The sequence below is a fragment of the Euprymna scolopes genome, chromosome 10 (genome assembly GCF_053919585.1).
Source record: "Euprymna scolopes isolate OS-2025 chromosome 10, ASM5391958v1, whole genome shotgun sequence".
In the NCBI taxonomy this organism is placed as follows: domain Eukaryota; kingdom Metazoa; phylum Mollusca; class Cephalopoda; order Sepiida; family Sepiolidae; genus Euprymna; species Euprymna scolopes.
Window position 1 is genome coordinate 58,638,162 of NC_136491.1, and position 288,358 is coordinate 58,926,519.

The 288,358-nt window shown below is 34.2% G+C and overlaps 2 protein-coding genes across 5 annotated transcripts in view; one reads left to right on the forward strand and one right to left on the reverse strand.

The window, feature by feature from the left end:
- Positions 1-51,314: 51,314 nt before the first annotated feature.
- Positions 51,315-223,088, forward strand: LOC145285995 (origin recognition complex subunit 3-like). Of its 2 annotated transcripts, none has more exons than XM_080134586.1 (20): positions 51,315-51,411; positions 78,534-78,576; positions 108,596-108,687; positions 112,951-113,101; positions 115,598-115,761; positions 117,290-117,421; positions 132,813-132,964; positions 136,516-136,675; positions 137,343-137,456; positions 148,371-148,504; positions 158,775-158,838; positions 182,014-182,130; positions 182,343-182,422; positions 184,901-185,037; positions 195,560-195,657; positions 215,185-215,276; positions 215,722-215,863; positions 216,553-216,669; positions 218,429-218,496; positions 222,801-223,088. In XM_080134586.1, exons 1-20 carry the CDS (start codon positions 51,388-51,390, stop codon positions 222,904-222,906), a joined length of 2,187 nt encoding a protein of 728 aa, XP_079990712.1. In that variant the 5' UTR covers positions 51,315-51,387; the 3' UTR covers positions 222,907-223,088. The 2 variants fall into 2 exon arrangements, with proteins under 2 accessions (XP_079990712.1, XP_079990713.1); XM_080134587.1 differs by having other exon boundaries at positions 132,816-132,964.
- A 15,961-nt stretch (positions 223,089-239,049) lies between these two features.
- LOC145285996 (testis-expressed protein 2-like) overlaps positions 239,050-288,358 on the reverse strand; it is a 281,702-nt gene continuing 232,393 nt past the window's right edge. The window contains exons 6-9 of one of the 3 annotated variants that reach the window (XR_013869089.1): positions 280,995-281,225; positions 270,358-270,478; positions 268,963-269,126; positions 239,050-239,557 (exon numbers count right to left, since the gene is read on the reverse strand). Coding sequence is in view for 2 of the 3 variants with exons in the window: in XM_080134588.1 (XP_079990714.1) it covers positions 269,013-269,126; positions 270,358-270,478; positions 280,995-281,225 (466 nt within the window). In the remaining variant the exon portion in view is untranslated. The remainder of the gene's footprint in view (positions 239,558-268,962; positions 269,127-270,357; positions 270,479-280,994; positions 281,226-288,358) is intronic. The other 2 variants (XM_080134588.1, XM_080134589.1) reach the window with 2 other exon arrangements.

The window sequence follows — 288,358 nt, forward strand, 5'->3', positions numbered from 1 at the left end:
CGTAGATTTTCTATCTTGTCCCACGTTCCAATGGTTAGGTCATTCGGACCACAAACTAGTGTTGGCCCGTTTGAAGTTAGGTAATAGGCCTAGGTTGGCTGGCTACTGGAAGATGAACGCCTCCTTGTTGGAGTCGGTCGACTTCCGGGAGCAGCTGACGACACTAATTCAGAGGGAGTTAGTGGGGGCGGTTACCGGGAGTAGATGGTGGGTTAATCTTAAGGTCACCATTAGGCATTTTTGTGTCCAATATAGCCAAAGCCTCGCTTTAACTAGGGCTCGGACCAAAAAGCACCTAGAGGATAGATTGACCCGGGCGGTGGCAGGGGGGGATTCCCTAGATCTAGTACTAATTAAGGGGGACCTCAGTCGCTTGGCTAGCGAGCGATATGAAGGTCAAGTAGTTAGGGCTAGGTTAAATAGAGTCTCCAACGAAGCCGTGAATGTTGACGCTGTTGAGCGTGGGGCCGCTTTAAGACGCAGCTCGGATGGGTACATTCGGGAGGTGAAAAACCTGGAAGGACGTTCTCTCGTGTCGACGCGGGAGATCTGCAATGGGTTTCGGCAACATTTGGAGGAGCGCTTCACCAAACTACCCAGACTCCGCGGCCAGGAGTTTGGCAGCTATTTAGCTGGCTCGCCCCGCCTTACTGCGGCCCGAGCGGCTAGTTGCGAGGGGGTGGTTACGGAGCGTGAGGTCATTACTGCGTTGAAGCAGGTTGGCCACAACAAATCTCCGGGGCTCGATGGTTTGCCCTACGAATTGTACTTGAGGCTGTCGCCCATGTTTGTGCCCCTTTTGACGGGCGTGTTTAACCACTGGTTTGCCCAGGACTCGATCCCGAGGCAGGTAACCAAAGGAGTGGTCACGCTTCTGAAGAAGGGAAACCAACATGGAGGGGGGAACTTAGAAGACTATAGGCCCATAACTCTGCTTAATGCAGATTTTAAGATTTTGGCCCGTATTCTTGCAAACCGACTGCAGGTTGTTATCGACGAGTTGGTCGAACCGGATCAGAATTACGCTGTGAAGGGTCAAACAATTCAAAACAATCTGCACTTGGTGCGCACGATAATAGAGGGGTTAGAAGACGACACAGAGGCCGCGCTGATCAATTTAGATCAGTCCAAGGCGTTCGATAGGGTGGACCATGGGTTCCTGAGGGCTGTTGTGGAGGCCGCCGGCTTTGGTCCGGACTTCCGCAAGTGGATCTCCGCCCTGTATCGTGACCCCGCGGTGGTGGTGCAAGTCAATGGTAGGTTGTCGGAGTCCTTTGGGGTCTCCCGGTCGGTGCGGCAGGGTTGTCCGCTGTCGCCTCTGCTCTATGTTGGAGCCCTTCCTTCGCAAATTAAGGGACGAGGCGGCGAGACCAGTCCTACGCGGCATTGCTCTACCTGGCGGCCGATTTGCCAGGGTGTCCGCGTACGCCGATGACGTCACCGTTTTCGCAGCCAGTCGTATCGACATCGAAGCGGTGATAGAGGCGATCGCTGAGTACGAAGTTGTCACAGGGGCCGTGATCAATCGCAGCAAGTCCGTCGGCCTGCGGTTGAGCGCCTGGACCGGGGTAAACTCGCTTCCAGGTGCGTTCGGCTGGACTGATGGCCTGGTTAAGATCCTCGGTGTGTGGTTCGGGCCGGATCTCCAGCTGGACAAGAATTGGTCGGAGGTACAGACTAAGGTCGAATCGTCTGTCGTGACTTGGATTCGGAGGAGATTGTCCTTGAAGGGTCGTGCGGAGGCATGCGCCACTTACGTGTTTCCGTTGATCCTTTACCGTTTATCTGTTCTTCCCCTGCCTGCGGACCGCTGTAAGGCTTTAGAGTGACTCCTTTTCAAACTGCTCTGGAAGGGAGGAAAGCCGTATGTCCGTAGACAGGTCTGTACGCAGAAGCTTAGCGAGGGAGGCTTGGGGATGCCTGATCTGCGCAGCCATTAACACGCAGAAAGACTGGCGTTCCTGAGTCGGACACTGATAGAGGAGGCACGCTTTCCCACGGCTATTAACCAACCCCGCCGCCGAAGGTCGCCGTCGACCAGCGGGGGAAGGGCGCTTCCTGACCGAATGCCGAGCCGCCCTTAGGGCATTGCCGGGGTCCAATGACCTTGCACGGCCTAGGTGGAGGCTATATGAGGAGTTAGTGGAGGGTACCGCGAACGATCCGCTGGTGGAGCGGCTACATCTGTCGAGGGGGGAGGTTCTCTCGCTTTGGAGTTGGGCGCCCGCCAGTAGCTACATTAATAATGCAGAATTTTCGGTAACGTGGAGGCTAGTCCGGGATGCGTTGCCTCTCTTCGACCGACTTGCCAGGGATTTCCGGGATCCCGATTATTATTTTCCCCCGTGCCCACGCTGCAACGATGAGAACGAGGACGAAACGCGTGAACACGCGTTCTTTCTTTGCAGCGGGGTGCGGAGTCTCTGGAGGTATGTCGAAGGGGTAACGGCTCGCATCGACCCCGAGCGGTCGGTGCCACTTGATTTGGCGTACGTGGTTGACAATGTGGACCCGCCGTTTATCAGGGAGAAACGGGCGGTGTTTCTGGCGATACTGGCTGTAGCTAGGTTAGTGACGTGGGTTACACGTCTGAGCATTGTCTATGAGGGGCAGTCTGCTTCCGATCAGGATCTGGTCCTTTATTTTAAGCATCAACTTAAAATGAAAATCAGATGTGATTGGAAAGGATTGCCCTGCATCGACTTTGATAGGAGATGGGTGCACAACACTAGTTTGTGCATCCGACGAGGAGCCAGGTTCGAGTTCATGTTTCCACCCTAGTGGTATTGTTCCTAAGGTGCTGAGGTTTGGTTTTCTCAGAACCCAGCCCCTTATGTAAAGTAATATAAGGTTAACCTTATACGATGGGTAGGAGTAGGCTAGGTAGGTGTTTAACCACCAAGAGTGGATAGCTTATGCTTTATTAGGGCCTAGACTAGGTTAGTATGCATGTTATCCTGTTCCCGTAGTCTTTTATTTTTTCGTTAGATTGGCACTAAGAGAGCTTCCAAAGATGCCCAGTCCACTTGTTTATTTTGTCCCCGGCCTATTTTTTGCCCATTACGCACTTTTATCTTGGAAGACGCCATCCACCCCGGTTTACCCCAACCCCAAGTTATTTTTCACACATACCCTTAGGTCCTCCACTCCCCTCTAGGGAACGACCTGCTTGCTTTCACCTCTTCCCCCCGGGGGAGAGGAGCGGAAGACAGTGGGCGTTTCACACGACAGACCAGCTATTAGGTAGGGAGGGTCCCTTACTAACCTGCCCCCATAGGCATTTTGTTTATTTGCTTTCTTTTTCTTTCTTTTTGGGTGTTTTCTAGTTTGCCCCCCTCCCCATCATTTCACCCCCATTTTTAATAATAAAAAAAAAAAAAAAAAAACTTTATTTTGTATATAAATAAGTTTTGTTTTGTTCCTGTACATATTTGTTTTAAAATTTTTTCAGCGTGAATGTCGCCCGCCATCCGTGTAAGCTGGGGAGCTGTTATTTTAAGTAGGTCCTGGTAAAAATGTAAGGCGGTTATGCAAATAGTGCGTGATAGAAACTCTAGTATAGGTTTTTACTTAATAAAGTACTTGCTATCAAACGCAAGTCTAGCCTAGGACTAGCAAAGACCCCTATTTTCCCCACTTCCCCCTACTGGCCCTGGTGCCTAAGTTGTTACGGACCCCAAATAAGGCCTTGGCAGTAGATGATGCCAAGGTCGGGGCCGTAACGACTAAATAACGGCTTGGTTTTCGGCAAGCTCTTTTTTGGCCAATAACCGACCCCTTTGGGCGTATGGTACTTTTGGCATACTAATTGTTCACGTTTTCTATTCTTTTTGCAGATTGTTCAGTGTCTGGAACCGACTTAAGCAGCCGGCAGGACTAGAGGTTACCGACGTGCCCTTTTGCGGCGAAGGCCCTCTAGCTTCCAAATCGGCGGGTCGGGTAAGGGCACTGGGCCAACAAATCAAGAGGCAGGCCTCTGCCTCTAACACCATGGGGGACGCCCCTGGTGTTGTGCCGAGAAGGGGGGGTGTCACATCCGGTGACACCCCAGTGCCGAGAACGGGGGATGTCACATCCGGTGACACCCCAGTGCCGAGAAGGGGGAGCGTCACATTCGGTGACGTTCCAGTGCCGAGAAGAGGGAGCGTCACAGTTTGAGAAAGCTACCGCACGGCAACCTATGACTCACAAGGAGAAGAAGCAGAATCCGGGAAAAAGCCCAGAAGCAAGGCCAGAGAAGACGAGCCACGAGGGACCACAGCAGCGGAGCCCAGGAAAAAGTCCGGAAGCAGGAAGCAGCTGGGGACCAAAGCAAAGAAGTCCAGAGAAGACCTGGGGCCCGAGGGAGCAAAGAAGCCCGGAAGCATACCGAAGACTCTTCCAGGAAAAGTACCGGTACCTGACGGACGGAAATGAGATCAAGCCAGTCCCCGGGAAGCTCGAAAGCCTCAGAAGAAGAATTGTGTCCCTAGTAACTTTCGACGAAAAACAGAAGGGGCTCACCGGATTGAGCAAAGAGAAGATGATAAGCCTGTTGGTTGAAACAAACATCCCAGCAACTTATATAGTGCGTAGAAGTTACGCAATGTGGGATGTTCTGCTACCCACAGAAGAAGACGCCATCAAAACTTCGAAAAGCGACACAGTATGGAAGGGGATCCGGTGTAAGCCAGAATACCTGGAGAAATGACGAACAACGGTGACCATTCTGGGAGTCCCATGGTGTTTTGAAGAGGAACAGGTCGGAGCCATCCTGTCACAATATGGGGACGTGGAGGCAGTGACTGCAGCGCGTGGCCCCAAAAATATAATGACTGGAGACTACAAGCTCAAGATGAGGGTTAACAGAGCTGGCTTCGACGCAATCCCCGCCCAACTGACATGGGAGAAATGGACAATGTCCATAATCGTCGAGGGCAGAAGGCCACACTGTTGGAGCTGCAGGATGCCGGGCCACATGGCGAAATTCTGCCCGAAGAGGGATCCAGTGCCCCCGCCGTCAGCGGTGCCCCCGGTGAAAGTGACAGAGAAAGCAGTCACACCAACAGCGGAGACATCAAACAGCTGGAGTACTGTAGCCAAGAAGGGAAAGCATAAGACAGTGGCCCCGGAAAAGCCAAAAGACCAGAAGCAAAAGGAAGAAAAGTCGGGAGTTAAACGAAAGTTGGCCCCCGAATCAGAAGAGGAAGAAGAAGAAAAGAAGACAGAAAATAGAAGCCTGGCAGCCACAAACAAGAAGGTTAAGGAAGACCAGGAAGACGACGAAGAAGACCAAGAAAACCCTGCCCAACCGTCAGACCCCATGGATGAGCAGAATACCCCTCCCCCTACTACTAGTGCTACTACTCCTACTACCAACGAGGAGACCTCTGAAGCCCAAACTTCCGAGGACATAGAAGCCGGGTCCTCAGAGGACATGGAAGCAGAAGAGAACAGAGAAAGAGAAGAGACAATCAATACCACCACCACCCCGGTAGCCCCGATCCGGACTGAACGGACACGGAAGCGGCCTTTCTTACCCGGGGAGAGGATATGCGAGGTGGATGTGAGCCAGGGACCGGTGAACCTCAGCGCAGGCCAGAAGAAACATGTTAGAAAGCTGGAAAAGCTCACCGAGGTGGATGGGAAGGAAGTGGAGAGGCCAACCAACTTCAGTGAAGCACCGATGCTCATCACGTTCCTGAGAAAGGAAAAGGGGGCCAGAGTAAAAGCACTATGGAGGATGGTTGCCGAAGCAAAACTGGCTTTTCCGGGGCTGAAGATTGTGGACGAAGAACACCCGTCCTTAATGCAAATAGCAGTCAAATGCGAAGGGAGGGTCCCCATTTATGTTCACCCATCCCTTTATAGAGCCCTGAAAATAACCTTTCCCTTAGACGTGGGGGGACTGGTCCGAGGAGGTCAGTTCACAACAGAGTTGCTAACTGGCAGCATCGGTCAGTCTTTCGGCGTTCTAACACCCGAGGACTTTAGACCCGTTTTTGAGGGATACTTCTAGTTAGGGGAATTATGGCAAACTTGAACCTAGCTAGTTTAAATACGAGGGGCATGAGATCTCGAAGCAAGGCTGCTCGCGTGCTGAGGGATCTCATAGCCCTGGAGGTAGATATAGCTACAATTCAGGAGACCCACTTTGTTGGGCCCGGGGATTGCAGTGTGCTGGTGAACGACTTTGACATTTATTCAGTATACGGCAATTCCGTTAGCCGTGGGGTTTCTGTGTTAGTGAGTCGCACCCTAGGTGCGGCGGTTACTGTAGTTCACGCGTGCGCTCATGGAAGGCTGGTCGTGGTCGATGTTGCCGTTAAAAGCAGTAAGTTCCGGATTTTGGCAGTTTACGCGCCCAATATCGCTGGGGAGAGGGTTTCCTTTTTTCAGCAGGTGGAGGTGTTCCTTTCGGCGGGTCCGGAGCGAGTAGTTTTAATGGGGGACTGGAATGCCATCCTGGACCCCAAGATAGATAAGGTCGGGGGGAATAGAGGGTCGGATCGGTGTGAAAGCAGCCTGTCTGACCTGATGGTCTCGTGCGATCTTGTCGACAGGTTCCGTCTGGATCACCCAGGGAGGGAGATGTGGACGTGGCAAAGTAGCGTGGCCGCCTGTCCAAGTACCTACTTGGACAGGATGTTAATTAGAAGAGGCGACATAGATTTCTTATCGTGTCCCACGTTCCACTGGTTAGGTCATTCGGACCATAAATTAGTAATGGCCCGTTTGAGATTAGGTAATAGGCCTAGGTTGGCTGGCTACTGGAAGTTGAACGCCTCCTTGTTGGAGACGAACGACTTTCGGGAACAGCTGACAACACTAATTCAGCGGGAGTTAGTGGGGGCGGTTACCGGGAGTAGCTGGTGGGTTAGACTTAAGGCTACCATTAGGCTCTTTTGTGTCCAATATAGCCAACGCCTCGCGTTAACTAGGGCACGGACCAAAAGGCAGCTAGAAGATAGATTGACCCGGGCGGTGGCTGGTGGGGATCCCCTAGAGATAAACATAGTTAAGGGGGACCTTCAGCGCTTGGCTAGCGAGCGTTACGAAGGGCTAGTAGTTATGGCTAGGTTAAAAAGAGTCTCTAACGAAGCCGTGAACGTTGACGCTGTTGAGCGTAAGGCTGCCTTAAGACGTGGTTCGGACGGGTACATTCGGAAGGTGAAAAACCTGGAAGGACATACCCTCGTATCGACTCGAGAGATTTGCAATGGGTTTCGTCAACATTTGAAGGAACGCTTTACCCAACTACCCAGACTCCGCGGCCAGGAGTTTGGCAGCTATTTAGCCGGCTCGCCCCGCCTTACTGCGGACCGAGCAGCTAGCTGTGATGGGGTGGTTACAGAGCATGAAGTCATTACTGCGTTGAAGCAGGTTGGCCAGAACAGATCTCCAGGGCTCGATGGTCTGCCCTACGAATTGTATTTGAGGCTGTCGCCCATGTTTGTTCCTCTTCTGACGGGTGTGTTTAACCACTGGTTTTCCCAGGGATCTATCCCTGGGCAGGTAACCAAAGGAGTGGTCACACTACTGAAGAAGAAAGAGCGGCATGGTGGGGAGGACTTAGATGATTACAGGCCCATCACTCTGCTAAACACAGAGTTGAAGATTTTGGCCCGCGTTCTTGCAAACCGGCTGCAGGTTGTCATCGGTGATTTGGTCGAACCGGATCAGACTTGTTCTGTGAAGGGGAGAACGATTAAAGACAACTTGCACTTGGTGCGCACGATCATAGAGGGGTTAGAAGACGACACAGGAGCCGCGCTGATCAATTTAGATCAGTCCAAAACTTTCGATAGGGTCGACCATGGTTTCTTGGAGTCTGTTTTGGAGACCGCCGGTTTTGGTCCGGACTTCCGCAAGTGGATTTCCGTTTTGTATCGTGACCTCACGGTAGCGGTACAAGTAAATGGTAGGTTGTCGGAGTCCTTTGGGGTCTCTCGGTCGGTGCGCCAGGGGTGTCCGCTGTCGCCTCTGCTTTATGTCCTGGCGTTGGAGCCCTTCCTTCGCAAGTTAAGGGACGAGACGACGAGACCAGTCCTGCGCGGGATAGCTCTACCTGGCGGCAAGTTTGCCAGGGTTTCCGCGTACGCCGATGACGTCACCGTTTATGTAGGGCGAAGGATCGATATTAAAGCAGTGATAGAGGCGGTCGATGAGTATGAAAGTGTTACAGGGGCCATAGTCAACCGCAGCAAGTCCGTTGGCCTGCGGTTGGGCACTTGGACCGGGGTAAACTCGCTTCCAGGTGAGTTCGGCTGGACAGATGGCCCGGTAAAGATTCTTGGAATCTGGTTCGGGCCTGGGCTCCAGCTGGACAAAAATTGGTCGGAGGTACAGACAAAGGTCGAATCGTCAGTGGGGACTTGGATTCGCAGGGGTTTGTCCCTGAAGGGTCGTGCGGAGGCGTGCCAAACTTACGTCTTTCCGTTGATCCTTTACCACTTGTCAGTACTTCCTCTGCCTGCGGACCGCTGTAAGGCTTTGGAGCGACTCCTTTTCAGACTCCTCTGGAAAGGGGGAAAGCCGTATGTCCGTAGACGGGTCTGTACACAGAAACTCAGCGATGGAGGCTTGGGAATGCCTGACTTGTTAAGTCATAAGCACGCCGAAAGATTGGCGTTCCTAAGTCGGACACTGCTTGAGGAATTGCACTGGGTACCAGTTGTGGAGCACGCTTTCCCACAGCTCATACCCTCCCCTGCCACCGAAGGTCGCAGAAGACCGGCGGGGGAACGGCGGTTCCTCTCCGAATGCCGAGCCGCCCTTAGGGCATTGCCGGGGTCCAGTGACCTTGCACGGCCTAGGAGGAGACTGTATCGGGATTTAGTAGTGGGGACCGCAAAAGATCCGCTGGTTGAGCGGCTGCACATGTCGAGGGAGGAGGTCCTCTCTCAGTGGAATTGGGCGCCAGCCAGTAGCTTTCTAAATAATTCAGAGTTTTCAATCACATGGAGGCTAGTCCGGAATGCGCTGCCACTTTTCGGCGTACTTGCCGGAGACTGCAGAGAGGATGAATACGTTCCTTTCTGCCCCCGCTGTGAGGAAGACGAAGATGAAACGAGGGAGCATGCCTTTTTTCTTTGCAGCGGAGTTCGGAGGCTCTGGGAGTACGTCGGAAGGGTAACGGCTCGCATCGACCCCGAGCGGTTGGTGCCACTTGATTTGGCGTACGTCGTCGACAACATGGATCCGCCGTTTACTGGGGAGAGACGATTGGTGTTTCTAGCGATCCCAGCAGTAGCTAGATTAGTAACGTGGATTTCACGTCTTGAGATTGTCTATGAGGAGCAATCTGTTTCGGATCGGGATCTGGTTGGTCGCTTTAAACATCAACTTAAAGTAAAGATCAGATGCGATTGGAAAAGATTGCACCGCATAGACTTTGATAGGAGATGGGTGCACAACACTAGTTTGTGCATCCGACGAGGCGCTAGGTTTAAGTTTGTTTTCCCACCCTAGTGGTATCTGTCAGGCGGTGCTAAGGTTCTACGGAACCCAGCCCCAAACAAAGTAACAGAGTAGGGATAGTTAGGTCCTAACCACCACGAGTGGAAAATTCTTTATTAGATACTAGACTAGGGCAAGCATGAAAGTTGATCCCGTCCCTGAATTTATTTTTATCGGCAATAGGAGAGCTTCCAAAAGATGCCCAGTCCACCCTTTGTTTTGTCCCCGGTCTGTTGCCCCTATACGTACATTTATCTTGGAAGACGCCGTCCAGTCCTTATGTTACCCATCCCTATCTAATTTATTTTCAAATATCGTCCCTAGGTCCCCCACTCCCCACTAGGGAACGACCTGCTTGCTTTCGACCTTCGGGACCGAAAGACAGTAGGCGCTCCATATTTAGAAATAGGTTGGGGGGATCCATTACTAACCCGACCCCATAGGCATTTTGTTAATTTGTTTTTTCTTTTCTTTTTGGGTGTATCTTAGTTTGCCCCCCTCCCCATCATCTCATCCCTCATTTTTAGAAAAAATTCTATTTCCAAAAAATCTTTTCTTTTTGTTTGTACATATGATTTTGTTTTGTTGAATAAAAACATTTATTTCTTTCAGTTAAAAACGCCAAAGCCATACGCTGGGGAGATTTTAAGTAGATAAACTCCATGGTAAGAATGATAATATAAAAAATAGTGTCTTAGCATAGGGATTTTAATAAAGTCTTCAAAGACCTAGCTTTAGTTTAGAATGACCCTCGACCCCCCTTTCCCCCTACTGGCTTCATGCCTAAGTGTCTCTGGACCCCAAATGAGGGCCTGGCAGTAGATAATGCCAGGTCCGGGGCAGAACACTAAATAAATGGCTTGGTTTTCGGCAAGCTCTTTTTGGCCAATAGACCCGACCCCTTTGGGCGTATGGTACTTTTGGCATACTAACTGTTCACGTTTTCTATTCTTTTACAGATTGTTCAGTGTCTGGAACCGACTTAAGCAGCCGGCAGGACTAGAGGTTACCGACGTGCCCTTTTGCGGCGAAGGCCCTCTAGCTTCCAAATCGGCGGGTCGGGGAAGGGCACTGGGCCAACAAAGTAGATGGAGCAGGCCTCTGCTCCTGCCACCTTGTGGGACGCCCCAGGTGTAGGTGCCGTGAAGGGTTTCGTGTCGAGAAGGGTCTCGGGGGTCGCCACCCCCAGTTCGGAAGGGTCGAGTGCCGGTGCGGTTCCAGGGGTCGCCACCCCCAACTCAGAAGGGTCGTGTTCGGTTGCGTCGCGGTCGGTAGCGTCTGGCAGGGTTGCAGGCGCCGTGCAGGCACCCCCAGTGCAGGTGCGCTCGGTTGGGTTTCGGGCGCTGGGAGGACCTCCCAGGAGGACATCCCTGCAGCGGTAACGGGAACAGCAACGTCCAGGGAGGAGAAGGTGGAGGCCTGGCGAAAGTTTGCTGTAGAAACTCCAGGCGGGCCGTGGAAGGTGAAAAATAGAAGGAGACGAGCCAGGCAATGGTCACGGTCAGAGAGAAGCAGCCCAAGGGATAGATCGGTGGAAGGGATGAGGAAGGCGAGATCCATGGAGGTGTTCAGGTTAGAAGGGTGCTCCCCGGGGACGGGGGGATACACTAGCGTGGAGCCGGTGGAAAAGGAGGAATGGCCAGCCCTTGTATTGTCGGATTCACATATCCCAGCAGGACAGAGAACACCGCAGACAAAGACGGTGGCAGAAGCAGTAGTAGCAGCGGCAGGAGTCCAGTCCACGGGTGAACAGCTGAGCTGGGGACCAAAGGAGAGGAAGGCAAAGTCCCCAGCTTACTACAAACAGCTGTTTGAAACGAAATACAAGGAGCTCGTGGACGGGAATAACATCAAAGTGGTCCCACAAACATTGGAAGGAATAAGGGAGCGCTCCGTCTCCCTACTAACATTGGATGCCAAAGGGAAGGGACTTAAAGGCGTCCCGAAAGAAAGAATGATGGAACTCCTGGGCGAACTCAAGATCCCGGCCCAATACGCCGTCAGAAGATTCAATGCCATGTGGGAGGTCCTCTTGCCGACAAAAGAAGAGGCACAGAAACTGGCAAGAGGGGATCTCACATGGCGGGACATCCGCGTCAGACCAGAATATTTGTCCAAAAGGAGAACAGCGGTGACAATTTCAGGAGTCCCCTGTTTCTTAGAAGAAGACCAGCTGGGGGCCATCATGTCCCAGTACGGGGAAGTCGAAGAAGTGGAAGCTGTGAAAGGCCCCTGTAATATTAGAACAGGGGAGTATAAATTCCTGATGCGGCTGTCAAGGAAGGAGTTCCATGAAATTCCCGCCCAATTGACATGCGAGGGTTGGTCCATGGTGGTCATCGTGGAGGGCAGAAGACCACAATGTTGGCAATGCCAAAAACCAGAGCACGTGGCCAGATTCTGCCCTCAAAGGAAAACAGCAGAGACCAGTAAACAAGGACCAGCTCAGAGCCAGACTAAGGAGCCCCCGAGGGAGGTAGATACCACTACAAAATAGAGTACGGTGGTATCAAAGAAGGGGAGAAAAGTGGAACCGGCTCCACGAGCAGAAGCAAGACCGATAGTAACGGCTACAAAGAGAAAGATCAGTAGCAGGTCATCCGAATCAGAGAGCGACGGAGGGGATGACAAACAGCAAGAAAAAAGAGAAAAGAAAGACCAGCCTACTGAATCTCCAAAAAACCAACTCCCCCAAGAGGATGTTCAGCCAACCCCTCCCCTATTCACCACACCAACAAGTGACACGGAGCATTCGGAGGCTCCAGCGGAAACGTCCGAACCAGTTGAAACACCAGAACCAATTGAAATGAGTGCAGAAGCCCCGGGAAAGAAAGTAGAAAAGCCGGCAGTAAGAGCGGAAAAAACCAGAAAGTTCCCTTTTTGGCCCGGGGAAAGAGTTTGTGAAGCCGACATCAGCAACACGGTCAGTGACCTTAACGGAAGGCAGAGGAGGTACCTGAAAGAACTAGAAAGCCTCTCAAAGGTCGATAAAAAGGAGGTCACTGACCCAAGAAACTTTCCGGACGCTCCGTCATTAATTACATTCGTCCGAGTGAATAGGGGAGGTAGAGCGAAAGCGCTCTGGAGAATAGTGGAGGAGGCAAAAACAGCGTTTAAAGGCCTCAAACTAGTAGACGGGGAGCACCCATCACTAAGTAAGATAAATACCCAATGCGAGGGGAGGGTCCCGCTTTATGTTCACCCCTCCCTCTATAGGGCACTGAAAATGACGTTCCCCTTGGACGTGGGGGGCCTGGTGCGAGACGGACGGCTTACGTCCGACCTGCTCATGGGCAGTCTTGGTCAGGCCTTCGACGTCCTCACTCCCGAGGACTTTAGACCCTTAGTTGAGGAATATTTCTAGTTAGGGAAACATGGCCTTGAACCTAGCTAGCTTAAATGCGAGGGGCATGAGGTCTCGAAGCAAGGCTGCTCGCGTGCTGAGGGACCTCATGGCCCTTGAGGTAGACATAGCTGCAATACAGGAGACCCACTTTGTTGGGGCTGGGGACTGCGATGTGCTGGTGAACGATTTTGATGTTTACTCAGCATATGGCAGTTTCCAGAGCCGGGGGGGTTTCTGTGTTAGTAAGTCGCACCCTATCTGCGACGGTTACACTTGTTCATGCGGACGCTCATGGGAGGCTGGTCGAGGCTGATGTTGCCGTTAGCAGCAGCGCATTCCGGATCATGGCAGTTTATGCGCCCAACATCCAAAGCGAGAGGGTTTCCTTTTTTCGGCGGGTGGAGGGGTTTCTCTCTTCGGGTCCGGAGCGAGTAGTTTTAATGGGGGACTGGAATGCCATCCTGGACCCCAAGTTAGATAAGGTCGGGGGGCCTAGAGGGACGGGTAGGTGTGAAAGCAGCCTGTCTGACCTGATGGCCTCGTGCGATCTGGTCGACAGGTTCCGTCTGGATCACCCCGGGAGGGAGATGTGGACGTGGCATACTAGTGCGGCCGCCAGTCCAAGTACATACTTGGACAGGATGTTAATTAGAAGGGGCGACGTAGATTTTCTATCTTGTCCCACGTTCCACTGGTTAAGTCATTCGGACCACAAACTTGTGTTGGCCCGTTTGAAGTTAGGTAATAGGCCTAGGTTGGCTGGCTACTGGAAGATGAACGCCTCCTTGTTGGAGTCGGTCGACTTCCGGGAGCAGCTGACGACACTAATTCAGAGGGAGTTAGTGGGGGCGGTTACCGGGAGTAGATGGTGGGTTAATCTTAAGGTCACCATTAGGCATTTTTGTGTCCAATATAGCCAAAGCCTCGCTTTAACTAGGGCTCGGACCAAAAAGCACCTAGAGGATAGATTGACCCGGGTGGTGGCAGGGGGGGATTCCCTAGATCTAGCACTAATTAAGAGGGACCTCAGTCGCTTGGCTAGCGAGCGATATGAAGGTCAAGTAGTTAGGGCTAGGTTAAATAGAGTCTCCAACGAAGCCGTGAACGTTGACGCTGTTGAGCGTGGGGCCGCTTTAAGACGCAGCTCGGATGGGTACATTCGGGAGGTGAAAAACCTGGAAGGACGTTCTCTCGTGTCCACGCGGGAGATCTGCAATGGGTTTCGGCAACATTTGGAGGAGCGCTTCACCAAACTACCCAGACGCCGCGGCCAGGAGTTTGGCAGCTATTTAGCTGGCTCGCCCCGCCTTACTGCGGCCCGAGCGGCTAGTTGCGAGGGGGTGGTTACGGAGCGTGAGGTCATTACTGCGTTGAAGCAGGTTGGCCACAACAAATCTCCGGGGCTCGATGGTTTGCCCTACGAATTGTACTTGAGGCTGTCGCCCATGTTTGTGCCCCTTTTGACGGGCGTGTTTAACCACTGGTTTGCCCAGGACTCGATCCCGAGGCAGGTAACCAAAGGAGTGGTCACGCTTCTGAAGAAGGGAAACCAACATGGAGGGGGGAACTTAGAAGACTATAGGCCCATAACTCTGCTTAATGCAGATTTTAAGATTTTGGCCCGTATTCTTGCAAACCGACTGCAGGTTGTTATCGACGAGTTGGTCGAACCGGATCAGAATTACGCTGTGAAGGGTCAAACAATTCAAAACAATCTGCACTTGGTGCGCACGATAATAGAGGGGTTAGAAGACGACACAGAGGCCGCGCTGATCAATTTAGATCAGTCCAAGGCGTTCGATAGGGTGGACCATGGGTTCCTGAGGGCTGTTGTGGAGGCCGCCGGCTTTGGTCCGGACTTCCGCAAGTGGATCTCCGCCCTGTATCGTGACCCCGCGGTGGTGGTGCAAGTCAATGGTAGGTTGTCGGAGTCCTTTGGGGTCTCCCGGTCGGTGCGGCAGGGTTGTCCGCTGTCGCCTCTGCTCTATGTTGGAGCCCTTCCTTCGCAAATTAAGGGACGAGGCGGCGAGACCAGTCCTACGCGGCATTGCTCTACCTGGCGGCCGATTTGCCAGGGTGTCCGCGTACGCCGATGACGTCACCGTTTTCGCAGCCAGTCGTATCGACATCGAAGCGGTGATAGAGGCGATCGCTGAGTACGAAGTTGTCACAGGGGCCGTGATCAATCGCAGCAAGTCCGTCGGCCTGCGGTTGAGCGCCTGGACCGGGGTAAACTCGCTTCCAGGTGCGTTCGGCTGGACTGATGGCCTGGTTAAGATCCTCGGTGTGTGGTTCGGGCCGGATCTCCAGCTGGACAAGAATTGGTCGGAGGTACAGACTAAGGTCGAATCGTCTGTCGTGACTTGGATTCGGAGGAGATTGTCCTTGAAGGGTCGTGCGGAGGCATGCGCCACTTACGTGTTTCCGTTGATCCTTTACCGTTTATCTGTTCTTCCCCTGCCTGCGGACCGCTGTAAGGCTTTAGAGTGACTCCTTTTCAAACTGCTCTGGAAGGGAGGAAAGCCGTATGTCCGTAGACAGGTCTGTACGCAGAAGCTTAGCGAGGGAGGCTTGGGGATGCCTGATCTGCGCAGCCATTAACACGCAGAAAGACTGGCGTTCCTGAGTCGGACACTGATAGAGGAGGCACCCTGGGTTCCGGCCGTGCAGCACGCTTTCCCACGGCTATTAACCAACCCCGCCGCCGAAGGTCGCCGTCGACCAGCGGGGGAAGGGCGCTTCCTGACCGAATGCCGAGCCGCCCTTAGGGCATTGCCGGGGTCCAATGACCTTGCACGGCCTAGGTGGAGGCTATATGAGGAGTTAGTGGAGGGTACCGCGAACGATCCGCTGGTGGAGCGGCTACATCTGTCGAGGGGGGAGGTTCTCTCGCTTTGGAGTTGGGCGCCCGCCAGTAGCTACATTAATAATGCAGAATTTTCGGTAACGTGGAGGCTAGTCCGGGATGCGTTGCCTCTCTTCGACCGACTTGCCAGGGATTTCCGGGATCCCGATTATTATTTTCCCCCGTGCCCACGCTGCAACGATGAGAACGAGGACGAAACGCGTGAACACGCGTTCTTTCTTTGCAGCGGGGTGCGGAGTCTCTGGAGGTATGTCGAAGGGGTAACGGCTCGCATCGACCCCGAGCGGTCGGTGCCACTTGATTTGGCGTACGTGGTTGACAATGTGGACCCGCCGTTTATCAGGGAGAAACGGGCGGTGTTTCTGGCGATACTGGCTGTAGCTAGGTTAGTGACGTGGGTTACACGTCTGAGCATTGTCTATGAGGGGCAATCTGCTTCCGATCAGGATCTGGTCCTTTATTTTAAGCATCAACTTAAAATAAAAATCAGATGTGATTGGAAAAGATTGCCCCGCATCGACTTTCATAGGAGATGGGTGCACAACACTAGTTTGTGCATCCGACGAGGAGCCAGGTTCGAGTTCGTGTTTCCACCCTAGTGGTATTGTTCCTAAGGTGCTGAGGTTTGGTTTTCTCGGAACCCAGCCCCTTATGTAAAGTAATATAAGGTCAACCTTATACGATGGGTAGGAGTAGGCTAGGTAGGTGTTTAACCACCAAGAGTGGATAGCTTATGCTTTATTAGGGCCTAGACTAGGGTAGTATGCACGTTATCCTGTTCCCGTAGTCTTTTATTTTTTCGTTAGATTGGCACTAAGAGAGCTTCCAAAGATGCCCAGTCCACTTGTTTATTTTGTCCCCGGCCTATTTTTGCCCATTACGCACTTTTATCTTGGAAGACGCCATCCACCCCGGTTTACCCCAACCCCAAGTTATTTTTCACACATACCCTTAGGTCCTCCACTCCCCTCTAGGGAACGACCTGCTTGCTTTCACCTCTTCCCCCCGGGGGAGAGGAGCGGAAGACAGTGGGCGTTTCACACGACAGACCAGCTATTAGGTAGGGAGGGTCCCTTACTAACCTGCCCCCATAGGCATTTTGTTTATTTGTTTTCTTTTTTCTTTCTTTTTGGGTGTTTTCTAGTTTGCCCCCCCTCCCCATCATTTCACCCCCATTTAATAAAAAAAAAAAAAAAAAAAAAAAAAAATACTTTATTTTGTATATAAATAAGTTTTGTTTTGTTCCTGTACATATTTGTTTTAAAATTTTTTCAGCGTGAATGTCGCCCGCCATCCGTGTAAGCTGGGGAGCTGTTATTTTAAGTAGGTCCTGGTAAGAATGTAAGGCGGTTATGCAAATAGTGCGTGATAGAAACTCTAGTATAGGTTTTTACTTAATAAAGTACTTGCTATCAAACGCAAGTCTAGCCTAGGACTAGCAAAGATCCCTATTTTCCCCACTTCCCCCTACTGGCCCTGGTGCCTAAGTTGTTACGGACCCCAAATAAGGCCTTGGCAGTAGATAATGCCAAGGTCGGGCCCGTAACGACTAAATAACGGCTTGGTTTTCGGCAAGCTCTTTTTTGGCCAATAACCGACCCCTTTGGGCGTATGGTACTTTTGGCATACTAATTGTTCACGTTTTCTATTCTTTTTGCAGATTGTTCAGTGTCTGGAACCGACTTAAGCAGCCGGCAGGACTAGAGGTTACCGACGTGCCCTTTTGCGGCGAAGGCCCTCTAGCTTCCAAATCGGCGGGTCGAGGAAGGGCACTGGGCCAACAAATCAAGAGGCAGGCCTCTGCCTCTAACACCATGGGGGACGCCCCTGGTGTTGTGCCGAGAAGGGGGGGTGTCACATCCGGTGACACCCCAGAGCCAAGAAGGGGGGGTGTCACACCCGGTGACACCCCAGTGCCGAGAAGGGGGGGGGGTGTCACACCCGGTGACACCCCAGTGCCGAGAACGGGGGGTGTCACATCCGGTGACACCCCAGTGCCGAGAAGGGGGAGCGTCACATTCGGTGACGTTCCAGTGCCGTTGACGGGTAACGTTACAGTGCCGCCGCCGTCGAGTGACGTTACAGTACCGCTGTCGGAGGATGCCACGCCCAGTGGAATCCCAGTGCCGTCGTTGTCGAGAGATACCACACCCGGTGGAGTCTCAGTGCCGTCGTCGTTGTCAGGGGATGCCACACCCAGTGAAATCCCACTATCACCTGCAGCGTTCATGGTCGAAATAGAGTCTCTAACCGCAGGGTATTCACCATCATCTCCAGTATACCTAGTAGAGGGAAAAGACAAGACGGGAACCTCTAGGCCCGGGGGCGCTGAACCAAGGGAGGACAGCGACACAGATTTTCTCAACCCATGGGTAGTTGTCGGGGGAAAACCACGGACACGGGAAGAGAAAAGAGCAAGCAAGACAGGCTGGGCCATACCACAAAGGCCCATCAGAAAATCACACCCTTCCGCAGAAGGAGCGAACAGAGCGGTCAGGTTGGCGAACAATAGCCCGAGAAAGAAGGAACCAGCATTAAGGAGATGGCACTCCCTAGAGTTTGAGAAAGCTCCTGCACGGCAACTTACCACTCACGACGAGAGGAAGCAGAATCCGGGAAAAGGCCCAGAAGCAAGGCCAGAGAAGACGAGTCACGAGAGACCACAGCAGCGGAGCCCAGGAAAAAGTCCGAAAGCAGGAAGCAGCTGGGGACCAAAGCAAAGAAGCCCAGAGAAAACCTGGGGCCCGAGGGAGCAAAGAAGCCCGGAAGCATACCGAAGACTCTTCCAGGAAAAGTACCGGTACCTGACGGACGGAAATGAGATCAAGCCAGTCCCCGGGAAGCTCGAAAGCCTCAGAAAAAGAATTGTGTCCCTAGTAACTTTTGACGAAAAACAGAAGGGGCTCACCGGATTGAGCAAAGAGAAAATGATAAGCCTGTTGGTTGAAACGAACATTCCAGCAACTTATATAGTGCGTAGAAGTTACGCAATGTGGGATGTTCTGCTACCCACAGAAGAAGACGCCATCAAAACATCGAAAAGCGACACAGTATGGAAGGGGATCCGGTGTAAGCCAGAATACCTAGAGAAAAGACGAACAACGGTGACCATTCTGGGAGTCCCATGGTGTTTTGAAGAAGAACAGGTCGGAACCATCCTGTCACAATACGGGGACGTGGAGGCAGTGACTGCAGCGCGTGGCCCCAAAAATATAATGACTGGAGACTACAAGCTCAAGATGAGGGTTAACAGAGCTGGCTTCGACGCAATCCCCGCCCAACTGACATGGGAGAAATGGACAATGTCCATAATCGTCGAGGGCAGAAGGCCACACTGTTGGAGCTGCAGGATGCCGGGCCACATGGCGAAATTCTGCCCGAAGAGGGATCCAGTGCCCCCGCCGACAGCGGTGCCCCCGGTGAAAGTGACAGAGAAAGCAGTCACACCAACAGCGGAGACATCAAACAGCTGGAGTACTGTAGCCAAAAAGGGAAAGCAAAAGACAGTGGCCCCGGAAAAGCTAAAAGACCAGAAGCAAAAGGAAGAAAAGTCGGGAGTTAAACGAAAGTTGGCCCCCGAATCAGAAGAGGAAGAAGAAGAAAAGAAGACTGAAAATAGAAGCCTGGCAGCCACAAACAAGAAGGTTAAGGAAGACCAGGAAGACGACGAAGAAGACCAAGAAAACCCTGCCCAACCGTCAGACCCCATGGATGAGCAGAATACCCCTCCCCCTACTACTAGTGCTACTACTCCTACTACCAACGAGGAGACCTCTGAAGCCAAGACTTCCGAGGACATGGAAGCCGGGTCCTCAGAGGACATGGAAGCAGAAGAGAACAGAGAAAGAGAAGAGACAATCAATACCACCACCACCCCGGTAGCCCCGATCCGGACTGAACGGACACGGAAGCGGCCTTTCTTACCCGGGGAGAGGATATGCGAGGTGGATGTGAGCCAGGGACCGGTGGACCTCAGCGCAGGCCAGAAGAAACATGTGAGAAAGCTGGAAAAGCTCACCGAAGTGGACGGGAAGGAAGTGGAGAGGCCAACCAACTTCAGTGAAGCACCGATGCTCATCACGTTCCTGAGAAAGGAAAAGGGGGCCAGAGTAAAAGCACTATGGAGGATGGTTGCCGAAGCAAAACTGGCTTTTCCGGGGCTGAAGATTGTGGACGAAGAACACCCATCGCTAATGCAAATAGCGGTCAAATGCGAAGGGAGGGTCCCCATTTATGTTCACCCATCCCTTTATAGAGCCCTAAAAATAACCTTTCCCTTAGACGTGGGGGGACTGGTCCGAGGAGGTCAGTTCACAACAGAGTTGCTAACTGGCAGCATCGGTCAGTCTTTCGGCGTTCTAACACCCGAGGACTTTAGACCCGCTTTTGATGAATACTTCTAGTTAGGGGCATTATGGCAAACTTGAACCTAGCTAGTTTAAATGCGAGGGGCATGAGATCTCGAAGCAAGGCTGCTCGCGTGCTGAGGGATCTCATAGCCCTGGAGGTAGATATAGCTACAATTCAGGAGACCCACTTTGTTGGGCCAGGGGATTGCAGTGTGCTGGTGAACGACTTCGACGTTTATTCACCATACGGCAATTCCGTTAGCCGTGGGGTTTCTGTGTTAGTGAGTCGCACCCTAGGTGCAGCGGTTACTGTAGTTCACGCGTGCGCTCATGGAAGGCTGGTCGTGGTCGATGTTGCCGTTAAAAGCAGCAAGTTCCGGATTTTGGCAGTTTACGCGCCCAATATCGCTGGGGAGAGGGTTTCCTTTTTTCGGCAGGTGGAGGTGTTCCTTTCGGCGGGTCCGGAGCGAGTAGTTTTAATGGGGGACTGGAATGCCATCCTGGACCCCAAGATAGATAAGGTCGGGGGGAATAGAGGGTCGGATCGGTGTGAAAGCAGCCTGTCTGACCTGATGGTCTCGTGCGATCTTGTCGACAGGTTCCGTCTGGATCACCCAGGGAGGGAGATGTGGACGTGGCAAAGTAGCGTGGCCGCCTGTCCAAGTACCTACTTGGACAGGATGTTAATTAGAAGAGGCGACATAGATTTCTTATCGTGTCCCACGTTCCACTGGTTAGGTCATTCGGACCATAAATTAGTAATGGCCCGTTTGAGATTAGGTAATAGGCCTAGGTTGGCTGGCTACTGGAAGTTGAACGCCTCCTTATTGGAGATGAACGACTTTCGGGAACAGCTGACAACACTAATTCAGCGGGAGTTAGTGGGGGCGGTTACTGGGAGTAGCTGGTGGGTTAGACTTAAGGCTACCATTAGGCTCTTTTGTGTCCAATATAGCCAACGCCTCGCGTTAACTAGGGCACGGACCAAAAGGCAGCTAGAAGATAGATTGACCCGGGCGGTGGCTGGTGGGGATCCCCTAGAGATAGACATAGTTAAGGGGGACCTTCAGCGCTTGGCTAGCGAGCGTTACGAAGGGCAAGTAGTTAGGGCTAGGTTAAAAAGAGTCTCTAACGAAGCCGTGAACGAATGAAGGCTGCCTTAAGACGTGGTTCGGACGGGTACATTCGGAAGGTGAAAAACCTGGAAGGACATACCCTCGTATCAACTCGAGAGATTTGCAATGGGTTTCGTCAACATTTGAAGGAACGCTTTACCCAACTACCCAGACTCCGCGGCCAGGAGTTTGGCAGCTATTTAGCCGGCTCGCCCCGCCTTACTGCGGACCGAGCAGCTAGCTGTGATGGGGTGGTTACAGAGCGTGAAGTCATTACTGCGTTGAAGCAGGTTGGCCAGAACAGATCTCCAGGGCTCGATGGTCTGCCCTACGAATTGTATTTGAGGCTGTCGCCCATGTTTGTTCCTCTTCTGACGGGTGTGTTTAACCACTGGTTTTCCCAGGGATCTATCCCTGGGCAGGTAACCAAAGGAGTGGTCACACTACTGAAGAAGAAAGAGCGGCATGGTGGGGAGGACTTAGATGATTACAGGCCCATCACTCTGCTAAACACAGAGTTGAAGATTTTGGCCCGCGTTCTTGCAAACCGACTGCAGGTTGTCATCGGTGATTTGGTCGAACCGGATCAGACTTGTTCTGTGAAGGGGAGAACGATTAAAGACAACTTGCACTTGGTGCGCACGATCATAGAGGGGTTAGAAGACGACACAGGAGCCGCGCTGATCAATTTAGATCAGTCCAAAGCTTTCGATAGGGTCGACCATGGTTTCTTGGAGTCTGTTTTGGAGACCGCCGGTTTTGGTCCGGACTTCCGCAAGTGGATTTCCGTTTTGTATCGTGACCCCACGGTAGCGGTACAAGTAAATGGTAGGTTGTCGGAGTCCTTTGGGGTCTCTCGGTCGGTGCGCCAGGGGTGTCCGCTGTCGCCTCTGCTTTATGTCCTGGCGTTGGAGCCCTTCCTTCGCAAGTTAAGGGACGAGACGACGAGACCAGTCCTGCGCGGGATAGCTCTACCTGGCGGCAAGTTTGCCAGGGTTTCCGTGTACGCCGATGACGTCACCGTTTATGTAGGGCAAAGGATCGATATTAAAGCAGTGATAGAGGCGGTCGATGAGTATGAAAGTGTTACAGGGGCCATAGTCAACCGCAGCAAGTCCGTTGGCCTGCGGTTGGGCACTTGGACCGGGGTAAACTCGCTTCCAGGTGAGTTCGGCTGGACAGATGGCCCGGTAAAGATTCTTGGAATCTGGTTCGGCCCTGGGCTCCAGCTGGACAAAAATCGGTCGGAGGTACAGACAAAGGTCGAATCGTCAGTGGGGACTTGGATTCGCAGGGGTTTGTCCCTGAAGGGTCGTGCGGAGGCGTGCCAAACTTACGTCTTTCCGTTGATCCTTTACCACTTGTCAGTACTTCCTCTGCCTGCGGACCGCTGTAAGGCTTTGGAGCGACTCCTTTTCAGACTCCTCTGGAAAGGGGGAAAGCCGTATGTCCGTAGACGGGTCTGTACACAGAAACTCAGCGATGGAGGCTTGGGAATGCCTGACTTGTTAAGTCATAAGCACGCCGAAAGATTGGCGTTCCTAAGTCGGACACTGCTTGAGGAATTGCACTGGGTACCAGTTGTGGAGCACGCTTTCCCACAGCTCATACCCTCCCCTGCCACCGAAGGTCGCAGAAGACCGGCGGGGGAACGGCGGTTCCTCTCCGAATGCCGAGCCGCCCTTAGGGCATTGCCGAGGTCCAGTGACCTTGCACGGCTAAGGAGGAGACTGTATCGGGATTTAGTAGTGGGGACCGCAAAAGATCCGCTGGTTGAGCGGCTGCACATGTCGAGGGAGGAGGTCCTCTCTCAGTGGAATTGGGCGCCAGCCAGTAGCTTTTTAAATAATTCAGAGTTTTCAATCACATGGAGGCTAGTCCGGAATGCGCTGCCACCTTTCTGCGTACTTGCCGGAGACTGCAGAGAGGATGAATACGTTCCTTTCTGCCCCCGCTGCGAGGAAGACGAAGATGAAACGAGGGAGCATGCCTTTTTTCTTTGCAGCGGAGTTCGGAGGCTCTGGGAGTACGTCGAAAGGGTAACGGCTCGCATCGACCCCGAGCGGTTGGTGCCACTTGATTTGGCGTACGTCGTCGACAACATGGATCCGCCGTTTACTGGGGAGAGACGATTGGTGTTTCTAGCGATCCTAGCAGTAGCTAGATTAGTAACGTGGATTTCACGTCTTGAGATTGTCTATGAGAAGCAATCTGTTTCGGATCGGGATCTGGTTGGTCGCTTTAAACATCAACTTAAAGTAAAGATCAGATGCGATTGGAAAAGATTGCACCGCATAGACTTTGATAGGAGATGGGTGCACAACACTAGTTTGTGCATCCGACGAGGCGCTAGGTTTAAGTTTGTTTTCCCACCCTAGTGGTATCTGTCAGGCGGTGCTAAGGTTCTACGGAACCCAGCCCCAAACAAAGTAACAGAGTAGGGATAGTTAGGTCCTAACCACCACGAGTGGAAAATTCTTTATTAGATACTAGACTAGGGCAAGTATGAAAGTTGATCCCGTCCCTGAATTTATTTTTATCGGCAATAGGAGAGCTTCCAAAAGATGCCCAGTCCACCCTTTGTTTTGTCCCCGGTCTGTTGCCCCTATACGTACATTTATCTTGGAAGACGCCGTCCAGTCCTTATGTTACCCATCCCTATCTAATTTATTTTCAAATATCGTCCCTAGGTCCCCCACTCCCCACTAGGGAACGACCTGCTTGCTTTCGACCTTCGGGACCGAAAGACAGTAGGCGCTCCATATTTAGAAATAGGTTGGGGGGATCCCTTACTAACCCGACCCCATAGGCATTTTGTTAATTTGTTTTTTCTTTCTTTTTGGGTGTATCTTAGTTTGCCCCCCTCCCCATCATCTCATCCCTCATTTTAGTAAAAATTTTATTTCCAAAAAAATCTTTTCTTTTTGTTTGTACATATGATTTTGTTTTGTTGAATAAAAACATTTATTTCTTTCAGTTAAACGCCAAAACCATACGCTGGGGAGATTTTAAGTAGATAAACTCCATGGTAAGAATGATAATAAAAAAAATAGTGTCTTAGCATAGGGATTTTAATAAAGTCTTCAAAGACCTAGCTTTAGTTTAGAATGACCCTCGACCCCCCTTTCCCCCTACTGGCTTCATGCCTAAGTGTCTCTGGACCCCAAATGAGGGCCTGGCAGTAGATAATGCCAGGTCCGGGGCAGAACACTAAATAAATGGCTTGGTTTTCGGCAAAGCTCTGCACTTGCTCACGGTTCCCTAACCGTTCGACGCTCGCGCATTTACTGTGACTCCAGTCTCTCCACTGTAGCAGTCCAGTCCACCACCACTACAGTGGCTCCGGTCTCCACGCCGTAGAAGTCCACCACCACTACAGTGGCTCCGGTCTCCACGCCGTAGAAGTCCACCACCACTACTGTGGCTCCGGTCTCCACGCCGTAGAAGTACATCACCACTACTGTGGCTCCGGTCTCCACGCCGTAGAAGTTCACCACCACTACTGTGGCTCCAGTCTCCACGCCGTAGACGTCCACAACCACTACAGTGGCTCCGGTCTCCACGCCGTAGAAGTCCATCACCACTACTGTGGCTCCGGTCTCCACGCCGTAGAAGTCCACCACCACTACTGTGGCTCCGGTCTCCACGCCGTAGAAGTGCACCTCATCACCACGACTCCGTCCTCCATGTCGTCCGTACCTCTCATACACTGACTCCTCCCTCAGTGTCAGCCCGATCCGAGCGCCCGTCCGTACATGATGAACACTGAACCCTCAGTGTTGCTAATTCGTTCGTCCGTACACTGACACCTTTCTCAGTGACTGTCCGATCCGAGCGCCCGTCCGTACATGATGAACACTGAACCCTCAGTGTTGCCAATTCGTTCGTCCGTACCTCTCATTCACTGACATCTTTCTCAGTGACTGTCCGATCCGATCGCCCGTCCGTACATGATGAACACTGAACCCTCAGTGTTGCCAATTCGTTCGTCCGTACACTGACACCTTTCTCAGTGACTGTCCGATCCGAGCGCCCGTCCGTACATGATGAACACTGAACCCTCAGTGTTGCTAATTCGTTCGTCCGTACACTGACACCTTTCCCAGTGACTGTCCGATCCGATCGCCCGTCCGTACATGATGAACACTGAACCCTCAGTGTTGCCAATTCGTTCGTCCGTACCTCTAATACACTGACATCTTTCTCAGTGACTGTCCGATCCGAGCGCCCGTCCGTACATGATGAACACTGAACCCTCAGTGTTGCCAATTCGTTCGTCCGTACCTCTCATACACTGACATCTTTCTCAGTGACTGTCCGATCCGATCGCCCGTCCGTACATGATGAACACTGAACCCTCAGTGTTGCCAATTCGTTCGTCCGTACACTGACACCTTTCTCAGTGACTGTCCGATCCGAGCGCCCGTCCGTACATGATGAACACTGAACCCTCAGTGTTGCCAATTCGTTCGTCCGTACCTCTCATACACTGACATCTTTCTCAGTGACTGTCCGATCCAATCGCCCGTCCGTACATGATGAACACTGAACCCTCAGTGTTGCCAATTCGTTCGTCCGTACACTGACACCTTTCTCAGTGACTGTCCGATCCGAGCGCCCGTCCATACATGATGAACACTGAACCCTCAGTGTTGCCAATTCGTTCGTCCGTACCTCTCATTCACTGACATCTTTCTCAGTGTCTGTCCGATCTGAGCGCCCGTCCGTACATGATGAACACTGAACCCTCAGTGTTGCCAATTCGTTCGTCCGTACCTCTCATACACTGACATCTTTCTCAGTGACTGTCCGATCCGATCGCCCGTCCGTACATGATGAACACTGAACCCTCAGTGTTGCCAATTCGTTCGTCCGTACCTCTCATACACTGACATCTTTCTCAGTGACTGTCCGATCCGAGCGCCCGTCCGTACATGATGAACACTGAACCCTCAGTGTTGCTAATTCGTTCGTCCGTACACTGACACCTTTCTCAGTGACTGTCCGATCCGAGCGCCCGTCCGTACATGATGAACACTGAACCCTCAGTGTTGCCAATTCGTTCGTCCGTACACTGACACCTTTCTCAGTGACTGTCCGATCCGAGCGCCCGTCCGTACATGATGAACACTGAACCCTCAGTGTTGCTAATTCGTTCGTCCGTACACTGACATCTTTCTCAGTGACTGTCCGATCCGAGCGCCCGTCCGTACATGATGAACACTGAACCCTCAGTGTTGCCAATTCGTTCGTCCGTACCTCTCATTCACTGACATCTTTCTCAGTGACTGTCCGATCCGAGCGCCCGTCCGTACATGATGAACACTGAACCCTCAGTGTTGCTAATTCGTTCGTCCGTACACTGACACCTTTCTCAGTGACTGTCCGATCCGAGCGCCCGTCCGTACATGATGAACACTGAACCCTCAGTGTTGCCAATTCGTTCGTCCGTACCTCTCATTCACTGACATCTTTCTCAGTGACTGTCCGATCCGATCGCCCGTCCGTACATGATGAACACTGAACCCTCAGTGTTGCCAATTCGTTCGTCCGTACACTGACACCTTTCTCAGTGACTGTCCGATCCGAGCGCCCGTCCGTACATGATGAACACTGAACCCTCAGTGTTGCTAATTCGTTCGTCCGTACACTGACACCTTTCTCAGTGACTGTCCGATCCGATCGCCCGTCCGTACATGATGAACACTGAACCCTCAGTGTTGCCAATTCGTTCGTCCGTACCTCTCATACACTGACATCTTTCTCAGTGACTGTCCGATCCGAGCGCCCGTCCGTACATGATGAACACTGAACCCTCAGTGTTGCCAATTCGTTCGTCCGTACCTCTCATACACTGACATCTTTCTCAGTGACTGTCCGATCCGATCGCCCGTCCGTACATGATGAACACTGAACCCTCAGTGTTGCCAATTCGTTCGTCCGTACCTCTCATACACTGACATCTTTCTCAGTGACTGTCCGATCCGAGCGCCCGTCCGTACATGATGAACACTGAACTCTCAGTGTTGCCAATTTGTTCGTCCGTACCTCTCATACACTGACATCTTTCTCAGTGACTGTCCGATCCGATCGCCCGTCCGTACATGATGAACACTGAACCCTCAGTGTTGCCAATTCGTTCGTCCGTACACTGACACCTTTCTCAGTGACTGTCCGATCCGAGCGCCCGTCCGTACATGATGAACACTGAACCCTCAGTGTTGCCAATTCGTTCGTCCGTACCTCTCATACACTGACATCTTTCTCAGTGACTGTCCGATCCGATCGCCCGTCCGTACATGATGAACACTGAACCCTCAGTGTTGCCAATTCGTTCGTCCGTACACTGACACCTTTCTCAGTGACTGTCCGATCCGAGCGCCCGTCCGTACATGATGAACACTGAACCCTCAGTGTTGCCAATTCGTTCGTCCGTACCTCTCATTCACTGACATCTTTCTCAGTGTCTGTCCGATCCGAGCGCCCGTCCGTACATGATGAACACTGAACCCTCAGTGTTGCCAATTCGTTCGTCCGTACCTCTCATACACTGACATCTTTCTCAGTGACTGTCCGATCCGATCGCCCGTCCGTACATGATGAACACTGAACCCTCAGTGTTGCCAATTCGTTCGTCCGTACCTCTCATACACTGACATCTTTCTCAGTGACTGTCCGATCCGAGCGCCCGTCCGTACATGATGAACACTGAACCCTCAGTGTTGCTAATTCGTTCGTCCGTACACTGACACCTTTCTCAGTGACTGTCCGATCCGAGCGCCCGTCCGTACATGATGAACACTGAACCCTCAGTGTTGCCAATTCGTTCGTCCGTACACTGACACCTTTCTCAGTGACTGTCCGATCCGAGCGCCCGTCCGTACATGATGAACACTGAACCCTCAGTGTTGCTAATTCGTTCGTCCGTACACTGACATCTTTCTCAGTGACTGTCCGATCCGAGCGCCCGTCCGTACATGATGAACACTGAACCCTCAGTGTTGCTAATTCGTTCGTCCGTACACTGACACCTTTCTCAGTGACTGTCCGATCCGAGCGCCCGTCCGTACATGATGAACACTGAACCCTCAGTGTTGCCAATTCGTTCGTCCGTACACTGACATCTTTCTCAGTGACTGTCCGATCCGAGCGCCCGTCCGTACATGATGAACACTGAACCCTCAGTGTTGCTAATTCGTTCGTCCGTACACTGACACCTTTCTCAGTGACTGTCCGATCCGAGCGCCCGTCCGTACATGATGAACACTGAACCCTCAGTGTTGCCAATTCGTTCGTCCGTACACTGACACCTTTCTCAGTGACTGTCCGATCCGAGCGCCCGTCCGTACATGATGAACACTGAACCCTCAGTGTTGCTAATTCGTTCGTCCGTACACTGACATCTTTCTCAGTGACTGTCCGATCCGAGCGCCCGTCCGTACATGATGAACACTGAACCCTCAGTGTTGCTAATTCGTTCGTCCGTACACTGACATCTTTCTCAGTGACTGTCCGATCCGAGCGCCCGTCCGTACATGATGAACACTGAACCCTCAGTGTTGCTAATTCGTTCGTCCGTACACTGACACCTTTCTCAGTGACTGTCCGATCCGAGCGCCCGTCCGTACATGATGAACACTGAACCCTCAGTGTTGCCAATTCGTTCGTCCGTACACTGACACCTTTCTCAGTGACTGTCCGATCCGATCGCCCGTCCGTACATGATGAACACTTAACCCTCAGTGTTGCTAATTCGTTCGTCCGTACACTGACACCTTTCTCAGTGACTGTCCGATCCGAGCGCCCGTCCGTACATGATGAACACTGAACCCTCAGTGTTGCCAATTCGTTCGTCCGTACACTGACACCTTTCTCAGTGACTGTCCGATCCGAGCGCCCGTCCGTACATGATGAACACTGAACCCTCAGTGTTGCTAATTCGTTCGTCCGTACACTGACATCTTTCTCAGTGACTGTCCGATCCGAGCGCCCGTCCGTACATGATGAACACTGAACCCTCAGTGTTGCTAATTCGTTCGTCCGTACACTGACACCTTTCTCAGTGACTGTCCGATCCGAGCGCCCGTCCGTACATGATGAACACTGAACCCTCAGTGTTGCCAATTCGTTCGTCCGTACACTGACACCTTTCTCAGTGACTGTCCGATCCGAGCGCCCGTCCGTACATGATGAACACTGAACCCTCAGTGTTGCCAATTCGTTCGTCCGTACACTGACATCTTTCTCAGTGACTGTCCGATCCGAGCGCCCGTCCGTACATGATGAACACTGAACCCTCAGTGTTGCTAATTCGTTCGTCCGTACACTGACATCTTTCTCAGTGACTGTCCGATCCGAGCGCCCGTCCGTACATGATGAACACTGAACCCTCAGTGTTGCTAATTCGTTCGTCCGTACACTGACACCTTTCTCAGTGACTGTCCGATCCGAGCGCCCGTCCGTACATGATGAACACTGAACCCTCAGTGTTGCTAATTCGTTCGTCCGTACACTGACACCTTTCTCAGTGACTGTCCGATCCGAGCGCCCGTCCGTACATGATGAACACTGAACCCTCAGTGTTGCTAATTCGTTCGTCCGTACACTGACACCTTTCTCAGTGACTGTCCGATCCGAGCGCCCGTCCGTACATGATGAACACTGAACCCTCAGTGTTGCCAATTCGTTCGTCCGTACACTGACACCTTTCTCAGTGACTGTCCGATCCGAGCGCCCGTCCGTACATGATGAACACTGAACCCTCAGTGTTGCCAATTCGTTCGTCCGTACCTCTCATACACTGACATCTTTCTCAGTGACTGTCCGATCCGATCGCCCGTCCGTACATGATGAACACTGAACTCTCAGTGTTGCCAATTTGTTCGTCCGTACCTCTCATACACTGACATCTTTCTCAGTGACTGTCCGATCCGATCGCCCGTCCGTACATGATGAACACTGAACCCTCAGTGTTGCCAATTCGTTCGTCCGTACCTCTCATACACTGACATCTTTCTCAGTGACTGTCCGATCCGATCGCCCGTCCGTACATGATGAACACTGAACCCTCAGTGTTGCCAATTCGTTCGTCCGTACACTGACACCTTTCTCAGTGACTGTCCGATCCGAGCGCCCGTCCGTACATGATGAACACTGAACCCTCAGTGTTGCTAATTCGTTCGTCCGTACACTGACACCTTTCTCAGTGACTGTCCGATCCGAGCGCCCGTCCGTACATGATGAACACTGAACCCTCAGTGTTGCCAATTCGTTCGTCCGTACCTCTCATACACTGACATCTTTCTCAGTGACTGTCCGATCCGAGCGCCCGTCCGTACCTAAATAATGCTGAAACCTCAGTGTTGCCAATTGTCCGTCCGTTCCTCTCATAACCTGAGGCTAACGTATCAGTACTATCCCAGTCGGACCCAAGTCAACCAATCACCCGCATCAGTTACCACGCCGATTCCCCCGACGTCATTCCAGCTTACGGCGAACCGACAAGCATCCCCCTGACAGAATACACCGGCGACGGATCCCGGACCAACGTCGCCCAGTGAGAAAATTCGCATTTGCCACCCTTTCGTTTGTTTAAATAAAAGGCGAATCTTCGTCTTTAAACTAAACTACCTGAGTTTGTCATTCTTCTTTGTCCTGTTGTTTTCTTCCTTGTCCTTGTGTCTGATATATATTTAGTTGCACGGTCAGTTGGCTAACCACCTTCTGGCTTCCCCGCAACAAGTGGTGACCCCGACGTGATCTACAGACACAGGCTTGGAAAAACAGTCAGGCAGAGAAGATGGCAGAAAGCACAGAGCCGGAGATTAACTTTTCTGCCCCGCTGGTCCAGTTACCGCCTTACAATCCAGTGAACCCCAGGAGTTGGTTCATCCAGCTCGAAGCAATTTTTGCAGCCCGGAGGGTCGTTCGCCAGGACTCGAAATACGCCTCAGTGGTGCAGGCACTACCTCCATCTATGGTAGAAGAAGTAGAGGACATCCTCCTCAACACACCAGAGCAACTCCCATATACCTGCCTAAAGGAAGCAATCCTCAAGCGAACCGGCCGTTCAGACGAGGATCTCATCAGAGACCTATTTTCAAATGTGACTCTCGGGGACAGAACCCCATCCCAACTCCTGCGACTGATGAAGAGCCGACTCGGCAACAACAGCATGGCAGAGCCCATTCTCCGCGGTCTTTGGATGGATCGGCTCCCACAAAACATTACCCAGGTCCTGGCACTGGTACCCGTAGAGACGCCCCTGGAAATAGTGGCAGACTCGGCCGACAAAGTATACTCACAAGCCCACCAACGGATACATCATGTCGAGAGTGACCCCGGGCACCGCTCACGACGATTGGAAGACGAACTTACTCGACTGCGAGCAGAGCTGAGAGAGCTCAAACTCTCCCTACGCCAGAGACAACGTAGCCCAATACCCCACACCCGGAACCGAAGCCGTACCCGCTCCCCAAGCCAAGGACGAAGGAACCTCCCAGGCACATGTTGGTACCACCAATCCTTCGGCGACCAGGCCCAAAAATGCCAACCTCCTTGCAATTACAATAAGGCCCAGGGAAACGAATAAACCGACAGACAGCGACGACTACTCCTGTCGGGGCACATCCACACAGTCGTCTTTTCTATGTGTGGGACCGTAATAACGGTCTCAAATTCTTAGTGGACACTGGCGCCGCTATCAGTGTTATACCACCCACCAACAGACCCACCCTGAAACCCACCTCCTTTCAACTTCGAGCAGCAAATGGATCAACCATACAAACCTTCGGCAACAAGGAACTCACCCTCAACCTCAGGCGGGACTTCAAATGGTCATTTACATTGGCCGATGTGAAACCACCATTACTCGGTGCCGATTTCCTGGCCCACTACAACCTGTCCGTCCACATGAGGACAAGGACCCTGTCTGACGGCGTGACCTCGATAAAAATCATAGGAACCCCTTCAAGCCTCAACACGACGGGAATCAGCGTGGCAACACAACACGATCCACGGTACGCAACCATCCTGCACCGGTACAAGGACCTAACTCAGCCCATTAAATCTACCGATGCAGGGGAACACCAGACGCAACACCACATTAAGACGACCGGACAACCAGCATTTTCCCGACCCAGAAGACTACCTCCACACAAACTAGCTTACGCCAAGAAAGCATTTGAAGAGATGTTGGTGGACAACACCATCCGCCCATCGGACAGCCCATATGCTTCACCACTGCACCTGGTACCCAAACCGAACGGCGAGTTCCGTATATGCGTGGACTATCGGAAACTAAATTCATCCACGGTCCCCGACCGGTACCCCGTTCCTCACATCCATGACTTCACCGCCGGCCTACAGGGAGCTAGAATTTTTTCGAAAATAGACCTGACTAAGGCCTACTATCAGGTCCCAGTGGCCCCAGAGGACATCCCAAAGACAGCAGTGACAACTCCCTTTGGACTCTTTGAGTTTACCAAAATGCCTTTCGGATTACGCAACGCAGCCCAAACATTTCAGAGACTCATAGACGAAGTCTTGCGTGGACTACCTTACGTCTATGCTTACATTGACGACATCCTGGTGGCTAGCAGAGATGCTGACCTACACGAGAAACATCTGGATGAAGTGTTCCGCCGCCTAGCACATTACGGCCTCCGGATCAACCCAGACAAATGTGAATTCGGAGCACACCACATTGACTTTTTAGGCCATCACACCGACGCTCGTGGAATCACCCCTCTGCCAGAGAAAGTGGAAGCTATCCAGAATTTTCCGGTAGATCGAGCAGTGAACTCCACGCCTGTCTTCACAGCTTCATACCATTTGTGAGGCACACGGGTTAGTTGGTCTGCACGATTACAGTGTGATGCCATGAGCGTTACACTCACCGACAGGTCATATTCTGATACCAGACTCTTCAGGGTGTTTAGTCTCCGCCGGATTAACATCTCACTGGCTGCCTTAGTACGGACTCTTGTTCGTCCCGAGCGAGTGTCAGACACCCAGTGGTAGACGCAGAGAGAATCCGTGTACAAGTGTAACTTCTTCGACTGCCATTGCAGTGCCAGATTTAAACCCTTCACAACAGCATCCAGTTCCGCCAGGTTGATGTGTTGAGCATCATTCACGGGTCGCAGCCAGCATGCGTCTTCAATTACATTTCCACGTTGCTCCAATAACACTCCCAATGCCAAAGAACTAGCATCAACCCACACATTCACAGTGTCCCCATCGACACACCATTCTCCACAGGCAGGATCCTCCTTGTTAACTCTCTCTAGGGTTTCTGTCGTCATCAGAATTAGAAGAGCATCATCAGATACATCATCCCAACCTGTAGTTACTAAACTTGCCCTGCGTTTGATGACGCCCACAGCTGCTCGGAGCCAGCCACACGCTGGTAAGTGACCAATAAGTTTCTCACACAAGGAAAAAATAGTCCGCCGCGTAATAACATCAGGGATGGTTGGAATCTCACTGCCACGCCTCCATCGTAAGGTACCATCTTTCCTGCAAACGTCCAATCCTAATACCCGTGCTCCATCCCTCAGACGTTCGGGATCCTTGCACTCCAACCCGAATTGAGCTAACTTTTCTCTGACGTGCGACGCAGATTGTACGTCTTCATTGACATACACATCATCAATATAGGCCGATGTTGCGTCCTCAGTGGTCTTTTCCTGGGACAACACTGCATTTACGATGGTCTTCATGATTTGCTGTGCCACATTCAGCCCAAAGTCAAACCGAGTAAGGCAGTATCTTTGACCCCGGAACCACACTGTCTGGAACGGCCACAATGTCTCATCCACTCGCACCTGCAAATAAGCCTTCCGCAAGTCTACTATAGACACATTGGAGCCCTTCTGGCGCCATTCTCTCAGCTTGCTGGCACACACGTCAGCATCGGCAGTGTACGTCTCAATGTATCTATTGAGTTCACGATAATCCAGCACCGGACGAACTTTTGATTTGTTATGCTGGACTACCGCCATTAAGGGAATCAGACCCTTGGATGGTCCCAGCTTGTTGGGGTAGGGGATTAGCCATCCATCCTGGATCCATGCCTCAAGTTCCTTCTCGTATTCATTACGGGCCTTGTCGGGTATCGAGTACTCTGCAATGCTATTCTTGAGTTCGGTTGGCGCCCTTCCTTCTGTCCACTTCCACGATGCAGTCCATGCTTAAAATCAGGCCGATCAATGTGAACTGCAGCACACACTGGGGTTTCCAAAAATCGCACAGTCCCATCTCTTCCGATAACCACTCTCCCCAGTGCCTTAATAGCATCATATCCCAACAGTACATCGAATCCCAGCAAATCCCCTCGCATCACCAGCACATTAATGTTTGCGGCCACACCAGAGTCTGTGTTGACTTTGACAGTTCCGGCTCCACAGCAAGCTTGCATATTACCACCTATTGTGGTTATTTTGATGTTCTGCTTTGTCCAGTTTCGACACAACTTGGCACTCATGATGATGTGTGAGCACCCGGACTCGAGAAGAGCTGAACAAGGCACTTGGTCCACGTACACATTTATTGTCGGTTGCGCCTCAATTAAATCTTGTCCGGGGAACAGGCAGCGCTGACGTCCTGCCCCCTGATGCATTTCCCACACAATTTTCAGATAAATGTCCATAGCTACCACATTGGAAACAGCATGGGCGCCCCCGCCCTTGGTTAGTACAATTTCTTGCAATATGGCCTCGCTGGCCACAGCAGAAACATCTCCCATTGGTCGTGGGTCTCAAACTGGGACTCTTTTCAGTATTAGTCTTGGCTGCCTGCGCCATCATTACAACCGGTTCCCTCAGGTCCTCCTCATCTCTGATAATGGCTCAAGCGCGTTCTAACAAATGTTCCATCGGCGTTACAGATATGCTGGTGGAAGCCCTCAACAGTTGCTTAACATGGGTGGGAAGGCCGGCCACAAACGCATACGCCAGTGTTTGCTCTGACACTCCATTGCCAAATAGAACTGCAAGAATTCGGGTATCAGTTTTAAATCAAACTTTGCCCCAGCCATAGTTGTCCAGGAAAAGAAACAAAATGAAATCGCTGAAATAGCTTATGACCTTCACCTTCACCGAGGTGAACGATTTATATGACCTTCACCGAGGTGCGCGACTTGACACACAAAAATAAACCGCCTCTTAATCACCTGCTAACGCACACGTCACTGTAACGTCCAATGACAACAACAACAACCTTCTTACTCGACCTGCCTTTATACCACTATCTCAATCCCTTCTCTTGCGCATGCGCCTGTAGATTCCTGACAACCTCGAGACTTCCGCTTATAAAAACCCAAATTTTGTTGTCGCGCATGCCTATACAACGCACAAACACGAGGGTGTTTGTTGTGTTGGTAAGTACTACAGTTTGCATCCCACCTATTCCAGGAATTTTCCAGGATTCTAGGGACCCAACGTATTCATACAACAAGCTATCACCCAGCTTCTAACAGTATGATAGAACGTTTCCATCGCCAATTACGTGCTTATTCTGATCAACAGTGATGGTGCGAATACGTACCTGTTATCCTCCTCGGCTGTCATACTGCTATCAAAGCGGACCTTGGGTACTCTCTAGTCGAACTTATCTATGGAGTACTCCCATTTTTTCCAGGTCAGCTGCAGACCCCGATAGATTCTACACAAACTGATTCAGCTCTGTATGTGAACAGACTGCGAGCTTATTTCAGTAAGCTCTTACCAATACACTCTAGGGAACAGACCATAAGATCATTAGTCCCAAAGAACATGTCATCTTAGACTCACATTTTTCTCAGAAAGGACGCCATGAAAGCCCCTCTAACTCCACCTTATACTGGCCCTTATCTTGTGCTTTCATGTACTGATAAACTTTTCACCTTAGATATTAGTGGTAAAAGAGAACCTGTCTCTATTGACAGGATAAAAAGAGCCTGGACACAAAAACACAAGAGCCACACATTCCCCCTTACACACAGCATACCTGAAGTGAGTACTCCATCCAAAGACAATTATGTCACCACCACACACTGGTTGGAGAGTACATTAGCCAAAGAAATTATGTTGAACTCTGTACACATAATATGCCTCTGTATAATTTCTGCTTGTATTTTTCAAAAAACAAAAACAGAAATATTTTCTTCCCGAAAAAATAACATTTTTTTTCTTCATCAGCAGGAAAACCAGTTTTTCACAAAAAGCAAGAAGAAAAAGTTTGTAAACAATTGTACTAATACTATTTCTGTTCTGTACAACTGCTACTTTTTTCCTGTCAGCTTTCTTTCATTTAAAATATTGCCTAAGCAGGGGGTGATGTAGTCACAAAGACCTATTTTTCTTGTGAATCAATGCTCCTCCTTCTGAGCTGTTCGATCACATACTAGCCAATCAGCTAGCAGAGTGCATTGAGTCATCGGTCCCCTAAAGAACTACTGTTTGGAACTACATTAGGCACGGCTAAAATGGAAGGAGGAATTAATTATTTTAAACAGAGTCTCTCTTTAAAAATCTACCAAAATATATCAGATTTTAAGGTTGAAAATCCGAATTTTGAAAGTGTTTGATTTTTCCTCTTTTGTGTTTTGAAGTGTGAAATTCAGTGAAAGTGTTAATAATAATTATTATCTTTCAGATTAGCAAAAAATGATATATTTTCACTATTTTTATGAAAAAACACTCCTTTTAAATCTTTGAAAAATAAATTAATAATTTTCTTTTAGTTATATTGCTAATATACCATTAAATAGGAAATGCTTCAAAGAATTGATACCAAAAAAGAAAAAAATTGATAAATAACTTGGCATACATGACATTGCCTCATTTATGGTAGACTATAAGGCCTACACATAGTTGTTCGTATTTACAAACAGTTGTTATCTTTTCCTTTTTGCTATGACTTGCGCTTAACTTAGTTTAAAGTGTGGGGGACTCGGATCTACCATACTCTCTTGTCCAGAAACACTTGGTCTTGATGACAAGACAGGGTCAAGACGACCAAGCATGATACTAGATGCAGGAGTTGTCTCCGATCCCAAAATGGTCACCCATCTGGTACAGGCCAGCCTTAACTTAGGGGTGTAGAGGAATATGGGCAAAGAACACTGGTTAAGATATACACTGGAGAGTTACTTCCCTTGGGGAACACACACACACAGTGAGTCCCAACCTTGACAAAGGAAGGTACGTTTTTATGCCTCATGGTAACTATGCCCACTATAAGATTGAGTAGAACTCTAACCATTTCTAAAGTGAGTACTAGTTTATTGTTCCATATTGTGATGTTACTCTATTTCAATTTGTAATAAATGTGTATTTATATACTTGTGAACTATTTGCATTTATTAAGTATTTGTGTTTGTAAGTATTTTCAGTTTCAGTAAATCAATCAATTATGAGACCCTTAATACTTACAACATTGGTGATTCTGGCTCACAACTTAGAACACATCTAGCAACAACATGCATATTTTTAATTAATAATATAAGAAAAATGTATCAATTTAAAATTAATTCCTTCTTTTAAAAATATTCCTGACACGAATTTTGTAGTCAAAGTAGTTGAGACTAATAGTAAAATTAAAGTAGAAACAGGTACAGTTATAATATATATATATATATATATATATATATATATATATATATATATATATATATATATATATATATATATATATTCATAGATATGAATTAATAAAAATAAATAAAAACTGATTACGATTTATTTTTAGAAATATGCTATTTATCGTTTACCATTATTCATTTTTCCCATCAGAATGTCTTTTCAATATGGCCGCCCACTTTCTTCTCCAACTAACATTTGGTACCTGCCTTGGCTGAAGTAAACAACTACGTTACACATTGCCTGCTTCTCTTCCCATGTATCAGTAATGACTACTATCATATAGTATGCAAATTCAGTCGACCATCGCTAGCTGTAGGTAAATAAAAAAATAAACAATAAAAAATAATCATAAACAAATGTGAAATGGCGTCACCTACATTCAGTCTAAATCTGACAGATTTACGAAAAGACTCTGCTTTGTTTTTCATGCAGTTAGATCTATATTTTAGACTGAACAGTTATTAGAGCATAAAACTCTGCAGGATAGAACGCCATCGCAGTTTTTAAAACACCTGCAGAAGTTGACTGAGGAGCAATGGATAAAAACATCATCAAGTACATCTTCCTTCAACCAATAAAATATCAGGTGGCAATTGCTGCACAGGATGTCCATGCCTATCAAATGATTGGTCGAGATAGCAGACCACATCAGCTGTCAACAGTGGCTAGTGTTCAAATGTCAGAGAAGGACGAGTTGCTATCAAAACTAATGGAAGGGCAGAAGAGATTGGAAGCTTGCATGGATCAAATGGTGCAGGACATTGCAAGGCTTACCTTAAAAGAGAAAGCAAATTCCTGTATCCCACCTGGTCGCTATAAGAATCCAGGAAGCGCCTAAACCGATAGAAGACTGCAGCATCAACTGTCAGTGCATCTCGCTCTGACCGCCTATTGTATGTGGTAGACAAAAATTTGGGAAAATCCTTTTTAGTGGACTGTGGTGCACAGGTGTCTCTCATTCCTGTAACTGTAGCTGACAAGAAATTTACTCCCTGTAAGTTCACACAATGAACTGTAAATGGCTCATTAATATGCACACATGGGGGGAAGTGTATGGACCTCAATTTGGACTTGCATAGAGTATTTACTCACATTTTTATAGTGGCTGATGAAGTCAGTGCTATATTAAGTACTGATTTCTTGCAAGCGTCCAGCTTGGTTTGTGTTTAAGAGATCCAGAAACATAGCTTACAGTGTGTGGTGTAGTCAGGGCTGGTAATCCATTGTGTCCAGTAGTGGCGCATGCAAACCAGGACAATAATTTTCTGAGTCTCTTGAAAGAATATCTTTCAATTTCTGTAGCCTCCTTTCATAAGGAAGTTTTGCCACACTCTATCACACATTATATCGAAACAAAAGGTACTCATTGCCGAAATAGACAGGAGCACATCAATCATGTGTGACAAGTATTCAAATGCCTAAAGCAATATGGGGTAGTCCTACCCCCATTAAAATGTGTTTTTAGTCAATCTGAAGTCACATAGCATGCAGTAGTGTTTAACAAGATCAACTCTATGTTGCAAGAGACCATCAAATTGTCTCACATTCAACCCAACCATGGACTATGCCTAGCAGGGGATGCATCTGCAATTGGTATTGGAGTGGTCCTACAACAAAAATGTGATATGGACTAGAAACTCATTTCCTTCTTCTCCAAGAAATTAACAGAAAAACACGTTTTCCAGAGAGTTGTTAGCTGCATTCTTTGCAATATGCCATTTCCATCAACTCCTGTCAGCAGTTCCATATCCTCATGGACCACAAACCTCTGTTAGGTGCCTTGCAGTCTTTCTTGGACATATATTCTCCCAGAGAGATTCGCCAGATGGACTATATCCTCCAATTTACATCGGATATCCAGCACAGACATCCCAGCTGACACCTTATTGCGAGGAATTAATTCCTTCCAGTTGGAACCTTTCATCGACATCACCAAACTATTTCCTACCTGTGAAGGTTAGTGCTATCTGCTGACATGTATCGACAGCTCCTTTCGATAGTCCGAAGCTCTACCTATATCAGACATAATGGCATACACAACTGTCAGGTTTGGGGGCAAGATTTGGTGTCCCAGAAAATGTAACAACAAACAGAGGTCAACAGTTTGAGTCAAACCTATTTCACAAACTATCAAAACTTTTGGGTACCAGTCACATCGATACTACGGCTTATCACCCACAGGCGAACAGCTTTTGGATGCTCCTATTTTGAAAATAAAAAAAAATAATTGTTATAATTCTTTTTCTATCCTTTGCAAATGATTCAAATTTTAGTATGTTATTATGGATGATAACGACTACCAGCTGTCAAAATTTCAGCTTTTCACAGTTGTCATTTCTAACAAATATTAGGTTTTAAAATGTTGTCCCTTAGTTTTGGACGCTACTGTATATTGTTTATGAAAAAAAGAATTAAACCTCGATAAAGTTGATTCTCTACTTAATCGTCAAGACAAACATTAAAAATACATGGAAATTTACAGGACTGAAAGAACTTATTTTGTCTTGTAAAGACTATTGTAGTTTCTTCCAAACTACCATAAAATTTTGAATTTTTTAATTTTGCCATGCAAAATCTATAAAATAGAGTGAGATAAAAGATGGAATTATTTGAAATTCAGAAAATGTTATAATATTTTTGCATATTATATAGAAAATCATCCTAAATCTTATTTAGACAAAAAAATAATTTATTGGTTCAAAAACCTTTTAAAAAATTATTCAAATGTGTTATTCATCCAGACAAAAATGGAGATGAATGGTGTTTTTTGGGAAAAATTAAAATTTAAAATGCTATTAAAAATAGTAGAAACAGTTTTATATTATTCTGCTTTTCATATGATAAAATTCAGGCTTTTATGTTTCTGGAAAATAAAGTTGCTCAAGAATAATGGATTTTAATAGATTTTAATTCGTTTTAAAAAAACAACTCGATTTTTCTTCCATTTTTTTTTTTTTTTTTTTTTTTTTTTTTGCTGTGCCTTAACTACAGTAAATCATCAGTCAAGACCAGATCTCCAGCCAAGCAACACCTCTCCTCTTTCATCCCTTGTCCACCGGACACATCTACCTAGCATCGACAGCCTCTACTGGGAGACAACTGCTATCAACTAAGGAATATACCGACTGACCGACACAGACTCCAAAAAGAACTTACCACAGTCCTACCTTCAACTTCCTGCTGAGAGATAAATTCCCTTTCTCATCGTTATTGTTGAAAAGAAGTTTTGTTGTTCATTTTGTGCTGTGTTCTTCATCAAATATATTTTATTAGGGGTAAAACATTACCTCTAAAATATCACCTACATCATTATTTATAGTCAACATGGTAATTGATATACATTTCAGCTAATTATATCATATATCTTCTAACTAATCCAAAATACAGTGATGGTAATTTCTATCCTACTTCATTGAAAACAAGCAAGAGTTGAAATAGAAAATTCTTAAATATCAATAATTTCTAGTCAATCTAAATCAGCTGTGGTAGTCCATGAAAATATTTAGGTGGTCCGCAGAAAAAATGGGTCATTATTCATAATTCATGAACATCCAGAATAAAAAAAATGTATGATAGAATAGGTTATACTATTATAGGAGGAAAAAGTTTCACCATCCTAACTCTACTACTTTTTTTTAGCGAATATTTAAAAATAAAAAAATTTATCTAAGGGTGTGCAGTATCCTTAAGCGATATCAAAGAATAAATTGAGGCTAAACCATCACTATCAACATCACTATACACTGAGCATTATCAAGTGCATCCAACTGATTGAAATAGGCCAATAGGCAATTTTTGCAACAAATGACATCTATTTTTTACTGTAGACCTACTGTATTTTAGTTTTATTATCTCCTAACATTAAATCTATATATACTGAGCATTAGCGTACTCATTAGATACATATTTGTAAAAAGATACGATTCATATCTCTAAGTATTCATACCCGAAAACTTATAAATTTAAACTGGGCATAGCCTACCTCTTACAATTACAAAGTTGGTCTTCCCTGAACTAGCCTATCTGTGAGAGGCTAGCTACCCAACTAAAAACAAAAGGAAATTTTTTGCCTGTATTTTTCATTAAATATATAATTCTTCTTCTTCTTTTCCAGATTCAAATAAAATAATAGAATCCATAATGAGTGAGAAAAAGCAAGTGAATATTTTGCCCTTCTTCAGTAAAACTAAAATTAAAATAACATGAAAATAGTAATCGTGAGCTGATCAATGAATCACAGCATCCACAGTCCTCGTCAGACAGTATTAGAGAGAACATGGAAACTGGAGGCAAAAAGAAAAAACGCAAAATACAAGAAAATATGATTCAAGCTACTTGAAATTTGGATTTATTCAAGAACTTGGTAATGACCTGGACCCACGACCTCATTGTATTGTGTGTTGTGAGAGTTTATCTAACGATGCCATGAAAGCATCAAGACTTGAAAGACACTTGCAATCAAAACATTTTCAAATTTAGTTAAGAAATCATTTGAATATTTTCAAAGGATGCATGAAGGTATGAAAAAACGCTGCTAGTGCACTTACTGATCCGCGCTATTTTTTAAATCGTATTTCAAAGTTTAATAAAAGTTTTTTATACGTTTTTTTTATTCAATTGTAAGGTTATAGTATAGAATAGGTACAAAACACCCTCCCCTCCCCATAGTAAGAATGGCTTTTTAAATAATAACGTTATATTTATTTCAGCACGGATCAATAAGTGCACTAGTACCGAAAAAACAAATAGGTGCTTTAAAAAATATGGTTGTTGAAGATAAATCTCTATTAAACGCTTCCTACTTGATAGCACTTCAAATTGCAAAAAATAAAAAGCTTTATGCTTAGTGAAGACTTAATCAAACCTTGCATGTGAAGCAGTTTTAGAAAAACAAGCTGTTCAAAGATTGAAGGTAATTCCTATGTCTGCTAACACTGTTAAGTGCAGGATTGAAGAAATGGCCGATATTGAAAATCAATCAAATTATAAAAATAGTAAAAAATTCATCATTTTATTCAATTCAACTTGATGAATCGATGGACGTGAGTAACAAAGCACTTCTCCTTTGTTTTGTGAGGGTTGAGTCTAAAGGAGAATTACAGGAAGAATTTCTTTGCTCATTCAACTTGCCAGGTAGAACACAACTAGCTTTTTTAAAGCATTTGATAGTTGATTTATTTATTGCAGACTATTATCCTCATCTTTCTTGGATATTGTTTAACGACGTTTCGGCCAACTATTCCTCTGCCCTTCATCAAGTGGTAACCGTGACGGGATAGGAACTCTGAATCTCCTAATTGCATTCTCCATCGATAGTTGTTGTCATTGGATGGCAGTAATTGCTGAATGCAGGAGATTCGGAGTTCCTATCCCATCGCAATTACCACCAGACAAAAGCCAGAGGAATAGTTGACCGAAACATTGTGAAACAACATCTAAGAAAGGTGAGGATAATAGTCCGCAATAAAATAAATTATTAACTAATACTCATCTCAATAATGAATTCTAATTCAATAATATATATACCATTCGGAACGGACCCGACCATGGAAGATCAGATAATAAATAAAAATGTCCTCAAAACTATACAAAGTCTTATCAGATATTCTTAAAATCATAGATGAAATTCGACACAAAGTGCTCAATTCTTGAATATTTGAAACCCTCTGCAAAGAAATGGGCTCCCAGTGTACCCACCTTCTTTTTCACACTGAGGTCAGATGTCTTTTAAGGAGCAAAATACTGACATGACTTTTCGCCTTGCGTGAAGAAATTAAATTATTTTTCCATCAGCAAAATAATCAGAAATTTCAAGAACTCATGTCCGATGATGAGTGGGTAGCCAAGCTTGCATACCTGGCAGATGTTTTTTCTCTGCTATATGAACTAAACATATCTTTGCAAGGATAACTTAAAGACATGTTTACAGTATGAAGTAAAATAAATGTTTTCCTAATGAAAATATCACTGTGGCAAACGTATTTGGCAGAAGAAAATCTACAAATGTTTAAAAATTTGGATGAATATATGTGAGAGAAGGATCTTAACCGGCAAGTGATATCTTTTATTCAAGTGATATCTTTTATTCAAGTGATATTTTTTAATCAAGTGATATCTTTTATTCAAATGATATCTTTTAATCAAATGATATCTTTTATTCAGTGGGGTTAGGCATAAATAACCCACTATAAACCTACTGTGCCTAAATCTGTGCCTAAATCAAAATGTAGATTCCATGAACAAAGCTTCTTTCTTAGAACTGCACGCCTGTGGAACTCTGTTCCGTCTGCCTGCTTCCTTCCTGACTACAACTTGGATGTCTTCAAGTCCAACATAAACAAATTCCTCATGAACCGTCCTCTTAAGTAATGAGACTTTATCAAATCTCCAATACTAACGAATACTACAACACTATCCCATTGATTACTGTACACGCAATAACCCTTATCCCCGATTGGCTTCTTGGCCTTGATAAGTGGTGACCTCCATGTAAAAAAAAAAGAAAGTGATATCTTTAATTCAAGTGACATCTTTTAATCAAGTGATATCTTTTATTCAAGTGATATCTTTTATTCAAGTGATTCAACAGCATTTACAGTCCCTGACAGAATATTTTTATTTTTATTACCCAAGTGAAGAAGATCCTAGGTCTGGAAATATGTGGATAATAGAGCCATTTTTAGCTAACATGGAAGAAAGCAAATTAAGCATGAACGAAAAAGAAAGCCTTATTGATCTTGTGATGACATTATCAAAACTTCATTTCTGGCTCACTGTAAAAAATGAATACCCATCACTAAGTGAGAAAGCAATGAAAATTTTGATTCAATTTTCAACAACATATTTATGCGAAAAGGCATTTTCACAGGAATTAAAACATGATACCACTCTTGCTTGGAAATAGAAGCAGTTCTCCATCTTGCAGTGGCATCATTGTAGCTGAATCTCCACATGCTAATATCAAATGAACAACCATCATGCTAAAAATATGTAATATTTAACTGTTTTGGGTTTTTTTTTTACTATATAAGTTTTTTACATTTAACTTTAATTTGTGTATTTCGTATTAAGAAAATAAAACATTTCTGATTATTATTGTATAAATATATTTACCTGTTTTCTAAGTTCATATTATTGTATAAATATATTTACCTGTTTTCTAAGTTCATATTATTGTATAAATATATTTATCTGTTTTCTAAGTTCATATTATTGGTCCACCAAATGAAAAATTGTACATTTATTGGTCCATGAAGTTATAAAGGTTGGAGATGATGTAAATGGAGCCAAACAAAGAATTTATCTGTCATCATCCATCAATTCTTCTTCTTCTTCTTCTTCTTCTTCTTCTTCTTCACAATTCTTTTTGTCTTTTGCCAATGAAAGTGGCTATTTAACCTCCATTTTTCTATACAATCGCTTGACTTTGATAAGTAAATTTTTAAACACATTCATTTTTATTCCTGCCGCGTTTTATGCCTATTATGTCTACAAGTAATGTGTTCATGTAGTTAGAGATAAGTTGAATAATAGATACAAAAAGAAAAGTCTATATTAACAGAGGCATGATTTTGTATGAATGATAAAATATTCAAATGTGTGTCCATATACGAAAGAAAGTTGTTTTATATGTGTTTTTGTGATAGTATTTACGTGTATGAAATGTAAATGTTCTATAAAAACAATGTCCTTATTAACTGAGTTGTTCCAAAATGTCTGGCATGGCGCACAAAACGTTTGAACTCAAAGGTTTTGCAAACTCAACTGAAATAACAAAACAACACTACTCATGGACTCTGTTTAGATAAACAAGTTTTTATTCAACTTGTTTTATAAAATAAAATTGTCAACTTTCAAGTCAGCTTTCGTTTTTTATGTCACAGCATTTTGTGTGTGTCTCTGCAGTGTACGGCATATATTGCATGGGAGAACTTGAAAAGTGTTTCCTTTCAAAACTCTGCCTTTAATTTTTGTAGGCAGGAAAAAGTTCAAGACCTAGAGAAAAGACTGAATCGTGTATATTGAATACTTGTGGATATTTTTTGCAATTTCTACATTTCTCGTCAGATTATTGAAGTCCATAAGATATATATTTCCAAAGGTGTTTATTATTACTTTTTTCACAGTATGTCAGAAATATGTCTATGAAAATCATCATTTGCTGCTGTCTGATGAATTGCCTAAAACGTATCTGTTGTATTAGGAGGGGGGGGTAATACATTCCGGTAGACAGGGTTCTCAAATATGGATTTCAGAGCACATATAATCTATTGACTTTTGCATCCATAAAATGATAATCACACAACCAGCAGGTATAAATGAAAAAGGCCTGATTTGATATTTATTTAGAAAAAAAATCATGCTGTCGATGATACCGGTTTCTCGTCTGCTGGACTCGATAGCTTATGATCGATTAGAATTGTTCTTAAGCACAGCCCATATTTTGCTGTCTTTCATCTTTTTATGATTTTTTTACCCTTTTCAGTAGTTTTTGCTGTGAATCCATTTGATTAAGCATATGGTTGGGGAAGGGGGGGGTAAATTTCTAGTCCTTGGCAAACTTCCTAAAAGCATAACTATTGTACTAAGAACTATTGTACCTTAAATGTTGTGATATATTGTTTTTTTCTCAAAATATTTATTTCAGAGCATAGGCAACTTATTAGCTTATGAATGCATTATATTTTTTCATGAAAAAGGAAACTTAGAAATCGATGCATTCACCATGAAAAAAGTTTGGCCCTGAAATGGATTTCATTTGCTATCATGGTTTCCTTCCTTTGCTACCTTTACAATTTTTTTTTTTTTTTTACAAAGGAATCATCACTTATCAAGGCCCGGAGACCACTCGAGGATAAGGGTTAATGCGTCAATATTTTAGCATTTTTAATATATTAGCATTTTTAACATAGGTATTGGGATTTTTGTAAGTCGAATTACATAGGGGTACGGTTCATCCAGAACTTGTTTACATTGGACTTGAAGAGAATCAGATAGTAGTCACTTGGGAAGCAGGCCAACGGAAGAGAGTTCCACAGGCGTTCAGTTCTAAGAAAGAAGCTCTGCTCATGGAATCTATGTTTAGGTCTAGGCACAGATAAAGAGTGTGGAAAACTATTGGTGGTGGTTCTGGTTAGATGAGTCTTTTTCATGAAAGTTTGTCAAGGGGAGACCATAGATTGAAGCTCAAACAAGCACCTGCCATGGAAATAATGATAAAGCAGAGACAGGCTCGCAACATCTCTTCTGTAGGAAAGAGGTTGCAGGGAAGAGAAAAGGGCATCTCCTACTAAGCTACGAAGTCTGTTTTGAACACTGTCAAGACAGGATTAACAGCTTCCAGCAGCTCCAGCCCAGATGTGGCAATAGTACTCCATCACTGGCCGTACCTGGCTTTTATATAGGTAGAGAACTGCATCAGGAGTGAGATATTTACTGGAGCGGCAGGAGGATCCTATCATTTAAGGCATCTTTTGCCGATTTTTTCAATCTCCTCATTCATTTTTGTCATGTTCTACCTTAGGATTGTTTTCTATGCTTTATGATTGGCTTTAGGATCTTGTAGAATTGTCCGTTCCACGTGAAGTTGTTGTTAATCCAAGATCTAGGAAGAAAAAGAAAGACTGTGTTACCAGTTTAACCTTTTATAAACTGTCGGAATTAGCTTACCGACGAGTAGGGGGGGGAGACAGAAAAGACGGTTTAAGTCTTGCAACGAAATGTCGACGTTGCTTACAAGCAGTCTTTCCTTGTAAAAGTAACAAATGGGTAACGATGGTCAAAGTGTAATTTGTTTAAAAGACAACAACAACTACTACAACAACAGTAGAGCGGCCACCCCCTTTTATCTACTCCAACTCTCAGTCAACGAGATTGACACGTGACTGGAATGTCTATTTAACTTGTAAGGAATAGGCACTCAGGTTCTTTGATGAACGGACCACTGGCCATGTTGGTCACAGTTACCAGCACTCCTTTCTTCCCCACCAACCTACCCTCGGCAAGTCAACCAATTCAAAATTCTCACACATTCCCCACAAAAAGAAAAAAAAAAATCTTTAAGAGAATAAAACAGTTTGTTTAGACTCCTGATAAACTGGGTCTACCAGTTACAACTCCTTGAGGGTTGCAAGTCGGACAGAACCATTGCTCATCTTCTGGTGGTGCTTCAGTTAGACCCACACAGCTGAAGTGAAACCAGTCATTGCATCTATCGCAGGCTATCATAGGTCTGGTATCCTCAGGTCTGTTACAGCTAGGACAGATCCAAATTATAGTACTCTCTCTCCGTTGATGGTCCTGGCTTGATTCTATGCCTATCGGGTCAGGTTCTCCAAGCTGTTGAGAGATTTCCAGAGGAAAGAGATGTTTGATAGAGCACCTTCACCATGCGCACCAATTCATCACTTCCTTGGATTAGCTGTAGAACTTCACCTAGGGATGAAAAAGGCCTTGTTTTCAGAGGGCTTTTTATGAGCACTATATCTCCTGGTTTTACTTTATCTTCAAAGGAACAATCAGCCAAGCTCATTGCTCTTTCTCTGAGACTCAACAAATAGTCCTCATTCCAAACTTTCCTAAATTTAGTCAGGCTTTCTTCCCGGGAACGCAGGGTTTGAATCAAGTCACTTCGACTAATAGGATCGATCATTTCCAGGTCCTGATTTTCTAACCGCATTATTATTCCCTGACCAACATTTGCATTCATGAGAGAGTTAGGGGTTAAGACATTCAGATCAGCACCCTCAGAGCTCCTATATGTCAGGGGACGGCTATTTACTGCCCTTTGCACATCAGACAAAATTGTTAGTAGACCAAAATAGTCTACTTTACCTCTTCCAATACTTTATATAAGCAAGATTTTATGGTCTTGATAGACCTCTCCCAACTACCACCATACCAAGGCAAAAACAGTGGAATTGTGCAATGTTTTAAGTCATATGGGCTAAATTTTTCCTTGAATTCGTCTGCTATCATGCCCGGTTAATGATTCTGGGAGCAGTATTAAATGTGCGAGCATTATTCGAATAAAGGTGTGTAGGGATTCCATTCACGTTTGTGAACCTAATGAATGCTTGAATAAATGATTTCACATTCATATCCGGAACCAGTTCCAAATGTATAGCCCTAATACTCATGCATGTAAATAGAAGAATGTACATTTTATAGTCTTTTTCTTGTCCTTTAACATAGATATGGCTGGTAAAATCCACACCGGTATGTGGATAGGGCCTGACAAAATTCACCCGAGGGGCTGGTAAGTTGGTCGAACTTGGTATTGAAAAGGAAACGGCATTATAGCGTTTACATTTCACACAAGTACTAACCACATTTTTACAGCCTGTCTGGCTTGTGGTATCTAATAACCTGCAATCGTATTTCATTCAATGTTGTGGCCAAGCCTAAGTGTTGGCTTCTTTGGTGGTATTCTTGAATAATCAATCTTGTTAGATAATGCTCTTTTCCCAATAAAATAGGATTTTGGACCTCATATGAGTGATATTCCGATTTTCATATTCTTCCCATCGATCGTATAATGCCCTCGTGGTCCAAAAAGAGATTCAAATTCCTCACCAGTTTAGGTATGCTATTTCCTCCAGGGTCCAACAAAAAGTCCAACTCCCTTGAAAAGGATTGTTTTTGCATTGTCTTGATCAGGTAGGCATTTGCTTGTAACTCAGGATCCATCTCCCTCTTTTTTAACTTGTTGATGAACTTGAATATCAGTGAAGTTACACTGATCAACTTATTCAAACTGGAGAATTTTTCCAATTTGACTTCTGATGTAGCCACTTCATTCTCTGCGGCATAATTTACTGAAGCGCCAATCAACTCCATCTGAATTTTAGAAAGGCAACTCAACTCACGATGGCACCAGGAGGATTCTTCTTGCCTTATCCATTTCGGTCCCTCATACCAAAGAGAAAACTTTTCCTTAAATTTCTTGATAGTCAAACCTCTGGTGATGTAAAAAACATTAAAATGACAACTTCAGTAGGTTTTTGGAGGCACTGAAAACGAACATAACATTTAAAACTGACACAGAGAAATAGTTTTCTTTATATAAAGAAATTACTTTTTCAGAAAGTAGGATCACTGGGTTTGTATTACTGTACACATAGATCCGAAAAAGTTGTCAAAAAACAAATATATAACAAATAAATGTTATCAAAGGCAAGATAAGTTACTTTTCTACCTAACTGGATATATTTTTTGTGTTTTTATTCAATGTAACATATTTATTCAGCTCGAAAAACATACAGTGTTTACCGATGTATTCGAAAATTCAAGATGGCGTCTCACACCCTCTTTAACACCGTAAGTATGGAAAAAGGTGTTATAAATAAAAAAACTATACAAAATACTATTAAAAACCCGTCGAATATATGTCAACCTATGTCACGGTAAAATATATTGAATAGAAAGCTTTTTGGCATTTAGGGACAACAACAGTGAATGGGTGAGATCTTATTGCTAAGCGCATTTGTCGGGGATATGTACGTCGAGGGGATACGAGTGAAACGAGTTTACCAGAACACATTCCATTAAAATATTCGTAAAACAGGCACAGTGATGCAACATTCCTTATGCTATCAGTGGTGGCCATTTGTGTATATGCAAGCGCGCATAATGAGGTGACCATATGTGTACATTGATAACATAAGGAATTACATCGTTTAACATCTGGAAAAATACTTGTTTAAGGCATTATCACTAGAAAGTAGGTGCTCATTGTAAGGTAAATTTATACAGAAAAGTGATCCAAGTTTGTATTACTGTACACATAGATTCGAAAAAGTTGTCAAAAAACAAATATATAACAAATCAATGTTATCAAAGGCAAGATAAGTTACTTTTCTACCTAACTGGATATATTTTTCGTGTTTTTATTCAATGTAACATATTTATTCAGCTCGAAAAGCATACAGTGTTTACCGGTGTATTCGAAAATTTAAGATGGCGTCTTATTCTCTCTTTCACACGGTAAGTGTGGGAAAAGATGTTATAAATAAAAAACCGGATAAAATACTGTTAAAAACTCGCTCAATATGTTACCGTGACATAGGTTGACATATATTCGACGGGGTTTTAATAGTATTTTGTATAGTTTTTTATTTATAACAGCTTTTTCCACACTTACGGTGTTAAAGAGGGTGTGAGACGCCATCTTGAATTTTCGAATACACCGGTAAACACTGTATGTTTTTCGAGCTGAATAAATATGTTACATTGAATAAAAACACAAAAAATATATCCAGTTAGGTAGAAAAGTAACTTATCTTGCCTTTGATAACATTTATTTGTTATATATTTGTTTTTTGACAACTTTTTCGGATCTATGTGTACAGTAATACAAACCCAGAATTACTAATTCTAAATAAGCATGGGGAGTCTTCTCAAACTGATCAGAACAGATACTACATGTTGATCCGACCAGTAGCTACTTAATAGCAACACTTGTAAACGACATTTACGATTAAATTTAGTCACAACATTAAAATCGTTGGGGAAAAAATCCCGTTTTCCTGTAAAATTTGTAACGCATGAGATGAGAATGTGTTAGTACACTCGATTAGAAGAACTCTCCTGTATTTGAAGAGCAATTTTATAAAAGTTCGCGCGAAAAAAATATTTTCCTAATTGTAAAATGAAGACTGTTTCTGTGTCTAAGGTAAGAGTTGTATTCTTATATTTTATAACAGAAAATATTGAAATCTTCTTCTTCAACAACTTTTTTTATTTTTCACAGTTCATTCATTTTTGTGACTTTTTTGTACTTTTTAAATGTTGGAGCAATGTGGCTTTGTAAAGAAAGAAAGTTTTTTTTTGTTTGTTTATCGCACGCTTATGCGATAAAATTTATTGAGAGTTTGCCAATAGCAGTTGTTAAGTAAAACTTCTGTTGTAATGATTAATCGACTGTTTTTGTTTTAATTTCAATTTTACATTCGGAAAATCTGATGTTTAGGTAATCATTAGTTTTACTGACATAAATTATTTTAAAAGAAATAAATAGGCATTGAACCCGACAAATTGTTCTTTTTTGCATGGATCTTTAAATCCGAAATCTTCGTATAATTTAGTTGATTAGATACTAAAACTCAGTTCCGGTTGTTACTTTGCAAACTAGAAGATGGTTTCAATGCTAAAAGTGTTCCACTTCACATAAAGAAATCAAACGTTTTTAATTGAATTGGCGATTCAGAAGCATAGGCGACTCTAAATCCGCCTGTACCGGTGTCAGATGCAAACTTGTTATTGATGTAAAAAAATTCCGCTTTATTTTAATCTAAAATAGGTTTAGGGTTTGTATTACTGTACACGCAGATTCGAAAAAGTTGTCAAAAAACATATATAACAGATAAATGTTATCAAAGGCAAGATAAGTTACGGTACTGGTCGCGATTAGAGTTCCCTGCCGAACACCCGAAAAAAACACTGACTTCTCCCCACGCATGAGCAAAAGGACATGTTTTAGTTGCCATAGTAACTAAACGATCATGAATTTTTATCGACTTTGTTTTACTGTTTATGAATATTGAAATAAAAGACATTACTACACATAACATGGGGAGGGTGCAAATTCGCCTAAAAAAGTAGAATCTCATTTTACGGAATTAGCTAAGAGTGTTAATTTACAATAACACCTATGGCACCATTGGCACTTCTGCATGTCAGTAACATGAAGCAAATGCGTGTAATTTAGTTTCAAGAACAGCCGACAGATGTCGTTTGTCAGCCAAAGAACCGGGGTCGATAACTATTGACGTAATGAAAAAAAAAGTTTCATTCAACACACAAAACACATAGAAATGAAAAAAGTTGGGAAATTATTTTAATATTCATTTTAAGAAAATGCTATTAAAAAAGAAAAAAAGTCGATAAAAGTGAGACATAAACAGTAAAACAGTAAAAAAAAGTCGATAAAAGTGACACATAAACAGTAAAACAGTAAAAAAAAGTCGATAAAAGTGAGATATTATTAATAAATGTGTAGTAATGTCTTTTATTTCAATATTCATAAACAGTAAAACAAAGTCGATAAAAATTCATGATCGTTTAGTTACTATGGCAACTAAAACATGTCCTTTGCTCATGCATGGGGAGAAGTCAGTGTTTTTTTCGGGTGTTCGGCAGGGAACTCTAATCGCGACCAGTACCTAAGTTACTTTTCTACCAAACTGGATATATTTGTGTTTTTATTCAATGTAACATGTTTATTCAGCTCGAAAAACATACAGTGTTTACCAATAAAATTAAAAATGGAGCCCGACTCTCTCTTTAACACGGTAAGTTTGGGAAAAAGTGTTATAAATAATAAACAAGACAAAATATTGTTAAAAACCCACCGATTATGTCAAACTATGCTACGGTAACATATATTGAGCGAGTTTCTAACAGTATTTTGTCTAGTTTTTTATTTATAACACCTTTTCCCAAACTTACCGTGTTAAAAAGAGAGCCAGGCGCCATCTTGAATTTTCCCATACATCGTTAAACACTGTATGCTTTTCGAGCTGAATAAACATGTTACATTGAATAAAAACACGAAAATTATATCCAGTTTGATAGAAAAGTAACTTATCTTGTCTTTGATAACATTTATTTTTTTACTTTGGAAAAAAATTCAGTAAGGTAAAATCGTTAATAAGCAAAAAATAAATAAAATATAAAAAAATAAAATCGTTAATAAGCAAAAAATAAATAAAATAATAAACTAAAAATAAATAAAATAATAAACTAAAAATAAATAAAATAATAAGCAAAAAATAAAAAATGCGACATGCACAAGGAGGCCTAGAACAAATTGTCGATCATGTTAATACATGCAAAATACAACAAAAATGTTCCTTGTATATTATGTATTCATTTCTAATCGTTTATTTGCTTGTTTCTGTATTTAATCAAAATGATTGGTGCTTGTGCATTTTTGTTACCATGCTGAAATAATATTATTTTGAAAGCCATTCTTAACATGGAAAGGGAGGGTGTTTTGTAAGTATTCTGTGCTTTCACCTAACAATTTTATTAAAAAAAAACAAAAAAAGATATCAGGAAACTTCAATTTAACCTGAAAAAATTATAGTTATTGTTACTTCTTCACTTTAATGCCCATTTTTCCGCTCTCGACAACGCCATATGGAAAACGGCAAAAGAGAGACGCCACCTAACAGATATTAAAAACTGGAAGAAAAAAAATGAAAGGAAAGAGTTTAAGAGGAATAGAAAAGAAAGGCAGAGTTTGATTGCGTTTCTTCAATAAAAAAAAGAAATAAAATAAACAAGGCTGAAAATAAGTTATAGATCCACGGAAAACCAGTTGCTAGCAGCAGAAAGGAGATGCAAAACATGTCGGTGAAAGTGCATCATGAAGAAACGAAACGTAAACGGCGGCTTCGGCTGGAGGTGCACTAATGACCACTGCAGATAATGGACGGCCTTGCGCCATGGCACCTTTTTCAAGCGGTCCCATCTACATCTACCTATAATTATGCGAGTCATATATTTGTGGGCATTCGAAACAGCAACACACAAAAGCTTATGACAAGAGTGCAATTTCTGGTCAGATCACACTCTCGCTGACTGGAAAAACTTCCTAAGTTTTGCCATGACTATTTTGTTAGGAATCCCCGACAGATTGGAGGCTAGGGTATACGATGGAAGTTGACGAGTCCGTTTTCAATAGACGAAAACATAATGTCCGGGGGGGGGGGGGGGTCAAACCACTTTGGCTCTTCGGAGGATACGACCCTGCTGAGAAGGTGGGTTTTCTTGTTACAGTCCCAAACCATAAATCAGAAACCCTTCTTCTGTTAATAAAAAAATACATACTGCCAGGGACCACGATAGTTTCCCATTGCTGGAAAGCGTAGTGCAAAGTAGGGTATGAACATCTTACAGTTAACCATAGCCTTCATTTCATGAACCTTACGACTAGGGCTACTACAAATCATGTGGAGAGGATATGAAAGGAGGCAAAACAATAAAATAAAAGAGTGTTGAACCAACCCAAAGTGGGCTGGGGCATGGAAATAACCCAAAGATGACTATAATCAGAATTTTAAAAAGTCTGAGTTTTTCAAAAACTACAAAGAATTTCCAGATCAACAAAAAACAAATCCAATTAAAAGTTCAAGGTGGTGAAAAATGGTGAACTTTTGAAGTTGAGCGATTATATGAATCATGGGCTGACATTATTTCGGTAGTTTCATAGAACCTAGAAATTCCAAAAAATTGTTAAGGACCTAAATAAATGATAAAAAATAGCTTACTTGACTAAATTTCTTCTGAACTAACCATAATTGTATGTAATTTACTAAATCTAATCATATAATATACCTTAGAGCCTTTGAATATTGGAAATAGCTGATCAATACAAACCTTTTTAAACATGGAATGCAGAGGTAGGTCAGATATTAATGTATGGAAGCTATCCCAGTCAGCCGTAGAGTATCGATATACAGTACGGTGGAGAGGTATGTCTGAGGACATTGCATTTTGTTTTTATCTTAACTGATACAACCAAGTGGTCGGAAGATCCCAGAGGAGACAGAATGGAACATGAACATAGCTCAGGGGAAGTTATGAGAAAAAGGTCTGGAAGGCTAGCATACTGACCGGAAGTATTGGGTACACGGTGGGTTTGTGAACAATCTGGGTGAGGTCATAGGCAATGGCGAAATCATGACAGAACCTCCCCCGATCATCTGTTTTGTTTGAGTGGGTCAGCCATTCCACATTGTGGACATTGAAGTCACCACAAATGTGGATGTTAGCCGAAGGATGAGCAGATAGAATGTAAATTTTCTCAGATATGCTCTTAAAGATAGTAACTCTGCTATAAGCAAGTGCAACACATATCAGAAGCACATAGAAGGTAAATTAGGGTCTTCACTGGAAATATCCTTACCACACGGAAAGCCATCTTTAATGTAGGCACATATTCCATGCCTATGTCGTCAGGGGGGTCAGATTTAGATGTTAAGTTAGAGTATCCTTTAATTATGAACTCATCTAGGGAAGTGGTTGGCCCTATGCCAGTTTCGCTTTGGGAGAATATGTCCGGTTTCATCTCCTGTAATTGGGTTTCAACCTCTGGAAAGTTAGAACGTAGACCCCTGATGTTGGAGAAGGAGACATGGTAGTAGGGGTCTACATTTGAGGATGGGGTTCTAGGTTTATTTGTGTTTTTTTTTTTTTGAGATATTTCATGTTGAGGATTTGGGATTTGTGGAACAGTTCGGCAGACTTGGTTAGAGCAGGACAGAGAGGGAAAGCAAGAGAAAAAAGACAGAATTTTTTTTTTTTTTTGTAGCACATGATAAAGTAAAGCCGTAACAATTACCCACTGGTATGGCATCGAGAGGCCCCACCAGAAACTACTGCATGGTCCAGAATCCATTCACCAGATGGCAATACTAGTACTTTGCACCTGCTGATAGGACAGCCTCCTTAGTGGTTAATCCAAGGTTCGGTTCCCTGACTATCAGGCGGATAAAGGCAGCCCAGATGAAACGTTTATCCTCCAGCACCCTTACTAGTGACATGGCCATAAGGATAGACATAGAAACAGAAGAATTCCGACATCTCGTCCTGGAAAGCAGCTTTTTCTTCTCCCTTTGTCAGAAAAATCACTCATTGGAAATGAGGACTGAGGGACAAATAACTAAAAGCGAGAGTAACGAAAGCTGCCGATAACGCATCCACAATGCGTTGTCTACTCTCCACTAAAAAAAAAAAGGTTCAAAGGACTTATTAATATTTACTTAGTATAAGTCAGTAGCTCTAATTCAAAATTTAAGGTATTTGAAGATAAATTTCCCTCCCATATTTACGAATGAAATGAAAATGGAATACATTACTGTAATGTCTGTTTTGTCTTCTTATCCAAGAGACACCTCCAACAAAAGAATTATAATAAGGATAATTTAGCACCAAAATAATTTTAAAAATACTAGTGGGGAGTTATCACGTTTTGAGATATTCATTAAACTTATTTCTTCTTATCTAAAAGACACCTCCAGCATATTTGACGGCTTTCCATTCATTGTCTCTAGCTTTCGGGTTTCAGTGCTTATGGCAGACAGGATGGGAGAGGGTCACGGTGGAAGGGATGATTTTGTTTATATTTATAGAGTAAAGTAGTAATCCTAAAACAATTTTTTTTTTCCTTGGGGGGGATATTCTAGATAATTTTGCATTTAACAACTGAAATAAAATATATTAGACAAAATTAAGTCAAAAATAAAGAATTATAATGAGGACAATTTAGCACCAAAATAATTTTTAAAATACCGGTGGGGAGTTATCATGTGTTGAGATATTCATTAAACTTATTTCTTCTTATCCCCAAGGGGTATCTTTCAGGTTAAAATGGCTAAAATTTACACTTTTGGGCTTATTAAAAAAATACTATCCACAAATCAATTATGTCCAAAATGCTGCCATGGCAAATAAAAGAGCACAAAATTCCACTAGATATGACTAAACATGCGAAGGACAATTTAAACTCAATAATATTCTGCAAAGAATTTCAAAACATAAGAATCAACCACTGTGCTTATATACACTGATGGCTTCAAGAGTCCAAATAAAGTAGAGAGTGCAGCCATATAATCTGAAGGAAAATTAAACAAAAGATTAATGTAGCGGAATTGGCAATAACCGAAAGGGGGGGGGAATAAAGAGCTTACCTCGGATATGTCTGTTGTTGTGTTGCGGGCTGAGCGAAAGAGAGTTCCAAGATGGTATCCATGGGTTTTTATTGCCGTTAACCTCATGCAATTCTCGCAAAATTATGCAAATATATAATACCCAGCCGCTATAAAGACAGGACGCTGGGAAGCAGTCAGGGAGTGTTTTGCAGATTGTGCATAGGTGGTTCTGGCGGTTGGATTGTTCTTTGTGACGAACCACGAATCTGCGAGAAGCGAGTTTTCTTCTGCCTTTTTTCTGTCTCCTTCTTCTTTCTCTACAGTCATTACAGCCAAGAAATTCCTCTCTTCTAGAGGTGGGCGGTGCAGGGCGAAACTGACTATTTCCTATTTTTGTTTCTGATTTTTGCCTACTACATTTTGCTACAAGCTATTTCGGCTCCACTATGTCGTAGCATGGCTGAAAAAAGTGAGACTTGTCACACAACTTCAGCAGGTGGATGATATAGCGAGTCTCCTACCTTTATATCTGGAAGATGATGCATTGGCCCTCTACATGGAAATGGAGGAGGACGATCAAAAGAAGATAGACCAGATTGAGGCCCGATTAAAAGAAGCATTTACTGACGACGCGTTAGCATACAGAAAAATAACTATGGTCAGATGGGCTGGCGAACATGTGGATGTTTACGCCAACAAAATCAGGCAGTTGGTTGGATTGGCCGGATTCACAGGAGATGACCTAGAGAGACTCACAAAATTGACTTTCGTCACTGGGTTCCCTGACGTAATCTCAATTGCTCTTGAACAGGCGCCGAACATCGAAGCCCTGAACATGGGGGAGCTAATGTTGAGAGCGAGAATTTTGATGATGTCTGGGTAACAAAATCAGGACGTATTTGCGGCCACATGCTCACCCAACAACAACAGGGCTAAGAATATTCCTGTTAGTGTGACTTGTTTTAAATGCAATGTTGAAGGCCACCTTGCGAAGGACTGTTGAAAACACAGAACATAGTGTTACCGGTGCGATGAGAGTGGACACTGGGCTCGGAACTGCTCTGGAAACGAGCAAGGGGGGGAGGACGCATAAGCGCCAGTCTCCTTCCCCACCAAAATGCTCCCGATGATAAGCATCCATGTTGATGGGACACGATGTTTGGCGTTTATTGATACAGGATGCTATAGGAGGATTTTACATGCAGACCGGTGCCGGTCTTGGAGGAAAACAAATGTGAATGTCGAAACGATTGGTGGAATATCCCATGCGTGCTGCGGTGTTGGAGCGGTCTCTGTATCCACTGAAGAAGATGTGTCTGCCAGAATTGATGTGTTGGTGGGGCATGGCAAACTGCTGGGGTTGACTTCTAGGGATCGATGCCATAAAAGCTCTGGGAAGTTGTCGTCGAACCTACAGGATCAGTGCGGCTGGGCTGCAAGAAAAATATTAAATGCGCAGCCATTTCTATTAATGAACCGGATTTCACCGCCAAAGCCGAACGTGAACCGCATCGTGAAACTCGTCTTAAGACCATCCCCCTGAAAGGCTACACAGTGCCGGCAGAAATCCGTGAAGAATACACTCAGGAGCTCCGCACCTGGATCAATAATGGTTGGCTCGTGCCATACCCAGAGAATAAATTGGGACCTCCCAAAGGCCTAATTCCCCTGATGGCTGTGACACAGCAGAACAAAACCAAAGTGCGCCCGGTGATGGACTACCGGGAGCTAAATCATTATGTAGACACGTTTGCGGCCAACGCAGATGTTTGTGCGGCTAAGCTGCGCGAATGGAGACAAGAAGGTGCTAACATGTCTCTACTGGACCCCAGGAGAGCATACCTACAAGTACGGGTCCATGAGACACTGTGGCCATACCAGACTGTGAAAATCGTCGGGATAAAATACTGTCTGACCCGCTTAGGATTCGGCTTGAATGTGGCTTCCCTGATAATGAAAGCAATTGTCAGCGAAGTATTATCCCAGGAAGAAGTTGTAGGCCATGCAGCATCTGCTTACATTGATGGCATTTTTGTCAATGAAGACGTGGGGCCTGCGATCTATCTAAGAGAACACCTACGCAGTTCGGGTTGGAGTACAAGAACCCGGAGCGGTTGAAGGATGGTGCACAGGTGCTGGTATTGGCGGTCGGGATGGAACGCAGTGAACTGCGGTGGAAGCGAGGAAATGCAATTCCAGAGGTTCTCAGTATTGTTATGCGACGAACAATGTTCTCTCTTTGTGGCCGATTTGTTAGGCACTATCTGGTGTGCGGTTGACTTCGTGTATCTTGTGGAATACTCAGAAGGAGAGTAAGTTCCGTAACAAAGGGCTGGGATGATGAAGCAAGGGATGCCGTACTGTATTGTATGATGTTTGAGATCTTAGAATCTGTGGACCAGGACGATCCGGCCCAGGGAAATTGGTGTGTGGACGGCAAAGAGCTGAATGTGTGGGTCGATGCTAGGTCCCTAGCAATTGGTGCAGCCTTGGAGACACATGAAACTGTGTTGGAAGACGCATGTTGGCTGCGACCTGAAGATGACTCTCAACACATCAACTTAGCGGACGCCGTATTGAAAGGCATCAATTTGGCTCTTCAGTGGCAGGGCAAGGTGAAACAACAGCAGATAAAGAGGTGGTACAAATGTACACCACATCCAATACATTGAGATATGCAAGACTCTGAGACAAAGAATGGCAAAAGAAATTTCAAACTTCAATGAACAACAAATACTACAAGCCTTTGAAGTAAACAAAGGCATTAAGTCCATTAAATAAGGCAGCATCTCGGAAGAAACAACATCACCTATCTCAAAGAAGAAGACAGCACTCTCATCCATGATCTAGACAGAATTGTTTAAAGGTGTGAGAAGTTCTATGCTAACCTCTATGCCACCAGACAACTGGGACACACTCCAACCCTTCATGCACTGAAGAAATCTGAGAAACATCCTCTACCTATCCTCCCATTGGAAGTAAGAGCAGCGATTCAGCGAATGAAGTCAGGCAAAGCTGCATAAGAAGATGGTGTTACTACAGAGTGGTAGTGAACCATTGTTGAGATGTTTACAAGACTGTTTAATAAGTGCCTCTCCAGTGCAAAAGTTCCAGATGAATGGAGGAATGCATCAGTGGTCATCATTCATAAGAAAAGACATATTGCAGATAATGGGAAAGCCTACTGGGGAGAATGGGAAAGCCTACTGGGGAGAATGGGAAAGCCTACAGGGGAGAATGGGAAAGCCTACTGGGGAGAATGGGAAAGCCTACAGGGGAGAATGGGAAAGCCTACTGGGGAGAATGGGAAAGCCTACTGGGGAGAATGGGAAAGCCTACAGGGGAGAATGGGAAAGCCTACTGGGGAGAATGGGAAAGCCTACAGGGGAGAATGGGAAAGCCTACTGGGGAGAATGGGAAAGCCTACAGGGGAGAATGGGAAAGCCTACAGGGGAGAATGGGAAAGCCTACTGGGGAGAATGGGAAAGCCTACAGGGGAGAATGGGAAAGCCTACTGGGGAGAATGGGAAAGCCTACTGGGGAGAATGGGAAAGCCTACAGGGGAGAATGGGAAAGCCTACTGGGGAGAATGGGAAAGCCTACAGGGGAGAATGGGAAAGCCTACTGGGGAGAATGGGAAAGCCTACAGGGGAGAATGGGAAAGCCTACTGGGGAGAATGGGAAAGCCTACAGGGGAGAATGGGAAAGCCTACAGGGGAGAATGGGAAAGCCTACTGGGGAGAATGGGAAAGCCTACAGGGGAGAATGGGAAAGCCTACTGGGGAGAATGGGAAAGCCTACTGGGGAGAATGGGAAAGCCTACAGGGGAGAATGGGAAAGCCTACTGGGGAGAATGGGAAAGCCTACAGGGGAGAATGGGAAAGCCTACTGGGGAGAATGGGAAAGCCTACAGGGGAGAATGGGAAAGCCTACAGGGGAGAATGGGAAAGCCTACTGGGGAGAATGGGAAAGCCTACAGGGGAGAATGGGAAAGCCTACTGGGGAGAATGGGAAAGCCTACTGGGGAGAATGGGAAAGCCTACAGGGGAGAATGGGAAAGCCTACTGGGGAGAATGGGAAAGCCTACAGGGGAGAATGGGAAAGCCTACTGGGGAGAATGGGAAAGCCTACAGGGGAGAATGGGAAAGCCTACTGGGGAGAATGGGAAAGCCTACTGGGGAGAATGGGAAAGCCTACAGGGGAGAATGGGAAAGCCTACTGGGGAGAATGGGAAAGCCTACTGGGGAGAATGGGAAAGCCTACAGGGGAGAATGGGAAAGCCTACTGGGGAGAATGGGAAAGCCTACTGGGGAGAATGGGAAAGCCTACAGGGGAGAATGGGAAAGCCTACTGGGGAGAATGGGAAAGCCTACTGGGGAGAATGGGAAAGCCTACAGGGGAGAATGGGAAAGCCTACTGGGGAGAATGGGAAAGCCTACTGGGGAGAATGGGAAAGCCTACAGGGGAGAATGGGAAAGCCTACAGGGGAGAATGGGAAAGCCTACTGGGGAGAATGGGAAAGCCTACAGGGGAGAATGGGAAAGCCTACTGGGGAGAATGGGAAAGCCTACAGGGGAGAATGGGAAAGCCTACTGGGGAGAATGGGAAAGCCTACTGGGGAGAATGGGAAAGCCTACAGGGGAGAATGGGAAAGCCTACTGGGGAGAATGGGAAAGCCTACAGGGGAGAATGGGAAAGCCTACTGGGGAGAATGGGAAAGCCTACAGGGGAGAATGGGAAAGCCTACTGGGGAGAATGGGAAAGCCTACTGGGGAGAATGGGAAAGCCTACAGGGGAGAATGGGAAAGCCTACTGGGGAGAATGGGAAAGCCTACTGGGGAGAATGGGAAAGCCTACAGGGGAGAATGGGAAAGCCTACTGGGGAGAATGGGAAAGCCTACTGGGGAGAATGGGAAAGCCTACAGGGGAGAATGGGAAAGCCTACTGGGGAGAATGGGAAAGCCTACTGGGGAGAATGGGAAAGCCTACAGGGGAGAATGGGAAAGCCTACTGGGGAGAATGGGAAAGCCTACTGGGGAGAATGGGAAAGCCTACTGGGGAGAATGGGAAAGCCTACAGGGGAGAATGGGAAAGCCTACTGGGGAGAATGGGAAAGCCTACTGGGGAGAATGGGAAAGCCTACAGGGGAGAATGGGAAAGCCTACTGGGGAGAATGGGAAAGCCTACTGGGGAGAATGGGAAAGCCTACAGGGGAGAATGGGAAAGCCTACAGGGGAGAATGGGAAAGCCTACTGGGGAGAATGGGAAAGCCTACAGGGGAGAATGGGAAAGCCTACTGGGGAGAATGGGAAAGCCTACAGGGGAGAATGGGAAAGCCTACTGGGGAGAATGGGAAAGCCTACTGGGGAGAATGGGAAAGCCTACAGGGGAGAATGGGAAAGCCTACTGGGGAGAATGGGAAAGCCTACAGGGGAGAATGGGAAAGCCTACTGGGGAGAATGGGAAAGCCTACAGGGGAGAATGGGAAAGCCTACTGGGGAGAATGGGAAAGCCTACTGGGGAGAATGGGAAAGCCTACAGGGGAGAATGGGAAAGCCTACTGGGGAGAATGGGAAAGCCTACTGGGGAGAATGGGAAAGCCTACAGGGGAGAATGGGAAAGCCTACTGGGGAGAATGGGAAAGCCTACTGGGGAGAATGGGAAAGCCTACAGGGGAGAATGGGAAAGCCTACTGGGGAGAATGGGAAAGCCTACTGGGGAGAATGGGAAAGCCTACAGGGGAGAATGGGAAAGCCTACAGGGGAGAATGGGAAAGCCTACTGGGGAGAATGGGAAAGCCTACAGGGGAGAATGGGAAAGCCTACTGGGGAGAATGGGAAAGCCTACAGGGGAGAATGGGAAAGCCTACTGGGGAGAATGGGAAAGCCTACTGGGGAGAATGGGAAAGCCTACAGGGGAGAATGGGAAAGCCTACTGGGGAGAATGGGAAAGCCTACTGGGGAGAATGGGAAAGCCTACAGGGGAGAATGGGAAAGCCTACAGGGGAGAATGGGAAAGCCTAAAGGGGAGAATGGGAAAGCCTACTGGGGAGAATGGGAAAGCCTACAGGGGAGAATGGGAAAGCCTACTGGGGAGAATGGGAAAGCCTACTGGGGAGAATGGGAAAGCCTACAGGGGAGAATGGGAAAGCCTACTGGGGAGAATGGGAAAGCCTACTGGGGAGAATGGGAAAGCCTACAGGGGAGAATGGGAAAGCCTACTGGGGAGAATGGGAAAGCCTACTGGGGAGAATGGGAAAGCCTACAGGGGAGAATGGGAAAGCCTACTGGGGAGAATGGGAAAGCCTACTGGGGAGAATGGGAAAGCCTACAGGGGAGAATGGGAAAGCCTACAGGGGAGAATGGGAAAGCCTACAGGGGAGAATGGGAAAGCCTACTGGGGAGAATGGGAAAGCCTACAGGGGAGAATGGGAAAGCCTACTGGGGAGAATGGGAAAGCCTACTGGGGAGAATGGGAAAGCCTACAGGGGAGAATGGGAAAGCCTACTGGGGAGAATGGGAAAGCCTACTGGGGAGAATGGGAAAGCCTACAGGGGAGAATGGGAAAGCCTACAGGGGAGAATGGGAAAGCCTACAGGGGAGAATGGGAAAGCCTACTGGGGAGAATGGGAAAGCCTACAGGGGAGAATGGGAAAGCCTACAGGGGAGAATGGGAAAGCCTACAGGGGAGAATGGGAAAGCCTACAGGGGAGAATGGGAAAGCCTACAGGGGAGAATGGGAAAGCCTACTGGGGAGAATGGGAAAGCCTACAGGGGAGAATGGGAAAGCCTACAGGGGAGAATGGGAAAGCCTACAGGGGAGAATGGGAAAGCCTACTGGGGAGAATGGGAAAGCCTACAGGGGAGAATGGGAAAGCCTACAGGGGAGAATGGGAAAGCCTACAGGGGAGAATGGGAAAGCCTACAGGGGAGAATGGGAAAGCCTACTGGGGAGAATGGGAAAGCCTACAGGGGAGAATGGGAAAGCCTACAGGGGAGAATGGGAAAGCCTACAGGGGAGAATGGGAAAGCCTACAGGGGAGAATGGGAAAGCCTACTGGGGAGAATGGGAAAGCCTACAGGGGAGAATGGGAAAGCCTACAGGGGAGAATGGGAAAGCCTACAGGGGAGAATGGGAAAGCCTACAGGGGAGAATGGGAAAGCCTACTGGGGAGAATGGGAAAGCCTACAGGGGAGAATGGGAAAGCCTACTGGGGAGAATGGGAAAGCCTACAGGGGAGAATGGGAAAGCCTACAGGGGAGAATGGGAAAGCCTACTGGGGAGAATGGGAAAGCCTACTGGGGAGAATGGGAAAGCCTGCAGGGGAGAATGGGAAAGCCTACTGGGGAGAATGGGAAAGCCTACAGGGGAGAATGGGAAAGCCTACTGGGGAGAATGGGAAAGCCTACAGGGGAGAATGGGAAAGCCTACAGGGGAGAATGGGAAAGCCTACAGGGGAGAATGGGAAAGCCTACTGGGGAGAATGGGAAAGCCTACAGGGGAGAATGGGAAAGCCTACAGGGGAGAATGGGAAACCCTACAGGGGAGAATGGGAAAGCCTACTGGGGAGAATGGGAAAGCCTACTGGGGAGAATGGGAAAGCCTACTGGGGAGAATGGGAAAGCCTACTGGGGAGAATGGGAAAGCCTACTGGGGAGAATGGGAAAGCCTACTGGGGAGAATGGAAAAGCCTACAGGGGAGAATGGGAAAGCCTACTGGGGAGAATGGGAAAGCCTACAGGGGAGAATGGGAAAGCCTACAGGGGAGAATGGGAAAGCCTACTGGGGAGAATGGGAAAGCCTACTGGGGAGAATGGGAAAGCCTACAGGGGAGAATGGGAAAGCCTACTGGGGAGAATGGGAAAGCCTACAGGGGAGAATGGGAAAGCCTACTGGGGAGAATGGGAAAGCCTACTGGGGAGAATGGGAAAGCCTACAGGGGAGAAAGGGAAAGCCTACAGGGGAGAATGGGAAAGCCTACTGGGGAGAATGGGAAAGCCTACAGGGGAGAATGGGAAAGCCTACTGGGGAGAATGGGAAAGCCTACTGGGGAGAATGGGAAAGCCTACTGGGGAGAATGGGAAAGCCTACAGGGGAGAATGGGAAAGCCTACTGGGGAGAATGGGAAAGCCTACAGGGGAGAATGGGAAAGCCTACAGGGGAGAATGGGAAAGCCTACTGGGGAGAATGGGAAAGCCTACAGGGGAGAATGGGAAAGCCTACTGGGGAGAATGGGAAAGCCTACTGGGGAGAATGGGAAAGCCTACAGGGGAGAATGGGAAAGCCTACTGGGGAGAATGGGAAAGCCTACAGGGGAGAATGGGAAAGCCTACTGGGGAGAATGGGAAGGCCTACAGGGGAGAATGGGAAAGCCTACTGGGGAGAATGGGAAAGCCTACAGGGGAGAATGGGAAAGCCTACAGGGGAGAATGGGAAAGCCTACTGGGGAGAATGGGAAAGCCTACAGGGGAGAATGGGAAAGCCTACTGGGGAGAATGGGAAAGCCTACTGGGGAGAATGGGAAAGCCTACAGGGGAGAATGGGAAAGCCTACTGGGGAGAATGGGAAAGCCTACTGGGGAGAATGGGAAAGCCTACAGGGGAGAATGGGAAAGCCTACAGGGGAGAATGGGAAAGCCTACAGGGGAGAATGGGAAAGCCTACTTGATGCAGACCTCCTGTATCTGCGGTCTCTCTGTAAAGGGATTTATTAGTGTATCTCAAAGTGTCCCTGCAAGGGGACATGGATGCTTCTTTCACAAATAAACCCTTACCAAATGTTCCCAAAAAAACATATATGAACAAGAAAATTCTAAAAAGTAAACACTGGTAGGAGGGCGCCCAGGATAAAAAGGTCCCCTTGTCATGGCTATGCACTGGGCCATACGTGGAAAATAACAGTGCGACTTTTCCCAGTGATACTATTACAGGTAGCAACACTATGCTGGAGAATCCACCAGACCAGACAAATTCTGATCCTGGACTCTGGAAAAACGAAACAATGACCACAAGAAAACGCAATTGTAAAACAGTGAATTGGTCGATTGCGGGAAAGAAAAAAATCTTTTTAAAAATGGGGTAGGTGCAAGGACAAAATATTCGAGGGCTAAATAAAAAATAAAAAAAACGGATCTACCAAGAGAAAAACTGGAGGCCACTACAACCAAAAAATTACTCTCTATAGTCTCACAAATTGATAAATATATACCTCCACATGAAATTAATGAGATAAAGGAGAGAGCCATAAAAATGGCTGAGATTGACTTCCACTCCCAAAAAGACCAGGGAAAATACCACCAAAAGCAGTGGAGTCGGGAAGAAAAGTGGATCCTTATATGGACAATGGAGTATGCCAAAGCCAAATATACAGGGCTGAAAGAACGATGTGCAGAATGGCAAAGAATTTCTACCACCATTGCCCATACAAAAATAACATCTCAAAAGGAAGACTGACTTCCCAGAAATCCAACTTCTTGATGAGTGGAACATTCTCGCAGGATGAGATTGCAGGATTAAAACGCTGCACTCTAGCTATAAACGGGGAGTGCCCAATCGACAACCCCGTCCCCATGCAGGAACCTAACCAGACAACCAATATATATATATAGCCCAGCAACAAACCCTGCGGCACAGGCACGTGACACAATGGAGAGATCTCCACCGAAAGAAGGAGCACCCACCAAAATCTCCTCATCAATGAATGGCCCGTCAAAGAAACAAGACCACCAGATTCTGAGACGACAGAGCCAAAATAATATTCAAAATCTACTGATAGATGCAGAGCAGATTGAGCTAGAGAACTTACTGGCCAATCAAATTGAAAGAACTAGGCATCTACAACTACAAGACCGACCCAGACTGGTCCAAATAAAGATGACCAAGGCCTTCAAAAATCTTGCTGTAAAAGTGAACGATGCCCTCTCTAAGTTAGTACCAACAGATGCTTAGTTAACAGAAATTAACCATGCAACATATGGGGCTGCATGGTTTATCCAAACAAAACTCCTTCCCCAAACATCAGAAAGGAAAAAAGGAGCAAACAGGAGACCTAAACCAAATGAGCCAGTCTGGAAAACCAAACTCCAAAATAGGATAAATGGTCTTAGAAAAGATATACCCCAGATATCTTCTTTCCTGCGGACCGAAAATCCCGGACAAAACTTAAAGAAAAAGGTGAGAACTTTAAAATCTTGATACTCCCTTCAAACCACGAACCAGCTAAGAGCCCATATAGCAGAAAATCAGGCAAAAGTGAAGGGCTTAGCTGCACAAATAAAAAATAAGCAACAAAAAATTGAGTCCAGGTCCATAAACAGTTTATTTGACAGAAACCCAAGGATAGTGTACCGAAATCTCATGAGAGATAATATCAAAGTAACATCACCACCAACACAAAAACAGATCGATAAATTCTGAAGGCCATTGTATGAGGACCCAAAACAACATCAGGAGAGGGAGTGGATAGGCACAGTAAAAGGAGCAGTCAAGGGCAAGGAAAAATGGCAGCGTTGGAAATCACCAAAACAGCCATAAATAAAAAGATAATCCACTACAGCAACTTCAAAAGCCCAGCAATCGATAACATTCCAAATTTCTAGCTAAAAAAGCTGACGGCACTACACGAACACTATGCCCTAGCATTCAACCGAATTATTGGTGGCAAAGAAGAACCACCAGAATGGCTCACTATTGGCAAAACAACTCTTATACTCAAGAGCCAGGAAACACATTTGCCAAATAAATACCGGCCTATCTGCTGCCTTTCAACCACATACAAATGGCTTACTGGAATAATTGCCGATGCAATTTATCAGCATTTGACTGATGGTGAATACCTTGAGAAGGAGCAGAAAGGGTGCACGAAAAATAAGCTTGGGACAAAAGATCAACTTCTTTTGAACAAAACAATCCTGGAAGACTGTAGGAAGCGACAAAGAAACCTGTCAATGGCCTGGATTGACTACAAAAAGGCATTTGACAGTGTGTCTCATTCCTGGATAATGCGGTGTCTGGAGCTGTATAATGTCCATGAGAACATAAGATCTTTTATTACAAAACAAATGACAATGTGGCAAACATCTATTTCCCTACACCACATGGAAGGGACAATATAGTCTTCAAATATTAGCATCCAGCGAGGCATATTTCAAGGTGATAGCCTATCACCACTACTATTTTGCCTTGCAATCGATCCACTCAGCAAGCTTCTAAAAAAATGTGATGCTGGGTACAATCTCAGTAGAGGCAGAAAAAAAGATGAAAGTAAAAGAGTGAATCATTTACTTTTCATGGACGATCTAAAACTCTATGCAGAGACAGAAAAACACCTTGTCTCCCTGATAGAAATTGTGAAAACTTTCTCAGAGGATATCTGCATGGAGTTTGGATTTGACAAATTTGCTAAATGCACAATAAAAAAGGGGAAAAAACAACATCTGAACATCTTCAGATCAAGGACAGCCTCACTGAAGATTTGAAAGAGGATTCCACATACAAATACCTCGGCATTGAGGAAAACATTAATGTGGACCATGAAAAAATGAGATGTAGAGCAGAACAAGAATATACAGTACGTCTGAAAAAGATCCTCAAATCTGAACTAACCCCTAAAAACAAAATTATGGCTATAAACCAGCTTGCAATACCTGTGATCACGTACGGTTTCGGTATTATAGATTGGCCTCAATATAACATAAACAGGCTCGATACCAAGACCAGGAAACAACTATTCCTACATAAGGTAACATACCGAAACCAATGCATGGACAGGATATACCTACCAGAAAGGAAGGGGGCTTAGACCTCACTGAATTCAACCATGCATATCGAGCCATTATAGTAAGCATGGGCCAATATATTAAAACTTCAACGGACGTGACAATGGAAATGGTGAAAGACCATCATAATCATCTTTCACAACAAACCTCAATCACAAAGCTTGCTGAAAACTTTGGAGAAGTCATACAGGAGAACACTGCCAATGTACACGATAAACCATCGACACAGATTGCAAGAATAAAAAGGAAAAAATACACCGAAATAGAGATAGAGACAAGAAACGAAGGATGGAAACAAAATAAGCAAGCAGGGAAGTTCCTAGAGGAGCTGAACCAGCAGTATATAGACAAAGATGCTTCACTCCAATGGCTAAAGAGTGGGAGACTCCCATTTGATGAGGAAAGACTTATTGTAGCCGGGTAAGATCAGGGCTTACTTACAAATGGATTTTAAAAAATGGCTGGCCTACAAACAAATGGCCAGTGTAGGCCACTCAGCGATTGAAAGCGCAAGCCCAATCTTATTGGCAGATGACCATTATACTGCTCGTCACAACAAAGTATGCAAGTACCTCCATTGGAAGATCTGTGGAAAGATGCAACTTGACAGATCGCCGAACATTTGGGAACATGAACCACCACCAATAACATCAAACAGAAAAGTGACCGTGTTCTATGACAAAGACATACAGGCAGGCAGATACATAAAAGACAAGGCCATCAAACCAGATATTGTAATATGGAACAAGCCTGAAAGAACTGCACTCATTGTCGATGTCACAGTCCCAAATGATTTCGGCCTTAACAGAGCTGAACGGGAAAAGATATAAAATATCAGGACCTAAAAAATGACCTAAAAACGACATGGTCTCTGAAAGAAATAAACATTATACAGGTTGTGATAGGAGCAACTGGCTTAATAAAAAAGAATCTTCATAAATACTTAGAAGCAATCCCTGGAAGACCAAGCTGTAATGAAATACAGATAGCAGCCATAAAGGGAACCTTATTTATTCTTAAAAGAGCCCTAGGATATAAATTTAAATCATAACGGAATCAAGTGTTAGCTCCAGGAAGGAGCCCCTTGATATCTTAAAACTTACTGAAGTAAAATACAAAAAAAAACATATTAAGAAATATCGGCCAATCAGCCTTCTGCTAGTCACATACAAGTTTTGCTAAGACGTATGCTAGGAATACTAGACATCAACCGCGAGAACAAGCAGGTTTCAGAGCAGGTTACTCTACCATCGAGCATATCCAGGCTGTCAGTCAACTGCAAGAGAAAGCCAATGAATACAAGATCCCACTGTGCTTTGCCTTTGTGGATTATGAAAAGGCTTTCAACTCTGTAGAGTTTAATCCACTGTTCACTGCGCTTGAGAACCAAAGAGTTGACTCTACATACATCACCTTACTGAAAGACCTGTACAGTGGGGCTACCTCTACTTTAAACTTCATCGTGACAGCAACAAATGTAAGCTACCATATTGAATGATAATACCAGACCATATTATTGCATCGTACCAAGTTATTGTATAAATTCATTGTCAATACACTATACTTTTCTTTGACAGAACAACAAGCAAGAATCTCTCACTATAAAATTAACATAGAATGATTTCTATTCTGTGTAATAAATTGCGAACAGACAGGCTTACCTGACAAACGCTCGAGGTGTGCACTCTACAAAGCGGGCACGTCCAAAGAAAAATGGCAAGATGGCGGCGGCCGGTTAATATTGCCAAGTAATCACACAAAATCTCGTGTTCTCTCGCACACACGAGAGTTCAGCTTAGCATAAAAACGGGTCACTGTGAGCAAGAAGGGAGAAGGAAAAACGTAGTCAAGACAAAGACGACGCTTCATGACGGCTTTAACGCACAGCGACACTGAGAGTGGTAGCTTTCAAAGTACTGACCCTCCTGCTGATGATGAAGACCCGGACAGTGATACTGCGATGCTCAGCTTTAGGTTCGCCGACCTTCGTGTCACGGAAGACAGCGCAGACGATGATGAAGCCCCGAATCCCCCTCTCCGAAGAAGCACTCGAAGAAAAAGGCCACCGCCTCCCTGCTCTTTCTGTGATGATGAGATCAGGGGGGAGTGTGTAATAAATTGCGAACAGACGGGCTTACCTGACAAACGCTCGAGGTGTGCACTCTGCAAAGCGGGCACGTCCAAAGAAAAATGGCAAGATGGCGGCGGCCGGTTAATATCGCCAAGTAATCACGCAAAATCTCGTGTTCTCTCGCACACACGAGAGTTCAGCTTAGCATAAAAACAGGTCACTGTGAGCAAGAAGGGAGAAGGAAAAACGTAGTCAAGACAAAGACGACGCTTCTGACGACTGAGAAGAAAAATGAAGAAAAAGAGCAAGAAGTAGAAGAGGAAGAAGAGAACGATACATGAGAAGACGAGGTGTGTGCGGTTTTGAGTAAATCGAAACAGACAGGAAAAAAAACCCTGATTACATATTCCATCTGCCAAGTGCTGAAACCAAGTAATTTCAAACCTCCAGATTAGGACAAAGTTGAAACAGCAGTGGCCCCGAAACTTGTTGTCCAACAAGATGACATGCTGCATACAAAGATGGTGGAGAGGAAAATCAAACTTTAATAAGATTGTGTCGCACCCATCTTGTTTTTTTCGTGGATGAGGAGGAGAGGTGCCAGAGGAGATAACTTCAATCACCGCTTAAAGTTTGTCAAAATTTTAACAAGGTTATTTTGAAACATGGACAGAAATATTACCTAGATAATTTTTTTTTTTTTTTCACTTTTTTTAAAGTTTCTCTGTCCTTTTTAATCCCTTTTTCATTTTGTCTTTTGTTAATTATTTTTGTTTAAAGACACTTTCTCCTCATTCGGGAAATAAGCAAGATGGCTGCGACACGATTGAGCTCATTAAAATTTGGTTTTCCTCTGTAATAAAAAAAAACACCTGATCAAATTAAGTGATTTTTTTTTTTTTTTGTATGAAAACTTTATTCCATAATCAGTACATACAATACATTGTTTTTAGATGAATGCAACACTATGCTTTGATTTCGCAATGAAGAAAAGAAAAAAGAACAAAACTTTCTTTTCCAATCATCTAACACATCAGTAAATCAACGACACGCATATCCATGGACGTTCCTTACGAACTAACAACACTGGTCTCAATAAAATTACCAATTTTTGTGAATAATCACTCAAAAATCGAAAATTAAACAACACAAACTCTGACGATAGTCAATTAGCACCAAAAAACCAGACCTCCAACGTTCTTGTAGCCAGCATGTTGGACAACTCGCCAACCAATAGGATTTTACGTACATCATTGCCAGTGGTAATGTCTACAACGGAGATACTGCCATATTTTTGCACATGCAGAAATTAATAACAAGATCCCCCCCTCCGCTGGCTAATCACGCTCAACACCTCCAGAACAAGCTTATTACAGGCACATTGGATTCTTAAGCAATTCCGATCCATTTTCACGCATGCATAAGGAAGCTTCTAACAAGTACATCACAGCAGACCAAGGAATGACAAGAATTATCACCTATGACATTCTGCCTTTGTCTACAGTATACTCTAAATAGATTTGAACGTTCATTATGCACCTTGCAAACACGTGTGGCTCATTTCTTTTGAAATAACACAATTCACACAATTGATCATTCCCAGGCAACCACGTAACTCAAAATTGATGATGTCACTTTTCTTTCAGACTGCTATCAACTTACAATATTTTATTTCTTCTTATATCGACTTTTTGTCTAAAAAAAGAGTAATGTATGACAGCACGTGGCCTTCCCTGCCGCCGACCCCAAGTTGTGTGCCCTGGTTTACTAACTTCATCGTTCTCATTGGCTGTGTCATCATCTTTTGTTTCACACTGGTGGCTGCCGATGGAAAGCATGCGAGTCACAAAGTGGAAGTAAAATAAGTCATGGAACAAGAAAGGAAAAACACAAACACCAATGTTTAACATATATTTGACAGTTGAACTTGTGAGTGTTTCTCCCCGTTCTTTTGATGTTATGTTCATCTGTCAGTCACAATTCGTCTCTGTTTCGCACTCACCTCTAAAGACTGTCCATATGTGTCGCTATCAGCTCCCATCCGTTGCAACTGGCAGCTTGATGTCAACTAACTCTCTTCTCTACGTCGGTATCTGAAGTCACCCCACCTCGGCTACCGGAAACTGCCCTTCCCTGTTTTATCTGTTCTGTGGGTTTCTATTGTCATTGTCAAATCTAAAAGGTTTGATCTAAAAATACTTACAGATTCATTGTTTGCTACTTCCTATTTCATTGTACATTTGATGACACTTCCTTATCTATTGCCCCCCCCCCTCCAGTATTTAGTGACTCATGGGTCACCGTCATAGTATCAAAAATGTAGCATCCGTTATATATGGCTGGAACAAATCTTTGGCAGAGACATTTCAGAGCAATCACTGTTTTCAATGCACATGCTTTTAAAGAAAGCATAAAGACCCAACATTGTAATTTGCCCATCTGTGTCATAATGAGTTATTCTCCTTAGATGCTCCCTCTCTAATAAAAAGATAAATATATAGGCACTTCCGTCCCCCCACATTTTCCATCATTAGAAAAGTTATACGCATGGCTGTATTTAAAACCTATTCCGACTTATGTCTCTATGTATATCTGGATCATCCAAAAATAATATAATACCATTGCATAGTGACAGCAAACAGGATTAAAAAAAAAAATAATCCACCACAAATGCAAAGACAAAAAATTAATGTATCCATGTCGTCAGTCTTCATTTTTTTCCTAAACGTACATCATAATAGCAAGTGCTATATTAAAAAAGAAAAAAAAAAAGTGTACACAAGAAATCATCATAGCGAACAAAGCGTAAAGTAATTTTAATTCATTCATATCATTGTCCGATATTTTTTATAAAAAAAAAAAAAAAAGAAATAATGCTTACAAATGCCTGCAAAACATCGGAATATCTGGTCGGTGTGTTCAGATTTTTCAAACGGCGCTGTTCACTATATTTCTCTGTAAAAAATATCTTAGTCAAAAGCAGGTAGACCACATACTATTGTTATCTGGCGAGGAAAGGCTTAGAAGATACAATGTCTGGATGTTCGAAAACAATCTCGACCAAACAGATCCAGAGATTATTTGGCAGAAATTTGAGGAACGAATGGAACCCTCAGTTCTTTCCGTATTGCACTTTGTGAATGCAAACAAAATATACAGAAAACATCAATGATTTCGTTGCGACGTGCGGATTACAAGCAAAAATAATGCAGGTCCAGAGACAACCAGGAAACCGAAGAACATCTCATAGAGTAAATGATTACTGGCACAAGACACTCGGAATTACAGAAACTGCTGCTATCTAAAGGCCTGGAGCTGACATTTCAAGAAGCTGTAAATAATGGGTGAATGCACAACGCGTCACTAAACTACATGAGACAAATGACTGAGATTCAAGGAAGTGATCGTTGTGAAATAGGCACAATCAAAGTCAGTGTAAACAATGTGGAAAAAAGAAAAATTCCTGGGGCACCACATGTTCAGCTTGTTCAGCTTGTGGAAAAAAGAACCATTAGGCAAAAATGTGCATCAACAAAAATAAGGCACAAGAAGATTCACTCAAGCCCGAATGACACAGAATCATAAACAACACAGAATCATAAACAACGCAGAATCATAAACAACGCAGAATCATAAACAACGCAGAATCATAAACAACGCAGAATCATAAACAACTGCATAAAAAATATTAAAAAAACGAAACGACCATATCTGCTCATCGAAATCAGAACCCAATAACGTGTTCAGAAAATTTGGACAGTTAAGTTTTGATGCAATCAGCAGCAAAAAGATGATTGAACAGAAAATCTTTTTTTTTAATTTCATCAGTCCAGAGTAGAGAATGTAAAAGAACTCGATGCAATTAAGGTCGGTCCCTATTTTGCAATAATGCTAAAAAAAAATTTTAATTATTCTGTGAATGTTCATATTAACTTACAAAAACTATCACGTCTGCAATGAGGACATGCTCTCTACCGATGAGTCGATTAGTGATATCAGATCAAGCTGTCTGAAAATAATGGCACACCATACTAACTGCATAAAATGGTTCAAGTATAATGCAGCATGGTTCAATTTGCATACATGGTTCAATTTGCACACAAAGATAAATGGAACACAAATTCTTTTTTTTAATGGAGCAGGCAGCCATTAAAAGTCAAAGTGGACAAAAGGTGCAGAAGGAAATACGCTTCCCCTGCGAACCTTTCGTAGGATGTTCCCAGAAAAGATAACCTAGGACAACCAATCCCAGGTATGATAAAAAAAGAAGCACACCATACTAACTGCATAAAATGGCTCAAGTATAATGCAGCATGGTTCAATTTGCATACAATATGCACACAAAGGTAAATGGAACACAAATTCTTTGTAGTTACAACAGAGAGTCCTACAAAAACAGGACTACTCTCACTCAGACACTTGGAACTAATAAGCCTTTGCTGCACAATCCAAGAAAACCAGGAGCCAATTAACTCCATCATCAAATTAAAAAATTCTTACCCAAATCTGTTTGACTGCATAGGACACTTCAAAAGTAATTATCATATAGTCCTAAAGTCTGATCATAACCCAGTGATCCAAGCACCCAGAAAATGTCCAATCCAATCGATAAGGATGACATGTTGCGAACTAAAGGTCGTATACAGAATTCTAACATCCACCCCTTTTAAGTTAAATTTCCTACACTTTTAGGAAAACATCATTTGATCAGATTGGTAATTAAAGAGGCACATTTAAACTGTTGCATCTGGGAAACAATTTAACTTATTCTAAGTTGAAGTTATCTGGTTTTTGGATTCCCCAAGGGAACTTCTTAGTCGTAGGCATCATATTATCAAAGGGAATCGGTGAAGAAAATTGTATGCAATTGCATTATTTGTAAAAAAATTAATTCGATGCCATATAAAGCCCCCTCAGGTTCTCAACTGCCCACTTATCTGGCAAATTTTGTTCACTCATTTCAACAAGTGGGTGTTGACTTTACTGGTCATATGGTGATATTCGCGTTTATTAAATTTACCAATCTCTTTGGTGTTCCTACACATGTTTTATGCGGGCAATGCAAAGACCTTCTTAGTCGTCGGCATCATATCATCGAAAATCTTCGTTTTGGACGAATTCAAAGAAAAATTTGGGTCAACTTCCATTCCATTTGGAGAGGATGCTAAAAACAATCAAACAATATTTGAAAAAATTAATAGGTAGAAAGAAAGTCAGCTACTTTCCTTTCTGATATAGAAAAAGTGATTAATGATCAATCGCTTACAAAGGGGTTTTTGACATTTTACCCCCTAATCATTTTTTTACAAACTGGTTAATCCATGTTTGTTACTCAATAATTATGGATTGGACGATTTGTGTCCTGATTCTCCTAATCAAGCAAAACTTTTGGCAAAGAGTTTGACTTTGTCAGATGCTGATGAAATCATCTAAAACCTGTTGATGATGGTTGGGATAGAGAACACATCTGTTCAAGACCCTGTTTGCTATTTGCCAAAACTCTTGGTAACCAAGCCTCTTTGGACTTGATGAACTGAACATATGACTCGCGTTTTCTATAATTCTCTTACAGCAATTGCTGGCAGTTCTGAAGGCAAACTTTCAAAACATTACATTTAAAGCGATTGAAGTAGTGGTGTCAGTGTGCAGTGGTGGCAGCACATTTAAGGTGTACTATGGCTAGCTGTTCAGTTTCTGTTGGAATTTTTTGAGGAGAGTATGTAGCTGTCTATGCCGATGGTTAACTAATCCATTAAGTTCAATGTTATAGTGGACATATTCATTTTAACATAGAGTGTCGGGATAGTTCGATATGAATGTTTAGAAACTGTTCGCTTGGGATTTTGTTGTACTTTGTTTTTATCTCTATTGAGACAACAAAGTGATTAGAATATCCTAGCAGAGACGGAACTGAGGATGAGCGCAGTTCAAAACATGTTATTAAAAAATCTAAAAGATTTGCAAATTTTTGCATCAGTATCAGGTAATAATCACGAATATGTAATAGGTGATATAACATAAATTAATACTTATATACATACATGGCTGATGGAATAAGAACAATTTACTACTGTGGATTGAATAAAGAGTTCAGTTTGAAATTGTGTATTGATTTTCAAATTTGACAATGATTCCCAAATTCAAAAACATCAAAATGGTCAGAGGTCACATCGACAAATACCAATATCAGAATAATCCAAATGATCCAATTTTATTTTTTGTATTTTTGTGGATGAAAACTTTTTAACTATTATGAATTGTAATTCCGAATTTTGTTAGTTGAAGGATGAAGTTTAATTTTCTTCTTATCAGCATTATTCTTCTCATTTTTTATGCAAATTATTTGTTAAAATGTCTAAGAGAAATGCAAAACTTGATGAAATGGTCTTGAAGACGTTTTTTTGTAAAGTTCTTTACTTACCACAATCTGTCAGTAGGCGGGGGTGGTACATTAATAGTGAGTGTTCCATTAAGATTGTGTACTTCCACTGTGAGAATGAGTGGTGTGTTGGACACTTCTTCCATGGCCATTTTGATGTACTTATATTCTATTATATTTTTATGGAAGAAAACATTAAATTCCAGCAAGTTACAACTTGCTGGAATTTAATGTTTTCTTCCATAAAAATATCATTAGGTAAATGTTCAATAAAACATGTTTCTTCTTTTATAAGTTTTGATGAATGGATGATGGATGTGTGATGTAAGTCTTACAGACATAGTTTTGATGACGTTAGAGTAAGATTAAATATGGACAACATAAGTCTTCATTGATTTTGGTCACATTGAACAAATGCATGAGAGATGTAGAACAATTATGGTAGTAGGTTTAGGGTTAGTTGGAAAAATATGAGAATACTGTTTTAAAATAAAGAGGAATAAATGTAAAGTCGTGTTGACTGCAATGGTTACACGCTCTTCTTGTTAGAAGTAAGTCTGCTCGGCTTTAGACTGTTAAGCCAATAAAGATTTACCAGAGATCGAGTTAGTTTGAAAGTCAATTTCTGGTGGCTTTCCAATACATGCCAGCCCGTAAAACAGACATTAATACAAATACAATAATGTATACATTTGCTTCCCCTTGTTAAAAGTGTAATAATTTTTAATAATTATTGTATTTCTCTCCGCTTACTAAGCACTCTCCTCTATAATTTGATTTTCTTTTAAATTTTTCAGAAATACTTATTAGAAGTCTGAAAAGTAATTTTATTGTTTCTACTTATTTTGTTACATTTTCAACTTTTATAAATTAGAAAATTATTTAATGACTTATTTTTTTATTATTATTACAGGGTTGTTTTGCTTTTAAAGGAAAAGTTAAACGTGTCAAGTCAGGTGAGTAAGGGTTAAAACAGATAAACATAAAAATGACATTTTGAAAGATTTTAGTAATGGTGTCTTAGTGATAAAATAATCATTGATTTTTTTGATTAAATCTTTTATTTGTTTGAACATTTTTTGGCAATGCAAAAATATTTATCATATTTTGTAAAAAAAAACAAAAACATTTTAAATCTCCATGAACTAATAATATCCACCAACCATCCATTTGGATCAGCTCAGATTTAAAGGGGGTCTATTAAAATAGTAATATTTTTATAATTTAAACAATTTTAAGTCCTCAAAATATCACTATTTTGATTAATAAATAATAGACTATATGATATTGGAAAACTTTTAAACAAGTGATAACAATAACACAGTTTTCAAAACTTCTATGAGGAATTTTATCAAAAAATTTGGAAGAGAATTAGGAGATATGAAGTCCTTAATCTTAGTAAGAGTACAAAGCCAAGCAAACCACCTCATTTGTTGTTATGTCAAAGAGAATCCTTCAACATGACAAGTATTAAACATTTTGAAACAATATGTACTCCAACTGCTTTTACCCTTTTCATGTATTAAAATTATAAGTGTATGAGGGGTGTGCAATAAGTAATGCCCCTGACCCACTTCCCATAGCAGTAGAGCAACAAAACTTGGCACAGTTATTAGTCTTTCTCTACATAGGAACCACCCAGTGTTATGCATTTCTCCCATCGTTTGATGCAGCTCTGGAGACCGTTTTTGTAGAACACCCCAGGTTTGTCCTCCAACCATGACGTGACTTCAGAAATCAAGGCTGCATCATCTGGGAAATGCTTTCCTTTTAAAAACAACTTCATGGCTGGGAAGTCGGAGGATGCAAGGTCAGGAGAGTAGGGAGGGTTTCATAACCACACGCCCGTGCTTCTGATCTGGCGACATACGAGTTGTGGACCGGAGCATTGTCCTGAAGGAGGAGGGTACCTTTGCTGATCTTGCCCTGCCTCTTGATTTTGATAGCTTCTCTTAATTTCCTCAAAAGTGAAGATCCTGTAATTATGGTACCTTTTGCCTGGAAATCTGTCATCACTACTCCGTCCTGGTTCCAGAAGACTGTGAGCATGACCTTGCCAGCGAAGGGCTGCACCCTTGCCTTCTTTAGAGGTGGTGAGTCCAAGTACTTCCACTGCATTGACTGGGCTTTAGTCTCTGGATCATAGTGATGGATCCAGGTTTCATCCTGTGTAATCAGTCTTTTGAAAAACTTTGCTCATCTTCTTGGCACATCTCCAAATTCATCCTCAAGCACTCGACACGTTCTCGCTTCTGGAATGTTGTGAGCAACCTGGGAATCCATCTGGCAGACACCTTATGCGTATGCAAATAGTCATGAATGATAGTTTCCACAGATCCTGTACTAATCTTGACATCTTGGGCTATTTGGCGAATAGTATTGTGCCGATCTTCCAAAACGGCAGCCTCAATTTGACGGACAGATGCCTCATCAATAGCAGAAGGGGGCGACCAGATCTGGGAGCTGTTTCCACAGACTTCCGGCCATGTTTGAATTCACGATGCCAGTGTTTTACAAGGTCATATGATGGGGCATTATCACCATCAGTTTCTTTCATTTCATCAAAAGTTTCCTGCGGTGTGCGTCCTTTCAAATACAAAAACCGGATCACTACTCGGCATTCAACAGGCTCCATTTCACACCTGACTCAGTTCAAACACCTGTAAAACAGAAACTACAATTAGTTCAGAGCTGTAATTTGCCACATAACCCGTAGAGATATAAATTTTTGCACATGCAAAATTTCAGCTAGATCGGACAACTGGAAGTGGGTCAGGGGCATTACTTATTGCATGCCCCTAGTATGTTAATTTTAATTATCATGTCCTAAAATATATTTTAACTGGGAAACACTAGACAGAGGCTTAAAATTGTCAGATCATCTGAAAATGAATGAGAGAATAATTGAACAGTAAGTAATAAGTCATATAAGAAGAGATGAAATGTTATTTGGTTTTACTCCTGGACAAAATACCACTGATGCTTATTTTTAGAAGTACCCTGGTAAGAAAAATAACCTGTATTTTACTTTTGTAGATCTGGTGAAAGAATTGTGGTGAGTTGATGGGTTTTGCATAAACTAGAGACAAATGAATGGTTGGTGAAAGTTGTTCAAGCAATGTACAGAAATACTAAATCTCATTGAAATTAATAGGATGTTTAGTAACATATTTAATGTTAAATAACTACACCGGGTTCTCTACTGAGTTTGTTGCTTTTCATTTGTGTCTTAGAAACATCGTCCACTGAGTTTGTTGCTTTTCAATTGTGTCTTCGAAGCATTGTCCACTGAGTTTGTTGCTTTTCATTTGTGTCTTATAAGAATTGTTGCTTTTCATTTGTGTCTTAAAAGCATTGTCCACTGAGTTTGTTGCTTTTCATTTGTGTCTTAGAAGCATTGTCCACTGAGTTCGTTGCTTTTCATTTGTGTCTTAGAAACATTGTCCACTGAGTTTCTTGCTTTTCATTTGTGTCTTAGAAGCATTGTTGCTTTTCATTTGTGTCTTAGAAACATTGTCCACTGAGTTTCTTGCTTTTCATTTGTGTCTTAGAAGCATTGTTGCTTTTCATTTGTGTCTTAGAAGCATTGTTGGTTTTCATTTGTGTCTTCGAAACATTGTCCACTGAGTTTGTTGCTTTTCATTTGTGTCTTAGAAACATTGTTGCTTTTCATATGTGTCTTAGAAACATTGTTGCTTTTCATTTGTGTCTTAGAAATATTGTTGCTTTTCATTTGTGTCTTAGAAACATTGTCCATTGAGTTTGTTGCTTTTCATTTGTGTCTTAGAAGCATTGTTGCATGTCATTTGTGTCTTAGAAACATTGTCCACTGAGTTTGTTGCTTTTCATGTGTGTCTTAGGAGCATTGTTGCTTTTTATTTGTGTCTTAGAAGCATTGTTGCTTTTCATTTGTGTCTTAGAAACATTGTCCACTGAGTTTGTTGCTTATCATTTGTGTCTTAGAAACATTGTTGCTTTTCATTTGTGTCTTAGTTTGTTGCTATTCATTTGTCTTATAAGCATTGTTGCTTTTCATTTGTTTCTTAAAAGCATTGTCCACTGAGTTTGTTGCTTTTCATTTGTGTTTTAGAAACATTGTTGCTTTTCATTTGTGTCTTAGAAACATTGTCCACTGAGTTTGTGACTTTTCATTTTTGTCTTAGAAACATTGTTGCTTTTCATTTTTGTCTTAGAAGCATTGTCCAATAAGTTTGTTGCTTTTCATTTGTGTCTTAGAAACATTGTTGCTTTTCATTTGTGTCTTAGAAACATTGTCCACTGAGTTTTTTGATTTTCATTTGTGTCTTAGAAGCATTGTTGCTTTTCATTTGTGTTGTAGAAGTATTGTCCACTGAGTTTGTTGCTTTTCATTTGTGTCTTAGAAGCATTGTTGCTTTTCATTTGTGTCTTAGAAGCACTGTTGCTTTTCATTTGTGTCTTAGAAGCATTGTCCACTGAGTTTGTTGCTTTTCATTTGTGTCTTCGAAACATTGTCCACTGAGTTTGTTGCTTTTCATTTGTGTCTTAGAAACATTGTTGCTTTTCATTTGTGTCTTAGAAACATTGTCCACTGAGTTTGTTGCTTTTCATGTGTGTCTTAGGAGCAATGTTGCTTTTTATTTGTGTCTATGAAGCATTGTTGCTTTTCATTTGTGTCTTAGAAGCATTGTTGTTTTCATTTGTGTCTTAGAAACATTGTCCACTGAGTTTGTTGCTTATCATTTGTGTCTTCGAAACATTGTCCACTGACTTTGTTGATTTTCATTTGTGTCTTAGAAGCATTGTTGCTTTTCATTTGTGTCTTAGAAGCATTGTCCACTGAGTTTGTTGCTTTTCATTTGTGTCTTAGAAGCATTGTTGCTTTTCATTTGTGTCTTAGAAGCATTGTTGCTTTTCAGTTGTGTCTTAGAAGCATTGTCCACTGAGTTTGTTGCTTTTCATTTGTGTCTTAGAAGCATTGTTGCTTTTCATTTGTGTCTTCGAAACATTGTCCACTGAGTTTGTTGCTTGTGTCTTAGAAGCATTGTTGCTTTTCATTTGTGTCTTAGAAGCATTGTTGCTTTTCATTTGTGTCTTAGAAACATTGTCCACTGAGTTTGTTGCTTTTCATTTGTGTCTTAGAAGCATTGTTGCTTTTCATTTGTGTTGTAGAAGTATTGTCCACTGAGTTTGTTGCTTTTCATTTGTGTCTTAGAAGCATTGTTGCTTTTCATTTGTGTCTTAGAAGCATTGTTGCTTTCCAGTTGTGTCTTAGAAGCATTGTCCACTGAGTTTGTTTCTTTTCATTTGTGTCTTCGAAACATTGTCCACTGAGTTTGTTGCTTTTCATTTGTGTCTTAGAAACATTGTTGGTTTTCATTTGTGTCTTAGAAACATTGTCCACTGAGTTTGTTGCTTTTCATGTGTGTCTTAGGAGCATTGTTGTTTTCATTTGTGTCTATGAAGCATTGTTGCTTTTCATTTGTGTCTTAGAAACATGGTCCACTGTGTTTGTTGCTTTTCATGTGTGTCTTAGGAGCAATGTTGCTTTTTATTTGTGTCTATGAAGCATTGTTGCTTTTCATTTGTGTCTTAGAAACATGGTCCACTGTGTTTGTTGCTTTTCATTTGTGTCTTAGAAGCATTGTTGCTTTTCATTTGTGTTGTAGAAGTATTGTCCACTGAGTTTGTTGCTTATCATTTGTGTCTTAGAAACATTGTCCACTGAGTTTGTTGCTTTTCATTTGTGTCATAGAAGCATTGTTGCTTTTCAATTGTGTCTTCGAAACATTGTCCACTGAGTTTGTTGCTTTTCATTTGTGTCTTAGAAACATTGTTGCTTTTCATTTGTGTCTTAGAAACATTGTCCACTGACTTTGTTGATTTTCATTTGTGTCTTAGAAGCATTGTTGCTTTTCATTTGTGTCTTAGAAGCATTGTCCACTGAGTTTGTTGCTTTTCATTTGTGTCTTAGAAGCATTGTTGCTTTTCATTTGTGTCTTAGAAGCATTGTCGCTTTTCAGTTGTGTCTTAGAAGCATTGTCCACTGAGTTTGTTGCTTTTCATTTGTGTCTTAGAAGCATTGTTGCTTTTCATTTGTGTCTTCGAAACATTGTCCACTGAGTTTGTTGCTTGTGTCTTAGAAGCATTGTTGCTTTTCATTTGTGTCTTAGAAGCATTGTTGCTTTTCATTTGTGTCTTAGAAACATTGTCCACTGAGTTTGTTGCTTTTCATTTGTGTCTTAGAAGCATTGTTGCTTTTCATTTGTGTTGTAGAAGTATTGTCCACTGAGTTTGTTGCTTTTCATTTGTGTCTTAGAAGCATTGTTGCTTTTCATTTGTGTCTTAGAAGCATTGTTGCTTTCCAGTTGTGTCTTAGAAGCATTGTCCACTGAGTTTGTTTCTTTTCATTTGTGTCTTCGAAACATTGTCCACTGAGTTTGTTGCTTTTCATTTGTGCCTTAGAAACATTGTTGGTTTTCATTTGTGTCTTAGAAACATTGTCCACTGAGTTTGTTGCTTTTCATGTGTGTCTTAGGAGCATTGTTGTTTTCATTTGTGTCTTAGAAACATTGTCCACTGAGTTTGTTGCTTATCATTTGTGTCTTAGAAGCATTGTTGCTTTTCAATTGTGTCTTCGAAACATTGTCCACTGAGTTTGTTGCTTTTCATTTGTGTCTTAGAAACATTGTTGCTTTTCATTTGTGCCTTAGAAGCATTGTTACTTTTTAGTTGTGTCTTAGAAGCATTGTCCACTGATTTTGTTGCTTTTCATTTGTGTCTTAGAAGCATTGTTGCTTTTCATTTGTGTCTTAGAAGCATTGTCCACTGAGTTTGTTGCTTTTCATTTGTGTCTTAGAAGCATTGTTGCTTTTCATTTGTGTCTTAGAAGCATTGTTGCTTTTCATTTGTGTCTTAGAAGCATTGTTGCTTTTCAGTTGTGTCTTAGAAGCATTGTCCACTGAGTTTGTTGCTTTTCATTTGTGTCTTAGAAGCATTGTTGCTTTTCATTTGTGTCTTAGAAGCATTGTTGCTTTTCAGTTGTGTCTTAGAAACATTGTCCACTGAGTTTGTTGCTTTTCATTTGTGTCTTAGAAGCATTGTTGCTTTTCATTTGTGTCTTCGAAACATTGTCCACTGAGTTTGTTGCTTGTGTCTTAGAAGCATTGTTGCTTTTCATTTGTGTCTTAGAAGCATTGTTGCTTTTCATTTGTGTCTTAGAAACATTGTCCACTGAGTTTGTTGCTTTTCATTTGTGTCTTAGAAGCATTGTTGCATGTCATTTGTGTCTTAGAAACATTGTCCACTGAGTTTGTTGCTTTGCATGTGTGTCTTAGGAGCATTGTTGCTTTTTATTTGTGTCTTAGAAACATTGTTGCTTTTCATTTGTGTCTTAGAAACATGGTCCACTGAGTTTGTGACTTTACATTTGTGTCTTAGAAGCATTGTTGTTTTCATTTGTGTCTTAGAAACATTGTCCACTGAGTTTGTTGATTTTCATTTGTGTCTTAGAAGCATTGTTGCTTTTCATTTGTGTCTTAGAAACATTGTTGCTTTTCAGTTGTGTCTAAGAAGCATTGTCCACTGAGTTTGTTGCTTTTCATTTGTGTCTTAGAAGCATTGTTGCTTTTCATTTGTGTCTTCGAAACATTGTCCACTGAGTTTGTTGCTTGTGTCTTAGAAGCATTGTTTCTTTTCATTTGTGTCTTAGAAGCATTGTTGCTTTTCATTTGTGTCTTAGAAACATTGTCCACTGAGTTTGTTGCTTTTAATTTGTGTCTTAGAAGCATTGTTGCATGTCATTTGTGTCTTAGAAACATTGTCCACTGAGTTTGTTGCTTTGCATGTGTGTCTTAGGAGCATTGTTGCTTTTTATTTGTGTCTTAGAAGCATTGTTGCTTTTCATTTGTGTCTTAGAAGCATTGTTGCTTTTCATTTGTGTCTTAGAAGCATTGTTGCTTTTCAGTTGTGTCTAAGAAGCATTGTCCACTGAGTTTGTTGCTTTTCATTTGTGTCTTAGAAGCATTGTTGCTTTTCATTTGTGTCTTCGAAACATTGTCCACTGAGTTTGTTGCTTGTGTCTTAGAAGCATTGTTTCTTTTCATTTGTGTCTTAGAAGCATTGTTGCTTTTCATTTGTGTCTTAGAAACATTGTCCACTGAGTTTGTTGCTTTTAATTTGTGTCTTAGAAGCATTGTTGCATGTCATTTGTGTCTTAGAAACATTGTCCACTGAGTTTGTTGCTTTGCATGTGTGTCTTAGGAGCATTGTTGCTTTTTATTTGTGTCTTAGAAGCATTGTTGCTTTTCATTTGTGTCTTAGAAACATTGTCCACTGAGTTTGTTGCTTTTCATTTGTGTCTTAGAAACATTGTCGCTTTTCATTTGTGTCTTAGAAACATTGTCCACTGAGTTTATTGCTTTTCATTTGTGTCTTAGAAGAATTGTTGCTTTTCATTTGTGTCTATGAAGCATTGTCCACTGAGTTTGTTTCTTTTCATTTGTGTCTTAGAAGCATTGTTGCTTTTCATTTGTGTCTTAGAAGCATTGTTGCTTTTCAGTTGTGTCTTAGAAGCATTGTCCACTGAGTTTGTTGCTTTTCATTTGTGTCTTCGAAACATTGTCCACTGAGTTTGTTGCTTTTCATTTGTGTCTTAGAAGCATTGTTGTTTTCATTTGTGTCTTAGAAACATTGTCCACTGAGTTTGTTGCGTATCATTTTTATCTTAGAAACATTGTTGCTTTTCATTTGTGTCTTAGAAACATTGTCACTGAGTTTGTTGCTTTTCATTTGTGTCTTAGAAAGATTTTTGCTTTTCATTTGTTCTTAGTTTGTTGCTATTCATTTGTCTGAGAAACATTGTTGCTTTTCATTTGTGTCTTAGAAACATTGTCCACTGAGTTTGTTGCTTTTCATTTGTGTTTTAGAAACATTGTTGCCTTTCATTTGTGTCTTAGAAACATTGTCCACTGAGTTTGTGACTTCTCATTTTTGTCTTAGAAGCATTGTTGCTTTTCATTTGTGTCTTAGAAACATTGTCCACTGAGTTTGTTGCTTTTAATTTGTGTCTTAGAAGCATTGTTGCTTTTTATTTGTGTCTTCGAAACATTGTCCACTGAGTTTTTTGCTTTTCGTTTGTGTCTTAGAAACATTGTTGCTTTTCATTTGTGTCTTAGAAACATTGTTGCTTTTCATTTGTGTCTTAGAAACATTGTTGCATTTCATTTTTGTCTTAGAAACATTGTCCACTTAGTTTGTTGCTTTTCATTTGTGTCTTAGAAGCATTGTTGCATGTCATTTGTGTCTTAGAAACATTATCCACTGAGTTTTTTGCTGTTCATATGTGTCTTAGGAGCATTGTTGCTTTTTATTTGTGTCTTAGAAGCATGGTTGCTTTTCATTTGTGTCTTAGAAACATTGTCCACTGAGTTTGTTGCTTTTCATTTGTGTGTTAGAAGCATTGTTGTTTTCATTTGTGTCTTAGAAACATTGTCCACTTAGTGTGTTGCTTATCATTTGTGTCTTAGAAACATTGTTGCTTTTCATTTGTGTCTTAGAAACATTGTCCACTGAGTTTGTTGCTTTTCATTTATGTCTTAGGAACTTTGTTGCTTTTCATTTGTGTCTTAGAAACATTGTCCACTGAGTATGTTGCTTTTCATTTGTGTCTTAGAAACATTGTCCACTGAGTTTGTTGCTTTTCATTTGTGTCTTAGAAGCATTGTTGCTTTTCATTTGTGTCTTAGAAGCATGGTCCACTGAGTTTGTTGCTTTTCATTTGTGTCTTAGAAGCATTGTTGCTTTTCATTTGTGTCTTAGAAGCATTGTTGCTTTTCATTTGTGTCTTAGAAGCATTGTTGCTTTTCATTTGTGTCTTAGAAACATTGTTGCTTTTCATTTGTGTCTTAGAAACATTGTTGCTTTTCATTTATGTCTTAGAAACATTGTCCACTGAGTTTGTTGCTTTTCATTTGTGTCTTAGAAGAATTGTTGCTTTTCATTTGTGTCTTAGAAGCATTGTCCACTGAGTTTGTTGCTTTTCATTTGTGTCTTAGAAGCATTGTTGCTTTTCATTTGTGTCTTAGAAGCATTGTTGCTTTTCATTTGTGTCTTAGAAGCATTGTTTCTTTTCATTTGTGTCTTAGAAGCATTGTTTCTTTTCATTTGTGTCTTAGAAGCATTGTTGCTTTTCATTTGTTTCTTACAAGCATTTTCCACTGAGTTTGTTTCTTTTCATTTGTGTCTTAGAAGCATTGTTGCTTTTCATTTGTGTGTTAGAAGCATTGTTGCTTTTCAGTTGTGTCTTAGAAGCATTGTCCACTGAGTTTGTTGCTTTTCATTTGTGTCTTAGAAGCATTGTCCACTGAGTTTGTTGCTTTTCATTTGTGTCTTAGGAGCATTGTTGTTTTCAGTTGTGTCTTAGAAACATTGTCCACTGAGTTTGTTGCTTATCATTTGTGTCTTAGAAACATTGTTGCTTTTCATTTGTGTCTTAGAAACATTGTCCACTGAGTTTGTTGCTTTTTATTTGTGTCTTAGAAGCATTGTTGCTGTTCATTTGTGTCTTCGAAACATTGTCCACTGAGTTTGTTGCTTTTCGTTTGTGTCTTAGAAACATTGTTGCTTTTCATTTGTGTCTTAGAAACATTGTCCACTGAGTTTGTTGCTTTTCATTTGTGTCTTAGAAGCATGGTTGCATGTCATTTGTGTCTTAGAAACATTATCCACTGAGTTTGTTGCTTTTCATATGTGTCTTAGGAGCATTGTTGCTTTTTATTTGTGTCTTAGAAGCATGGTGGCTTTTCATTTGTGTCTTAGAAACATTGTTGTTTTCATTTGTGTCTTAGAAACATGATCCACTTAGTTTGTTGCTTATCATTTGTGTCTTAGAAACATTGTCCACTGAGTTTGTTGCTTTTCATTTGTGTCTTAGAAACATTGTTGCCTTTCAGTTGTGTCTTAGAAACATTGTGCACTTAGTTTGTTGTATTTCATTTTTGTCTTATAAGCATCGTTGCTTTTCATTTGTTTCTTAAAAGCATTGTCCACTGAGTTTGTTGCTTTTCATTTATGTCTTAGAAACTTTGTTGCTTTTCATTTGTGTCTTAGAAACATTGTCCACTGAGTTTTTGACTTTTCATTTTTGTCTTAGAAGCATTGTTGCTTTTCATTTGTGTCTTAGAAGCATTGTCCACTAAGTTTGTTGCTTTTCATTTGTGTCTTAGAAACATTGTTGCTTTTCATTTGTGTCTTAGAAACATTGTCCACTGAGTTTGTTGCTTTTCATTTGTGTCTTAGAAACATTGTCCACTGAGTTTGTTGCTTTTCATTTGTGTCTTAGAAACATTGTCCACTGAGTTTGTTGCTTTTCATTTGTGTCTTAGAAGCATTGTTGCTTTTCATCTGTGTCTTAGAAGCATTGTCCACTGAGTTTTTGACTTTTCATTTTTGTCTTAGAAGCATTGTTGCTTTTCATTTGTGTCTTAGAAGCATTGTCCACTAAGTTTGTTGCTTTTCATTTGTGTCTTAGAAACATTGTTGCTTTTCATTTGTGTCTTAGAAACATTGTCCACTGAGTTTGTTGCTTTTCATTTGTGTCTTAGAAACATTGTCCACTGAGTTTGTTGCTTTTCATTTGTGTCTTAGAAGCATTGTCCACTGAGTTTGTTGCTTTTCATTTGTGTCTTAGAAGCATTGTTGCTTTTCATTTGTGTCTTAGAAGCATTGTTGCTTTTCATTTGTGTCTTACAAGCATTGTTGCTTTTCATTTGTGTCTTAGAAACATTGTTGCTTTTCATTTGTGTCTTAGAGACATTGTTGCTTTTCATTTGAGTCTTCGAAACATTGTCCACTGAGTTTGTTGCTTTTCATTTGTGTCTTAGAAACATTGTTGCTTTTCATTTGTGTCTTAGAAACATTGTCCACTGAGTTTGTTGCTTTTCATTTGTGTCTTAGAAACATTGTCCACTGAGTTTGTTGCTTTTCATTTGTGTCTTAGAAGCATTGTTGCTTTTCATTTGTGTCTTACAAGCATTGTTGCTTTTCATTTGTGTCTTAGAAGCATTGTCCACTGAGTTTGTTGCTTTTCATTTGTGTCTTCGAAACATTGTTGCTTTTCATTTGTGTCTTAGAAGCATTGTTGCTTTTCATTTGTGTCTTAGAAGCATTGTTGCTTTTCATTTGTGTCTTAGAAGCATTGTTGCTTTTCATTTGTGTCTTAGAAGCATTGTCCACTGAGTTTGTTGCTTTTCATTTGTGTCTTCGAAACATTGTTGCTTTTCATTTGTGTCTTAGAAGCATTGTTGCTTTTCATTTGTGTCTTAGAAGCATTGTTGCTTTTCATTTGTGTCTTAGAAGCATTGTTGCTTTTCATTTGTGTCTTAGAAGCATTGTTGCTTTTCATTTGTGTCTTAGAAGCATTGTCCACTGAGTTTGTTGCTTTTCATTTGTGTCTTCGAAACATTGTTGCTTTTCATTTGTGTCTTAGAAGCATTGTTGCTTTTCATTTGTGTCTTAGAAGCATTGTTGCTTTTCATTTGTGTCTTAGAAGCATTGTTGCTTTTCATTTGTGTCTTAGAAGCATTGTTGCTTTTCATTTGTGTCTTAGAAGCATTGTCCACTGAGTTTGTTGCTTTTCATTTGTGTCTTCGAAACATTGTTGCTTTTCATTTGTGTCTTAGAAGCATTGTTGCTTTTCATTTGTGTCTTAGAAGCATTGTTGCTTTTCATTTGTGTCTTAGAAGCATTGTTGCTTTTCATTTGTGTCTTAGAAGCATTGTTGCTTTTCATTTGTGTCTTAGAAGCATTGTTGCTTTTCATTTGTGTCTTAGAAGCATTGTCCACTGAGTTTGTTGCTTTTCATTTGTGTCTTCGAAACATTGTTGCTTTTCATTTGTGTCTTAGAAGCATTGTTGCTTTTCATTTGTGTCTTAGAAGCATTGTTGCTTTTCATTTGTGTCTTAGAAGCATTGTTGCTTTTCATTTGTGTCTTAGAAGCATTGTCCACTGAGTTTGTTGCTTTTCATTTGTGTCTTCGAAACATTGTTGCTTTTCATTTGTGTCTTAGAAGCATTGTTGCTTTTCATTTGTGTCTTAGAAGCATTGTTGCTTTTCATTTGTGTCTTAGAAGCATTGTTGCTTTTCATTTGTGTCTTAGAAGCATTGTCCACTGAGTTTGTTGCTTTTCATTTGTGTCTTCGAAACATTGTTGCTTTTCATTTGTGTCTTAGAAGCATTGTTGCTTTTCATTTGTGTCTTAGAAGCATTGTTGCTTTTCATTTGTGTCTTATAAGCATTGTTGCTTTTCATTTGTTTCTTACAAGCATTGTCCACTGAGTTTGTTTCTTTTCATTTGTGTCTTAGAAGCATTGTTGCTTTTCATTTGTGTCTTAGAAGCATTGTTGCTTTTCAGTTGTGTCTTAGAAGCATTGTCCCCTGAGTTTGTTGCTTTTCATTTGTGTCTTCGAAACATTGTCCACTGAGTTTGTTGCTTTTCATTTGTGTCTTAGAAGCATTGTTGTTTTCATTTGTGTCTTAGAAAGATTGTCCACTGAGTTTGTTGCTTATCATTTGTGTCTTAGAAACATTGTTGCTTTTCATTTGTGTCTTAGAAACATTGTCCACTGAGTTTGTTGCTTTTTATTTGTGTCTTAGAAGCATTGTTGCTTTTCATTTGTGTCTTCGAAACATTGCCCACTGAGTTTTTTGCTTTTCGTTTGTGTCTTAGAAACATAGTTGCTTTTCATTTGTGTCTTAGAAACATTGTTGCATTTCATTTGTGTCTTAGAAACATTGTCCACTGAGTTTGTTGCTTTTCGTTTGTGTCTTAGAAGCATGGTTGCATGTCATTTGTGTCTTAGAAACATGTTCCGAGTGTAATGATAACATGATTCACTTAAATCAACAAGTTGGAGGTGATAATAGAGAAAGACCGAACCCGAAAACAATTGAATTAGTCATTCTAATTTTAAGGGAACAAATTGGTTAATTGCCTAGAGAGATAACTAATTCTCGGAATTGAATCGAGAGGGGGTCGGTTGGGAAGGAGAGAGAGAGAGAGAGAGACTACAGAAGGAAGGGGAGGATGACGTTTAATAAAACGACTGCGGAGATAGACAAAAGAAGAGAATCAGACAGTCTGTCGAAGAGAGGAGTTGGGAAGCCACGCATACCTCATTTTTCCAAAATACCAGTATGTCGTCCAGGTAGGCCATGGCGAAATCTTCCAGGCCTCGCAATACTATTGACATCAACTGGGTGAATACCCCTGGCGCATTCGACAACCCAAAGGGCATCACTCTAAACTGAAACAGCCCCGTATGACAGGCAAAGGCCGTCTTCTCTTGATCCTTCTGCTCTAGTGCCACCTGCCAATATCCAGACCTCAGATCCAGGGTCGAAAAACAGGTGGACCTCCCCAGTAAGGCTAGTATGTCGTCTATAAGCGGCAAGGGTACCACCAATGGTTTAGTGACGGCGTTCAGTCTTCGGAAGTCAACGCAAAACCGGTGACCTCCGTCCTTCTTCTCAACAATAACTATGGGGAAACTCCACGGGGAGCTGGACCTTTCTATTATCCCTGCCTCCAACATATCCGCCACTGCCTCCTCGGCCAATTTTCTCTTGTGTATCGGGGTTCTATACGGTCTCATCCTTATGGGCAGGTGGTCCCCTGTGTCAATTCCCATTTCCACCGTCTTGGTCTGTCCCAACTCTCTATCAGTCAAGACTATCACGTCTCGGTTATCCTCTAACAGTTGTTTGGTCCGGGAACCACAATGTCCTCATCTCCCAATCATTCAGCTCTTGGCCTCCCTTCCTTCCTGGGGATCTCCTCTAACCGTACCCTTTCTGTCCTCTTCACTGGGCGGCAATATGCTAACTCTTCTCCCTTAGCTATTCGGATCGTCTTTTCCGATGTATTGAGCATCAACACCGGTATCGTCCCCGATGCTTGGACAACCGATTTGCTCACCGTCACTCCCTCTTCATTATCCATGTATTTCTCTACGGGCGATATCTGGACTAATCCCCTTTTTATTTCCTTCCCCGTTTCAATCCTACCGGCGCAAGACATCGCCATCCTGGGCGAAATCCTCATGTCGACACTCGCCAAAATGGGCAACTCGTCGTGTTCTTCGCCTCCCAAGGGAATTTCCGTTTCACCTATCGTCAGTACAGCAGGGTCGAAACTGAGTCTGGCTCCCTTGGCTCGGAGCCAATCCTCCCCCAAGATCAATTCACTGCACAGCCCGTGCGTTACATACAAGGGAAACTCGTCCTCTCCCCCTGCTACTCATAAAGGCAACCATGCCACTCCGTCCACTCGCAGTTCGCTCCCATCTGCCTGGCTGATCGCTATGTCCGACGGTTCTAGTCTGCCCCTTCTCGCTAGTCCTTGATACGTTTCTTTCCCCAACAATGAGATCGATGCCCCAGTATCTATCAGTGCCTTCACTCGCACACCTCCCACAATCGCTCCGCATGTGAGTTCCTTTTTTTCAGTGAGCAGGGAGAACACCTGGGCTCTCCCTCTCTGTATTTGTGGGGTCCTTATTCTGTATCCCGCTACCGAGGACATGGGGGCGGGCAGCAACAAACCCCCTTGTGACCCATCCATCCTCGGATCGCCGTGGTGCTCCCGACGGTCCCTAACAGTTGTCTCCCTGGGTGGTACGCGATGATTGGGTGTAGTGATCCCCAACCTCCTGTCTCCAGCTATTTTGCACCCCCTGCTCTCGTGTCCGAACTGCCCACATTTGTCGCAGTTCGGTCCAACCGGATCAGGTGGTCTCTCCCATCTCGTGGGACACTCCGCCGCCCGATGCCCCTCACTCTGGCAGGTCCAACAAATCAGTCCGTATCTGCCGGGAGTGGATTTGTAAAACCCATGCGCGAGGTGCCATTCTTCTGTTTCGATCGGCCTCCGCCTCCCAGTCTTCTTCCCCTTCTTTCCACCCGGGCTTCCCTTTCTTCTGGGGTTTCCTAGTGTTTTCGCCCCTCTCTATTCTCTCTCCAAGCCTTACACTCGCCCACGCTAATTCCTTAGCTCCCGCTAGGGACAGTGGCTGGCCCCTGACAATATCCCTCCTGGTCTCCTTGTCACTCAGACCATCCACAAACGCATCAATCAGTATCGTCTGTATGGCATCACTGCCTCTCGTCCTCTCATCTGGGAACGCCAACACCACCAGCCTCTCTATTCGTTCTGTCAGTTCGGCGATGCCGTCCTTGTCGGACATTTTCAGTCGTGTTAACTTTCGCACCGCCTGAATTGCCGTTCGCTCACTGGCATATTGTTTCACCAGTGCCCCGCGCAACTCGGACCAAGTGACGGTTTGATTGTCGGCGTATATTGTCCCAATGAATTTTGAGACCGGTCCCGCAGCATTGTCCAAAGCCAGCAGGACCATCTCGTAATCCTCTAGTCCGTATATCACCCTCTTCTTTCCTATTATCGCTAGCCACTCCTGCAGTCCGGCGGGTTCACCCGCATAGGACGGAATCCTTATTCCCCCTATGGGCTTATCCATCTTCTTTGCTCCAATCGGGAATTCTTGGTAATTTCTGTCGTGATCGTCTTCTCGTCGGTGGCCGTCTCTCTCTCTGTCTGCAACGGCTGGAAAGTCAAGTTTGGTTATGCTGAAATCGAAGGTAGTCTTCACAAGTATAAATGGAAACAATCAACAACGATGAGGATAGTTTAGGCTGTTCATTTAGTGATTCGGTATACATTAAGGCTCGGCTTGTCCCTTATACGTTCGTCAGGCTTGGAATGCAACCCCCACAGTGTATTCAAATAAAAACTCCAAGTGGTGGTCTTTGTTAGTTCTTTTCGTCTCAATTAGAAGAGGCTGGCGGCATGCGTGGCTTCCCAACTCCTCTCTTCGACAGACTGTCCAATTCTCTTCTTTTGTCTATCTCCGCATTCGTTTTATTAAACGTCATCCTCCCCTTCCTTCTGTAGTCGACCCAATCTCTCTATTCGACGGGTAATCATAATTCTTTCTCTCTCTCTCTCTCTCCTTCCCAACCGACCCCCTCTCGATTCAATTCCGAGAATTAGTTATCTCTCTAGGCAATTAACCAATTTGTTCCCTTAAAATTAGAATGACTAATTCAATTGTTTTCGGGTTCGGTCTTTCTCTATTATCACCTCCAACTTGTTGATTTAAGTGAATCATGTTATCATTACACTCGGATCGCCGACTTTACTCGTCGACCCCTCCCAGACCTCCTTGCGTTTTCCTCGCCAACCCGACATCTGGCTTATCTTTAGTCTGGCCCTTTTGAACTCCAATAATTTACTTGTAAACCGATGACAATTCGTTGGTTTCTCACGAGATGGGACTGAGACCTCTCGCCCAGCTCCATCCCACTCACCCTCAACCTAGGAAGCAAGGTTATCCGGTGTCACCCGGCTTCGTTACAAAGTGATAAAAATGTGAACGTCATAAAATGGCGTTTTCGGTAAAGTTTTGTAATGACCCTCCCTGTTTTCTAAAGGCCCATACCATGATTTTATGAAGAATTTCGTCATGACATTTAGGAACCAATCAGAAGAGGTGTTAATCTTAATACTGTCACGTGTCCGAAATATTTTTGACCATTTTTTTTTTTTTGTGTGTTAAAAATAAGACTTTAATATGGCGAGTATTGAACATTTTGAAAAAAAAATTTCATCAGACACCCACTAGTAAGTAAATAATTCTTTTTACTATCTTTATCAATTAAAAGTATTATTCTATGTTGAGTTAGAACTGCGGTAATTGATAATAATTTAAAAGGACCTACTCGAAAAAAAAAATGTTTCTATTTCTCGAGTTTGGTAAAATTAATTTAGTATTAGTAGCAGCAGGAGCAGCAGCTGTAGTATTAGTCATAGCACAGTATAAACAACACGCGTTCTTTAATTTTTATTCACAAACGAATTAAGAAAAACATGAAAATATGAATATAAATGTTCTGATTATGTTTAATTAGAGCTATTTTGTTATCAGAAAACATTAGTTTCGAACTATTCGGTTTTCAGAATGTATAATAACAACAATCCCAACCAATTCTGCATTATGAATCCATTATAATTTCTCACATTTCTGGTCAAATTTAAAAACATGGTTAAAAAAACAAAATAAACTTTTGTAGATATATAGCTTGCATGCACTTTTATTCATTGCATTAGTTTTGAACAGCAAGTTAAAACAATGTTTTACTGTGAACAGCCACAAATGTTTTTTCCAAATCAAAATATGTATGAAAATCTCGTTTGTATTACTATACACATAGATTTGAAAAAGTTGTCAAAAAAACAAATATATAACAAATAAATGTCATCAAAGGCAAGATAAGTTACTTTTCTACCTAACTGGATATGTTTTTAGTGTTTATATTTAATGTAACATGTTTATTCAGCTCGAAAAACAGTGTTTACTGATGTAGTTTCTTATTAAATTAAAATTAAATATAACATTTGCTGACTTATTTACCTGTTGAATACACACACACACACACACACACATATATATATAACTTTCTGTAAGATATTTATTTGAAATTAAATTTTTGTGAAACTAACCGCCCACCCCTCTAATATTGTTTTTGTTTCTGTCAAGTCTTTAGTATGTTCATACATAATTTTCCTTAGCCCTACAATTAATTCAAAGTCCGAATGGCAACCCTCCCCATGTTCTCATTGCATAGAAACCCACTTAAAACCACACATAATCGTCTTTAAAAAAATAAAACAAAAAGCATACAGGATTTATTTCCCATAAAAAAAAAAACAGTTAACTGCCCTAAAATGCTAGAATGACTTGTAATGGGGAATTATTTTACATTAAATTCTAAAATAATTTGTTTATCTTTCATTAAAGTTTTTCATGACATTTCATACATAATTGCCTAAAAAGGTAGAATCACATTTTGGAGGGGTGGTCAGAAGGGGTTGGGTGGGGTTAAACAGAAGGTGTTAATTTACAATAATACCAAAGAAATATTGCAATATATTCATTTTTAAATGGTCCTATGTTTTAGATTTTTGTACATAAAGCACATTACAATTCAATTATGAGTTCTCCAACTTCTTTTCTGTTTATGGATACATGGCATTTTTAAGGAATTGCAGCATATTTATGCACATTTACTGCAGATTATTTGGAAACCATGAAATTTTGGAGATTTTCAGTCACATATTCTGATTCCTTTTACAAAAATACACTTATATGGTAAATTTCATTGCTTAGCCTTGTATTTTAACAAAGATATAGCATTTTTACTGAAAAAGTAGTGTAAAAAATGTGACGAAACGCATATGGTCTTAAAGACGGGAAAATATCCAAATGTGTGAGGCACAAAAATAGGCGTAACTTCCTTAATTTTAATCAGATTTTAAAAATTTGAAAAGATTCTTTCTTAGCTTATCAAGCTCTTTCTATGTATACCAATATTGAAATATTTTAAGCTATTTCAATTTTTTCATGTGTATTGCTAGCTAAAGCTCAGATGCCTATCAGATTGGCAACTCTCTTTTGAACCTTGTTTAGGAGCGAGAGACTAGTAGCAGATGCACCAGCCCAAATGTGACAGCAATACTCCATACATGGGCGAATGGTGGCCTTTATAAAGGTACAGGATACTTTCAGGTGTTAGTAGCTTTTGAAGTGTCAAGTTTTTTATTATAGCATGCACCTGAGCAGGGGTGATTTTTAGATCGTCTAGCGTGGCATCTGTCCGCAAAGGAAAGTCAGGTAGTGGGTAGTTGGAAGGGTCCAGTGTGGAGTTTGAGGCAAACCGACTGGCAAGCATGTTAGCCTTCTCAGTTGCTGAGCAAACAACCTTGTGATTGTTGGTTAGTGGGGGAATTGTTGATTGCCCATTATTTACTACACTGTTGTAGATTTTCCAGAAGTCTCGAGTTCCTAATTATTGTGCTTCGATGCGTTTTTTAGTGGCTTCAGTAAATTCTCTCTTAGCTGTCGCTATTTCTTTCTTAACGTTACTTCTAGCTTCTATATACTTCTGTCTGTTTGAACTGGACTTATGTCGGTTAAATCTGCAGTATGCATGCTGCCTTTGAGCAATGGCAGTTGCACATGTGGAAGTAAACCATTAGGGAGAGTAGGGCTTGCTATAAAATTTCCACATGGGAACATGTGCTTCAATTGCCGTTTTGAACCATTCAGTGGTCTCATTTGCGCACTGTTCAGCAGGAAGAGAAAAAATATTTCCCCATGGGGCATCTCTGATAAGATCTCTGATGGCTTCCCAGTCAGATTTTTTATAATATCTCATTGTTTTGAGCACTGGCTCTTCAGTTTTGGGTTTAGAGTTTAGGGCGATTTCAACCATTATCACTGCATAATCAGCGTTCCCGAGTGGGCTGTCAGCATTCGTTATACAATCATCGGGAACTGTGGTCAAAAACAGATCTAAGAGTGATGCATGTTGTTCTTGCTGGTCACGGAAACGGGTTGGAAACGTAACAATTTGTGATAGGGAGTGAGATATAGAGAAGCTATGTGTTGTGCTGGACATTAAAATCACCAAATACATGTACTTTTGCGCTAGTGTTGAGGGAGAGTACTGTGTCTGTGCTGTCAGAGACTTTGTTTATTATGGTGCAGTCCTGGGTTGAGGGAGAGCGGTAGAGAAAATAAAAGTAGCTTATGTTATGTTGCATGTTCAGTCTAAAGCACATAAAGGCTTGATCGTCCGATTCTAGGTTTGTTTCTCTAGTCAAGGGGAGGGTGTTACGATTGTAGACTCCAACTCCGTGCATATGTCTGTCAGAGTCTTTATGGCAGAGTGGGAGATATCCAGCCGTATAAAGTAGTTAGAAGGGATGGAGGAGTGTAGGTTAATCTCACTTAGTGCTAAGATATCCGGGGTATTTGTTAGGAGAAATGCTTCAACATCAGCTAAATTAGTTCTAAGCCCACGGATGTTCAAGGGCAAGTTGGATTTGTTTGACCCTAAGCCTGGTTTAAGCTTATTTTTTGATTGTACTGTCATGTTTTTAAAGAGTTTCAGTTAGGTAAGGGGCAGCTGAACAAGAGGTTATGCAGAGTATCAGACATGCAACACAAGTAGACCATCAGCTGACCTTTCTTCAACTAGGACTGTGGCCTCAGGAAATGAGTGCAGGGTCTCTTTCCATGCGCAACATGGCACTACAAACATCCCAATATTATACAACTGTTGATGGAGCAGCCGCTCTAAGTGCTACCAAAGAGTTAGGGCTTCTGTACTACCAATTGGAAACAGCAGACAGCAACTGTCAATCCGGTACCCTTAACCCATCAGAAAAAGGTCAACCCAATCTAATTGCACAGGCATATGTGGTACTCAAGCACTCCCAAGTGCCCAGTTTTGAGGGGGTGGGATGGGATGTGTTGGGGTGGGGAAAACGGCGTTCATTGCCCTAGACAAGAAAGAAGATCTACCACTGAGTAGTGTTTCCTCGAAACTGTGATAGCATCTCTGAACCTGACTAAATAGGCAAAGAAGGAGTATGGAAGCCAGGCGATAGACAGAGCCTATCTACTCCTTAAGCAGATTAGGTTTGAAGACCGGTAATTTGTTTGAGTTACTAGCTCTAGGAAGGTTGTCATCCAAGACTGGAGAGGCCTCCCTCCCTTAGGTTTAGTTTCAGAGTTTTCCTTTTCTTAGATGGATGATCTGGGAAGATCTACTGGGTCCATCAGCCCCGAGAGGGTTTGCTCCACGCCTGGGTCCTAATCCAGTTATTTTTGCGACCCCGCGTGGTTAGTTAATGTTACAGGGTTAGTTTGTAGAGGTTATGTATCTACTGAATAGTTATACTCCTCAAAGTGATTGTTACTAAATAAAGCTCATGCAGTGGAAGCAACTATGTGAGCAGGCTTGTTAGAAAGGCGTTAGTGTGGATTTTTAAATTTTTTATTTTATTTATATATTAGCTTAGGTACAGGGTAACATTACAGTATGAGTAGGTATTAGGAATTGAGCTAAGAATTGTGCCCAATCTGTATATTTTAAATTACATGAGGGTTAAGATGTAGGTGCTGTACAGTACGGGTATAACTGGAGGTAAATTTTAAGTCATGGCGTATTCCATATGTATAATTAAGTAAATAGATATTTGGGCAAGTTTTCAGTAGATGCAAATAGATAGAAGTTGTGGTTTTCTACTATTGAAGGAAGATAATTTCAGTCTTCATTTAAGAGTCATGGAGCGTTTTGCATAACAAGGAATATTGGATTTAGTTTTGTATTAATCGTTACAATTGTTATGTAATGAAGATCGCTTTGCATCTGAGTACATACTTTGGCTGGTAAGTACCTAACTGGATAAGAATGAACTCTAATGCATGTCTTAGAGGTAGAAATGTATAGATGTTTAGTGATGACTGTTAGGCGGTTAGCATGTGAAGGTTAGGAGCTGGAAGCTAAGGATTCCACTACTAAGGCATGTGTAATGTAGAGTTTTAGTGGCAGCTTGGGGGAGGGGTAGAGCAGATTATTAGCTTTCAAGAGACGGGTTAATAACTTATAAAATACAGTAGAGTTTCATTAGGATTTAGAGTTACATGTAATGTTTTAGTTTGGGAAACAGAACAAAAAATTTTTTTTTCTTTTTCCCTATTTAGCATGCAGGTTAGACAAAGTAAAGAGAAACAATTATTACATGGTGATTCGGAATTCGTATTTATAGGCAGTCATTAAGCTTAGGGACAAAACATTGTATCTATTCAGAAAATAGTCCTAGTGACGCAGCTGAGATCACTGTACATTTCAATTACAAATATAGTAAAAGTTAATTATAAGCTATATCCAGTGGTTTGGTATAGATATCAAGGAGGCCTCTTTATTAATACAAGCGACCATATGGTAATTTTAGATATTAAGTATATTACTTAAGTGGGATGCCCTTTCCCTGGAGTATTGCTGCAGTCTGATTCAAGGAATTCTCAAAAGATTGCGGGCTGTCAAATTGCAGAAGAGCTATGCTACTAAATATTAACTAGTTCATTGTGTTCCTGTTGTATTTGTGTTGCATTAATGTCCTAAAGTTACATTTAAATAACAATTTTCCATTGTGCGGATTCTCTTTTTGCCTCTTCAATTTGAATTTATTTTTTTTTTAAATTGATGTGAACACTAGAATATTTGAATTAAAAGTCAAATATGAACAAAATTATAGAAGTATAAAAGGCGAATCAAATGAGATATAGTTTGTTTAAACAGTTACATTAAATTTAGCTTAAATTTGCAGTTTTTAAAGAAATTACACTGGTGCTACCAGATCAGGTTGTCTGTTGGCTTCCTGAGACGAATCGATTTTCTGTTTTTGTTTTCTGTTCTCTTTTGTAAAACTTAATTATGTTCTACAAAAACAAAGGCCCCCTTCCCATTTCCTTTCTTTTTCCTTCCCAACCCCATCGGTGGGGCATTAGAATACACGGACTATCCCCCTGCAGAGAGTAAAAACCTCTCAATGGGGCCACCTGTTGGCTGTGGGTGGCGACTCGTAATACCTAGGAAAAGGATCCTGGTGGCTGAGCAACTGATATTTAGGGAAATTGAAGATATCAGTTGCCACACTCCATTTTGGCCTTGTACAAGACTAGACGAACAGTCGGAGGGGCCCGGTCCGATCAATTGGTTAGTTGCGTCAAGCCTTAACACATCTACTTTTCTATCAATTTCCTCCAAACTGTAACAAATACAGTTCTACCCTGTACCACTATAAACTATGTACATATTTTCCCCTCTTTTCCATGTGTTAGAAGGCGGTGCCTAGTGTCAAATGTGCCAAATGAATAAAGTCATGACAAATTACTTGGATTGTGTAACCTAAGGATTATAGGTGCTCATGGCTCCCATTTGGGACATGTATACTGTTTTATGTAGTCTTTGCATGACAAGGCGAATGGGTTTCCCCCTTAACATGCCCCAATATTGGACTCCGAGGTGGGTGAGGAGCATAAACAATGAATTTTAAAATATACATATATGGCCAATTACAAAAATTCCAAGCGCTTACGCGTTGGCTCGATAGTTCAGATAATGAACTACACCAAGCATTCTCAAAATTTATTGTATTGGAATCAACTGAAGAAACCAATATAACGGACTTATCACCGTTTATTATACACAAAATTATATCGGCATATATTACTCCCAAAAATGTAAAAGCTTTAAAAAATAAAACCCTACTGGTGGAAGTGGAAAAAGAAAAATATGTCACTTTTCTCCTAGGAATGAAAACTTTCCACAACATAAATATCAAAACTTATCCACACAAGAATCTGAATACATCCAAAGGTGTAGTAAAATCGAAAGCCCTCTCAATGTGCACTACTGAAGAGATAACAAAAGAACTTAAAAACCAAGGAGTAACAAACGTTAAAAGAATTACAATAAAAAAAAAAAAGAGAATCAGCCTATACTTACGAACACTTACATTATGCAGTTTGATAGACCCACTATCCCAAAAGAAATCAAAATTGGGTTCAACATTGAAAAAGTTGAAAGAAGAAATTACCACAAACAGAAGCCATTACTACTACAAATAGATTTCCTGAATTAGAAGACATGGAAACTGAAGTTACTCCTTAAACCAATAAAAAATCATCATGAGTTACAAGATCATCCAATGGAATTGCTGTGGATTGAAGGCAAATTACAATGAAATTTTATTGTTGCAAACTAAATTTAATCCTTTGGTTATTTGTCTCCAAGAAACCTTCCTTAAGGAAGAGGACAATTTGAATATAAAACACTATCAACAATATAACTACATTCATAATACAGGACTTGGAGCCTCTGGTGGTGTATCAGTATTCATTAAAAATAACATACTCCAGAGCCAAATTGAATTAAAAAAAAATTTGCAAGCGGTTTCCATAAGAGCAACTTTATACAAACTGATAAGCATTTGTTCTTTATACATACCTCCACATGAACAAATGGATGAAAATGAATTGGAGAACTTAATAGCACAAATACCCAAACCCTTTAGTTTCCTAGCAGACGTAAATAGTCACAACACCTTATGGGGATGCAAGGAAACGGATAGAAACGGAAAGAAAATTGAAAATCTAATAAATAAAAATAATCTATGCTTGTTCAACCAAAAAGAAGCTACTCACATCAATCCAACAAATGGATCACTTAGTTCACTTGATTTAACTATATGTGACCCTTCCACTTATCTGGATTTTTCTTGGAGCGTATTCGATGATGCCTGTGGTAGTGATCATTACCCAATCGTTCTCAAAAGCCATGAAAAAATATTTGAACATCCACCAAGCTTAACAAAGTCAACTGGGAAAAATTCAAGAATCTCTGCTCAGAACAATTGACAGAAAACAACATCGATACAATCAAAACATTTACACAAATATTAATATTAATAGAAGAGTGCATTCCCAAAAACACTACTTCAGGAAAAAGGAATAGACCATGGTTTAACAAAGAATGTAAAGAATCAATAAATCTACGAAAAGCAGCATTAAGAAAATGTAATAAAGAACCAACAACAAGCAACTTAATTGAATACAAACTGCATAGAGCAAAATTATGCAGAATAATAAAGAAAGCCAAAAAGGAATGCTGGCAAGAATATGTCAGCAAGATCAATGTTTCCACTAAACCAAAGACAGTTTGGGAAATGGTTAAAAAAATTTCTGGAAAACATAACCCGATACCAATTAAACATCTTTTTATTGAAAATACCAAAATAACAAATTAAGCCTATAGCAAACAAATTAGCAAAAACATTTTCAGAGAATTCTTCTTCAAAAAACTATAACAAAGAATTCCAAACCACCAAAGAAAATATTGAAAAGTACAAGCTAGACTTCAATTCCAAAAACATTGAAGAATATAATAAACCTTTTTCAAGACTCTTATTGAAAATTCCATAAACACACAGCCATTGGACCAGATGAGGTCCACTATAGTTTTTAAAAAATACTTCCAAAAATTTCATTGGAACTTTTACTAAAAATCTACGATGACATCTGGATAAAAAAAGAAGTTCCCAGAATCTTGGAAACATACAACGATTATTCCAATACCAAAACCAGGAAAAGATTCTTCAGATCCTGGAAATTATCGACCAATTTCACTAACAAGTTGCATGTGCAAAACATTAGAGCGAATGGTAAATCATCACCTAATTTGGTATTTAGAAACAAACAAACTAATAACCAATGCACAAAATCGTGGATGTCTTGACCATTTAGTCAACTTAGAAGGCTATGTCAGAGAAGCCTTCATAAGAGGGGAACACACCACAACTGTCTTTTTCGATCTAGAAAAAGCTTACGATACTATCTGGAAATTCGGAATTATTTGTTGATGAATACAAGTTTTTAGGAATGGTTTTTGAAAAAAAAACTAAATTTTATTCCTCACATAAACTATGTTAAAAAAAAAATGTAATTAAGCACTGCAACTTCTGCGGGTTGTGGCCCATATAAACTTGGGCGCTGACAGTCAGACCTTGTTAAACCTGTATAGATCCTGAATTCAATCAAAAATTGACTATGGCAGCTGTATATATCAAGCAGCAGGAAAATCCTATGTTAAAATTTTAAATCCCATTTACCATACAGGACAGACTTGCACTAGAAGCCGTCAGAACATCCCCAGTAGAAAGTTTGTATGCCAAAGCAAATGAGCCTCCATCTAACCTCAGATATAACAAGTTAGCACTGCTATAATATACAAAATTGAAGGCAGATCCCGACAATCTTGCGCACGACTGCACGTTTTATCCCAAGTACAAACATTTATTTCAACAAAAAGAAAAAACCATTAAAACATTTGGCCTACGAATGGAACCCATTATTGAAGAAGCAGAGATCCTGATAACAAAAATTCACAAAACATTTACTCAAAAAATACCTTCTTGGAACATTATAGTACCAAAAGTTGACTTAAGTCTTAGCAAACACTGTAAGGGAAAAACTCACCCTCTTGTTTATCAAGAAGAATTTGAACAAATCAAATACAATTATCCTAAACATGCATACATCTTTATGGACGGCTCAAAACAGGTAGATGCAGCAGGCAGCGCAGCTGTATATAATAAAAAAATTATAAAAAGGCATCTCTTGAAAGAAACCTCAATCTAATGCAGAAGTTTGTGCAATAGATTTAGCACGTGATCTCATCTCCAGGAATAACAACACAAAATATGTCATTTTCTCTCACTCGCTATCAGCTATAACAGCAATAAAAACACAAAAGTCTAACAACCCGTTGTTAGTAAAACTACAGGCTAGAATAAGTGAAGTTTTAAAAACAAAAGAAATTGTGCTCTGCTGGATACCTAGCCACATCGGTATCAGAGAAAACGAATTGGTAGACACTGCAGCAAAGGCTTCTCTAAATGAAAATCAAGATGAAAACTTTAAAGTCCCCTATACGGATTTAAAAAAAAATATAAATGAATGCATTAAAAAACAATGGCAAATTTATTGGAATGGTTACACTAACAATAAATTATATGCCATTAAACCAACAATTGGTAACAGGGGAAAAATAGAAAGGAAGAGGTTGTATTGACGAAATTGCGTATAGGTCACACATACCTAACCGAATCATATTTACTTAAAGGAGACGACCAGCCAATGTGTACTGCATGTCAGGTTCTGCTGACAACAAAACGTTTTCTTACTGAATGCATTGATTTTCTGCCTATAAAACGAAAATATTACAAAGACAGCAATATAAAAGAACTTTTCGAAAACATAATCGATTACCTTAAAGAAATTGGTATATATACAAAAATATACATTTTCATATACATGTGAATAAGCAAGACAATACAAATCGATACGGATTAGTATTTGTAAACTAATCCTTTGCACTTTTAATATACATAAGTATAATTAAATAAAATTTTACTTTCTTATAAAAATTAACACAAACATAACTACACATTAGTAATAAATATTTACTAATACAAATTTAACACACGTAATGCAAATTTATTTTAAATATTTTTGCACAAATATAACACTTTCATACAAATTTACACAAACGCAACTACACCTAAGTAGCAAATATTTATTATTACAAATTTACACACATAACGCAAATTCATATTAAATTTTTTTATCCATTTACTTGCAATTTTACTCGCTTTTTAATACATTTTATGCATTTACTCTTTTTTTGTATTAAAATGTTTACAAACTTAAGCAAATCTTTGTGCAAACTATATTTCAACTATAAATATATTTATTCAAATAATTTTGTTTATAAAAAAAAATATATTTAAACACCAAACCACGATTCGGCATAAAATAACCTAACAAGAGTGGACATGCTGTTAAACAAAAAAAATGAAAAAATTACAAGTGCGGACTTTCTTTTTACTGCCTGCCTGTGTGTGTGTGTGTGTGTGTGTGTGTGTGTGTGTGTGTGTGTGTGTGTGTGTGTGTGTGTGTGTGTGTGTGTGTGTGTGTCCATATTGTTTTCACTGGTTGCCATGTTTGTTTTCATGCACGCATGCATTCAATTTTTTTCATGGGCATGTAATTGCGTATTGTTTTCACTGGTCACCATGTTTGTTTTTGCATACGTGCATTCAATTATTGCGCATTTATGCATTAATTCTGTATACTCACTATTCCATAGCTAGCTATAACATATACTGACCCAAATGGTTGTCTAATGTATATCTAATGTTTTGAATTCTTATCTTGTTGACACTTTTCTGCTAACTATTGACTGATAAGGATCAAAATGAAGCGACCTGCTCTCAACTAGAGTCGTACCTCAAAAGGGTTTGGCATCATTGTATCCCTTCATCTAGGGCCGAATCACTACTTGAATGCACGGGTATCTACCTCACTTTAATTTCTAAGCTATATAGAGCATAAAACAAGTTCTAATTATCTTATTTATATATGCTTATACCATCATTACACTAGCCAGACCAGTATTTTTCCTAACTTTTTTACCTTATCTTTGCAACCTATTTTATGGGGATGGATTTTAGCTAGAATCTATTTGGCTTTAATATTTGGCATTGTGAGATGCAAGCGGCCAAAATACCAAAGTCCGTCTGTTCTATGAAAAGATGTATCTGCTGGCATCCACACCTTGTCTAATTTTACAGGCTGACATTGTCTGATAACACTGTTATCTTAGCAGAATCCTACATTGTTTCACAATTTAAAGTCATTTCCTCAAATATCGGCAAATATTATGTGGTCGCTTTTTTTTCTTTTTGGTAATTTTTACCCCCCCCCCCCAGCCCTGTTACTATTCCAAAATCAACCTACCCTAACCAGTATATCACTATTTGCCTTTACAAAGTAACATTACACAATGTGCAAGATTGGGCCGAGATATTTTCTTTTTACTATTATGGTTATGGGTTAATGCATCTGGTACACTTGGGCCTAATTTGCAATTGTCTTTATAAAATAATCAGTTTTTAATTAGATTAAGATGCTTCGTGAATTTCTTTACTCTGATTCCTATTTTTCATTGGTCCACTTGTAGGCTTATCATATTCACTAGTAACCTCTGTTTTCTATTTCGTATATTTCAAACCACTAAATTTTTTTGATAAATATGATTTTCATATTCTGAAATAGCTTTTTCATAATATAGCATCTTTCTATTAAAGAAAAATGTGATAAATATTGAAAATGAAGGAAAAGAAAAATCACTGTGAGACACTGCTTCAGCCAGAATCAGCTGTTTTTTGTTTAGATTAGTTAGTCATACACAATGCCGTAACATGGTGGCAGCACGAATTGATTTAGACTTTTTTTTTTTAATCAGATAAGATCAATCCCGAACTAATCCAATTGCCAAATTCTATTGGATTCAGGAACTGAATAGCTTTTGGATTACAATCCAATTGTTACCTGATGTAATCCACAGTGATCTCACTCAAAGACAGAATTTTCATTGATTCTATGTGACGTCATAACCAAAACAAAAACAGCTGTCCAGACAGGATTTGCAGTGATCCTATAGACTGAAATATGTCGATGAAGTGAAAGCATTGCAGTACAAAATATGATTTATCTCCAAAAATAAAAACAAAACTATACAAAAACTACTAAATTGTGCAACTGGTAAAACTAAACAGGAAAATCATGTAAAAAAAAAATCAATTTATTGGACTTAAGGAGTTGGAGTTGGATAAAAAATTCCGACTCTGACTCCGAGTACTCTTAGAACTCCAACTCTGCAACCCTGGCCACGACAAAGTAATGGTTGGTAAGATAAGTCTAGTTCATATTAAAAATAATCTTTTTTAAATATATGCACATATATACGTATATAGACATATATAATTAGCTAAATGCTAAACGCAACAAAATCTGTTGTGAAAAGGGTTTTATGAATAAAGTTTTGCCCTCTTCTAAATAATAATAATCATAAAAAATTTTAGAGATTCCCCTCTCACTAATGGAAGTGATATTAGCATAACTTAATTTTGATGACTTCACACGGAGATTAAATCTGGACATTATAAGGAGATGCATGTAGAAAAGTAGACTTTGTTGGTATGGCCATGTTGTAAGAATGGATGAGAATTCTTGAATTAGTAAATGCAAAACAGTTGAGGTTGCAGATTAAGTTCATGGAGAAAATCCAATCCACGTGTGAAAAAGGAATATATAAAGAAATGCTCAGAGACAATTTGGAAATCAATTTCTAAAAGACATCCAATGAGTGTCAAATAAATGGACGTTCAAACAAATGTGATAATTATTTTTAAAATGTTTTCATTAACATATTTTTTTATTTTTATTTATTTTATTTTTTTTTAAATATCCTGTAAAAATTATCAACTTATATTGAATCCACTTCCTGCACTCTGTTTCTCTAGCCTTGTTCCACCCGATTTACCCCCTTATAAATCTGTAGTTTCTATATGTCTTGTTTGGGGTTGAATATAAAATTAAAAACAAAACTTTCTGATAAGTTGTTCAATTTTGTCTTTTTATTTAAATTGCTTTTCTCTGATTTTTGCAGAAGATTTCATTGATGTTAACGACAATGAAAATGCCAAATTCTGTTTAAATGGCCATAAAAAAACATGGAGTCAAGTTAATGAAAAATTCCGAGTAAGTTTTATCATTTTGTCATGTTTTAAATGTAAATATTTATGGATATTCAATATTTAGTTCACTAAATCTAAAGAGATTAAAAAAACAAAACCAAAAAAAATCAGATAAATGTGTATAAAATGTCTTCTTTCAATTTAATGGTTCTCAAAAGGTAAACTTTTTAAATCCATCTTCACATGCCATTACTTCAGTTTGAAATGGCGCTGATCAAGAGATTGTTGCTTATTGTTTACAGTATATTAGAATGCTGTTTTTTTTTTTTTTTTTTTTTTTTTACAAAGGCATCACCACATTATCAAGGCCCAGAGGCCACTCAAGGATAAGGGTTAAAGAGTGTACAGTAGAAATTGGTCAATATAGTAATCATTAGTAATGAAAATTTGGTAAATTTAATAACTTATATGGAACGGCTCATCAAGAACTTATTTACTTTAGACTTGAACACAACCATATTGTAGTCAGCCGGAAAGCAGGAAAACGGAAGACAATTCCACAGGCGTGCAGTTCTAAGAAAGAAGCTTTGTTCATGGAATCTACGTTTAGGTTTAGGCACAGATAAAGAGTGGGGGAAATTATTGATAGTGTTTACAGCTAGACGAGTGTTTCTTGTGAAAGTTTGGCGAGGGGGGACCATAGATTGAAGCTCAGTTGAACACTTTCCATGAAAATAACGATACATCAGAGACAAACTCGCAACATCTCTTCTGTGAGATAGAGGTTGCAAGGAGGAGAAAAGGGCATCTCCTACGAGGCTACGAAGTCTATTTTGAACTCTATCAAGGCAGGACAAGTCCTTTCTAGCAGCTCCTGCCCAGATGTGGCAACAGTATTCCATCCTTGGACGTACCTGGCTCTTATATAGATAGAGAATAGCATCAGCAGTGAGATATCTACCGGATCGATAGAAAGATCCCACCATTTTTCCAGCGGCCTTGGCAACAGATTTGATATACGTGTTCCATTTAAGATCAGGAGTAATGGTCAAGCCCAGAAGCTTGTCAAAACTTGAGGCCTCCTGAAGACGAGAGCCATTCATTTCAATTGATGACAAATGTGGATTAGAATGTTGATGATGTAAAGAGAGAAGCTTGGTTTTAGATGCATTAAAAGTAACCAGCCACTCCTTTCCCCATTGTACTACGTGCTCAAGATCAGAGGAGAGAGAATTGGAGAGAACTTGGTCGTTTACTGTCTTAGATGTGGTACCATAAATGGTAGTGTCGTCAGCATAAATGTCTACAAATGATGTAAGGATATGATTTGGAAGATCATTAATGTAGATCAGGAAAAGAGTTGGGCCCAGGATGGATCCCTGAGGGACACCGGCATTAATACTGTGAGCTTCTGATTTTTGCCCCTCAACTACTACTCTTATGAACCTATCAGAAAGAAATGATTTAATAATTGAGAAGACTTTTCCAGCTATACCATAGCTAGCGGTCTTATGAAGTAAACCTTTATGCCATACCCTATCAAAGGCTTTAGATATGTCAAGAGCAATTGCCCTAGAAAGATTGCCACCGTCGAGAGATTTGCTAATCCTATGCGATATAACTGTAAGGACATCTGCTGTAGATCTAGCAGAACGGAAACCATATTGAGTGTCACTAAGAAGGTTATTTTTGTTGAGATGTTTGATTACTTCTGTATTTAACACAGATTCTAGCAACTTACTCATGACGCACAGGAGACTTATTGGCCTGTACTGAGAGGGGGATGAGCGATCACCTGAATTCTTAAATACAGGGCATACTGATGAGATTTTCCAGGGAGATGGGAAACTATTCTCCTTAAGACAACATTTAAACAGTTTTGTAAGTATGGGCGCTAGTTCAGGTTGAAGTTTTTTGAGTACTATAATTGGAATACCATCAGGGCCAGTTGCTTTACTGGAATCAAGGTTTTTGATTAGCTTCACAACATCACGTACAGATATACGTATATCACATAGCGTGTTTTCTGATACAGGAGGAAATATTGGGGGTTGGCGGTCTTGGTCGCAAAGGGTAGAATTAGTTGCAAAGTTCTTGACAAAGAGTTTGGCTTTGTCTGATGCTGACGAGATTACCTCAGGTCCATTGATAATAGTTGGGATGGAGCACACGCTTCTGTTCAGGATTCTGTTTGCTATTTGCCAAAACTGGTGGGAACCAAGCCGCTGCTCAGCTACTTTGGACTTAACAGATTGAGCATACAACTCTCTTGCGTTCCTTATTACTTTCTTACAATGGTTGCTGGCAGTCCTGAAAACGGCTTTAGTTTCCATACATCTATTACGTTTGAAGCAGTGGAAAAAGTGATTTCTGTGCGCAATGGCAGCAGCACATTCTGGAGAGAACCATGGCTGGCTGTTAGGTTTTTGCTGAAACTTTTTAGAGGGTATGAAATGGTCAATACCTACAATTAACCATTCAGTTAGGTCTAATACTATAGAGGACACATCCTTTTTAAACATGGAATGCAGAGGTAGATCAGATATAAATGTACGGAAGCTATCCCAGTTAGCCTTAGTGTATCGATATACTGTACGATGAAGAGGTACGTCTGGGGACTTATTACATTTCATTTTTATCTTAATTGATACAACAGAGTGGTCGGAAGATCCAAGAGGCGACAGAACAGAAACTGAACATAGTTCAGGGCAAGTTGTGAGAAAAAGGTCTAGTAGGCTCGCATACTGGCCGTCATTATCGGGCACACGGGTAGGTTCCTGAACAATCTGAGTGAGGTCATAGGCAATGGAGAAATCATGACAGAACCTCCCCTCATCATCGGTCTTGTTTGAGTGGGTCAACCATTCGACGTTGTGAACATTGAAGTCTCCACATACGTGAATGTTAGCTGAAGGATAAGTAGAAAGGACTTGGTCAATTTTCTCAGATATGCTTTGAAAGATAGTAACTCCGCTGTTGTGGGGGCGATAGAGAGTAAATATAAATGCAGTAGTGTGAGCTAAAGCAACCCGGAAGCACATATAGGGTAAGTTAGGATCTTCCCTGGAGATGTCCCTCCCACATGGAAAGCTATCTTTAATATAGGCACATATTCCATGCCCATGGCGATCTTGGGGGTCAGATTTAGAAGTTAAGTTAGAGTATCCTGTAATTGCAAACTCATCTAGGGAAATAGCCTGTCCCATGCCAGTTTCACTTAAAAATAAAAGGTCTGGTTTAGTCTCCTGTAATTGGGTTTCAACCTCTGGAAGGTTAGAACGAAGACCCCTGATGTTGGAGAAGGAGACATGGTAGTAGGGGTCTACGTTGGAAGTTGGAGAACCGGGTTTAATCGTGTATTTTTTCTTGAAACTTGTCATGATGAAATTTTGGAATTTGTGGACTAGGTCGACAGATTTACTTAGAGCAGGACAGAGAGGGGAAACTAAGAGAGAAAAAGAAACGAAGAATTTTTAAATGCTGTTACATTAAAATAATGTTGAGCATAAAAAAAATCCTCAAAAAAACTCAAACAAAACAACTAATCTGTTTCTTTCTTAAATCTCATAATTTCAAAATTTTAAAAATCTTAAATTAACTTTCATTGTCAAGATTATGAGCCTGTTTAGTGTGAGTCTATAATCTCAAGGACTGAATTTACACTCGATGACTTGCTATACATAAGAATCAGTTTCTTGACAGGTTTGTCTTTCCTTTTTTTTTTTTCAATGGTGAGTTTTGCTTTGTATTAGGTTTAAAAAAAAACTCTAATTGGCTAAAAATGTTTTCATAAAATATTTCAATCATGGGCCAATTTTTGTGCAAAAATTTTTGATTTGAGTAACAAAATGATCAACTGAGATTTATCAGAATTTTGAAAAAAATTGTGTTTTGTTTTTATGAGTTTGTGTGTCAGTATTGTTTTGCCTTAGACAAGCACTGCTATTCTCTACAACTATTCTTTCAGAAAAAAAATTGCCGAAATCTGTTATCAATTATAATTCATTACTTGCCTTATTGAGAGAGTGGGTTATATTCTCTCAGTAAACAATCTACTTAATAGATTTTAATATGAAAGTAATTTTAGAGAAATGCTAAATCAATGATTGCATGTTTTGTTTTCAATAATTTACATTAAAATTATTGAGATTAAGGTTTTTAATTTGACTGAGTTTTAGGTTTTTATTTTTAAATTTAAATAATGATTTGCCTTTGCTAATCAGTTATAATTTTTCATAATTTTGCAATTTCATTATCTTCATCGCATTTCTCTCCATTATTTGTTTTTAATTTTTTATTTTATTTATTTACTTTTTTTTTCTCTTAGAAACTGCAATCAAATATGGTAAAAAACTTGTTTGAAAGCATGTTTGACTACATCGCCTCCTGTCATTCTGATTTCAATTTGGATATTGCGAGCTCAAAAGGAAAGAAGTCTGCACGGGCGAATGAGATTCCAACTGCTGTTCTAATCACAGGTAATTAAACTTCATTGGCAAAATAATAAAAATACCTATTTTTACAAAATGGGGGAAAGTTTTTAGATGTATCCATCCATCTCTAAGGACTTTGTCTATCAATCATGTTACAGTAAGTTGTGAAATAGCATCTTGTCTGCTTTGTAACGCTTATGGTTAAACTGTTCTTTTTCATTGGTCTGTCATGTTCAAGTTTGTAATTGCATTTTAATCCACATATTTCTATAAAAAGTCTTTGTCACGCTAACATTTTAAACGGTATATTCATCATAAGATTGCATCAGAATACGCATTCTTGTTTGTGTATAAATGTATAAAATGCATCCTTCTATCAAAGAATAAAGGTGTGGCTTGAATGTTTTAGAATCAAAATAACTAATTCTGCTAAAGGTGCAAAGTTACAATTACAAAGTTAATTCTGTAAAGGTGCAAAGTTACAAATAGACTATCTGATTTCTATATTTCTCATGAAATCGCTGTTAAAATATCATTTAGTTTGCTTGTTACATCATAAACAGATTCACACATCTTATATGAGAGAAAGGTACTATAATTCGCAAGTCTTAAAGTTTGTTCTTAAATTCAAAAAGATGCACCTAAAGAAGGTCAGAAGTTACATTAGTTAAAACATTGTGAGAACATCCAGAATGTCCAAATAATCAAAATGTTCTTATATCTTTCATCTAAGGGCTCTTATGCCAAAGTTGGTATGATTTTGCCAAATAGTTTTGGAGCCTGCAAATTTTTCAAATAATTTTTTAGTAGTAAGTAGTATTAATATTTTACTCACTAAGTTTTCCAAATTTAATATAGTTTTAACCAATAGCTTTTAGAGATTCTAATTGTTTATTAATAGTAATAATATAGTAATATGATATAATTTGGATTTGACATGTCACAACTTATTCATACCGAAGTTTGTAGAATTAACCTATAAATGTTTATTTTTAGTATTAATCCCTTGTGACACTCAACATCTCATGGATACTTCATGGCAAATTCCATTTAGAATTTTTAACTTATGATCAAACAGCTAAGCCATTGCTCAATCTTCATGGAAATGATAAAAAGAATATATATAGTATCTTCTTTTATTCAATTCAAATTGTAAAAGTTAATCTGTTATTAAAAGCAGATTTAGTTGCATATTTACTCTAAACTGTTTGTTCAGAAATTTTTCATTTCCCGTTGTTTATTTGGGAAAATTTTGTTGTCGAATTTGAGAATCAAAGGCATTTGCAATTACATTTTAAAATTTTATAAAAACACTTTTCTTTTTCTTTTTTATATCAACTGGCAATTTTTGAAAAAAAGGGGAATAATTCTTTGTTACAGTTATTTCCCTTGAATTAGTATTATTAAAGACGTTGTGAAATTGTTGTTAATACATTATAATAAATTATTTTTCAGCAAATTCTATTAAGTACTAGTGGGGGGAGGCTTTGTCCGGTCATGAAATACGCTTAAATATGATGTTTTAATTTATCCAGATTTCGTATACATTATTATAGTCATGATTTCAAAAGTAAAAAAAAAAAGTATTTGGATGTCATCAGCTAGAATTGAAACCAAAAGTAAAAACTGTAGCATTCAAAGCTGGTGACGTTACCACTGTACCAACTGACACACATATGGACTGATTGAAAATAAACTAAGATGAATGTACAAAATGTATAATGATTTTTTTTCAATTTTAACCCCCTTAAAAACTATTTTAACCGACTAAAGACCCATAAAAAATGGACCATAAAAAAATCCAACTGTTTGAGGACCCTAGTGCCACTCTGCGACTTTTAATTTCGGAAGAGATAAAGTTTGAAAATATGGAGACAGCCACACACACACACACAGAGTGAGTTTTATAAATTGGATTTTATATTTTACTAGGTATATTCGTGAGCCCTACCACTATTTACTTTACTTTTGATTCTATTAAAAAATTCATAAACTGTGACATGTGTTAAGATATTCTTCTTATATAACCCAAAATAATAAGCCTCTTTACTTATATATAATATATCCTTATTATGTAACTAAGTAAAGAGACTATTTTGCCATCTAATTTACATACATGTTTGTGGTGTGTATGAATGAATGTATGTAAATAGCAATACTGAGTCACTCTTTCTCTAAATGTTCAGAGACATTAAGGAATATTAGAGAGTAGTTAAACAGAAAGAGTGAGAGAAATACATTTTTCAGTTAATTATAAATTACGGCTAATTAGAACAATTAAAAGCTTTTTAAATATAACTCAATTCCAGAACTAAATTATAGTTTGGCATGTATTTTGTGTTATTAAAAGAAAAGGTTTTCAGGAAAAATCATTGATGAATTCACATTTAATCTAATAATAGATTTGCTTTAATTATTTTTATGAAAAATACTTTTGCTATTTTTGAAAAGAAGCCGTACATAATAGTGAAATAAAACTTCTATTGTTAAAACAGTCTGAGAACGAATCAATATATTTTGATCTGTGTTTTTGTTATCCAGGTGTCAATACTCCTGATCATGCAGTGATGTTTTCCTCTTTGATCCAAATGCTTCAAAACAACGTCAGTCCGCTGGTGGCTTCACTCTCTTCAAAGACCTGCACAACAAGCCGCAGCACCATTCGTCAAGTCCTCAACCAGATTTTGGAACAATCCTCATCTTGGGTAAGCTGACCTCATTTTATCATCATGAAGATCTAGTGTCTATCTAAAATTGAAACACTTCCATCCAATACGCAAAGAGAATTTTTGTCTTGTTTTTATGCTAACATTCTGTTACACAGACTCTCCAGTAGACTGTGGCATACTATATATGAACATGCGATATAATGATTTATACATGTAATATAGTATGTGTAAGAATAAAGAGGAAAACTTGCCAGCTGAAAAAGAAGCTAAGATGCTTCACATACCATCTATCAGAGTAAAAAGATTTCCTTCACAATTATAGACTTTTATAGCCTATAGTTGTGGATGTGAATAACAAATTGATATAAATCAAAAGACGGAAAGTAGAGAGTTGATTTTCAGGGGAAAAATGGTGGAAATCTGAAGGTTGGATTGCCTTTGTAACCTTTATATTTCTTAATGTTAAAAGTATTTCATTAACAGAAAAAAAAAATTTCATCCAAAGACTAATCTCTGACTGTTTAAATATTCAAATTTACAAAACAGGAAATTTAACACAATATACACATAATTATGTGATTGTTGGAAATAAAAAACAAAGAATTATTAAAAAGTAAAAAAAAAAAAAATTTAAATGGGATTTTCAATCTGTGAACTATGATAAATTGCACAACAACACAGACGTCAACTTCCAAAATTGGATGATTTCAAGTGGATATTATTTCAAACTTCCATCAACCGTTTTTAATGATTCTACATCTATTAATCTCTCTTGCTGCTGTAACAAAATTTTAAGAACTGTACATTTTAAGGGCAATTCGTTTCTATGAAGTCAAGAGTATTACCTCAGATCCAAGCAACACTATTATTGATTATGTCAACCTTTGCTGCACCTTGTTAGTATCTCCATTCATGTCATCCCGGTAATTGGTTCATTTTGTGGAACGATTGTACATTGTAAAACGTGTGTAAATAAATTCTAAATTTTCTAGGTTTTAATTGGACACATAGAAAAATGGAAAATTATCTCCCCTACTTGATTGTTTATAAAGCATTTAAATTGAAAAAATTACAAGGTTTTTATTTGTGTGTGTGTGTGTGTGTGTGTGTGTGTGTGTGTGTGTGTGTGTGTGTGTGTGTGTGTGTGTGTGTGTGATATCCTGAAGATAAGCCAGAAATGGCACTTAAAAGAATAAAATTGACAGTTTACTAAATAATTGGTCAATATTAATGATTTTTAATTTCATGTAGATAGTAATTTTATATTTAGCGTTAAATACTTCAAAAGGTGCTGGTATGTCATTGTTGTATATTGGATAGCTGTGAGTGAAGTCAATAAGAAAGCCAAAGTAAAATATGTGTGAAAGGTTTAATAAATCACATGTCACATGTAAGGAAGCCAAGAAAAGTAAAAAAAACATGAAGCATGTGATGTCATTGAAGTTAAAGGATTTTTAGAGATGAAACATAAATCAGTGTGTCAATAAAATGAGATCTCAAAATGACATTAACTAAAAATAACTGAATTCATGTTTCTCTTTCAATTAACATTTTTTTTTTTTAGCATTTTGAAGATGATGATGATGCTGATGAGGAGGAGGAAGAAGGAGAGCAAAGCAGCAATTCTCACGTCTACACCAAACAATCTCCTTGCACCCTCAATACTTTAGCAAATTGGTATAGCAACAAATATAAGGTACATATAATAGTCTGTCTGTTCCAATGTCATACGCAACATCTTTGCTTCATTTATTGTCATCTATCTATATAATTATAAAACTCAAATGACCTTGTAACAGGTGTTGTAACCCAACATTCGGTTTACGTCTTACGGTTTCGCATGTGTACATAAACATAAACCCATAACAGCATAAACAAATAAACACAAATCGCTGGACCAGTTTTGAACGAACAAACGGACCTCCTTAGAAAAGCGAATATCTTCAATTTATTGAAAAAAAACTTCAAGATATGGGAAGCAAACGCAAAACGTGATTACAAATAATATGTATATTTTACATATACAATATATATTATACATGACAATAAAACGTATTGTTTTACTGTGTACATTTTTAGCGTCCCAATTTTTTTTTTTTCGCGTTTAAATTATCCAAATAAACAATTGTTAATACTTTCTGCTTTTTTATTTTTTACATCGTTCATTTGCGTATTACGTTCAAATTATTTTAACGCAATTTTCTTACAAATAAATCTACTTTAACCCGTTGACAACCATAAGAGCATTTTACAATGGCGATTTTACAATGGCGATAAATTTATTCTCCATTTTTTAATACACCTTTCTTAAAAACATTCATACATTTTCTTCTACACTACCAACATAAATAAATAACCCCGAAAATGTTTTTTTTAATTGCGTTACAAATAAATAATCAATGCAACAATAAAACGTATTGTTTTACTGTGTACGTCTTCAACGTCCCGATTGTTTCTTTTTTTTCGCGTTTAAATTAAAAGATATATCAAAATTTGAATTTAACTGTAAGTATTATGGTATCTGTTCAGTGCACATTTACCTATAAGTATGGCAAACCACTTATAATTCAATGGCTGTAAGTTTTTTTTCAAAAATAATCAATTATAATAAACAGAACGACTCATAGAAATCTATCTATATTCTTTTTTCATTTTAATATACTTTCATAGAAATGTTTCTGTTATGTCAAAAAAACTATTTTCTTTATGTCACAAGTGTCATGCTCATTCATTAATTCCATAGCTAATATAACATACTGACCCAATGGGTCACGGGTAGTCTAGTATGTAGATTAATCTTTATATTAAACTCTGTTTCTCTTCTTTTTTTTTTTATAATATTTTTTATTCTATTTTTGTGATTAAGCATCAAATATTATACTAGACATCAAATATTCACCTTTCAGAGATTCTGACCATCCTTTTACATGCATTTTTTTTTTAATAATATTTTTTGCACTTGGTTTCAGGGTTGCGGAGTCGGATGATAAAAGTCCAACTCCGACTCTGACTCCGACTCCTAGAATTCCTAAGATGCCAACTCCGACTCCTTTGATATCTCCTATGTCTGGAGGTCATTTTCTAATGATTCTACCATTGTCTTAGATTTATGTGCATGCATTCTTCCCTCATGCGTGTTATAGAGCTTTGTATCATCAGCAAATATACGCATCTCGGACACAATATTATCAGGGAGGTCATTTTTGAGTATCAGGAATAATAATAGTCCAAGGATCGATCCTTGAGGCACTCCCACATTAATGTTATGCTGCTTGGACGTATGTCTGTCAATGACAACCAGTATGCTTCTATTGTCTAAGATGGATCTAATTATATTTAGTATACATGCAGTTATAACGTACAATTTAATTTTCATTAGCAGCCCTTTGTGCCAGACTTTGTCAAAGGGCTTAGATATATCAAGGTCTACATCTATGGCTTTAGCCCACCTTATCCAGTACATGGTAAATGCGTTCAGAGATGACTGTTAAAATATCTGCAGTAGAACGACATTGACTAAATCCATACTGTTTCTATGAGAGAAGATTTGCTTTTGCGTGGTATTGCACTAGTGCTTGATTAAGGTCTCAAAGATTTTAGCGAAGAGGAAGAGGATACTAATGGGGCGATAATTGAGAGGGTCTGTTCTTTCACCAGATTTCCTGTACACTAGTACAACAGAGGCCATCTTCCAGCTATTAGGGAAGCAAGATTCAGCAAGGCATTTATTGCATAGCTTGGAAAGTATAGGGCCTAGCTCAGCTGAACATTTCTTAATTACTATAGTAGGGATGAGGTGTTTAAATTTTTTATGATATTGCGGACATGAGAAGGGGTGACTTTTTACATCATCTAATGTGGCTTCAGTCCGCATAGGGAAATTTGGGAGCAAGTTGTTTTTTGACTTTAAGGTGGAGTTGGGGGTGAACCACTGGCCAAGCAGTTCCGCCTTCTCCATTGCCATGCATCCAGCCTTCTGGTTGTTGCTCAGTGAAGGAATTACTGATTACCCTTTATTCACGACACTATTATAGATTTTTCAGAAATCACAAGTTCTTATGTTTTGCAATTCTATGAGTTCCTTGATTATTTCAGCATGTTTTCTTTTGGCTGTTGCTATTTCATTCTTACAATGATTTTTAGCATCTATGAATTTTTGCCTATTTGTATTTGACTTATGATGTACAAACTGGTGGAATACATGCTATCTTTATGTAATGTCAGCTGCACAATCTGTAGTGAACCATGGGGATGAGTGGAGCTTGCCATAATACTTTCGTATGGGAACATGTGCTTCAATGCCCGCTTTGCACCATTCAGTTTTCTCATTGGGACACTGTTCAGCAGGAAGTGAGAAAATATCGGTCCATGGATGTGTTCTCTAATGGTGTCCCAGTCAGCCCTGTTGTAGTACCTTGTTGTTTTGAGCAATGGTTCCTCACCTTTTTTGGTTGGGATTTAAATGTAATATCAACTGATACTGCTATGTGGTCTGCGTTTCCAAGTGGACTGTGACCATTAGTCACACAATCTTCAGGTACTGTGGTGAGGAATAGGTCTAGAAGTGAAACCTGCTGAAGTTCACGATCTGGTAGGCGGGTTGGGAACATTGTCTATGTGAGGGAATGGGCTATAGAGAAGCTATAAGAGGAACGTGCAGCTGCATCTGTGTAACCTGAGAAACCAAGCTAATTTTTATGGTGGCATGATTGATTAAAGTACAATCCTGATGTGATAACAAACATAGTGATGAAAAAAAGCAGATAAAAGGTCATTTGGTTCAAGATTTTTCTCTTTAGTTATAGGAATGGGTGCTACGGATATAGACTCCAAGCCCATGCATGAGTCCTTACAGCAAAGAGGAAGGTATCCTGTCATGTTAAAGTAGTTGGAGGGGATTGAAGATTGTAAATTTGTTTCACTTAATACTAAGATATCCCAGAAGTTTATTAAAAGGTAAGACTCTACATCATCTATATGAACCTCTAAGCCCACGGATATTGGTGAAAGCGAGCTTCAACAGTGGAGGCGAATTGGTTTTGTTTGGGTGGTTGTCTGGTTTTATCGCGATATTTGTTTGGGTTGTCATTTCATTACGTTTTTGTTTAATGTAGTGGGCCGGTTTTGACACCAACTGTACACACAGTGGTCCATTAGTTGAATTCTGTCTAGAAGTTGTGGTCTTATGAAAGCCCACCAGATATAGCAGCAGGGTACCTTTCTATGCGCGACATGGCACTACAACTATCCTCTTGATATTACACAACTGATGACAGAGCTGTCAGTCTAAGCATTACCAAAGAGTTAGAGCTCCTGTACTGTCAGTCGGAAACAGCAGCCAGATAAGCTATCAATCAGTTACCCTCAATCTCTCGGACAAGTCCAGCTCAAATAAGTCATGTGAGCACAAGTGGCATGCAAACAAACCTAATTTTCTCAGTTTCTGAGAGAAAGAATGAAATTTAAAATAGGAGAACGGCGTTCAATATCCTAGTCAGAAAACAAGGTGACTCTGGTGACTCGTATTGTATCTCTGGTCTGGCTAATAGACAAAGAAAAAGTGCGAAAGCCGGCAATAGGCAGTACCTGTCTACTCCTTAAGCAAGTTAGGTTTGCAAACCAGGAATTTGTTCAAGTCACCAGCTCCAAGAAGGTTGTTGACTGAGGAGGCCTCCTTCCACCAGTTTTATTATCAGTTTTCTTTTTTTTTTAGATGGATGATCTAACAAGATCTAAGAGTCCATCACACCGAGAGGGGTCACCATACGCCTGGTTTCTACACCAAGTATTTTTACGCCTCTGCATGAATGAAGATATTGAGTATCTTACTTTAAAGTTTTTCTCTATTCTTCATAAATAAACGTACGATTAGAGATAGATTCCCCTCTTACATTTACAAGAAATTTTATCTTTCAAGTACTGTCAATCTGCTCTAGCAACTTATTTGTTTTAAAATAAATGAATAGGATATTAATAATAATTACTTGAATATGTAAGTGAATATAATATAAAACAAAAGAAATAGTGGGACTAGATCTACATAAAGAGTTTACACACATCACAGATATATAGATGCACTTGGTGTTCTTTGAGCAACCCATGTTGGTCTAGCTAAAACACCAGTGTCTCCACATGGAATGAATTGAGGTGCAAAGTTTATTTAAGAGCAGTAAGAGGGGGGGGGGCTATCTGCCTTAAGAGCCAAATGTGTGCTTTGATTTTAATACTTCCTTCGTTTATTTAATTGGAACAGTATAATTTTTGATTTCTGTATTAATAATTTAAAACATACAAACTCCTTTACCAAAGGTGATGAATGCTAGAAAAGAGATGCGTATTTCCACTTTTTCTATTGTGTCTATACATATATTGCTAACAAGATGACATGCAAGAAAAATCTGAGAAAATAGTTTCAAGCGTGTAGCACAGAATATAAAAATGGAATAAAATAATACAATGAAATAAATTTCATTTTTTTAATATCTATTTTTAAAGACAGATTAAAGGATGGTTAAAATTTTAAATAGATTTAAAGCTTTTTTTTTTGTTTGTTTTAATGCAAATCCCCTTAACAAAATTTGATTATCGTATTTTATTGTATAACATGGGTAGTAGACTTGCCAGTTTAGATGAATTCAGATAAGAATAGGAGTTTGTAAATGTGGTTACAAATACATTATAAAAACATTTAAAAATATGAACTAATTTTATAGAATAAGTTAAGATAACAAAAGTATAAAAAATTTACAAATAAATTTTATTATGCTATCAGTTTAAAAGGGACTACAATATTTCAGGATAGGGAAACCTCTTTAGGCCATAGCATTTCAAAGCCAAACACTTCTCATCAGAAGAGGGTAGTAAAGACACATATTATACAGAGAAGAAATTTTTTAAAAGATAGTGATGCCTTTATGAAAAGAGGATCAAAGGAAAACCTCATCAGTATGCCCTGTACTTAAGAATTTAAGATGATCGGGCATCTTTCTCTCACTACAGACCAATAAGTCTCCTGTGCATCATGAATAAGTTGCTAGAATCCATGTTAAATGGAAAAGTAGTAAACCACCTCAGCAAAAATAACCTTAGTAACATGCAATATTGTTTCCATTCTGCTAGATCTACAGCAGATGTGCTTACAGTTATATCTCATAGGATTAGCAAATCTCTCGACAGAGCCTTCCTTTCTAGGGCAATTGCTCTTGACATATCCTAGGGTATGACATAAAGGCCTATTTCACAAGATCTCCAGCTACAATATAGCTGGAAAGTTTTCCCAATTATTAAATCATTTCTCTCTGATAAGTTTATAGGAGTTGATGGGCAGAAATCAGAAGCTCACAGTATTAATTCCGGAGTCCCTGGGCCCAACTCTCTTCCTAATCTATATCAATGATCTTCCAAATCACATCCTAAGATCATTTTTAGACATTTATGATGGTGACACTACCATCTATGGCAACACTTCAAAGGCCGTAAATGACCACGTTCTCTCTTATTCTCTCTCCTCTGATCTGGAGCATGTGGTGCAATGGGGAAAGAAGTGGCTGGTTAATTTTAATGCATCTAAAACCAAGCTTCTACCTTTCCATCATCAACGCTCTGATCTCCTATTTGGCATCAATTGCAATAAATGGCTCTTGTCTTGGGGCGGCTTCATGTTTTGACAAGCTTCTGGGCTTGACCTTTACTTCTGATCTGAGATGGAACACGTACATCAAATCTGTTGCTAAGGTCACTGGAAAAATGGTAGATATCTCACTGCAGTTGCAATTCTCTTCCTATATAAGAGCCAGGTACATCTAAAGATAGAGTACTGTTGCCACATCTGGGCAGGAGCTACTAGAAAGACTTTATCCTGCCTTGACAGCTTAGTGGGGGATGCCCTTTTCTCTTCCCTTCAGAAAAGACATTATGAGCCTGTCTCTGCTTTATCACTATTTTCATGGCAGATGCTTGTCTGGACTCTAATCTATGGTCCATCCTCGCCAAACTTTCACGAAAAACACTCGTCTAGCTGAAAACACTATCAATAATTTCCCCCACTCTTTACCTGTGCCTAAACCTAAACATAGATTCTATGAACAAAGCTTTTTTCTTAGAAAACTGCATGTCTTTGGAACTGTCTTCCATTTGCCTGCTTTCCAGCTGAACATAATCTGGTCATATTCAAGTCCAACGTAAACAAATTCTTGATGAGCCGTTCTACTTAAGTAATCCAATTGCCAAATTTCCACTACTATTACTGTGATATTGTCCCGTTGACTTCTGTACACTCATTAATCCTTATCCTTGAGTGGCCTTCGTGCCTTGATAAGTAGTGCCTCCTATGTAAAAAAAAAAGGAAGGAAGAAAAAGCTATAAAGGGCTATAGTTCCATGGGTTGCTTCCATCCTAAACTTTAATACGCTGACCCTTTAAAAATCGATAAATACTAAACATCTATAGATTTCTATTGCCAAGGCATGATTAGCTTAACTTATATTTATACTCTATAGAATATCTATTAGGCACAATTTGTGCCCAGACTATAAGTGATCTATATTAACTAGCAACTATTTTTATCACTTAGATGGGATAAAGTACTGGTGATTTATTTTTACATCAAAGCTAACATTTAAAGCACATTTCGAAACGCACCCTAACCTTTATACTATAATTTCTAATTAATCACTAATCCCCAAATCATATTTGATCTTTTCTTAATCCTAGTAGATATTAACCTTAAATCTACATTCCATACTCATAAATATCTCCTTTCAAAACATAACCACATCTTCCAATTTTAATCCTATTCTGACGAGTGTAACTTCAAAGCAGATACTAATTCTTTGATACTAACTCTATTGATCCAAACTTACACTTCGGGGACATAGGAATACCTGGCTTTAAAACTGGGTGCAGGGAAAACCCTTTTGGTGCTGATGGACCTGTATATCTGGTCAGTTCATTCATCTAGAAGGAAAACTCTGATTTGTAAACCTGTGCTATTGATCGCATACGTCTTGGCACCAAATGGGAGAGGGAGGCCTCCTCAGTCCTTAACGACAACCTCCCTTGAGCTGGTGACTTGATCAAATCCCGGGTTTGCAAACCTAAACTGCTTAAGAAGCCTATCTACTCCTTAAGCAGTTTCTTAATTTCATTCCATACTCCTTCTTTGCCTATTAAGCAGAGGTGCAGCTGCAAGGACTCATTAGAGACGTCTAGTGCTTAGCCTTATTTTCTGACTAGGCAATGAATGCTGTCCCCCACATTTGCCTCATTCCCTTCCTCTATAGCTGGGCATCTTTGGGGTACTTGTTTACCATATATGCTAACACGATTGGACTGCTGTCGGACTGGTTTGAGAGTACCGGTTTGACAGTTGCTGGTTGGTGTTTCCGACTGACAGTACAGGAGCCCTAACTCTTTGGTAGCGCTTAGAGCGGCTGCTCTATCATTAGTTGTATAATATCGAGATGTTTGTAGTGCAATGTCGTGCATGGAAAGGGGCCCTGCACTCATCTCTGATAGGCATTCCTGAGGCCACATTCCTTTAGATGAGGAGCCGGCTGATGGTCTACTCATGTTGCATGGTGGTGACTATGCATATCCGTTTTGCCTAGCACCTCACCCTAGATCTGAACTATGAAATAAAATGAAATGACAGCTCAATCCAAAAAAAAAACGTTCAAACCAGACACACACTCAAAGAATTCACCTCCTCCCTTGAGACTTGCATTTACAAATATCTGTAGACTTAGAGCTAACATAGATGATGTTGAATCATTTCTCCTAGAAAACTCCCCGGATATCTTAGCACTAAGTGAAACTAACTTGCACTCCTCCATCCCATCTAACTACTTTAATATGTCTGGTTATCTTCCACTTTGTCATAAAGACTCTGACAGACATACGGACTTGGAGTCTATATTCGTAACAACTTCCTCATGTCTAAGGAATCTAAACTAGAATCAGGTGATCAGGCCTTCATGTGCTTTAAACAAACTTTACAATATAGCTGTATTTTCTTTATTGCTCTCCATCAACTCAGGATATGTCTGACAGCATAGTTGTAGCACTCTCCCTTGACACTAGTGCCCAAATACATGTATTTGGTGACACCACAGAAATTGGCCTGGCTTTTCTAACTACACTGACACCGCTGATAGTATCATCTATAATTTTCTATATCCTATTCCTTGACACAGATAGTAACATTCCTGACCCGTCTCCCACATCATCAGGACAAGCAAACCTCACTTCTGGATCTATTTTTGACAACAGAAATGCTGATCATGCTGTGATAATCGTAGACATCACTTTAAACTCTCGACCCCAAATTGAAGAGCCATTGCTCCAAACGACAAAGTACTACAATAAGGCTGACTGGGATGCCATTAGAGATCACATCAGAGACGCCCCATAGGGAAATATCTTTTCTCTTCCTGTAGAACAGTGCGTAAATGAGACTACTGAATAGTTCAAAGCAGCAATTGAAGCACTCTCCCCAATGGTTTACTTGTGCAGCTGCCATCACTCAGATGCAACATGATTACCGTAGATTTATCTGGCATAAATCCTGTACAAACAGACAAAAGTTTATAGAAGCTAGAAATAATTATTATCAGTAGTAGCGACAGTTTAGAGTGAATATTCTGAAACCACCAGGAAATGCATAGTAACTGAGAAAGCTAACATGATTGCCCGTCAGTTTGCTTCATACTCTACCTTGGACCAGAAAACCATTCCCTCTCTGATTTTCCTCGGAGGACAGAAACTACACAAGATGATCTGAAAATCACCCCTTCTCAAGTACATGATATCATAAAAAAACTAGACACCTCAAAAGCATGTGGACCTGATCTCATCCCTGCTGTACTATTAAACTGTGGTACCAGTTTACAAAAACTCTGAAAGAACTGACCTATTAAATTCTCACCCAAATAGCCTCCTCTCTCCTTCCGCCAAAATATTTGAATCTTTAATCAAGCTCTAGTCCACCACCTTACAGCTGCTAAACTTCTGTCTAACACTCAATATGGATTTGTGTCTGTGTGTTTGTGTACATTTCCCTACTCAATAACTGTCAATTTTAAGTCTGCAGACTCGAAATTTGATATACAGGGTAATGAGATTTGGAAAAATCTTTAATCCATTTTCGGCTAGAAATTTGGCTATTAAGGGGTCAAAGTTCAACGATCTGACCTTTGAGAACTCTACCAAACTCCTCCGCCAGTTTTGGGTATAAACAATTGAAATTTAAGATATAGGTTCCTATGACATGGATCTAACTTATAACTTGATTTGAGCCCAAAACAATAAATGTTATGAGATGGTTGGCTGATCTCCTACCCCAAGAAGCTTGGTCCGCCCAAGGGTCTGATACTCTTAATGGCAGTTATCCAGCATAACAAGTCAAAAGTAAGATCAGTGCTGGATTATCGTGAGCTCAACCAGTACATTGAGGCTTACACTGCCGATGCTGACGTGTGCGCCAACAAACTGAGGGAATGGCGCCAGAAGGGCTCCAATGTGTCAATATTAGACCTGCGGAGGGCTATTTGCAGGTGCGAGTAGATGAGAGGCTGTGGCCATTCCAGACAGTGTGGTTTTAGGGTCAGAGGTACTGCCTAACATGACTAGATTTGGTCTTAATGTAGCACCGCAGATCATAAAGACCATTGTGAATGCGGTGTTTTCTCAAGAAAAGACAATTGAGGACGCAACATCAGCCTACATTGATGATGTGTACATCAATGAGGACATAAAATCTGCATCGTGTGTCAGGGAAAAATTGGCTCAGTTTGGTCTGCAGTGCAAGAATCCTGAACGTCTGAGGAATGGAGCATGCGTATTGGGATTAGACGTCTGTGAGGAAGACGGGACCCTACAATGGAGGGGTGGCAGTGGGATTCTAGGCATCCCTGACGTTTTTACGAGGCGGACCTTTTTTTCCTGGTGTGGGAAACTTGTTGGACATTTACCAGCATGTGGCTGACTCCGTGTAGCTGTGGGTGCCATCAAACGCAGAGCGAATTTGGTAAGCACAAGTTGGGATGATGTGCTTGACGATGCTATTCTAACTCTGATGGTAACTGACACCCTGGAGAGAGTCAACAAGGAGGACCCTGCCCGTGGAAAATGGTGTGTTGATGCAGACCACGTAAATATGTGGGTCGACGCTAGTTCATTGGCATTGGGAGTTGCGTTCGAGCAAGGAGGGAATGTGTTTGAAGACACATGTTGGCTGCGACCCATGAGTGATGCTCAACACATCAACTTAGCAGAGCTGGACGCTGTTGTAAAGGAAATAAATCTTGCACTGCAATGGCAATCGAAGAAACTGCACCTGTACACGGATTCTCTCTGCGTCTATCACTGGGTGTCTGACAGGCTTTCAAGACGGACAAGAATCCGGCAAAGGCTAGATATGCTGAAGAGTCTGCTCTCTGAGTATGGACTATCATTGGGGGTAACGCTGGTAACATCGTATTGTAATCATACTGATCAACTAACCTGTGTACCTCACAGATGGTATGGAGCCGTGAAGATGGGTGTGGAGCACACTGCTCGATCTCGCGCAGTTGCAATTGGCACGATTATCCCATGTCTAATACAGAAGATTCATGCACAGAGCGGACATCCAGGTGTCAAGAGAACAGTGTATTTTGCGAGGCATGTGGACCCAGCAGTGACAAAGGCAGATGTCAGGCAGATTGTCAGGCATTGTGAGGCGTGTCGGTCTATTGATCTTGCACCAGAGCAATGGCGAAAAGGACGATTGGACGTCAAGGTGTGGCAGCTGGTGGCGATGGACATTACCTCTTACTGTGGTAAACCCTTTCTAACTCTTATCGATTGTGGACCCAAACGTTTTGCGGTATGACAACACATGATTAGACAGGACTCGGCAAGTGTTGTTTGCATGTTGTCATCCATCATTTTTGACCGTGGTGTGACGGAAGAGATCTTGACTGATAACGATGCTGCTTTTTGCAGTCAACAAGTTCAGCAGATGTTAGATGAATGGGGCGTCTGACTATGGCTGCGATGCGCTTATGTGCCATCAGGGAATGGCATTGCTGAAAGGAGCCATCATAGCATTAAGAGAATTGCTGCCAGAAAGCAATGTACCATTACGGAGGCCACGTATTGGTATAACGGAACTCCACGCCATGTTGTGATCTTCGCCCGGTGATGAGCTACTGATGAACAAAATCATTGTGAGGTGCAACATACATCTACAGAGGAGAGCAATGAATCCTCAAGTGATGAGCTACTTATGAACGAAATCAACAGACCAGAGATGATTATAGTTCATCTGACGCGGCGGAAACAATCAGAACCAGACCTGAAACCAGAATCTGAATCAGAACCAGAACCTATGAATGTGCCCCTTTGCAGAAGTAAGCAGACTAGACCAACCCTGCAGTGCACTCTTTGTGATCATCAGATCGGGGGAGTATAATACTCATCAGAGTAGCAAGTGTCCACGTATTTGTGTAGATGTGATGGAGGAGGGATGGACTTGCCGCAGGGAAGTGTTGAGTGGGAAAAGAGAAAAAAAGATGGCGCCTGGTGTTTTATAAACTCTGGTCTCGTGAGATCACAAGAAAACAGAGGCACACATGCAAATGAGACAGGATGAAAAACTGTATAAAAAGCTTGAGTGAGAGGGACAGTGTCGTTTACAGTCACGAGGTTATTGTGTTACTATTGCGAGCATTGGTGACGATTGAAGTTGAATTCGATACATTGACTTTAACCACTGTTGCTACTTTCTCTCTCTTGTTCCATATCTTTGTTGGGTGTAAAGCTGCATTTTCTAGGTACGTAGCTGTATGGATTTTTACATTGTCATGGTAGATGCTGTATGATTTATTCTCAACAATTCTTTCTGATGTTTATTTGTTGCTGGATATTCAACTTTTTTGCAGATCATCCAATGTGTTAGATTGTATAGTAGCTGTGTCGTAGCAGACTCTTTCAGCTGGAGTCGGGTGGTTCGCATTCTCGATGTCTGTGTGGCAGAACCTGCACTTGCTATCGTTGTTAAATCATCTCAAAAGCATTAGATATTTTTGGCAGCCATTATCATTCTCTCCTGATCATAATAGAATGATTCTCTTTTGAGCCAGTCTACAGAATTTATGTATTCCTGGCATAATTATTCCAGAAAACATTTGAAAGGTTGGCCATTCCTTCAGTTCTCTACTGTGCAAGGTCTTTATTTTTGATGACGCTTTTGGGTTATTTCTGTTTGCTTGTTTGGTTTTTCTGTTTAATTTTTGAAACAATTTTGTCTGAAAAGCCAGTTTTATGATAAAAGTTGTTTTACTCTTGTTTCTTGATGTTGATGTGCCGTCATAAGGTTTTGGTTTAGGAAGCATATCAGATATTGACCAGTGCTCAATAATGATAGTTAATTTCTGAGCAACCTATACCTCCTACTCCTTTCGGCAGATATATCCTTTTGTAGACATTGTGACAGGCATGCATGGAAACACCCGTAAACAGTGTGTGTGTGCTCTCACTGAATACTTCTTGGGGTACGAGAATGCACTCGCCCAGTAGCGATATAAGTCACTCATAGTCTGTATTAACACTATCATTCGTGTTTGTATTGGCATTACCATTAATAGGTCACTCATAGTCTGTATTGACATTAGCATTCATAGTTGTATTGCTGTTACTGGTAGAATATCTATCAACATTATTGCTCAGGTTCATATTGGCGTTGCTTATGGCAATTGTTTCAAGTCAAGAGTTCTCTTGCGTTTTTTTTTTTTTTTCCTGGTTACTTACCTCTCCATGAATGCAACATTAGTCATAAATACTAATTTCTTTCTTAATGTCATTTTGTGGCCAGTCAATAATTGGTGTCTGTTATAACTGTCATGGCAAGTTGGTTAATGGCAGTTACTTTGTTGTTTGTTCATAAGCTGTATTTTACCAACATTTTTATATATATTCTTTGCTAATTTGGATCTTTCATGTCAGTCTCTTCATTAAGCTGCATGCTCTACGCATGGATCTTATCAAGCATTTGGCACATTTTTCCAGGTCAAAATTCATCCTAATATCTTTGTAAGATTTGACTTAAGTCAGCATTTGAACGCATACAGTTTGAGGTTAACCATGAAGCACAAGTGGTTGACTCTTTAGTTGGGTCTTGTTAGTAGGCCTGTCTTAATTTATCAAGTTCAAACTGCACTTGTGGATAACGGTTAATGAGTTTGTCAGGTGAAATAATGCTGTGATGATTGCTAACAATTGTTATCAGCACTCTAACATTTATTCAGTAGCTTATTTAACGGATCTATCGGCAGGCAAAAGAATAAATCCTTGCAAAATTTGTCTTCGGATCCTAACATCAGCGATTGTTAATTGACTGACACATGTTTATATGTAAAGTCATGGTTTTCTTAATTACTGGATGGATCTGATATAATTATGATCACCATAGCAGTCACAAGCGAGGTACATTATGAGATGCCTTTGCCTCTTCTCAAGTGTGTGTGTGTGTGTGTGTGTGTGTGTTGAAAAGTAGAAATACTTGGGTCATTGACAGGTAAAATCTCTGAGAAAAATACCATTTATTCCTTATCTTACACTTGGATTACATTTGAAAATTTATAAACTGAGAAATTCACACTCAAGATGAGAACATTAGTCCGATGAATCCAAATAATATTATTTGGATTCATCGGACTAATGTTCTCATATAATGAAACCCTATTTCAAAATTCAGAAACGTGAGAAATTTCAGTTAAATTTAACTTTAAGACTAAGTTTCTTTAGCTGTTTTAATAGCACGCAAAGTTTAAAAGTCCTAATTATAATCTAATTCTCTTTTCAGTACGAGTGATACCAATTGTATTTTCAGTACGAGTGATACCAATTGTATTTTCAGTACAAGTGATACCAATTGTATTTTCAGTACGAGTGATACCAATTGTATTTTCAGTACAAGTGATACTAATTGTATTTTCAGCACGAGTGATACTAATTGTATTTTCTGGACGAGTGACGCTAATTGTATTTTCAGTACAAGTGATACCAATTGTATTTTCAATATGAGTGATACCAATTGTATTTTCAGTATGAGTGATGCCAATTGTATTTTCAGTATGAGTGATGCCAATTGTATTTTCAGTATGAGTGATGCCAATTGTATTTTCAGTATGAGTGATACCAATTGTATTTTCAATATGAGTGATACCAATTGTATTTTCAATATGAGTGATACCAATTGTATTTTCAGTATGAGTGATGCCAATTGTATTTTCAGTATGAGTGATGCCAATTGTATTTTCAGTACTAGTGATACCAATTGTATTTTCAGTACGAGTGATACCAATTGCATTTTCAGTACGAGTGATACCAATTGCATTTTCAGTACGAGCGATACCAATTGCATTTTCAGTACGAGCGATACCAATTGCATTTTCAGTACGAGCGATACCAATTGCATTTTCAGTACGAGCGATACCAATTGCATTTTCAGTACGAGCGATACCAATTGCATTTTCAGTACGAGCGATACCAATTGCATTTTCAGTACGAGCGATACCAATTGCATTTTCAGTACGAGCGATACCAATTGCATTTTCTGTACGAGCGATACAAATTGCATTTTCAGTGCGAGTGATTCTAAGAATACAATTACAAGATGTTTATTTGTCATGGCTAATGGAACAAAAGACTGCTACCCCTATTGATTAGATGAATGTGCTGTATGGAAATCCATTTAGATTCTTGAATTTGAAAAATTATGAGAATATCAAAATGAGAACAAGTCATTATTGGTTATTTGATGCACCAGGAATTAATGTATGAAATATTTGGAAAAACCCAACTGATTGGTATCGCTCGTGCCGAAAATGCAACTTAAATGTTTGCAAAAGAACACTCAAACTAGGTCAATTAACTGTTGATAACTTTATCTTTTTCTATCAGTTACCGAGGTTCATACATCAATAAGGAGAGGGAGGGGTCGTTTATATCACTTTTATTTTCTTATCAATATGCCACCGAGCAATGCATGGTAGTCCTTCAAATTTCTTGAAATGAATTGTTGCTTGTTTTGCTTTTCAATCTAGAAGACTGAAGACTCTCCTTCACCTAAGAAGAAAAAATGTTTGAGTGATCGTCCATCTTTAATCCGTCCAAATCATCCAAGTATTATTTTTGTATTCGAAGACCTTGAATCTTTCGCTATCCGTCCTCTTCAGGATTTTATCAGCATGTGCAGGTGAGTATCTTTAAATTCTATGACTCATCAGAATAGATTTATATACTAAAATATTACCTAACCTTAGATGCCTTCATTTTATATTAATTTGTTTAATGGCTATATTTATTTACATCAAATGACAATTAATTTGTTAATTACAATTATGTTTTTACATCAAATGACAATTAATTTGTTAATTACAATTATGTTTTTACATCAAATGACAATTAATTTGTTAATTACAATTATGTTTTTACATCAAATGACAATTACTTTGTTTAATTACAATTATTTATTTACATCAAATGACAAGTAATCTTTTCTAAATAAAGTAGCAGTAACTTTGGAAATTCCGTGGTGTTTTATCTACTTCTCTTACAGTAAAAAGTATTCTTTTAATAAATTCAACAATATCCCTTTAGTGGACGACAACAGAATTCTATTTATGATGTTTTATTTAATTTTAGGACAAATTGTATTAAAATGGATAAAATCTAGATATTTTCGTACTCAGTTATACAAATGATTTAATTTTTTTAATTTCATTTTTGACATTCAGGCAATCTCAATCTTCAAAAATGAATATAAAAAGTGATAAACATGTTTGAATTCAAAATGGTTGATAAAACCAACTAAGCAACTGAGTTTTAGTACAAAATAGTTTATTTATTAAATCTTATGATGATAGAAAAGTCTTCACCAAACATTGAGATCTGAATATTGCATTATGATTTGTTTTTCTTGAGTATGACTTATCTGTTTCCCTATTTTTTTTTTTTTTAAATCACTGGTCAGACATACACCTTTTGTCAGGTAAAATTTCTTCATGGCTAAATAGTGATCATTATTAATTAGTACTACATAACTATGTAAAAAAATATATAATTTTTATTACATACTAGCAAGACCACCTGGTGTTGCTCAGGATCATATAAGACAATGAGAAAAATTTTCAACATACCTGTTATTCTTAGAATATAGGAAGTTTTATGTCTATGTATTATTTGGCATCTTGAGCAAAAGAATATTTTACCTGCCCTAGGACGGGTATTACACAACATATGTATGGAATAATTGTACCCTCATTGGACAGGAAATTTACAGCACGTATGTGGAAAAAAAATTTCCTTATCTAGGGCGGGTAATGTACAACACCTACTTAAAATTATTTACATAATTTTCTGTTGTGCTAAATTTTCGGTGTGTCACAGGTAAAAGAGTGCTATAGTGGATTACATCAGAGAGCTACACTGGAGTTTTTATATAAATGTCTTACTACTCGAATATATTACATGATTTTTGATTTTGATAACTTATGTATGTCACAGATAAGAATTTCTTTGTTTTTCATAGGGGTACTTCACTGTAAAAGTACCTTATATCCTGGCTAGGATATTGTTTTTTTTCTAATGTAAAAATGTAAGAACTTGAGACTTGTAAGTAATTTTCTGTTGTACTAAATTTTCTGTGCGTCTAGAGTAAGAATTTATTTGTTTTTCATCTGGGTGCGATAGTGAAGAAGCACCTTATTTCTTATTTAAAAATCATGCTATTCGAATAACATGATTTTCGGGTTTAATAATTTTTACGCACATCACAGGTAGGATTTTCTTTGTTTTTTCGTATCAATATTATACTCACACGAGTACCTTATTTCTTGGGTAGGATAACGTACAAGTACCTTATTTCTAATATGTAGATGAAACTACATAATGATTTTACATAGTTTTCTGTTGTGCGAACTTTTCCGTATGTCATAGGTCACAGTTATTTTGTTTTTATATTAGGGTGCTATATTAAAGAAGCACCTTATTTCTTATATAAATGTCATACTACTCAAATATATTATATAATTTTTGGTTTGGATTACTTTTATGTACGTCACAGGTAAGATTTCTTATGTTTTTCATATGGGTACTATACTGTACAAGTACCTTATTTCTAATTTAAAAATGAAAGAACTGTATACATTTATGTAATTTTCTCTTGTGCTAAATTTTCTGTACGCCAGGAGTAAGAATCTGTTTTATTATCTGGATGCTATAGTGAAGAAGCACCTTATTTCTCATATGTAAGTCATAGAAATATATAAACATATACACATAATTAATATTCATAATGACCAGTTAATTAGTTTAGTAGTAAATCCAATACAAATGCCATTACTTGATCTATTTACGTGATTTTTGGAATATAACAAATAAGCCGATATATCATATATTTTGAACATGACATTTTTGTTACGTAAATCAAAATCATACTTCTGCATTTTTTTAATAAAAGCATTCTTGTGTATTTATTACATAAAATATAAAAATCAAAAATATCGGAATGTATAAAAAGAAAAAAAAAAGGGAAATGATGAAGATCGAAACCGCAACACTTGTGCTAGTAATCGGTCGCGCTATCCGTTGCACTAAGGGGACATGGATGTTTTGCTAAAATGTGCCCAAAATTGAGCGTTCCCATATCTTGGGCGGTAATATAATTTTAAAAAATTTTCAGCTATTGTATTGAAATTTTAAAAAATTTGAATTTCCCATTGAATTTTGATCCAGAAACATGTATAATATGCCTATTCTAATGTTCCTGAGATTTTTAAGCGTATCATGAATGTCACTGTACCTGAAGACTATTCTTAGTTGAATGTTTTTGGGTATCATCAGACAGGAACTGCATAAGGAACTCATTGTAAGTCTCTTCAACAATAACGAACTAATAAAGAATACCATAAGCAAAGAAGAACTTAAAAAATACCAAAATTCTGACCAGCAAACTCAAACACGACTTGAAATAAAATCGTCATTTCATACAAAAATAACTATTGTACTGCATGTGGTGAGGTCTGTAATTACAACATTCCATTGTAAAGTGAGTTCCAAAGAGTTCAAATTCTGTGTTTTTGTTCTGCTCAAGAGATCATACTAGTTTGTCACAAATATCGCAGTTTTCTTACTTAAACCGAGAAATTATTTGATAAGTATCAAATTACAAGGTTTAAATACAACAGAATAGTGGTAATGCCAAGAGATATTTTTTGATTCTATTAAAGTTTAATCCCATGTTATTTAAAAAATCCAGAAGTTGTTTCAAGAAAAGCACCACAGTTATCGTTTCTGTTGCTCTGTTTTGGATGACAAAACAACCTCTTAAAAAGTAACACAGTGGCACATAAATTGGTCAAAATAAGGTCTTTTATTTTCTTTGGTAAAATTTAGATCCAAGAGGATTATTTTTAGCCCCAAAATTGCAAATTTTCTAAAACATTTGGGTTTTAAAATAAACTGTTCCAGTGCACCGATTTCTTATTTCTGGATCAAAATCAATTCTGAAAAAAATGGGTTCCTTTATTCAAATATAGCTGAAAATGCAGATTTCTCTTAGTTTTTATCTAAATTTTATGAGGTGTTCATAAGAAAAAAATCTGAGGGGAGTGGTGTCAGTCAGGGCTGGATGATATGGACTGGAATGTCCCTTATAAATGCTTTAAAACTAATTTATAAATGCTTTAAAACTAAATAACTTTTATTAATAACAAAATAACTGTTTCTCCTTTTTCTTTGTTCAAGTTATTACCTGTCCCGATTACCAATTATTTTCATTTTTGGTGTCGCCACAACTTTAACAGCCATTCACAGTTCTTTACCAAAAACAATCTCTTCATTACTTTGCATGGAAAAATTTCAAGCACCAGCACCATCTGAATACTTGACCCGTCTTTTAAATGAGGTAAGTGATCACACCATTATGGCAACAGTTATTGTTAGGAAAAAATAATAATAATATGCCACTATGGAAGAAGATTTTGCTAGGGAAATGATTTCAAACTCTGGTAACTTTTCATTTAAATGTTTTAGAAACAACTTTGTTTATTTATTTATGGCATATGAACTCTTTGCAGGTCATTTAACCCTGACTGCAATAATTTTAGCAAATTGTTATAATCATATTATTATTCATGGTGTTTACTTAATTTTGTTTTCCCTTTAAATGAAAATGTTGATGACCACTGCAGTTTTATACATACAGCATATTTTATTTAATTTATACATTGGACCCTGCATTGCGCATTAGAAAGGACATGGGAGCAATAGAAATAAAGGGCTGATGTCTAATTTGCAAAAACTTCCTGATTGATTGAACACCATCAGATGTCAAACTCTCATTTTTGGCTAAAATAGAATTGATCGTTTACAAAACTAACCTGCAAACCATTTGACAAAATAACCTAATACCCATCAATCAACATTTCTAATACATTGTTGATGATATTAATGACAGTATGGCTTTCAATAACATAATAATTGTTAACATTTAAATCTCAATCAACATCGATGTAATAAATTTTGGAAAAATGGTTTTGTGACACAAGATTTTTTTGTTTTGTTTTATACAGGTTGTCATGACAACAGACGTTCCTTTTAAATTAGGACCGAAAGTGTTTGAATATTTGCTTGATACATTCCTCTTTCACAATTTTTCTATTCTGAATTTCATGAAAGGATTTCAGGTAAAACATTTTCCATTGTTAGCTTCTCTCATTTTACAAAACTTTGCCTTTTTTTTTTCTGTGTATGAACTTGTCCAACTTTTTTCACAACCCTTGAGCTAACGGATAAAGGAACCAAAATTGCATGTTTTCAACTTCTATGTGTTAGCATCAGGATGAAAAAGACATCTTGTGGGAAGACTTGTAAAATTTAAGAATTTCAAAAGTTTTAATTTTCCAAATTTGTTTTTCATTTGTTGACATGCGGATGACACAACTGTCTGCACTTTGGAAAGCACCAATCTTCTGATCTCGCGTATTTGACACCATGGAGGGGGAAAAAGTGATCCTTGTTTTGGTTCAGTTAAAGTAAACAACCTTTGTTTTGGTAAGCTCATTTAACTAACTTTCACTTGAAATCTAAAATGGAAGACATATCCAATCTGTTGTTAAAGTTACCGGAAAAATAGTTGGATCATTCTATCATTCTAGAAAGTATCTGACTCCTGAAAACATTTTCAATTGGAGTACTGCTGCCACATTTGGGGAGATTATGCCTTGACAACTTTCAAGATTGACTTTGCAACCTAATGGGGGTAAGATCTTTTATCACTGAAGAAATATTGCTACTCTTTTTTTTAATATACTGTTATTTCCATAGAAAGTGCTCTGAGCTCCAATTTCCTGCACTTTCACAAGAACTCGTCTAGTTGCCACAACTGCAAAGACCTTTCCTTTCTCCATGAACTTTTTCTTTCCAACATGTTGCCGTAGAATTATTACACTTATTTTCTAATCAAATGTCAATAAATAATATCACATTTCTTTCATAATATTCATCAATATTTACTTGTCAAATGTATCCATCTCATTAACTCTTATCATTGAGCAGCTTTTAATTCATTGGTTAAGAATTATATATATATCTATATATATATAAAAATGTAACTCTTGGTTCGTTCGTAATTAATAGTCTAAATAACTAAATAAATGATTGCTTCGACATTTTGGTATAATGTTTACTGTACCCATGTGTGTTTTTATATATCTCTTTAATTATAACATTATACTTAATTTTTCTATAATAAATAGGTGGTTTTCTTTGTACCGATAGGCCTTTTTTTTATTTATCACCGCTTGCCGTCACGTGACCAGTGTTTCCAATTTAGTGGTTTTCCCGCTAGATCTGGAGATTTCGTTTGCAATCTAGCGGGGAATTCTAGAAAATCTGGAGATATTTCGCACCCACACACCCGCAATTTTAGATTAAAAAATAAAGAAAAACGCTTGAAAATACTTTAAAACATAAAATAAACTCATTCATGTAAGTAAAAAAGTAGCATTTATTGCCTTTGGTAACACTTATTTATTGATTATTTGTTTTGTTTTTCGGCTAACCATTCTTTAATCTTGCTATAAAATCGATTTTTCCAAGTACATTTGGGGGGGGGGGGGATTCCAACCTCCGTACTTTATTTTAAAATACGATCTAAGCAACCCCCCCTTAGTCAAAAATTCTAAAAAGCAACAAGAAACAACAGCAAAAAAAAAAAAAACTTATACCAAACACAGTAGAATTTAATTATCTACCAACCTAAATACTTTTAATATGCTAAAACAAAGTTTTTTTGTTTTTTTTTATTTTTCTAATTTCCAAATATATTTTTCAAAGTGGATTTTACACACTGAATAAAAAAAAAATAATAAACAAATGTCCGCTTATCACTTAAGGAGTAAGGAGGCTTAATTTCTCAAAAGTTGTAAACAAATGATAAGTGTATCAGAATTTTTGTATGAATTTTTGACACCCCAACACGAAACTGCGAATGTAAAAAACTCGTAATTTCTCTTTTAAAAGTGGGTTGTTTATTTTCTTTATGGATTTACTTCCAAAATAAACTATTAAAGTTGTATAAAAAGTAATATAAATATTATTCTTTTATTTTTTAAAAAACAGTAATGAAATTAATTGAATTTTACAAGCTCAGTATTTTCAATTTTTAAACTTTAAAAATCTATCAAAATTTTTCTATTGATTCAATTTTTACAATATTTTCAGGGTCAATGTGAAATTTTATGCTCTTTCCAATAAACCGAATATAATATTTTAGACAAACGTTTTTTTTTTTTAATTCAAGCCCCTCCCCATTTTCAAATGTCTATTAAAAAGTAAATAATTAATTTACTCACCAAAGTTTTATATATCACAAATTGAAGATAAAAGATCAATAAATATTATATTCAAATTTAAAACAAAAAAAAGTAGTGTTTTTTAGGAATTTACTTGTAAAGTTCAAAGTTTAAAACTTTTTTTTTTTTTTTTTTTAAAAACACGTTTGTTTTTTGTTTTTTTAAATGAAACCTTGGTCCTTGCTCCTTTTAATTGAAAAAAAAAATTAGGGTTTGTATTATATTTTTCGAGTAGTTATAAGCTTGGAAAGACAGGGGGCCCGAATTAATTCACGCCTCCCATTTAGAAATGTCTATTAAAAAGTAAATAATTAATTTACCCACCAAAGTGTTATATATCACAAATTGAGGATAAAAGATCAATAAATAATATATTCAAATTTAAAACAAAAAAAAGTAGTGTTTTTTAGAAATTTACCTGTAAAGTCCGGAGTTTAAAACTTTTTTTTTTTTTTTTTTTAACCACGTTTGTTTTTTTGTTTTGTTTTGTTTTTAAATGAAACCTTGGTCCTTGCTCTTTTAATTGAAAAAAAAATTAGGGCTTGAATTACATTTTTCGAGGAGCTTGGAAAACAGGGTGGAATTATTCAATATTTTTTGCGAAATTTCTGACACACCTAACAAATGACTTATCTACCACTAACCCTAAGTTTGAGTTGCACTCCCAAATTTAGAGTTAATGATAGTCATAGATTTTTTATACAATTTTCCAAGAGTGAAATCCCCAATGGTTAAACGACATGCAACCAGTTAATTGTTGTAAAGACAACTTTTAATAAAAGAAATGAAATAAAAATAACTTAAACACAGTTTCAGCAAGTATAAAAAATACTGGAATTTTACTGCATTTGGTATCAGGTATTTTTGTTATTGTTTACAATTTCTCGAATATTAATTATTTTACACAAATGATTGTGTTGTTCCTACTTACTTGCATGAGCCGTCATTCATGATTTTACTTATTTTTACTAATTTTTAGACGTTTATTTTATTTTGTCAGCATGAACCAACTTTTTAAGATGCAGCATATGCTAACACTTCAGCGAAGTTTACTGTATGTTTTAGCAAACATTAATAACAAAAAGTTTTCCACTTTATTTATTTTTTTGCATAATTAATGATGGAAGTATGTTTTCTGTTTTTCTTAACATCTGTTGAAAAAAAATAATTTGTACAGTTTCTTGAAAAAAAAAAGGTCAAACTTTTCTCTACTTTCACCTAACTATTTACAATATTCATACAATGTTCTTTTTATAATAAAAATTCCGTTTTCAAAAAGAAATATTTACTGCCAAATTTCTTTTAAAAAAAAAAATGTGCAAGTTTTCCTGAAAAAAAAACAAAAACACTTTCACCTAACAATTTATGGTAAAAAATTAATTTTTGGGGGAAAAAAAAAACAACTTTCATTGATAAAAAAAAAAAATTGCAAAAATTAATAAAAGTAAATAAACGAACAAAATACAATTTTTCTTGAGGAATGTGTTCCATTTTAACAAACTGAGCCACAGCAACGCGTGGCCGGGTACAGCTAGTATATATATATATATATATATATATATATATATATATATATATATATTTAAATAAGGGGGTAGTCACCAACAATGTGTATTTTTTAACATTATTTTATTATTCCGTGTCTTGGTTTTTCATTGAGAATTTTATGTTTTGATCATTGTAATAATGTTTTTAAATCATTGAAATCGTTTTTAAGGCGTTTCAGACGTTCTGTGAAGCGTCCTCGTCAGAAATTATTTTCAAATGTGTTGGAGATGTAAAAATAGCATTTTCGTAGTTCATTTGAAGTGTTTCCAAGGGGTGGAAGCGTGTGTCATAGGAGTGTTCAATTTTTTATTACTCTTTTATTGGGCTGTGGCAGGCCGCGACCTTGGCTGTGGTCACTCCTGTGTTGTGTTTCTCTCTCTCACTCTCTCTTTCTGCTTGTGTTTTTTTCTTTTCCTTTAGGGTAGTGTGTGTGTGTTTTCTTTTATTGGTTTGAGAATGTGTGTACTGTTTTATAATATTATGAGGTTATTTGCTTCCCTAGGAAGGTGACTGTGATCCAAGGTCATTACTAATGTGTATATGTGAGGAGGGGGGCAGCTCTTCTGAAATAAGGGTAGGTGCTTTCATTCTATTTTGATATTTATTTTTTGGATTCTTGGATTTTAGTATTGTGATTTTTCGTGTCCGTCTTTTCGTTTCAGTCTTTTCGGGTATTCCTTATATTATGTTTGTTTAGATAGAGGGGTGTATTTAAAAATATGTATAGGAGATTTTTTAATATTTCTATTTATTTGTCTCCCCATGTGGGTATGGCCAGACCCAGAATCGGTTCCTAGTGTGGGGAAGATCTTGTTCCCCAGAGGGGAGGGGCCAATTGGAGGGGTATAGGTATGGGAAGGGGATGATAGAAGGGATGATAGTTGTCTCAGTCATGAGGGATTTCTCCTCCACTGACTGAGGAGGGAGCAAGGTGTTGGAACAGATATTATACTATGGTTCTAGGTGTTTCCTAGTGTTGTTGGTTTCGAGGTTAAGTAGGGTTGGTATTGTTCAGTGTGTTGTATTAGAGATAGGGGTGTTATGTCTGTGTGTGGTTGTATGCGCGCGTGTGTGTTTTAATGTGTCGGTTCTGATTTATGTGTGGGTGTGTATATGTATATGCATGCGAGTGTACCTTGCATTTCATGTTTTTGTGTGTTGATATTAGGCTCTGTTCAGTTCAGGAGTGAATCTGGTGATGAAGTTTTTTTCCTGTGTAAGTCAATAAAAATAATTGTCTGTTTGGAAGATTGGCATTATTTTGAAGCTGTTTCCACTGCATGTGTGTACGTGTTTTGAAACATAGAGGTGTCTGTTATCTGCAATTTTAATGTTGCTCTTATGTAAGGCTACTCTATTGCTGACATTTTTGGTGGCGCCTATGTAGGATTTGTTGCATGCTGTGCATCTTAGTGCATATACTACATTTCTGGAGGTGCAATTTAGATCCTTTTTTATTTTGAATGTTTGTGCTGGGTTTTTGAATGTGTATGTGTTTCCTTCTATTATTATGTCACATACATATATATATATATTAGTGTTGGTATAATTCCAAAATTTTTCCTGATTTCAATACAATTACTGATTCCATTCTAAATTTCTGATTTTGATACAAGTACCAATTCTGATTCTTTTAAACTTTCTTAATATTCAATTAGGGATTTGTTGTTTGAAAAAAAAAATTGTTTAATTACTGTAAAACCTCATGTAATGTCCGTATTTATTTTTGTAAAATGTACACTGGGTGGGTGGAGGGGACATATATTAGATAAATATTTTTCTCAAATTCTTGATTAGAAGTTGTGAAACACAAAGATTTTTATATTTCCTTTTAAAACAAAGCTGGTTTGTTTTTAATCTTATTTGAATTTTTTCATAATAGAAAATAGTCAACAATTTGTATATACAAGAAGATGGTGCAGAAAGAGAATAGTTTACGAAATCTTTCTTCCCTCATTAAAATAATTTCCTAGAGACCATTTTTAATGGGGGAGGGCAAAGTATTCTTGACTTCTCTCTGTCAAAAATGTTCATATTTCTTATCCTAATTATTAAATTTGGTTCATCAGATTCATTTGTTTTACTGTCAAAAGAAAAACATAATACAGAAATGCTACTACCACTGCTATCACTACTACCACTACTACCACTGCTATCACTACTACCACTACTACCACTGCTACCACTAGCAAATGTGTAGATTAAAATCTTTAGTTACCATTATCTACTTTTTGGGGGGTCATTCCATATCAATTTACCGAATTACTTGAAATTTGGCACAAATATTCCCCTTCATGAGTTAGGAAAATTTGCGTTTGGATTTTAGGGGGATGTAAAATTTGCATATTTTGCTTCCAAATTTATGCCGTGAAACCGTACGGAATTTCAGTGTCTTATAAAATAAGAAAAAAAATACTTCCATGTATTCAATATTTCTGAAATTTGGTAGGAAGGGCAAATTTTCCTAACTCATGAAGGGGAATATTTGTGCCAAATTTCAGCTAATTCGGTGTCAGTGGGTGCAGATTTGAACTTTTTGCTGGTGTTTTGACATGTAATGACCCTTTTAGATTATAGTGAAACTTTTTTGGTTACGTTGAAAACTTTAAACAAATTATCGCAACTTGGTTTCCTTTTTTCGCCAATTCGCAATTCTTTTTGTTGTGAAATAAAGTTATCATTAGAATTCTATAACTTTGCTAATCCATGAGAAAATAAAGATGTGATTTTTCATTTTTCTGTTTTTGTGTAAACGTCGGTTTTGCATATAAAATCAACAGAAAAAGATCACCTTTTGAACCAGATAGTCCATTTTGTTTGGCATATTACGATCAAAAGAAGAAATTATAGCATCAGATGCTAGTGAATATTGTTTAGGACTGTGTTTTTTCTAGCAATACACATGAAAAAATTTAAATGGCTTAAAATATTTCAATATTAGTATATATATATATATAGAAAGAGCTTGATAAGCTAAGAAAGAATCTTTTTAAATTTTTTAAATCCAATTAAAATTAAGGAAGTTATGACTGTTTGCATATTTTTCTCTCTTTAAGACCATATGCGTTTTGTCACATTTTTTGCACTACTTTTTCAGTAAAAATGCTATATCTTTGTTAAAACAGAAGAGTAAGCAATGAAATTTGCCAAATAAGTGTATTTTTGTGCTAGGAATTAGAATATGCCACTGAAAATCTCCAGAAATTATTGGTTTCCAAATAATCTGCTGTAAATGCACATAAATATACTACAATTCCTTAAAAATGCCATGTATCCATTAAAAGAAAAGAAGTTAGATAACACAAAGTTGAATTATAATGCATTTTATGTGCCAAAAACTGAAATCGAAATCTAAGACTGTTTAAAAATGAATATATTGCAATATTTCTTATTATAGTAGATTAATACCTTCCGTTAACCCCCATCTGACCACCTCTCCAAAATATCTGATTTTACCTTTGTAGGCAATTACGTATGAACACATTGAAAATTTTTAATAAACAAAAATTTAAAAAAAAAAAAAAAAGAAAAAAAATTTTAATAAACAAAAATTTAAGATAAACAAATATTATTTTAGAATTGAATGTAAAATGATTTTGAGCTATTCTATCATTTTAGGGCAGTTAACCATTTTTTTTTTTTTTTTTTTCTGTAGGAGATAAATCCTGCGCACTTTATTTATTTATTTATTTATTCTAAAGACGATTATGTGTAGTTTTAAGAGGGTATTTGTGCAATTATGAGAGGGTGGGGAGGTTGCCACTTTGACTTTGGGTTAATGATAGAGCTAAGGGAAATTGTGTGAACATCCTGAAGCAAAAGAACAATTTTAGAATTTAGAGTGGAGGTTGGTTTCGCATAAATTTAATGTGAAATATTTCACCATTTTGAGACCATTCTAGCGTTTTAGGACAGTTGACCAATTAATTTTTTTATGGGAGATAAATTCTTTAAGGAAGGATCTGTTAATTTTTTTTTTTTTTTTTTAGATTCTTATATATAGCTTACTGAGTAATTTTATTTGGTGGGAGCTTGCCACTTGGACAGCATTATTGTTAGGGCTAACTCATACCTAGGGTTAGAGGTAAGATTAAGGGAGTTTTTTTTTTTTTTTAAGAGTGAATTTGACACTTATATTTACAGTTAGTGGTTCATGATTATTGGCTTTTGAAAATGTTATGCCTTAGATTTTGAACATCAAATTACTTTTAAAAATGTAAGCTTATATAAATGAGGAGTGTAAAACTTTACAAGAATTATGACAAATAAACAAATAAATTTTATTTAAAACAAGTGACGTTACTAACAGAAAACGTGACGTTTGGAAAAGTATTAAATATTTTTTGCCCACCTATTTAAATATCAAAAACACTGACAAATCGTTTCCAAATTTTGGAGATATTTGGTTTTTATTTTCAATTACATTTCTTGTCCAAGTTATACATTATTTCTTTAAACTCTGCAGTTTAAGACGGGTTTTAATTCACTACCTGGACTTCGGGCCAAGTACACAGTGTAGTATTCTGATTCTACGCATTTTCTGTGCTGTCAGTGGACGAGAAATTCGTCATGACTGAGACAATTATTTTTTGTTCCTATCCAGATTGCCCCTTTTTGGGAAGCTGGATTTATCCCACATTAAAAACCAACCTCGTGGGGAGGCAAGAAAGTAGGAACTTCACTAGAGACTGAGCACGCCCTACAAATATTTAAATATTGATTTTGCATTTTTTCTTTTTATAATTGGATAGATTAGTGTCTATTCAATTATAATCCGGTGAAAAAATTGTAAAAAAAGACAAAAAAATATATTGGGGTGTACTGCTCACACACGTGAAGCAAAATCATATTTCAGATTTTTTTTTTTTTTTTTTTAAACAAAACACTGTTTAATTCACCATTAAAAACTAATCCAATGAATAAAAGTGCACGCATATTAGGTACTTCTACAGTTTATCACCGAAAATGGAGACCCTATTTGGGGGGGGGGCACCTGTCATTAGAATCAGAGGGAGAAATTAGTATTTTAAACTACCAAAGTAGGAAAAAAATTAAACTAAATATTAATTACTTCCAGAAATAACAATAGAAAAAATAAATAAAGTGTAAGAAAACATATACCCGTAATGGTTTAATTGGAAATGTTTCAATTTAATTAATGAAAACGGGGAAAGTTTTTCATGAAACATATATATATTTTTATTATTAAAAACAGAAAATGAAAATGACATCTCATAATTATTTAAAATGGGTGAGTGCCATTTGAAAATGTATCAAAATATAATTGAAAAGTCTGCGTAAGAAAATATTATTTTAACGACAGGTACCTGAAAAAATGGCATCTCCATTTTCGGCGATAAACTGGAGAAGTGCCACATGTTACATATTTACAAAGCTTATTTTTTTGTCTTTTCGACCATATAAATATTTTTTAAATTTGACCAGAAATAACACCAGACTGGTTGGGATTGCATTAATTATATATTTAAGCTAATGATATTCTGGTAACAAAATAGCTCCAACTAAATATGTAAGAACATTTTTTTATCTTCATGTTTTCATTTTTTTCATTTTTAATTTGTTCTGGAAAAAAAAACAAAGAACAAAAAAAAAGTTTGCTCACTGCAATGCTACTGCTGCTGCTGATAGTATTGCAATGCTACTGTATTGCTACTGCTGCTGCTGATAGTATTGTTGCTGCTGCTGCAGATAATTTTTAGATACTTTTTAAAATAGAACGATTTTTTCCAGGTATCTTGATTTTAAATTGCTTGGTAGTGCAAGAGGAAATAAGTTATAAATAAAGACATTAAAAAGATCGATTTATTTAACAGTGAGTGTCAGAAGAAAATTTTTTCCAAAATTTTCCATACTCGACTTGTTGAAGTCATTTTTTTAACACAGCAAAAAAAATGAGCAATCAAAAGAATTTCGGACACCCAAACTATTTAACTTTTAGTCATTTTCCAAATTTCATGATGAAATTCTTAATACAAGTGCGGTACGACCATTTACAAATCGAGAGGGGGGGGGGGTTATTACAAAATCTTACAGAAAATACTGTTTTATAATGTTAAGATTTTTATCACTTGATTTGCTTAAAACACTTAAAATATATAATGTATGTTATTATTTATTAATTAATTTGAATGTATATTCACTTCCGAACAAAATGGTGGTACTTTGAGGACTTCAATTGCTTTAGTTTTTAAAATATGATTTTAGCAGAACACCCTTGAAATCTGTGATTATCCAAAGCATTTTATCATCTGTATGTATTGCTACTTTTACACAGATTTGAAGATGGATCAATTAAACAAATTTCTCATAGTTCAAGAAGAGGAATTATAATCAGGTAGAAAAATTGTGTTCACCATTAAGAAATTTTACAGGTTTATTCATGGTACAAACACATCACAAGTCACTACTGCTGATTTGGGGTTTAAAAAAGGTGTGCCAACCCATAATATGCAATATTAGCCATAAAGTTAGATCACACATGCACTGATTAATGATTGATTCAAAAAAAAAAAAAAAAAGCTCTGAAGAAAAAGTCATAGCAACATTAAAAGAGAAAAAAGAACTAGTGGATATACTCATTAATAGCGTTAGAGAAGTACCGGCGACAGTGGAAAAATTTTTTAAAAAGCAGTAGAAATGGATAAGAGTATGAAGAAACACATAGAATGGAGAAAAAAGGGATTAAGGGTTTTTCCATATGTGTTGAAATGCTGATGTATGCAGATAGTGTCATAACAAGTTTTACAAAAGAGAATTTTGAAAGAATTCTTCCATGAATTTCTAGAATTAAGGTATTGCTTAGAGGGTGACACTTATTGGCTTTGAATGGACCAGGACATTGAAAATTTGGTAAAACAATGTAAACGATGTATTCATGCTTTTTGCGGACTCTTATCCTCATCTTCATGGCTGTTGTTTCACCACGTTTCAGCCAACTCATCCTCTGGCCTTCTTCAGGTGGTTAGGCCAGAGGATGGATTGGCTGAAACGTTAAAGTTGGATCTAAATGCATCTAGAGCTGTTTTCCTCTTTTCAAGCCTTTTTTTTTATGTATCATTTCTTCTTGATATTTCTTGTCTCGTATTATTTTTGACTCGTCAGCAATTTCCACACGTCACATCATCAAGCAACACAATTAGAATTGCTTTTACACAATTTTTCTTTTTTCTTTTCCAGTTCAGCATTTTGGACCATTTCTTTAGTTTTCCTTTCAGTTATTTGTGCGTTACAGAAGACAATTCTAAAACCATTTCGAAAATGCTTGCATCTGCCAACCCTGAACAAATTCGGCAAATTCCATCCTTCATGAAGTAAGTTGTCCTTTTTGTCACCAGATCAGTTTTTTTTTTATTTTGTTAAAATAATGTTAGTTGAAAGATCTTTCCAGAGGAGACGATTTCTTTTAATATGTCGGCATCATTCCATTCGGAATCTTTGGCTGATCACTGTTATCTTGTAACTGCCATTTTTCTCTGTGAAAATGAAATTCCCTTATATAAAAAATCTCCGCCCTGTCGATAAGGCATTAGAATACATCAACTGCTCCCCTGCAGAGAGTAAAAGTCCCTCAATGGGGTCACCTGTAGACCATGGGTGGCAACCCATAATGCCTAAGCAGTTCATGTTCCTATTAGGACATGCGATGCAGCACGCCACTTCGGCATTTACTTGGACTAAAACAGGCGGTTGGAAAGGCCTGATCCAATCATTCGGTTGGTCATGACTAGCACTAAATCAAATAAATACAACAAGAAAATATGCTCACACTTCCCACATTAGACAATAAACTGATTTAGTAAGCGGTGGTTGAAGGGTCAATCAACTTGCTGAAGAATGGATAAAACACAGCTGGAAAACTAACATCTTTTCTAGAAATGAGGCCTTTAGAAAGGATGAAGGAAACACGGGTGCTTGAGTCCATCAGTAGGATGAGTGTACTTCTGTATCCTTGTCACGTTGGGGTATATAGGCCCCCCCCCTCCTCTCTGCAGCACTTCCCACACATGGCTCCGAAGCAGGTGAGGAGCAGGAGAAATGAAAAATCTAAATTATGTAAATGGAAAAGGTTTCAGATGAATTTAGTTCAGATTCAGAAACAGAATCCCAAAACCTAAATCTAAATCAAAATCTTATTTTATAATCATAGAAGTAATCGAAGGAGAACTGATAACAAAAGTGTTTCCCTTCAAAATAGAGAAAATATGTTCAAACATCAAATCAAATTAAAATAGTCAAGAAACTAAATAATGGCACACTACTAGTGGAAGTAGAAAGACAAAAACACTACTAGTGGAAGTAGAAAGACAAAAACACTACTAGTGGAAGGAGAAAGACAAAAACACTACTAGTGGAAGGAGAAAGACAAAAACACTACTAGTGGAAGGAGAAAGACAAAAACACTACTAGTGGAAGTAGAAAGACAAAAACACTACTAGTGGAAGGAGAAAGACAAAAACACTACTAGTGGAAGGAGAAAGACAAAAACACTACTAGTGGAAGTAGAAAGACAAAAACACTACTAGTGGAAGGAGAAAGACAAAAACACTACTAGTGGAAGTAGAAAGACAAAAACACTACTAGTGGAAGTAGAAAGACAAAAACACTACTAGTGGAAGGAGAAAGACAAAAACACTACTAGTGGAAGTAGAAAGACAAAAACACTACTAGTGGAAGGAGAAAGACAAAAACACTACTAGTGGAAGGAGAAAGACAAAAACACTACTAGTGGAAGTAGAAAGACAAAAACACTACTAGTGGAAGTAGAAAGACAAAAACACTACTAGTGGAAGTAGAAAGACAAAAACACTACTAGTGGAAGTAGAAAGACAAAAACACTACTAGTGGAAGTAGAAAGACAAAAACACTACTAGTGGAAGGAGAAAGACAAAAACACTACTAGTGGAAGGAGAAAGACAAAAACACTACTAGTGGAAGGAGAAAGACAAAAACACTACTAGTGGAAGGAGAAAGACAAAAGCACTACTAGTGGAAGGAGAAAGACAAAAGCACTACTAGTGGAAGTAGAAAGACAAAAACACTACTAGTGGAAGGAGAAAGACAAAAACACTACCAGTGGAAGTAGAAAGACAAAAACACTACCAGTGGAAGTAGAAAGACAAAAACACTACCAGTGGAAGTAGAAAGACAAAAACACTACCAGTGGAAGTAGAAAGACAAAAACACTACCAGTGGAAGTAGAAAGACAAAAGCACTACTAGTGGAAGTAGAAAGACAAAAACACTACTAGTGGAAGTAGAAAGACAAAAACACTACTAGTGGAAGTAGAAAGAAAAAAACTCTACTAGTGGAAGTAGAAAGACAAAAACACTACTAGTGGAAGTAGAAAGACAAAAACACTACTAGTGGAAGTAGAAAGACAAAAACACTACTAGTGGAAGTAGAAAGACAAAAACACTACTAGTGGAAGTAGAAAGACAAAAACACTACTAGTGGAAGGAGAAAGACAAAAACACTACTAGTGGAAGTAGAAAGACAAAAACACTACTAGTGGAAGTAGAAAGACAAAAACACTACTAGTGGAAGTAGAAAGACAAAAACACTACTAGTGGAAGTAGAAAGACAAAAACACTACTAGTGGAAGTAGAAAGACAAAAACACTACTAGTGGAAGTAGAAAGACAAAAACACTACTAGTGGAAGGAGAAAGACAAAAACACTACTAGTGGAAGGAGAAAGACAAAAACACTACTAGTGGAAGGAGAAAGACAAAAACACTACTAGTGGAAGTAGAAAGACAAAAACACTACTAGTGGAAGGAGAAAGACAAAAACACTACTAGTGGAAGTAGAAAGACAAAAACACTACTAGTGGAAGTAGAAAGACAAAAACACTACTAGTGGAAGGAGAAAGACAAAAACACTACTAGTGGGTGTAGAAAGACAAAAACACTACTAGTGGAAGTAGAAAGACAAAAACACTACTAGTGGAAGGAGAAAGACAAAAACACTACTAGTGGAAGTAGAAAGACAAAAACACTACTAGTGGAAGGAGAAAGACAAAAACACTACTAGTGGAAGTAGAAAGACAAAAACACTACTAGTGGAAGTAGAAAGACAAAAACACTACTAGTGGAAGGAGAAAGACAAAAACACTACTAGTGGAAGGAGAAAGACAAAAACACTACTAGTGGAAGGAGAAAGACAAAAACACTACTAGTGGAAGGAGAAAGACAAAAACACTACTAGTGGAAGGAGAAAGACAAAAACACTACTAGTGGAAGTAGAAAGACAAAAACACTACTAGTGGAAGTAGAAAGACAAAAACACTACTAGTGGAAGTAGAAAGACAAAAACACTACTAGTGGAAGTAGAAAGACAAAAACACTACTAGTGGAAGTAGAAAGACAAAAACAATACTAGTGGAAGTAGAAAGACAAAAACACTACGAGTGGAAGTAGAAAGACAAAAACACTACTAGTGGAAGTAGAAAGACAAAAACACTACTAGTGGAAGTAGAAAGACAAAAACACTACTAGTGGAAGTAGAAAGACAAAAACACTACTAGTGGAAGTAGAAAGACAAAAACACTACTAGTGGAAGTAGAAAGACAAAAACACTACTAGTGGAAGTAGAAAGACAAAAACACTACTAGTGGAAGTAGAAAGACAAAAACACTACTAGTGGAAGTAGAAAGACAAAAACACTACTAGTGGAAGTAGAAAGACAAAAACACTACTAGTGGAAGTAGAAAGACAAAAACACTACTAGTGGAAGTAGAAAGACAAAAACACTACTAGTGGAAGGAGAAAGACAAAAACACTACTAGTGGAAGGAGAAAGACAAAAACACTACTAGTGGAAGGAGAAAGACAAAAACACTACTAGTGGAAGGAGAAAGACAAAAACACTACTAGTGGAAGTAGAAAGACAAAAACACTACTAGTGGAAGTAGAAAGACAAAAACACTACTAGTGGAAGGAGAAAGACAAAAACACTACTAGTGGAAGGAGAAAGACGAAAACACTACTAGTGGAAGTAGAAAGACAAAAACACTACTAGTGGAAGTAGAAAGACAAAAACACTACTAGTGGAAGTAGAAAGACAAAAACACTTCTAGTGGAAGGAGAAAGACAAAAACACTACTAGTGAAAGTAGAAAGACAAAAACACTACTAGTGAAAGTAGAAAGACAAAAACACTACTAGTGGAAGGAGAAAGACAAAAACACTACTAGTGGAAGGAGAAAGACAAAAACACTACCAGTGGAAGGAGAAAGACAAAAACACTACTAGTGGAAGGAGAAAGACAAAAACACTACTAGTGGAAGTAGAAAGACAAAAACACTACTAGTGGAAGTAGAAAGACAAAAACACTACTAGTGGAAGTAGAAAGACAAAAACACTACTAGTGGAAGTAGAAAGACAAAAACACTACTAGTGGAAGTAGAAAGACAAAAACACTACTAGTGGAAGTAGACAGACAAAAACACTACTAGTGGAAGTAGACAGACAAAAACACTACTAGTGGAAGTAGACAGACAAAAACACTACTAGTGGAAGGAGAAAGACAAAAACACTACTAGTGGAAGGAGAAAGACAAAAACACTACTAGTGGAAGGAGAAAGACAAAAACACTACTAGTGGAAGGAGAAAGACAAAAACACTACTAGTGGAAGGAGAAAGACAAAAACACTACTAGTGGAAGGAGAAAGACAAAAACACTACTAGTGGAAGTAGAAAGACAAAAACACTACTAGTGGAAGGAGAAAGACAAAAACACTACTAGTGGAAGTAGAAAGACAAAAACACATAATAGAAATCTCCAAATGGAGATTTTTCAACAGTCAAAAAGTAAAAATCTACCCCCACAAAATGCTTAATACTAGTACAGGAGTGATCAGGAGTTCAGAATTATCCCTGTGCTCCTTGGAAGAAATCAAAACTAACTTGAAAAACCAAACTGTTATCTATATAAAAAGAATCCAAATTAAAAGATATGGTGAAACTATCAATACAAACTCCTACATCCTAATTTTCTAACACCATCAAATCGCAAGCAACATCAAAACAGGCAAAATGTGTGCGTGTCTTGCAAAAACTTTTGACACAAGATCGGTATCGTTTTCAAGCTTGATCCTTCGGATAACAAATATCAAAAAATTAGCCAAAGCATTCATTCCTTCGCCCTCCTGGTGCTACCAGATCAGGCTGTCTATTGGCTTCCTGAGACAAAATGCACCTACATCAATTTTCTGTTTTTGTTTTCTATTCTCTTTTGTAAAACTTAATTATGTTCTGCAAAAACAAAAACAATAGCCCCTTCCTTTCTTTTTCCTTCCCTACTTCTCAACCTCATCGGTGAGGCATTAGAATACACCGACTGTCCCCCTGCAGAGAGTAAAAGTCCCTCAATGGAGCCATCTGTTGACTGTGGGTGGCGACCCATAATGCTCTAGAATATAATTCTGGTGGTTGAGTACCTCATGACCCGGATCCAAGTGACCGTGAGTCTATAACACTCCACTTTGGCCCTTACTTCGGTTAGATGGGCGATCAGGAAGGCCCGACCCGATCAATCGGCTAGTCATGCCAAGCCCTAATAACAGTAAATCCTCACAAAAAAAGAAATGCAAATACATTACACACACCTTGAAAAAAAAAGATGAAAACAAAAATAGAAGGCGATATTAGAAGGCGATGGCAAATGCCAATCAAATAGTGAAACCTGATGCGACAATACCCCTTTATTATAATTTGCTGGTTCTAAGTAAATGAAGAAACCGTCATAAGCAGATACACTCACTGTTTGAATATATCATCCTTGTATCCCTGAGGTGTTTGGGTGAATGGGTTTCCCCTCAACCATCTCCCAATTTAGGGTTCCGAGGAAGGTGGGGAGCAAGGATGATGAAGGAAAAAAGTATAATTTATGGCTTCCAAAAAAATCAAAAGACCCTATCCAGAAAGTGTAGATGAATCAGACTTGGATATAGAATTAGATAATCATAGAATATTCCAAGATTCATTGTTTTGGAATCCATGGAGAGCAGTTCTCCAATCACCAAATTGTCTCCATTCATTATCGAAAAAGAAATCAGATCTATAACCAAAACTACGCAAATCAAAAAACTAAGTAACACCATCCTCCTTATAGAAGTACCTAATAAACTCTCAGCAAATACACTCCTATATCAAAACCACATCCACAACCTCAAAATAAAAGCCTACCTCCACATCACTTTGAACTCTTCAAAGGGTGTGATAAAGAGCCCAGAACTTGCACTTTGCTCACCAGAAGAAATTAAAAATAACTTAAAGGAGCAAGGAGTCACAGAAGTCAGAAGAATAAACATAAAAAAAAATAACCAAATGATTCCAATAAACACCTATATCTTAAACTTCAATACTCTCAAACCTCCCACAGAAATAAAAATCGGCTATATAATAGAAAAGGTAGAAATCTATATTCCAAACCCATTACTATGTCACAACTGCCATAAATTCGGTCACCACAAAGATAGATGCACCAGACCAGCAACATGCAAAAACTGGTGAAATTGGGAAACACATCAACTGCGAAATGCCATCAAAATGTGCAAACTGCAAACAAAACCATGCAGCTGATTCAAAGGAATGCGAAGTTTGGAAAAAGGAAAAACTAATAACAAAAATCAAACACACCAGAACTCTACCATATCCGGACGCAAGAAGACTAGTTGAGGGCACACCAGACTCCCCAACATATGCAAGTATAGCAAAAAGTACAAATAGCCCGATCTCAAAACAAGAGACGGTACAAAACAACCTGACTGAATTGATAAAAGAATTAAAGTTACTAGTGGAGACATTAAAGGAAAACTAAACGGGACCGGAAGGAGAATCCCCAGTCCCAGAGAAATGAGGCTGAAACTCCAAACTTATCCAATACTACTACCCAAGGATTTTTCACCTTCCAAAACAAAACCTCCTAAAGAAAATAAACATAAACAAAAGCAGAAATGGTGCTGGTTGAGGATGAAAGCAAATTCAAACTAATCGAAATCCAGAGCCAAAAAGGCATTCAAAACAAAAAAAATCAAAAAGCCACACAAAAAAAAAAAAAAACCTGGAGACTGAAAAACCTTGACAACGTTCCCAATCTAGATCCAAAACAGAAATATCACCAAATGTGGTTTCAAACAAAAAAACTAAAATAATATAAAAAATGGAAGTGGATAATTTTTTGCTAATATCTACAAAACTTTCCCAGAACCAAGAAAGTTGATAAAAGCAACAAAACATACAGATGAATAATAGACAACCGAAACCCAAACCACCAACCAAAATACAAAGCACTACACACAGAATCATACAATGAAATTGTAGGGGTATAAAGGCAAACTACAATGAACTACTGGTACTCATATCACAGAAAACACTCAAAACACTAATTTATGCTTATTAAACAACAAAACATCAACCTATTTAAACCCTTCCACTGGATCAGGATCATCCTTAGACCTAAGCTTATGTGACTCAAAAATTTTTATGGACTTTATATGGAAAATATATTATGATACATATGGAAGTGATCACTTTCCAATCGTACTGGAAACATCCACCCTGAATGAGGAAACTCCCACACACTGGAAACTAAAAAGAGCAGACTGGGAGAAATCCCAAAGAGAATGCAAAAAAAGATTAATAAGAAACGAAAATCAAGATCTAGAAGATAATCACTTTACAGAAACCCTTACCACTGTAGCAAAGGAATGCATACGTAAAGGACAAGCAAAGGCATTGAGAAATAAACCATGGTTCAATGAAGATTGCCAAAAAGCATTAACACTCTGGCGTGCAGCTCTACGAAAATTCAAGACCACAGCAACTACCCAAAATTTAATTGAATTTAAAAAACTCAGAGCAAAATCACGTAGAACAATAAAAGACTCCAAAAAAAGAAAGCTGGAAAGAGTATGTAAATAAACTCAACACAAATACAAAACCCAAACAAATTTGGGAAATGGTAGGAAAAATTTCTGGAAAACCTCAAACCTCCACTAGAAGACATCTTGTAACAGGACAAAATAAAATCAACACTAAAACAGAAATAATTTAGTAGCCAAAACCTATGCAGAAAACTCCAAAACAAATAATAATCAACAATTCCAGAAAATCCAAACAAAAGAGAAAAAAACAAAATAATAACATGGAACACTACAACAAGCCATTCACTATAACAGAGTTAAAAAACTCAATAGAAATGTCATGCAACACAGCAGAAGGACCTGACGAAATCTGATACAAATTCATCATACAACTCCCCCAGGGATCCCTTGAATATTTACTACACATGTACAATAACATTTGAATAACGGAAAAACTACCAAAAACATGAAGACAACAACAATTATACCAATCTCCAAGCCAAACAAGGACCATAGCAACCCACAAAACTATAGACCAATAGCCTTAACTAGCTGCTTATTCAAAACAATTGAACGCATGATAAACAACAGACTAGTCTGGTTTTCGGAAAAGAATAATAAAATAACTAAATATCAATGCGGCTTTAGGAAAAAAATGAGCACAAATGACAACTTAATTCGATTGGAAACCTACATCAGAGAAGCTAACATAAAAAAGAACACCATGTTGTCTTTTTTGACTTAGAAAAAGCATATGACACCACTTGGAAATATGGGTTATTAAAAGATTTACATACACTCAGATTAAAAGGTAGACTGCCAATACTCATCCAAAACTTCCTATCAGATAGAATCTTTAGAACAAAAATAAGACCAACTCTGTCAAAACCAGAAAAACAAATCGAAGGAATCCCACATGATCTACAGTTCAGCCAGAAAATCATGCCTACAAACATTAGACACTATACACCATCAGGGATTGAGACTTGCCCTTGGTGCCTTCTCCCCCTCCCCAGTAGAAAGTCTTTATGTAAAAGCAAATGAACCATCATTAAAACTAAGACGAGAAAAGCTAGCTATACAATGCCTCATCAAATTAAAATCCTGCAACTTAAACCCAGCCCACAACTGCACACTAAACCCATCATACAGAACATTATTCAGCAAAAATGAAAACAAAACAAAGACTTTCAGGCTCCGAATGAACCAAATCATTAAAGAAACAAATATCCTACTAGACAAAATTCACAAAACTAAATTAATAGATATCCCTCCATGGACTATACAAAAACCCAACATAATACTAGATCTCAACAAACTCCCTAAAACAAAAACACACCTCAGCACTTACCTGGAAAAATTATCGGAAATTAAAGAAAAATTCCCAAACCACCAAAGCATTTACACTGACGGCTCCAAGGACACAAAAAGCACCGGCAGCGTTGCAATAACAGGAAAAACTACCAAACGAAAAAGATTACCAAACAAACCATCTATCTTTAGTGCTAAAGCAACTGCCACAGATATGGCACTTGACATCATAACAGAAGACCACGACCAAAAATTTATCATCTTCTCCGACTCATTATCTGTATTAATAGCTCTAAAAGGGAAAAAACTAGAAAACCGCCTAATAAATGATTAAAATAATCTAAAAAAAAGAAAAGGAATCATACTCTGCTGGATACTAAGTCACATAGGTATAAAAGGAGACAAAGCTGACCTAGCAGCAAAGTCATCCCTAAAAATGACCATAGATAAAAAATCTCAAAATACCGTAAAACGAAATAACCAACCAACCAACCTTCACCCTCAACTAGGCAGTTTTGTACAAAGAGAGGTCGCTTTTTTCGTCAAGTGTTGCATTGACTACGCTTAATTTCAATGAAACCGCGACTTGCGGTTTTGCCATGGACACATTGGCAAAGATGTCTTTTTTTTCCCCACCTTCTTTTCCTCCTTCGCATTATGAGTGCCAGCCTGCTTGCCTATTACCACACTTTTTTTCTTTACCCAAACTGCCTACTATGTTTTGATCCCAACCTTCGCTTCTACCAATAAGTATCGAAAAGCGATAATTGAAAAAATTTGATTAAAGAAAAATAGTCCGATTTTGACAAAGTTAACACTTTTATACAACCTAACATCACAAGTGCATTTGAGAAATTTAAGCAGTTTCAGTTAAGTTGAGAAGCAAAATAGCCCAGCATAGAAAATCGACAGTAGGTTCTTTGATAAGACGGGGGCGTTTAAAATGAATGTTTCTATTTAGATCACAAGTAAACCATAATACTTGACGTTCGCATTTTTAAGTTTAATGCAAGCCATTATGTATAATGTTATAAAATCAGCAGTAGGTTCTTGACAGTGCAATGAAGACTGCAATGTATTGTGGACTAAGTTGCTGCGAGTAAAAGGTCCTCCCATGATAGGTCGTCAACTAGAGCACGTAATCGATTTGATTGAAAGATGGGTTAGGGTTCACTGATTTTTGATAGCAATAAAAGCATGGTCTGGAACATTCGGTGATCCTTGTTCTATTCTGGACAACGTTAGTTCGCCGTGTGTGTGTGAGAGAGAGTGAGTAAGTGAGAGAGAGAGAGAGTGAGTAAGTGAGAGAGAGAGAGAGAGACCGACCAAAACTCAATTTCAACAAAAGTATCTTTTGCTTTATACAATCATATCACCTTTTAAATATAATTATTTTTCTTTCTTTAGATATGTCGAAATGTGTCCAGCAAGAAAACAAAAATGTTTGTTGCTCAATGACAAACTTTTAAAAGTGAGTTCAAATATTATTTTTATCTTTTTTATTCAGAATAGCAATGGCACACGTCAGGAATGAAAGGAATGCCTTATATATTAGATGAAGCCCAAGTCATTAAACAGCTTGTTTGGTGTATGAAGTTGAATAGAACTGGTCAAAGTACACGGCACAATCTTTTCATACCTCCCCCCTGATCACTGTCAACATCCCACATCATTTTGGGTGTCTTACTGAGACATAAACCAAATTTCAAGATTTATGGCTCAACAAACAAACATATCAGCCTTTCATATTGAAGTTTTTTTCTAAATTTCTTCTAATCACTTTAATCTGACATGATGGCTCTGTCGATGAGGCATTAAAATACACTGCGGAGAGTAAATGTCCCTTAATGGAGTCACCTGTTGACAGTGGGTGGCGACTCTGATGTTTAAGATATTATAAGGACATGAACTGCAACACACCAGTTTTGCCATTACTTGGGCTAGATGAGAGGTTGGATAGGCCTGATCCAATCAATAAGTCTAGCTCTTAATCTGACAACATAACATGCTTGCACTCCCCACATTATATAATAAACTGATTTAGTAAACAGTGGCTGAACGGTCAGTCTACTTGACGGACAATAAACCCAACATGGCTGAGAAACAGACATTTTTTACTAAAAAGAGGCTCCGAAATAAATGGGAAGAACCACAAATATTTGGATTCACCAAAAGGTAGAGTATATTCCTCCTTTATCCCTGTTGTTTGGGACGAATGGATCCCCCCCCCCTGCCACTTCAATACCTTCCATATAGGGCTCTGAGGTGGGTGGGGATCAACAGAGATGAAACAAAAATAACATGGATAGCAAGTCTCATAAAATAAATCATTCTGAAGTCTCAGATCTTACCGGTTCAGACTCAGAAATCAAAATGAAATATGAAAACATAAACTTCCCGACATATATAGTGATGGAATCAACTGATGAAAAATTTGTTACAAAAATATCACCTTCAAATAGAAAAAATATTCTAAAAGTATCAAACACAAAACAGTAAAAAAAAAAAACAATAAACAATATTAATTGAAATAAGAAATAAAAGAGAAGCAGATCAAAAAATCAGCTACTAAAATGGAAAACAATAAAAACTTATTCAGATAAACGCAATTAATTTTGCATTTACCGAACTAACAAAACAAAATAATTAATGAAAGTTAAATTATGACAAAACAAAACAATTAATAAAAGTAAAATTATTACAAAACAAAACAATTAATAAATGTTAAATTATAATGAAACAAAATAATTAATAAATGTTAAATTATAATGAAACAAAATAATCAATGAAAGTTAAATTATAACAAAACAAAATAATTAATTAAAGTTAAATAATAACAAAACAAAATAATTAATGAAAGTGAAATTATAACAAAACAAAATAATTAATGAAAGTGAAATTATAACAAAACAAAATAATTAATGAAAGTGAAATTATAACAAAACAAAATAATCAATGAAAGTAAAATTATAACAAAACAAAATAATTAATGAAAGTGAAATTATAACAAAACAAAATAATTAATGAAAGTGAAATTATAACAAAACAAAATAATCAATGAAAGTGAAATTATAACAAAACAAAATAATTAATTAAAGTTAAATAATAACAAAACAAAATAATTAATTAAAGTTAAATAATAACAAAACAAAATAATTAATTAAAGTTAAATTATAACAAAACAAAATAATCAATGAAAGTGAAATTATAACAAAACAAAATAATCAATGAAAGTGAAATTATAACAAAACAAAATAATTAATGAAAGTGAAATTATAACAAAACAAAATAATTAATGAAAGTTAAATTATAACAAAACAAAATAATTAATGAAAGTGAAATTATAACAAAAGAAAATAATCAATGAAAGTTAAATTATAACAAAACAAAATAATTAATGAAAGTGAAATTATAACAAAACAAAATAATTAATGAAAGTGAAATTATAACAAAACAAAATAATCAATGAAAGTGAAATTATAACAAAACAAAATAATTAATGAAAGTGAAATTATAACAAAACAAAATAATCAATGAAAGTTAAATTATAACAAAACAAAATAATTAATGAAAGTTAAATTATAACAAAACAAAATAATTAATGAAAGTGAAATTATAACAAAACAAAATAATCAATGAAAGTGAAATTATAACAAAACAAAATAATTAATTAAAGTTAAATTATAACAAAACAAAATAATTAATGAAAGTGAAATTATAACAAAACAAAATAATTAATGAAAGTGAAATTATAACAAAAAAAAATAATTAATGAAAGTGAAATTATAACAAAACAAAATAATTAATGAAAGTGAAATTATAACAAAACAAAAAAATTAATGAAAGTTAAATTATAACAAAACAAAATAATTAATGAAAGTGAAATTATAACAAAACAAAATAATTAATGAAAGTGAAATTATAACAAAACAAAATAATTAATGAAAGTGAAATTATAACAAAACAAAATAATCAATGAAAGTAAAATTATAACAAAACAAAATAATCAATGAAAGTAAAATTATAACAAAACAAAATAATTAATGAAAGTGAAATTATAACAAAACAAAATAATCAATGAAAGTAAAATTATAACAAAACAAAATAATTAATGAAAGTGAAATTATAACAAAACAAAAAAATTAATGAAAGTTAAATTATAACAAAACAAAATAATTAATGAAAGTGAAATTATAACAAAACAAAATAATCAATGAAAGTGAAATTATAACAAAACAAAAAAATTAATGAAAGTTAAATTATAACAAAACAAAATAATCAATGAAAGTAAAATTATAACAAAACAAAATAATCAATGAAAGTAAAATTATAACAAAACAAAATAATCAATGAAAGTGAAATTATAACAAAACAAAATAATCAATGAAAGTTAAATTATAACAAAACAAAATAATTAATGAAAGTGAAATTATAACAAAACAAAATAATTAATGAAAGTGAAATTATAACAAAACAAAATAATTAATGAAAGTTAAATTATAACAAAACAAAATAATTAATGAAAGTAAAATAATAACAAAACAAAATAATTAATGAAAGTTAAATTATAACAAAACAAAATAATTAATGAAAGTTAAATTATAACAAAACAAAATAATTAATGAAAGTAAAATAATAACAAAACAAAATAATTAATGAAAGTTAAATTATAACAAAACAAAATAATCAATGAAAGTGAAATTATAACAAAACAAAATAATTAATGAAAGTTAAATTATAACAAAACAAAATAATTAATGAAAGTGAAATTATAACAAAACAAAATAATTAATGAAAGTAAAATTATAACAAAACAAAATAATTAATGAAAGTTAAATTATAACAAAACAAAATAATTAATGAAAGTGAAATTATAACAAAACAAAATAATTAATGAAAGTTAAATTATAACAAAACAAAATAATTAATGAAAGTGAAATTATAACAAAACAAAATAATTAATGAAAGTGAAATTATAACAAAACAAAATAATTAATGAAAGTTAAATTATAACAAAACAAAATAATTAATGAAAGTGAAATTATAACAAAACAAAATAATTAATGAAAGTAAAATAATAACAAAACAAAATAATTAATGAAAGTGAAATTATAACAAAACAAAATAATTAATGAAAGTAAAATTATAACAAAACAAAATAATTAATGAAAGTTAAATTATAACAAAACAAAATAATTAATGAAAGTGAAATTATAACAAAACAAAATAATTAATGAAAGTAAAATAATAACAAAACAAAATAATTAATGAAAGTGAAATTATAACAAAACAAAATAATTAATGAAAGTTAAATTATAACAAAACAAAATAATTAATGAAAGTGAAATTATAACAAAACAAAATAATTAATGAAAGTGAAATTATAACAAAACAAAATAATTAATGAAAGTGAAATTATAACAAAACAAAATAATTAATGAAAGTGAAATTATAACAAAACAAAATAATCAATGAAAGTAAAATTATAACAAAACAAAATAATCAATGAAAGTGAAATTATAACAAAACAAAATAATCAATGAAAGTTAAATTATAACAAAACAAAATAATTAATGAAAGTAAAATTATAACAAAACAAAATAATCAATGAAAGTGAAATTATAACAAAACAAAATAATCAATGAAAGTAAAATTATAACAAAACAAAATAATCAATGAAAGTGAAATTATAACAAAACAAAATAATCAATGAAAGTTAAATTATAACAAAACAAAATAATTAATGAAAGTGAAATTATAACAAAACAAAATAATTAATGAAAGTGAAATTATAACAAAACAAAATAATTAATGAAAGTTAAATTATAACAAAACAAAATAATTAATGAAAGTGAAATTATAACAAAACAAAATAATTAATGAAAGTAAAATAATAACAAAACAAAATAATTAATGAAAGTAAAATAATAACAAAACAAAATAATTAATGAAAGTGAAATTATAACAAAACAAAATAATTAATGAAAGTTAAATTATAACAAAACAAAATAATTAATGAAAGTGAAATTATAACAAAACAAAATAATTAATGAAAGTGAAATTATAACAAAACAAAATAATTAATGAAAGTGAAATTATAACAAAACAAAATAATCAATGAAAGTAAAATTATCACAAAACAAAATAATTAATGAAAGTGAAATTATAACAAAACAAAAAAATTAATGAAAGTTAAATTATAACAAAACAAAATAATTAATGAAAGTGAAATTATAACAAAACAAAATAATTAATGAAAGTGAAATTATAACAAAACAAAATAATCAATGAAAGTAAAATTATAACAAAACAAAATAATTAATGAAAGTGAAATTATAACAAAACAAAATAATTAATGAAAGTGAAATTATAACAAAACAAAATAATCAATGAAAGTAAAATTATAACAAAACAAAAAAATTAATGAAAGTAAAATTATAACAAAACAAAAAAATTAATGAAAGTGAAATTATAACAAAACAAAATAATTAATGAAAGTGAAATTATAACAAAACAAAATAATTAATGAAAGTGAAATTATAACAAAACAAAATAATTAATGAAAGTGAAATTATAACAAAACAAAAAAATTAATGAAAGTTAAATTATAACAAAACAAAATAATTAATGAAAGTGAAATTATAACAAAACAAAATAATTAATGAAAGTGAAATTATAACAAAACAAAATAATTAATGAAAGTGAAATTATAACAAAACAAAATAATCAATGAAAGTAAAATTATAACAAAACAAAATAATTAATGAAAGTGAAATTATAACAAAACAAAATAATCAATGAAAGTAAAATTATAACAAAACAAAATAATTAATGAAAGTGAAATTATAACAAAACAAAATAATTAATGAAAGTGAAATTATAACAAAACAAAATAATCAATGAAAGTAAAATTATAACAAAACAAAATAATTAATGAAAGTGAAATTATAACAAAACAAAATAATCAATGAAAGTGAAATTATAACAAAACAAAATAATCAATGAAAGTGAAATTATAACAAAACAAAATAATTAATGAAAGTGAAATTATAACAAAACAAAATAATCAATGAAAGTAAAATTATAACAAAACAAAATAATTAATGAAAGTGAAATTATAACAAAACAAAATAATCAATGAAAGTAAAATTATAACAAAACAAAATAATTAATGAAAGTGAAATTATAACAAAACAAAATAATCAATGAAAGTAAAATTATAACAAAACAAAATAATTAATGAAAGTGAAATTATAACAAAACAAAATAATTAATGAAAGTGAAATTATAACAAAACAAAATAATCAATGAAAGTAAAATTATAACAAAACAAAATAATTAATGAAAGTGAAATTATAACAAAACAAAATAATCAATGAAAGTAAAATTATAACAAAACAAAATAATTAATGAAAGTGAAATTATAACAAAACAAAATAATCAATGAAAGTAAAATTATAACAAAACAAAATAATTAATGAAAGTGAAATTATAACAAAACAAAATAATTAATGAAAGTTAAATTATAACAAAACAAAATAATTAATGAAAGTGAAATTATAACAAAACAAAATAATTAATGAAAGTGAAATTATAACAAAACAAAATAATTAATGAAAGTAAAATTATAACAAAACAAAATAATCAATGAAAGTAAAATTATAACAAAACAAAATAATTAATGAAAGTGAAATTATAACAAAACAAAATAATTAATGAAAGTGAAATTATAACAAAACAAAATAATTAATGAAAGTAAAATTATAACAAAACAAAATAATTAATGAAAGTGAAATTATAACAAAACAAAATAATCAATGAAAGTTAAATTATAACAAAACAAAATAATTAATGAAAGTGAAATTATAACAAAACAAAATAATTAATGAAAGTGAAATTATAACAAAACAAAATAATTAATGAAAGTGAAATTATAACAAAACAAAATAATTAATGAAAGTGAAATTATAACAAAACAAAATAATTAATGAAAGTAAAATAATAACAAAACAAAATAATTAATGAAAGTGAAATTATAACAAAACAAAATAATTAATGAAAGTTAAATTATAACAAAACAAAATAATTAATGAAAGTGAAATTATAACAAAACAAAATAATTAATGAAAGTGAAATTATAACAAAACAAAATAATTAATGAAAGTGAAATTATAACAAAACAAAATAATCAATGAAAGTAAAATTATAACAAAACAAAATAATTAATGAAAGTGAAATTATAACAAAACAAAAAAATTAATGAAAGTTAAATTATAACAAAACAAAATAATTAATGAAAGTAAAATTATAACAAAACAAAATAATCAATGAAAGTAAAATTATAACAAAACAAAATAATCAATGAAAGTAAAATTATAACAAAACAAAATAATTAATGAAAGTAAAATTATAACAAAACAAAATAATCAATGAAAGTAAAATTATAACAAAACAAAATAATCAATGAAAGTAAAATTATAACAAAACAAAAAAATTAATGAAAGTAAAATTATAACAAAACAAAATAATCAATGAAAGTAAAATTATAACAAAACAAAATAATTAATGAAAGTAAAATTATAACAAAACAAAATAATCAATGAAAGTAAAATTATAACAAAACAAAATAATTAATGAAAGTAAAATTATAACAAAACAAAATAATCAATGAAAGTAAAATTATAACAAAACAAAATAATTAATGAAAGTAAAATTATAACAAAACAAAATAATTAATGAAAGTAAAATTATAACAAAACAAAATAATCAATGAAAGTAAAATTATAACAAAACAAAATAATCAATGAAAGTAAAATTATAACAAAACAAAAAAATTAATGAAAGTGAAATTATAACAAAACAAAAAAATTAATGAAAGTAAAATTATAACAAAACAAAATAATCAATGAAAGTAAAATTATAACAAAACAAAATAATTAATGAAAGTGAAATTATAACAAAACAAAATAATCAATGAAAGTTAAATTATAACAAAACAAAAAAATCAATGAAAGTGAAATTATAACAAAACAAAATAATTAATGAAAGTGAAATTATAACAAAACAAAATAATCAATGAAAGTAAAATTATAACAAAACAAAATAATTAATGAAAGTAAAATTATAACAAAACAAAATAATCAATGAAAGTAAAATTATAACAAAACAAAAAAATTAATGAAAGTTAAATTATAACAAAACAAAAAAATTAATGAAAGTGAAATTATAACAAAACAAAAAAATTAATGAAAGTTAAATTATAACAAAACAAAAAAATTAATGAAAGTGAAATTATAACAAAACAAAAAAATTAATGAAAGTAAAATTATAACAAAACAAAATAATTAATGAAAGTAAAATTATAACAAAACAAAATAATCAATGAAAGTAAAATTATAACAAAACAAAAAAATTAATGAAAGTAAAATTATAACAAAACAAAAAAATTAATGAAAGTAAAATTATAACAAAACAAAATAATCAATGAAAGTTAAATTATAACAAAACAAAATAATTAATGAAAGTAAAATTATAACAAAAACAAATAATAAATGAAAGTAAAATTATAACAAAACAAAAAAATTAATGAAAGTGAAATTATAACAAAACACAATAATCAATGAAAGTAAAATTATAACAAAACAAAATAATTAATGAAAGTTAAATTATAACAAAACAAAATAATTAATGAAAGTAAAATTATAACAAAACAAAATAATTAATGAAAGTAAAATTATAACAAAACAAAAAAATTAATGAAAGTTAAATTATAACAAAACACAATAATCAATGAAAGTAAAATTATAACAAAACAAAATAATTAATGAAAGTTAAATTATAACAAAACAAAATAATTAATGAAAGTAAAATTATAACAAAACAAAATAATTAATGAAAGTAAAATTATAACAAAACAAAATAATTAATGAAAGTAAATTATAACAAAACAAAATAATTAATGAAAGTAAAATTATAACAAAACAAAATAATTAATGAAAGTGAAATTATAACAAAACAAAATAATTAATGAAAGTAAAATTATAACAAAACAAAAAAATTAATGAAAGTGAAATTATAACAAAACAAAAAAATTAATGAAAGTGAAATTATAACAAAACACAATAATCAATGAAAGTAAAATTATAACAAAACAAAATAATTAATGAAAGTGAAATTATAACAAAACAAAATAATCAATGAAAGTGAAATTATAACAAAACAAAATAATTAATGAAAGTGAAATTATAACAAAACAAAATAATTAATGAAAGTAAAATTATAACAAAACAAAAAAATTAATGAAAGTGAAATTATAACAAAACAAAATAATCAATGAAAGTAAAATTATAACAAAACAAAATAATTAATGAAAGTGAAATTATAACAAAACAAAAAAATTAATGAAAGTTAAATTATAACAAAACAAAATAATTAATGAAAGTGAAATTATAACAAAACAAAATAATTAATGAAAGTGAAATTATAACAAAACAAAATAATCAATGAAAGTGAAATTATAACAAAACAAAATAATTAATGAAAGTGAAATTATAACAAAACAAAATAATTAATGAAAGTGAAATTAAAGCAAAACAAAATAATCAATGAAAGTAAAATTATAACAAAACAAAAAAATTAATGAAAGTAAAATTATAACAAAACAAAAAAATTAATGAAAGTTAAATTATAACAAAACAAAATAATTAATGAAAGTAAAATTATAACAAAACAAAAAAATTAATGAAAGTTAAATTATAACAAAACACAATAATCAATGAAAGTAAAATTATAACAAAACAAAATAATTAATGAAAGTGAAATTATAACAAAACAAAAAAATTAATAAATGTTAAATTATAACAAAACAAAATAATCAATGAAAGTGAAATTATAACAAAACAAAATAATTAATGAAAGTAAAATTATAACAAAACAAAATAATTAATGAAAGTAAAATTATAACAAAACAAAAAAATTAATGAAAGTAAAATTATAACAAAACAAAAAAATTAATAAATGTTAAATTATAACAAAACAAAATAATTAATGAAAGTGAAATTATAACAAAACAAAATAATCAATGAAAGTAAAATTATAACAAAACAAAATAATTAATGAAAGTGAAATTATAACAAAACAAAATAATCAATGAAAGTTAAATTATAACAAAACAAAATAATTAATGAAAGTGAAATTATAACAAAACAAAATAATTAATGAAAGTGAAATTATAACAAAACAAAATAATTAATGAAAGTTAAATTATAACAAAACAAAATAATCAATGAAAGAAAAATTATAACAAAACAAAATAATTAATGAAAGTGAAATTATAACAAAACAAAAAAATTAATGAAAGTGAAATTATAACAAAACAAAATAATCAATGAAAGTTAAATTATAACAAAACAAAATAATTAATGAAAGTTAAATTATAACAAAACAAAAAAAATTAATGAAAGTGAAATTATAACAAAACAAAAAAATTAATGAAAGTTAAATTATAACAAAACAAAATAATTAATGAAAGTGAAATATAACAAAACAAAAAAATTAATGAAAGTTAAAATATAACAAAACAAAATAATTAATGAAAGTTAAATTATAACAAAACAAAAAAATTAATGAAAGTTAAATTATAACAAAACAAAATAATTAATGAAAGTAAATTATAACAAAACAAAATAATTAATGAAAGTGAAATATAACAAAACAAAATAATTAATGAAAGTGAAATTATAACAAAACAAAAAAATTAATGAAAGTTAAATTATAACAAAACAAAATAATTAATGAAAGTGAAATATAACAAAACAAAAAAATTAATGAAAGTTAAATTATAACAAAACAAAATAATTGATGAAAGTGAAATATAACAAAACAAAAAAATTAATGAAAGTTAAATTATAACAAAACAAAATAATTAATGAAAGTGAAATATAACAAAACAAAAAAATTAATGAAAGTTAAATTATAACAAAACAAAATAATTAATGAAAGTGAAATATAACAAAACAAAAAAATTAATGAAAGTAAAATTATAACAAAACAAAATAATTAATGAAAGTGAAATATAACAAAACAAAAAAATTAATGAAAGTTAAATTATAACAAAACAAAATAATTAATGAAAGTGAAATATAACAAAACAAAAAAATTAATGAAAGTTAAATTATAACAAAACAAAATAATTAATGAAAGTTAAATTATAACAAAACAAAAAAATTAATGAAAGTTAAATTATAACAAAACAAAATAATTAATGAAAGTAAATTATAACAAAACAAAATAATTAATGAAAGTGAAATATAACAAAACAAAATAATTAATGAAAGTGAAATTATAACAAAACAAAAAAATTAATGAAAGTTAAATTATAACAAAACAAAATAATTAATGAAAGTGAAATATAACAAAACAAAAAAATTAATGAAAGTTAAATTATAACAAAACAAAATAATTAATGAAAGTTAAATTATAACAAAACAAAAAAATTAATGAAAGTTAAATTATAACAAAACAAAATAATTAATGAAAGTAAATTATAACAAAACAAAATAATTAATGAAAGTGAAATATAACAAAACAAAATAATTAATGAAAGTGAAATTATAACAAAACAAAAAAATTAATGAAAGTTAAATTATAACAAAACAAAATAATTAATGAAAGTGAAATTATAACAAAACAAAATAATCAATGAAAGTTAAATTATAACAAAACAAAATAATTAATGAAAGTGAAATTATAACAAAACAAAATAATCAATGAAAGTGAAATATAACAAAACAATTAATGAAAGTTAAATTATAACAAAACAAAATAATTAATGAAAGTTAAATTATAACAAAACAAAATAATTAATGAAAGTGAAATATAACAAAACAATTAATGAAAGTAAAATTATAACAAAACAAAATAATTAATGAAAGTGAAATTATAACAAAACAAAATAATTAATGAAAGTGAAATTATAACAAAACAAAAAAATTAATGAAAGTTAAATTATAACAAAACAAAATAATTAATGAAAGTGAAATTATAACAAAACAAAATAATTAATGAAAGTGAAATTATAACAAAACAAAATGATTAATGAAAGTGAAATTATAACAAAACAAAAAAATTACTGAAAGTTAAATTATAACAAAACAAAATAATTAATGAAAGTGAAATTATAACAAAACAAAATAATTAATGAAAGTGAAATTATAACAAAACAAAAAAATTAATGAAAGTTAAATTATAACAAAACAAAATAATTAATGAAAGTTAAATTATAACAAAACAAAAAAATTAATGAAAGTGAAATTATAACAAAACAAAATAATTAATGAATGTTAAATTATAACAAAACAAAAAAATTAATGAAAGTGAAATTATAACAAAACAAAATAATTAATGAAAGTGAAATTATAACAAAACAAAAAAATTAATGAAAGTTAAATTATAACAAAACAAAAAAATCAATGAAAGTTAAATTATAACAAAACAAAAAAATTAATGAAAGTAAAATTATAACAAAACAAAATAATCAATGAAAGTAAAATTATAACAAAACAAAATAATCAATGAAAGTGAAATTATAACAAAAGAAAATAATTAATGAAAGTGAAATATAACAAAACAATTAATGAAAGTTAAATTATAACAAAACAAAAAAATTAATGCAAGTGAAATTATAACAAAACAAAATAATTAATGAAAGTGAAATTATAACAAAACAAAAAAATTAATGAAAGTTAAATTATAACAAAACAAAATAATTAATGAAAGTGAAATTATAACAAAACAAAATAATTAATGAAAGTGAAATTATAACAAAACAAAAAAATTAATGAAAGTTAAATTATAACAAAACAAAAAAATCAATGAAAGTTAAATTATAACAAAACAAAATAATTAATGAAAGTTAAATTATAACAAAACAAAAAAATCAATGAAAGTTAAATTATAACAAAACAAAACAATTAATGAAAGTTAAATTATAACAAAACAAAATAATCAATGAAAGTAAAATTATAACAAAACAAAATAATTAATGAAAGTGAAATTATAACAAAACAAAATAATCAATGAAAGTTAAATTATAACAAAACAAAATAATTAATGAAAGTGAAATTATAACAAAACAATTAATGAAAGTGAAATTATAACAAAACAAAATAATTAATGAAAGTGAAATTATAACAAAACAAAATAATTAATGAAAGTGAAATATAACAAAACAAAATAATCAATGAAAGTGAAATTATAACAAAACAAAATAATCAATGAAAGTAAAATTATAACAAAACAAAATAATTAATGAAAGTAAAATTATAACAAAACTAAATAATTAATGAAAGTAAAATTATAACAAAACAAAATAATCAATGAAAGTAAAATTATAACAAAACAAAATAATCAATGAAAGTGAAATTATAACAAAACTAAATAATTAATGAAAGTAAAATTATAACAAAACAAAATAATTAATGAAAGTAAATTATAACAAAACAAAATAATTAATGAAAGTAAATTATAACAAAACAAAATAATTAATGAAAGTGAAATTATAACAAAACAAAATAATTAATGTAAGTTAAATTATAACAAAACAATTAATGTAAGTTAAATTATAACCAAACAATTAATGAAAGTTAAATTATAACAAAACAATTAATAAAAGTTAAATAATAACAAAACAAAATAATTAATGAAAGTTAAATTATAACAAAAAAAATAATGAAAGTTAAATTATAACAAAAAAAAATAATGAAAGTTAAATTATAACAAAACAATTAATGAAAGTAAAATTATAACAAAACAAAATAATTAATGAAAGTTAAATTATAACAAAACAATTAATGTAAGTTAAATTATAACCAAACAATTAATGAAAGTTAAATTATAACAAAACAATCAATAAAAGTTAAATAATAACAAAACAAAATAATTAATGAAAGTTAAATTATAACAAAAAAAATAATGAAAGTTAAATTATAACAAAAAAAAATAATGAAAGTTGAATTATAACAAAACAATTAATGAAAGTAAAATTATAACAAAACAAAATAATTAATGAAAGTTAAATTATAACAAAACAAAATAATTAATGAAAGTTAAATTATAACAAAACAAAATAATTAATGAAAGTAAATTATAACAAAACAAAATAATTAATGAAAGTGAAATATAACAAAACAAAATAATTAATGAAAGTGAAATTATAACAAAACAAAAAAATTAATGAAAGTTAAATTATAACAAAACAAAATAATTAATGAAAGTGAAATTATAACAAAACAAAATAATCAATGAAAGTTAAATTATAACAAAACAAAATAATTAATGAAAGTGAAATTATAACAAAACAAAATAATCAATGAAAGTGAAATATAACAAAACAATTAATGAAAGTTAAATTATAACAAAACAAAATAATTAATGAAAGTTAAATTATAACAAAACAAAATAATTAATGAAAGTGAAATATAACAAAACAATTAATGAAAGTAAAATTATAACAAAACAAAATAATTAATGAAAGTGAAATTATAACAAAACAAAATAATTAATGAAAGTGAAATTATAACAAAACAAAAAAATTAATGAAAGTTAAATTATAACAAAACAAAATAATTAATGAAAGTGAAATTATAACAAAACAAAATAATTAATGAAAGTGAAATTATAACAAAACAAAATAATTAATGAAAGTGAAATTATAACAAAACAAAAAAATTACTGAAAGTTAAATTATAACAAAACAAAATAATTAATGAAAGTGAAATTATAACAAAACAAAATAATTAATGAAAGTGAAATTATAACAAAACAAAAAAATTAATGAAAGTTAAATTATAACAAAACAAAATAATTAATGAAAGTTAAATTATAACAAAACAAAAAAATTAATGAAAGTGAAATTATAACAAAACAAAATAATTAATGAATGTTAAATTATAACAAAACAAAAAAATTAATGAAAGTGAAATTATAACAAAACAAAATAATTAATGAAAGTGAAATTATAACAAAACAAAAAAATTAATGAAAGTTAAATTATAACAAAACAAAAAAATCAATGAAAGTTAAATTATAACAAAACAAAAAAATTAATGAAAGTAAAATTATAACAAAACAAAATAATCAATGAAAGTAAAATTATAACAAAACAAAATAATCAATGAAAGTGAAATTATAACAAAAGAAAATAATTAATGAAAGTGAAATATAACAAAACAATTAATGAAAGTGAAATTATAACAAAACAAAAAAATTAATGCAAGTGAAATTATAACAAAACAAAATAATTAATGAAAGTGAAATTATAACAAAACAAAAAAATTAATGAAAGTTAAATTATAACAAAACAAAATAATTAATGAAAGTGAAATTATAACAAAACAAAATAATTAATGAAAGTGAAATTATAACAAAACAAAAAAATTAATGAAAGTTAAATTATAACAAAACAAAAAAATCAATGAAAGTTAAATTATAACAAAACAAAATAATTAATGAAAGTTAAATTATAACAAAACAAAAAAATCAATGAAAGTTAAATTATAACAAAACAAAACAATTAATGAAAGTTAAATTATAACAAAACAAAATAATCAATGAAAGTAAAATTATAACAAAACAAAATAATTAATGAAAGTGAAATTATAACAAAACAAAATAATCAATGAAAGTTAAATTATAACAAAACAAAATAATTAATGAAAGTGAAATTATAACAAAACAATTAATGAAAGTGAAATTATAACAAAACAAAATAATTAATGAAAGTGAAATTATAACAAAACAAAATAATTAATGAAAGTGAAATATAACAAAACAAAATAATCAATGAAAGTGAAATTATAACAAAACAAAATAATCAATGAAAGTAAAATTATAACAAAACAAAATAATTAATGAAAGTAAAATTATAACAAAACAAAATAATTAATGAAAGTAAAATTATAACAAAACAAAATAATTAATGAAAGTAAATTATAACAAAACAAAATAATTAATGAAAGTGAAATTATAACAAAACAAAATAATCAATGAAAGTGAAATTATAACAAAACAAAACAATTAATGAAAGTGAAATTATAACAAAACAAAATAATTAATGAAAGTTAAATTACAACAAAACAAAATAATTAATGAAAGTGAAATTATAACAAAACAAAATAATTAATGAAAGTGAAATTATAACAAAACAAAATAATTAATGAAAGTGAAATTATAACAAAACAAAATAATTAATGAAAGTGAAATTATAACAAAACAAAATAATTAATGAAAGTAAAATTATAACAAAACTAAATAATTAATGAAAGTGAAATTATAACAAAACAAAATAATTAATGAAAGTAAATTATAACAAAACAAAATAATTAATGAAAGTGAAATTATAACAAAACAAAATAATTAATGAAAGTGAAATTATAACAAAACAAAATAATTAATGTAAGTTAAATTATAACAAAACAATTAATGTAAGTTAAATTATAACCAAACAATTAATGAAAGTTAAATTATAACAAAACAATTAATAAAAGTTAAATAATAACAAAACAAAATAATTAATGAAAGTTAAATTATAACAAAAAAAATAATGAAAGTTAAATTATAACAAAAAAAAATAATGAAAGTTAAATTATAACAAAACAATGAAAGTTGAATTATAACAAAACAATTAATGAAAGTAAAATTATAACAAAACAAAATAATTAATGAAAGTTAAATTATAACAAAACAAAATAATTAATGAAAGTGAAATTATAACAGAACAAAATAATTAATGAAAGTGAAATTATAACAAAACAAAATAATTAATGTAAGTTAAATTATAACAAAACAATTAATGAAAGTTAAATTATAACAAAACAATGAAAGTTAAATTATAACAAAACAATTAATGAAAGTTAAATTATAACAAAACAATTAATGAAAGTTAAATTATAACAAAACAATTAATGAAAGTTAAATTATAACAAAACAATTAATGAAAGTTAAATTATAACAAAACAATGAAAGTTAAATTATAACAAAACAATTAATGAAAGTTAAAGTATAACAAAAGAATGAAAGTTAAATTATAACAAAACAATTAATGAAAGTGAAATTATAACAAAACAAAACAATTAATGAAAGTTAAATTATAACAAAACAAAACAATTAATGAAAGTTAAATTATAACAAAATAATTAATGAAAGTTAAATTATAACAAAACAATTGATGAAAGTTAAATTATAACAAAACAAAACAATTAATGAAAGTAAAATTATAACAAAACAAAACAATTAATGAAAGTGAAATTATAACAAAACAATTAATGAAAGTTAAATTATAACAAAACAATTAATGAAAGTGAAATTATAACAAAACAAAACAATTAATGAAAGTAAAATTATAACAAAACAAAACAATTAATGAATGTTAAATTATAACAAAACAAAATAATTAATGAAAGTTAAATTATAACAAAACAATTAATGAAAGTTAAATTATAACAAAACAAAACAATTAATGAATGTTAAATTATAACAAAACAAAATAATTAATGAAAGTTAAATTATAACAAAACAATTAATGAAAGTTAAATTATAACAAAACAAAACAATTAATGAATGTTAAATTATAACAAAACAAAACAATTAATGAAAGTTAAATTATAACAAAATAATTAATAAAAGTTAAATTATAACAAAACAAAATAATTAATGAAAGTAAAATTATAGCAAAACAATTAATGAAAGTTAAATTATAACAAAAAATTAATGAAAGTTAAATTATAACAAAACAAAACAATTAATGAAAGTTAAATTATAACAAAACAATTAATGAAAGTTAAATTATAACAAAACAAAAAAATTAATGAAAGTTAAATTATAACAAAACAATTAATGAAAGTTAAATTATAACAAAACAAAAAAATTAATGAAAGTTAAATTATAACAAAACAATTAATGAAAGTTAAATTATAACAAAACAAAACAATTAATGAAAGTTAAATTATAACAAAACAATTAATGAAAGTTAAATTATAACAAAACAAAACAATTAATGAAAGTTAAATTATAACAAAACAATTAATGAAAGTTAAATTATAACAAAAAAATAATGAAAGTTAAATTATAACAAAAAATTAATGAAAGTTAAATTATAACAAAACAATTAATGAAAGTTAAATTATAACAAAACAATTAATGAAAGTTAAATTATAACAAAACAATTAATGAAAGTTAAATTATAACAAAAAATTAATGAAAGTTAAATTATAACAAAAAATTAATGAAAGTTAAATTATAACAAAACAATTAATGAAAGTTAAATTATAACAAAACAATTAATGAAAGTTAAATTATAACAAAACAATGAAAGTTAAATTATAACAAAACAAAACAATTAATGAAAGTTAAATTATAACAAAACAATTAATGAAAGTTAAATTATAACAAAACATATAATGAAAGTTAAATTATAACAAAACAATTAATGAAAGTTAAATTATAACAAAACAATTAATGAAAGTTAAATTATAACAAAACAATTAATGAAAGTTAAATTATAACAAAACAATTAATGAAAGTTAAATTATAACAAAACAATTAATGAAAGTTAAATTATAACAAAAAAATAATGAAAGTTAAATTATAACAAAAAAATAATGAAAGTTAAATTATAACAAAAAATTAATGAAAGTTAAATTATAACAAAACAATTAATGAAAGTTAAATTATAACAAAACAATTAATGAAAGTTAAATTATAACAAAACAATTAATGAAAGTTAAATTATAACAAAACAATTAATGAAAGTTAAATTATAACAAAAAATTAATGAAAGTTAAATTATAACAAAACAAAACAATTAATGAAAGTTAAATTATAACAAAACAATTAATGAAAGTTAAATTATAACAAAACAATTAATGAAAGTTAAATTATAACAAAAAATTAATGAAAGTTAAATTATAACAAAACAAAACAATTAATGAAAGTTAAATTATAACAAAACAATTAATGAAAGTTAAATTATAACAAAACAATTAATGAAAGTTAAATTATAACAAAAAATTAATGAAAGTTAAATTATAACAAAACAAAACAATTAATGAAAGTTAAATTATAACAAAACAATTAATGAAAGTTAAATTATAACAAAACAATTAATGAAAGTTAAATTATAACAAAACAATTAATGAAAGTGAAATATAACAAAACAATTAATGAAAGTTAAATTATAACAAAACAATTAATGAAAGTTAAATTATAAAAAAAAATTAATGAAAGTTAAATTATAACAAAACAAAACAATTAATGAAAGTTAAATTATAACAAAACAATTAATGAAAGTTAAATTATAACAAAACAATTAATGAAAGTTAAATTATAACAAAAAATTAATGAAAGTTAAATTATAACAAAACAAAACAATTAATGAAAGTTAAATTATAACAAAAAATTAATGAAAGTTAAATTATAACAAAACAATTAATGAAAGTTAAATTATAACAAAACAATTAATGAAAGTTAAATTATAACAAAACAATTAATGAAAGTTAAATTATAACAAAACAATTAATGAAAGTTAAATTATAACAAAACAATTAATGAAAGTTAAATTATAACAAAACAATTAATGAAAGTTAAATTATAACAAAACAATTAATGAAAGTTAAATTATAACAAAACAATTAATGAAAGTTAAATTATAACAAAAAATTAATGAAAGTTAAATTATAACAAAACAAAACAATTAATGAAAGTTAAATTATAACAAAAAATTAATGAAAGTTAAATTATAACAAAAAATTAATGAAAGTTAAATTATAACAAAACAATTAATGAAAGTTAAATTATAACAAAACAATTAATGAAAGTTAAATTATAACAAAACAATTAATGAAAGTTAAATTATAACAAAACAATTAATGAAAGTTAAATTATAACAAAAAATTAATGAAAGTTAAATTATAACAAAACAAAACAATTAATGAAAGTTAAATTATAACAAAAAATTAATGAAAGTTAAATTATAACAAAACAATTAATGAAAGTTAAATTATAACAAAAAATTAATGAAAGTTAAATTATAACAAAACAATTAATGAAAGTTAAATTATAACAAAACAATTAATGAAAGCTAAATTATAACAAAACAATTAATGAAAGTTAAATTATAACAAAACAATTAATGAAAGTTAAATTATAACAAAAAAATAATGAAAGTTAAATTATAACAAAAAATTAATGAAAGTTAAATTATAACAAAACAATTAATGAAAGTTAAATTATAACAAACAATTAATGAAAGTTAAATTATAACAAAACAATTAATGAAAGTGAAATATAACAAAACAATTAATGAAAGTTAAATTATAACAAAACAATTAATGAAAGTTAAATTATAACAAAAAATTAATGAAAGTTAAATTATAACAAAACAAAACAATTAATGAAAGTTAAATTATAACAAAACAATTAATGAAAGTTAAATTATAACAAAACAATTAATGAAAGTTAAATTATAACAAAAAATTAATGAAAGTTAAATTATAACAAAACAAAACAATTAATGAAAGTTAAATTATAACAAAACAATTAATGAAAGTTAAATTATAACAAAACAATTAATGAAAGTTAAATTATAACAAAAAATTAATGAAAGTTAAATTATAACAAAACAAAACAATTAATGAAAGTTAAATTATAACAAAACAATTAATGAAAGTTAAATTATAACAAAACAATTAATGAATGTTAAATTATAACAAAACAATTAATGAAAGTGAAATATAACAAAACAATTAATGAAAGTTAAATTATAACAAAACAATTAATGAAAGTTAAATTATAACAAAAAATTAATGAAAGTTAAATTATAACAAAACAAAACAATTAATGAAAGTTAAATTATAACAAAACAATTAATGAAAGTTAAATTATAACAAAACAATTAATGAAAGTTAAATTATAACAAAACAATTAATGAAAGTTAAATTATAACAAAAAATTAATGAAAGTTAAATTATAACAAAACAATTAATGAAAGTTAAATTATAACAAAACAATTAATGAAAGTTAAATTATAACAAAAAATTAATGAAAGTTAAATTATAACAAAACAATTAATGAAAGTTAAATTATAACAAAAAATTAATGAAAGTTAAATTATAACAAAAAATTAATGAAAGTTAAATTATAACAAAAAATTAATGAAAGTTAAATTATAACAAAACAATTAATGAAAGTGAAATATAACAAAACAATTAATGAAAGTTAAATTATAACAAAACAATTAATGAAAGTTAAATTATAACAAAAAATTTATGAAAGTTAAATTATAACAAAACAAAACAATTAATGAAAGTTAAATTATAACAAAACAATTAATGAAAGTTAAATTATAACAAAACAATTAATGAAAGTTAAATTATAACAAAACAATTAATGAAAGTTAAATTATAACAAAACAATTAATGAAAGTTAAATTATAACAAAACAATTAATGAAAGTTAAATTATAACAAAACAATTAATGAAAGTTAAATTATAACAAAAAATTAATGAAAGTTAAATTATAACAAAAAATTAATGAAAGTTAAATTATAACAAAACAATTAATGAAAGTTAAATTATAACAAAACAATTAATGAAAGTGAAATATAACAAAACAATTAATGAAAGTTAAATTATAACAAAACAATTAATGAAAGTTAAATTATAACAAAACAATTAATGAAAGTTAAATTATAACAAAAAATTAATGAAAGTTAAATTATAACAAAACAAAACAATTAATGAAAGTTAAATTATAACAAAAAATTAATGAAAGTTAAATTATAACAAAAAATTAATGAAAGTTAAATTATAACAAAACAATTAATGAAAGTTAAATTATAACAAAACAATTAATGAAAGTGAAATATAACAAAACAATTAATGAAAGTTAAATTATAACAAAACAATTAATGAAAGTTAAATTATAACAAAACAATTAATGAAAGTTAAATTATAACAAAACAATTAATGAAAGTTAAATTATAACAAAACAATTAATGAAAGTTAAATTATAACAAAACAATTAATGAAAGTTAAATTATAACAAAAAATTAATGAAAGTTAAATTATAACAAAACAATTAATGAAAGTTAAATTATAACAAAACAATTAATGAAAGTGAAATATAACAAAACAATTAATGAAAGTTAAATTATAACAAAACAATTAATGAAAGTTAAATTATAACAAAACAATTAATGAAAGTTAAATTATAACAAAACAATTAATGAAAGTTAAATTATAACAAAACAATTAATGAAAGTTAAATTATAACAAAACAATTAATGAAAGTTAAATTATAACAAAAAATTAATGAAAGTTAAATTATAACAAAACAATTAATGAAAGTTAAATTATAACAAAACAATTAATGAAAGTGAAATATAACAAAACAATTAATGAAAGTTAAATTATAACAAAACAATTAATGAAAGTTAAATTATAACAAAACAATTAATGAAAGTTAAATTATAACAAAACAATTAATGAAAGTTAAATTATAACAAAAAATTAATCAAAGTTAAATTATAACAAAACAAAACAATTAATGAAAGTTAAATTATAACAAAAAATTAATGAAAGTTAAATTATAACAAAAAATTAATGAAAGTTAAATTATAACAAAACAATTAATGAAAGTTTAATTATAACAAAACAATTAATGAAAGTGAAATATAACAAAACAATTAATGAAAGTTAAATTATAACAAAACAATTAATGAAAGTTAAATTATAACAAAACAATTAATGAAAGTTAAATTATAACAAAAAATTAATGAAAGTTAAATTATAACAAAACAAAACAATTAATGAAAGTTAAATTATAACAAAACAATTAATGAAAGTTAAATTATAACAAAACAAAAAAAATAATGAAAGTTAAATTATAACGAAACAATTAATGAAAGTTAAATTATAACAAAACAAAACAATTAATGAAAGTAAAATTATAACAAAACAACAATTAATGAAAGTTAAATAACAACAAAACAAAACAATTAATGAAAGTTAAATTATAACAAAGCAATTAATGAAAGTAAAATTTTAACAAAATAAAACAATAGTTTATAGGAAAATTATCAAAACAAACAGAAAATTCCTGAAAGTATACTTATATTGCTTATCAGATTGACTATGCCAACATTTATTAAGTGAGGCCGTGATTAGTATTTTTTCTCTCCCAATTAACTAATTATCTGTTTTAGTCTAATTTTCATGTGGTCTTTGTTTAGTTTTACAGAATTTGTCTTTAAAGTATTCAACTTCCTTATGTTATGTGTAGTAATATCATTAGAAAATACACGTTAGTTGTATGAGCTAATATGGAGACATGAGGATTGTATTTGATTTTTATGCACGGCAAAGTATTCTCATGTTATTCTGACAAACGTCTTTACAGAGACCAAAGTCACTTGAGGATTGTACCTAATTGACATTCAAACTTTTTATTTTATCCTTATTTTGCTGAGAGTACTATCTGCCTCCAAATTGATAAAACTTGCAAACTTACTCCACTAATATTTTGAATAAATTTGAACTTGTATTTATAAATAAAAACTGAAATGTTTTTTGTTTTTTTTGTTTTGTTTTTTTAGGGAGAAGTTGAAATTCTTATCCAACAGATCCATGATTACCACAAGAATTTTTTCCCTATTTTAATTTGTTTGCATTCGTTAGTTGGAAAATTACCAAAATATCCGCTTGGCAAACAGGTTTGTGTGACACCATTGTTTATCATTACTCTCTGAAATCTTTTTATCTGCAGGTTTTATCATGACTTCAAAGCACATTGGAATACATGTTATGTAAGGCTAACCATATCAAAAAAAGGATTAATTTAAAAAAATTCTTGTTGATTCATAGAATTTGAAATGATCTTTGCATATTTTAGTTTTCATATGAATTGTTTTGTCTTTTCCCTTAGTTGCGGGAGTTGTATGTTTTATGTCTAAAAAATCCTATCTACGAGACGGAAGCTTACTCAGAATCAATGAACTTACTTACGTAAGTATTTTCCGTTTTGCTTCTTTCAATCATCGGCATTCATACTTATCTACAGCAAAGAATAGTTAAGATGCTTACGATTTCCATGTTAGTAATAAATTTGCAGAATTTAAATTCCTACTAGAATGTCTGCGGTCTCTTTTTACAGGGGTTTGTTAGAACAACCCAATACGGCAATATTCTGCTCTACAAGTAAATCTTGAGCAAATATGCAAAACGATATACAGTATTCGAAGGCTAAATAAGATATCATATTTCTAGTGATGTTGCCGCAACACAAGACAAATCCAAGAAAAGACTAAAGATAAACTATAGGTACTGGCAATAATAGCGGAGAATGGGGGGGGTAGTTTTGAAAGCTGGTTTATTTTTTATTTTATTTTTATTTATTTTTACTTCCCAACTACTTTTTGTTAAAGTAGATTAAAGTTAATTTCCAAAAGAGAAAAAAATATTTGTACATATAAAAAAATTCTAATTAAAAATGTTTTCACAGCGACGTTCAGAAGAAGTCCTAAGATATTGAATTTGTTTGAACAAAAAAAAATAAGCTTAATTAGCCCCCAAAAAGTGAGAGATTCTTGCTTCTCAAAATCGCAACAAACGAAAAATCAAAATGGAAGTATGGATTCTAAAGATGCCCAAAATGTCAGAAAGTCAAAACGCTGCCTGAAAATGACATCAGCTAGTTAAAGGGAGTTAGAGTGCTGGTTTTCTTTTTTCCCCAGCCGAGTATCCATACATTCCTTTCATGAACGTTTGTATAATTTTTACCATTTTTTTAATTTAATTATTTTTTATGTTCCTGCTTTTAAATTTTTTTTTAAATTTTATTTTACAAGATTATATAAAAATTGTTATGCCGAAAGTTTCACATTCATTCAAGTAAGGAAAATATTAGAATCTTAAAAATCGTATAAAAGTTATGTGAAACATGTAATCTTTAAAAAAAAAAAAAAGAGAGAAATATTTTTTGTAATTATAATTTTTTTGAGTGAAAATGTTAAATAAACAACTCTTAATTCAATGCTAATATCAGTAGTTTGAGAAATTAATTTTTCTTTGAGTTATATCAAATTCATTAATACAGACTTCGGAGACTTTTTTCGTAATGTTCCTGAAAAAATTAATTTTTCTTTTTTTGTATTTTACGATGCTTTATTTTCATAAAAAGAGCAAGAAATAAATTCATTCATTTTTTTTTTTTATTTTTTTTTTTACTACTGAAAACCATAACTTTAGTAAAGATGTTTTTTTGTTTAAACAAAATAATACATTTTCACTAAAATTCAAATAAAAATAATGGGTTCATTATATTCCATGATTTGATAAAAATACTGAAACTTTCATTAAAATTTCCTGATTTTTGGTAAATTTTTAAAAAGAGAGGGGTCAAAATGTTTATACATCGGCTATTCATTTTACACATACCTAATAAACTATAGCTTAGTCAAGTGGTCAGTTGAACAGAGGAAAATTATGCTAGACTAAGAGATGGCTCATATAGAAATCAAATGTTACCCCAGGCAGGGGCCCCTAAAAACATTATTGTACAGTGTGTGACTCCTTTTAGTCAATCATGGTTTTTCTTTCAGCGAGTGTCGAAATCTACTGGTTGTGTAATAATAATTTTTGTTTTGTTCTTATGAAATCGAGTAAATTACCTCAAATTGGCCTTCTGAACATGTGCCTAGTTTAATAAAATTAGTTCTGGCAATGTTATACGCATAGAATATAAAAATATAAAGTGATGAGCAAATAACAGAAAAAGAAAATAAAACTGACATTTGCGAATCGATTTCTATAAAATTGGCGGTTGTTCAATATTAAGGTGTTTCATAACTAAAAATAAACATCTGATTTTCATAAATACATTCTGGTGACAAAAGAATACAATGGACAACAACGATTTGTAAATAATAATGTACTGTGTTCAGTAATTTTTAAGTAATTGTTCCTATTTATCACAACTGTTTACATCAAATTTTAATACTCATAAGGGGGGATAATTCATTTTTTATTTCCGAATGGATTATTTCCCTTTAAACATTAGCTATTTTTATGAAAGACTCGTTCATTGTTGCTTGATAATGCTCCCAACCCTGAACTTTATATTACCATTTTTAAGATTCTTTAGTCTTTTATTATATTAATGATTACTTCCCAACTCCTTTATCTAAAACATTTTGTGCAATCAAGATTATCTTAATAATTTATTAAATTGATTTTTCAAGTTACTTTTTCAGTTCTGTCTTATTTTTATCAGAGCTAAATTGATATTAGACTTAGATAGGTTTTCGTGACTTTCATCTTGTCTTTTGTCGTTGTTGAATTTTTAAATATTTTCTGATATTTTTGTTTCTATTTATTTTTTAGAATAGTTTTTTTTTTATAGTAAGTAATATATATATATATATATATATATATATAAGTTGTTTTATATTCAATTTCTAATTCCTGTTGATGATTTCTTCCCAGGTTTTTGGCCAAGGATGAATTGCAGAAAACTCTCAACCAATGCCAAACAAAACTTTTAGAAATGTCACTTCCTGAAGCTCTTTGTTATATTCCAGACATGATATGTAATTTTTTAGAAAAACTTCAAAAACTCGATGGTTTGTATTCAAGACAGATTCAGTATTTTAATAAATATTTAAAAATTATCAAAAATGGAAATAGACGGATTTCTTTATTAACCTGTCCGTTTTCATTTGTTTTCTGTTAACTTAATCCACACACAACAAAATTTTAAGCAGAATAAAACTATCTGATGATGCCATATATTGGTAAAAAAATTAGTCTCATTATCAGTAGCAACACAATTGTATTCATTTAGCATGAACTTATTCTGACAAAACATAATATATATAAATACTTCACAAATGATTATTACTTTGTATCATAAAAACAAATGCAGAAATCCGTCTAAACTTTATTAAATCGAATTAAAAATAAACAGAATGAAGTTCTCTCCCTTGACATATGTGGATTAAAAAAAAAGTCAGTTTTGTGAATAGATTGAAATTATTTCTAGTGGTGGGCCGATTAATCGGAATTGTTAATCGTATGAATCATGTATTTTGGGGGGAATAGGAATCGCATCGTTAAAAAATATCTTAGATTTATGATTCTTTCATTATTTTTAAGTTGAGCTGTTTGTTTGAAGTGAGATTAATGCTCTCAAAAAATTATGATAAAAACATCATAGAACTTTTCATAACATATTTAATATGATGTACAAGAATTTTATTAACTACTTTAAAGGTAATCTTAATGAGTTTCGAAATTAATGAGTTTCGAAATTAATGAGTTTCGAAATTAATGAGTTTCGAAATTTCTTTGATTTTTTTTTTTTTTTTTTTTTCTTTAATTCTTTGAATTAAAGAAAATTTTTTTTTTTTTACCTGCTTTTATATTTCACCATTTCGTTTTTTAGTAATAAATACTTCTCTACATTAAAAACCGACCATGTGTCTAACTCTGCCCTCGTGGAGAGACAAGTAAATAGAAAGTAATATGGCGGCTGAAAAGCGTTTTTTGACCACCATAAAAGCATTACAGTACATTTAAACCCTGAAGAAGTTCTGCCATGTGCACTTCTGAAGTGTGAAGTTCTGCCATGTCCTAAGTTAACTAGCCACTACTTGTGTTTCAAACTTTAAAAAAAAAAAAAAAAAAAAACAGCACTTTAAAATGGTAAAACACTAAAACTTTTTTCGTTTTGGGAGGGGGGTCCAGGCGCCCCTATTATCCCAAAGAACCAGCTATGTAAACACTTTGCAATATTTTTCAATAATTATTTTTTAAAAAATTCTTTACAATCAATTTTTGGGAGTCTTGACTCTTTTGTCTCCCAATTTGTTGTCTGCTAAAATTTTAATCACGTGATTACAGTGTAGCGTCAATAAAATAAACCATTTAGTCAAGTGCCGTTTGTTATGGATTTATGATATTAAAAATCACTTTTTTGGTACTTATGCACTTATGTTACCAGGCTGGCGTGTGTTTTATAACTATTCTGTACTTTCACCTAACAAATTCATAAACAAAAAACATATCGTAAAACCTGAATTTATATATATATACTAACGAAGGGGTACCCGGCGTTGCCCGGGTGTTTGTAGGTGTGTGTGTGTTTTTGGGTAAATGAAAACAAAAATCGTTGGTTGTTTTTAAAAAAAAACAAAGCTTTGGCACGCAGTTGGAAAATAATAAAGTGTGAAAAAAAAATCGTGCGACTTGGCAGGTGTCCGTTTTTGACGAGTTAATGACGTCAACTTTGAGTGCAGGACAGTGTTTTATTTACCGCCAATCTTTTCGCTTCTTTTTTTAATACGAAAAAGCTTAATGCACATGCGGCGATCGAAAATTGTTGAATATTTATCTTTTGAAAGTCGGATAAATTAAATAGATAGGCGACCCCGGTTGTTAACTCGTAGATATCATCATTTAGGTGCAATATAAAAAGTTTTAAGTTGTGAGGCGACTGATTGCTTCTCAGAAAAAAACCTTTCTTGGACATACACGAAAACACACACACAAACATTTTCGCTTTTATATATACACTAGCGGGGGGTACCCGGCGATGCCTGGGTGTCTTGAGGTAAATCAAAACTCGGGGGGGGGGGGGTAAATAATAATAAAAAAATGTTTTGTTAGGTGAGTATGAGAATCGAACCCGTACCCTTGAGTTGGAAATTAATGTATGAAAAAAAAACGTACTACGTTACCCATTGAGCCACGGCGACAGACAACATTAAGCAGGTTATTTAACTATAAAAACAGGCATGCGCAATGAAGGTTAACTCTGCTGCTTCCATTTGACCTAATTAAGAAGGTCAAATAGAAGTTACGTAGCATTTGGGTTTGTTTACCCAAATTTAACTGTGTCTTACCCCAACAGATGTTGGGGAGGGGGGAAGCAACTTCCAATTGTCCAGATTGCAACTGATCAAAGCTGATTGCTTCTGGACGTTTTTCCCGGCGCTAAAAAACTAAAAAGCCCAATCAACACGCGAGAAGCCAAAATAGCAATAATTTTGTAAAAATCGATGTAAATAAATCTATACGCTACACCGTTTCCTAATTCCTAGATATTATTATATAGGACCTATATACACAGTTTTAAGCGATAGTAACGACCCCGGGAGCGTGTGCGAGAAAAGCCTTTTGAAGACATACACGAAATGGTCACACACATTTTGCCTTTTATATATATAGACTAGCGTTGCCCGGGGGTTGGAAATTAAAGTGTGAAAAAAAAAAGTGCGACGTTAACCATTGGCCCACCGCGCGGAAACACGTTTGAATTTATTTAATTACTTAGATTTGGCAGGTGCACGTTTTAATGACTTAATGAGGTCAACTTTGAATGCGAGAGAGTATTTCATTTACTGCTTTTATTTTATTTATTTTTATTTTCCCAAGATGTTGGGGAGGGGGGGGGGGCAACTCCCCTTGTCCAATTTTAATAGCAATTATTGTCTGATATAAGGAAAATATTTCCACATTGATCAAAGCTGATTGCTTTCGGACAGAATTAGTGTCGCTTTTATTATAGGAAAAAGACTAATCCACATGCGACAAATGTTGAATATTTATCTTCCCGAAGTCGAGCAAATTAAATAGACAAGCAAGCTCCGTTATTAACTCGGAGATATTATAATTTCTATGTGATATAAAAAGTTTTAAGAAGTTGCAAGCCGACCGACCGCTTCTCTGAAAAAAGTCTTTCTTGGACATACACAAAAAGCGAACATACGTACACACATTTTTGCTTTTATATATATATATATATAATCAGTTTATTATATATATTTTTGGAGGGGTTTGACTTAGCAAAATAAAGGACCGTTTGAATAAATTCATGATTTAAATTTGTAATTATAAAAAAAATTATATGTATTTCCGCCTTCTTTTAATACAAGACCAGTAGGCGTCAATATTGTTGGTGCAAACACCAGTAACGGATTTTTAAATAAAAAATAATGCAGGTATTGTAAAATTTTAATTCAACTTGAAAATAATATTTAAAAATAGTGCAGATTCCATTTTGACTTTCACCAATTTTCCTGTTAATAATTATATAAACTCTAGCAAAAAGAAAAATATCCATAAAAAAAAACAGATATAATCATAACAAAAATCATGCACAAATTTCAAGACAAAATCTATATAAATGTGAGTGTGTCTGTGTACATTCCCCTACGCAATAACTCTGTCTATTTTTAGTCTACAGACTCGAAATTTGATATACAGGGTACTGATGTTTGGGAAAATCGATGTGATCAGTTTTCGGCCAGAAATTTGGCTTTAAAGAGGTTAAAATTCAACAATTTGACCTTTGAGAACTCTACCAAACTCCTCCGACAATTTTGGATCTAAACACTTGAAATTTTAGATATAGGTTCCTTGGACAGGGATCTAACTTAATAACTCAATTTGTGCTCAAAACAATAAATCTTAAGGGGTCATAATAGGGGTCAAATTTTTAAAAAATTGACCGCTTTTTTTATTTGCGCAAAACATACACCACTAAACACCCAGGCAACGCCAGGCTGAAATGCAAGTGTATATATAAAAGTGAACGTGTCTGTGTGTGTACATTTTCCAACGCAATAATTCCGTCAATTTTCAGTCTACATACACGAAATTTGATATACCGGGTACTGACATTTGGAAAAATATTTGTGATCCGTTTTCGGATAGAAATTTGGCTGTTAAAAGGTCAAAGTTCAACGATCTGTCCTTTGAGAACTCTACCAAACTACTCCGACAATTTGGGGTCTAAACACTTTAAATTTATATATAAAATAACCCTTGAAATTGATTGTTATTAATTTCATGGTACATGTTTAATTCATGGTTAAAATATTTGTTTGAATTTTTATCTTCAATGAAAGATATTTTACGAAAAAAATCAAATCGTTTTCGAAATTCCCTTAATTGTATTTCCACTTTTTCGCTGTACCAAATTTTTTCGCTATACAATTATTGTATATTCGATTATATAATGGTATATTTCAAAACAACAATTCCACAGGAATCAGAATCGTACTTGGTATCGGAATCGTTAATCAACATTTTCCTGGAATCGGAAAAAATTTAGGAATCGTCCCAACACTAATTATTTCCCTTGAATTAATATCATTTGAAATGTGCAATTAAACTGAATATGTACACTTATGGATATTCCTTTTATTTTGATAATTATTTTCATAATGGAAGAAGAAGAAGAATTCAAACATTTAAAGAATTTTGTAAGTTTTAATTTGTAAAAAAATATTTTAGTAACATTCTATACTTGAATCATTTCTTGAGAAAAGTATAAAGAGTTTAATTTAAAACATTTTTAAATATAACTTAATGAAAAATAACAAAGATGTTAAGAATCCATTTTTCATGTCCGTACATAAAAATAATCATATTTTTTATGAAGACTTTTTAATTAAACCATTAATTAATTATCAGCATCGTCATATTTGTTTAAGTTACATTTTACATGCTAGCATGTGTTGGACAGCTTTTAAATTAGTTTAGAAGTCAATTTCTATTTCTGGCCAAGATTTTATTTATTCTTTCTCTCAAATACTTCCTTATCACTTCCTCCCATGTTTTCCTTGGTTTGCCCTGCTAATTGATCCTCCAACCTCAACTATTATACATTTTTTTTTTTTTTACATGGGGTCACACTTATCAAGGCCTGGAGACCACTCAGGGATAAGGGTTATTACGTGTACAGTAATCAATGAGATAGTATTGTAGTAATCATTAGTATTGGGGGTTTTGATAGAGTGTCTTACTTAAGGAGGCTGTTTGTCAGGAATTTGTTTATGTTGAAGTTGTAGTCAGGTGGGAAACAGGCAAACGGAAGAGAGTTCTACAGTCGTGCACTTCTGAGAAAGGAACTCTGCTCATGGAATCTACGTTTGGATTTGGGCACAGATAAAGAGTGGGGAAAATTATTGACAGTAGTTTCAGCCAGTGGATGTTTCTCGTGAAAGATTGGCGAAGGGGGACGAGAGATTGGAGCTCAGACGAGCACTTGCCATGGAAATAACGATAAAACAAAGACAGGCTCGCAACGTCTCTAATGTGGGAGAGAGGTTGCAGGGAAGAGAAAAGGGCATCCCCCACTAAACCACGAAGTCTATTTTGTACTCTGTCAAGGCAGGATAGGCTGTTTTTTGCAGCTCCTGCCCAGATGTGGCAGCATTACTCCATCTTTGGACATACAGATAGAGAATTGCATCAGTAGTGAGATATCTTCTTCCCAGCGTCCTTGGCAACAGACCTGATGTACGTGTTCCATTTCAGATCAGGAGTAAAGGTCAAACCCAGAAACTTGTCAAAACATGGAGCCTCCTCAAGACGAGAGCCATCCATTTCAATTGATGCCATATGGGGATCAGAGCATTGATGATATAAAGATAGAAGCTTGGTTTTGGATGCATTAAAAGTGACCAGCAACCTCTTCCCCCACTGTACCACGCGTTCAAGATCAGAAGAGAAAGAATTAGAGAGAACTTTGTTATTTACGGCTTTTGATGTGTTGACATAGATAGTCGTGTCATCAGCATAGATGTCAACAAATGATTTAAGTATGTGTTTTGGGAGATCATTAATGTAGATCAGGAAGAGAGTTGGGCCCAGGATGGCTCCCTGAGGGACTCCAGCATTAATACTATGGGCCTCTGATTTCTGCCCATCGACCACTACTCTTATGAACCTATTAGAGAGAAATGATTTAATGATTGAGAAAACATTTCCAGTGATACCGTAGCTGGAAATCTTGTGAAGTAGGCCCTTATGCCATACCTTATCGAAGGCCTTCGATATGTCAAGAGCAATTGCCCTGGAAAGGAAGCCTTTGTCAAGAGATTCACTAATCCTATGAGATATAACCATTGACACATCTGCTGTAGATCTTGCAGAGTGGAAACCATATTGCATGTCACAAGGTTGTTTCTGTTGAGGTGGTTGACTATTTCTCTATTTAATATGGATTCCAACAACTTACTCATGACACACAGGACTTATTGGTCTGTACTGAGAGGGAGATGACTTTTCACCTGAATTCTTAAATACAGGGCATACTGATGAGGTTTTCCAGGGTGTTAGAAAGCACTTCTCCTTAGGGCAACGCTTAAACAGTTTTGTAAGTTTGGGGGCAAGTTCTGGTTGGAGCTTTTCCAGCACTATAACTGGAATGCCGTCAGGGCCAGTTGCTTTACTGGATTAGCTTGGTGACCTCACGCACAGATATTTGTATGTTGCATAGCATGTTGTCTGTTATAGGAGGAAATACAGGGAGTTGATGGCCTTTGTCACATAGGGTAGAATTAGCTGCAAAGTTCTTGGCAAATAGTCTGGCCTTGTCTGATGCTGACGAGATGACCTCAGGTCCATTGATGAAAGTTGGGAAAGAACGCACGCTTCTGTTCAAGATCCTGTTTGCTATTTGCCAGAACTGATGGGAACCAAGCCGCTGCTCAGCTACTTTGGATTTAACAGACTGAGCATATAGCTTTCTTGCATTTTTTATTACTCTTTTACAGTGGTTGGTGGCAGTCCTGAAAGCAGCTTTAGTCTCAGTACATCTATTATGTTGGTACCTATGGAAAAAGTGATTTCTGTGCGCGATGGCAGCAGCACATTCTGGGGAGAACCATAGCTGGCTGTTAGGTTTTTGTTGGAATTTTTTGGATTGTATGAATCGGTCTATGCCTACAATTAACCATTCGGTCAGGTCTGATACTATAGAGGACACATCCTTTTTAAACATGGAATGCAGAGGTAGGTCAGATATGAATGTATGGAAGCTATCCCAGTCAGCCATAGAGTATCGATATACAGTACGGTGGAGAGGTATGTCTGAAGACTTATTACATTTCATTTTTATCTTAACTGCTACAACAGAGTGGTCAGAGGAGATAGAATGGAACATGAACATAGCTCAGGGGAAGTTGTAAGAAAAAGGTCTAGAAGGCTTGCATACTGACCGGTAGTATCGGGCACACAATCTGACCAATCTGGGTGAGGTCATAGGCAAAATCATGACAGAACCCTCGTCATCGGTTTTATTTGAGTGGGTCAGCCATTCCACATTATGGACATTGAAGTCACCGCAAATGTGAATGTTAGCCAAACGATGAGCAGACAGGATGTGGTCAATTTTCTCAGATATGCTCTTAAAGATAGTAACCCCACTGTTGTGGGGGGCGATAGAGGACAAATATAAATGCAGTGGTGTAAGCTAGTGCAACCCGGAAGCACATATAAGGTAAATTAGGGTCTTCTCTGGAGATATTCCTACCCCATGGAAAGCTATCTTTGATGTAGGCACATATTCCATGCCGATGGCGATCTTGGGGGTCAGATTTAGATGTTAAGTTAGAGTATCCTTTAATTATGAATTTGTCAAGGGAAGTGGTTGGCCTATGTAAGTTTCACTTAGAAAGAATAAGTCCGGTTTCGTCTCCTGTAATTGTGCTTCAACATCTGGAAGGTTGGAACGTAGACCCCTGATGTTGGAGAAGGAGACCTGGTAGTAGGGGTATACGTTGGTGAATGGGGTTCTAGGTTTATTCATGTTTTTTTTTTTTTTTTTTTTTTTTTTTTTTTTTGAGATTTGTCATGTTGAGATTTTGGGATTTGTGGAACAGGTCGATAGCCTTGGTTAGAGCAGGACAGAGAGGGAAAGTAAGAGAGAAAAAGACAAGAAATCTTTTTTTTTTTTTTTGTTTTGTAGCACATGATAAGGTAAAGCCGTAACAATTACCCACTAGTATGTCATCGAGAGGCCCTACCAGAAACTACTGTATGGTCCAGAATCCATTCACCAAATGGCAATACAACAGCCCCAGTACTTTGCACCTGCTGATAGGACAGCCTCCTTAGTGGTTAATCCAAGGTTCGGGTCCCTGACTATTAGGCGAGTAATGTCAGCCCAGATGAAACGTTTACCTCCAGCACCCTGACTAGTGACATGACCACAGAAATTTTCCGACATCTCAGGCTACTGTTTACAAAGTACTACCAACCTGGAAAGCAGCTTTTTCTTCATCCTTTGTCAGAAAAATCATTCATTGGAAATGAGGACTGAAAGACAAAAAAAGGAGAAGTGAAAGTTACTGGAGTTGCCGATAACACATCCACATGCATTATCTACTCTCCATTCAAAAAAAAAAAAAAAGGTGGAAGGACTTATTAATATCTACTTAGTAGTAGTCCGTTGCCCCATTCCCAGCTTTGGGTAGTACTTGAAGATAGTCTCCCCTCCCATGTTAATGCATGGATACTTTTTGCCTTTATCTACCTCGGGCTAGGATGTTCGACCGTTCCAGCTCCACCCCATAATAAATATGCTATAATGGAACTTTTATCAAATTGGAAAGTTTGGTTATTTATAACTTGTGTAAAAATCTGGTTAAGTAATACCTTTAGGGTTATGTATTAACTTTAGACTAGCTAGAAGTAATGATAACCCAATAATTCTCATATATTCTTTCAAAGCAAAAATCTACCTATTACTAAATTTAATTTATTCTGAAATCATCAGATTTAAGATGATCTTTAAAACCACATTATACATCCATCATATCATTCTTCTATTTTTCCTTGCAACACATCATCATTAGCCATGTTTCTTACATATGCCTGCTTCTTCCTTTGATCAGCAGTAGTGATGATTAAATTTATGATCAATTTAATCTTTCCACTCATTACTTTTGTTATTACACACATCTTCAATATATATATATATATATATATATATATATATATATATACACAACTTCAATCCAAATATATTTCTTTTTTCAAGTTTCACATGTAACAACTGTAAGACAATGGCTTTCTTGTCTTGCATAAAAACTGATTATCATCTACTTTTTCTATAACCAGTGTTTACAAGTACAACTAAAATTAAGTTGCTCCTTTCCACAAACTGAGCTTTCCTCTTTCTGAACATTAACCCAATCAGTTTGTCAAAATAAGAACAACTGAAATGAACTGCAGCAGAAAAATACTTTCATTTAATCTCAAATTTTAACTGTGGTGTGTGTTATTTGTCTAATGGATACAGTTGTAATTAATGGGTCAAATCTTTTCGATGCATTGTGGTGGTCAATAAAATTGAAAAAATATGAACATTAATTTTATGCAGCTATTATTAAAAAATAACTTGTCTTTCATTTGCTGTATACATTGAATTCTTTACAATAAATTTAGAGTGTAAGCATTCAATTAGCCCTCAAAAGTTTGAATTTTCATTAAACAAAATAAAACATATAAAGGTGTTAATCTAAATTAAAGAAAAAAATTGTTGAAAATTCATCCAAAAAAGTGAAATAAGTTATCTTATATGTGTACACATGCACTTGCATGTCGGTAAAAGATTGGACATTTGTCCAATATTTTGGAATAAAAAATGAGCAAATAAAAACTTTCATATAAAATATGCTGCATTCAGTTCCGTACATTTTCGACATTGAGATTTGCCGCCTCCTCTACTCGTTCCAAAGCAAATGTTAATTTTTCATGAGTTTGCTGTTGGTGGATCATTCTTCTTACAAACAGTAAACACAATTGATTTGAATTGTGTTTATTTTAGGTATCTTATCTGCTTTGTGTAAAAGGAGAGATTAGTGACTATGTTTAAAATTTCACATTTTAACAACCATTTTGCTTTAATCTAAAGGAATTCTCTCCTAAAACCTCCCACGTTTCTAGATAGTGGCATAACTGTTTAGTTTCCAACTATTCTACACTTCTATGTAGCATTTGAATCTTAAGCTCTTTAACATTCTCTATTTGCCCTCTTCAAAATGTAATAAAAACTGATTTCCAATTTAAATAAAGTAAAAATTAAAGAAAGGTGGAGGTGAGGGGTGAGCAAGAGTATTATGATGCAAATTCTTTTTCTTTTTTTTTTTTCAATTTATTAAATTTACCAGTAGTCATATTAACTCGATACAGTCAAACATTTGTTTAAACATGTAATTTGCAAAAACCCATTCATAAATGATCATCAAGACAATAAACTAAATTTAGTTTGAACTCATAAATATCTAAATTTCTGTCAAATATTGTCAGCATTTGTTTCTCTTCTGAAAAGAACACAATTTTTTCTTGTAGATGCATCATTTGAAGACTCCTCTTCATCTGAAGATGAATCGAATGCATCCGAACAAACAGTTTTACCTAAACGAACAAATTTACATAACCTGAGAAAAGTAAGTTGATTCAAGTTTTATATTCATCTACTTTACTGAATCTATGCAACGTCTGCATACATCTGAAAAAAGGTTTTTGATCTGAAAGTTTTTTTAATCCAAAAGAACACGCCTTCACACACATACATACATTATTTACTTCGGACACATACATTTACTTACCCACACATACATTATTTACTTCACACACATATTTTACTTCCCGGACATGCATTATTTACTTCACGGACATACATTATTTACTTCCCGGACATACATTATTTACTTCAAATGCATACATTATTTACTTCACACACATACATTATTTACTTCACACACATACATTATTAACTTCACACGCATACATTATTTACTTCACACACATACATAATTTACTTCACACACATACATTATTTACTTCACACACATACATTGTTTACTTCACACGCATACATTATTTACTTCACACACATACATTATTTACTTCACACGCATACATTATTTACTTCACACACATTATTTACTTCACACGCATACATTATTTACTTCACACGCATACATTATTTACTTAACACGCATACATTATTTACTTAACACGCATACATTATTTACTTCACACGCATACATTATTTACTTCACACGCATACATTATTTACTTCACATGCATACATTATTTACTTCACATGCATACATTATTTACTTCACATGCATACATTATTTACTTCACATGCATACATTATTTACTTAACATGCATACATTATTTACTTCACACACATACATTATTTACTTAACATGCATACATTATTTACTTCACACACATACATTATTTACTTCACATGCATACATTATTTACTTAACACACATGCATTATATACTTCACATACATACATTGTTTACTTCACACGCATACATTGTTTACTTCACACGCATACATTATTTACTTCACACGCATACATTATTTACTTCACACGCATACATTGTTTACTTCACACGCATACATTGTTTACTTCAAATGCATACATTATTTACTTCACACGCATACATTGTTTACTTCACACGCATACATTGTTTACTTCACACGCATACATTGTTTACTTCACACGCATACATTGTTTACTTCACACGCATACATTGTTTACTTCAAATGCATACATTATTTACTTCACACGCATACATTATTTACTTCACATGCATACATTATTTACTTCACATGCATACATTATTTACTTCACGCACATACATTATTTACTTAACATGCATACATTATTTACTTCACACACATACATCATTAACTTCACACGCATACATTATTTACTTCACATGCATACATTATTTACTTCACACACATACATTATTTACTTCACATGTATACATTATTTACTTCACACACATACATTATTTACTTAACATACATTATTTACTTAACATACATTATTTACTTCACACACATACATACATTATTTACTTAATACACATACATTATTTACTTCACACGCATACATTGTTTACTTCACACGCATACATTGTTTACTTCACACGCATACATTGTTTACTTCACACGCATACATTGTTTACTTCAAATGCATACATTATTTACTTCACACGCATACATTATTTACTTCACATGCATACATTATTTACTTCACATGCATACATTATTTACTTCACGCACATACATTATTTACTTAACATGCATACATTATTTACTTCACACACATACATCATTAACTTCACACGCATACATTATTTACTTCACATGCATACATTATTTACTTCACACACATACATTATTTACTTCACATGTATACATTATTTACTTCACACACATACATTATTTACTTAACATACATTATTTACTTAACATACATTATTTACTTCACACACATACATACATCATTAACTTCACACGCATGCATTATTTACTTCACACGCATACATTATTTACTTCACACGCATACATTATTTACTTCACATGCATACATTATTTACTTCACATGCATACATTATTTACTTCACACACATACATTATTTACTTAACATACATTATTTACTTAACATACATTATTTACTTCACACACATACATACATTATTTACTTAATACACATACATTATTTACTTCACACGCATACATTATTTACTTCACACGCATACATTATTTACTTCACATGCATACATTATTTACTTAACATACATACATTATTTACTTCACACACATACATTATTAACTTGAAATACATAAATTATTTACTTCATATGCATACATTATTTACTTCACATGCATTCATTATTTGCTTCACATACATACATTATTTACTTCACATGCATACATACATTATTTACTTCACAGACATACAAACATTATTTACTTCACACACATACATTATTTACTTCACATGCCTACATTATTTACTTCACACGCATACATTATTTACTTCACACGCATACATTATTTACTTCACACACATACATTATTTACTTAACATTCATACATTATTTACTTCACACACATACATTATTTACTTCACACGCATACATTATTTACTTCACATGCATACATTATTTACTTCACATGCATACATTATTTACTTCACACGCATACATTATTTACTTCACATGCATTCATTATTTGCTTCACATGCATACATTTAGTTCACACACATACATTATTTACTTCACACACATACATTATTTACTTCACATGCATACATTATTTATTTCACACACATACATTATTAACTTCACACACATACATTATTTATTTCACACGCATACATTATTTACTTCACATGAATACATTATTTACTTCACATGAATACATTATTTACTTCACATGCATACATTATTTACTTCACACGCATACATTATTTACTTCACACGCATACATTATTTACTTAACATGCATACATTATTTACTTCATATACATACATTATTTACTTCACACACATACATTATTTACTTCACACACATACATTATTTACTTCACACACATACATTATTTACTTAACATACATACATTATTTACTTCACACACACACATACATTATTTACTTCACACACATACATTATTTACTTAACACACATACATTATTTACTTAACACACATACATTATTTACTTCACACACACATACATTATTTACTTCACGCATATACATTATTTACTTCACAGACATACATTATTTACTTAACATACATACATTATTTACTTCACAAACACACATACATTATTTACTTCACACACATACATTATTTACTTAACATGCATACATTATTTACTTCACACGCATACATTATTTACTTAACATACATACATTATTAACTTAACATACATACATTATTTACTTCACATGCATACATTATTTACTTCACACACATACATTATTAACATACATACATTATTTACTTCACACGCATACATTGTTTACTTCACACGCATACATTGTTTACTTCACATGCATACATTATTTACTTCACACGCATACATTGTTTACTTCACATGCATATATTATTTACTTCACACACATACATTATTTACTTCACACACATACATTATTTACTTCACATGCATACATTATTTACTTCACATGCATACATTATTTACTTCACACGCATACTTTATTTACTTCACACGCATACATTATTTACTTCACACGCATACATTATTTACTTCACACGCATACATTGTTTACTTCACATGCATACATTATTTACTTCACACATACATTATTTACTTTACATACAGTATTTCCTTCACACGCATACATTATTTACTTCACACACATACATTATTTACTTCACATGCATACATTATTTACTTCACACGCATACATTATTTACTTTACACGCATACATTATTTACTTCACACGCATACATTATTTACTTCACACGCATACATTATTTACTTCACATGCATACATTATTTACTTCACATGCATACATTATTAACTTCACATGCATACATTATTTGCTTCACATGCATGCATTATTTAGTTCACACACATACATTATTTATTTCACATGCATACATTATTTACTTCACACACATACATTATTTACTTCACATGCATACATTATTTACTTCACATGCATACATTATTTACTTCACATGCATACATTATTACTTCACATACATACATTATTTACTTTACACACACGCATTATTTACTTCACATACATACATACATTATTTACTTCACACACATACATAGAATATTTATTTCACACACGTACATACATTATTTACTTCACACACATAAATATATTATTACTTCACACACACACATACATACATTATTTACTTCACATAAACGCATTATTTACTTCACACACATACATTATTTACTTCGCACACATACATACATTATTCACTTCACACACATACATTATTTACTTCACACACATACATACATTATTTACTTCACACAAATACATACATTATTTACTTCACACACATACATACATTATTTACTTCACACACATACATACATTATTTACTTCACACAAACACATACATTATTCACTTCACACACATACATTATTTACTTCACATACATTATTTACTTCGCACACATAAATACATTATATACTTCACATGCATACATTATACATACATTATTTACTTCACTCACATACATTATTTACTTCACACACATAAATACATTATTTACTTCACAGACATACATACATTATTTACTTCACACACATACATACATTATTTACTTCACACAAACACATACATTATTCACTTCACACACATACATTATTTACTTCACATACATTATTTACTTCGCACACATAAATACATTATTTACTTCACATGCATACATTATACATACATTATTTACTTCACATGCATACATTATTTACTTCACACGCATACATTATTTACATGACACGCATACATTATTTACTTCACACGCATACATTATTTACTTCACACACATGCATTATTTACTTCACATACATACATTGTTTACTTCACACGCATACATTGTTTACTTCACATGCATACATTATTTACTTCACACGCATACATTGTTTACTTCACACGCATACATTATTTACTTCACATGCATACATTATTTACTTCACACGCATACATTATTTACTTCACACGCATACATTATTTACTTCACACGCATACATTATTTACTTCAAATGCATACATTATTTACTTCAAATGCATACATTATTTACTTCACACGCATACATTATTTACTTAACATGCATACATTATTTACTTCAAATGCATACATTATTTACTTCACACGCATACATTATTTACTTCACACGCATACATTATTTACTTAACATGCATACATTATTTACTTCACACACATACATTATTTACTTAACATGCATACATTATTTACTTCACATGCATACATCATTAACTTCACACGCATACATTATTTACTTCACACACATACATTATTTACTTCACATGCAGACATTATTTACTTCACACGCATACATTATTTACTTCACACACATACATTATTTACTTAACATACATTATTTACTAAACATACATACATTATTTACTTCACATGCAGACATTATTTACTTCCCATACATACATTGTTTACTTCACACACATACATTGTTTACTTCACACACATACATTATTTACTTCACATGCATACATTATTTACTTCACACGCATACATTATTTACTTCACACGCATGCATTATTTACTTCACATGCATTCATTATTTGCGTCACATACATACATTATTTACTTCACATGCATACATACATTATTTACTTCACACACATACATACATTATTTACTTCACACACATACATTATTTACTTCACATGCATACATTATTTACTTCACACACATACATTATTTACTTCACATGCATACATTATTTACTTCACATGCATACATTATTTACTTCCAACACATACATTATTTACTTCACATGCATACATTATTTACTTCACATGCATACATTATTTACTTCACACACATACATTGTTTACTTAACATACATTATTTACTTCACACGCATACATTATTTACTTCACACGCATACATTATTTACTTCACATGCATTCATTATTTACTTCACATGCATTCATTATTTACTTCACATGCATTCATTATTTACTTCACATGCATACATTATTTACTTCACATGCATACATTATTTACTTCACATGCATACATTATTTACTTCACATGCATACATTATTTACTGTGCATGCATACATGAGTTACTTCACATGCATACATTATTTACTTCACACGCATACATTGTTTACTTCACACGCATACATTATTTACTTGACATGCATACATTATTTACTTCACACGCATACATTATTTACATGACACGCATACATTATTTACTTCACACGCATACATTATTTACTTAACATGCATACATTATTTACTTCACGCACATACATTATTTACTTAAAATGCATACATTATTTACTTCACACACATACATACATCATTAACTTCACACGCATATATTATTTACTTCACATGCATACATTATTTACTTCACATGCAGACATTATTTACTTCACATGCATACATTATTTACTTCACACACATACATTATTTACTTAACATAAATTATTTACTTAACATACATTATTTACTTCACACACATAGATACAATATTTACTTAACACAAATACATTATTTACTTAAAACGCATACATTATTTTCTTCACACGCATACATTATTTACTTCACATGCATTCATTACTTGCTTCACATACATACATTATTTACTTCACATGCATACATACATTATTTACTTCACACACATAAATTATTTACTTCCAACACATACATTATTTACTTCACACACATACATTATTTACTTCACATGCATACATTATTTACTTCACATGCATACATTATTTACTTCACACACATACATTGTTTACTTAACATACATTATTTACTTCACATGCATACATTATTTACTTCACACGCATACATTATTTACTTCACACGCATATATTATTTACTTCACACATACATTATTTACTTCACACACATACATTATTTACTTCACACGCATACATTATTTACTTCACATGCATACATTATTTACTTCACACGCATACATTATTTACTTAACACACATACATTATTTACTTCACACACATACATTATTTACTTCACATGCATACATACATTATTAACTTCACGCGCATACATTATTTACTTAACACGCATACATTATTTACTTAACACGCATACATTATTTACTTTACACGCATACATTATTTACTTCACACGCATACATTATTTACTTCACACGCATACATTATTTACTTCACACGCATACATTATTTACTTAACATGCATACATTATTTTTTAACACGCATACATAATTTACTTCACATGCATACATTATTTACTTCACACACATACATTATTTACTTAACATACAGTATTTCCTTCACACGCATACATTATTTACTTCACACACATACATTATTTACTTAACATACATTATTTACTTCACATGCATACATTATTTACTTCACACGCATACATTATTTACTTCACACGCATACATTATTTACTTCACATGCATACATTATTTGCTTCACATGCATGCATTATTTACTTCACACACATACATTATTTATTTCACATGCATACATTATTTACTTCACACACATACATTATTTACTTCACATGCATACATTATTTACTTCACATGCATACATTATTTACTTCACACGCATACATTATTTACTTCACACACATACATTATTTGCTTCACACACATACATTATTTACTTCACATGCATACATTATTTATTTCACATGCATACATTATTTACTTCACACACATACATTATTTACTTCACACACATACATTATTTACTTCACATGCATACATTGTTTACTTCACACGCGTACATTATGTACTTCACACACGGACTTACATTATTTACTTCACACATACATTTCCTTCACAAACATATTATAATTGACTTCCCGCACGTATATACATACATTATTTACTTCACATACATTATTTACTTCACATACACTGTTTACTTCACATACATTATTACCTTAACACACACATTCTTTACTTCACACACTCACACATTATTTACTTCACACAAACACATACATTATTTACTTCACACACATAACTACATTATTTACTTCACACACATGAATACATTATTTACTTCACACACATGAATACATTATTTACTTCACACACATGAATACATTATTTACTTCACACACATAATTACATTATTTACTTCACACACATGAATACATTATTTACTTCACACACATGAATACATTATTTACTTCACACACATGAATATATTATTTACTTCACACACATGAATACATTTACTTCACATACATAAATACATTATTACTTCACATACATACATTATTTACTTCACATACATACATACATTATTTACTTCACACACATACATACAATATTTACTTCACACACGCACATACATTATTTACTTCACGCACATAAATATATTATTACTTTACACACACACATACATACATTATTTACTTCACATAAACGCATTATTTACTTCACACACATACATTATTTACTTCGCACACATACATACATTATTCACTTCACACACATACATACATTATTTACTTCACACACATACATACATTATTTACTTCACACACACACATACATTATTCACTTAACACACATACATTATTCACTTAACACACATACATTATTCACTTAACACACATACATTATTTACTTTACATACATTATTTACTTCGCACACATAAATACATTATTTACTTCACATACATTATTTACTTCACATACATACATACATACATTATTTACTTTACATACATACATACATTATTTACTTTACACACACACATACATTATGTACTTCACATACATACATTATTTACTTCACATACATACATTATTTACTTCACACACATACATTTTTTACTTCACATACATACATTATTTACTTCACATACATACATTATTAACTTCAAATACATACATTATTTACTTCACACACATACATACATTATTTACTTCAAACACATACATACATTATTTACGTCACACACATACATACATTATTTACTTCACACACATACATACATTATTTACTTCACATACATTATTTACTTTACACACATACATACATTATTTAATTCACACACACACATACATTATTAACTTCAAACACATATTATTCATTTCACACACATACATACATTTTTTTACTTCACATACATACAATATATACTTCACACACATACATATATTATTTACTCCACAGACATACATTATTTACTTCACACACATACATACATTATTAACTTCACACACATACATTATTTACTTCACACACACACATTATTTACTTCACACACATGCATGATTTACTTCACACACACACATTTCCTTCACAAACATATCATTATTTACTTCCGGCACATTACATTATTGACTTCAATACACACACACATACATTATTTACTTAACACACGCACACACATACATTATTTACTTCACACACATACATTATTTACTTTACATACACACATACATTGTTTACTTTACACACACACATACAGTATTTACTTTACACACACATACAGTATTTACTTTACACACACACATGCATTATTTACTTTACACACACACATACATTATTCACTATACACACACACATTATTCACTTTAAACACACATACATTATTCACTTCAAACACATACATACATTATTCACTTCACACACACATACATTATTTACGTCACACACACAAACATACGTTATTTACTTCACACACATACATTATTCACTTCACACACATACATATATCATTAACTTCACACACATGCATATATTATTTACTTCACACACATATATACGTTTACTTCACACACATACATTATTTACTTCACACACATACATTATTCACTTCACACACACACATTATTGACTTCACACACATACACACATTATTGACTTCACACACATACATACATTATTGACTTCACACACACATACATTATTTACTTCATGCACACACATACATTATTTACTTCACACACATACATTATTGACTTCACACACATACATTATTTACTTCACACACATACATACATTATTCACTTCACCCACATACATACATTATGTACTTCACACACATACATTATTCACTTCACACACATGCATACATTATTTACTTTACATATATGCATACATTATTTACTTCACACACATGCATACATTATTTACTTCACACACATGCATACATTATTTACTTTACATATATGCATACATTTTTTACTGTACATATATGCATACATATTTACTTTACATATATGCATACATTATTTACTTCACACACATGAATACATTATTTACTTCACACACATGAATAAATTATTTACTTCACACACATGCATACATTATTTACTTCACACACATGAATAAATTATTTACTTCACACACATGAATAAATTATTTACTTCACACACATGAATAAATTAATTACTTCACACATGAATAAATTATTTACTTAACACACATGCGCACATTATTTACTTCATACACATACATTATTTACTTCACACACATTCATACATTATTTTATTCACACACACATACATTATTCACTTCACACACATACATACATTATTTACTTCACATACATACATTATTTACTTCACACACATACATTATTTACTTCACACACATACATACATTATTGACTTCACACACATATACATTATTAACTTCACACACATACATTATTCACTTTACACACATACATTATTTACTTCACACAAACAAACATACAATTTTTACTTCACACACATACATTATTCACTTCACACACATACATACATTATTTACTTCACACACATACATATATCATTCACTTCACACACATACATATATCATTCACTTCACACACATACATATATCATTCACTTCACACACATACATACATTATTTACTTCACACACACATATACATTATTCACTTCACACACATGCATACATTATTTACTTCACATATATGCATACATTATTTACTTCACATATATGCATACATTATTTACTTCAAACACATGAATACATTATTTACTTCAAACACATGAATAAATTATTTACTTCACACACATGCATACATTATTTACTTCACACACATGTATACATTATTTTCTTCACACATATGCATACATTATTTACTTCACATACATACATTATTTACTTCACATATATGCATACATTATTTACTTCACATAAATGCATACATTATTTACTTCACATATATGCATACATTATTTACTTCACATATATGCATACATTATTTACTTCACACACATGCATACATTATTTACTTCACACACATGCATACATTATTTACTACACACACATGCATACATTATTTACTTCACACACATGCATACATTATTTACTACACACATGCATACATTATTTACTTCAAACATATGCATACATTATTTACTTCACACACATGCATACATTATTTACTTCACATATATGTATACATTATTTACTTCACACACATGCATACATTATTTACTTCACACACATGCATACATTGTTTACTTCACACAGATGCATACATTATTTACTTCACATATATGCATAAATTATTTACTTCCCACGCATGCATACATTATTTACTTCACACACATGCATACATTATTTACTTCACACACATGCATACATTATTTCCTTCGCATATATGCATACATTATTTACTTCACACACATGAATAAATTATTTGCTTCACACACATGCATACATTATTTCCTTCACACACATGAATAAATTATTTACTTCACACACATGCATACATTATTTACTTCACATAAATGCATACATTATTTACTTTACATATATGCATACATAATTTCCTTCACACACATGCAACCATTATTTACTTCACACACATGCATACATTATTTACTTCACATAAATGCATACATTATTTACTTTACATATATGCATACTTTATTTACTTCACATATATGCATACATTATTTACTTCACATATATGCATACTTTATTTACTTCACATATATGCATACTTTATTTACTTCACATATATGCATACATTATTTACTTCACATATATGCATACATTATTTACTTTACATATATGCATACATTATTTACTTCACACACATGCATACATTATTTACTTCACACACATGCATACATTATTTACTTCACACACATGCATACATTATTTACTACACACATGCATACATTTTTTACTACACACATGCATACATTATTTACTTCACACACATGCATACATTATTTACTTCACACACATGCATACATTATTTACTACACACATGCATACATTATTTACTTCACACACATGCATACATTATTTACTACACACATGCATACATTATTTACTACACACATATGCATACATTATTTACTTCACACATATGCATACATTATTTACTTCACACACATGCATACATTATTTACTTCACATATATGTATACATTATTTACTTCACACACATGCATACATTATTTACTTCACACACATGCATACATTGTTTACTTCACACAGATGCATACATTATTTACTTCACATATAAGCATACATTATTTACTTCCCACGCATGCATACATTATTTACTTCACACACATGCATACATTATTTACTTCACACACATGCATACATTATTTCCTTCGCATATATGCATACATTATTTACTTCACACACATGAATAAATTATTTGCTTCACACACATGCATACATTATTTCCTTCACACACATGAATAAATTATTTACTTCACACACATGCATACATTATTTACTTCACATAAATGCATACATTATTTACTTTACATATATGCATACATAATTTCCTTCACACACATGCAACCATTATTTACTTCACACACATGCATACATTATTTACTTATCATAAATGCATACATTATTTACTTTACATATATGCATACTTTATTTACTTCACATATATGCATACATTATTTACTTCACATATATGCATACTTTATTTACTTCACATATATGCATACTTTATTTACTTCACATATATGCATACATTATTTACTTCACATATATGCATACATTATTTACTTTACATATATGCATAAATTATTTACTTCACACACATGCATACATTATTTACTTCACACACATGCATACATTATTTACTACACACATGCATACATTATTTACTACACACATGCATACATTATTTACTTCACACACATGCATACATTATTTACTTCACACACATGCATACATTATTTACTACACACATGCATACATTATTTACTTCACACATATGCATACATTATTTACTTCACACACATGCATGCATTATTTACTTCACATATATGTATACATTATTTACTTCACACACATGCATCATTATTTACTTCACACACATGCATACATTATTTACTTCACACACATGCATACATTATTTACTTCACATAAATGCATACATTATTTACTTTACATATATGCATACTTTATTTACTTCACATATATGCATACATTATTTACTTCACATATATGCATACTTTATTTACTTCACATATATGCATACATTATTTACTTCACATATATGCATACATTTACTTCACATATATGCATACTTTATTTACTTCACATATATGCATACATTATTTACTTCACATATATGCATACTTTATTTACTTCACATATATGCATACATTATTTACTTCACATATATGCATACATTATTTACTTCACATATATGCATACTTTATTTACTTCACATAAATTCATACATTATTTACTTCACATATATGCATACATTATTTACTTCACATATATGCATGCATTATTTACTTCACATATATGCATACATTATTTACTTCACGTATATGCATAATTTATTTTCTTTACATATATGCATACATTATTTACTTCACATTTATGCATACATTATTTACTTCACATATATGCATACATTATTTACTTCACACACATGCATACATTATTTGCTTCACATATATGCATACATTATTTACTTCACATATATGCATACATTATTTACTTCACACACATGCATACATTATTTGCTTCACACACATGCATACATTATTTACTTCACATATATGCATACATTATTTACTTCACACACATGCATACATTATTTACTTCAAATATATGCATACATTATTTACTTCACATATATGCATACATCATTTACTTCACATATATGCATACTTTATTTACTTCACATATATGCATACATTATTTACTTCACATATATGCATACTATATTTACTTCACATATATGCATACATTATATACTTCACACACATGGATACATTATTTACTTCACACACATGCATACATTATTTACTTCACACACGTGCATTCATTATTTACTTCACACACATGCATACATTATTTACTTTACATTTATGCATACATCATTTACTTCACACACATGCATACATTATTTACTTCACATATATGCATACATTATTTACTTCGCACACATGCATACATTATTTACGTTACATATATGCACACATTATTTACTTCACATATATGCATACATTATTTACTTCACACACATGCATACATTATTTACTTCACATATATGCATACATTATTTACTTCACATATATGCATACATTATTTACTTCAAATACATTATTTACTTCACATATATGCATACATTATTTACTTCACATATATGCATACATTATTGTCTTCACATATATGCATACTTTATTTACTTCACATATATGCATACGTTATTTACTTCACATATATGCATACATTATTTACTTCACATATATGCATACATTATTTACTTCACATATATGCATACATTATTTACTTCACATATATGCATACATTATTTACTTCACATATATGCATACATTATTTACTTCACATATATGCATACATTATTTACTTCACATATATGCATACTTTATTTACTTCACATAAATGCATACATTATTTACTTCACATATATGCATACATTATTTACTTCACATATATGCATAAATTATTCACTTCACATATATGCATACATTATTTACTTCACATATATGCATACTTTATTTACTTCACATATATGCATACATTATTTACTTCACATATATGCATACATTATTTACTTCACATATATGCATACATTATTTACTTCACATATATGCATACATTATTTACTTCACATATATGCATACTTTATTTACTTCACATATATGCATACTTTATTTACTTCACATATATGCATACATTATTTACTTCACATATATGCATACTTTATTTACTTCACATATATGCATACATTATTTACTTCACATATATGCATACATTATTTACTTCACATATATGCATACATTATTTACTTCACATATATGCATACTTTATTTACTTCACATATATGCATACATTATTTACTTCACATATATGCATACATTATTTACTTCACATATATGCATACATTATTTACTTCACATATATCCATGCATTATTTACTTCACATATATTCATACATTATTTACTTCACATATATGCATACATTATTTACTTCACATATATGCATACATTATTTACTTCAAATATATGCATACATTATTTACTTCACATATATGCATACATTATTTACTTCACATATATGCATACATTATTTACTTCACATTTATGCATACATTATTTACTTCACATATATGCATACATTATTTACTTCACATATATGCATACATTATTTACTTCACATATATGCATACATTATTTACTTCAAATATATGCATACATTATTTACTTCACACACATGCATACATTATTTGCTTCACATTTATGCATACATCATTTACTTCACATATATGCACACATTATTTACTTCACATATATGCACACATTATTTACTTCACACACATGCATACATCATTTACTTCACATATATGCATACTTTATTTACTTCACATATATGCATACTATATTTACTTCACATATATCCATACATTATTTACTTCACATATATGCATACATTATTTACTTCACATTTATGCATACATTATTTACTTCACATTTATGCATACATTATTTACTTCACATATATGCATACTATATTTACTTCACATATATGCATACATTATTTACTTCACATTTATGCATACATTATTTACTTCACATTTATGCATACATTATTTACTTCACATATATGCATACTATATTTACTTCACATATATCCATACATTATTTACTTCACATATATGCATACATTATTTACTTCACATATATGCATACATTATTTACTTCAAATATATGCATACTTTATTTACTTCACACACATGCATACATTATTTGCTTCACATTTATGCATACATCATTTACTTCACATATATGCACACATTATTTACTTCACACACATGCATACATTATTTACTTCACATATATCCATACATTATTTACTTCACATATATGCATACATTATTTACTTCACATATATGCATACTTTATTTACTTCACACACATGCATACATTATTTGCTTCACATTTATGCATACATCATTTACTTCACATATATGCACACATTATTTACTTCACACACATGCATACATCATTTACTTCACATATATGCATACTTTGTTTACTTCACATATATGCATACATTATTTACTTCACATATATGCATACTATATTTACTTCACATATATGCATACATTATTTACTTCACATATATGCATACATTATTTACTTTACATTTATGCATACATCATTTACTTCACACACATGCATACATTATTTACTTCACATATATGCATACATTATTTACTTCGCACACATGCATACATTATTTACTTCACATATATGCACACATTATTTACTTCACATATATGCATACATTATTTACTTCGCACACATGCATACATTATTTACTTCACATATATCCATACATTATTTACTTCAAATACATTATTTACTTCACATATATGCGTACATTATTTACTTCAAATACATTATTTACTTCACATATATGCATACTTTATTTACTTCACATATATGCATACATTATTTACTTCAAATACATTATTTACTTCACATATATGCGTACATTATTTACTTCGCACACATGCATACATTATTTACTTCACATATATGCATACATTATTTACTTCGCACACATGCATACATTATTTACTTCACATATATCCATACATTATTTACTTCACATATATGCATACTTTATTTACTTCACATATATGCATACATTATTTACTTCACATATATCCATACATTATTTACTTCACATATATGCATACATTATTTACTTCACATATATGCATACATTATTTACTTCACATATATGCATACATTATTTACTTCAAACACATGCATACATTATTTACTTCCCATATATGCATACATTATTTACTTCACATATATGCATACATTATTTACTTCACACACATGCATACATTATTTACTTCGCATATATGCATACATTATTTACTTCACATATATGCATATTTTATTTACTTCACATATATGCATACATTATTTACTTCGCACACATGCATACATTATTTACTTCACATATATCCATGCATTATTTACTTCACATATATGCATACATTATTTACTTCACATATATGCATACATTATTTACTTCACATATATGCATACATTATTTACTTCGCACACATTCATACATTATTTACTTCACATATATGCATACATTATTTACTTCACATATATGCATACATTATTTACTTCCCATATATGCATACATTATTTACTTCACATATATGCATACATTACTTATTTCGCACACAATTATTTACTTCACATTTATGCATACATTATTTACTTCACATAAATGCATACATTATTTACTTCACATAAATGCATACATTATTTACTTCACATATATGCATACATTCTTTACTTCACATATATGCATACATTATTTACTTCACACATGTATACCTTATTTACTTCACACACATGCATACATTATTTACTTCACATATATGCATACATTATTTACTTCACACACATGCATACATTATTTACTTCACACACATGCATACATTATTTACTTCACATATATGCATACATTATTTACTTCACACACATGCATACTTTATTTACTTCACACACATGCATACATTATTTACTTCACATATATGCATACATTATTTAATAACATTGAATTCCATGTCATTCACAAAATCAGAAATCTCCTTACTGGTCTATCGGAAACACTCAACCTTTTTCTTTCTTTTTGTCAGATTTGACTCATCAAATTTTTATTTGTTTGGGACATGTACAACAAACCGTTTGATTATTATTGTGTTGAAGAAGAAGAATCCTGTTCGAGATGACCAGATTAGATTTTTATTTATTTGCGGACTATAATATTCAGCAAAGAATAAAACCTTTTTTGTTGATGTTTTTTGTTCGATTTGGAAAATAATTTGCTTTCAATTTGCAGATGTTTATCAAGAATTACAAATCGTATCAAATTTTCTGATGGAACTCGAAAAAAAAGTTGTAATCATTTTTTCATTCATTTTCTTATTTTTGATACTTTTTCCATATTTTTCTAGAAGAAATACTTTAAAATAAATGTTCAACGTTGCACACAAACTTTGACTGATTCTGTGCGCAACAGAAGAAAAGAAAAACAAAACTATGAAGCGACAAGAACAATTAACCGTGTTTATAAAAAAAAAATTTAGACCAAAACATTTTGCGATGATGTGTGTTATAATAGAGGTATGATCCCGCATAATCCCAAGATTATATTTATAAACTGGAACTGATGAGTCGAATTAATTCACGTTCTGCTACCAACCAATCAGAAACCAGAATTGCTTTGTGTAGCAATTTCGCATATGTTCTCTCCATCTCAACACGGGAAGAATCTTTTGCCCTGTGGATTCCAACTCGAGAACTGTCTACTGCAAACCAGTCACCTCCCAGGACTTGTGTAGAACAACAAACCATCGGAAACTGTTCTGAAACTAAACATGGCTTGTAAGCCTCTAGATGTGGATGTAGTATCAAGATGACATGTTGTGCAAACTGTCAACTTAATGTTTGATCTCGTTCCCTGAGTTTGAATTTTTTCATCATCCAATGCAAAAAAATTCCCTGAGTTTGAATTTTTTCATCATCCAATGCAAAAAATCTGATCATGCAAGAGATTGTTGCGCAAATTTTTTCCTAAATAAAAAGTGATAAAAAATTTATGAGTTAAAAATAATTCCAACCATACATGCAAGTTGACCGATTATTAAAAATGTGGCCAATGTAGATAACTTATGTAATTTCACTTATTTGAACACCCAAAGCCTAAAAACGTTATTTTTTTAATGTCACACTTTATTTTTATTTCACTTATTTAATTCCACTTTTGTCTTTTAGTGAGTCATGCAATTTAACCTCTAACCTCAAAATAAAATTCAAAGAGAAAAATTAGAATCATTTTATGTTTACAGAAAAGTTATGATTTTCTTTTTTGCAGACACTTCAAGAAATGGAAAAGAAAAAGAAGAAAATGACTCGATACGAGAAATTATCTGCAGAAATTTTATCTTTTTTGAATGAAACATTCCGGTAAATAAGTTTGTTTTGCAGTTTTTAATAAAAAAGAGAAAAAGTTTGGCAACATCTTGTTTCTTACAATTTTAGATGTTATCCTTGCAAAAATGTTTGTTATGGGGTGACTTCAATTTAGGAAGTTTGGAATGTGTAAAGTCACTTGAGTCATCCATTGGTTTTAGTTCCATTTTGACGTGCAGTAGTAGTACATTTCAGATTAAATTGAATAAGTAAATAGAATTATTCTCATTGTGACATAGATTTACATTTTGGATAAAGAGGAATCCAGGAATGGTTTGATATCTTTAGGAAAGCCTTTAATTATTATATAATGGCCCATAGAAACAGCAGTGCTGCTCACCAAATTTCCAGCTCAAATATGTTTTAATTTTTTTTTTTTTTTCACTATAAAATGATGAATCATTTTTTTAAAGAATATAAAAGTTTTCATTATTTTCAGGAAATTCCTCCTATGCCCCATGACTTTACCTCTCCATGAGGTGTTTTATTATGATTGCATAAGTACACTTCGAGAATGTCTAGCTGCCTGTCCAAGAGCTGTTCTCCAAAAGGCTTTGTCTAACCCACATCATTATCTACAAGTAAGTTTAGACTTTTTTTTATAACAGACTTTTTGTTCGTCTGTTAAAGTTGACCGAATAACTTCTAAACATACGGTACAATGTTTTAAGAAAAAATTATGGTGAACATATATTTGAGTTTGGTGGATCAAGTCAAAATTTAACAAGGAATCAAAATCTGATAAACTTAAACAACTTTTTCTAATGAACAAATTTTTTATACAACTGTAAACAGTTTAATGAAACTTTTCATATTAATAAGTTTTAATACACAAGTCACATCTGAAGAGATTGTTTATTTAATTATGATAAAATTATGATTCAATCAGAATTTTTCATAGTTTAAAGACTTAATTTTTATAATAGAAATGTTACAATTGTCTTAGTTTTATTGTTTGTGGGGAGGAAATGGTTGACTTATTGATAAAGTAACAGTAATGTATGTTTAAAAAAACTTTTTTTTTTTGTGAATACATCAAGTTAAACTGTGTAGTTTAATGACACTTCCAAATAAAAATCACCTAACTACAAATGAATTTCAGTTACTGTAAAAAAATCTCATCAAAATATCATTTCACTATCATAAAGTTCTCTCATCATTGTCGTCATAATGATATAAATCTTTTAAAAATTTTGCCGTTAATATGATTTTCATTTCAAATTGTACATCTAACCACATATATAAACAATACTTTCCTCATTTGTTTTAGTGCTCTTGTTGTGAATCTGAGCCTGGAGTAATTCTGCCTTCCTACCCAGACATTTGTGTGGCCTACAAACTTCATCTGGAATGTGGAAGACTTATTAATCTCTATGATTGGTTACAGGTTTGTCACACTTTAATAACATCGTCATGACTTCTTAGATCTCCATTCAGTCTGTAAGGCTGCCAGTCGGGTTAGGGTTGCACAATCACTAACCCCCCCCCCCCACCTCTCCTGAATTGACATAGCTTGGATCCAGTTGCAAGGAGAAATCAAGAACAACTTGAAACAATTCCAAACTGAGAAAGTGTTGTTTCAGTTTTCTTTATCCTCAGATCAGTTGCGCACGATGAAGGTTTAATCTACTGTACTGTTTAATGGATTGATGGCGGAAGACTATAGAGATTCATATCTTTTCCAAGAATATTAGTGAAATTAATGACAACCTGGCACAAAGTTGCATGTATTTTTTAACAATGTGTACATGAAATTACAAGTGTCATTTTTAGTGCATTCATTCTTTTTGCAGACTGTTATCCTCATCTTCGTTGTTATTGTCTCACGTTTCCGCTAACTCTTCTCGAGATGATTAATGACAGAATAGAAATGCTGAGTCTTGTAACTGTATCTCCCGTAATTACTGCCTTCCATAGTTGTTGTCTTACCACGTTTTGGCCACGTAATCCTCTGTCCTGTTTGAGTAGAATTGGAGCTGCTATACCACTATCAGCCGGTCACTGACGTGTGACCGACAGACGTGTTATAGTAAATGTCTTAAAGCGGTCTCGGGAAGATATGAAGATGGCCGTCATTAGGGTCTATAAGAAGGAAAGCATACCTGAGATGTTGGATGTGCTGTGTGACTCCTTCTTCTCTCAGGAAACGTCTTGACCTCTTCACCTTGGTGGCGTTCTGACTGGAATTTTCTTTCTTCATTTTCTGGACCTTTTTGTTGTTTCAATGAAGGCATTTATGGCAGACACAAGAAAGACAACATGCTACACAATATGGAACATAAATATTTTATTTTACATTAGATACAATATATTACAAAAAACTTTTACAATTTAAAACTGGACAATAAGCTTTTCAAAGCTAACTAACCTAACTAGTTTACGGAGAGACAAAAATTATGGTGCTCACCTCATGACAGCCTGAACAGAAAGAGAGAGAGAGAGAGAGAGCTCTAGGAAAAGGGATTATGGGAAGGCGTTTCTTTGTATCTCTACGCACATGGCCAAATCACCACCCGGCCATGCCGCAGAGGGTGTTAGAAACAGTGGCACTAAGAAATAGTGCCACTGTTGTCATCTTCAGATAATGCTCATCTGGAACCATTCGACATCTCTATCCACTGCGTCACGGGTTCTGAGGCAGGTGAGCATTGTCAGAAGATGGCCAAAACGTGGTGAGACAACAACTATGGAAGGCAGTTAAAGATAAAAGAGTTAAAAGACTTAGCATTCTTATCCACTCACGGTTAATCACCTGAAGAAGACTAGAGAGGATGAGTTGGTTAAAACGTGGTGAAATGACGACTATAAAGATGAGGAAAAAGAATGCACAAATTATGCAGCCTCATCTCAAACGATTCTAAAAATAAAAAACAAAAAATGTAATTTTTTATGTTGCTTCAAATTTATAAAAATTAAAAAAATATTTCTAATTATTTGTAATGCATAATAAGAGCATTTTCATTGCTTGAATGATTGAATATTTTATATTATTTCATGCATTACAATGTATTGAATCTCATGCTTAATTTTTAATTAACATTGTGATATATTTGAAATAGAATGCAACAGAATGACCATATTTTAAAAATGAGTTTTTTTTTTTGTTTTTTTTTATGAATTTTTTTTTTTTGTTTTCTGTATTTAAGTCCTTTGTCACAGTTGTGGATGAAAACAATGAAGATGAGAAATCAAAGAAATCTGACAAACTGCTACAATATCCTTTTTTATGGCATGAATGACATTTGAAACACCATCTATAAAATAATCTTTTATTTAAAGAAATTTGTTTCCATTTTTTCATAAACATTTAAATTACAATCATCACAAAATGCATCATTTCATCGTTTCAACAATTGGGAATAAGCATGATTTATAAAAATTAAAAAAACTCATGGACATTATATCAAAAATAAATCCCCTTCCCAAAACTCCAAATAGGGTCATGTTGATATGAAACCAGTTTTGTCCTTGTTCAGATTCCAATGCTAATAAGCAACATAAGGTTTATTGCAAAGAAAAAGTTGTTTTGTTTGAAGTTCAGAAAAAAAAAAAAAAAACGTGTTTATGTTCATTTTTAAAGTTGGAAATAATTTTATGAATGAAATACCTACTTATATAAAAGGCATGTGTGTGAGAATTGAGTCCCTATGGATGCCAAAATGGCTCGATCAATTTTTATGAAATTTCACACATACTTTGTGTCTGCGAGTGGTCTTAGATAGGTTTTGTATCAAAATGCCTCTGATAAGTATTGAAAATTATTAATGGAAAAATCCAATTAAAGAAGGAACATTTTGAACAAAATTAATGCCTTATAAAGTTTAATGTTTGAGAACTTTTAGCACCCCGAACTGAAGTGTGGCACAGTGGATAGAGACGTTGAATCTCTACGGTTCCAAATCAAATCAACAATCGGGTTTGATTAAGATGCTTCTGTTTAGAACTCAATTGACACATCAAATACCGTGCATCAAATACCGTGCATCAAATACAGTGCATCAAATACCGTGCATCAAATACCATGCATCAAATACAGTGCATCAAATACCGTGCATCAAATACCGTGCATCAAATACAGTGCATCAAATACTGTGCATCAAATACCGTGCATCAAATAAAGTGCATCGAATACCATGCATCAAATACAGTGCATCAAATAAAGTGCATCAAATAAAGTGCATCAAATAAAGTGCATCAAATACAGTGCATCGAATACAGTGCATCAAATACCATGCATCAAATACAGTGCATCAAATACCGTGCATCAAATACAGTGCATCAAATACCGTGCATCAAATACCGTGCATCAAATACCATGCATCAAATACCATGCATCAAATACAGTGCATCAAATACAGTGCATCAAATACAGTGCATCAAATACAGTGCATCAAATACAGTGCATCAAATACCATGCATCAAATACAGTGCATCAAATACAGTGCATCAAATACCGTGCATCAAATACCGTGCATCAAATACCGTGCATCAAATACCGTGCATCAAATACCGTGCATCAAATACCGTGCATCAAATACAGTGCATCAAATACAGTGCATCAAATACTATGCATCAAATACAGTGCATCAAATACAGTGCATCAAATACCGTGCATCAAATACCGTGCATCAAATACAGTGCAATGTATTATGGACGAAGTCACTGTGGGAAGGCAGATAAAATTAACTCCCAATGCACCTCACTCTAAAGCAATCAATCAATTTGATTGAAAAATAGACAACTTCACTGGTTTTGATGACAATAAAAGTATGGGAAGGTGGCACATTCATTGATCCTCATTCAATCCCGGACAACATGGGCTTAGTATTAAACAAGTCATGAACTTAAACAGAATTAGTGATGAAAATTCTCAAGTTTGTGAACACTTCATGTTTTCAAACTTGAGAATTTTTATAGGTTCTCACATGTGAAAAACTGCACCTGAAGAAGGAGAGAGTTTACATCACAAAACCAAAATGATAATCATAGTCCAAAATACTTGCCATCATTTTTGTTGAACTTTTCTAGAAAACCTTACCCTTACCCCTCTCAGAAATGGTTAAGAACACCCTGTATACTACTCGCAGCCTTTAACTGTGACCTACATATATATAGATTCAGGCCCTTGCACTGAAAAATGACGTCATGTCTGAAGTCCTAGCAAGCAAGATCTGTTGAACAGTGAAACTGTCGATAATAAATGATTTTTGCAAAATTTTTACAGTTTTTTAGCTACTATTAACATGATTAAATTTATGGTTGTGTTTCTAATTTTTTCTTTTCATAAAAGTGAATCTTACCTCAAATTTTATAAATTATTTTATTTCTTAAAACCATGACTTTTATGTTAAAGCAAACTATCGTAATAAAGCATGTTTACATTTTTTTACTAATAAAATAAACGTTATTTATTTTTCATATAAAAATACTGCTTTCATTTTAATAACTGCAAATATATAAGCATTTGTGTGTGTGTGTGTGTATATATATATATATATATATATATATATGAAGGGTTTTAAAGCATTGAATAAGATCCCAAGCAAAATAGAAAAACTGAGATACAAGCTCCATTTTCTTTTCAATTAAGCTTATTTACACTAAATCTATATAAATAAAACAGATGTATGTTTGTGTGTGTGTCTTAACTGATAAACTCTTAAACTACTGGTTGCATAACGCTGAAATTAACAGGAAATACTAATCATACACCAAGGATGGTTTATAACAACAAAAATCTTTGTTTGGATGGATGAATAATGCGCACAGAAATATGTCGACAAGTTGAAATGCAAAATGTTCTTTTCAACTTAACATTTTTGTATAATTTTTATTCATTCATATGTTAATTTGGTCTAATTTAAATCTTATTTGTCGATAACTCAACGCAGCTAGAGCGCTATATATTTTGGTTTTGATTCTAGTACACAAGTCATTTTTTTTCTTTTGAAATCAGTATTAATAACTATATATTAAGTAAAATATAATATTCAAAAGAGAATTGTAATAATAATAATAAATTCATAATCTGCATGAATTTAAGTATATTTTACAATCATATATGGTCGCCCCTGCTAGTAAATAAATTAAATTTCTATTTCAGTCATGTAAAGTACAAAATTTTCAATTTAAATTTCAACATTTTTTTCTAAACTTTTTATTTACTAAAATCAGGTTTTTAAAAGAAATAATGGTGTTTATGCAGAGAAAGTACCATATTATTTTTTAATAGTATTTTTAAGTTAAATTCAAGTTTTACAAGTTTTTTTTTTCTTAAATTGTTAAGTGGATATACAGAATAGTTATGAAACACCTCCCTATGTTAAGAATAGGTTTCTTATTTCAACACAATACCTTCTCTGCATAAGTATCAAAAACAAGCTATAGCAAGTTACATCATACATGTGAACCGGCAAAATGAAAAAACATAGTCTCCATCTTTATGAACTTGAGCTCTAGTTTTTTTATAGTTAGAACTTGTTTATAAAGATGGCTACTTAATTTTTCCACCATAGTTTTTACATGCACATCCATGAGATTTTTTTCTATTAAAACATGATTTAAATATATTGCTCTCAAGTAAGAAAAAAAAATTCCCATAGTAAAAAAAAACTCATTTAAAGATTTATTTGAAAATAAATATTTATTCTTCAAATTTATTTGAAAAATGTATAAACATTTATTTTTAAAGCTACAGTAGAACCCCGGTGTATATTAATCCGTTTGGAGTTGAGATTGTTAGGTGAAATTGCCATAAGGTGGGGCCTAAGCAAAATTTTATGCAGTACAGATTAAAAATTAGTTATAATACACATGTATATAATTTCATAATATTATAAATGGGCCGTAAAAACATCATATTCCACATTATAACCTGGAAAAAACGTATCCCGGGGTTCTACTGTAAATAAATATTTCTTTTAAAGAAAAAAAGTCTGTATTATTTTGACTTAAATTTCAAATTTTAATAAAAAAACTTTGAAAAAAATAGAAATATACTTTACAGTAATTTCCCAGTAAGAAATTGTCTCTTTTAATTGCACGTTTTCAAATGGAAAATAGTTTCTTTCTGTAGTAATAGAAAAATAGTCACTTTTTAATTATTTTTCGTAATCTTCTTCAGCACTTCGATACAATGGAAGAACTTCCGGTTGTGTCTTCAGATTTTATTCAATTTTTAATTGGTATTTTTATTCTTAATAATTTAATTTCTATTTTTGGATATTCGTTAAAAATTAAAAGGTTTTTCTTTTGTAGATTCTGGATAAATCTTACAGATTATTGTAAATTATCTTAACACAAAATCAACATCATTGGATGTTGATATAGGGCTTTGTTTTCAATCACACCTATGGATGAAGAAACTCACTATGAATATCGATTTAACTTTAAAAAGAAAATAAATTCTCCTTTCCAAAGTTTTCCAATATCAGAAGAGTTAAAGCATTTGTTTTTGTGTTTTCATTCCTCATTTTGTTTGTTTTGCTGTTTGTTATTTCATTCCTTAACGCAAATTATAGCTCGATTCATCCAATCTGTGGCTGAGCTTCAATACCTTGGATTTATCAAACCCACTCGGCAGAAAACCGACCATGTAGCTCGGCTAACCTGGGGTAACTGCTGATTAACAAAATACATCTACAAATATTTTCCATTTTTTTTTTCTTCTTTTTTTTGTTCTTGGAAAACTTTTTAAATATTTGAGCAAATTAAAGATTTTAAAAACTGTTATCATTAGATGAAGTTATTTTTATTTTTTTTCAAATCCACCAATACAAAATAAAAATGTCAATTAACAAATTATAATTTGGTGTTTTTTAAATTTTTTTCTTGTTCCTATTTGGTGTTAAAGAAATGATATCAATTTCTACTTTATTTACCAGCAGTTCAGCTGAGCTTTGCTCGGGTTCTATGTTCTGTTTATAACTTTATTTGCATATGACCCAAAATTGACAGAGGAGTTTGGTAGAGTCTGGAAAGGTCAACTATTTTAACTTTGATCTCTTGACAGCCAAATTTTCGCCCCAAAACTGATTAAAAAGCTTGCTGCATGTCTGAATACCCTTTTTGTAAAATATCAAATTTTTAGACCCAAAATTGGCTGAATAGTTTGCTAGAGACCACAAAGGTCAAATCTTTTTAACTTTGGCCCTTTGGCAGCCAAAAACTGAGTAAAAAGCCCTGTTTCCATACACTTTATGTAAAATTTCAAATATTTAGACCAAAAATTGGCTAAGTAATTTGTTAGAGACTGCAGAGGTCAAATTTTTTTAACTTTGACCTACATTTTGAACCTTTATTGAACATTTGTTTTTGGCTCAAATCAAATAAAAAGTTTAATGTCCAAGTAACCTTCATCTAAAATTTCAAGTGTTTAGACCCAAAATTGGCAGAGGAGTTTGGTAGAGTTTTCAAAGGCCAAATCGTTGAACTTTGACCACTTGACAGCCAAATTTCTATCCAAAAGCTGATTAAAAAGATTTTCCCAAATCTCAAAACCCCTTATGTCAAATCTCGAGTCTGTACACTGAAAATTGACAAAGTAGTTTAATAAGGGACACGCACACAATTTCACCTTTATATATAGATTTAAGATTTTTGTTGCATCATCTGCCAACATTGAAGAGAAGCAAAATTTATTGCATTTAATTCTACTGTAATTGGATACGCCCATCCACTTTCACAGCAAATTGCCAAAAGCAAATGCATGAGCTGGTCAAAGTCTTAACTGTAACAGCATTCAATTCTGTCTGGGTTGATCTATTCACGGTGTCACATGTCACCATGGTTCATTCACACTGATTTAACCATTCCCAGTTCCAGTGATGAACACCAAAAGCATGTCTATCTTCACTGTTCCAATCCAAGTGTTCAATTAGTTGCCTCTGCACAGATGATTGGAGCTATCAACTTATGTCCTTCTCAAGAATGAAACCAGCAAAGTTTTCTTTTAAGAAGAGTCTGTGATGTTGATCATCTTGCATCGTGTGCAGTTTAGGATTTGGTCCAACAGACGGTTGCATATAAAGCATCTAAAATATTAAAGGCCTTGAATGTGTGAAAATGTTTGTACAAGAGCATAAGCATTCAGTATATCCTCAATTTTCTCAAGGTCTGCAAGATAACAATCGAGAAGAATATGCCAAAGTTGCTACTCACCTTTGTTTTTGTTTAAAATAAAAAAAATCATGCGTGCAAATAAGCGATAGTTTTAAAATGACATAATTCGTTTGATGAAATATTGTGCCTTAAATATGTCTGAGCTTGCCGATCATCACAATAAAAAAGCAGCTTGTGTTCCCAACAAATAATGTTCCGATATTAAATAACTCAAAACTGGCCAAAGTAACTTTTTTTTTTTTTTTTTTTTTTTTCACTTTAGAGAAAATTGACATTTAATATTTAAGAGCATGAAAAAAATAAAGGTTGCAGTGATCTGTAAAAAAAAAAAAAATTCTACAATTTTTTTTTTTTCATGTTAAATAAATTGATAAATTTAATAACTAGCTGACAAACTCAATGTTGTCTAAAAACAAATAAGAAACTCAATGTAGCAATACATATGAAAAAATTGAAATGGCTTAAAATATTTCAATATTGATATACGTAGAAAGCACTTGATAAGCTAAGAAAGAATTTTTTTAAATTTTTTAAATCCAATTAAAATCAAGGAAGTTATGACTATTTTTATGCCCTGTGTGTTTGGATATTTTCCCCTCTTTAAGACCATATGCGTTTTGTCACATTTTTTGCACTACTTTTTCAGTAAAATTGTCATATTTTTGTTAAAACACAAGACTAAGCAATGAAATTTACGATAGTAAATTTTTGTGCAATGAATCTGAATATTCAGTAGCATATTCAGATTCATCTCCAGAAATTAATGGTTTCCAAATAATCTGCAGTAAATGCAATTCCTTAAAAATGCCATGTATCCATTAAAGAAGGTGTTTTGATACCCGTTGTGAAACTTTACAAGAATTACGACAAACAGACAAAAATAAATGTTATTTAAAAGTGATGTCCCTCTAACAGAAAACATGATGCTTGGAAAAATATCAAGTATTTTTTGTCCCACCTATTTAAATATAAAAAAAGAAACAATTTTTTGTTAAAAAATTTTGATTTTAATGTTATTTTGATTTTTAATTACATTTCATGTCTTTTTCTACAGTTTTTATTTTTTAACTGAGCACCTCCTACAAATATTTAAATATTGATTGTTTTTTTTAATAATCAGGTAGATTAGTTTCTATTCGATAATAATTCACTGAAAATATTTTTAAAAGACGAAAATTAGAAGTGTGTACCGCTCGTACATGTGAACCAAAACAATCATATTTCACATCTTCGGTTGTTCAAATATTTTAATTTGACTACTATCCAATTTTTCAAAATATTTATATGGTTGATAACAAAATAGCTCTAACTAAACATGTAAGAATTTTTTTTATATAACCAGATTTTCAATTAAAAAAAAAAATCGATCTTGACTAAAAATGAACAAAAACAAAACGTCCATTTACACCATGCTATTGCTCCTGCTGCTGTTATTACTACATTAGTCTAGGTTCAAATTCATAACAATTTTTTCGGATATTATGTTTTTAAATTGCTACGTACCACTAGAGAAAACACTGTTCAATTATCTTTTTAAAAAATAAACATAGTAAAAATATTGTTTTATTTAATAGTGTCTGAAGAAAATTTTTTTCAACATTTTCCATACTCGTCATTTTGAAATCTTTTTTTTAACACAACAAAAAACGAGGGATCAAATGAATTTTGGACATTTGAAACTATAAAAAATGACATCACTTTTGGTTACTTTCCAAATTTCATAAAAAAAATTCTTACACAAATGCGGTACAAACATTTACAAATCAGAGGGAAGCTGTTACAAAATCTCACCGAAAATGCTGTTTTATGATGTTCACATTTTTATCACTTTATTTACTTAAGTCTAAAAATATATAATGTACATTATTATTTACTAATTCATTTGAAAGTATATTCATTTTCGAACAAAACGGTGGTATTTTGAGGACTTAAAGTGCTTGGGTTTTTAAAATATGACTATTTTAGCAGAAACCCCTTGAAATCTGTGATTATCCAAAGCGTTTTATCGGCCATGTGTATTGCTACTTAATGTGCTTCCAATCCTGAACCTTATATTACGATGTCTTTTTGTTTTTGTTTTTCTCTAATTTTCAAGTTTTAAATAAATGTAAAACTGCAAACCTTCATCCCACTGAATAATTGTAAAAGAAAACAATGTAATACAAATTGAGCATCATCTTGTACTTGTAGTGTCATCTGTTTTCAGTTGCATCCTAAAGACAGTAATTCTACATTTGCATCTGATTTCTTATTTGTGTGAGTTGACGCACAATATAAAAATGTTTTTGTAAACAATTTCATTTGATTTAATGATCAAAATATCTTTATAAAAATTAAAAAACTCTGAAACAAAATTTATTTATAAAATCATTCACCTGGCTTTTAATAAATAAGAAAACTAAGTTTTAGCTTATTCATAAATTTAAGAGTTGAAAAAAGAAATTGACTCAAAAATTGTCAGTTTTTCCTTTTTTCAAATGAACCAGAATGCTCAATTTGTGCCTAAAAACTTTAACATGTGGGCAACATTTTTTTTCTCCATAACTGTTAAAATTAAGTTTTAATTTAAACAGTATTAAAATACCTTAATAAAAATTAATTTACATTTCACAAAAGTCTTAAGTAATAAAACAATTAAAATTTGATAACTCAAAAAAATTTTTTTTTTTTTTTAAGTGAGCCACATACTTTTCAAAGAATTGTTTCTCCTTCCGCCTAAATGTAAAAGTCTGATCAATACAACTTGTTTAAAATTTAAATTAAACGACTTGTAACCTGTTGCATCAGTGTACATTGTATACTGATCTATACACTATATAGCAGATGAGCAATATACTAATGTAGCAGATGATGAAAGACATTTTCTCTTATGTCCACACATAATAAATTGTGATTTGGTTGACAAAAAATAAGCATATTCAAACTTGTGTAGTGACCACAGGTGATTAACCCATCATTACACATACATAATATTAATTATGCTGAAGTTTGATTTGCATGCAATAAAAAATCACCACTTTTTTTTTTAACATCATCCTCTGTCTCCTCATGATGCTACTACTACTCCCTTCATACTTCTCCTCCTACTACTTTTCGTCTTATTTGTCCTTCCTTCCACTATCTAACACATTATGTGCAAATAAGCAATAGTCAGTTTTAGAGTTCTACTAGACCTTTGAGTATAGAAGATTCGTCTAATCTCTGCGCAATTTCTATTCATAAAAACATGACTGATGCCATCCTTTTATGTCAGTATTAGCTGAAGTACCCGGCATTGCCAGGTTATATTTGATATATTTGAATGTTCTGTCCCCATACATAATAATGTTTCATTTAATCAATAAGATTAATTCATAATTCGCTTATTTTTCCACATATCCCATGAGGTAGCATTATGCGCGGTTTATTTTATAGACGTCTTGTTTCTTCTAGTTTAATCTTTTATTTTTTAGTCTTTCTTCTTTCAAAATATGATATAAGAATTGCGGTTATATCATGGAGCAAAAATAAAAACTGTTAAATCATCTTTGTTTTAATGTACAATATATATAAAGATGACATGAGGAATCTATTCTGTTAATGAAAAAATTAAAATTTAGTTTCCAGCAGTGCATATCTGAAAACTGGTAAATGTACATTTAGCATTAACTTTGAAGAACCTCTACATAAACATTTTGGGTGTGACCTCTAACAGGTGTGTAAATGTAGAGGGTTTTTTTTTTTTTTTTTTTTTTTTCCCCCCCTTAGGACTTCCATATAACTGGCTATTAGAAAAGCAAGGTGTCCAACAATTTTGGCTTTGTCCTTGAGCTTTATATTTATTTATATATTTCTAGCTTTGTCCTATAGCTTTATTTATTTATGGCAAAACTAATTCTTATTGAGATTTATAAATGCTTGAACTGAAATGGCATGTCAGAAGGAATAAGGGGAATCCTAGAAATTAACACCTTTAAAATTTCCAGTTATTGTAATGGCTTCCAGAACATACGTTTTCAAACATATTGCTAATCATCTACTATTAAACAGTTTAAGTCGATCAAGATTTATTTATAATATAACTGGAGATCCTTCCTTCAATATCAGGTTATGATGTGGCATTTCAGATGGTGGTAGTAAATTAGACAGGAAATTATACGGCTTGATCTTCATTAATAACATAATCAATGGATTGATAACTCTTGCAAAAGATTATAATTGATCATATAAACAGCATCATTTCTAGAGGCCAAGATTGCTCTTTCACTAAGCCATCCATCATTGCAGAAATTTTTAGCAATATCTGGTAAAAGCAATTTGTTCAGTGTTATTGAACCAATGGAAAGGAGGTGATTTGAGAAAACTTCTGCAGAATGATTATCAAATAAATGTATCCTCATAATAATCTCCATCCGAACTGAAAACCAAAAACGTGGGGCACTGTTTTACAATTTGTTAGTGTGGAAAGGGAGATAACTCTCATTTACTAAAAGATTTTTTTTCATCTCATAATTTAGGACGCTCGAGGCGACAATATTTTTATTAAATCAAAACATTACAAAAAAAAAAAAGAAAGAAAGCTGCAGCAAATTTTTTTAATGTAACAAAGTTGATAATAATACAGAATGTAGTCTTTATGCGACTATTAAGAGAATCGTTTGTTTCCATATAATTTATGCAATGAAAGAAAATTATTACAATGAACCAACAATATTTTCATTAGATGAAAAAAAAAACTGCAGCAACCTTTTTCTATATTTTTTACGACTACTTTTTTTTTAATTAAAAAATAAAAAATGTTCCTAAAAAAATTAGTCTTTAACTTTAATACAAAGAATGAAACTCTTTAATAAAATAAGGATGAAACTTAAAGCTGTGGCGACTTTTTTTTTTTTTTAACTGTAACAAAGTTTATAATATTAATAATACCAATATCTGGTTTTTAACATTACGTACGCTGTGGCAAAGGCAACCTCTCTAGGAGAAGCAAATCTCTGATTTAAAAAAAAAAACAAAGCGGAAGACCAGTAACTGCATTAATCTGATCTGCAGTTTGACTTGTTACTGGCTATCTTGCTCTTGCTTGTTGCTGGATCTTAACATTTTGAACCAAGAGAGAGACTTAGCTGTCATACAAAGATAAAACTTTGTAATAACATCTTTGTACAGAGACATCTTCAGACATTTGTCTACAAAAAAAAAAAAATTCCTAAAAAGTTGACATGTGTAGGCCTGATAGGCTGGAAGCATGTAATCTGCACACAAGTGACAAAAGGCCTATCCTAACATTGCTTTTCGCAACAATACTTAAACAATTGTGTGCTCGGTGAGGCTTTTTGTAACTGAGCAGCCTTTTCAGGATAGCACTGCTCACCCAAGAATTGGAGGGGACAAGAAAATGCATTCTAAACAAAGTTGCATTTGATCAGAAACATTTAATAGGAACAGAAGATATTATGTTAAACGACACCCACTCGAGATCTGTTGCTGGAATGTGAGAACACTTAATGGAAGACTGCAATTTTGACAAAGGAATTGTAAAGATTCAATATAGACATTGCTGCACTCCCTGAGATGCGTTTTGCAAGTGAGGATCAACTGATTGAGCATGAGTTGGGCTACACGATCTTCTGGTCTAGTAGATCTGAAAAGGAGAAGCATGAGCCTGGTGTGGGCTTTGTGGTTAAGGACTCCTTAATTGACGAGATCGAACAGTTGGCATAAATGACCATACAATAAGATTGAGAATCCCCCTTGCTGCTGGTCATTACATGAATGTTCTGTCTATGTGTCGACTCTTACTTTGTCTGAAGATGATATTACTTCCTTTTATCTTATGCTTAAATCTGTTATCACCGGTTTGCAAAGTGCTGAGAGTTTGGTGGTTCTTAGTAGTCAATGAAAGGGTTTGATCAGACAATGAGACTTGATCTCCGCTGGGTCAATATGGCATTGGTAGAGTCAATTCAAATGGTATGCTGCTTCTCCATCTCTGCAGTGAACTAAATCTTGTTATCACCAGAAAAACAAGGAGACCTGGTTCTATCTCCAGTCTAAACATGGCCATTTGCTTGATTACATACTATGTAGACGTGGTGATCTGGAAAATTTTTGCAAAGTTAGATTAATGCATAGTGCCGACTGTAGTACTTATCATTTAATGGTCAGGGGGGAAACTCAAAATTTCAATCCGCAAGAAAAACCGTTTCAATGGAGTCAAAGTGCCTAAGCGTATTGGTGTTGAAAAATTGAAAAATCGTATGAAGTTCCTTGAAATCTGCTTTTGACCAGGTAAATTTCTCAGATTGTGATTGGGAGACAGAGATACAATATATCAAAAAGGTGTTGAAGTTCTTGGATTGAAGGCTCCCAGACATCAAGATTGGTTTGCTGATAACTACAATCTAATTGAGAGAAAGCAGAAAGCTTATTTGAAACTTCTCAACTAGATACTTTCAAGATAACAGTCCTAACCGGCACTACATTACAGTAGACGTTCTTGATATGATGAGGGGGCAGTGTTTTGTAACTGTACTTTCACTGAATAATTTTATAAACAAAGCATATTGTAAAAAATGAACTAGCAAATACTACCTCTCCACGAGGATTGGATGTAGCATAACATATCAATTCTAATGTGAGGTATAGCCAGTTTCTAATCGCTGTGACATTCTAGATCTATTCCTTACCACTACCTGAGGATTGTGTGACTGCTGCCCACAGTCCACTTGGAAATGTAGACTATCTGGTGGTATCAGTAGACATCCCCCATATCCAACAACTAAAATGGTTGCATGCACGGCAACCGAGAAGGCAGAACTGTTTGCCTGGCAACTCCCCTCCAACTCCACTTGATGATCTGAAAATCACCCCATTCTCATGTCCGCAATATCCTAAAAAACTTAGACACTTTAAAGGCGTGTGGGCCTGATTTCATCCTTGCTATACTAATTAAGAAATGCTGAGCTGAGCTAGCCCCATACTTTCCAAACTCTTCAACAAATGCCTTGCTGAATCTTGCCTCTCTAATAGCTGGAAAATAGTACCAGTGGTACAAGAATTCTAGTGAAGGGACTCACTCTCTCAATTATCACCCTATCAGTCTCCTCCTCCTCTTTGATTAAAGTCTCCAAGATTTTAGCAATCAAGCACTAGTCTACCACATCGCAAAAGCAAATCTCTGACAAACAGTATGAATTTAAGCAATGTTGTTCTACTGCAGATATTTTAACAGTCATCTCTGAATGCATATACCATGCATTGGATGTAGCCCTTGATATATCTAAGTATCTGGAACAAACCATGAAGGGCTGCTAATGAAAATTAAATCCTATGGTAGAACTGGACGAATACTAAATATAATTAGTTCCTTCTTAGACAATAGGATCATCCAGGTTGTTATTGATGGACGGACATCCAAACGGCATAACATTAATGTGGGAGAGACTCAAGGGTAAATCCTTGGACCACTATTATTCCTGATATTTATTAATAACCTCCATGATAATATTGTGCCTGAGATGGGTATATTTGCTGATGATACAATGCTTTATAAGATGCACGAGGGAAGAACAGATGTACACAAATTTGGCTGAATCCTTAGAAAATGACCTCCAACAGCAGTGGAATGGGTTTGTAAATGGATGGTAACATTTAATGTTAATAAAACTAAGCTGCTCTCCTTTAACAATTACAAGAAGCGTCTCCAACCACCGATTATCCATAACAAATAACTCCCTACCTGAAAATTCTTCCTCCAAACTCTTCGGCTTAACATTCACAGGAAATATGAACTGCAACAAATAGATTGAGGACATTGCAAAAGCTGCTGCAAAGAAGGTGGGCTCCCTCTATCGTGCTTGAAAACTACTCACACCTCGAGAGTATCATGTGCCTTTACTAATGAATCTATCGCTAGTCTCTCCGTCTTAGATAGGGTCCAAAAAAGTCTTCAATCTAATAATAGTCCTGCTTTATCAACTAAACACATCAATAGGTCTCCAACTAGAGCAGGCAATCAATCGATTTGATTGAAAAATGGGTGATTTAATCGATTTGATTGAAAAATGGGTGATTTAATTGATTTGATTGAAAAATGGGTGATTTAATTGATTTGATTGAAAAATGGGTGATTTAACCAATTTTGATGAAAATATGAGTGTGAAACATTTGTTGATCAGCATTCAATTCCAGGCAATATCTGGCCTCCCTGCTAGTATATATCTATCTATATAGCTATAAAAATGAATGTGTCTGTGTGTGTGTGTACGTTTCCCTATGCAATAACTCGGTTAATTTAAAGTCTGCAGACTCGAAATTTGATAGACAGGGTACTGAGATTTAGAAAAATCTTTGTGATTAGTTTTTGGCCAGAAATTTGGCTGTTAAGGGGTCAAAGTTCAACGATTTGTACCTTTGAGAACTCTACCGACAGTTTTGGGTCTAAACACTTGAAATTTTAGATATAGGTTCCTTGAACATGATCTAACTTAATAACGTGATTTGAGCCCAAAACAATAAATGTTAAGGGGTCAAAGTTAAAAAAATTGACCGCTTTTTTTGTTTTTGTTGCTCAACAGACACCGCCAAACATCCAGGCAACGCCTGGCTGAAATGCTAGTATATCTATAAAAGTGAATGTGTCTGTGTGTCTGTGTACATTTCCCTACTCAATAACTGTCAATTTTAAGTCTATAGACTCGAAATTTGATATACAGGGTACTGAGATTTGGGAAAATCTTTGGAATGTTTTCGGCCAGAAATTTGGCTGTCAAGGGGTCAAAGTTCAATGACTTGGCCTTTGAAAACTCTACCAAACTTCTCTGCCAATTTTGGACCTAAACACTTGAAATTTTAAATGTAGATTACGTGGACATGGATCAAACTTTTTAATTTGATTTGAAACCCAAAAAATAAATGTTAAGGGATCAAAATTGGGGTCAAAGTTAAAAAAAAAAAATTGACCTCTGCAGTCTCTACCAAATTACTAAGCCAATTTCTGGTCTAAACATTTGAAATTTTACATAAAGGATATTCAGAGATAAGGCAAGCTTATTAATCGGTTTGTGTCGAAAATTTGAGCTCCGAAGGCGTCAAAGTTCAAAAGATTTAACCTTTGCAGTGTCTAGCAAACTACTCAGCCAATTTTGGGTCTAAACATTTAAAATTTATACATAATGGGCATGCGGCAAGCATTTTAATCAGTTTTGGGGCAAAAATTTGGCTGCCAAAAGGTCAAAATTGAAGTAGTTGAACTTTGCAGATTCTACCAAATTCCTCCACCAATTTTGGGTCTTAAAGACTTGAAATTTTAGATGTAGTAAAACTTTGTATTTTGATTTAAAACCAAAAATAATAAATGTTAAGGGGTCAAAATTACAAATACTTGACCTCTGCAGTCTCTACAAAATTACTCAGACAAATTTTGGTCCAAACATTTGAAATCTTACATAAAGTGTATTCACACATAGGGCAAGTTATGAACCCGAGCAAAGCCGGGCTGAACTGATAGTACATATATATATATATATATATATATATATATATATATATATATATATATACACTAGCAGGTTGCTCGGTCATAAAATATGCTTAAATATATTTTGATGAATGCAGATTTCGTATTTATTATATTATATTGGACCCAATATATAATAATGATTTAAAAAGTTTTTTAAAAAAATGACTCGTTTACTGCCGCCGAGAATCACAACCAAAACGTTTAGCTACGATTTACTTTTTCCTTTGAGAAAACCTGAGCTATGAAGACATGTTTGTTGCAAGGCTAAAAATTAAAACCAATAGCTATTACATTACGCATGTATATTCTATAATGCCATCGTTCCACCTTCACCTGGCAAACTCAATTTTTAAAAATTTTCACTTTTGCACCGATTTTCCCCGGCATAAATCCAAATATAAAACTTTGCGTGGGTTCGAATACTCTATATATTAAGTTTCATGTCCGTAAACCAAAAACTTACAGAGGAGTTTGGTAGGCAAAAGTTTTTAAACAAATATATACGCACATACATCTATATATATATATAAAAGTGAACATGTCTGTGTGTGTACATTTTCCAACGCAATAACTGTCAATTTTAGGTCTACAGACTCGAAATTTGATATATAGGGTACTGAGATTTGGGAAAATCTTTGTAATCGGTTTTCGGCCAGAAATTTGGCTGTTAAGGGGTCAAAGTTCCACGATTTGACCTTTGAGAACTCTACCAAACTCCTCCACCAATTTTGGGTCTAAACGCTTGAAATTTTAGATATAAGTAACTTAATAACTTGATTTGAGCACAAAACAAACGTTAAGGGGTCATAAGAGGGGTCCATTGTAAAAAAATTGACCGTTTTCTTTTTTTATTTTTGCTCAACACACCTCCAAACACCCGGGCAACGCCAGGCTGAAATGTTAGTAAATATATATAGAAAAAGGTTTGTGTTTACTATAAACTTTTTACGCAAATAAAGTATAAATCATGTAAAATATCTGCATATAAATATAATTACACGTAATAATTAACTAAAGATGATCATTCCATAAGAAAACAAAAAAAAAAACTGATAGGGAATTAATTAAAATGAATGTTTAAAAGAATATGCAAATTAGCTAGATCTTTTGCAGATATATATATCAAAGTTGTATTTTCTTTTTAAATAAATAGAAAAAAGGATTTTTAATATGAATTTATTCATAAGAGTGTGTGTGTATATATATATATATATATATATATATTAGTAATTTATGAAAATATATATGGCAATTAAGCTCCACAGATTATTCTGCATTTCATTCTCGTGAGAATTCGTCAAGATTATGCGAAAAGTTGTGATTATCATGCATTTATATATAAGCACATGCTATTGAATTTTCTAGTTAGCCAATCAGCTTATTAGTTGCTACTGCACTCATCCTAATCAGCCAATAGGCGGGCACTTACAGGACAAATGCATAGTTGACCTCCAATTCACGCCTTCTCTTTGTGTAGTTATAGGAAGGGTCGATATCCTTTTGTTGTAGTAAGCTGACCTGCTTTCAGCCTAAGTGTAGTTAGATATTTTGTATTTTAGTCTATATTTTCAAATATTATGTTAGTTTATATGTTATATATATATGAGTGTAATGATTAAATTCAAATTCTGTAGATTAAAATATGCATAAAAATATATTCAAGTAAAGAATTTAAGTTTGAAACTAGGAATGTATGGAGAAGAATTTTCCTTAATGAATTTTCAATAATGGCTCAAAACATCAGAGGAAATGAAATGGAATTAGCAAAATGTTCAGCTATGAATAAACAGATATTTTGCTTTCCAGCACATATATTGAAAATGTTATTTAAAAGATATTTAAATGGTCCTTAAAAGTCATAGAAAAAGGATATCATACAACCAGAGTAGTCCAATATCAGAATGGATTAAAGAAATAAATATAATTCTTCTCCATATATTCCTTGTTTCAAACAATAAATTCTTACCTTGAATATATTTTTATTTTTTTAATCTCCAGAACTTTAATTATTACACTTATATTTTGCTCTATTTTTTATATATTGAGCTTTACCTTTTTGGCTAGGATTGTCCTGAAAATATTATGTCACTGTAATATTTAATAAGACAATTCACTGTGATTTAACTCGTATATATGTTTATTTTTTTATTTATTTTTTAGTATTATTGTCAATTTCAAAATTTATTTTGTATCGCTAGCGTAAAGTTTATCCTGTGCACACAGTGATTCGCTATTTTTTTCCATAACTTACTACCTAGCTCTACCTATATATTGAGCATTGTTAAAGTAAATGCTGAAAATTTATGCATAAAATTATATCTTTGTTTATTAATTTATGTGATTAAATGAAGTAGTCATATACATATGTACTAGCAGACTCATATCCCAGTATTATTCAACTGAGTAGACTAAAGAAACTGCTGGCCTGAAATAATGAATTATTGGTTCTTATTTAGAATTTATACTTAATAAAAATAAAAATCTTTAGCGTGTACATACTCATCATGGAACAAAGACATGATACGAGGTTTGTCTAAAAAGTATCCGACCCTAGGCTAGAAAAAATATTTCACATACCTGACGGGGGTTGGACCCTAATCCCTATCAAAGTAGGCCTCTTGTGGTTGCACGCACTTAGCCTACCGATCCTTCTGGAAACAGCTCTGGAAGTCTTTTTTTGGAATGGTGTTCATCTCCACCATCGCGTTCCGCATTATCCCTTCTCTCAAAACGCGATCCTTTCAGTGGCGTCTTCAATTTTAGAAACAACCAGAAGACGTGATAACTGGATGTACGGGTACGACCAAGAAAAAAAAGTGACAGTTATCGCAATGAAACCATCCCGAATCTCCAAGGCCGAAAAACCGTGACAGAAGCGACGCAAAAACAAGGTGATGCTGGCTGTCTTCTTTGATATCCGTGGAATTGTGCATCATGAATACGCGTCGGAAGGACAAACAATTACAAATGAGTGCTATCAAAATGATCTCCGGTGTCTCTGTGATGCAGTTCTGTGCAAAAGACCAGATATGTGGACTGCAAAAATTTTGCAACTGCACGACGACAACACCCCCGCACATTCATCCCATTTGATCCAACATTTCTTTGCCAAACATGGAATTTCAGTCGTTCGCCAACCTCCCAACTATTTAGACATATGGCTCCTTGCTACTTCTGGTTGTTTCCAAAATTGAAGATGCCACTGAAAGGATCCTGTTTTGAGAGTAGAGGAGACGGAATGCGGCAGCGGAGATGAACACCATTTCAAAAGAAGACTTCCAGAGGTGTTTCCAGTAGTGGAAGGATCGGTTGGCTAAGTGTGTACAAGCACATGGGGCCTACTTGGAAGGGGATTAGGGTTCAAACCCCGTCAGGTCTGAAATTTTTTTATCTAGCCTAAGATTGGATACTTTTTTTTTTTTTATTTTTAAATAAGATCAAATTTTATGATAGAGCTGTCACCAGTTTTTTTTTTAAATTCATTTTGATCATATAGACTTACGTCTTGTATTATGACTGCTAAAAATTATTAATTGCTAAAAATTCTAAAACTCAATCTTCTTAATGAAAAAAAATACTTGACCAATTTAGGTGATTTTTGGAATATGATATCTTCCTGCTATGACAAGCACATACATCAAAAAGATTTTTCTGTATTTTTGTTTTGTTATTAAGTGTATTCCATATTAAATAAGCGAATTATTTGCTGTTTGTCAAGTGTGAACAGATGTTAGCAATAAGCATAGAAGAAATTAAAACTATCTTGGATTTTGAGTTTGATTTCTTGTTGACATATTTCTTCTTTTTTTTTTTTTTTGTTACATAGGCATCAGCACTTATGAAGGCTTAGAGGCCACTCGAGGATAAGGGCTAAAGTGTGCATAGTAGTTAATTGGACAATATAGTAATCGTTAGTAATGGAAATTTGGTAAATTTGTTAACTTATATGGAACGGCTCATCAAGAACTTGTTTACGTTGGACTTGAAGACAACCATATTGTAGTCAGCTGGAAAGCAGGCAGACAGAAGGCACAGGCATGCAGTTCTAAGAAAAGAACTTTGTTTATGGAATCTACGTTTAGGTTTATGGAATCTACGTTTAGGTTTAGGCACAGTTGGTTGGTTGTTTTTGTTTTACGGCATATCAACCCTTTTCAGGTTATTTAATGCCGAATCCAAAGATTTTGAAGAAAAATTTTTTAATAAAATATATTTGTTGTTTTCAAGTTGGTTTCTATTTAACCCATACTAACAGGTACTACGACACCAGATCAGAGTGGACCTGGGAGCAATGGAAATTAAAGGGTGGGTCCACACTCCCCAAAGCCCGCAAGCTGGGGCCTCACCACTGGATATCGTTTAAGGTCATATCCAGGACCATTTAGGCACAGATAAAGAGTGGGGGAAATTATTGATAATGTTTTCATTTAGACAAGTGTTTCTCGTGAAAGTTTGGTGAAGGGGGACCATAAATTGGAGCTCGAGCACTTGCCATGAAAATAATAAAACAGAGACAGACTTGCAACATCTCTTCTGTGAGATAGAGGTTACAGGGAAGAGAAAAGTGCATCCCCTACTTGGCTACGAAGCCTATTTTGAACTCTTTCAAGGCAGGATAAGTCCTTTCTAGCAGCTCCTGCCCAGATGTGGCAACAGTACTCCATCCTTGGATGTACTTGGCTCTTATATAGGTAGAGAATTGTATCAGCAGTGAGATATCTACTGGATCGATAGAAAGATCCCACCATTTTTCCACCAAGCTTGACAATGAATCTGACGCATAGTTTGTCAAGTGTGAACAGATATTAACAAAACTACAGAAGAAATTAAAAATATCTTCGAGTTTGAGTTTGGCCACCTGAAATTTGATTTCTTGTTGACATGTCTTTTTTTCTTTTTTCATAGGCATCACCACTTATCAAGGCCCAGAGGCCACTCGAGGATAAGGGTTAAAACGTGCACAGTAGTTTACAGTATTCGAAAGAAAGGATCAATGTGAATGCAAAAATCATCCAAATGATCATTAGCTTCTTTTTTTATTTTAAATTGTAAGGAAAAATTTTTTTGCTTAACCTTTGAAGTAAAATTAAAACAAGAAAACGGTTATAAATTAAAAACAACATGAATATATTATAAACACACACACATCTTCCAAATTTTTTATTCAATTTATTTTCTATTTTTAATTTTTTTTTTTTTCAAATTTGTGGAATGTTCATCAAGTCCAACATTTGTTCTCCCAACTTAAAAAAAAAAAAAAATGAGAAAGGGGCCAAAAGTTCAAATCTCCTTGGAACCATTCAAATAATGTTTAGAAAAAAAAATGGCTGTGCTTTTATTATTTTGGCCCCTGTCAGGCAATACAGAAGTGGTAATTCCAGAAAATACTATGCTCCCCTTTCAAATTTAGTTTGTCCTGACAGATGTGAAATAGTTACTTCATTCACATACACTTTTGCTCACATGCACATACATGCACACACATACACAAATATTAGGAATTCATACATTCCGCCCCACCCCCAACGCAGCACTTGTGAATTGTCCTCTAAAGCATTTTTTCTGCCTTTTCTTTCTTCCTTGCTGCTTCTTCATTCGGAGAAGACATGAAAGAGATTAGAAGATCATCCAAGTTCGGAAAAACCAGCAACCTCTGCAAAGGAAAAGGAAAAATATGTAAGCTCATCAAATTAAAACCAATCGAAAATTTAATAAGAAATAATACAAAATTAATAGGATAATTATATTTTCTTTTTCGATATATATATATATATATATATATATATAAAAATTATAAATATATATATATATGTATAATTTATAAATATATATTTATAAATTATATATATATATATTTATAAATTATATATATATATATTTATAAATTATATATATATATATTTATAAATTATAAATATATATTTATAAATTATATATATATATATTTATAAATTATATATATATATATTTATAAATTATATATATATATATTTATAAATTATATATATATATATATATTTATAAATTATATATATATATATATATTTATAAATTATATATATATATATATATTTATAAATTATATATATATATATATATTTATAAATTATATATATATATATTTATAAATTATATATATATATATTTATAAATTATATATATATATATTTATAAATTATATATATATATATATATTTATAAATTATATATATATATATATATATTTATAAATTATATATATATATATATATTTATAAATTATATATATATATATATATTTATAAATTATATATATATATATATTTATAAATTATATATATATATATATTTATAAATTATATATATATATATATATTTATAAATTATATATATATATATATATTTATAAATTATATATATATATATATATTTATAAATTATATATATATATATATTTATAAATTATATATATATATATATTTATAAATTATAAATATATATATTTATAAATTATAAATATATATATTTATAAATTATAAATATATATTTATAAATTATAAATATATATATTTATAAATTATAAATATATATTTATAAATTATAAATATATATATTTATAAATTATAAATATATATTTATAAATTATAAATATATATATTTATAAATTATAAATATATATTTATAAATTATAAATATATATTTATAAATTATAAATATATATTTATAAATTATAAATATATATTTATAAATTATAAATATATATTTATAAATTATAAATATATATTTATAAATTATAAATATATATTTATAAATTATAAATATATATTTATAAATTATAAATATATATTTATAAATTATAAATATATATTTATAAATTATAAATATATATTTATAAATTATAAATATATATTTATAAATTATAAATATATATTTATAAATTATAAATATATATTTATAAATTATAAATATATATTTATAAATTATAAATATATATTTATAAATTATAAATATATATTTATAAATTATAAATATATATTTATAAATTATAAATATATATTTATAAATTATAAATATATATTTATAAATTATAAATATATATATATATATATATAAATTATAAATATATATATATATATATATATATATATAAATTATAAATATATCCGATAAGAAATGCCAATTTTTCATCTCATATCAATAAGTGAAATGTCTGTTAAAATTCAATGTCAAAAACGAATTCTAAATAAAAATCAATATTTTCAGATAAATTTTTTTATGGTAACTGTCAGCTATCCATTATATAACAATTTAATTCACTCAATTACAAGAAATTATTTGCAAAATAACAAATGACTCCTGTTTAAAATGACATGTTATCATCTGGATTTCTCTATTTTCAAGACTGTTTTTAATTTAAAATAATTTTCTCATCCAGTCAATGAAAACAAAGTTTAATTCTATTTTCATTTCACACTAGTTTTTTTTTTTTTAGCAATTATAAGAAACCTCTTCAACCACCAATTACCATGGCAAATAGCACCCACCTGAGAGTTCAAGATTTAAACTCCTTGGCCTTACGCGTAGATAGAAGATATTGCTATGGCTATTGCAAAGAAAGTACTAGAAACCTTTTCACACTTGCCAGTATCATATCTCTCTATAAGGCCAACACGCACTCATGCCTGGAGTATTCTAGTCATATCTATTGCACTATCAACTAGTCTCTCCATTGTCGATATGATTTGAATAGAGATTCCTATCAATCAATCAAAAACCACTTGGGATAACTCCAGATTCAAGGTAGGTCTACTAAAATAATCATGTTATGAAAACTTAAACAAGTCCTCAAATTAGTACCATATTGAATATTCTTGAATATGCTTTAAAAAAATAATCTGCATATATTTGAAGAATTTGGGGGAAAATGATAAAAATGTTAATGCTATGAAACAGCCATTTTTCGTCAGATTTTTTTTCCTTACGCTTCTGGTACTTAAAAGCTTGGTACCTTCCTCAATGAGAAATTTCATCATGAAATTTGGAAAACAGAAAAACATAAATCTCAATTATTGTTGGGGTATGAAATAAACTGGTCCATTCTTTTTTTTTTTTTTTTTGTCTTTAAAATAAGACTTTCAACATGATGAATATCAAACATTTTTTTTCTAAATATTTTTTTGTACCTCAAACTTCAGTGACAAGCTACACCCTGAAACATTTCCTTTAATCTTACTACTAACCCTAAGTTCAAATAAAACCCTTCTATAACCCTATCACTATCCCTAAGACCGGATGGCAACCCCCATCATACAAACCATCTTAAAGCGACACATATCTGCCTTTAAAAAAAAAAAGAAAAAAAGATTCTGTGCCCCTAAAAAAATGCACAGGATTTGTCTATAAAATAAATTGATTAACTGCCCCAAAACATTAAAATAACCTGGACTTGGTGAATTATTTTATATTAAATTTCTATGTGAAATTAATCTCTCACTCCAAAATAATTGTTTTTGTTTTTTCTTTCTGCTAAGTTTTTAGAACATTCACATATAATTGCACCTAGACCTACCACTAACCTAAAGTCAGAGTGGCAAGCCTCCTGCTCCTACAAAGACCCTTTTAAAACCACACATAATTGTCTTAGAAAAAAATTTAAATGTATAGAATTTATTTTCATAGAAAAAAAAGTTCACTGCCCTAAAACGTTACAATGGCCCTAAAATGTAAAATTATGTTACGTTAATTTTTTTTTCCAATGTTTCCAGTGTGTTCATATATAATAAGGAAGAATTACATATTTGGAAGAGGCAGATGGGAGCAATTTAAAAGGTGTTAATCTACAATAATACCAAAACAAAATCTTGCAATTCATTTTTTAAACCAACCCTAATATTAAATTTTAGTTTCTTGTACATAAAATGCATCACAATTCAACTTTGAGTTCTTTAACTTCTTTTTTAATGAATACATGGAATTTTTATGGCATTGCAACATATTGATGTGCATTTACTGCAGATTACTTGGAAGCCATTAATTTCTGGAGATTTTCAATACCATATTTGGATTCCTTGCACAAAAATACACTCTCATTGCTTAATCTTGTGTTTTAACAAAAATATAACATTTTTACTGAATGCGTAGTGTAAAAAAATGTGGCAAAACGCATATGATCTTAAAGAAAAAAATATCGAAACATGCGAGGCACAAAGTCATAACTTCCCTATTTTTAGTCAGATTTTAAAAATTTAAAGAATCTTTCTCAGACCATAAACTCTTTTCATGTACGCTATTATTAAAATATTTTAAACATTTTCAATTTTTTCATATGTATTGCTAGTTTCAAAAAAGAAGTTGATAGTGTGAGATATATCAAGATCCGTCCCATCATCACAACATTGCAATGTTTCTATGTTACAATTCTTTCAATGGAATGTGCTCTGATGAACTTGCTGTACTTGTAAACTCCTTTCACATAAATACACCTGACAAGCAACTAAATCCAATCTGGAATTTTGCAGAATCCTGAAGAAATTTATACTCTAATAACTAACTTTTTTCTTGAATTTTGGAATTCCTTCCATGCTCTTTGTTTCCTTGATTCTATAGACATGCAGAAATTTAAATGTAATGTGCACAAATATCTTGCTGCTTAGCTCCTCACTTAGGAAATTCCATATAAATCTGGCCCTAATCCAAAATAGCTTCTTACATCTCAGTGGCAATGTGCCTTTGGATAAATTAAAAAGGTTGGGGGAAGAGAAATAAATCAGCATTTGTTTCATAAGGCTAAAATATTATTTCGTTATGTGATTGATGAAAAAAAAAAAAAGCCATAACAAGTTACTCATCTCTCTCCTAGCTATCAACCACTCATTAATATTTTAATTGCTTTGTTTTATCATCTGATTTAAACATTGTAATTGTACATATCATAAAAATATGTATGTGCATTAAATAGTAAAAAAAAAAATGTCTTCTCAATCAAAACAATGTAATTAAGAGTTTGAAGATGCAATTATTTTTTTATTAGATTTCAAAATTATTTAGTTTAAGACAGCTGTACATTAATGTTTGCAAAAGTTGAAATTGAGAACTGAAGTGATTGAAGAGCAAAGAATTTTTAAAAAATTAAAAATTTTAAAATACTGAAATAAATAAAAATACTGAAATAAATAAAATAAATGAAAATAAATAAATACATAAACATACTGAAATAAATAAAAATACTGAAATAACATGAAAGGGTCAGATTGCATTCTGACATTGCTTGGATTCTGGTCAAAGGTTAAAGAGGCCAAATCTCAAAATGGTCAAGTTAGCTAAGTACTGAGTAGAACATTACTGAAAATGATAAAGAGAAAAGAAAATGATTATTTTTTTTTAACATCAATGATGGACACTGGTTAGAATTTTAGCATTTTGTAAGTTGTTCTTTGCTTGTGGTATTCTTTATTAGTTTGTAAGACTTACAATGGCTTCCTTGTGCAACTAAGAATAATCTTTGGGTACAGTGATATGCATACGACATGTTTCGAAATCTTGGTCACACTTCGAAACAAAATTTGCTGATTTTGAACAGGCATGATATATCACATATTATACATGTTTCTAGGTAAAAATTCAATGCGAAATTTAAATTTGGGCATTTCAATGAAAAACCTGAAAATTTAAAAATTATATAGGGGCCCAAGATATGGGAATGCTCAGTTTTGAGCACTTTTTGGCAAAACACCCATGTAAAACCAAACACTTTTTTGAAGGGCAAAATTGAAAATCTGACTCATAGAAGTTGTTCTTTATATGGATAGATGCACCAGATTTTTAATTTAGAATTAAAAAAGGTGTTTTTTTACATTTTCGATAATTTTGGAGACAATCCAGAAAAAGTCACAAATGTCAAAAATTCTTGGCAAGTATTTACTTTTAAATTGGATAATTTCTTGTAGTTTAATGAGAGTTATTCATCAAATGAGGATCTATGGTGGGAAAAATTGCAAAAATTTGGAACAATTTTTATCACTTGTCACATATTGCTGTATTGAGCATAAAATACCAGTAACTAAGTTTTAACTTGGGTTCATTGCTTTTTTAGACCATTATATGGCAATCAGCCCAAATTGTATCTGAGAAACATCACAAAAACTGAAAACACTGTTTTAAATCAAGGTTTTAAAACTTTTCTCACCTAAAGTAACCTTTTTTACCCTATTTTTGGACACAAATGGTAAAATGAAATAGGAAAAACTCATATCGGAAACGTGTTAAGAAGAAATCATCTGGAAAATTGCCTGACAAATTTTATACTTGACAATATCTCAACAAATCAATGTTATATGAGTACTTAAGCATCATATCAATGTTTTCAGACAAGCGTATTCAGTTTTTTACCTTAAAATACTAATTCAGGGCTTGCAGAGGGGCTTTTTAGGGACTATTCTCAAATCTTGATTGCTACAATTTTTTATGTATTTCGGTTCAAATAATGTGAAAATAACAAAAAGTTTTTAAGTTTTGCCATTCCTGACTGAGCTGACATACTTTTTTGAAATTGGTAATTCAGGCCATTAAAATATGGAAAACATGAGAAAATTGCCAAATCCATACATTTACTTTCATTGAACCATATTAAATGATTGGAACAAGTTAGAATTGTAAATAATAGTGCCTGGAATAAAAGAGTGAGGACAAAGCAGTAGTGTTTGAAAACAAAAAGATTTAGCATAATTATTGATTTGACAATTCAAATTGAGCAAATATTAAAGTGGGACATCTTTGTCAGGTAACAGTTTAAGTTGTTACTTCACTTAGTACTTCCCATGACGTAGGATAAATGTGTTACTGTTGGCCGGACACCATATTGAATATCCATTCGAGAAGGGACATCACTAAATATATAGAAAAAGACCACTAAGTTCGATAACTCCAACTTTAACATTGCTGGTGTCTTTTGGTGTCAAGTGTAAGTACCAACAGAAAGAAAAAAAGAAAATAGTTTATTAACACAAGTCTCTTAGAATTTCAACAGAGGCTAAAATCTTTGTCAAACAGTTTACGATCTGTTCCTGTCCCATGATCAATTCAATTTGAATTTCTTCAACTTCCAAGACTTCATCTCATTTAAGAGAATTGTATTTCCTTTATTCCTTGACCTTCCAAGGTCCTTGTTTACCTTCATCAAGTGACATGGATACATCCTGTAGGATGCTCCTCCATGTCAGATCAATACACATTGACTCTTCAGTTAATGAAAACAAAGTTTAACTCTATTTCTCACTCAAAACTTTGGCAAAGCTACACCATCCTTTATAGTTATGTTTTCTATAGTAAATGCTGTCCCGTCACAAATCGTTCATCTGTACAATGTCTTATATTAAATCACAATGCTCTCCAAATTTTTTCACTTGATTCAGCATCCATGAACCTTTTTCTCACAGAATATAAGGCTTCCAAGGGCCAATCCCACCACCAGATGAAGAGGGGGGGGGGTCTTAAACAAACTGAACATGAATCACAGACATCTATATATAAAAAAACGAAAATGTGTGTGTGTGTGTGTGTGTGCGTGTTTGTGTTTGTATGTCTGCCAAAAACTTTCGACAAACACAACCAAAATTGACAAATTTGGTATCATATTAAAGCTCCACCTTCGGACGAAAAATATCGAAATTTTGGCCCCCAACGGTCATCTCTAAGTTAGTCATCTGGACGTTTTTCTGCAGGGGGGGGGGACAAAAAGTGATATTTTAACATTAAATACTACATAATTCTTATAATTTAAAATAGATTCTAATGATATTTATATGTATTTGAAAAAATGCTTAGTCATGTCACGTGATGTGACGTCAGCACGCTTTAATGGTGATGTTTGTATACAATACAATGTATATAATACAAGACTCTTTATGGCTTAAATGTGAGTATCATACAAATTAAAATATTAACTTACAGGTTATGAAAATGGTACCAATGTTATTATCGGGTTAAAAATAGTAAAATACGAGAGTTAAATGAAAAATGACAAGCAAAAATGATAGGTACAAAAAAAAAATTATGCTTAAAAATATTTAGCGATGAGAGGAACAATCGCTATGTTTACAAAACAAAAACAAGCGGCCATTTTCTTTTTAGTATTAGTAACAATATGATCCTCTTATTCTGTTTAGGGGAAGGGGGGGGCGAAAGATGTGATCGCTTGAATTCTAAGAACAGATACTACACTTTGATCTTAGTCAAAAGACCGAGTAACCCTATTATATAGTGTAATTTCATACTAAACATTATCTTCTATTAAAAAAAGATGCATATTATATATTTATTGCATACTAAATTGAGACAAGATGTCATATTCCAAAAATCACATCGCTGAATTCCAAAAATCAGGTGAATGATTCGAGTGCACATTAGGGGCTTATTGTAAGATTCCAAAAATAATGTAAAGTCACTGGAATGCTGAGACTGATACTGCCCTCAAGAATTCATGTTGAATTAACGGTTGCCTAATCCCTAACCGTGTTAATGTTTTTATGTATTAATTTACAAAACATGTATATTTATTTCATGTATATTTTTAACAGTGGGATGGGGGATATTAAGTCAGTCCCGGAAATGGTAGAAACCGTTTAGGAATTAACATTACTATATTTCATGTATATTTTTAACAGTGGGGTGAGGGATATTAAGTCAGTCCCGGAAAAGGCAAAAACCGTTTACAAGTTAACATTACTATGTTCCATGTATATTTTTAAGAATGGGGTGAAGGTTATGAAGGCAGTCCCGGAAATGGAAGAAACTGTTTACGAGTTAACATTACTATATTTCATGTATATCTTTAACAGTGGGTGATGGATATACAGAAAGTACCGGAAATAGCAAAAACTGTTTACGAGTTCACCCCGGAAATGGCAGAAACCGTTTATGAGTGAACATTACTATAAAATGTGAGTTATTTAATTGGTGTGTTTTAATTTAAGTAATTTGGTTTTTGTGTTTGTAATGAAATAAACAGCCCAGACAATGTATCAACGTTTCTATTTTAGTAAGGGGGGGGGCGATAATGTAAGTAAAATCATGAAAAATGATTGTCGAAATTAGTAACATATCCAAGAATAATGAAAAATGATGAAATGTGAGTTACAGGATTGGTGTGTTTGTAATGAAATAAACAGCCAAGACAATAGAAACAAAGTAAGGGGGGGTATAATTTGGGTTAAAACAAGAAAAATGATTGTCGAAATTAGTAAAATATCCAAGAATTATGAAAAATGATGAAATGTGAGTTACTTGATTGGTGTGTTTGTAATAAAATAAACAGCCAAGACAATGTATCAAAGGTCTTATTTTAGTAAGAGAGGGGTGATGATGTCGGTTAACTGATGGAAAATGATAGTTGAACTTAGTAACATATCCTAAAATTATGAAAAATGATGAAATGCGAGTTATTTTTATTAGCGTGTTCATAATGAAGTAAACAGCCCAGACAATGTATCAACGTTTTTATTTTAGTAAGAGTGGGGTGCGGCAATAATGTAAGTTAAATCATGAAAAATGATTGTCCAAATTAGTAACATATCCAAGAATTATGAAAAATGATGAAATACGAGTTATTTGATTGGTGTGTTTGTAATGAAATAACCAGCCCAGACAATGTCACAAACTTATTATTTTAGTAAGAGGGGGCGATTATGTGATTTTAGTAAGAGGGGGCGATTATGTAAAATGATTGCTGAAATTAGTATCATATCCAAGAATTATGAAAAATGATTAAATCTGAGTTACTTGATTGGTGTGTTTGTAATGAAATAAACAGCCAAGAAACAAAGTTATTATTTTAGTAAGAATGAGGCGATTATGGGGGTTAAATCATGAAAAAAAAGTCGAAATTAGTAACATATCCAAGATTTTCGAAAAATAATGAAATGCGAGTTATTTGATTTGTGTGTTTGTAATGAAATAACCAGCCCAGACAATGTATAAAAAGTAATTATTTTAGTAAGGGGGGTAATGTGATAATGTGGGTTTACTCATGAAAAATGATTGTTGAAATAAGTAACACATCCAAGAATTATGAAAAGTGATGAAATGTGAGTTATTTCATTGGTGTATTTGTAATGAAATAAACAGCCAAGACAATGTATCAAAGGTTTTATTTTAGTAAGAGGGAGCGATGATCGGTTAACTCATGAAAAATGATTGTGAAATTAGTAAAATATCCTAAAATTATGAAAAATGATTAAATGTGAGTTATTTTTATTAGTGTGTTCGCAATGAAGTAGACAGCCCAGACAATGTATGAAAGTTATTATTTTAGTAAGAGTGGGGTGATAATGTGGGTTAAATCATGAAAAATGATTGTCGAAATTAGTAACATATCAAAGAACTATGAAAAGTGATTAAATGTGAGTTATTAGATTGGTGTGTTTATCTATAAAACAGTACATGTATGTGTGTGTGTAAATATCTAACAGGTAAACTCATAAACTACTGGTCACATAACAGAAATTTTCAGGAAATAATATTCATTACCAAGAATGGTTTATAGCGAATAATATCTTTGTTTACATGCATGAATGACACGTACATTCATTGGCAAAGTTACATGTAAAATGTACATTAAAATCGAGCAGACATTTTTTGCGGTCATACGCATGTGCACACTTAATAGAGAACACAACATAAGGCTGGAACGCTAAATGTTTTGATTTAAATTCTAGCTGATAACACCAACTTGTTTTTTTTTTTGTATTAATAAAAAAAATGAAATAATACGTAAATTTTACTCGCGGTTATGAATTTGTAAGCCTTTATATCTTTTATTTTACAATCTAGTATTTATTTCATATATATTTTTAAGATGGAGGGGGTGGAAAATAATATACGGAATACCAACCATGCTGAAATAATAACATTTAGAAAGCCATTCTTAATATGGGGAGGGAAAGATATCTTTAAACTATTCTGTGCTTTCACCTAACAATTTATTAAATAAGAAACTGAAATACGGACCGTGCTGAAATAATAGTGTTATTATTTAGAAAGCCATTCTTAATATGGGTAGGGTAGGGTATGTTTTTTACTATTCTTTACTTTCTCCTAAGAATTTAAAATAATTGTCTCAGTCATGAAGACGAAGCAACCAAGTTGTTTTCACCAGGCATTATCTCCTCCTTAAAAACAAATGAGGGGGGAGATGAAATCGCTGAAATGCTGCACCAGAATAGATACTACACTTTGATTTAAGCAAAAAGGTCAAGTAAGCGTAATATAGTTTCCTACCAGGCATTATCTCCTCCTTAAAAAACAAAGCAAAGATACAAAATAATCGACACAGAATATATTTTAAGAATGGGGGGATATGGAGTTAATCCCGGAAATGGCCGAAGCAGTTTACGATCTCAAAAGTACTTTATTTTATATATATTTGAAAAGAAGGGAGAGTGGGGATACGGATTTAGATCCGGAAACGCATGAAGCAGTTTATGATCTCAAAATTACTCTATTTTACATATATTTATAAAAGACAGGGAGGATATGATGTCAGCCCCATAAATGGCTGAAATAATAGCGTTATTATTCAGAAAGCCATTATTAATATGGGGAGCGTATGTTTTTAACTATTCTGTACTTTCATCTAACAATTTAAAAATGGAAAAATGGCACACAGGATACGAACCTTGCTCTTATTATTTAGAAAGCCATTCTTAATATGGAGAAAGGAAGGTATCATTCGCCTAATAATTTAATGAATTAAAAAAACTAATACACAAAATAAGGACCGTGCTGAAATATTAACGTTATTTAGAAAGTCAATCTTAATATGGGGAGGTTTTTAAAACTATTTTGTATTTTCAATGTATTAAATAAGAACCTGACATCCTGACATATTGATTGTGTTCAAATAAAAAAGTAATTATTTAGAAAACCATTTTAACATGGCGATCATGTGGGTTAAAATTATGAAAAATGATTGTCGAAATTAGTAACATATCCAGGAATTATGAAAAATTATGAAATGTGAGTTAATTGATTGATGTTTTTTTAATGAAATAATCAAACCAGACAATATATGACAGTGTTTATTTCCGTAATGAGAGGTGGGGGCTATACTGTGGGTTAAAATTATGAAAAATGATTTTCGAAATTAGTAACATATACAAGAATTATGAAAAATGATGAAATGTGAGTTAATTGATTGGTCTGTTTGTAATAAAATAATCAGCCCAGACAATTTATCAAAATTATTATGTTAGTAAGGGGGGGGGGAGGTGGTAATGTCAAAAATGATTGTCAAAATTAGTAACATATCTAAGAATTATAAGAAATGATAAAATGTGAATAAATCCATTGGTGTGTTTTTAATGAATTAATTAACCCAGACAATATATCAAAGTTATTATTTTCGTAAGGTGGGCAATAATGTTGGTTAAAATTATGAAAAATGATTGTTAAAATTAGTAACATATTCAAGAATGATGAAAAATTGACGAAATGTGAGTTAATTGATTGGTGTCTTTGTACGTATTTACTATGCCTCTCCACGGGACAGAGTAAGACACCAGGGTCGTTTTTTAACGTGGAGAAAAGGTACAAAAATAAAAATTGTCTCAGTCGTGAAGGACTGTTTCTCCACTGAAAGAGAACAAGAAATAGAAGTGCAGCATCTGAAGAACAGATACTAGACTTTGATCTTGTCCCGAAGGCCAAGTTTGATTGGTGTCTTTGTAATAAAATAAAAAAAACTCGACAATATATAAAACTCGTTATTTTCATAAACGGTGGCCATGATGTGGGTTAAAAGTATGAAAAATAATTATCGAAATTAGTAACATATCCAAGAATTATGAAAAATGATGAACTGTGAATTGAATGGTGTGTTTGTAATGAAAAAAATCAACAAAGACAATATTACAAAGTTATTATTTTCGTAAAGGGGGGGGGCGATAATGTAGGTTAAAATTATAAAAAAAATGATTTTCGAAATTAGTTACATATCCTAGAATTATGAAACATTATGAAATGTGAGTTAATTGATTGGTATGTTTTTAATGAAATAATCAGCCTAGACAATATATGAAAGTTATTATGTTAGTAAGGAGGGAGGCGATAATGTGGGTTACAAATATCAAAAATGATTGTCGAAATTAGTAACATATCCAAGAATTATAAGAAATGATAAAATGTGAATAAATCCATAGGTGGGTTTTTAATGAATTAATCAACCCAAACAATATATCAAAGTTATTATTTTTGTAAGGAAGGGGGCGATAATATTTGTTTAACTCTTGAAAAATGGTTGTCGAAATTAGTAATATATCCAAGAATTATGAAAAATTATGAAATGTGAGTTAATTGATTGACGTGTTTGTAATAAAATAATCATCCCAGACAATATATCAAAGTTATTATTTTCATAAGGGGGGGGGGGCATAGTGTGGGTTCAAATTATGAACAATGGTTGTCGAAATTAGTAACATATCCAAGAATTATAAAAAATTATGAAATGTGAGTTAATTGATTGATGTGTTTGTAATAAAATAATCATCCCAGACAATATATCAAAGTTATTATTTACATAAGGGGGGGGGGCATAATGTGGCTTCAAATTATGAAAAATGGTTGTTGAAATTAGTAACATATCTAAGAATTATGAAAATTGATGAAATGCTAGTTAATTTATTGGTCTTTTTGTAATGAAATAATCGGCCCAGAGAATTTATCAGTTTGTGCAGGTGGTTAATAATATTTTTCTGAATTTTCAATGTTAATTTCGGGGAATGACATCACAGTGTTAGTGGTGAGTAGAAAGACATTATTATGCTGCTTGTTAACGTGCTCTGGAGTTAACAATTAACAAACCTTCACTTTTGTGGTGGGGCTGGAGGGAGTAATGTCCTTTTGGGGTCACTATGCAATCTCCATCCAAAAATATGGAATAACTATAGAATCATATTCCGGAAGTGACATTGTTTCTCTTACTAATATGTTGTTGGTGGTTGTGGTAGTAAGGCGGGAAGAACTACATTAATATTGAAAATTGTGGTAAAGTAAAAGTTGCGTAATCATCATTCGCGTCAATGCATTTATGTAATTATTTGGAAGAACTGCTGAGTTATGGTGAAGAAATGATATCATTTCACTTAAAATGATGGTGTCAGTAGTAGGGAGGGAAAGAACACAGTAATGTGGATTTTTGTAGTGAAGCAAGGGTTGCCTAATCACTAAGCTTTTTAAAATATTTGTCTATAAAGCCTGCTGAGTAATCTTCCGAAAATTACGTCTTTTTTCCAAAAAATTTTGTTGTCGGTAGTGGTGAAAAACGAAACAGAGTAATGTGGAAATTGATAATGAAGCAGGGGTTGTCTAATCACTTAACTGTGCCAATGTATTTATGCATTAATTTTAAAATCCGTCTGAGACATCTTCCAAAAATGACATAATTTTTCTTACAATAATAGTGCCGATAGTGAGGAAGAAAAGAAATGCAGTAATGTTGAAATTTATGGTGAAGCAAGGTTTGTGAACTCATTAACCAACACAATGTATTTATGTATTAATTTGGAAATCCTAATGATCCGTCTTCTAAAAATGATTTCAATTTTCTTAAAATTATGGTAGCCTTGGTTGGAAGAGAAATTATTTCATATATGTTGTACAATACCTTTCAAGAGTATTTGAAATTGTTTCATATATATGTATATAAATTACCTGTCCGAAGGTAGGTAAATAAATATATTTTAAATATGTGTTGTAAATTACCAGTCCCAAAAAGGTACATTTACATTCTGTAAATTACCTGTCCTAGGAAAGGTACAATTATTTCATACATGTGTAAAATATTCTTTTACTCAAAATAGCAAATGAACATATAAAAATTCTTCTCTCCAAAGAATAACAACAATTATATTCAAAAGCAACTTAAATTTTCTCATTGTTTAAACAATCCCGAGCAACGCCGGGTAGACCTGCTAGTAATGAAATAAACAGCCCAAACAATCAGTATGAAGGCTATTATTTTAGTAAGAGTGGGGAAATAATGTTGGTTAACTCTTGAAAAATGATTGTCGAAATTAGTAAAATATCTAAGAAGTATGAAAAATAATGAAATGTGAGTTATTTGATTGGTGTGTTTGTAAAGAAATAACCAGCCCAGACAATGTCCCAAAGTTATTATTTAATAAGAGGGGAACGATAATGTAGGTTAACTCATGAAAAATGGTCGAAATTAGTAACATATCCAAGAATTGTGAGTTACTTGATTGGTGTGTTTGTAATTGAAATAAACAGCCAAGACAATGTCTCAAAGTTATTTTAGTGATAGTGGGGCGATAATATCATTAAATTGGAAAAAAATGATCGTCGAAATTACTAACATATCCAAGAATTACGAAAAACAATGACATGTGAGTTATTTGATTGGTGTGTTTGTTATGAAATAAATAGCCTAGAAAATGTAGCAAAGTTATTATTTTAGTAAAGGGGGGGGGGCGATCATGTGGATTAACTCATTAAATATGATTGTCGAAATTAGTATCATATCCAAGAATTATGAAAAATGATTAGATGCGAGTTACTTGATTGGTGTGTTTGTAATGAAATAATCAGCTGAGACAATGTATCAAAGTTATTATTTTAGTAAGAATGGGGCGATTATGGGGGTTAAATCATGAAAAGAAATTGTCGAAATTAGTAAAATATCCAAGGTTTATTAAAAATGATGAAATGCGAGTTATTTGATTTGTGTGTTTGTAATGAAATAACCAGCCTAGACAATGTCTCAAAGTTATTATTTAATAAGAGACGGACGATAATGTGTGTTAACTCATGAAAAATGATGGTTGAAATAAGTAACATATCCAAGAATTATGAAAAGTGATGAAATGTGAGTTACTTGATTGGTGTGTTTGTAATGAAATATACAGTTCCGACAATGTATCAAAGTTATTATTTTAGTAAGCGGCGGACAATAATGTGGGTTGAATTATGAAAAAGGATTGTCAAAATTAGTAACATTTCCAAGAATTATGGGATTTAACGAGATACGTCCAAATATATACTAGCAGATTACCCGGAGTCACCCGGGATTGTATGAGATACATGCAAATGTATGCAAGCAGAATACACGGGCGCCTGGGATTGAATGAGATAGATGAGATATACTAGCAGAATAACTGGCATTGCCTTGGATTGAATTAGATTCATTGAAATATATACTAACAGAATACCTTGTGTCGCCCAGGATTTAATGAAATTGATGGAGATATATACTAGCAGAATACCAGGCGTTGCCCGGGATTAAATGAAATAAGTGAGAATATATATTAGCAAAATACCTGGTGTCGCTTGGGATTGAATGAGATAGGTGGAATTATATATTAGCAGAATATCCTGCATCACACCGGATTGAATGAGATAGGTGGAAATATATAGAAGCAGAATACCAAGCATCACCCGGGATTTAATAATGCAGGTGCAGATAAATACTAACAGAATATCTGGCATCGCCTGGGATTAAATGAGATTGGTACAAATACAGAATAGACGAATACTTGGCGTCGCCCGGGATTGTATTAGATAGCTGCACATATACACTAGCAGAATATCCGGCGTTACTCAAGTTTGAATGTGATACGTGAGATAATTTACTAACAATATCCCCGGCGCTGCCTGGGATTGAAGGAGATTGATGGAAATATATTAGCAAAATACCTGGCATTGCCCGGGATTGAATGAGATAGAGGCAAATATATATTAGCAGAATAATCAGTATCGCTCTGGATAAAATTTGTACCGGAAATGGCTTAAACAATTTTCTATCTCAAAATTACTTTATTTGTGAAGTTGATTCTGGATATGGCTTAAACAGTTTAGGATCTCAAAATTACATTAATACATATATATTGTTGGTTTTCTATGAAAGTTTACTAGGCCAGTTTCTTTAGGGGGCGGGGCAATCTATATTTTTAAAAATTTTTTATGTAATTATCCGGGAATGATGTGATGGTTGAAAGTGGGTAGAAAGAAGCGTGATTATGTTAATTTTAAACGTGCTCTTAAGTTATCTTTTGGTGGTTAGGTTGGAGAAAGTAATGCCCATTTTGAGGTAAAAAAAAGTATGTGAAATTGATATTTTTATATGTATGTAAATTACCCGCCTTAGTGTAGGTAAAATTAGTTTAAGTATGTGTTTACCCGTCCTTGCAAAGATAAAATTATTTCATTTGCATGCTGTAAATTATCTAGATAAGATACAATTATTCCATACGTCTAATACCCGTCCTAGGTAGGTAAAATATTCTTTTGCTCGAAATAGCAAATGATACATAGACATTAAAAATTCTTCTCTCCTAAGAATAACAAATATATTCAAAATCAAATTCAATCATTGTTTATACAGTCCTGAGCAACGCCGGGTAGCCCCGCTAGTCTATAATATAAATCTCACCTGTCTGTTTAGATGTATGTATGTTTGCATGTCTGCCTAAAACTTTCGACAGAGGGGACAGATTTTCACGAAATCAGTATCGTTTTGAAGCTCTGCCCTTCAAACGACAAATATCGAAAAATTAACTAAAAACATTAATTCCTTCACCCTCAACTGGGCACTTTTCTACACCAATATTTTCGAATGTCATCCCCTCTTTTCAATTAACTAGCCTTAATTTAAACCTTCACATCCGGTTTGGCGATGGATGCAATTTTTTTTTCATGTTCTTTTCCCCCTTCATGGTATAGGTTTGAGCCTGCCTGCCTGCCTACTACAACATTTTTTTTGCTCAACACACACCTCCAAACACCGGGCACCCAGGCTAGTCCTTCATAAGAACCAGAAACTCCTTATTCTTAAAGGCCCTACTGCCTCTCACCAATGATACCAATTTCGCAGTTGATGCAAGAGCAAACTGTTTATGTAATTTCTCAGCCTTCATTCTTTTCTTCATTCTAGAGCATCTTTTTAAAGCTTCACAATGTAACACAAAGTTTCGTGACTTTTCACCCTGCAAAAACATATTTGTCAATGGATGACTATAATGTCCAGAAGTTGTCTTTTGCAATTTTATATATCTGCCTAAAATTTTACAGTCTTACTTGTCACTTTAAAAATCTAGTATCATGCAAGTAGTTTTTATTGATTTATAACTTAGTAATAAGGGTAAATCATTTTGAACAATATTAGCCTCTATGTATACTCTGACACCTTTTACACCTCCTATAGTTACCAGAAATTTAACTGCTTTAATTGCCTTTACCTCCCTTCCATCACCACAAGAAAATGTCCTGTTGGATTTCAAAGTCTTCACTAACCATCTCGGTCATTTAATGCACCAAGAAATACATTCAAGCAAAGTTCTCTAGTAACAGTTCCAGAACAGGTGGAATCCAACACTGCCATACCCAGTGTCTCTTTTCCAAGATTGGATATTTTTATATTAGAATCATTTATCAATATTTGATAACAGGACTCGGGATTAATTAATGAAAAGTGTACATGGTTTGAATCCACAACAGTGTTAATATTTCTAGGACTGAAACCAGTACAGTCTCAGGCAAAATGCCTAATAGAACCACATTTGAAACAACGCATTTTCCTACTGTGTCTGTCCGTTGGATATTTTTTGTTTCTGTTGTGATTCAGTTTTTTGTTTCCATTCAGTTTCAATTTCTTCCTTGATAGCGGGAACTGTTTTGCATTCCAATGAAGAAATATCAGAAAATGTAACGATGTTGCATGCCTGGGTAGCACTAATTCACCTTGCTTACAGGCTAAGAGTTAGTAGGGTGTTTGACATGGGGTTTAAGGAATTTATTTTTTCTCCAAAGTCTGGAATATGTCTTTATTGCTGATATGATAAAATGAAAAGAACGGTAAAGTTTACATAGTGACAAAAAGTCTGCTTTGTCACTGGTTCACCTCTTATAGTTAAATGCCAGACCGCTTGTGTAAGTGATAGGAATTAAACCCTGAGAGATAATATAGTTTCTTTAAGAGAAAAATAATTTGAATTGAAGAGAAAGAAAGAAAAAAGGGAAAAAGAAGTAAAGAGAGATATGGTTATGAAAGAGAAAGAAGATATTTACAAGAAAAGAAAAAGAACATAAGATAATGGGATAGAAAATGGAAAGAGTAATCTCTATAGAGGAAAACAGAATGATCTTAAAAAAAGGGTGGTTGGAAATTACATTTGATAAAAACCATTGTGTTTTTAGAAATAGGAGGGATTTGGCTTGCTGGCATTGAAGAAAACACATCGTCCCTGGGCTCTTGCCCAAGGGGCAGGAAATCCTCATAAGAGCTAAGTTGAAAGGCTCTTGTTCCTAGCTGGGAAATTATCTAAATGAACTTAAGTTGTACAACCTGCATCACGAAGCCATCAAGAACCCAAAGAACAGCTTTCCTTGTACAAAGTTTACTATGAAGATCTTTTAAATAATTATTTTTGTTCCTAAGAAATGATCTCAGACTTATTTTTGAATTGTTGACTTGAAACACGGTTTATTACAGCACGGACGCCAAGTTGCATCTACAAAGGATGAACTCAACTGCAGCATCTAATGACGAACGGCCAGCTGAAGATAAGAGTTGCCACATAGATTTAGGGTTGTGCATGTTTTGCATGGCCAGAGTATCAAAACAGTATTTTCCAGTGACCAGTGAGAGTCTGGTCACCCTTGAAAGGTCCACCACTAGACAGTTAAGAGTGTAGTCTGCTGGGTTGCATCTATGGTTCTGTGAGCCAGGATCAATGAACACAGGCAGGGGTATATTACAAATGTGGTCCCGTGAACCAGGATTGTGATGGATACAGCCCAGAGGACATAAAAACAATTTTTTTAAAGTATCTTTCATTGCTGCAGAAGTTAAACTTCCACATGTTGTCCTAATTTTTTTGTTTTATTTTGATACAAAAAACATTTCAAACAAAAAATGCTTGCACTCCTTCTGGTAGAGAAATTCTGTATTTATGTAATTTCTGGTACAAAAATTCATAATGCACCAAAAAGTCATTAATGTTTATTCCAGTAGCTCTTTTGTAAGAAGAAAATTCCTTGAATGACATGTATGCTATCGTGTTTCCGTCCCTTAAATATATTTCATACAAACTGGTCTGTAATTTTTTTTAATCCATCAGTTCGGCCGATATCTGTGATGTCTAAGTGTACATTTCAGTGTACATCTCTTCACTTTACAAAATAGGTGGCTGTTTCATAACTAATGCCATCTTTCTTTCAATTGTGTTTCAACATAAGTTGAACAAATATAATATCTATTACAAGAAAAAATACACTCTGTTACTAAGTACTTAGTAGCAGAGTGTATTCTTAGTACTTAGTACTACTAAGTACTTAGTAGCAGAGTGTATTCTTAGTACTTAGTGCTTCCCACAATTTAGGATAAACATGGTTTACTGTTGGCCAGATGCTATATTGAATATGCACTTGAGACAAGGGACATAACTGAATATATAGCAGAAGACCACCAAGTTTGATAACTCCAAGTTAACAGAAGTGAATGTAATTTTATTCTTAGGTTGCTGTTGTTTCAAATTTGATAATATTGAAACTGATAGTTGATGGAATTATTCTAAGTGATATTTTTCAGTTAACAGTACCACTGAATGTAATTGCTTTTGAAATTTCTGAATTTCCTCCCATAAATTTCATCTGTATTTTCTTAGAGAATTTGAAAATAAACCAAAACTTTACCTAGAATTATTGCTTTATTCATAAGTGAAATAATTTTATCAGTTTTGGCTAGTAAATAAAAATATTTAGTTGTCAAAGATCAACTAAAGGTAAATTTGCCTATAGAGCTCTATGAAGATAGGCCATTTTGATGCCTACCAGCTCGGTAATACCATCCCTGGCAATATAAATTGCCATCACTTCATTCCAACATCCCAATACAGGGAAATTAAGTATTGATACAACAATCTTTGTTGATTATTTCTTCCTGGCCATGCCAGCACCACAGAATGAGATATCAAATGCAATGACTTCATCACTTGCATCTTTGATGAGTTTTGGTGGCTGGCATTGATTGAGGTTATAAATAAGGATGAACTTGCAAATTCCTGCATCCACATGAGACATCAGCTCAATTTCACTGGCCTTGTACAGATGATAAGGGATGGATTCCATTGAACAAGGTAATCATGAAGATTGCAACACCAAATACATCAAGTGGAAGAACATATTTCCTCACAGATGAGGAAAAGAACAAAACCTATAACTACTTTAATAGATGTTGAAAGTACTTAGACTATTTACTTCTGATGATTTTCGTACATATTAGTTTGCATATTTCAATGATGCATATGCAATCTGCTGAACCGTCAAAATTCTCCTGGCGTTTAAGTCAAAATTTCTGTAAATACAGGGTTTCCCATTTGGGTTCCAAAGGTGGGGGGGGGGGAGACAAATTTTTCGGACACTCATTTGAGATCCATAATCTCCTGGGGAGGGGGTAAAGTGATGTTTTTGAGCTATTTAGACCAAGAGAGATTGTTTTAAATTTGTTTGGAGTCTTTTAAAAGCTATTTTAAAAGTCAGACAACAATTTTCTGTCTGACCCCCCCCCCCCGTAGGAAACCCTGAAATAAGAGAAAATTTGTAGGTCTGAAAGCTCTCACTTAACATTTTGATCTATGTTTTCAGCAAAGCTTTCTCTGTTTTTGTTATACTACACTAGTCTGTTACAAATATTGCAATTATTTTAAACTGAGGAATTTTTTTTTAAAATACCAAATGTCAGTGTTTAAATACGTCAAAATAGTGGTAATGCCAAGAGATATTTTTTGATTTTGTGGAAGTTTCATCCTATGTTATTTCAAAAATCTTAAAGTTCCAGGAAAAGCACCACAGTTATCGTTTTTGTTGCTCTGCTTTAAAGGGCCATGGTGGCACTTGAATTGATCAAAGCAAGTTCTTTTCTTTCATTTGATTCCTTTCTAATTATGACTTTTGGATTCCTTACCCTTGTAAACATACATGGGGGAAATTTAGGACCAAGAGGATTATTTGTGGCCTCAAAATTGAAAATTTTCTAAAAGTCTTGGTTCCAAAATAGGGTGTTGTAATGCACCAATTTCTTATTTCTGGACCAAAATCAACTCTGGAAAAACGGGTTCCTTTATCCAAATATAACTGAAAATGCAGATTTCTATTAGTTTTTACCTAAATTTTATGCGATGTTCATAAAAAAAAATCTGAGGGGGCTGGTGTCAGAGCTGGATGATATGGGCTGGAATGTCATGTGTGTGTGTGTGTGTGTGTGACTCCCATCGTGTAATGATACTCGGAATGCTAACCCGTCCACATCTACATAGTCTGTCAAGGCCAATGTTTGTTGATTGATGTCATCTCATCTCAATCTGCTCAGCAGCACAACCAGCATTCCACAGTGTCAAACTGAAAAAATGCTTTCAACCTTTACAAACCCAAAATTTTCCATAAACTGTCTGTGTTGTAAAACTCATTGACACTCCTAAAACTGCTTATTAAACTAATTCTAAATATATTGACCTCTATTGTCCAGTATATTTGTTTCAATCACTGCCAAACTTCGATTAACAATCCTATTTTAATTTTCTTTTGTGTTTTTTTAATAAACAACCTCCTCTCCATTATTTTGATAAATTTATTTCCATTTTTTTTGTTATGATTTTTCTTTTTTTTTTTTTTTTGTATTACTAGCACTTTTGAGGAAGAATGTTGATAGTATGATATGGTATTCAATTCTCGTTATAAACTTGAATGATATGACACAATAAGTAGAGTAAACATTTTTCACCAGTTAGGCACCGAGAAGCATAAGAGGTAAATGAAGGTTTTTATGAAGAGATAAACAATCTTAATAGAGAATTTTAGTTCATGTTTTGCACTATAAATTCTCAATAATCTTGTGTTATGTATTTTTTTCCCTTTTAGGGAATGACCCCAATCTGAGGACCTATAAATGCTAAAAATGCAACAAAAGAACTGTATGCAACAGTTTGGAGCATAAATTATGTGAAAAATAAGGTGATTAGCTATGTTTAATTTCGATTAATATAAAAAAAAATGTAATATAATTGCATTTTAGTGAAAATAATATTTTTTTTATAATAAGTCTACTTAATACACAATCAGTGGGAAGAAAATGTAATCTCAATTTTGTGGTTAGAATTTAGAAATGTATGAAACAATGAAAATCACATTTATGGATATGTAATTGCAATGCAGATTTTTTACACAAACGAACATACAATGTGCATTTAACTCTTTTGCTTTTGAACAACAAAAAAAGAACATGCAAAAAAAATTCAATGGAGATAAATCTGGAAATGTGTGTACATGCAACACTAAAACTTTGTAAAGAGCACAATTTTAACATAATCTTCAATATGAAATTTGTTATAATTTATGTTGAAAATTTAGACACACTGACAGAAGTGAAGCAAGTTAAATGAACGAGGAAAATGTTTATTTGCGATCTTCTTATATATTATTCCTTAATTGGAATTCATTTTTGAGATGAGCATTATATATATTAATTTTTTTTTTATTTCGGACTACTAGTCTCATCTTTATTAGTTGTTTTTCATCTTTTATTGGTTTGTTTATTCACAACGTTTCGGCCAACTATTCCTCTGGCCTTCGTCAGGTGGTAACCGCGACGGATAGGAACTTCGAATCTCCTAACTGCATTCTCAGCCATCACTGCCATCCGTAGTTGTTGTCGTCTCACCACATTTTTGGCCAAGTAAACCTCTGGCACGCTTTGGGTGGGATTGAAACCGCTATCTTCAGACAATGTTCATCTGAAACTGTAGAGATTCAACGTCTATCAACTGCGCCACGGGCCCCGAAGATAAAAGATGAAAAACAACACAACTAATAAAGATGAGACTAGTAGTCCGAAATAAAAATAAATTAATAGATATAATGTTCATCTCAAAAATGAATTCCAATTAAGGAATAATATATATACCAATCGGTACGGACCCGACTATGGAAGATCAGATAATAAATAAACATGGATTTATAAGATCAAAGAATCCCACCGTGGCACAGTTGATAGAGACGTTGAATCTCTACAGTTTCAGATGAACATTGTCTGAAGATAGTGGTTTCTATCCCACCCAAAGCGTGCCAGAGGTTTACTTGGCCAAAAATGTGGTGAGACGACAACAACTACGGATGGCAGTGATGGCTGAGAATGCAGTTAGGAGATTCGAAGTTCCTATCCGTCGCGGTTACCACCTGACGAAGGTCAGAGGAATTAGTTGGCCGAAACGTTGTGAATAAACAAACCAATAAAAGATGAAAAACAACAACTAATAAAGATGAGAATAATAGTCCGAAATAAAAATAAATTAATATGCGATCTTCTTCTTCGGTCAAAGAAATTAACTTGAAAGTTAGTTGTTTAGTAGTGATCACCCTTTCTGCCTCTACTAATTATGAATACTTAAATGGCTAGAGCAATACCCTCAATTGACAGCTGATAACTCCCTCCATCTTTTCTAAATTTTACATATATCCACAATGGATAATATCATGCAAATGTAAAAGAAAGGTTTAAAATCAACCAATAAAAACTTCTAACCTTTTGTTAAAACAGAAAAAAAAAAATCGAGCATAACAAGTGAAAGGAGATCGAGAGACAAAACTTCAAAAGGTTCATTTTTACACTGAAAATGAAAGTTAAACATTAACGTGTTTTGTTGAGATTTAATATAGGCAAAATTATAAACATTAACGTGTTTTGTTGAGATTTAATATAGGCAAAATTATAAACATTAACGTGTTTTGTTGAGATTTAATATAGGCAAAATTATAAACATTAACGTGTTTTGTTGAGATTTAATATCGGCAAATAAGTTTTGAAATAAAGTTTTCAAAAATGTTTATATATGAAAACCTTCAATGAAAGTTAAGCTTGATCAAAGTCCAACAAAAAACAGGAAATAGAAAGAAACAAACATGGAAAGAAACAATGGAAAGAGTTATTGTTTGAACACCACTGTAATGTAGAAACATTTTCATTAATTTTTATCTTTATAGCAAAGATGCATGACTGTAGCTTTTCTAATCTATCTAATAAGCATGTCAAAAGGAGTTTCTCAACCCAAACACTCCTCACTGTTCTACATCAACCTCTCATCTGTTTGTCACTCTGTCTTCTAATTACATTAATTGCCTGTTTATTTTATATCTCTATCTTTTCGTTCATTTTTTTTAACTAATATTTTGATCTGTAATGCTTGGTAATTATTTCAAAGTAAGCTATGGTTTCTTTTGGATATTTTATGATCTATAAAGCCATAAATAAATTATATTTATTATATGAAAGCATAAATTTGTAATTTTCAGCTTTCTTACATAAAATATTTTAAGTATAGAAACTTTTTTATTTGCCTCTTCAATGCCAACTATTTCTGTATTCAGCTGTTTATGAATGAAAAAGTGTTTCATTTAAATCAATAAAACCAATAAAATCGTTTTAATTTTTGTAAAAAGGATCACAACCGCTTGAGAAGCAATGTCTAAGTTGATTTTTATGACACAGACACATTAGTGTCTATGTATAAAGACAAGGTGTAAAACTAATTTTTTTTTAATTAACAATAATATTTCAATGTGTTTCAGTAGTGCAAACTATTGATAGTTATTACATTCATGCATCATGTTGTAAACTGAGACTATTAAATGGAAATGGGTGATTAATATTGCTGTTCCCTACACCCATCTTCAAAACACTAGACTCAACTAAATTTTGACCAGTGAAAATTTATATAAATAAAACAATAGGTATATGTATGTGTGCCTGTCTGTAAATATTAAACTGCTAAACTCTTAAACTACTAATCATATAACACTGAAATTAAGGGGAAATCATAATCATACAACAAAGATGGTCTATAATGAGTAAAATCTTTGTTTGGATGGATAAATAACACGTATAGAATTTGACAAGTTGAAATAAAAATGTTCATTTCAACTTGCTGACATTTTTATTAGAAATTTAATCATAGCTAAAAGTGGTTTAACTTTATAACTTTCTTATTTATCTATCAGGATGGCTCAAACGGTAATGAATACGGTTGAAGCGCTAAATGTTTATTTTTTCTTTTTGTTTTGTTTTTTTTTTAAAAAGGAGTCACCACTTCTCAAGCTGCTGATGGCACTCAAGTCCTTTTTGTTTTTACTTTTGAAATCAGTACTATATATTATATAACATTATATATATATATATATATATATATATATATATATATATAAAGGTTCAATATAATATCCAATAGAGAATAGGCTCTGTAATAAAAAATACGAAATCTACATAAATTAAAATATATTAAGTGTATTTTACAAACAGCAAGGTCGGGTGCCCCCTTGCTAGTGTATAAATGAAAAGTTAAATTAGAAAAACAATAGTGTGTATATATATATATATGTGTATATAAAATACTTTCAAATAGGAAATAAAATATTTGTTCAAAATATAGGTATTCCTATGGGTTTAGATTCTACAGCTTTCTGGGCAGATCTATATTTACTAGAATATATGTCATCAAAAATAAAAAATGACATATCTAAAACGGATAATTATCATGGTTGCAGGAGATTTATAGACGACCATATATGTATAAATGATAATGAGGAATTTGAAAAAAATAAACATTTGATTTATTCTAATGAGTTAAACTGTGAACACAGAGAAACAAACACTACATTCCTGGAGGATGGAATATTTATTTATAAAAATGTTTGATAAAGGAAACCTCTTCCCCTTTAAAATAATTTATATGGCATATAAACACAGCATATGCCTATATATATATATATATGCTTTAAAGTAGCATTTATGTCCAAGTTTTTAAGAATGGCTCATGTTACCCTAAATTTGATAGATTTTATACTCCCAGTATCTAGTTTAGTAATAAAAATGATTAGACATAAAACAAAATTTAGATAAAGCATTTACTCAGTATCCTGATACTTTTAAATCATATCAAATTAACCAACGTAGGTTCATAAATAGAATATATCCAGAACCAGAAATAATAGAAAATATCCAGAACCACACGAGTAATCTATATGTGTATGTGTGTGTACATTTCCCTACTAAACTACTCGGTCAATTTTCAGTCTCCAGACTCAAGATTTGACATAAGGGGTACTGAGATTTGGGAAAATCTTTTTAATTGGTTTTCGGACAGAAATTTGGCTATCAAGGGGCCAAAGTTCAACAATTTGACTTTTGAAAACTCTATCAAACTCCTCTGTCAACTTTGGGTCAAAACATTTGAAATTTTAGATGTAGGTTACTTGGACATGGATCAAACTTTTTAATTTGATTTGAGCCCAAAGCAATAAATGTTAAGGGGTCAAAATTGGAGTCGAATTTTTTAAAAATTTGACCTCTGCGGTCTCTACCAAATTACTCAGCCAATTTTTGGCCTAAACATTTGAAATTTTACATAAAGTGTATTCAGACATAGGACAAGCTTTGTAATCATTTTTTGGTGAAAAATTTGGCTGCCAAGAGGTCAAAGTTGAAAGAGTTGATTTTTGCAGTCTCTAGCAAACTATTCAGCCAATTTTGGGTCTAAACATTTGAAATTTTACAAAAAGGGTATTCAGACACGCAGCAAGCATTTTAATCAGTTTTGGGGCAAAAATTTGGCTGCCAAGAGGTCAAAGTTGAAAGAGTTGACCTTTGCAGATTCTGCCAAACTCCTCTGCCAATTTTGGCTCTAAACATTTGAAATTTTAGATGTAGATTATCTGGACAGGAGTCAAAATTTTTAATATATGCACATAAAGTTATGAACAGTACATAGGGCCCGAACAAAGCTGAGTTGTACTGCTAGTGTATAATATATTTAAAAATATCTGAGCAATATACATATAGGATGATGTGTTACAAAAATGTATATTATTTTTAATTTTATACATATTTTCATATATACCTTATAGTTTTATCAACTATTAATTATAGAGATGGTACAAGCAAATAAGAATGTAAATATATAAAAATAATACTAATAACAAAGAAGGGTGGTGATAAGTAGTTGAATGCATTCAATCAAACACGTTATAAAAACAGTAGTTTGTAAATAGGCATATAAATTTGTGGAGAAAAGGATGGCAGACACAGGTAAGAAATATTTTTTTAAATGACATAAATTGGTTTCCCTTAAATTATCTGAAAAAAAAAAAAAAACTAAATCCAGTTTTAAAATAATTTTTTTCATGTGTTTTAAGGGAGGTGGTGTTTGATAAACATTTCTGGGGAGCCATGATTTAATATACCGTTTTGTTTTTAAATCCCTGAAACAGTGTTTCATGGTAAATAACTGATGATCCCTTTAAGAACATTAATACTATTGTTTGTTCATGTAAGTAAAACGATTTATACTGACAAAATAACGTTCCAATGAAGAACAAAATTCTTATTTTTTTGTTTTTAAGATTTTAAAGAAACTTCCAAGACATATATATATATATATATATATATATATATATATATATATATATATATATATATATATAAACTTTTATTTATACAAAATTTTGGTTACATATGTGCATACGTTTCAGCTAATAGCCTTATTTGGTCAGAATGAACATAAAAATATGAATAATTTTGACTAGAGGCTCTTACGAAGCATAATGAACAGCAAGTAGAATTATTGTTAACTTTGATAGCAAAGTGTTGTTATTTATTCATATCTTTCGTTAATTGCTTTTGTGCTTGTTGGCTCACTTACTGGCAATAGGATGAAGCTACTATTCATTTTTTGGCAATATAGGTGAAAGCAATTCTATTAAGTATTTCCAATACTTTTTTTGCTGTGGCAAAAGCAAACCTCTGATGGCATACAAGCAGCGATATACAGTGACAGAATCATGTTCACAAACATACATTATTTTATATATAGATGTATATACACGTGTGTGTATGTATATGCAATAACAAACATACCAACATTCATATACAGATTTATATGCCTATTTACAAACTACTGTTTTTATAACGTGTTTGATTGAATGCATTCAACTACTTATCACCACCCTTCTTTGTTATTAGTATTATTTTTATATATTTACATTCTTATTTGCTTGTACCATCACTATAATTAATAGTTAATAAAACAGTCACATTCATATACAAATTCACTAATGTACATCGCTAAAGAAATAACAAATAACATTAAGGGTAACGGACCACCATAATATTAACATAAAAATACAATGAAATAGAATCATAAAATATAACATGTTCCCATTTATTCCTAGGTATCAGCAGCAATGCTTATTAGCTATCTATAACCATGTATGTTTCTCCAGCTCTCCAGAACATTAGCCAAGTCTAATAATAGTTAAACCAGTTTACTAATATATGTATACTCTTAACATTTTATGCTGGTCTTTTTCATTTATTCCTTTTTGCAATGTTTGTTCTTAATTCCTTCTGCTGCTTTTCGTATTCATTTGTTTTTGTTTTTCTCTTTTGTTTATCTAATGCATTCATGTACACAAAACCAGTTTCAGTAACTTATGTGATATTTTAAGCTTGCTGCTGGGTTAGTATTTTTAGACTGAGCTAATATACAGGAGAGATATAAAATTTCTAGGTTATTTGAGTTTTAAGTTGATATAATAAAAGTGTGTCTTTCATGAAGACATGCACATATAGCCTTGTTACTATGTCATGTATTGTCATATAATAACACCATGTAATAAAATGTGGGTGGAGCTATCTAAAAAAAAAAAAAAAACTTTTTTAAATGCATATGTTGTATGTATTGTAAATTTTCAAATTGTATGAATTAAGTGTAAATTTTCATATATGTTTCATATTGTATGAATTAAGTGTAAATTTTCTGTGCAACAATGTTTTAAGAGTTGGACCAAGAGGATAATTAAAAAGATATATAAGAAATAATAACAATGTTACAACAATCAATAAAATGTGTTCAACAAAATGATAATATTCAAACTTATAACAGGAATACAATTGCAAAGGCACAACATTGACTACTGAATTATCTACACATACAGAGAGAGAAAGGGAGACTACACAAATCATTTGCTGACCATTATGGAACTGACCAAATGAACAGAGGCCAATCTATGTTAGACCATGATCAGACTTCTGTGCCGTCAGGTGGACAGATAGTTGTTGGAAGAGCCTCAGCAGGAAGACCGCAAAGTAAGAGTGGGATTACCAAGTCATCCATGTTTGGCAGCACAAATATTCTCTGAGAAAAAAACAAAAATCCATCACATTTGAAGATGAAAAAGAAAAGAGAAAAAGAATCTACATTTGATCGGTCATCTGTATTGGCGAGAAATGTTTTTAATACAAAATCTGTCACACTAATTTTTTTAATACAAAATCTGTCACAGTATTTTTTTTTTTCAAATACAGTTTTTCTTACAACTTGCCTTATCAATTTAAAAAGGTCAAATATTTTCAGATGAAATCTTAAAATATTTAATATTGCTAAAAATGAAGTCTACAAAGAATTTTATCTGACATAGTATTTGAAAGAATTTTTAAAAGTTGAAATGGGAGTATTAATTAAAGTAAGCGGTACCTAAAAAGGTATAAATTAATAATCTATTTTATCCAATTGGATATGAATTCATTTAGAAAATAAATTTGATTCTAAAAAGAATCCACGAGAATAAATAACTGAATAATACAGGAATAAAAATTCAATAATTTTATACTAGATTTCTCGAACTGAAGTTTTGCTTGTAAGCAACATGCATATTAGGTCGGTGGATTATCCAACTTTTTTGAATAAAAAAAGTTGGATAATAATCAATGGTAAGTATCAACAACAGAGACAAGATTTTTTTATATGTTTAGTAAGTTTTAAGCAATTAGTTTTACAGATTGTGATAGAAAACTCTTTAAAGGTAATGATAATCATTTGGGGATAGGTTTTACCAAAATTTTAGTCACAATTGCCACACTAATTTTCAGAAACTTAACCCTTGTCATTACTAAGATATTTACATGAAAACAAAACTATCAACAAAAGATTAACATAGCTGACTTGTTTATGTAGAACTTAAAATGCATTGTGATAGCTGGAATTTCATAATTAAATTATTTTTTTAAATAAAAATATAAAAGAAAATGTTAAAACTCCTATTTATATTTTTATTTTAATAATTAATAGTAAATAAAAGAAAAAGACTTATAATTAAAAAAAAAACAAAAAAACACATAGATGCACACATATATATTGTTTGTCACACATATAAATAAAAACAAAACAAACATAATCACACTTTTGTAACAAAAATACAGAAAGAATTTAAGAAATGTTTCTTTGGAATATGATAAACAGCAATAATCAATCCATTAGAAAAAGCAAATCAGTTTTAGTCAGAAAAGTTCCTTAAACAGAAAATCCATAAAATCTAAATTTCAAAAGACATTGTAAAAACTTTTTCAAAGTATTTCAACAATCTCACCTGAAATTCAATAATCAATTTCTTTTCAATCCATTCTGTTACATGTGTTACTGTCACCTCACGCTCACCAACTTTAGGCTTTGCTACAAGTGTCAGCTGTGGGTTATCACGAAAACCATACCTGGAAATGAATAAAACAAATTATAGTTGAAGAACACATTAAAGAATGAAAATAATGTGAAGGCATTAAAATATTTTGGAGAAGAAACACTACTACATTTAAAATGTAATTTGTTTTGGACTGGACTTTCTGATAATGAAGACAGGTGGAGTATCTGATAATATAGAACTTTTAACAAAATAAGGAATTGAATCAGTACTAAGGTGACTTAGAGAGTTTGACTTGGTTGAAATTCTTATCAATGTTAAATATCATACAGATTTTGAATTATGCACAGCTTTGCTCAGAATATGATGTCAACTGCTCAGGTTTGTCTATAATCTGATGTAAGACACTGATCAGTCAATCACAATGCGCAGTAATGAGCAGATAATCTTCACATAATGAGAAGTCATCTCCCTCTCAGTACAGACCAATAAGTCTCCTGTGTGTTATGAGTAAGTTGCTGGAATCCATATTAAATAGAGAAATAGTGAACCACCTCAGCAGGAATAACCTTCTTAGTGACACACAATATGGTTTCCGCTCTGCAAGATCTACCGCAGATGTGCTGACGGTTATATCCCACAGGATTAGTGAATCTCTTGACAAAGGCTTCCTTTCTAGGACAATTGCTCTTGACATATCAAAGGCCTTCGACAAGGTATGGCATAAGGGTCTACTTCACAAGATTTCCAGCTATGGTATAACTGGAAATGTTTTCTCAATCATTAAATCATTTCTCTCCGATAGACTCATAAGAGTAGTGGTAGATGGACAAAAATCGGAGGCCTGCAATATAAATGCTGGAGTCCCTCAAGGGTCAATCCTGGGCCCAACTCTCTTCCTGATCTACATCAATGACCTCCCTAAACACATACTTAAATCATTCGTTGACATCTATGCTGATGACACAATCATCTACGGCAACACATCAAAGGCTGTAAATGACAAAGTTCTCTCTGATTCTCTCTCCTCTGATCTCGAGCGCGTGGTTCAGTGGGGGAAGATGTGGCTGGTTACCTTTAATGCATCCAAAACCAAACTCCTATCCTTACATCATCAACGCTCTGATCCCCATCGACAGCGACGTCGAGCCAAGTAGCGACGTTCACGAAGAGGCTCCGCGGAGATCGCAGCGAGAGAGACGGCCGCCATGTTAGTCGAGCGACTACGTGATGAGTTGACATGTGATGATCATGTAGATCAAGGGGGCGTGTGGTTTGAGTTGCCCCCCTTTGCAAATTGGCTGTTTGGAGAAATGGAAAACTAGATGGCTCTGTGTGGTTTAAGTTGTCCCCCTTTGCAAATTGGCTGTTTGGAGAAATGGAAAACTAGATGGCTCTGGTTGATAGTCAATTTGCATAAGTGGAGAAATGGGCAGCATATAAACGGTACTTTTTTTAAGCAGGGTGAAGAGCGCAGAGAGGGAAACGACGGTTGGAAGAAGTGACGGCAAATTCTTTTTGTGACGGTGAATTATTTTTGGACGTTGAAGAGCTCGACCTTTTGGAAGGAACAGCTGTGTCTTATATATTTTTTTTCTACTTCACTACAAGCTATTTCGGCAGTTGCTGCAGAACTATAGAAATATGGTCCGGAAAGCCATTGATAAAGGCCATCTTAAGCATCACCATCAAGATACAGCGGTATCAAGCTGGCTACATCCGCGATGTCCCGCAACTTAGCGACAAGTTTAACCTTGGTCAGCCAGGTTATAACTACGATTCCCTGCTCACTCTCTTTTTTCCTGATTACACAGGTGAGGGTGCTGGCCAGGAAAAAAGAGAATGAGCAGGGAATCGTAGCTGTCGCTCAACGAAGCAAACTGCAGCAGGAAGTTGTGAAGGACGAAACCCAGGTTCTCTGGCAGATGCTACCGATGCCAAGGGCCCCATATGGCGAGGGAGTGCAGGGAGCCAAAGCCAGAAGTCACGTGTTACCGCTGTGGGGAAGTCGGTCACATCAGCAGATTCTGTCCCCAGGGAAAACGAACAGGGGGAAGCCACTGCGCCAGTGGCTACCCCACTTATTCGATGAAGGCGCTTCAGGGTATGTCACCACAAGTAGAGGTGACCCTAAATGGACGAAGTGCAAAAGCCCTTGTCGACACGGGCTGTACTTCAACAATTGTCACCAAAGACATGGTTGACACATGCAATGGAACCAGCAGCATTACGGCAGTTGACGGCAGAGAGGTGAAGTGCAATGGCACAAGTATCGTTCGGTTGATGGTACGTGGGATGTCACTAACAATCCAGGTGATTGTTATTACCAAAATTGTCACGGGTGTCGATGTGGTGCTAGGGATGGACGCAATTGCTCGACTAGGGGGCGTTACAGTATATAGGAACTCCGTGAGATTTGGAGGAAATCAAGGGGATGCAGGTGTGCAATTCGAAAAAGGTTTCACAGGAACGGCCGGGTTAGACAAAAGTTGCACGATAGAGGACCAAGATTTCTCTGCACACTTTGATGGTGAGAAATGGACAGTCAAGTGGGCATGAAAGGGAGAACCTCCCATACTGAACAACAGAGTGGAATGCTACGAGCATACGTTGCGAGGAGGCGCAAGAGTTGAATTTGAGATTGAATTTGAGAAGGAGGTGGACCGATGGATCTTAGAGGGGATTTTAAGACCATGGACGGAGAAGGTGGAAGGTGTGCTGCCGTTAATGGCGGTTGTTCAGCCCACAAAACAAAAAAATCGGCCAGTACTCGGCTTCAGGGAGCTGAATGTACACGTTGCGTGTCACACGGGAGGCGATGTGATAGACATGTGCGGAGAGACCATGCGAGAGTGGAGGCAGATTCAGAAGGCTGCGACGATTGTGGATTTAAAATCTGAATACCTACAGATCCACATTTCACAGGAATTCTGGAAATACCAGCTGGTCAGATACAAGGGCCGAACGTACTGCCTGACTAGGTTGGGTTTTGGCCTGAATTCTGCACCAAAAATCATGGCAGCGATCCTCAAAACGGTGCTAAGCAAGGAGGACGCAGTCAGAAGAGCCACCAGTTCCTACATTGATGATATTTTGGTGGATGAGACGGTAACAACTGCAGAGGACGTAGTAAAACACCTCAACAGCTTTGGGCTAATTGCAAAACGCCCGGAATCGTTGGAGGGAGGAGCTGTGTTAGGGCTCCAACTAAGAAAGGACCAGATAGGACGGTTAGTGTTCCGGAGAGGAAATGAGATCCCGGAGGTGTCGGAAAAATTGAGCAGGCGAGAACTCTTCTCAATATGCGGAAGATTGATGGGCCATTACCCTATTGCAGGATGGCTACGGACTGCATGTAGTTATATCAAAAGGCGAGCTAGTGGAGCGAAGTGGGAGGATGGAATTTATAAAGAGACTGTGGACATTATGAGAGAGATTATTGAAGAGGTGAAGAGGGAGGATCCAGTGATAGGTGTTTGGCATGTACCCAACAGTGCAGAAGGTGTTGTGTGGTGTGATGCAAGCTGTATAGCAGTGGGGGTCACCTTGGAGATAGGTGGTGTTACTGCAGAAGATGCTGCTTGGTTGTGGAAGAAGGACGACGTGGCTCACATAAATGTGGCGGAACTGGATGCGGTTATGAAGGGCATCAACTTAGCCTTGAAATGGGGGCTACAGAATGTTGAGATGAGGACCGACTCAGCCACTGTGTTCTCTTGGATCCAGTCCGAAGCTACAGGAGAAAGGAGGGTGAAGACGAAAAGCGCTGCCGAGATGCTAGTAAAGCGTCGATTGATGATGTTAAGGGAGCTGATTAGGGAATTTGATCTTCAACTTAGGGTGGCTATCGTTCGTTCAGCGAAGAACAGAGCAGATGTGATGACGAGGGTGCGGAAGACCTAGCTAAAGACACCGAATGAGGCGGCTGTTGCAATATGTTGTTTGAATGAAGACACTCTGAAGGATTTGCATGACATGCACCATTTTGGAGTGGATAGAACCTTGTTCTTGGCCAGAAAGGTGGACCCCAGAATCACAAAGGAGGCCGTTAGGACAGTGGTTAAGAGATGCAGCCGGTGTCAATCAATCGACCCTGCGCCGAGTAGACACGAAGCTGGTGAGGTTCAGGTGGCAGAGAACTGGAGCAGATTGGCGATAGGCGTAACGCACTATCGACAGAGGCCGTATCTGTCAATGGTCGACTGTGGACCAGGAAGAATAGCCATTTGGAGGGAAATCAAGGCGGAAAATGCAAGTGAAATTGCAAAGGTCTTGGAAGAGGTGTTTTTGGAGAGGGGTCCAGTGACGGAAATGCTAATGGACAATGGAATTGCCTTTCGCTCAGCTGCTATGGAGAATGTGTTGGATAAGTGGGGAGTGCGGCGCTATTTCAGGGCTGCATATAGACATATAGACCAGGCGGAAACGGAATTGTGGAGCGGCATCACAGGACCATTAAGGCTATAGCTGAAAGGGGCCAGATTTCGCCGCTAGAAGCTGTCTTCTGGTATAATATGGCTCCAAAGTCAGGGCAAAAAGTGGAGTCAGTGCCGCAGAGGGCAGTCTTCAAGTACGAGTGGCGGCATCCCCTAACTGCACAGGTACCCGTGGAGGAAGGCGAGAAGCGAGCGACTGTGCGAGAGGAAGTGTGGATCAAACCGCCTGATGCTCGCTGTACCACACGCTTGGGGAGGGACATTGTGACAAGTGTCCAGTCCCCGAACAATGTATCTATCGACGGCATCCCTCGACACATCCTTGATGTGCGGCCAGTAGTGGTGTCATCAGAGGAAGACAGTGACGTTGAGCCAAGTAGCGACGTTCACGAAGAGGCTCCGCGGAGATCGCAGCGAGAGAGACGGCCGCCATGTTGGTCGAGCGACTACGTGATGGGTTGACATGTGATGATCATGTAGATCAAGGGGGCGTGTGGTTTGAGTTGTCCCCCTTTGCAAATTGGCTGTTTGGAGAAATGGAAAACTAGATGGCTCTGGTTGATAGTCAATTTGCATAAGTGGAGAAATGGGCAGCATATAAACGGTACTTTTTTTTAAGCAGAGGAAGAGCGCAGAGAGGGAAACGACGGTTGGAAGAAGTGACAGTGAATTCTTTTTGTGACGGTGAATTATTTTTGGACGTTGAAGAGCTCGACCTTTTGGAAGGAACAGCTGTGTCTTATATATTTTTTTTATTTTTTTTTTTCTACTTCACTACAGTCAACATAGAAATTGCTATGTAGTTATTGTGTTCTAAGCATTTTCCTAGTTCACTTTATGTTTGAAAATTATTTCAATAAACACGTTCTGGGTATATTGTGTTTTTTCTCAACCTCCTTAATAACTTGAAACACTGAAATCAACAGATATTCCTATCTTCTGCTATAGTTTCGCTAATACTGCTTTAAATACTTTTATTTTTTGACTGGAGTGGAGTATTGTAAACACTTTCTCAAAATTTAATGGATTTTAGCACCCATTCCTTTAATATTTAAAAAAATGTAAATTCGTTAATAATTTGATACACAGTGTAAATTAATCAGATCCCAAAAAGAATTGCATTACATGTTGCATAGGTGCATCATTGGAAAGAGAAGCTCCATAAGCAAAAGGCTGGCGGTGCGTAAACCTTTTCTTACAATTTTCTTTGACAAAAAAGAAAAAGAAGTTTTAAGAATTGAACCTTTTTTAAATCTTTTCTAACAATTTTCTTTGAAAAAAAAAAAACAAAACAAAGAAACACAATTTTGAAAAAAAAAAATAATACTCGAAACTAAAAATTTTTTGGCTTCTTTGAACCTTTTTAAAAAACTTTGAAAAACCAAAAACATATAAATAATTTGTTTTGAAAAAAAAAAGATTTGATAATTGACGACACTCGGCATAATCAGCTAGTTGATATCATATTCCGGACAAACCCGAGTGGACGCTTAGATACGACTGGTTCATGCACAAGTACCATAATTTCAACTAATCTTGCAAATCAATTACATTACAGAGACTGAAGTATAAAAGAAATTTCAAATACTGTATGTTACTCAAGAAACTTGATTTTTACTAAAAATATTGTAAGAAAATAAAAATGTGAACATCATGAAGGTTTCTATTTCTTTCGCTTCATTCGAATATTGTTTTTATTACTTTCATTTCATTCGAATATTGTTTTTATTTCTTTCATTTCATTCGAATATCGTTTTTATTTCTTTCATTTCATTCGAATATCGTTTTTATTACTTTCATTTCATTCGAATATCGTTTTTATTTCTTTCATTTCATTCGAATATCGTTTTTATTTCTTTCATTTCATTCGAATATCGTTTTTATTTCTTTCATTTCATTCGAATATCGTTTTTATTTCTTTCATTTCATTCGAATATCGTTTTTATTTCTTTCATTTCATTCGAATATCGTTTTTATTTCTTTCATTTCATTCGAATATCGTTTTTATTTCTTTCATTTCATTCGAATATCGTTTTTATTTCTTTCATTTCATTCGAATATCGTTTTTATTTCTTTCATTTCATTCGAATATCGTTTTTATTTCTTTCATTTCATTCGAATATCGTTTTTATTTCTTTCATTTCATTCGAATATCGTTTTTATTTCTTTCATTTCATTCGAATATCGTTTTTATTTCTTTCATTTCATTCGAATATCGTTTTTATTTCTTTCATTTCATTCGAATATCGTTTTTATTTCTTTCATTTCATTCGAATATCGTTTTTATTTCTTTCATTTCATTCGAATATCGTTTTTATTTCTTTCATTTCATTCGAATATCGTTTTTATTTCTTTCATTTCATTCGAATATTGTTATTTCTTTCATTTCATTCGAATATTGTTTTTATTTCTTTCATTTCATTCGAATATTGTTTTTATTTCTTTCATTTCATTCGAATATTGTTTTTATTTCTTTCATTTCATTCGAATATTGTTTTTATTTCTTTCATTTCATTCGAATATTGTTTTTATTTCTTTCATTTCATTCGAATATTGTTTTTATTTCTTTCATTTCATTCGAATATTGTTTTTATTTCTTTCATTTCATTCGAATATTGTTTTTATTTCTTTCATTTCATTCGAATATTGTTTTTATTTCTTTCATTTCATTCGAATATTTTTTTTATTTCTTTCATTTCATTCGAATATTGTTTTTATTTCTTTCATTTCATTCGAATATTGTTTTTATTTCTTTCATTTCATTCGAATATTGTTTTTATTTCTTTCATTTCATTCGAATATTGTTTTTTTTTTCATTTCATTCGAATATTGTTTTTTTTTTCATTTCATTCGAATATTGTTTTTTTTTTCATTTCATTCGAATATTGTTTTTATTTCTTTCATTTCATTCGAATATTGTTTTTATTTCTTTCATTTCATTCGAATATTGTTTTTATTTCTTTCATTTCATTCGAATATTGTTTTTATTTCTTTCATTTCATTCGAATATTGTTTTTTTTTTTCATTTCATTCGAATATTGTTTTTATTTCTTTCATTTCATTCGAATATTGTTTTTATTTCTTTCATTTCATTCGAATATTGTTTTTATTTCTTTCATTTCATTCGAATATTGTTTTTATTTCTTTCATTTCATTCGAATATTGTTTTTTTTTTCATTTCATTCGAATATTGTTTTTATTTCTTTCATTTCATTCGAATATTGTTTTTATTTCTTTCATTTCATTCGAATATTGTTTTTATTTCTTTCATTTCATTCGAATATTGTTTTTATTTCTTTCATTTCATTCGAATATTGTTTTTATTTCTTTCATTTCATTCGAATATTGTTTTTTTTTTCATTTCATTCGAATATTGTTTTTATTTCTTTCATTTCATTCGAATATTGTTTTTATTTCTTTCATTTCATTCGAATATTTTTTTTATTTCTTTCATTTCATTCGAATATTGTTTTTATTTCTTTCATTTCATTCGAATATTGTTTTTATTTCTTTCATTTCATTCGAATATTGTTTTTATTTCTTTCATTTCATTCGAATATTGTTTTTTCTTTCATTTCATTCGAATATTGTTTTTATTTCTTTCATTTCATTCGAATATTGTTTTTATTTCTTTCATTTCATTCGAATATTTTTTTTATTTCTTTCATTTCATTCGAATATTGTTTTTATTTCTTTCATTTCATTCGAATATTGTTTTTATTTCTTTCATTTCATTCGAATATTGTTTTTATTTCTTTCATTTCATTCGAATATTGTTTTTATTACTTTCATTTCATTCGAATATTGTTTTTATTTCTTTCATTTCATTCGAATATTGTTTTTATTTCTTTCATTTGAATATTGTTTTTTTTTTTCATTTCATTCGAATATTGTTTTTTTTTCATTTCATTCGAATATTGTTTTTATTACTTTCATTTCATTCGAATATTGTTTTTATTTCTTTCATTTCATTCGAATATTGTTTTTATTTCTTTCATTTCATTCGAATATTGTTTTTATTTCTTTCATTTCATTCGAATATTGTTTTTATTTCTTTCATTTCATTCGAATATTTTTTTTATTTCTTTCATTTCATTCGAATATTTTTTTTATTTCTTTCATTTCATTCGAATATTGTTTTTATTTCTTTCATTTCATTCGAATATTGTTTTTATTTCTTTCATTTCATTCGAATATTGTTTTTTTTTTCATTTCATTCGAATATTGTTTTTATTTCTTTCATTTCATTCGAATATTGTTTTAATTTCTTTCATTTCATTCGAATATTGTTTTTATTTCTTTCATTTCATTCGAATATTGTTTTTATTTCTTTCATTTCATTCGAATATTGTTTTTATTTCTTTCATTTCATTCGAATATTGTTTTTATTTCTTTCATTTCATTCGAATATTGTTTTTATTACTTTCATTTCATTCGAATATTGTTTTTATTTCTTTCATTTCATTCGAATATTGTTTTTATTTCTTTCATTTCATTCGAATATTGTTTTTATTTCTTTCATTTCATTCGAATATTGTTTTTTTTTTCATTTCATTCGAATATTGTTTTTTTTTTCATTTCATTCGAATATTGTTTTTATTACTTTCATTTCATTCGAATATTGTTTTTATTTCTTTCATTTCATTCGAATATTGTTTTTATTTCTTTCATTTCATTCGAATATTGTTTTTATTTCTTTCATTTCATTCGAATATTGTTTTTATTTCTTTCATTTCATTCGAATATTGTTTTTATTTCTTTCATTTCATTCGAATATTGTTTTTATTTCTTTCATTTCATTCGAATATTGTTTTTATTTCTTTCATTTCATTCGAATATTGTTTTTATTTCTTTCATTTCATTCGAATATTGTTTTTATTTCATTCATTTCATTCGAATATTGTTTTTATTTCATTCATTTCATTCGAATATTGTTTTTATTTCTTTCATTTCATTCGAATATTGTTTTTATTTCTTTCATTTCATTCGAATATTGTTTTTATTTCATTCATTTCATTCGAATATTGTTTTTATTTCTTTCATTTCATTCGAATATTGTTTTTATTTCTTTCATTTCATTCGAATATTGTTTTTATTTCTTTCATTTCATTCGAATATTGTTTTTATTTCTTTCATTTCATTCGAATATTGTTTTTATTTCATTCATTTCATTCGAATATTGTTTTTATTTCATTCATTTCATTCGAATATTGTTTTTATTTCTTTCATTTCATTTGAATATTTTTTTTATTTCTTTCATTTCATTCGAATATTTTTCAGCTGATGAAACCAGGTATTTTGGTGAACCATGTAAATAGAATTTGTTTATAACTTAAGCTTTGTTTTGTGTTGTTGATTTTAACCATTGTAAATTGTAATTCCGAATTTTATTAGTTGAAAGATCAAGTTTACTTTTCTCCTTATCAGCAATATTAGTTGCATTCATCATTTTTTATGCAAATTATTTGTTAAAATGAATAAAAATAAAATGAGAATAGCAGAAATAAAATGAATAAAAATAAAATGAGAATAGCAGAAATAAAATGAATAAAAATAAAATGAGAATAGCAGAAATAAAATGAATAAAAATAAAATGAGAATAGCAGAAATAAAATGAATAAAAATAAAATGAGAATAGCAGAAATAAAATGAATAAAAATAAAATGAGAATAGCAGAAATAAAATGAATAAAAATAAAATGAGAATAGCAGAAATAAAATAAATAATAAATAAAATGAGAATAGCAGAAATAAAATGAATAAAAATAAAATGAGAATAGCAGAAATAAAATGAATAATAAATAAAATGAGAATAGCAGAAATAAAATGAATAAAAATAAAATGAGAATAGCAGAAATAAAATGAATAAAAATAAAATGAGAATAGCAGAAATAAAATGAATAATAAATAAAATGAGAATAGCAGAAATAAAATGAATAATAAATAAAATGAGAATAGCAGAAATAAAATAAATAATAAATAAAATGAGAATAGCAGAAATAAAATGAATAAAAATAAAATGAGAATAGCAGAAATAAAATGAATAATAAATAAAATGAGAATAGCAGAAATAAAATAAATAATAAATAAAATTAGAAATGCAAAACTTGATGAAATGATCTTGAAGACGTTTTTTGTAAAGTTCTTTACTTACCACAATCTGTCAGTAGGCGGGGGTGGTACATTAATAGTGAGTGTTCCATTAAGATTGTGGACTTCCACTGTGAGAATGAGTGGTGTGTTGGACACTTCTTCCATGGCCATTTTTATGTACTTATATTCTGTAGCTTGCTGGAAATATTTGGACTGGGTGATTTTGTTGATATATTTTAGAATCTTCCGACTTGCACCACTCCCTCCAGTGCCAACAACTTGGGGTACTCCACTGACAGAAAGAAAAGGAAAACTGATAACAAATGTTTAAAAATATACAGATTATACACAAGCTATTAAAGTCACAAAATAGAAATAAAAATAATTTAGAAAATTAATTCCTTTCCGTTCAATAATTAGTTCTTTTATTTGCTAGCAGAAAATACCATCGTGCCTTTATCTATCTGTGGAATTTACTATTAAAATAATAATAAATGTCTATCAGGGTTAATAATATTAACAAAGTTTTTTTTTTCCATAAAAATAATTATCAATAATAATTGCCAGCTATATTTAAATAAAATATTTAAATTTATCTGGTTTATCTTGTGTAAATCAGAAGCAATTACGTGGTTGGTGAAGCTGGTTCAAGCAATGCACAGAAAATGTTCAGTCATGTTAGAATTTTGAGAACATATAGTGACAGCTTTGATGTGCAACAAAGATCTGAAGAGAAAGTATATTGTGTTGGTAGTGCTATTTAGGTTATACACAAGTTATACGACCATTTGGAGATGGTACTTGTGTGATTGCAAAATATATCAGTGGATGGAATTCAGGGAATTTCTTTCATTATTTACCAGCAGAGCATTAAGACTATTGATCAGGTGTGAGGATGTGTGAACGTGAAAGCAAGGACACACATGTTGCATGGAGGGAATTGACATGCTTATATCTGCTCATGCCAAAGGATGATTAAATCTGAACTTTATAAGATGTGTGCAAAACAGATTTTGTTGGTCTAGTCACACTGAAGAATGAAAGTTCTTTTGCTAACAGGCTCAGTTCACAAAGGAAGGTCAATAAAAACAAATAAGGCTATAACTATAATAAGGATAGATTTGAAGAAAAATGAATAAACACATGGCTAGAGCTAGATTAGAAGTCGATTTATAAAAAACATGTAACATTGACACGTTAAATCTAATAGAATCATGAACAATTGAAATAGTTTTAAATAAATATTCTCTTAATAAACAATAAGTAATAAATATTCTCTTAATAAACAATAAGTAATAAATATTCTCTTAATAAACAATAAGTAATAAATATTCTCTTAATAAACAATAAGTAATAAATATTCTCTTAATAAACAATAAGTAATAAATATTCTCTTAATAAACAATAAGTAATAAATATTCTCTTAATAAACAATAAGTAATAAATATTCTCTTAATAAACAATAAGTAATAAATATTCTCTTAATAAACAATAAGTAATAAATATTCTCTTAATAAACAATAAGTAATAAATATTCTCTTGCAAAAAAGCTTAAAATTTTTTTTTTTAAACCCAATTGATTAATTTTGGATGAAACAAGCAATCCAAGAACTTGGGTATTGTGATTGATTCCTTCTTTACTCTCACTACCAATGCAGACCTGCAGAGTGCTCGTTCTCATGTACGACTCCTTCGCAAGTGTATGACCTGACATCCTTCTACAACTGTACACATCTCTAGTGCGACTCATTCTAAAATATGCCATCCATAGTTTAATCCACCTTTTTGTTCAAAATATCCAATACCTGGAGCGAGTTCAGAGGTTTGCGATGCTAATGATTCAAACCAAATACTATGAACAACCATTAGAGGTCTTCTACTTGTATCCACGGTAATGTAGGCAGTGACATGGCAACTTCATCATTGCTTTTTAACATCATGTGCAGCAACAACAATATATCTTCTTCAAATCAGATATTTTGTGAAAACTCAAAGAAGCTGTACACAGACAATTTCATGTTTTTTTACTTTTAATGTCATTTCCTTTTTTCATTTCCTTTTTTACTTTTATTTCCTTTTTTTACTTTTATTTCATTTCCTTTTATTTATTTTTATTTCATTTCCTTTTTTTACTTTTTCATTTTTTTACTTTTTCATTTCATTACTTTTATTTCATTTCCTTTTTTTACTTTTTCATTTTTTTACTTTTATTTCATTCCTTTTTTTTACGTTTATTTCATTCCCTTTTTTACTTTTATTTCATTCCCTTTTTTTTACTTTTCCTTTTTTTTATTTCATTTCCTTTTTTTACTTTTATTTCATTTCCTTTTTTTACTTTTATTTCATTTCCTTTTTTTACTTTTATTTCATTTCCTTTTTTATTTTTATTTCATTTCCTTTTTTATTTTTATTTCATTTCTTTTTTTACTTTTATTTCATTTCCTTTTTTACTTTTATTTCATTTCCTTTTTTATTTTTATTTCATTTCCTTTTTTTATTTTTATTTAATTTCCTTTTTTACTTTTATTTCATTTCCTTTTTTATTTTTATTTCATTTCCTTTTTTTACTTTTATTTCATTTCCTTTTTTTACTTTTATTTCATTTCCTTTTTTTACTTTTATTTCATTTCCTTTTTTTATTTTTATTTCATTTCTTTTTTATCTTTATTTCATTTCCTTTTTTTATTTTTATTTCATTTCCTTTTTTATTTTTATTTCATTTCCTTTTTTTACTTTTATTTCATTTCCTTTTTTTACTTTTATTTCATTTCCTTTTTTTTTTTTACTTTTATTTCATTTCCTTTTTTTTTACTTTTATTTCATTTCCTTTTTTTATTTTTATTTCATTTCCTTTTTTATTTTTATTTCATTTCCTTTTTTTACTTTTATTTCATTTCCTTTTTTTACTTTTATTTCATTTCCTTTTTTTACTTTTATTTCATTTCCTTTTTTTACTTTTATTTAATTTCCTTTTTTTACTTTTATTTCATTTCCTTTTTTTTTACTTTTATTTCATTTCCTTTTTTTTTACTTTTATTTCATTTCCTTTTTTATTTTTATTTCATTTCCTTTTTTATTTTTATTTAATTTCCTTTTTTTACTTTTATTTCATTTCCTTTTTTTACTTTTATTTCATTTCCTTTTTTTACTTTTATTTCATTTCCTTTTTTATTTTTATTTCATTTCCTTTTTTTACTTTTATTTCATTTCCTTTTTTTTTACTTTTATTTCATTTCCTTTTTTATTTTTATTTCATTTTCTTTTTTTTACTTTTTCATTTTTTTACTTTTATTTCATTCCTTTTTTTTACGTTTATTTCATTCCCTTTTTTACTTTTATTTCATTCCCTTTTTTTTACTTTTCCTTTTTTTTATTTCATTTCCTTTTTTTACTTTTATTTCATTTCCTTTTTTTACTTTTATTTCATTTCCTTTTTTTATTTTTATTTCATTTCCTTTTTTATTTTTATTTCATTTCTTTTTTTACTTTTATTTCATTTCCTTTTTTACTTTTATTTCATTTCCTTTTTTTACTTTTATTTCATTTCCTTTTTTTATTTTTATTTCATTTCTTTTTTATCTTTATTTCATTTCCTTTTTTTATTTTTATTTCATTTCCTTTTTTATTTTTATTTCATTTCCTTTTTTTACTTTTATTTCATTTCCTTTTTTTACTTTTATTTAATTTCCTTTTTTTACTTTTATTTCATTTCCTTTTTTTTTTACTTTTATTTCATTTCCTTTTTTTTTACTTTTATTTCATTTCCTTTTTTATTTTTATTTCATTTCCTTTTTTATTTTTATTTCATTTCCTTTTTTTACTTTTATTTCATTTCCTTTTTTTACTTTTATTTCATTTCCTTTTTTTACTTTTATTTCATTTCCTTTTTTATTTTTATTTCATTTCCTTTTTTTACTTTTATTTCATTTCCTTTTTTTTTACTTTTATTTCATTTCCTTTTTTATTTTTATTTCATTTCCTTTTTTATTTTTATTTCATTTCCTTTTTTTTTACTTTTATTTCATTTCCTTTTTTTTACTTTTATTTCATTTCCTTTTTTTTAACTTTTATTTCATTTCCTTTTTTTACTTTTATTTCATTTCCTTTTTTATTTTTATTTCATTTCCTTTTTTTACTTTTATTTCATTTCCTTTTTTTTTACTTTTATTTCATTTCCTTTTTTTTTTACTTTTATTTCATTTCCTTTTTTTTTACTTTTATTTCATTTCCTTTTTTTACTTTTATTTAATTTCCTTTTTTTACTTTTATTTAATTTCCTTTTTTTTACTTTTATTTAATTTCCTTTTTTTTACTTTTATTTCATTTCCTTTTTTTTACTTTTATTTCATTTCCTTTTTTTTTATTTTTATTTCATTTCCTTTTTTTTTACTTTTATTTCATTTCCTTTTTTTACTTTTATTTCATTTCCTTTTTTTTTACTTTTATTTCATTTCCTTTTTTTTTACTTTTATTTCATTTCCTTTTTTTTACTTTTATTTCATTTCCTTTTTTTTTATTTTTATTTCATTTCCTTTTTTTTTACTTTTATTTCATTTCCTTTTTTTACTTTTATTTCATTTCCTTTTTTATTTTTATTTCATTTCCTTTTTTTACTTTTATTTCATTTCCTTTTTTTTTACTTTTATTTCATTTCCTTTTTTTACTTTTATTTCATTTCCTTTTTTTACTTTTATTTCATTTCCTTTTTTTACTTTTATTTAATTTCCTTTTTTTTACTTTTATTTCATTTCCTTTTTTTTACTTTTATTTCATTTCCTTTTTTTTACTTTTATTTCATTTCCTTTTTTTACTTTTATTTCATTTCCTTTTTTTATTTTTATTTCATTTCCTTTTTTACTTTTATGGCATTTCCTTTTTTTATTTTTATTTCATTTCCTTTTTTTACTTTTATTTCATTTCCTTTTTTTATTTTTATTTCATTTCCTTTTTTACTTTTATTTCATTTCCTTTTTTATTTTTATTTCATTTCTTTTTTTTATTTTTATTTCATTTCTTTTTTTATTTTTATTTCATTTCTTTTTTTTACTTTTATTTCATTTCCTTTTTTATTTTTATTTCATTTCCTTTTTTACTTTTATTTCATTTCCTTTTTTTATTTTTATTTCATTTTTTTTTATTTTTATTTCATTTCTTTTTTTACTTTTATTTCATTTCCTTTTTTACTTTTATTTCATTTCCTTTTATTTTCATTTAATTTCTTTTACTTTCATTTCCTTTTTTTTACTTTTATTTCATTTCCTTTTTTATTTTTATTTCATTTCTTTTACTTTCATTTCCTTTTTTTTACTTTTATTTCATTTCCTTTTTTATTTAATTTCTTTTACTTTCATTTCCTTTTTTACTTTCATTTCCTTTTTTACTTTTATTTCATTTCTTTTACTTTCATTTCCTTTTTTTATTTTTATTTCATTTCCTTTTTTTACTTTTATTTCATTTCCTTTTATTTTTATTTCATTTCCTTTTTTTACTTTTATTTCATTTCCTTTTTCTATTTTTATTTCATTTCCTTTTTCTATTTTTATTTCATTTCCTTTTTTTATTTTTATTTCATTTCTTTTTTATTTTTATTTAATTTCTTTTACTTTCATTTCCTTTTTTACTTTTATTGCATTTCCTTTTTTTATTTTTATTTCATTTCCTTTTTTTACTTTTATTTCATTTCCGTTTTTTACTTTTATTTCATTTCCTTTTTTTACTTTTATTTCATTTCCTTTTTTATTTTTATTTCATTTCCTTTTTTTATTTTTATTTCATTTCCTTTTTTTATTTTTATTTCATTTCCGTTTTTTACTTTTATTTCATTTCCTTTTTTATTTTTATTTAATTTCTTTTACTTTCATTTCCTTTTTTACTTTTATTTCATTTCCTTTTTTATTTTTATTTCATTTCTTTTACTTTCATTTCCTTTTTTTACTTTTATTTCATTTCCTTTTTTTTTACTTTTATTTCATTTCCTTTTTTTACTTATATTTCATATCCTTTTTTTACTTTTATTTCATTTCCTTTTTTTACTTTTATTTAATTTCCTTTTTTTTACTTTTATTTCATTTCCTTTTTTTTACTTTTATTTCATTTCCTTTTTTTTACTTTTATTTCATTTCTTTTTTTTATTTTTATTTCATTTCTTTTTTTAATTTTTATTTCATTTCTTTTTTTTACTTTTATTTCATTTCCTTTTTTATTTTTATTTCATTTCCTTTTTTACTTTTATTTCATTTCCTTTTTTTATTTTTATTTCATTTTTTTTTATTTTTATTTCATTTCTTTTTTACTTTTATTTCATTTCCTTTTTTACTTTTATTTCATTTCCTTTTATTTTCATTTAATTTCTTTTACTTTCATTTCCTTTTTTACTTTTATTGCATTTCCTTTTTTTATTTTTATTTCATTTCCTTTTTTACTTTTATATCATTTCCTTTTTTTATTTTTATTTCATTTCTTTTTTTATTTTTATTTCATTTCTTTTTTTTATTTTTATTTCATTTCTTTTTTATTTTTATTTCATTTCTTTTTTAATTTTTATTTCATTTCTTTTTTTTACTTTTATTTAATTTCTTTTTTTTACTTTTATTTCATTTCCTTTTATTTTTATTTCATTTCCTTTTATTACTTTTATTTCATTTCCTTTTTCTATTTTTATTTCATTTCCTTTTTCTATTTTTATTTCATTTCCTTTTTTTATTTTTATTTCATTTCTTTTTTATTTTTATTTAATTTCTTTTACTTTCATTTCCTTTTATACTTTTATTGCATTTCCTTTTTTTATTTTTATTTCATTTCCTTTTTTTACTTTTATTTCATTTCCGTTTTTTACTTTTATTTCATTTCCTTTTTTTACTTTTATTTCATTTCCTTTTTTATTTTTATTTCATTTCCTTTTTTTATTTTTATTTCATTTCCTTTTTTATTTTTATTTAATTTCTTTTACTTTCATTTCCTTTTTTACTTTTATTTCATTTCCTTTTTTATTTTTATTTCATTTCTTTTACTTTCATTTCCTTTTTTTACTTTTATTTCATTTCCTTTTTTATTTTTATTTCATTTCTTTTACTTTCATTTCCTTTTTTTACTTTTATTTCATTTCCTTTTTTATTTTTATTTCATTTCTTTTACTTTCATTTCCTTTTTTTTTTTTACTTTTATTTCATTTCTTTTACTTTCATTTCCTTTTTTACTTTTATTTCATTTCCTTTTTTATTTTTATTTCATTTCTTTTACTTTCATTTCCTTTTTTTTACTTTTATTTCATTTCCTTTTTTATTTTTATTTCATTTCTTTTACTTTCATTTCCTTTTTTTTACTTTTATTTCATTTCCTTTTTTATTTAATTTCTTTTACTTTCATTTCCTTTTTTACTTTCATTTCCTTTTTTACTTTTATTTCATTTCTTTTACTTTCATTTCC

Excerpts from the sequence above, each read along its gene's own strand:
- LOC145285995 (XM_080134586.1), top strand. The coding sequence starts at position 51,388 with ATGAAGACTGTTTCTGTGTCTAAG. Across the intron at positions 78,577-108,595 it reads AGTTAAACGTGTCAAGTCAG|AAGATTTCATTGATGTTAAC; the intron begins GTGAGTAAGGGT and ends TGATTTTTGCAG. Across the intron at positions 158,839-182,013 it reads TCAATGACAAACTTTTAAAA|GGAGAAGTTGAAATTCTTAT; the intron begins GTGAGTTCAAAT and ends TTGTTTTTTTAG.